This window comes from Pteronotus mesoamericanus, unplaced genomic scaffold (genome assembly GCF_021234165.1).
Source record: "Pteronotus mesoamericanus isolate MK-2021 breed Mesoamerican mustached bat unplaced genomic scaffold, CSHL_Meso_final contig_22, whole genome shotgun sequence".
Lineage (NCBI taxonomy): Eukaryota > Metazoa > Chordata > Mammalia > Chiroptera > Mormoopidae > Pteronotus > Pteronotus mesoamericanus.
Window position 1 is genome coordinate 1,427,548 of NW_026555090.1, and position 251,079 is coordinate 1,678,626.

At 54.8% G+C, this 251,079-nt stretch overlaps 5 protein-coding genes across 8 annotated transcripts; 3 read left to right on the forward strand and 2 right to left on the reverse strand.

The window, feature by feature from the left end:
• Positions 1 to 9,165: 9,165 nt before the first annotated feature.
• Positions 9,166 to 126,831, reverse strand: TOM1L2 (target of myb1 like 2 membrane trafficking protein). Of its 3 annotated transcripts, XM_054571132.1 has the most exons (16): positions 126,564 to 126,831; positions 60,263 to 60,347; positions 54,202 to 54,280; positions 44,667 to 44,816; positions 36,970 to 37,104; positions 34,650 to 34,808; positions 32,444 to 32,560; positions 26,164 to 26,297; positions 23,990 to 24,038; positions 23,488 to 23,611; positions 21,844 to 21,961; positions 20,737 to 20,812; positions 18,039 to 18,104; positions 12,075 to 12,134; positions 10,218 to 10,254; positions 9,166 to 9,325 (listed from the first exon to the last, which is right to left on the reverse strand). In XM_054571132.1, the coding sequence occupies exons 1-16, from the start codon at positions 126,613 to 126,615 to the stop codon at positions 9,177 to 9,179; spliced, it is 1,590 nt and encodes a 529-aa protein (XP_054427107.1). In that variant the 5' UTR covers positions 126,616 to 126,831; the 3' UTR covers positions 9,166 to 9,176. The 3 variants fall into 3 exon arrangements, with proteins under 3 accessions (XP_054427107.1, XP_054427105.1, XP_054427106.1); XM_054571130.1 differs by lacking the exon at positions 18,039 to 18,104 and having other exon boundaries at positions 126,564 to 126,829; XM_054571131.1 differs by lacking the exons at positions 12,075 to 12,134; positions 18,039 to 18,104 and having other exon boundaries at positions 126,564 to 126,828.
• Positions 126,832 to 131,001: 4,170 nt separating this feature from the next.
• DRC3 (dynein regulatory complex subunit 3) lies at positions 131,002 to 167,003 on the forward strand. The gene is made up of 12 exons (XM_054571057.1): positions 131,002 to 131,161; positions 134,461 to 134,577; positions 137,766 to 137,932; positions 145,276 to 145,422; positions 151,605 to 151,724; positions 152,380 to 152,492; positions 153,822 to 153,996; positions 157,556 to 157,687; positions 159,433 to 159,503; positions 160,998 to 161,121; positions 166,405 to 166,536; positions 166,890 to 167,003. Exons 1-12 carry the CDS (start codon positions 131,002 to 131,004, stop codon positions 167,001 to 167,003), a joined length of 1,572 nt encoding a protein of 523 aa, XP_054427032.1.
• A 1,470-nt stretch (positions 167,004 to 168,473) lies between these two features.
• Positions 168,474 to 193,826, reverse strand: ATPAF2 (ATP synthase mitochondrial F1 complex assembly factor 2). Of its 2 annotated transcripts, XM_054571133.1 has the most exons (8): positions 193,522 to 193,826; positions 184,414 to 184,458; positions 184,023 to 184,168; positions 182,509 to 182,606; positions 180,628 to 180,708; positions 170,965 to 171,077; positions 170,406 to 170,521; positions 168,474 to 168,656 (listed from the first exon to the last, which is right to left on the reverse strand). In XM_054571133.1, the coding sequence occupies exons 1-8, from the start codon at positions 193,652 to 193,654 to the stop codon at positions 168,519 to 168,521; spliced, it is 870 nt and encodes a 289-aa protein (XP_054427108.1). In that variant the 5' UTR covers positions 193,655 to 193,826; the 3' UTR covers positions 168,474 to 168,518. The 2 variants fall into 2 exon arrangements, with proteins under 2 accessions (XP_054427108.1, XP_054427109.1); XM_054571134.1 differs by lacking the exon at positions 184,414 to 184,458.
• Positions 193,827 to 194,335: 509 nt separating this feature from the next.
• Positions 194,336 to 214,458, forward strand: GID4 (GID complex subunit 4 homolog). Its single transcript, XM_054571136.1, has 6 exons — positions 194,336 to 194,569; positions 199,657 to 199,716; positions 204,707 to 204,814; positions 207,090 to 207,191; positions 209,040 to 209,170; positions 211,444 to 214,458. Exons 1-6 carry the CDS (start codon positions 194,381 to 194,383, stop codon positions 211,505 to 211,507), a joined length of 654 nt encoding a protein of 217 aa, XP_054427111.1. The 5' UTR covers positions 194,336 to 194,380; the 3' UTR covers positions 211,508 to 214,458.
• A 9,569-nt stretch (positions 214,459 to 224,027) lies between these two features.
• DRG2 (developmentally regulated GTP binding protein 2) lies at positions 224,028 to 244,049 on the forward strand. Its single transcript, XM_054571137.1, has 13 exons — positions 224,028 to 224,219; positions 228,438 to 228,598; positions 233,783 to 233,872; positions 234,423 to 234,483; positions 235,932 to 236,022; positions 236,594 to 236,666; positions 236,797 to 236,887; positions 237,642 to 237,739; positions 238,153 to 238,229; positions 239,510 to 239,598; positions 240,319 to 240,377; positions 242,993 to 243,046; positions 243,353 to 244,049. Exons 1-13 carry the CDS (start codon positions 224,156 to 224,158, stop codon positions 243,437 to 243,439), a joined length of 1,095 nt encoding a protein of 364 aa, XP_054427112.1. The 5' UTR covers positions 224,028 to 224,155; the 3' UTR covers positions 243,440 to 244,049.
• Positions 244,050 to 251,079: the final 7,030 nt, after the last annotated feature.

Sequence of the window (251,079 nt, forward strand, 5' to 3'; positions counted from 1 at the left end):
TGGTTGGAGTGTCCTCCCGATGTGCCCGGGTTTTGGGTTCACCCCCTGATCAGGGCACATGAAAGAATCAACCAGTGAGTGCATAAGTGGGCGGAACAGCAGGTCAGTGTTTCTCCCTCCCTCCTCTCTCCCCTGCCTCCCTCTCTCTAGAATCATTAAGTAAAAAATTAGCCCTGGCTGGTGTGGCTCAGTGGACTGAGCGCTGGCCTGCGAGCTGGAAGGTCACCGGTTCGATTCCCAGTCAGGGTACATGCCTGGGTTGTGGGCTGCATCCTTGGTAGGGGGCCTGCGAGAGGCAACTGATTGATGTTTCTCTCCCTCTGTCCCTCCCTCCCTCCCTGTCTCTCAAATTAATAAATAAGTAAATTTTAAAAAGAGAGAAATAAGCCAGAAGTAACATTCAGGTATCTTTGAAAATGGAGAGACAGCGAGCTTCCTGCCCCTGCAGGTGTGCCAGCAGGAAAGGCGTGAGGGCGGCCAAGGACACTGTCAGAGGTCTGGACCCTCGTCCCTCCTTGCCCCGGCCCTGGTGAGTCACGCCATCCCAAATACCGCCTGGCTCAGATTCCAGATTTAGTCTGTCTGGCCACACCCTCTGAGGGAGTAACATTAGTGGCATACTTTAGAAGGGGGGTTCCCCTGGGCCAAGAGAGGCCTTGAAGGCCAAGTCCCTGCGGCTCAGGCTGGACACCCCACTCTCTTTGTTCCCCTCCCGGAAGTGGCTGCCATGGAAAATTACCCAGAACAGGGGTGGCCAGCAGCCACACCACCCTCCAGAAGTGGCCCTTCTCGGGAATCCCACCCAGGGCTGGCACCCCAGGGGGGGTCTCGGCAGTCTGGTGACTTCCCTGAAAATTCTGACAGCCCTTCCCAGGCAGAGGGGTGGGGAGCGGAGGGGCTGCTGAGTGAACCCAAAGGCCACCTTCTTCACAGTCACGAAGCAAGTCTGGCTTCACCGACTTGCTGTGTGACCTGGAACCGCCTGCTTCAACCTTCTGAGTCTCAGCTAAGATGAGAATGACCCTTCCTACAGTCACTTGGCGGAGGCAGGTCGGGTGTGCCGGAGAAGCTGCCCTTCAGGCTGGTTTGCCACGCAGGTGAAGAGCGCGGCTCCGTATGCACGCCCGATGGCAGGAGCTGGGGGAAAGGGTCAGGTAAAGTCAGTGGGAGACCTGAAGCCCGCACTGGAAATGCCCGTGGAAACTGTGGCCTGGCAGAAGCCTCTTTACATATGTGGCATAGGTGGGGGATGGGCAGGGAGTGTTAAATCTTTGCCACCAAAGATACAAAACTTTGCTCCACAGCCTGGGATTCCCAGGGCAACCCTCAAGGTGAGGGTGGGGAAAGTGGGGCTGGGAGCTGCTGGTCACCAGGGGAACCTGCTTCTCTTCGAGGTGGCTCCTCCCCCTCAAAGATTCTGACCCCTAAGCGAGCTCCTCAAGCCCCTCTCAGCTGGGAGAACTGAACTCACCCAAGCAACAGGTGCCAGGGTGCAGGGTGGCCCGGGCTGCGGCGGCGGACCGCTCTGTCCCGGGATGCCTGGGGGAGCGGGGCCCGCCTGGCTGACCGCACCGCTGCTGGCCGTGCCTGCGCCGGGCACAGTCACTGGGCGCTTTCCCCCACACACCTCTTCAGTCCTCCCAACAGCCATAGGGGGCTTGGGCTGTTGTTATTCCCATTTTACAGATGAGGAAACTGAGGCAGGGGGCGGTGAAGCAGCTTGCCCCAGACTTTACAGCCCTGGGCAACCTGAGGAGCCGGGCAGGCTTGCCCCTCCGCAGTCTGGGGCAGGGCAGCCGCTGGAGCCCCGGGGGAGCTGGGGCACAGGGCCAGACAGGCCTCGCCCCAAAGGCTTGGGCGTAGCCAATGGGCTCCCTGCCCGGAGTGGGGTGATGTGGCGTCATCAAGAAACTCCTGGGAGCCAGGCTCTGGGTCACATGCCTTGCGTCTGCTCAACCTGGGCGGTGGGGAGGGCCCTGAGGCTGGTTGGCAGGGTCCGGGCCAGCTGGGCCAGCTTTCTCAGCAGGCCCTCAGGCCTGACACCTGGCCGGGATTGCCGCCAGGCACATCCTGGACACTGGGCCCCGGCACCCTCTGCTCCAAGGCCCCCACCCTTGGGAATGTGGTCGAAAAGCCCGGCCCCTCCCTGTGTGACTTTGGTTTTGCCAACTGTGAGACGGGTCACATCTTCCCCCTTCCTTCCCCAGGCGCTTCTGAGCATCTTAGAGATGAGAGGCATCTTCTGGGGGTTCCAAGCCAATCGGGGCTGGTGTCCAGCGCAGGCTGGGGCTCCGCCGGGGCCACTTGTGCTGAGCTGCGCTCACTGTGGGTGGGCCGGGCAAGGACGAGGAGGCCGCTGAACTGCTGCTCTGCTCCTGGAGGCCCTGCCCCCGTTCATATTTCACTTGCACAGCGGCTACACCAGGCCTGCCCAGTGATGGCCGGGGCCACGCAGGAGAGACACCAGGGGGGCTGGCTGGGCTCCCCTCCTCTCCTCTGTCCATCTGGACGTAATGGACCCAGGTGGCCACTGACGCGGACGATCCTGTGTTTTCATTCCAGATCGGTCTCTGCTGTGCACTGCGCAGGTTACTTCCACCGCTAAGCCCTTCCGGGTCATCTCCAGGGTCGTCATGGGTCACTCAGCAGACGCTCCACACAGAGCTGGTCAGAGCCCGAGGCTCCTCCACAGCGAGGAGTGGGGCTCACGGACGTGATGAGTGAGGGGAGACATCTGTCTCCTGGGGGGCTGACTGGCTGTTTGGGGAAAGGCCAGGTGTAGACTGAGGGGGTGTCACAGAATGGGGTGGGTTGAGTTGGTGGCAGGGAGTGTGAACAGGGACGCCAAGCACAGGCTGAAGCCAACTATACATGGGGTCCTGATCTTGAATTAATTGCCCAATGCAGATTTCACCAGCCACGCCGGGCTCCGTAACGGGCGCCCTCTCAGTCAGCCAGGCTGGCAGCTGCCCCACGGCCCTGCGCGGCACAGCCAGCCCGCTTCACACGTCACAGGCCAGTGTAGGCAGTTGGCTTACCGCCCACAGTTCCCTTGGGCAGGTTAGGAAAGTAAAGGCCAGAGAGGGGCGGGGACTTGCTCAGGGATCTACAGCGCAGCCGCAGCCCTGGGCAGGGCGCTCTCAGAGGGGCGCGGGGGGGTGGAGAGGAGACAGCCCCAGACGGAGCCCTCTTCCTCTCCAGGAACATGCCGCTGTCCCCTAGTGCCGGGAGCAGAGATTGTGCTCCCTGGGAGCCGGCAGCCTGGGCTTGGGGTTCCCGGCCAGAGCCTCGGAGGGCCACCCAGCAAGCACGGGCAGGGCACCCTCTAAAATAAACTGAGATGTCTGGGTGACTTGTGCCTATTGAAGGCCTCTGGTTCTGCCCGCTCCACCCCCTGGGGACTCAAAAGAGACCCTTTCCTTAGAAAAGAGGCAAGTTGGAAAAGACTCCTGAGCACTCCCCCGGGGGCAGCAGGCAGGGCCTGTGAGCCGCAGCAGGACTCACTGCACTGCCATGGCGCCCCCCACGTCTCTCGGGGGAGGCCCGCGCGGAGAGCAGCCTCTCTGAGGCTCCGTGGAAGGGGCACGGGCAGGTGGCCTGGAGGGAGCACTGGGGCGGGGTCGCCTGGATGTGTCACCCATTCCTGGCCCTCTCTGGTCACATGGCACTGACCACAGGTTGTTTGTGCCTCCCCAGAGTTCCTCCTGACTCTAACAGTCTGGTTTGGCGGGGACGAGACGGGGACTCTGGGACTTCTGCCGGAACTCCTGGGAGGGGGCCGCCCTCCCCCGCCAGTAGAAAGGCAGGCCGCAGCTGTGGGTGCCCAGGGCGGTTGCACGAACAGCGCGCCCAGCAGCCGCGGAGCCAGGGCGGAGGCCGGTTCCTGACCAGATCCCTGAGCGCCTGTGTCCAGCCGCCCCTGACGCTGGACCACCTGCACTTCTGAGTTCCCTGTGCCAAGTTCTCTTGGAGGTTAAAGCAAACCTCTTGCTGCCACAACCAAAAAAGCCCAACATGCTGTACGTAAATGAGGAGGCTGGGTTACAGACCACCCCAGCTCGGACCGGACCCTGAGACGCAGGCGCAGCCTGGCTTCAGGGCAGCTCTCCCCAGGCTTCTTTCTCTGCAGACCCCTCCTTTGAAAGACCGGCTGCTGCTGCATTGGGAAAATGCATCTTGGCAAGTGCCCACCCAGGGCCCCTCGAGGAGACTGGCAGGGTAGGTCTGTCACCCGGTTGCCGTCCCTCGGCCGAGGCGGGCGGCCTCCTGCGCCCCAGCCTCCCTTCCACAGCGCCGGAAGAGGCGCCAGTTCATCTGGCTGCAGGGCGCTCTTGATTCTGGGAACGGAGCCAGGCCTGGAGCCCCTTGTTCTCCCAGCTCAGAGTGGGGTCCCAGGGATGTGGGCTGAAGGCACGCGTCCACGGGCGGTCTCACGGCCAGTCCCCTCCACGGGACAGGACACGGCTCAGGCCCCTCGCAGCGCCCACGGCACCTCAGCAGGGCCAGGGGCACAGAAAGGGGCTAGGGTGCATGCCTTCTAGGCACAGGGCCCAGGGCTGGCCGGTCTCCACATTTCAGGGGGAACTTGAGCTTCCCCCGACTGGCTGGAAACAAAGCGGGGGTTCTGCGGGTCCCTGGAGCCTGGGGAAACGCCTGGCTGCAGGAAGCTGGGTGCTGCCACTTCCGGCCTGGGCTGGTGCCTGTCGCACTGCGGCCCTCCACCCCCGACCCTACCAGCAGGCAGGGCAGCTCTCTCCTCGGCTACACCCCTCCCCCAGGGCTGGGGTTCAGGGTGGGTGGGCAGCCTCACCTGCTGGCCACGGGGCCGGTGCCTTTCCTGCCCACCCCTCCGCATGATCTTGGCGAGTGCATGGCTCTTTCCAAACCTCACCTTCACCTGCGCACGAGAGGCTGGGCAGGTGCCGCTGCGCTTGCTTCCAGGGTCCCCTGGGTATTTGATGAATCGGCCCCACTTGAGGTCCCTCCTCCAACCCAGGAAGGCGAAGGGATTCAAGGGGCAGGCCCCTCGTGGCTTCCACAGCCCGCGTCCCCCAAGGGCCCGCTGAGATAGCTGCAGGAGGACACGGCCTGGCACCGGCACCCAGAGCGCCCCGCTCCCTGCACAGCAGACTTCTCGAAAGGGAGAGCGGGTGGGGGTGGGAACGACTGCTCGAGTAGGGGCTTCTTTGGGGATGGAAATGCCCTAAAACCGATGGTGCTCAGGGTTGCACAATTCTGCACATACTAAAAAGTACCTAATTATATACTTCATACCAGAGATTGTTTGCTATGTGAATTACATCTCAATAAAGCTGTTACTGAAGGGGGTGGGGTGGCGCTTGAAACAGCAGCTGTCAAACTGAGCACCTAACAAGGTCTGCAGAAGATGTGAAGGCCCAGCCAAGTTCGGGAAGCCCAGGTGTGGTGGTGTCTCAGGCCTGCTTGCTCAGGGTATTCGATGCTCCAGCTGGGGACGAGTGTCTCCCTGGCACTGGGACTGAGGAGACCCAGGGCCACAGCCCGCTCTAGAGCCCCCGGACAGCTGTGCTGGCCTCATGCCTGCCGCAGCCTGTGCTCCCAAGCCAGGTGATGCCCCGGGTGTGGGTTTCCCCCAGCAGCTGGGCGTGGGGCAGGGCCTGCAATGGGCTTCCCAGGCTGTCCCCACCGTGAGGGCCCTGCGGCAGCTCCCGCTGAACGATAGCGGGTGGTCGGCTCCGGTCACCCCTGGGCCATCACAGCCCACGCCATGGAGATCACAGAGGAGTCGTTTGTTTGTTGTTTATTGCGGAATATTTTACATGCAAGAACCCAAACTCAAGAGACACTATCTGGACGTAGAGCCAGTGGGTGGACGGGCGCTCTGGTTTCCCTGAGCCTCCCATGCACCGACCTGCCCTCCAGAACGGGCTCTGCCTGCAGACACACACGACAGTAACAGGACACCAGACCTCGAGAACAACTGGACAACAGACTCAACACATTCCTTTTCTCAACAGCCCCCAGCAATCCTGAGAACCCTCACACATGAATCGCGCATCATGAACTTTAGGAAACAAACATCCACCCTCCTTTCTCCAGGAGAGCCTGGGGGTTTTACAGGAGAGACGCAGTGTGGGCCCGGGGCTGAGTTGTCGGGGCTGGGGGGGTGCTACAGGCGAGGACGGGCTTGGGCCCCCGGGCAGGCTAGGCACTGGGAGAGGTGGGCACCGCAGGGGGCGCCTCCTGGGCACACGCGCCCTTAGCCATGGGTGGCAACACTGGCTGTTCCCGCGTGGGCGGACAGGGAGAGGAGGTGGCAGGCTGCGTGAGGCCAGGCCGAGGGTGCCGCGCTCTTCCGGGGTGCCGTTCCCAGGCTGGCCCACGGCTGCCTGCGGCCCGCCCCCGCCAGGCTGGGCCAGGCTGAGTGAGAAGTGCTGTCTGGAGGAGGAGAGCAGGGCTGTTCCGGCAGGAGGAGGCAGCGCAGGAGTGGGGAGCCGTGGGCGGCATCGGCCCCAGTGACCCTGGAGGGGCCGGGGGTCCGCTGCTCTCAGGGCCCCAAGCGACAGCACAGGCCCCACGCCTCCCGGGTCCTCTTGCTCCGGAGCCCGGGCGAGGAAGGGCGGGGCCAAGAGTGAGGGCAGGCAGCACGGTCACTCGCCCTGCAGAGCCGGCAATGGAGGAGAGATGAGGTGAGCAGTCCTCCAGGCCCTGGCCCAGGCCTGCAACAAGCCCTCTCGGCTCCAGACCCCCTCATCTCGTGCGTGCTGATGAGAGCTGGCACCTGTGCTGGGCCCCTGGGCATCCTTGGCGGGGACACTGGCCAAAGGCCCACCAGCGCCCTGGGTCAGGCTGTGCCTCGTGCCGCCCCGTCGGCCCACCACCAGAGGCCGGCAGGGGGAATGGTTAGTTTCCGCGTCTCAGCACACAATGAACACAGAGAAGGTTAAACATGTCCCCAACAAAATATTTTGACAAAATAAATATTTTAACCTATAATCAGGTATAATTAGTGCTTATAAGGAATTCCAGAAATAATTTAGTGTCATTAAGTATACACTGTATCTGTGATTTCTAACACTTGTGGAAAGGCTGGTAGCTGGCGAGGGTCCCCCTCTGCTGGGGGGGTTCTGCTCCCATCCTAAGCAGGTGGCCTGAGTGGCACCCCATCCCTTAATGGCACCTGGGCCCGCACGGGCTTCCTGTGCAGGTGGGGGCAGGCTGCCTCTGGAGGTGATGTATGGGTAGGAGGGGTGGCTCTGGGTTGGGAGGCAGGTGGCACTGCTGTGTGTGGAGCAATGCCTTCGTGCCAGCCCTTGCCACCCAGCCGGAGCTCAGTGTGGCTCTGGACTGTGCACATGAGTTAGGAGCAGCTTTGCTGGGCTCTCCCATGGCAGGGGTGCGCTTCAGCCAGGAGCCTGCTCTCCCCTCAGGCCCTTCAGGCTCCTGGTCTGCAGAAACTCCCTCTTCCACAGGACACCGATGGCTGTCCTGCAGGATCACCCGCCCAAAGCCCAGCTGCCCGCTGGCATGGACTGTGCATCACAGAGAAAGGGCCGGGGATGCTCGCTGGGTACAACTGCCACCCAGCCACCTTCTCCACAGCTCAGGTCAAGCCAGCTAACTTGAGTGTTAACATGCCAGCTGGCTCTGCCCTCAGGAAGTGAGGAGAGAGGCATCGGCTGGACAGGGCCAGGGCACAGGGAGAGCTGGGGTGTGGCCGAGCTGCCGAGACGGAATCTGTCCAGCTGAGCTCCCAGCTGTTTCCTGGGTGTCCTCTGAGGACCTGCTGTGTGTGATCTCTCTAGCTGGTCCTGCCAGATGGACCCCCAGCCAGATCGCAAAGCCTCCTTTCTGGAGGAAGCTGCAACAGCACTAGACTGGGCCTGGGGTTCTGGGGTGCACGGCACCTCGCTGCCACCAGGACGGCTCTGTAGGCGGGCGGCACGGCCTCCCACCGTCCTCTGGGCCCGCGGCGCTCCCCTGTGCCTGGGCCAGCCCAGCTCCCCTCCTCCCGCACAGGTGGTCAGGCGGGCAAGGCCGGCCACACCGCAGGGCGCGAACACATGGCGGCGGGCCAAGCCTGACCCTGGTGCCTGGCCCGCACAGGCCGAACGCTGGCCCGGGCCCCAGAGGCCATGGGAGGGAGCAACGCAGCCATGCAGCCTTTGCGTTTCCGGGGTGGCAGCAGCGCGGGCAGGTATCGTGAGCCTCTGTGACCCCAGGCTGCCAGTCTTCTCGGTTGGCTGGGAGAGAATACAAATCTCTGGCCTGGGGGCATCTGGGGTGGGGGAGGTCAGGATGTCTGAACAGTCTGGGGAGAAGGCCAAGGCCCACGCCAAGAACAGAGACCTCGGTGTCGCTCTGGATCCGCGCATGGTCCACAGCTGTCTGTGGCTGGGCCTGGGGGCTGCCGTAGGCCAGGCCGGGGCCCTGCACAGCCTGCTGGAAACCCGGAGCAAGGCCGCGGGGCAGCCCTTGCAGGCGGCAGCTGTGGGCAGGGCGTGTAGTGTGGACGCTCGGCTTCCGGGAGCGTCGCCTCTGCAGGAGCTCACCAGTGGCCACGGGCTGTCCGCTGGCTGCGTGCCGCCCTCCCCCGCGGCCAGCAGTATGCTAGGCCAGAGGGGCTGCTGGTCCCACGCGCAGCTGCCCAGTGGCAGAGAGAGGTTCAAGGAGAGAGACATCTCGCAGAGGCACCCCGCAGAGCCGTCTAAAGTGCTAAGCATGCCACGTGCTGCCAGGTGACACGTGTCCAAGAGCAGCAGCCCAGGAGGAGACCGAGCCTGCAGGTGCGGACAAGCCCTTTCTTAAAGAGGGGCAGGGAGGGCGGCCAGCCTGAGGCCCACCGAGCCAGGCCACACGGAGGGAGGGCCAGGGCCTGACCCCCTTCTCTGCGGGTCGGTGGCCTTGCCTGAGGCTGGGCCCTGCTGCCCCATCCTCCTGGGAGGAACTATGAGCAGAGGGAGCCTGGGGGCGGGAGGGGCCCGCGGCCACAGTGACACTGTCGCATCATCCGGAGAGAAGGTGGCTGAGGCTGTCCTGACCAGTGGGAGGCCTGGGAGCAAACGCAGCGGCGTTTCCACAGAGAGCAGTGCAGGACTGCAGGGCCGAGCGGGAACCGGGGGCAGGAGGGGGCCGGTGCCTGGTGCGGACAGGGCGCGGACGGGAGAGCCCTGCCTTCAGAGGAACTGCAGACCGGCTCACAGGGCGAAGAGGGCGTCTTCTGACCGCTCGGGCTTCTTCCGGCCGGTGGCGCCAGAGGCCGGGGCTGGGGCCTCCACGGGGGGTGAGGGGAGACTGGGAACCATTTCAGCAGCTTTAGCTCTTTCTTCAAGGAACTTATCAAACTCTGCGATATGAAACCAAGGCAGGAGCCAGGATTGGTGGGCAGCCAGGCCTGCACAGAGGCTCTAAGAGCCACATCCTCCCTGCTCCCCACCTGGCACCACTCGAGCCCACAGGGCCACCCCAGCCTGAGCCCCAACCCTGGGCCCACTGGCCTGGGCCACCAGCCAGAGCCGGGGTGCCTGGGACCTGGCTGGATCGCCCGCCCTGTCTCCAGGACGAGTGGGGAGCCCGGCGATGAGGGGTGGGGGGGGAGGACAGTTACGTTCCTGTCCCTTTCGGTTGGGAGCTTCTCCACGCTGCCGGTCAGCACTGGAAGCAGGGCAGGGAGAGCTGGAGGGGTGGCCCCACTCAGCTTCGGCAGGGAACCCCCAACCCATAAGCAAGTTTCTGTGCCTGAAGGGGCCTGGCCAGATGCTCAGCCCAAGTGAGGAGGCAGCACGAGGAAAGGCCAGCAGCCGAGGTGGAGGGGGAAGGGGCAAGGGAAGGGGGCAGTGCAGGGACCGAGATGGGCCTCCCACGTGGCCCATTCGGCTGGGTCTCCAGAGGGAGGCCCCAGGACGCCAGGCCTGGCCGTGGCCGGATGGAGCATTTGACGGTGGGGCAAACTGCTTAGGAGCACAGGTTTTGGGGTCATGCTGACATGGGATGGCAGTATGTACCTACTACTCACTAGCTCTGTGACCTTCTGAAGGTCGCACGCTCTTTCTGACACTTCCCTTTACCAGCATGAGGCTGGGATGGGACAGACTCTCAAAGCTCCTGCCCCAGAGGCCCGGCACCAGCGGGCGCCCAGCAGCTGGGGGGCCAGCCTCTGTGTGCGCCCGAGGCCTGGGCGAGCAGGCCAATGGGCAGGGTGCGGGGGCGCCGAGGCGGCGGGGACAGGCAGGCCGTACCTTCACTGGTGACGCCCTCCTCCAGGTCGTCGCCCTTCTGTGGGAGGAGCAGAGAGACCCCATCAGGACCTGCGGGCCGCCCCTCACCCCCACAGTCCCAGCTCCCGTGCCCGGTCTGTGACAGCCAAGTGCTGTCTTATTGGAGAAACAGAAACAGTTTTTAAAAAGCAAAAACAGAAACCACGTGAGAAGGTTCTAGGTTTTGATTCTCCAGAAGGGCCCAACAGAAAAATTTTTTAAAAAGGTGCAAGCTGGCTCTCAGGGCGAGCTGCAGGGCGGGCCCACGGAAGGCCTGTGCCCACCCATCTAAGGGTGAAAGGTTACCCACCCACGAGGCACGCCCAGGCCCCCTGGAGCTCCGTCCTCAGCACCGCTCGCAGCCAGCAGGCTTCTGGGAAGTCGCCATCCATGCCCGCAGCTGGGGACCACAGAAAGCCTGGGAGGGCCAGAGCCACGGAGCCACAGCACAGGGCCTGGTACCGGGCCGCGCCTGCAGCAGAGCACTGCCCGGCAGGAAGCCACGTCCCGGGCCGCCCAGGAGCTGCGCCGGCCTTCTCCAGAGGCCCAGCCCCAGCCCTGCTGCTGCTCCTGCGGAGCCGTGCAGGCTCTGCCTCCTCTTGGTAATGAGAGTGGGTGAGCCTTGGCTCTGCGGGGAGAACACGGTGGCCACGGAGGCCTTGCTGCCTCACCGGTGACAAGCAGAGGGCCAGAGGGAGGCGGACGAGGCCCTGTGGGGCGCAGGAGGCCACCCTCCTCCCTGGCTCTGCCACTGGCCTGCTCTGCAGTCCGTCTGGACCTTAGGGTGCCCCTTGCGGAGTGAGGGCCTTGGCCCTCCTGCTTCGCTGCTGTGAGTGGACTCCCTTTTTCAGGTATTCCCTTGGGAAAGGCACAACGTGGCACCTTCTTGCTCCCATGGCATGGCACCTGGGGGGCCAAGCCTGTTGCTGGGAAGCCTGGCCTTCCAGGGAGGGGGCCCAAGGGGCGGGAAGCCCTGTCTCAGGTCTGCTCCCCTTGTGTGTGGGGGCCACAGGCAGCCCACAGCCGGCTAGGCCGGCTGTGGGTAAAGGCCTGACAAACTCTGGGGAGGCAGCTGGGAGCAAGAGGCGAGGCATCTCCAGGCCTGGGGAAGAATCCAGCCAGCTCCAGCTCCGGACCTTGGGCAGGCCCTTTCCCTCCCAGAGGGCTTTTCTTCATCAGCCTTCAGGCCACAGCGCCCACCCGCCTGCAGCTCAGGCTACAGAGAGCAGAAGTGAGGGAGGGACCCAGAGGGAGGGCTCGACCCGGACGCCAGCCTTTCCCAGGGCCTGCTGCTTGTCCGCCCACCCTGTCTCTGCGGACAGAGACAACGGTTTCTGAGGCAGGGTTCTCTTAGGCCCAAGACAGAAGAAGATGCTGGGAAAGCGACGTAACAGTGGATTTAACAGCCCAGTCCTCTGTATACGTCACAACGAAAAGAAATGAGAAAGCAAAAAACAGACTCCCCCTCAAAAACAGACTCCCCTACAAAAAAACAAAACAAAAAGAAAACAAAAACCAAAAGAACCCAAGCGCACACACACCTGAAGTTGAAAAGTAACTGGGGAAACGGAGGCGTGTTTGGGAGCCAGCCGGAGCTGGCTGTGTCCCGGCTCCGCCGGGCGCCTGGCGGGCTGGGGACGGGGCTCTCGGGAGCTCAGCACAGCCGCCTCCGCAGGCTCCAGGAGCCGGCCATGCGGCAAGGTGCCCGGACCATAGGAGCCACACCTGCCCCTGCCCCCTCCTCCACCCCACTCCCCCCCGGGAAGCAGCCCCCTCGGGCTGTCCCCGCGGCCTGTCCTTGCCACACCCCACACCTGAAAGAGAAAAGTCGAGTCTCACCAGGTCCGTCCTCAGCCACACCTCAATGTCGTCCATGACAGAGGGCTGCGCAACGGGGATCTATGGAGGCGGGAAGCAGCAGGCCAGGCAGCCGCACAGCCAGGCGGGGGGAGACAGAACACCAAATAAAGTAAATCATCAAAAGCAACCCCCAAATGAAACCAAAACGCACACAGAGCAAAAAGAAAACAATGAAAACAAAAAACGCATTGGCACAGCAGGCGTGGGCAACGCGAGGCAGCCACAGGAGATGACAGGGGAGGGCAGCAGCGAGGAGGCCAGCGAGGAGGCCGGCGCGGAGCAGCGGGACGGGCCATGGCGGGGAGGGGGCAGCACACGTTCTTGAGATGGAGAACTTTTTGACTGCGGTGTCAGTCGCACACCGGTCTGCAAGGCGCCCTCTAATCTCAGCAACGCGCAGCCCCTGCGGCCGGTTTTGAACTCATCGGTGATGACAATTGGAGGAGTGCTGTCTAGCTGCTGTTGACCCAGTCCTTGGGGGGCAGGGGTGACCCAGGAGCCACCCGTGGCGGTCGGCCCAGAAAGGAGGCTCGGGTGCTCAGGCAACCCCGCAGTCCGCCAGGGAGTCTGCCCAGGGGGCCGCTCGGCCGGTTGCTCACTGACAGTGTTTCAGGGCATGTCCTGGTGCATCTCTGAGTAGCAGGGAAGCACTGGGGTCTAGGTGTGGCCTCTACAAGATTGCACATCTCACCACCAACAGAAACAAAAACAAAGGCTTCGATGACAAAGGGAGGGACTGTGGGGCTTTAGTCATCTTTGTGTTTCTTTAGGAGACTAAGTAGTCTGAATGCAATGGCTTCCTTTAGTCCTGCCCCTTCCTCCAAGCTTTCGGTGATCAAGAAGTTCAACTGAGGTCTGGGGAGCAGTGGGCGGTGGCGACTGGGCTCCCCAGCAAACGAAGACGCACCCTGGGGGTGCCTGAGCAGGGCCCACATAGGGACACCCGCCTCTGACAATGCATTTGGCTAGAAATATTTAAGCTGCTGTCAGGCATGATGTGAAAAGGAGTAAAGGTAGCCTTTCACCCCCAGAAGTCACATTATGGAATGGTGGCTCCCAGCCTAGACCATGAGCTGACCGGCCTTACGCGACGAGCTCTCCCTCCCCAACCAGCCTGGGCTCCGGAAGTGTCTTCAGGTGGCTCACTCACAATCCCACACTTTCTAGAAGAACTGCCAGCACTGAGTCCATAGCTGGCTTCACCCCAATGTCACAATCTAGGCTAAGAATAAAATAAGCAGTAAGAGGACTCTTTCAGAACTATGCCAAATCTAAAAAGCAACACTATCTTGAGAGAGGAGAATGAAGACTTCCCAGCACTAGCCCTGCCCTGCTGGGACAAGCCACTCCTCAAGGCAGACACCTGCCACTGGCGGGTCCGGGGAGGGCACTGGGCGGGCAGCCCCCCACGCATGCCAAGCAGGCAGGCGCCTGCACTGTGGCCGCAGGCCTCGCACGCTCGTTCAGCGAGGCCGGAGGCCTCTCCCTCCGGTGAGCTGGGGCAGCTGCTGTGCTTGGGCCGAGCTACAGACCCAGCGGGGCAGGCCACACACACTTAAGAACAGCTCAAGAGTCTGTTTTTGTTTTCTTTCTTTGACTTACTAAGGACTTAAGTATGTTGGAATGAAAAAATATCAAGGAGTTCAAATCACCCTGAAGTGACTCCTGGAGACAAAGAACACGTGACGCTTGCCCTAGAGGTCACACGAGCCCAGAGGGGCTACCAAGAGCGCTGACGGCAGCACCGCCTTCCCCCCTAAGAGAAAGCAGCAGGGCCTGCAGGGTGCGCCCGCGCTGGCCGGCCCCGCCCTCACACACACCCGGGCCAGGGCATGCCGGTTCTCACACCTTGATGCTTCTACGTCAGAATGCCAGGCCCCTGGGAGGGTGTGTGCCGTGCCAGGTTCCCAGAACTAACGCTCAGAAAGTCTGCCACGTCTTCAAAGAGAAAACAGCCGGCAGCAGCCGCTGGAGGGCAGGTGGGGCTCCTTACCTCCCAGCCTCAGTGCACCTAGGAGAAACGGAAGGTCCACGGGCCTTAAACCTTCAGGTTTAGCTTATGATTTTTTTTTCTTTTGTTGCTGTTCAAAAATAAGTCCCCTGAAGCCGGGGATCATGCTCCAGGTTTACTCCTTTGAGAATTAATCCTGCAAAGCTGCATGCTCAGAAAATAAACACCGATGCTGGCGAAACCCCTCACCCACTACAGAAAGGTCCCCTAAGGCTGGGTCAGGAGACCACGTTTCCTCCGTCTCCTAGACCTCCTCACACACGCAGGGTGCTCACGGAAAGGCGTCCTGCAGGCCAGGCCCAGCGCCCAGTAGGCGGGTCCCGGCAAGCCCCTCCCTCTGGCATTTTTTCTCACCAGGGGCTCCAGAGGCTCCACCTTCCTAAGAAGCCTCCCAGCCCCAAGCCTCCTGTGGACAGGCAGGAGGAGGGGTAGGGGCTCAGGCAATTCTTGGCCTCCGTTTCCTCATCTGTGAAACAGGATGATAGCTCAGTGGTATTTGGTGTTCACCATCCACAATTCCAAGTCCTTTAACTTCCAGGCAGGTGTGTCTGTTTCTGGATTCAGAAACCCAGGGACAGCTCTTTGAGGCAGACACGGTTGCTGCAGCAGCAAAGCGCCGTCCCGCCCGCTCCTGTTCCAGACTCACAGCTGTTCTCTCTTGTGGAGGAACAAGTGTTCAGGAAGCCGCTCCCCAGCCATGGCTTTTAAAGATACTGGAAAGACACCCGGGGGACCAGAGGTGGCGATTCACCACATTAGAATTACTCTCTACCCAGCCGCAGCGCCAGGTCTTTGGATGCATGCGCTGACTAGATCAGAGGCTCAAAGGAAAAGAATCTTCTCAAAGTGAGAGGGCCAAGTCAGATGCCTACCAAGACTCTGAGAATTGCTACATAAAAAAAATCCCTGTGGGGAGGGTTCTGAGACGGATCAGTTTCAGATGAGGGTCCCCGAGCGACAGGCTGGCTCACCCAGCCCCTCTGGAGTGTTACGCAGGCGCCTTCCCTCCCTAGTGAGCCAGGCCTCAAGTCTCCATTGCAGATGCTTAAATCAATCTTTTTAATAGATTGACTATCAGTTGTTAAAAAAAATTTAAAAAGAAACCAAGAGATGTCAGAAATTACTGGAACTGGCTCCTTGGAATAGGAAAGGCACTGGGCCTCAGGGCTCGAATCCCAACTCCTGCAGCCGGGCCAACGCTGAAGCCTGCAGAAAAGGCGGCAGGGGCCGCCCTGAAGGTCGCACACTACCTCAGCTACAGGACCCCCGCCAAATCAGGGCCGTAAAGGTCACTCCTGGGTGCAATCCCTTCTCGGATGCAGGTGCCCTTAGACAGACCGAGCTGGCGCGCTGCCCCACCCACGGGGCCTGGAGGGACTGCCAGGGAGGGGAGGACACTCCCCACCCAGCTGGTAGAAGCAAAGGCGAGGCCTCGCTGGGAGGAGGGGGCACCGGCCCTGCCACTGCCCCGTGGCCTCGGGCACGTCACTGGGCCCGAGGCCTCACTGTTCTCAGCCATCAAATGAGGGCCCGCCCAGCTTCTCCCTAAGGGACCGTGGGCTCTGTCCCGCCGTGGTTTTAGCATCTTCTGGAGTCATTATCCAAGCTGAAAGCTGGTCCAAGGGGTTTGAAGAAGAGCAAGTTTGAGGAGGGAGCCAGAAAGGAAGAATGTGAAGAGAGAAAGATAAAAGAAGTCCCTCCAAGAACACCCGCCACGAAGACCAGGGTCCCGGGTTCATGCCCTCCGAGCGCAGGCAGGCAGGGCAGGCTCGGCAGAGGCGACCGCGAGGGGCGCCCAGCCCATGTGCGGAGTCCAGGAGCCGCTGGCAGATGGGGACCACAGTGGAGGGCGAGCTCTCTGCTGTCAGCTGCTCCTCGCTTGCCTGTGGGCAGGGCAGCTCTGCTTAGGGAGCAGGAGGTCACCTGCCCAAAGGCAGGTGGTGCTGCCACGAGCTTGGTGGCAGCCGGTGGGCTCTCTGACCTCGTGCTGGCTGTGTATGGGGTCCTCCAGGTCTGAGTAGGGAGCCCTCACCCCCACCCCAAACCTGGGCTTTGGCAGCAGCATCTTTAGACTAACCACTCCTGCTCTTGCTGGGACCTACAGACATTCAATTCCAGTTTCCATGGGGGACACTCCTCTCCAATCACAGCTGGAAAGAGGCCGGAAAGAGGCCCGCAAGCTGGAGCGGGCGGGGCGGGAGCGCACGCGCCACATCGGCAGTGTCTGCACAGGCTGGGTCCTGACGGTTCTCGGGCTTTCTCCAACTGGCAAGGGCCTGCTGTTAACTTTGGTGCTGCAAGTCCCAGGAGTGTGAGGGGCTGACTCCCACAGCGCCGACAGCCGAGGAAGTCTAGCGGTCTGATCTCCAGTGCCGCAGGAGCCGTTTCTGCGGCTTGGGGCAGGGTGGGATCCTCTCCCAGGCTCCCACTGCACACCGACCTGGGGCCCGTCGGTGAGCCCTCTGGCTTCTCTCGATAGTACAAAAAGTTTCCAAATAAAGAATCTGTACCTGGGGGGTTTGGAAACACTCAGGGTTCTACACTACAGGAAATAAGGCAAAGCAATTAATGTACATCGTTTAAAAGAAAAACACTGAGCCAGGCAGGAGGCACCAGGTTAGTGGTTAGTTGGGCTTGTTTCTGGGGAGTCAGAGACTGGAGCTCTAGGAGGAGACAGGGTAGTTGGGGGGCGGCCTGTGTGGGCAGAGGCCAGCACCACCCCCAGCTGCCAAGGCCACACTCAGGGTAATTTTTGTGGGCAAAACCTTTTTTTTTTTTTTTTTTTTTTTTTTTTTTGCAGGATTAATAGGCACAAGGACGCATGGCTGGATCCTCCCAATTTGGACAATGGCGTGGACATGGTCTCCGGGAGCCCTGCTCTGCAGCCAGCTGCGCTTGTGGGCCAAAGCGCCAGCCCGCCCTTGACGCAGCAAACGAGGGGCTCGGGCAGCCCCCGACTCTAAAGCCGGCCGTGGGGTCTGGCAGGCGGAGGGAGCCGGGCCCCCTGGAGCGAGGCGCGCAGAGGTCGCCAGCTCCGAGCCCAGGGCCCTGCCCCAGCACGCTTTCCTGGCCTACGGGCCGCAGCCTCGCACAGTCCCGGAGGATCAGCTCTGCTTCTCCCCCGGGATGTATCCAGTGTCTCCCTGACTCCAACTGCAAGCAGAGGCCTCTGATTTCGCCGCTTTTCCCCTCTTTCCTCCTCTGCAGCCCCCCGCTGCTGCGCACAGATCTTCGATCTCTACCTTGGGTGTGAGTAAGGGCTGTGGCTTCGCTGAGGGCCACAATTGCCCGCCCCAAGGCAAGCGGCCTGGAGCAGGGTCACCCTCTCTGTAGGTACCGGCTCAGGGCCACCTGACCAGAAGAGGCAGGAAAGACCCTCCCAGGTCTGTGTCCCAGGAAAACTTTACTTCCTGCGAAGTGCATTTATATTAAACGCTGTGGCTTCGTCTTTTTATTCTGTCCCTACTGTTTGTGTGTCTCTTTGAGCAGTCTCAGATCCTTCTGAGGGACACGGTGGCACAGGCCACTGCTGCCCTGTAGTAGAGCAGAGCCCATCAGCCAAGGACTGCCAAGCTCACTGGCTGCAGGGGCTTCGCCAACTGGGCAGGAGATCTGAGTCTCTTCTCTGAGAAGCGAAAGCCACAGCAACTGTGCCCATCTGGGAAAAGTGAGCGCTGTGGGCCTCCCTCACTCCTGAACACGCGCAGGCCCTAAGGCCCCGCGGCCCGGACCTCAGCAGAACACCTGAGCAGGTGTTTTCTGGGGCTGGACGCCTATGACTTAAGGAGAGTTTACAAAGATACGAGGAGAAAATTTGGCACCCAGAGAGGAGGAGAGGATGGCCTTGTACTGTCTGACTCACAAGGGCTTAGCAGGTGACACAGGTAAGCGCTGGGGGGACAAGGGGCTGTGCTCAGCTGGTGACCTCTCACCATTCCTTGGGTTATGAGCCAGCTGTCTATGGGCTCCAGGTCAGAGTCCCCACCTTTAATTCTCTTCTGGATGGAGGACAGAAAAGTCCCAGAAAGAAAAGTCACAGCAAGGCCACTGATAAAGGAGCAATAGCACATATCTCACGGAAACAGAGGAGCCCCGGTTCAGAGTCGATCATGTGTCACGTAAGGATACGTGACCCGATGCACCCCGCCCCCCGCCCCTGGGCAGTGCGTCCCCCTCACCTACCTGGAAAATAGAAGTTTAGTAACCGAGAGTCTCAACAGGGCCACACACACGCAGCCAACCACTCCTGCGCCGGGAAGCCCCGCAAGGCCCAGAGCTCACCCTGGGGCCTCTCCCAGGGAGGGCTCCGCGGTGGGCGGAGCGCCGGCTTATCAAAAAACCAGCTTTTACAAAACCATTTCTACTTTTTTCTAACTTATTTTTGCTTTTTCTTCCCTTTTCCCTCCTCAGTTACCTGTGTGTTCTTTTTTCAAACTCATAACTTAAACTCTGAATTTGGATATATTACCTTTTTAAAAAATTGTTTTTTAATCCTCCCCCAAGGATATGTTTATTGATTTTAGAAAGAGAGGAAACCGGGGAGAGGGAGGGGAAGGGGGAGAGGGAGAGAGAAACACTGATCGGTTGCCTTCTGTATGTGCCCAACTGAGGATCAAACCTGCCGTCAACTGACCTCCCCAGCCAGGGCACCTTTTTTTTCAAATGATAGAAGCGTTTAAAATCAAGACAACTGAATCCGGTCGCACTGTGGGGGCGCGGCTGCACAACACCCCCGTGGCGCGCTCTCACTCTCCCTTCCGACCCGGTTCTCATTTCCAGGCCGCACGAGTCAGCGTGCGGGGCAGCAGAGCCTGAAGATGCACGTGAGTCAGTGTGTGAGCACAGAGCAACACACACAGACACACACAGAGACACACAGAGACACAGACACACACACAGCGACACACAGACACAGACACAAACGCACACGGCGACACAGACGCAGAGACACAGAGACACAGACATACCCAGATACAGACACACAGACACACAGAGGCACACAGAGACACAGAGAGACACACAGATGCCCACAGGTTCACACACACGGGCACACGCAGGCACACAGACACAAATATACATACACACACAGACACACACGGACACACAGCTGATCGAGCCCTGCTTCCCTGCACTGCCTCACTGAGCAGCAAATGTGAAAAGCAATCTGTCTACCATCACGTGGGAACCATGCCGGGGTCATTAAGACCGCTGCCAACAGAGACCGGCCAAGCCACACCCCAGAGGGTGACGGTGGGCTCGGACCCAGGCGCGGGCACTGACGATGGCAGAGCTGTGGTAGGACAGCACGGCACGGACGTGCGGGCCCTGGAGACAGAGCGAAGCAAACCAAGTCAGCCTGGCGGAGGGGCCGCGCGGGGCCGGGCGGAGGGGCGCCCCCACCCGGCAGGGGTCTGGCGGGCCCTCAGCCCGGCTCCCCAGCGCCCTCCCTGCATTAGAAGGGAGGACATTCTAAGTAATGGGAGAACCAGAACCATGGTCACTGCACAGATTCTGGGGGTCCCGGCTTTGGGTTCAGGTGGCACTGCCGACCCTTCTGTGGAAAGGCTGGGTATTGAGAGACCAAGGCCATGGGGCTGGCTCTCCTGTGCCCCCTGGTGGCCAGTGCACAGCCTTTCTATCAAGACAGGAGGGTGAGGGGTCCCTGCCTCCCCCCGCCCACCCCACAAGCTGTCCAAGGTGCCCAGGCCGCAGCGCTGCTGCCCCCCCCCCCCAGGCCCATGTGGACAGGGGCCGCCGCAGGCCGGCCTCCCCACACAGGGCACAGACGAGCCCGCCCCTTTCTAGCTGAGCTGGGCAGCCTTTGAAGGAGTCCCAGCCCCCCTTCCCCCACCCTGGCAAACAAGCATTCGTTCACACAAGCCCACATCCATTTCTTAGCCAAAAGGGAAACAATCTCAGGAGAAGCACTGAGTCCTTTCCCCTGCGAGGATCTGAAATCCTACAGAAATCAGGGTGCGTCTGGGGCTCTAAAACTGCCTCCTTCCACGTCCAAGTCCCTCTGCCTTCAGCTCCGGTCCTTCCAGACAAGGGACTTCCCAGAACACCTTCCTGGCTGCCCCCAGCTGCTCCTCCCACACCTCCCTGCCAGCTCCCCAAACAAACCCTGACCATCAGCTCCCCTCTGATGAGGTGGGTGCTGCTCCTCAGGACCAGTGGCCAGTGATCAGCACAGCTGTGGCTCCGTCAGCGTTTCCCCTCCTTCCAGACAGCATTCCTTTGCCAGAGCACTGCCCATCCCCCCACCCCGAGCTCTGCAGCATCTGAGGAGAGACCCGCCTGGCTCCACCAAGGTAGGAGGAGCAGCATCCTAGAGCTGGGCCTCCCAGGAGTGCACCTCCACCTGCTGTCTACCGGCTGGGTGCCTGTTTCCTCTCCAGTGTCACGGGAAAGCTGACCCAGGGTGTCACCATGGGGTGGGGTGAGAACCCCCTGCGGAACACGGTGCTCTCCTCCCAGTCTTCCCCAGTGTGTCCCGCCCTCTGTGCAAGCCAGCCGCTGCGAAATCATCCATTTAGTGTCTTTAAGGACAGTATTTCGCAGGCAGCTTTACCAAACTGCCTGACTTCCCCTCCAGAGGCCTCCAGGCAAACACTCGGGTTCATGACCTACCACTTCGGAGATCTGTTTCCGACCTTCTAGAGCAGAAGCGAGTCCTCCGACAGCCTGGGGATCCTCGTAGGTTACCCTGGAGGCGAAGCAGCACAGGCAGAGTCAGTGCTCTAGCCGTGCCTTCCGCACACGTCCTTGGCGCTCGGGCGGAGGCCATGCTCGGCTGCTGGCCTCACTGCTACCGAGGCCAGGAGGCCCGCCGGGGCCCCGCACCAGCCCAGCTGCTCATGTCCTCAGGGGCCAGGACGCCACGCGCCTCCAGGTTACTCTTGTAACAGTTCGAGGGCACCTCCGAAGCTCAATGACAGGATGTCAGAAGTGCCCCGAGACTGCTCAGAGGGAGAGGCGAGATAAAGGCCAAGGACTATGCCTTCTGATTTTAAAGGCGGCAGCGGCAGTGGGGTTTGGTGAGCAAGGTCCAGGGTGGGGGCCTGTCACTGATTCTGATGGGTGTCTTCCTTCGCTCTCTGACCCCTTTCACTGTATCCATTCCAAAAGCAACGTTTGAAGGTGAAGGGCACGTGGGGCCTTGGGATCGAGGTCAGCCTGCTGACTGCGGAGCACGGGACCCGGCACGCTGACTGCACTGGTGCCGAGCGCCTGGGAAAGGCTGGGAAAAGCGTTCCCCCGACCCGCAGGCGGAACGGAAAGCGCCTCCCTGAGGTGCAGGGCATTGTTTGTTTGGGAACGAACCCCTCAATTCCACATGGCTCGTCCTGGCCAGGGCCGCGACAGGGGAGCCCCTGCCCACGCTCCGGGCAGGAGAGCCTCGCAGCTCGAACTCAGCTCAGTGCTGCCTGGCTGCGCCCTCCTGGCTCTGGCTCCTCGCGCAGACGAGGTTCCCGCAGCGGCGGCACAAGCCGAAGGAGCAGCAGGGCGCTCTCTCGTGACTAACAGGAGAAATCCCACTATGACCGACCCCCAGGCGGGCGGGGCTGGCCTTCGGCCAGCATCTGTGCCTACTGCCAAGCCCTCACAGCCACATTTCACAGTTCTGGGCAGTCCCAGGCCTCGTAAATACAAGGCATCTTTGCGCTGGCCCGTGACCAGGCCCAGATCAATCCTCCCCCAGGATCTCCCAAGAGCCACAGAAATGACCCTACGTACGTCTTGCGTTGCTCAGCCAAGGAGTTCCCTCTCGTCTGGGCAAACATGTCAAAGCCATCATGAGGATGACACTGCTGGAGTGAGCTGAGGGTGCCACTGACACTCTCTGTCCCCAAGTCTGTGGCAAAAGAAACAAGGGGAGGATGAGAACAGAATGTGGATCCTGGACTCAATGGAGGGTCCCAATTCAGGATGTCGCTGAGAAGCTCAAAGTGTGGGGGTGGTAGGCAGGGGACAGAGGACTTTCCTCAGCACCTCCAGGCCACCACGCACAGGAGCAGCCACGGGTGTGGGCCCGATGGAGAGCCACCACTGGCCCATGAGGCGCTCTGCGTGGGGAGGCCGCTTGGAATGACAGGGAGACTGCTCGCGGTGAGAAGGCGGGGCCACCCCCTCCGCCCCCACCCTCCATCTTTACCTGGACCGCCCACCTTAGGGGCTTCCTCATCAACTCAACGGGCGTTTAAGGACCTGGGCCATTTAGTGACCTGCCAAATATTTCGCAGCTCCCCAGCATGTTCAGAACTAGAACCTGAGTGGATCAAATTGAGTCTGATGTGGTCCTTGGTCTCAAGGGGCTCACAGAGTGGGCAGGAGACAGACAACAGCCGTACTTGGCTTGAGATATCAGAAAAAACCTCCAACTGAAACAGGACGGGTCTTTAAGGACAAGCGGGACTGTGCTTCGGGGAGCAGCGGTAAAAGGTGGGTGGGGCCAAGGGTCAGCGCTTGGGAGCCGTGCGTGTGTGTGATGAACGGCGGGCACAGGGGAGTCTGGAAGGGCAGGTGCAAGACGGTCAACGCCCGGAAAAGGGGCTGATGGCAAAAACATCAGGCCTTTCAACGAAGGGAGGCAGCATAATTTAACTTGAATTTTGGATATTAAATCCAGTAGCCACATGTTGGATGGATGAAAGGCAGAGAAACCAGTTCTAAAAGATAGACGCGTACAGACAGGAGATTTAAAAAAGCCAAAAATAAGAGCTCATTTCAGTGGAAATGAAATGAAAGTAGAAAGGTAAATCTTACGCACTAAGAAACATAAGAGAAAGAATTCTGAGAGGGCCACACTTGTTATTTCAATGCTCTAATTTGGTTGCACGTTGGCGCCACGCCCAGCGTCTGCGGCACCTGGTCACACACACTCTTAAAGGGAACGACCGGAAGAGCGGTGTTTCTGGTTTACAGTTCCAGACGGTGGAAGGCTGTGGGCTGGTGCTGGGTCAAGGACAGCGAGAGTGTCGCTGCTGTCACTTCCCATTGCCAAGCCTGTGGCAGGCACCACCGGTCACAGCCTTGTCTTCCAAGCCCTGACGTGGCTTCAGCATCCTTCTTAAACCTGTGTTCCTAGCAGCCAATGAGCTGAAGCTTATTTGCCATCCTTGGCCTAGTTGACATAGAGAAGGAAATCACTTCAACCATAAGGAATATTTCAGAGAAAACACATCAGCCACCTTTCTTTTAAAAAGCAAACAATTTCCTATTCCTTGGAACTCCCCCAATCCCTGCAATCACTGTCCCATGGGCTCCCCAGAAGGATCTCTTCAGGCCTTCCAACCAAGACAAGGAGAGGGGCCTCAGCTCAGCTGCACAGGCAGGGAGTGGCGCCAAGGAGGCCATGTGCGCCCCCCACGAGCTACTCACCCAAGCCAGCGAGCTGGGATGAGAGCGAAGACGGGGGTGCCGTGTTCCCCACCATGGGGCTCACCACGGCTGGAGACCCTGGCCCCAGGTCTATTAAGTTGTCTTCGGTCACTTCGTTCAGCACCTGTTGGAGCACGAGACCGTGTGTGCCAGTCCCCAAGAACAAGGCCCACAGGCACCGTGCAGGGTCCCAGCACTATGCCAATGCTGGGCAGTGTCCCTCCCTGGACATCAGGGGTCCCCTGTGGGTCCCGGCTATTGGTGAGCCCCGCACCCCCTCAGAGGATGCAGGGCTGGGTCAGTCACCAGGACAGGGCAGGGGCGTTGCAGCCACCCTCCCCCCGGGGCTGGGCCTGTTAGCTCCTGCTCAGTGTACCATCAACCAGAGCCTGCTGTTCAGTTAACCAAATACTTAAACCCAGTAGAAGAGAAAACAGAGGTGAGACCAAGCTGAGGCAGCTTCTGGTCTCCAGAGACGAGAGAATTCTGAAGGAATACTTACTCCATTAGTGGCATTTGGAACCAATCGGCCAGACCTGTATCGCTCGAACCTACCAGGAAGGAAATGCAGAGTGAGGAGAGGGGGCGAGGGGCACTATGGTGCTCACTGGTCCTGTGGGGAGCTTCTGGGGACGGAGCTTCCAGGAAGGAGACCACCCAGGCCCGTCCTGGGGGCTGGGGGAGCAGACCCACGTATACGCCGCACCGTGCTTCCCCCCGGCTGGGGCTCCCCCAGGGAGGACCAGCCACCGGCCTCACCCACAGGCACCCTGACATGAGGGAAGGAGGGAGTTGGCTGGCACATCCAGGGGGCCATTAGAAGCGCCCCCAGCCATTCCCTCCCTCATACCCTGCCCCAGGTGTCCCTCTTGCCAGTGGAGGGGGAGGTTGGCCAGCCAATTACCTGAGGGCAAAGCCAGGTACCAGGCCCTATTTCACAGAGGGCAGGCACCTGGAGGAGGGAGACAGGCACAGGCCTCTGGCCTGGTGAAAGGGTCCCCGGGAGGGGGCGGCTGGCGGTGTCTGCACCCAGCTTCCCAGCCCGCTGGTGGCAGGCCGGCCGGGGATGGGACTTGGTCCAGAGCAGCTGCAGGAGCCCTCCTTTCTTATCCACGTCATTTCATGCGTGGGTGGGGAGTGGAGAGGGCAATCGTGAGGGTGTTTTTGGGCTGCTGCTGCATTTAAAAGCCCCCAAATGCCAGGGGCAAAGAGGCAGCTAAGAGTCGCCCTGCACCTGTACCCTGGGGAAACCACTCTCCTGGAACCGCTCTCCACGCCGGGCGCCGGTGTGCCAGGGCCACGCCCACAGAGCAGGGGTCTCCACAAGGGACAATCTGGTTAGGACACGTGTGCCAGCTGCGGTTTTAAGACTCGCGTGGTGGACCCCACTGTCTCCAAGGAGGAGCACCGATACACCCGAGGGCTTCCTGCCCCGAGTGCCTTTCGTGCCCCGTCGGGCCAGGATGGCGCTGTGGGGCAGCTGGCCTCGGGCCTGACTCTGGGTCTGCGGTGGTAACACTGGGACTGGCTGAGTCGGCGAATGCCCACAGTAGCTCCTGTCACCCTGTCCTAGAAGGGGCTAAAAGGGGCCTAGTAGGTAAGAAGTCAAGCCCATTTAAAGTGGAAAAAATAGAAGCACACAGCAAGACCAAGAGGTCCTGGGCTGGGAGGCAACGCACTGCAGATTTGCTCTTGTTTGCCAACGGGCTCACCCCTGGGTGGCCCTTTCTTCCTGCAGAGGTTTCTTCACCTGTCAGGTGGACACAAGGCCACCCTTCCCTACTGCCACAGGTGGGGCTGAGATAAAGCCCAGGGTTGTGACAGCCGCAGCAAAACCTCTAAGATCCCAACGCAAATAAACACCTGTCACACTGACCGTAACTGGTGCCCGACTATCACGCCCGAGTCAGCAACGGGCAGGGCTCCAATTCTCCAGGGGACCTGGGGCTTCACCTTAGAAGAAGGTTGGCCCGGTCAAGGTGCCTCCTGGGCTGACACTGGGGAACTTAGGTCAGGGGCCCCGGAAGGCCAGAGGTGCCCCCCCAGAGGGAGGGATGGACACGAGCTCGCGTCACAGCTCCCACTGAACACTGCGTCTGAGTAGGAAGCTGCGCACGTTTTCTGGAGAGAGGCTTTGAAAGGGAGAAGGATGTGGAAGTTTGTTACCTCAAACCCAGAAATGGTCTGGCTGAGGAAAGGGCCGAATGAACGTGCGCGCGCTTCCCCCCACAGCAGCGTGCCAGCGGCACTCACGCCCTGCCTGCTTCTGAACACGCTAGACACAGTGATGTCTGCAAAGGAAGGGGCAAAAGCCTCTCATTTTAGGGATGAAAAAGAGAAAATCTTTTTTCCTTAGTAGAGATCCCCGCCCTTTAATCCTTTCCAAATTCAAAGGCTCTTCGCAGCAGGTGCAGAAGCTCCAGGGCCGCCCCGCCCCCCTGGGCTGGGCTGGGGCGGGAGGCAGAGCAGCCTGAGGCTCACAAAGGGCAAAGACTCGTTCTGCAGTCACCTGCCTGCTGCTGGGCTCCCTGGAGAACAGGAGCATTTTCCCTGCCATCTGGGGACAAATTAGCATCTGTGATGAGGATTTCTCAAATCTGCTCTCTCCCTTTTGTTTAAGACAGAAATCCCTGTGGTGGCGACAATCTCTCCAGGGGAGAAGGAGCCGGCCCCCACCTCTCATATCTGAGGAAGACGTTGTTGAGGTCGTCGTTGACGTGCAGCAGCTCCTCTGTGACCTCCTCGTTGGACACGCGGGAGATGAGCTCCACGACGCGCTGCTGCATGGCCCGGCAGGTCCGGTTCAGCTCCTAGGGGACACACACCTCTGGCCACCTGCTGGCTGTGCTTTTTGTCACATTTTATTTCTTTTGGGAAAACGTGTACTGCTTCTTAAAAGTCACAGCGCAGGTACATTCTTGTCCACAAAGGCAGGCGTGTGCAGGACACAGGGCAGAAGGCCCCCCTCGGCCCCCTCGGAACCCAAGGACGGCAGTCCCTTCTTGCAGACAAATGTCCACACTACAGACTGTTGGGGTCCCGAAGTGCATGTTTGTACAAACCATCTTTTTAAGTATAAGACACGGTTCTTCGCAGCTTGCCTTTTCTCTTCAATAGACTATCCCAGACACCTCTGCCCATACTTCATACAGACCGCCTCATCCCTTTGTGTGTGTGTTATAACGCACTGCGACATTCTTCTATTTTGGGGCATTTGGGTCAGGGTCTCTCTTTTCTGGCTGGCCCAATCAATGCAGCGATGGACGTCTGTGAACATCCACGCTCGTGCATTTGCACCAGCACCTGCACGGGACAAACTCCTTGCAGTGGGGCTTCTTGGGGGAAGGGTGGGCTCACGTAGGAAACTGGTTGGTCAAAGACCCTTCAAAACCTTGAGACCCGTTTAGGTACTACACTCGCAGCCGCAGCAGCGTGGTTTAGGACACCACTAGGTGTTCAGTGCTGAAGGGTGATGAGCATCCCAGGCTGGGTCCTGCAGGTGAGGGCAAGGCAGGGGCTTGAGAGGCCCACTCGCTGCAGACGAAGTGGGTCCTGGCCCGCCAGACAGCAGCGTGCACGCGGCTTCGGCTGCCTCTCCCCTACGGCCGCTCGGCCTGCGGGGCCCCTTCCCAGGGAGGGGGGCAGCTGACCCTGTGGGTCGGCCCAGAAGCACCCCATGATGGCTGTATTTTTCAAGACATAAGGCACCTCGATTTAAGCAGCTGGGTATCAGAGTCTGGTGTTCACCCTAAAGACAGAAAGGCTTCATCTGGAGATTCTTGGGCTTGCTGAGTCCTTGGGCTCTGTGTCTCCGGTTATGGAAACTGCCCTTTGCCCGGGTTCTACCCTGGTGCTGGCCCTCTGCACAGCCAGAATGGGGCTGTCGGTCTCTCTGGGTCAGCAGGGCCAGCAAGCCCACGTCGGGGCCTCCTGGGTTTTCTATGAACGTTCTCACTCTTGGTTCTCCTGTGACTACCATTCTAGATTTTGGAGGAGGCAGGATCGTCCCTGAAAAAAACCAGATACTCATAACCCCTCTCTCCCTATCCCAACCTGGTGCTTCAGCTACTAGCTGTACCCAGGCCAGCCCACCCCAGGCAGGTGCTTACGGGCCCGCAGCAGTGGGGATGCAGAGAGGGGGCAGCCAGAGCCGGGCTAGGGCCGGGAGGCAAAGGATGAGGGCCTTGACGCTCAAGTGCCCTGGACCCTCAGTCGGCCCACACCCCCGGCTCCCCAGGCCTCGCGCTCTCTGGGCTTGTTTCTCCCCGGGCACAGCAAGGCGGGTAGAGAAACGGTGAACCCCTGCAAAGGGTCACCGAGGTGGCTTCACGGCATGGGGCTGGGGGTGCCCCGCCCTACGGCAGCCAGGACAGTTCTGCTTTTATCCATTTTAAACATTTTGGTTCTCTGTAGTATTTTATTTGTGGAGAAATGGGTTCCAATACTTGACAGAAACGTTTGGAAAGTGGCAGACGATTTCTGAGACCTTTGCTAGTAGTAACCCTGGAGGAAAACGGAGACCCCAGGGCACGGAGTGCAGTGATGTCGCAGAGTGCGAGCTACAGGATCGGCTGCTTCAGCCCGGCCGGGCGCCTCTGGGGTGGGGCGGGGGTCGGAGAAACAGCCCCGGCCCCACAGGCAGCGGGCGCCGAGCGCGGCCTGGGCTGCTGAATCAGGGACCTCCGGACAGGTCTCTGCGGAGGAAGCTTTACCATCTCCGTGCTTTAACCTGGTAAATTACCGTCTTAAAATACAATTAAACAGGAAGAAAAAAAAGCAAAATATTGAAGGAGAGAGGAGGACCAGAACATTACGATTTCTGCCACTGCAAACGCCAGCTAGCAGCTTGCACAGCCTCCCCAGGGTCAGCCACAACCAGACCTCGGCCAGCACAGCGGGGGATTTCCCTCTGCCTCGCCCCCACCCCCACCCCTCCAGACAGCAACAGTCCCCACCTGAGGACCCGAGAACCCACTGCTTGCCCAGGTGGCCCTTCCCACCGGGGGCAGCAGCTGGGACAGGAAGCTCGTCAGTGCTGACAATTTCAGCGCTGGCCTCCTCCTGCGTCTGGTTCTCGGCGGCGGGGGAACAGCTGGCACTGTGCTCTGTGCAAGAGCCCTTCACCTATCACAGCATCGTATTAAAATAGCCTCTCTTTTCTAACTGCTCCCAACACCTTTCTCTTCTTCCAGGGACACTCACATGCCCGCCTCACAAAACCAAGTTCTAAGGAGCATGGAATAAGGTCCTGAAGGTCTGCTTCCTAGAACTGCAAAGTTCTAGGAAGAAGAAAGTGTCTGTTGAAGAGAACAGGGAATAATGAAGCTAAACATGGAGAATAAACTAGATTTCTCCAGAGAGAGAAAATGGCCTGGCCATCGAGTCTTTTGTTGAACTGAGATGCGGGAAGAAAGCAGCAAGAGGGGGAGATACCTCCCAACTGCTGCTTGAAGCAGCAATGTGGAGGGAGGCTTCTTTTCTTATCTGATGGGTGGTCACGTAGGCATGCTTAGTTTTGGCATCATTCAATTAATTGAAAGTTGTTATTAATTGAAGACAAAGTTCAAGAAGCTAGTCTGAAAGAGACAGAAGGTATCGAATGACAGCATCAGGATCATTAGAGTCCAAAGAGTCTGACTTGCAGGCTGCAGCTAAGCGCATGCACGTTGGCAGACACAGCTGCAGAACCTCCTACGTCAGGCCTGTCCCCACGTGCCCACGCACAGGATGGGGCAGACACGGCTCCGCAGCCACAGGAGAGAGAGATGAAGGGTTTTCAGTGGATGTCTCCCGCTGAGAACTGCCTGGCCACCTGCAAGGTGGGCTGCCAACCGCTACGTCTGCACCGCTCAGCGACTGGGCTGTGGGCAGCCTTCAAATGTTTAAGCACCTACCGTGTGGCAGAGAAGTTTGTTTTCTACTGTTATTCAAAAAGACAGCCCAGGGCAGCAGTTGTAGGGAGAGGGACCTCGGCTCGACATGCCGCCTATCATCACAGCGGCTGTGGCTTGTGGGGGACTTGCCTGTGTCTGGCCCTGGGCTAGCGCTGGAACAGGTTCCCATCCCTCCCCGGCGGCAGCGGCGATTACTCCCCGCTCCCACAGGTAGGGGACTTGCCGGCACCGCCCACCAGTGGTTGGACCCAGACCTGAACGGGGACTCCCCGGCCCTTGCTCTCCCCGCCCCGTGCTGCCTTCCAAAGTCCAACCAACAGGTGCATCTGAATACCAGGCGCTCCCGGGCTGACCTGACAGCCTGCTGCTGAGGACGCTGAGGACAGCGAGGCAGGCAAACTGCTGTCGGGGGAACCTGGAGTGCAGCGTGGAGGCCCTGGCTGCCTCTGGGCTCCCGCTGGGTGTTCTGCCGCACCCTCCCCTGGGCTCCAACTAAGCTGACAGCACAGTGGGGTGTGCGAGCCTTGGCCCCCTCCACCACAAGTTACCCCCCATAGTCCCCGGGCAAACCTCCCCCCCCAGAAAGCTTCTCTGCGGCCCTGCAGGGTTGTGGCGAGGCTGCACCTGAAAGTGCTTTGGGACTCGCAGGAAGCAATGGGGACATAACCTGCCCATAATTATGGTCGGTCACACCAGTGCACCCCGGGGGTGACACCTCCAATTTCCTCTCTTCCCATTTCTTCCACCTCCTACCCAGCAATTTACACTCGAGACGGGAGCCACTTTTGTTGGCGTGAACATTTGCGTTGGTGACAAGTGTTTATTTCCATGGCCCTGGCCAGCACTGTGAGCTCTCCAGACAGCTTCTACTCTGAGCAATCTGGCTGCCCTCCAACTCGACAGAGGGGTCCTCGGGGCACATTCTGATCCTGTCACTTTCCGAGCAAGCTGTGCCATTTTCCCGTGTGGGAAGCTTGCTGTTTGGCCTGGCCGCGACCCTTGGGAGACCCTGCCTGGCTGGCTTCTGACTGACGGGGGAGAGAGGAGGGGATGTCAGGAGTGACTGAGAGTGAGGCCGGCAGCCAGCCGTGTCTGCTCTGTTGGGCAGAGCTGCCTGGCTCCTGAATCTCCCAGGCTGAAAGGACGGCCTCCTGCTGGTCCCCAGCACCGCCCTTTCCTGCTTGATTTATAAGGCAGCAGTGCGGGCTGGCAGGCTCAGAGTGGGAACAAAACAGAGGGAAGGGAAACGTCATGGGAAGCAACCTATTTTTGAAAACTGTGAGCTGACGCCAGAAGATTAGGTTCTGTTTGTCTTGGCTGATGGGTTTGTTTTAAAACACACACACACACACACACTCTCTCTCTCTCTCTCTCTCTCTCTCTCACCTCCCCCCCACCCCCCAGCCCCGTATTCTCCCCGTCTGGTCTGCTCTGGCTGCCTGGAAGCATGCGGGCTTTGTCCAACCCCCCTGCTGCCAGGATAACAGTTCTGTCCCCTGTAAGCCCCTCGTCCGCAGGGACTCTGATGCAGGCACAGCACAGAGCTGCTTCAAGGAGCCCTCTCAGGTTCCATCCCGTTTCTGGACTGATTGCAGGCCCCAGTGCCTTGGTAACACCTGAAGAACCCCCACCACGGGCTGCGAAAGGAGGCCGAGGTTGCACGGACGGGATGCTGGGTCCCACGGACTGTGGCATGTGGACAGCTGGACCTGCTCAGCTGAGGCAAGCCTGGCGTGCGGCCGGAACCAGGGTGAGGTCTGGGAACCAGGGCGGGCTGGCAGCCGCGCGCGTCCTGGCTCCGGGAGCGGCCCAGTCGCGGTTTCGTGGAGACAGCTGTTCTCCTGTCTGGCTCCCGCGCTAAGCTGTGAGCTCCTCCAGAACAGGGGTCTCAAAAGCCCATGCCCCTCTGGACCTCTGGACTTTGCTCTCCGTTGGGCCCAGAACAGACTTCTGCCCATCCTCTCCCCCCCAGGAGCCCGATGGCTTCAAAGGATAAGGGAGGTGCGACAAGAAAGAGCTCAGGACGAGGAGCAGCCACTTGGCAGTGTGTGTGCCTGAAGGACAGGGCCATGAGAGCCGAGCTCTCCCAGGCAGCAAGGGTGTGCCGACAGCAGGGTGGGAGCTGTGGCCCGTAGGGGTCGAGGCTGACAGCTCTGCGTGCAGACAAGAATAGCAGCAGAAAGCATGTCATGAGGACTCAAGCCAGTGCGCCAGGCCAGTCTGGCTCCTGTTTGTTTACTCAAGTATCTTGCCTCCCACTGAAAAGATCTGGCGCTTGGGAGTGCACGGCATCCTTTCTCCACCCCCTCAGGAGGTTGCTGCTTCTAAGGCAGAGCTGCTGGCACTCTCTACAAAGGCCACAGCCCTCTGGGACGGGTGTGGTGATCTGGCTGCTCGTGTGGGTCCGGCTGGCCTGGGAAACAGGCTCTCATCCGAGGGCGTCCCGCAGGCCAGCCCTGCTCCCGGACCCCTTTCTGCCGGGCTTCCAGACCCGCACTGCGTCCAGCTGGCAAGAGCCCTGGGAGCCAGCACGTGAGTGGCTCAGCCTGGGAATCCTCAGTGTTCAGGGAAGGAAAGAGCTTCAGCTTCGTTTCAGCCTCAGGGGCGGCTGGTGGGTGAGGGGTAACCGGAAGGGCCCCCGTGTACAGGAGAAGCTGCAGCCCCGTTGCAAATGTGCACAGTGCTCGCTGCTGCTGAGGGAGCGCAGCAATGCACAGCATCCCACATACAAGACCATGTCATCTCAACTGCACTTGAAACAAACCGGGAAAATCTGAAAGAAAATACCTCAAAGCATCGACTGTGGTTTTTGTGGATGCTGGCATTAAAGAATATTATAATTTTCCCCTTTGAATTTCCTTTTTCTTTAGATGGGCATCTATTCTGCAACTGGCATTTTGTAATCAGGAAAAAATGTTAAGGAAAATAAAACAAGAGGGAGCCCGGTACTGGCCCCTGACTCTTTCCGGGAACCGTGAGACGGGGCCTGGGCCTGCCTGGGCTCGGTCCCTCCCACGCTCTGCCCCCTGGGCCCAGGGCCCCCATGAGGTGAGGCCCCTCACCTGGAGTAACTCCAGATCCGATGAATCCTCCTGTCCGGGCACCATTTCTGTTAGCATCTCAGACATGACTTTTGTGTTTCCTCGAACAATGTCCAGTTCGCTCCGCAGCCTGGCGATCTGTTGGGGCCGGGAGGAAAGTGGGCAGGAGAGGTCGGTCACCTGTCCTGGCTGCTGACAGGCCCACTCTCACGACACCTAGGTCACACTGCCGAATGAGCACAGCGGCAAAGCCTTCTCATCTGCCTCTGGTCTGCATGTAAGGGGGTGGCAGCTCCAAGAGGGTACTGCTGGGGGAGTGCGGCCCCCAAGAGCACGGGGACTTGCCGAGGATGCTGGGGCCACGCTGGCAGGGAGAGCATGCCATGTGCAGAGTGCACCGGGCCGGGCTGCAGTCTCAGCTCTCCCATCACAGGACGTGGAGGGGGCAGATACTCTCTCACACTCTGTCTGCCTCTGCCCTTTCAAGTGAAGGCTGGAGGGTGTGGTCTCCAAGGTCCCTTCAGCACTGGGATCCTTGCTGCGGAGCCGAAGCATTATAGACAGGCTCCTAGCAGTTCCTAATCTAACTGCTACGGTCTTCTGAGAGGCGGGCCAGTGTTCGCTGCCCTTTCCTGGTGTGGCAAGAGTGAAGGAGAGGAGCTGAGAGAAGACCACAGAGAGACCCACCTCTACCTAGCTCCCCACTCAGGGATAACACGACCCCTGAAAGGCCCCCCCAGCCTCTGGCTCTGCCTGACGGGTGAGTGGCCCGTGGCTTGCCGAGAAGAGGCTGGTGGCCAGGGAGGCCCGGCCCTGCAACAGCGGGAAGCCACGTGGGCCCTGGCGCCGGCCCCCGCCTGCCGCCGCCTCCTGGCCCCCAGGGCAGCACGTGTGCCCTCATCCATTCCGACCCCCCACCTGCTCCGGCGCGGGGAGGGCTCCTCCTGAGGTCCCACGCACTGAACACAGGCCAGTGGAGGGGCTCAGTGGCCACTATGCTTCCAAAGTCTTTGCCTTCCCTCTGGGCAGAGGGGGCTGGGTTCTGCCCCAGGGAAGCAGTGCCTGGAGCCAGAGGCCTTCTTCCCCTTTCAGGCCGGGTCCCGGCCCCTGCAGCGCAGCAAGCCCCATATCATGTGACCCCCCACCCCGTTTCCCTCAGCTTCGTGGGCCTCACTGTCTCCTCAGCGGTGCACACGGCACTTGGGCATGTGTTTCCCTCAGCTGCCTCTCAGGAGGGTAGACCTCCCAGTACAGCCAGGGGTGCCGGCGGCCCTGCGGGAGCCTCGCAGGGAGGAGCAGCCCCACCACCGCCGCCCACGCCCTCCTTGGACCCAGAGCGTGGGAGGAGCGGGGCCCTGGCACAGCCCTTCCAGTGGCCAGACAGACTCATGTGCCCTGCTGTTAGAGGAGGCTCTGTAATAAATGACATTGTCACAGATATTAAATAAGGATTTAAAAAAATAAAAGCATTGCACAGATTTTTTTTTTTTCAGTCTGACCAATCCTCAAATTTTAACTAATGGAAATTAGAGAGATTCACCTGAAGACTGGGCTCCACATCTTATCTAAAAAGTCCAGTCTGGGGTGAAAGGGCACTGCTTCTCAGGAAGTCACTCACGGAAGGCAGGCGGCATTGGGGACAAAGGCAGGAAGGGTGCTTCCCAAAGGCCTCTGGGCCCCAGCTCGTCCTCTGCAGATGGACAGGGCCTTGCTGGCAGCCTTGCTGATGGCGGGCACCTCTCACGGGATCAATCCGGCCCTCTCTGCACGACTCACAGGCTGTTCACAACTCAACCCCATTCCTGTGCTCTGGGTCTCACCCTCTGCCGCGGCTTCCTCCCCACCGGGACCCTGCACCGGCACCCCTCCTCCAAGCCACCCCTGCTGCTAGAGCGCCGTGCTCTGCCTCTGGACGCCCCTGCCCGCAGGATTCGCTCCAGCTCCCAGGCCCCCCGTGGCTCCCGCGCTGGGCTGCCTGCCAGAGGCTGCACGGCTCTGCACTCCGAGCACGGGCCACCCCTGCCCCAGTGCAGCCACACTCTCCCGACCGTCTTCGCACCTGTGCCCCGCTCGACTGGGAGTCCTCAGGCAAGAGGCTGGGCCCTTCCGTCTGTGCGTCACTGGCACCGGGCACAGGGCCTGGCCTGGGAGGTGGCTGCGCGTGCCTCCTGGAGGGGGAGTGCGGACGGCTGGCTGGCCAGCCTACGGCCTAGGAGGGTGTGAGTACCTGCTCTGAACTGGCTGTGATGGGGCCAGTCACACTCAGCGCCGGGGCCTGTGGAGCGGAGTAGGGAGCGGGCGGAGGCGAGGAATAGGAGCCGGCACTCGTCCTCTGCTGCTGCTGGGACCTGGGCATGGTGGCGGCTGGATCCACTTCAGGGACACTCTGGCATGGCAACAACAAAGCCCTCTGTTCACCTGGGCTGCCTGTGCCGCTGGGCTTGGCACCCACCCCACCCAGGGCAGCACCTCCCGCCACAGCTGCCGGGGGCGGGGGGTGTGGATCCCAGGGCTCTGGCCGGCCTGGGGTGCCCCAGGGGGCCCTCTGCTCCCAGTCTCTCTACTGAGGAGGGGGCTCCCAGCGGCTTCTCCCTCCACTCACTCCACAGCCACACAAAGCAACTTCAAAGGCCGCAGTGAGGGCGCTCTGATGCGGCTCTGGTCAGGGTTTCCTATGTGAGGACCACCAAGGGACCCCAGCAGGCAGGGCTACTATTAAGTTTTGCTGCTCACGAATCCTTATTTGGTACCAGAAGATTTCATTTTGGCTTTTATAAGTAGAGTAATATAAACAGTAATTATGCAAGTTACTGAATGTTCTTTGCAATTACAGGAAAAACAACATACAAAGGAAGATCCAAAAAGGACCAAAATCATCTTCTGGAGGGCAGGCCCCTTGTAGCACAGGCTTCCCCTGCTAGGTAAGTGTTCTACAAACCCATCTGTGTTAGTGCACCAGCTGGCGTTGTTGTGAGAGGCTGCGTTTGGCTTCAGTGAATTTTTTTGGAAAACTCTTTCAATGTGTTTGCCCATTTCACGATGGGTGATTTACAAGCGCACCTGCCCACACTGCGCTGAGTGTCCAGCAGTTTTTGGCCAGAAAACAGCATGACCCCTGTGCCCCAACCCTCCGTATTCACCTGATCTCATCCCGAGCAACTTTTTTTTGTTTCCCTGGACGAAAAAAGTCCTCAAAGGGAAATGTTTTGCCAATGGGGAAGAAGTGAAACAAAAAACGGCAGAAGCACTAAAAAGTATCAAAAATCGACGAGTTCAAAAACTAGTTTGCCTAGTGGAAAAAAATGTCCTGATAGGTGTATTGCATCAAATGCACAGTACTCTGAAGGTGACTGAAGTTTGAACATGTAAGAATAAATACACAGTTTCTTATAAATAAACTCTGGTTTTGTTTGGGTCTCCCCCTCGTAGTTCTGTGTCATTATTAAAAGAACAAAACAGCCCCAGCTGGTGTGGCTCAGTGGATTGAATGCCAGCCTGCAAACCAAAGAATCACTGGTTCAGTTCCCAGTCAGGGCACATGCCTGGGTTGTGGGCCAGGTCCCCAGTAGGGGGTGTGCGAGAGGCAATGACACATTGATGTTTCTCTCCCTCTATCCCTCCCCACCCCCTGTCTAAAAAGAAATAAAATCTTTAAAAAAAAGAAGAAGAAGAGGAGAAGAAGAAAAAGAAACAAACAAAAAAGTCCATGCTTATTCCACAAAGCATAGGAAGTGGTTTGGAGAGATCACAATGAAAATACTGCTTCGGAAAGCACAGCCCTGTTGCCCTCCACACCCCGGTTCAGCGATGGGCAAACAATGGCCAGCAAGGCAGAGTGTTCTGGGACAAGGTGCCACTCCCAGATCCCAGAGCTCCCCGGCTCTCCCCCAGGCCGGCGCTGACTCCCAGCCAGCAGAGGTAGACGCTAGATTCCCTGGCCAAGGACGCGGGGCTTCGCCTGTGTGTGGTAGGAGCTTCAGTGGGAGGCCTCGTTCACGGGCTTTGAATCCCAAGCCTGTCTGGGGCTGATGCTGAATGCTCACATCTCAAAATAAATATTTGATAATGGATCTTTTTAGATCCATCGGTTAACCTGTACAGCTGGAAAACCAGAAGCGGCTCTTGGCCCCACCTGAGAGACGAGCCCAGCCACCGCGCTGCCGACAGGAGGCGCGCTGGCGCTCTCAAAGGGAGAGGCTGGGGCCTCACACCAGGTCCCCGGGCCTCTGGGGAGCAGAGAGTAGGAGCTGAGGGCCCTCAGAGAGTGCCTCCCCAAGCAGCCGTGGCCGTGGGCACGTCTGCACCGACCCCTCTGCTGTGTTCTCCCAGTCAGCTCGAGAACTGGGGGAGACGCTGCAGCCGCTTAATCCCCAGTCAGCCAGCTGTCTCACTCCTGCGTTCCCCTTGTGATTAAAAAGAAATGCCCTCGAGCTTTGAGAAGGCGTGATGACTCGCTGAATAATTCAAAGGGAGCGGCAGAAGGGCGATGGCAGTGGCTTGCGTGCTCTGCAATAGTTCTTTCTAGAAAATGCCAGCTGGAAGCTTACCCGCTGTGGCGTGTGTATGGGAGACAGAGCGTCCAAATCTGCCATAGGAAACTCGACCCCCTTCCTCTTCAGCTCCTCATATATGTGCACGACGCCCGTGAGGTCAGGGCTGCTTCGAAAGGCATCTGCCCACGCCTAGGAGGACAAGAGAAGCCCGTTAGAAGTGTTTCTCGCGGTGGCTGTCGCGGGCCTGAAAGCCTCAGCAGCCCGGCTGCCCGCGGTCTCGGAGGCCAGGGCGCCCCGCACCGGAATGCAAGTGCTCCGGCTGAGCCCGCTCAGCGCCCTGCTCCTGCCAGGCCTGTCACAGTGCAGGCGGCGACGCCCTGGTCTTTCAATGGTGCTGCTGAGCATGAACAACAAACCAAACTCAGTGCGACCTGTGCAGCACTTCCCTGGAGAAGAGCCAGAGGACTGCTCCCCCAGCTCTGCGGCGCTTCCTAAACTGCGGGCGTTTCCCTGACCCCAGGACCCCGATTCCTGGTGATGTGCAGCTGAAGGGCATAAAGAGGCCACCGCAGGCCGCCCGGCTCCAGGGCACCGTGGCGCTGCGCACATGTGCTCTGCTGAGCTCTCTTCAGGGGGCGCAGGAGCCACAGGCAGATCGGGCGGGAAGGAGAAATTGGGGCATGAGTGAAAAGCGGGCTACCTCTAGGGTTCCTGGATAGGTGAGAGGGCACAAAAGCTGAGACTGCGAGTCCCCGCCGTTCTCTCACAGGCGAGAGGGCTGCGGCTCCGGGCCGCCAAATTCCCGCTCGTCAGAACCCAGCACAGAGAGGGAAGGACAGATTCTAAACCGACTGCCACTCATCACTGATTCATGAAATTCTTTATTTTTTAAGATTTTATTTATTTATTTATTTTTAGAGAGAGGGAAAGAAACACCAATGTGGGGAAGAAACATCAATCGGTTGCCTCTCACACACGCCCCAACTGAGGACTGAACCCACAAACCCAGGCACATACCCTGACCGGGAACTGAACCAGCGACCTTTCACTTTATGGGATGACACCCGACCATCTGAGCCACACTATTCAGGGCTCATGGAACTCTAAAAATTTTTTTTTTAAAAAATCTGTTCCTTGGAAGTTACGGAATACATTTAAAAAAGAAGCACACCCAAATGACCCTCCACGGAGCCCGGCCCTTCTGAGCCATCCCGTCGGCATGCACGCCCACGGGAGAGGGCACAGCCTCTGGGGCCCAGGGTTCTGTTGCTGTCGCCAGCATTGAGATGCCTCCCTGGCTCTGGCACTGGGTGCCAGCCCGTCTTGAGGCAGCCACGGAAACTCTATCTCCAACCAGCAGACCCACTTGAAGTTAAAAGGTCGGTTTCCAAAAAGTCTTACTAATTACAACTGATGCACCTTACTTAATACAAACATACTGGCAGTCTGCCTTCCTTGATCCACTTATTTAATTTGCATACTCAGAGGTTTAATGACCTGCATGGCACAACCCCTTTTGGGTTAGCCAACACTTCCTTCCGGATTCTGAGTTGGGCCGAAGGTGCCTGCCGAGGCCTGTCTGGGGTACTCGCAGGGAAGCAGCAACGAAGGGGGAGGCCCGCCCTCCAGGGGTGCCCCTGGCCCCATCTCCCACCAGCTGCTTTGGCGTCAGCCACCCGATTCAAACTCCAGCTGAACCTTGTGACTCCAGCTTCAAAGGTGCTAGCATTTTCAGTACAGGGTCTAAAGTTTAGCATCTAAGACTAGCTGCACAGCCCTGGCCGGGCGGCTCAGTGGCTGAGGCGTCATCCCGCTGTGCCAGGGTTGCAGGCTCCATCTCTGGTCAGGGCACGTACCAGAAGCAACTGAGGAATGCGTGAGTGAATGGAGCAAGAAATCGATGTTTTGTTTTGTTGTGTTTTCTCTTCGCTCTCTCTTTCTAAAAATCAATCAATAAAAAATCTTTTAAAAAAAACTAAGACTAGTTTCACAGCCTCCAGAGGGAGGCTGGGGGGAACACAGCATGCCGGCTGCTCTTGGTGCGGCTTTAGGCCTCCGTTTCCGTGGGAGGACAAACAGCTCAGGGGACCCCTTTAACTGATCTCACTCTCCATCGCAGCTAAACATGAGATGAGAAGAGTGAAGATTAGAGAACCATCGCTCTTCTCTCTAGCCAGGTGATAATTCTTGGGGCATCTGCCCAAACAATGAGTCGACAGGCCCCTTTCTATGGTACCGGAGAGGGAGGGGAAAAGGCACGTCCCGAGCTGGGCCAATCAGCTTCTCGTTCCCCCTGGGCTCCTCCGCCTGGGGCCTGCCAGGCTGCTCTGTGGGTGGGTGAAACTGTCCTCAACAGATGTGGGCCCAGGCAGCCGCCACATGCCAGCCCCAGATCTGGGCGCTTGAAATGGTGCAGCTTGTAGGCTGAGAGGTGCAGACACACAGGAGATTTGGAGGGTTTTTCTGATCCCTTCTGTCCCTTCTGCAGGCCCCAACATACCCCAGGGTTCTAGGCAGCCCCATCTTTTCATGACAAACTTTCCTCTTGGCCTGGGCGAGCTGGAGCTGGCATCTATTATTTGCAACCAAGCAGACTTGGCTAATCCACACCTTTCCCACCTGCCGCTATTTCAACTCCTGCAGGGGACCCCCGCACAGTTTCAGTGAGGTGGCTGCTGCAAGAACATATGTTCTGAGCAGCATTCTCCACTGAACACGATTCTGTTGCCAACAGGGGAATGGGGTGGGCGCAGGGCACCTTTAAAAGAACAGTCACATGTGAAAACAGAGAAGCAGGAGCAACCCAGAGATGTTGTGTGCCTCTAGCATCTTGCTGGGACAATGCCCAAAGAAATACCTCGCCCTTGCACAGAGAAGGCAGCCAGTCAGCATTTGTCAAGTTAGACTGAATTTGGTCCTCGTGGTTACTAAACATCCTTCTGTCTTACCTCAGAGAACAGAGGAAGACAGCCACGAGGGCCATCGACAGGCCGAGGTGCCGTGGCAAAGCAGGGCCCCTCGAGGCAGCCGACCCAGAGAACGAGGGTCTGCTCTGGGGGAGAGATGGAAACCTCGGCCGGTCTGGCCTCCAGCGTGAAGCCCCAGAACTGCAGCGGTGCCGGCAGGCCGTTCTATCCGACAGCAGAGGGGCAGGGCGGTGCTGGCTGGTTCATGACCCAGAGGCCACCTCACTGCTCTTTGAGCAGTTCTTCCTTCTCCTGCCTGTGGGCCTGCAGTACCAGGGGCTGAAAGACCCCGGGGAAGGTCTCATGAGGGGCGGAGTCATGCCTTTATCTCCTCTGTTCCTTTGGATTATACAGCAAGCCCCAGGTGAAGCACATCCTATTCATTTCTGTATCCGAAATTTTAAATCATCAAATTTCAGGTCAACAGACAACCTCCGATTGAGATGATGGGTTCTGTTCTCTGCACCAAAGGAGGCTCCTGTGGGGCTCCGCTCACGCCCCTGGACAGACTGCTGTCCCCAGAGGCAGGTCCCTGGAGAGCAGCCAGCCCACACTGGGCCTGGCCCCCAGCAGGGCCAGCAGTCCCGCCTTCCAGGAACACCACACCTCCAGCTCCTCCTCCCCACCCCCAGCAGCATACTGCCTTCAGGGCAGAGCGAGTATTTTTAGAATCCATTTCGAGGCACGGTGGGGGTGGGGGCGGGGGCGGGGAGAAGCGGGACTGGCATGCCCACAATGAGGCCACCCTACGAGGATGACATCATTTCTGCTTCTGAAAACAACACAAGGGAAGGCTGGGGGACAGCACGGAGTGGAGGGCCCTTCCTGCCTTCTCCACAAAAGGACTGACCATGGCACAGAAGGAAGTGCAGCCAAAAAGCTGGAAGTTTCAGGAAGCTCAAAGGCTCGGTATGACCAGAGTTGGCAAGCTGCTCATAAGGGTGCCCTGCTCCCAACACCTTTCCTCCTGGGCTCCCAGGGAGGAGGCCCCCCTCAGAAGGACCAACACTGCAGCAGGGCAGGGGCACCGAGAATTCACCCTGAGCGGGGTACCGCTGGGGGCAGCACTGGGCTGACCCGGCTCCACCTCCTGACAACGGGCCCCGAGGAGCACCAAGAACGTCCTGAGGACGAGGAGGGCCTGCCGCCGCCCGGCGCCCACACAGTTCGCCAGATCCCTTCAGTCTCGCTGAGGCTCTGCGGTGGCCGGCCACCACGCACAAGCCGGCAAGAGAGCCAGCGGCTGTCCCCCTATCCCCACCCGTCTCACGAGGGAGCACGGGCTCCCCCAGGCGGAGTTCCCAGAGTCTCTGGGGGGCTTTATGTACATTCAACATGTACCTAAAGTCACCTTCTTTCTCAAAGGGGTTAAAAAGGTCGACAGGCTCCAATACCTCCACAAACTCGTCGGGCAAGGTGTAATGAAGACACCGCACACTGGGGAGGATATGAGGCCAACACCAACTCTCGCGCTGGCGGAGGAGGGCACACGCTGCTGGCTAATCGGGAGCACGGGCACTCCCTACCGCCCGGCAATTCCACTCCCAGGTATTGAACCACATGAAATGGCTAATATTCTACCAATATGACCAACAAAGATGACAGTTTCATCCGTTCAATATGCACCCAAAGAAATGGACACATATACTCACCAAAAGACAGGTGCTGAGTGTTCATGGCGGCCCTTTTCAGGCCAGCCCCTGAGAACAACTGGGCCCGCCCGCGGGGTGAGGGATGCAGAGCCCGCAGCGCATCCGCCCAGCAGACGCGGCCTGAGCGGTGCCCAGCGCCAAGGCGAGGCCCACAGCACGGCCAGGCCCGCTGACCCCAGAGCGCTGCTGCAGGGCCCACCCAGGCAAAGTTCAAGACCAGGAAGAGCCCATCTGTGCTGAGAGGCCAGGCGTGGGTCACGCCAGGGGTGTGGGGCCTTTGGCTGCCTGTCAGGGGCTGTTTCACAAAAGAAGGCCAGTTACAGGGGCATGTTCAGTTTGTAAAAATTTATCAAGTTGTATATACTTTTTAAATATGCCATTTCCCGCATATATAATTCAATTAAAGGTAAGTGAAAAGTCTGATTTTGTTTATTTTTTGGTCCACCCCCATTACAGGAGCCAAGCCACCTGCCAGCTCTGAAGGCTGCCTGCTTGTCTCTGTGTTGCTCGGCTGTGACCAAAGACAAACGTTCCTTAGAAGCTTCCAAGCCTGGGCGGGGGAACTCTCCCCAGTTAGGTCCTCAAGCCCACCTAGAAGCGCCTGACCTAAAGCCGCTTGTGTTGTCCCCACTGGACCCGGGAGATGTCCAGAGTGTCCCGGCCTCACAGGAGCCTGCGAGGCCCTTACGGCCGTCCCGCTCCCTCCCGGAGGCCGGAGCACGTGCTGCTGCCGTGTCAGCAGGGGGTGTCCTCAGGACGTGGGTGCAGACATCTGTGCTGCGCTGACCAACCCGCAGACTCAGGGCTGGGAGCCGAGAGGCAGGGATACAGGCCCCCATTTCACACGTGAGGACGCAGAAGCCCAGAGAGGCTGCGATGCCTGCCCAGGTTAGACCAGTGGGAAGCAGCAGTGTGGGAGGCGGCGGTCACTCTGGTGGGAAAGTGCTGGACGTCAGGGCAGGGAGGGCTGGGCTGGTGGCCGGGGAGAGCGGGGGCCGTGGACAGCGCAGCCTTTGCCCTCAGCCAGGACCCCCCTGGGCCTGGCCACAGGAAGGACTCCTTCCAAGCCTGACTGCAGAGGGCCTGCGCCAGGGGCTCCTGTGGGCTTACACGGTTCAGGCTGGGATGCCCCATCCTTGTGAGAAAATGCCAATATTACTCATTTTCCTGACATCAAATACTCGGGGTGTGGAGGCAAGGGGGCGTGCTGGGGACACCCAGAAGGAGGGGTCGTTGGGGTGGAGGTGGAGGTGAGGAGGGCAGGGGGTGAGAAGCCTGGTGCCTGTGTGCGTGTGTGCATGCGTGTGTGAAAGAGAGCGAGAGCTGTCTTGTAAGCAGAACGAAGACACAGGGACACGCCAAGGGAGCACGCGAGGAGCTTCACTGTCATCCACACTCCTCCCTCCTTTAGAGCTCCGGCAAATGAGTCATTCATCCTTAAGAAGGACAGCAACGTATTGAACACTTACACCATCGGCTGCTCTAGCCCCTGGGATAGAACGTTCCTGGGCTCTCGGGGAGCTCAGGGGGAGACAGGATGGGGTCATCCACACAGAAGTAGCCGAAGACCATGAAAGAGGGTGGGAGGAGAGAGTGCACGATATGCGCGGCAAACCAGGGTCGGAAGAGGACTGCCCGAACAGGGGAGTAGCCAGCGTCCATGGGCTGGGTGCCCATGTGCTGGGGAGCATTTCCAGGCCGAGGGCGCAGGTGGAAAGGACAGAGCCAACAGACCCCTGGGTTCAGGCCCTCTCTCCTCTCCAGCCTCACCGGCCACACCACTTCCAAAGCCCCTCCCCTGACCACACTGTCCCCTGCCTTCTTCACCCCACCCCCACGCCCTGGGTTGGTTCTCCCCTCTCCCCTTGGCTCCTGCAGGCTCTTACCTTTCCTGTACCACAGCACTTAATCACCCCACATTGGATGAGCCTTTTGACGTGTGTACCTTTGAACCTGTCACCAGGGCGCTCTGTCTAAAATCCAGATCTGACTGTGTACACCCGGCTCAGACGCCTTCAACGCTCCCCACCGCCGACAGGATGAAGCGCAAACTCCTCAGGATGCGCGGCCCGCGAGCCCTGACCGTCCTTCTGGCCTTATCTCCTGGCCCCAGACCCTCTCCATCCCACTCTCCGCTCCCTGCGGTGGTTAAAACACCCTCTCCTCTTTAAGAGGTACAGCTTCACTCCCCGACTTTTGAGGCTGGGCCTGGTGACTCCCTTCTAACAAACTGACGGTGACGGAAAGGATGGTGTGTGACTTCTGAGACCCAGTCCCACCAGGCGCTGCAGCTGCTGCACTCTCTCTCTGGTCATTAGCTCTAAGGAAAACCATCTGCCACATCACAAGGACACTCAAGAGAGCCACGTGGCAAGAAACTCAGGCCTCCCACTAACAGTCAGCAAGGACCCCTGGGGGAGGGCCACCTCGGATGCGGCCCCTCCGGCTCCAGCTGAGCCTTCAGGTAGGGCCAGGCCAGCGACATCTTCCCTGCGACTTTGAGAGCGCCCGGGCCGGAGTCACCCAGCTTGGCGTCTCCTGAATTCCTGACCCGCGGAAACTAGGAGGTAACGGACATGTATTGTTTTAAGCTGCTAAACATGGAGTTAATTTCTTACAGAGCAATGAATAAGGAATACATCCCAAACAAGTCGACTGCCCTCTTTAACGCATCTGCCTTTGCATGTGCCTCCTTGCCTGCGGTGCTTCCCCCACGCTCAGCTCACCGTGCTCCTGGCCGCCCTTCAGGCCCAAGGCCCACCCCTGCCCCCGGCCTGCCCTGGAGCGGCCCCGCCCTGTGACTCACCAGCCTGCGCAGGCCCTGATGCGACCCTCCCTGCTCCACCTGGTCCCTGGTGGCCCTGAGGGCTGCCAACACCCCGCATGCCCTTGTGGGCAGCAGAGGGCCAGGCACCCAGGAAACTTTAGGGAAACCTGTCAACCAGCTGGGGAGCCACTGATTATATAGTCTCATTCCAGTGGGAGGAGTGTAAAAAAGAAGTATTTTGCAACAAATATCTACATGCAGAAGCCTCCATTCTTTCTTGCAAATGATGGGCAAACATGAGGACTCACAGGGAAGAGGCCCCATCTTCCTCCGGCCCGACAAGCTGGACGAGAGGAGCTGACCTACCTGGATCAAAGCGAGCACCTTGTCCTGTACGATGGTAGGAGGGCTGTTCTTGGGAGAGATGATTTTGACCAGAACACTGTCAATGAAATCTCGGTTGGCCACCAGGACGTGGAAGCGGTGGCCACAGTTCTTCACACACGTCTCCAGCACCTGATGCGGGAGGGAAGGAAGGAGGTGACCACAAGGGAGCCCAGGGAGCCGCCAGGCACCAAGGAGGGCCACGGAGTCCCTGTCACCCCTCTGTCCTCCTCCCAGCTCATCTCCCTGGCAGCCTCCGCCGGGAAGCGTGTACCCAAATGGCACAGGCACCTCCCACTGGGTTCACGCTCCGCAGCCAGGAGGCAGCCTTTGGCTGGCTGTCCCTGCACAGTAACCAGGCAATTCGTCGTTCATTTAGGCATCTGTCTTGCATGAGAAGGATGCTGGTGTTTCAATGGGATCAAATGACTGAGCAGTCTCTGAAAATTAGCATTTTAACTCCTCTCTCTGGGCTTCTGAATGTGAGGCAGCAGCCAATGGGACACATGCTCTGTCACAAGAGAAGGTTGCTCTGACAGCCTGAACTACCCAGTGAGTTACTGGCCCTCGCATGCAAGGACGCAAACGCGCACACACGCACACAGCTCTCGCACACACACCCCACTTCCGCTGCTGGAAGTGAAAACGGCAGAGGGACTTCCACCCTCACTGAAAGCTTCGGGGCCTCCGTTGTTGCCGAATGCTTTAAAGTCCATGTGCATTTCAAAGCCCACCCACTCCTCCCCTGTCTGGACAAATGAGTCCCACGGGCCTTAGCCACTCAGAAAAGCATAAGCACACGCGGGTTCTGGCCAGAAGGCTAGTATGGGCTTGACCCTCAGCTCCACCACTTTCTCCCCAAAAGGCCCAGGACAAGCCTGCCTGGGCCTCAGCATCCTCATCTGTGAAGTGGGCACATAAGCACCCCTTCCAGGACTGTGGTGAGGGTGACACAGAGCCCCACACAGGGAGGGCTGGGTGACAAGAGCTGTGATGACACAATTACCACTCAGGAGGCTGGGGACATCCCCAAGTGCAGGGACAGCCTCTCGGTCCCCACAGGACCAGGGAGAGGCCCCGGAACACAGAGGCTCTCTCCAGCCTCGAACACAGCTCTCTGAACGGCTTGGCCCTCAGGAAAGCCCGCCCACACAATCATCGAGCCCGTCCCAGGTCAGTGTCCCCTACTGCCGCAGTCGGCCAGTGGGGAACGCCGCCTCAGAAGGACGTCACCAGCAACGGGAGGCATTTCTGATGGCCCCATTTGCCCACCCTGACCTGACCACTGGCCCCCCTGTGCAGCCATTGCGCAGAATAGGCTCATACAGCGAGGCACCCCCCCCCAAAGCATGGCCACCAAGACAGGCACAACCTCACCGTTAACTGCGGACTGCATGCCAGGAATGAGGGGTTCCTTCACATTCTACATAACTTCATTTGATTCTTACAACTAATTCTAAGTGGATGCTATTACCCCATTTTCTTAGCACGAGGAGGCTTAAGAAGGTGGAGAAACTGGACTAGGTCCAAGCTGCTGATCAGCGCAGGGCGGGACTGCCCCCAGCCTTCTCCGGAGCCCTCGTCTCCTCACCCAAGAGCCAAGAGGCGGCGTGCACTGGATTTCCCGTTCCCTGCGAGGGGGTGTCAGCCCCCTGCAGGGACGAGGGGGCTGAGCTCTGGAGATGCTGGAAAGCTCCCTCAGGGGCCAGGCTGGAGGCCACCCAAAGCCGGGCACCTCCACACCGGTCAGAGCCCTTGCTCCTCCACCACGGCCCGCCCCCGGCGAGACGCCAGCCTCCGCTCGGCCTGCCTCTGCTCACGCTGGACTCCGGGCGACGAGAGGTAGCAGCATTCTCTCCACAGTGGCCTGCGGGGCTGCCAAGATGAACACGGGAGGTCTTCTTGCCCTCAGAACTTCCCACTGCCCTGCTGTATAGGATCCTCAAAAACCTCCTGCCAAGTTTGCCTGCACAGGCAAGGGGGCTGTTGAGGCCGGGGCTGGCGGCAGCGAGAACGGCTTCTTTCACAAGGAGCAGGGGAAGGCTGAACAGGAGGCTGGAGCAGAGCAGGTATGGCGGAAGGAATGGGGAGGGTGGTCACCTGCCAGGAGGCACTTTGCCGGGGGAGGGGGGCGGGCAGGGCGCGGGGGGTGGGGGGGGCGGGCGGGGCGTGCAGCCTTATACTTCCCCGCACAGCAGCCTTTATGGCCAGGCACTGTGGAGTTCAGATACATTGGCTTTGACGTGTCCCGGGCAGAGGTGGCGTGAGATGCAGGAAGTCTGCCTGGGCTAGCGGGGACCACCCGGCCCAAGGAGGCCCAGAGACCACTTTGAGCCACTCTGCCAAAAAGGCCCTTGGAAAAATCTGTCCCTGTGGGTTGCAGAGCATGAAATACACAGTAGCAATTTTCCAGAACGCAGCCAGAGCCCACGGAGTTGGCAGAAGGTGCCTCTAAGCAATGGGAGACTGGAGTCCTCCGTCCATATAGTACGGTCCAAGCTGAGAACTGAGAGTGACTAATAGCGTAAGTGAAGACAAAGACAAGGAAGCCATAAATGCAGGCATGGGCCAAGCACAGGCACCAGATTAGGAACTCTGAAATGTGCAGACAAGAGGTCTCCCAGAAGCATCACTGGATCTGCATCAAAGACCTGACTGTTAAAATTTAAAAAAATACTTAGGAATAAATTTAATTAAGAAGGTAAAAGATTTGTACCCTGAAAATTATACAACATTGATGAGAGGAATTGAAGATACACATAAATAGAAAAGATATCCCGTGTTCATGGATTGGGAGAATTAATATTGTTAAAATGTCAGTACTACCCAAAACTATCTGTAGATTTCACAGAAATAGGAAGAGCAATCCTAAAATTTGTGCAGAACTACAAAAGGCCTTAAGTAGCCAAAGCAATCCTGCACCACAATGCCTGATTTCAAACTATACTGCAAAGTTATAGTAATCTAAACAGTGTGGTACCTGCATAAAAGTCAACACAGACCAGTGGAACAGAATCAAGAGCCCACAAATAAATCCATACATATACAGTCAACTAATTTTTGACAAGGGAGTCAAGACGACTCAATGAGGGAAAGGATAGTCTCTTTGATGATGGTGTTGGGAAAGCGGACTATCTACATGCAAAAGAATAAAATTGAACCCTTATCTTACACCACTCACAAAAATGAACTCAAAATGGACTAAAGACTTAAATGTAAAACTACTAAAAGAAAACAGGGGAAAAAGCTCCTTGACATTGATCTTGGCAAAGATTTTTTGGATAAAACACCAAAAGCAAAGGCAACAAAACCAAAAATAAACAAGTGGTACTACATCAAACTAAAAAGTTTCTTTACAACAGAATAATCAGGAAAATAAAAAGGCAACCCACAGAATGGGAGAACATATTTATAAACTATCAGGGGTCAATATAAAATATATATAAAGAACTTACACAATCCAATACCAAGAAAACCTCCCAAAATTCTATTTTAAAATGGACAAAGGACTTGAATAGACATTTTGCCAAAGACACATAAATGGCCAACAGGTCCTTGACATCTTTAATTATCAGGGATATACAAATCAAAACCACAATGAGATACCTGTCAGAATGGCTATCATCAAAAAGATGAGAAATAACAAATGCTGGCGAGGACGTGGAGAGAAGGGAACCCTCATGCACTCTTGGTGGGAATGCAGACAGTGCAGCCACTGTGGAAAACAGCGTGGAGATTCCTCAAAAAACTAAAAACAGAACTACCACGTAATCCAGAGATTCTACTTCTCGGTATTTATCCAAAGACAAGAAAACACTAGCTTGAAAAGATACCTGCACCCCGACACTCACGGCAGTGTTATTCACAACAGCGTAGACATGGAGACAGCCTGAGCGTCCACTGATGGATGAACGCGTAAAGAAAGTGTGGTGTGTACGACATACAGTAAAATATGGTGCAGCCGCAAAAAGAAGAGTCCTGTCTTTTGCAACATGGGTGGACCTGGAGGTCATTAGGTTAAGTGAAAGTCGTCAGACAGAGAAAGACATATACTGTACGTGGTCACTTACATACTCGTACTAATCTGAAAAAGCTAAACTTTATGAGAGTTGATTGGTGGTTGCCAGGGCCTGGGGGAAAAAGAGACATGTTCATCAAAGGGTACAAACTCGCAGCTATCACATGAGTATGTCCTGGGAATCTAATGCACAGTACGATGACTATAATTAACAACATCGTAGTATATATTTGAAAGTTGTTAGGAAAGTAGATCTTAAATACTATCACCATAGACACACACATACACAAAAGGTAATGATGTGGGGGAATGGAGGTGTTAACTAACATTGTGGTAATCATATTACAATATATGTGTACCAAATCATCACATGGTACACCTTAAACTTAAATGTGTTCTTTGTCAATAACATTTCAATAAAGCTGGGGGGAAAATAATAATACTACATGAGACCTGATCATCAGGAAAGATGAGCTGATGCCCAGCCTGCTCTGCTGTAGGAAGGAAATAAAGGCAGAGCCCACTTTGGAAAGGTTTCTATCCAGGACGGCCACCATGAAGGTGGGCACGTAAAGGACACATCTCAGATGCCAGGAAAATGTCCTGACGTGTTAGAGTTCATTCCCTGGTGATTTCAGTTCCTGACAGCAATCCATTTCGGGCACATTTTGGGCTTGGCGCTGCCTCCTGCAGGTGTGCGGGGCGGGGGAAGCCGGGACAGGGATGGTGAGCGGGGCGCCCTCAGGCAGCCCGCCCCCCGGCAGCCCCCGGTGTGGACGGGCGCTGGGCAGGGCCTCTCGGCCTGCGTGCACGCGTGGGGCTGAGTCTAACGAGTGCCACGGCTCAAGTTCTGGGGAAAAAAAGAAGAAAAGCTTTCGCCTTGGCTTGTGTGACTCAGAGGGTTGGAGCGTCACCCGTAAACTGGAAGGTGGCGGGTTTGATCCCCAGCTGGGGCACGTATGGGAGGTAACGATCAATGTTTCTCACATCAGTGTCTCTCCCCCACTCTCTCTCCCTCCCTTCCCCTATCTCTAAAATCAATAAGCATGTCCTTGGGTAAGGATTAAAAAAAGCCTTCAACTTCCTATTTTCTCAACAGTCTTTTTCTCTTTTATTATTCAAATCCCAATTCCCTGGCAAAGAGAATGTTCTAATGTCGAGTTCTCACTTGGGCAAAAAATCTAAACGGTTTCTCTGTATTTAAAAGGAAACATGTTATAACAGTTTGGGATAAATAACAAACTATTCAAACCTACAGAGGAGCCCAGTGCTGACCTGTCAACAGATCCTGTGATAAGAATTAACTGTAGGTTGTGCCCAGTCAGGACGGCGGCACACGCGAACACAGCACTTGGAACCTCCTACGACCACATCAGAATTACAACTGACCTACAGAACCACCACCATGCAGAACAGCCTGAAATCCGGATGAGCACAAGCTCTATAACTAAGGATATAAAGAAGCCGCATCGAGACTGGTAGCGGTAGCAGAGATGCAGAATGGGCAGGACCCACACCCAGCTTCCCAGGTCCTCTTGAGGAGCCAGGCCCCCCAGCTGAGGCTTCCAGTGCCAGCAAGCGAAGTCCCCATACCTTCAGGCTGTAAAAACCAGCAGAGATTGCGGGTGAGTGAGGAGGGGGGCTTCTGGAGTCCCAGGTATTCCTCTCAAAGGGCCAGAATGGACTCATTCAGACTTACTCCCTCTGAACTCCAGTGCTGGGAATCAGGGACATATGGGGAGGAACTGAATGGTTTGGCATCAGGGCAAGAGCCAAGCACAGCTTTCTCCCAACAGAAGTGCTGACAGAGGCCACTGTTCCTTTGCTGAGCCCTCCCCCTCAGAGCTGAGAGACAGGGACTGTATCTGAGACTCCATCCACCTGACTAATGCCATTCACCCTGCCCCGGAGACTCCCTGAGACCCTGTTCTGCCTTCCGGGCTCACCCCCACCCTTTCCAGGGGATTTTCCATACAAATGGCCTGTCCTGGCTCATGCTGACAACTTTCCTAAAATATCTCAAACAAACAGCATCTGGCCTCTATGTGCCCTGTACTTCCTGCTAAGTGGCCCCAGGCCCAGCACTAGAAGCAGCTGGCCTTGGTTCGCAGCTTGGCCTCTCTCAGGAACCTCTAAGCCATCTGCAGATAGCTTTATGGCTCATTCCAGGTGGCCCTGGGCAGGACACAGGTGGCAGCTGACCTTGGCCTATACCCCTCAGAAGGCCCAGAGATAATGCACCTAGTGAACAGCTGAAGACCTTGTGAAACCACCACCCAACCACCTCTGCAAGCAACACACTCCAGGAGTGGACTTGGTGGGTACCTGAACCCTGCTAACGTGAGTCTGCTCCGTGGAGGCAGCCCTGACAGCAGGTCCTCCACTGTGGTCACAGCCACTCACAGCCCATTGGCCCGGGAAATCAATCGCTCCCATTGACACGCCAACAGCAATCAAGGCTCACCTACAACAGGAGGGCTCACACCATCCTCATGAGGGTGACAACTGGAATGCCCAGCTCAGGGGAGGGCGCCACTGGGCCCCCCAGTAGAACACCTGCTACACAAGGCCTGCCTACCAAGTCCGGGAGAGGGAGCAGCTCTGCCTAATACACAGAAACACACTCAGGGAGGCTGCCAAAACTAGGAGACAAAGAAACACGGCCCAAATGAAAGAACAGGACAAACCTTCAGAAAAACAGCTAAATAAAATGGAGACAAGCAACCTACTAGATGCACAGTTCAAAGCACAGCTTACAAGGATGCTCAGTGAACTTAGGGAGAGAGCAGAGGAACTTAGAACTTCAACAAATGGATAGGAAACATAAAAATGGAGATAAAAACCATAAAAAAGACCTGCTCAGAAATGAAAGAATATAGTAACTGGAATGAAGAATAAATTATTGGGAATCAACAGCAGAGTAGATGAAGTAAAGAATGACATTTGGAAGATAAAGCAGCAGAAAATGCCCATCAAAACAGCAGAAAGAAAAAAGAACCTCCCCCAAAAATGAGGATAGTTTAAGGGACCTCTGGGACAACATTAAATGTATTAAAAAAATCTATTTAAAAAAATAGTAACAGAAAACTTCCCTTAGTTGCTAAAGGAAATAGACACACATGTCCAGGAAGCACAGAGAGTCCCAAACAAGATGAACCAAAGGAGACCCACATCAAGACACATCATAATTAAAATAACATTAAAGATTGAGAGAATCTTAGAAGCAGCTAAAGAAAAGCAGTTAGTCACCTACAAAGGAACTCCCATAAGACTGTCAGCTGATTTCTCAACAGAATCTTTGAAGGCCAGAAGGAAATGGCATGAAATATTTAAGGGATGAAAAGCAAGGACCTACAACCAAGATTACCCTACCCAGCAAAGCTAACATTTAGAATCGAAGAACATCATAAAGAGCTTCCCAGACAAGAAAAAGCTAAAGGACTTCATCACCACCAAACCAGTATCACAAGAAATGTTAAAGGGTGAAGAAGAAGAAGAAAGAAGAAGGAAGAAGAAGGAGAAGAAGGAGAAGAATGAGGAGGAGGAGGAGGAGAAGAAGAAGAAGAAGAAGAAGAAGGAGGAGGAGGAGGAGGAGGAGGAGGAGGAGGAGGGGGAGGAGGGGGAGGAGGAGGAGGAGGAGGAGGAAGAAGAAGAAGAAGTAGTAGAAGAAGAAGAAGAAGAAGAAGAAGAAGAAGAAGAAGAAGAAGAAGAAGAAGGAAGAAGAAGAAGAAGAAGGAAGGAAGGAAGGAAGGAAGGAAGGAAGGAAGAAGAAGAAGAAGAAGAAGAAGAAGAAGAAGAAGAAGAAGAAGGAAGGAAGGAAGAAGAAAGAAGAAGAAAGAAGAAGGAGGAGAAGAAGAAGAAGAAGAAGAAGAAGAAAATGGCAATAAATACCTGTCTATCAACAATTACTTTAAATACTCCAATCAAAATATATATGGTGGCTGAAAGGGTAACAAAACAAGACCATTATATAAGCTTCTACCAGAGACTTACTTCAGATTGAAAGACATGCAGAGACTGAAAGTAAAGGGATAGAAAGAATTATTTCATTTCAGTGGAAACAAATACTAAAACGCTGCAGTAGCAATACTCAGATAAGACAAAATTGACTTTAAAACAAAGGCTATAACAATAGACAAAGAAGTACCCAACATTCTACTTATGGGTATTTATCTGAAGAAACCCAAAATAACAAACTTAAGAAGACATGCATCCATATGTTTACTGCAGCATTATTCACAATAGCCAAGATATGGAAGCAACCTAAGTGTCCATGAACAGATGAGCAGATAAAAAAGAAGTGGTGCGTATATACAATGAAATATGACTTGGCCATAAAAAAGAATGAAATCTTGCCCTCTGCAACAACATGGATGAACCTCTAGGGTATTGTGCTGAGTGAAATAAATCAGACAGAGAAAGACAAAAATCCAGATCATTGCACTTATGTGTAGAACCTAACAAAATAAACAAGCACAACAAAAAAACAGACTCAGAGATACAGAGAACATTTGACAGCTGCTGGATGGGAGGGGGTGGTGGGAGAATGGGTGAAGAAAATGAAGGGATTTAGAAGTACAAATTGGTTGTTACAGAAGAGTCAGAGGGATATAAAGCACAGCACAGCGGACATAAGCAATAATGTTGTAGTAACTATGTGTGATATCAGATGGGTACTAGATTTATCGGGATCATAACTTTGTTAAGTTACATAAATATCTAATCACAGGCTTGTACACCTGAAACTAAAATAATATTGTACAACTGTAATTTAAAAATAAAAAATACATTTTTAAAAAAAGGATTCACTGTGGCCCACATGTTGCCACATCTGAAAACTGTTAGCTTTCAAGACAGAGGTTAACACCTGAAGTTGTCCCTTTTAATTTTCTGACATTTTAAGGAAGGGCAAAAACCTGCTCTGTCCCTTCCTGACAGGAGTCACATGGCCAGCTTCTCCAAGCCCCTCCCAGTGGCGACCAGCTTTACTCCTGCGTCCACAGCAGGGCACCTCACAGGGGGAAGGTCTGGGCAAACCCCTAGACCTCCCTGAGCCTCGGTTTTTTCATCCCTGTGAGGGGGGTGACGAAACCTCTTTTGGAAGGTTATTGCAAACATCTGCATGAACATCTGGAAAGCTCAGCAGCAGGCATGTTCTGGGGTGGAAGTTAGCATTTTCTGGAGGCAAGTGACACCTCGGGAGGCAGCCAGCCTAGACGTCTCACAGCAGGCTGGCCGCCAGGGGGCCCCACCCAGGCCCCTTGGGCTTCTCTGTTCCAGGCCTCTGAACCAGTCAGTGCTGCCGGTGCCTCATCTGCTGGTACACACCAGACTCAAGTTCCTGCCCCTTTTCAAAGGCACTTCAGAAGGCTCCACTGGCCTCTAGCGGCACACGCAAGAGGCTGTGCTGAGTGGACAGAGGGGAGGACCTGGGAGTGGGGCGAGACGGGAGCACGCATGTGCGGGGGGCCCTCCCACCCACTGGAGGGCAGCACTCACTGTTAATGCCAGCATCACTTCTTTGTAGTTCCGGTTCCCGTTGAGCCGCTTCTTCAGGGCTCGAATGGCATCCTTTGGCCTGGAGAAAAGGACACATTAAGATCCCTGAAAATTACGCTTCAGGGCCCTATCCTACAAATTCACTCCCATTTGTGTGAGCAAGCATATATACAAAGTTACTGCAGCATGTTTGTAAATGTGAAAGATGGGAACCAAACTAAATGTTCATCAATATGAAACAGGTTAAATTAAACTATGGTTATCCACATAATGGAACACTATGCAGCTGCAAAAAGGAATAGACATCTTTGCCCTGGCCGGGTGGCTCAGCTGGTCGGAGCATCATCCCGTACGCCAAAGGGTTGCGGGTTTGATTTCTGATCAGGACACATGCTAGTGGTGAGTTCCATCCCTGGTCGGGGTGCATGTGGGAGGAATCCAACTGATCTCTCTCTCCCCTACCTCCCCTTCTTTTTCTCTCTAAAATTAATAAACATGTCCTCGGGTAAAGATAATAAATACATACATACATACATATATACATACATACATACGAGTAAAAAGAACAGATATGCCTCATGCACCAATATAGAGCCAACTGTGGATGGAGCCATCGGCGGAGCAGTGCACGGCGCGCACCACTCCTTGAGTTACACAAGGACAACGCACGCACACGCAGTGCTCACGCCCGCACAGGGAAGAGAATCCCTGGAGAGAGCCACAAGAAGCTGGTAACTCCAGCTACGCCCCTTAGTAGGGGAACTGGGTGACAGAGGGGACAGGCAAGTTTTTCACTGGATTGTCCATTTGCAGCCCTTTTGAAATGTGTATCATATGCAAGCATTATTTATCCCAAACAGTAACCAACGCCCTGCTGTGTGGGTGCCCTGAAGAAACCAAGGAGAAAACGGCCAGGTCCCTGCTTAGGCCTGGATGTTCAGGCCCTTCCCAGTTCTATGGACCTCCTTCTTCCCTGAGAAAACTTCTGTGTTTCCCAAAACCTAGGAGCTGGGTGCTCTGAGGTAATGGATCTAATGTGGATTCCCAAAGATAACCTCTCAGAATTATAGGCAGTCCCCAGTTTACAAGCGGGCCATGTTTAAAAGCTCACTTATATGCTGATTATTTAGAACTTGGAACACAGCTTTCCTTAAGTCACTGTCAGAGCAGGGCCTTGGAGTCCCCAGCCAGCCATCTAAGAGTGCCCATTAGGTGCCATTCTTGTGTATAACATCTTACTTAATTTATTCGAATCAGGATAAACAAAGGTGTGGCACTAAGAGCCCCCGCTGGCATGACGGCCCCCCCATGGATGCCCTCACCTGAGCTCTCGGGGCCCCAGTCCAGCTGCAGGGCCGCCTGCCGCTCTCACACGTGGGCCCCACACTCCTACACATTGACGTGTCAGTATACCTTTTGGGTCTCTCCAAAGTTGAAAGTTGGTAAGGCAACGACCCCCTAATCTTCCAGCTCTAAAATAGTTATCATCTAGTGACCAAGTGAAAAAGTCCTTTCAGATGTGTATGAGGAAGCTGGAGGTGCGGGGTGGAAGCTCTGCTTATCAGCCCAACTTAGACAGAAACACACTGTAGCAAGGCAAGGCTTCTGTTACTGTAGGCAGTTAACTAGTTATTAATAAGAAAGAGAGCAAAAGGAATTAAACATTGAACTTAAAAACCTGGGAACCTCTTTCCCGTTCCCAACTTGAAAAACAGCTGCCTGCAAGAATTCTTGGCTCTTGAGTCCAAGGGCTGACAGGACAAGGCTCCCTGGGGAATGGGTCCTCGCCAAGTGTGTCCCCAGGACGGCTGCAGCTTCCCAACAGGACTGCTGGTTTCCGCAAACACGGCACTAGACAAGCACTTGGCTTTGAGGATTGGTAGTGAACTCGAGCTGGTGAAGGTGAGCAGCTACTGGCCAAGAGCACTGATTGGTTTCGTCTCTCAAGGGCTCTGCCAAGCCACGGCCGGCCCGGGCCCACGGCTGCCAGCCCTCAGTCGGGCCTTCTCCCTCGCCTCGTGAACCTCCATGGAGCAGAGAGGGGAAAGGGCCTCAGGGTGCAGTCACACACGACTCAGGGAGCGCAGCGCCGCCAGAGTGGTCCTGGCAGGGAGGTAATGGTGGTGGCGGGAACGCGGAGTCGCAGGCTCCAGGTTGGAGTGAAAATGAAAACTCATCCTCAGGAAGTACTGCCTGGGAATGACTAGGTGAGCACAAAAGCAAGTATTTATCTCTCTCCCCGGGGAAGCAGCTTCAGAGAGGAGGATCAAAGGTATGTCAGAGGAATTGCAAAGTTTCAAGCAGCAGCAGCAGATTAGACAGCAAGGGGGTGGAAACAGAGAAAGGAGAGAAGAATCAAGAGCCGCGATGGAGCAGGAAGAAGCAGGGGACAACACCACATGCGAGATGCCCCCACACCCCGGCAGCTTTGGGAAAAAAGGCTGGGCCCCTCCGGGCTGCCCCCAGGGCCTCGGCTCTGGCCTCAGGGTTGCCTTCAGGCTCCCCAAAGTCACCTCAAACCCCAGACTCGTAAGAGACCTCCTTTCCTGTCATATTGAACTCATCTTGTCCTTCAGTTCCAGAACTGCCACTTCAGACATGCTTCCTCCTTATTCCCGGGGGAGGACACGGCTGCCCCCGTCCCTCACCCTGAACACCTCCGCTCCCTCCTGCCCCACCTGCACTCCACTATTCTCTTGCTCTACAGCACTTACCCCGCGGTTCCTCCTCTGCGCCCTCCTGCCTAGAGGCTGGGGAACAGACAGAGCTTCAGGGAGCTGGGAGCATCCAGCGACTCATCGAAAGGACAGGACCCGGTAGTGGGTCCTCATCACCGGAGCCGCACAGCAGAACCGGAGCGGCTTACCAAAGCCACGTGCCTGTGCCCTCATTAGGTAGCTCTGGGAGAGGCCTGGCAAACAGGGCCTAAACCTCGCTGGGTAGGCAACTCGGCCAGGCACCTCTTGTTAATGACCAAGGATCCAGGACACAAGGGACTGCCACACACAGCCTCTCAGGCTGGAGGCAGCCTGAGCGCTGGACATCGGGGAGGTGCAGGGAGGGGCCTGCGGGCGCCGGTCAGGACCCCAGCCCCGCAGACGCAGAACTCTTGAATGCAGAAGAGATGCACAGGCAGGGTGTTGGGGGCTGGAGCCAGGTCTGCCTAGGCTTGCACCTTGCCCTTCATAGCTGTGGTGGGGGGCCCGTGGCGGGGGGCCCGCGGCGGGCGGCCCGCGGTGAGCGACCAAACGACCCTGGGCCTCAGTGCCCTCAACATTAACAGGGACTGGCCCTGCGGCACGGGGCGCGGCCCGGAGAGGGCTCAGGGGAGGCAGACGAGGAGCGGCAGTCTGCCTGCTATCGCGAGGAGAGGGGAACCCACGCGATAGCACTGCGGGTGCCCCTATTTGTTAATGAGGAACCCGAGACGCAGAGAGATTAGGTGACTCACCCAGGGCCACACGACAAGTGGGCGGAGGCCCTAGGTCTCCAGACCAGGCTGGTGGCCCGGCCCCCTGGCCCTAACCCCACCACACCCCCATGCTGTGTGCGCCCCCGCTGCCATCCACCTCCTCACCTGGCAGACCCAGGACTCCACCTGGGCGCCCCTCCTCCAAGAGTCCGCTCCTGCCGACGGCCCCAGGGCTGGCTCGCTGCCTTTGGGCCAGTCCCTCTGGCTGGCTCTCTAAGCTTTTCTCAGAGTACTTGTCACACTGTGTTATGATTATAGTCACACGCCTCCATTCCTCACAGGGACTTCATTCATTTATTCACTTAGTTAACCAATGTTCATCAAAAGCCAGTTACATGTGTACTATGCTAGGCGCCGGGGATAAAACAGTGGTAACAGAATTCCTGCCCACATGGAGCACACAGCCCAGAGGGGATTGGGGATGAGACAGACAGTCTAACAAACGTCATGCACGTATGTAAGTTTAAACTGTGATGAGTGTGAGTGTAACACAGGGTATTTACAAAGTCACATAACAGGGCACTTGTCCAAGTCAGGAGGGAGGGTGTCAGGGAAATGGGGTACAGTAAATGAAAAAAACAGCCGGTGGCGGGAGGGACAGAAGGAACGCTAGACTTGCAGCCCGGAAGCAGGATGAAGTGGCCAGGGCACCCACCATCAGCTGGATATGTGGGGAGAGGGTTGGCAGTCACCTCACAGCAGAGGCAAAGGCAGGAAGTCCCAGAAGGCACAGAGGGCGCCCTCTGAAAAGGGCACGAACAGGAGTGTGGGCCGCTTCAGCAGGAAGGGGCCCTGAGGACCGTGAGTGCAGTGGACCCCACTGCGCACCTTGGAAAGGGACCTCCGTCCCTGTGGAGTGGGGGGCCCCATTCCAGCACATTTGTATCCAGATCCCTCCCGTGTGTGGAGAGCTGCAAACAGGGGACAGGGCTAGGGAAAGCTCTGGGGACTGAGAGACCCGTGGGGCTGAGGGGGGGACAAGGGCAGCGGACCCCAAATGGAGCGGCGGAGGGGCCAGGTTACCCAGCAGGGTGTGTGGAGGATTTCTGCCCTAGAGAAGGCTTGTTGGCAAGGGAGTGATTTCCTTAGTCCTGCGTTTCTAAGAGCCCTGCCTGCAGCATGGAGGATAGACAGACGGAAAGAGGCAAAGGTCAGTGGGTCACCCGAGGGTACAGCCCAACTCTGGGGGGTGACCCAGGAAGAGAGCTCTCGGCAACCCGACCTGAACCACCTGTTCCCGACAAGCCCCTCCGCACGCTCTCCCTGCACACCGTGACCCCTGTGCCCCACCCTGCTGCCCCCGGGTCTGCCGCGGCGCGCTCCGTTCCCAGCCAGGCCACTCCGCACGTGGTGGCAGCACGATCTCTCTGAAATGAGTGAGACCGTGCCCTGGCTCTGCTCGGACCCTCCAAGGGCCCTCCTGCCCCCTGGGGTCAAGCCCGAGGCCCTGGTGCCCGTGTCACCTGGGTCTGGACATCTCCGACCTCCCCTCCTGGCCCCTTCCTCCTCGCCCACTCTTTTCCAGCCCTGCTGGCCCCCCTACTATTTCTGAAACACACCAGACGCCCTCAGTCCCAGGACGCCTGTGCTTGCTGTTCCTCCCTTGGAGCCTTCTCCCCTGGCAGAATCCTCGCTCCTCACCCCCTCATTTCCTTCCTGTCTTTGTTCGGTGCACCTGTGAGGCTCTCCTTGCTTATTCCATTCAAAATTGCTAGTCCCCAGCCCTCTCCTGCCCTGTGCCCCGCTGTGTCCTCAGGACGGACACCAGGGCCCAGCACAAGGTCACCATTTAGTGAGCAGGTGCTGAGTGAAAGCAGGGGCGACCGTGAGAGGCTGGCCCCCATTGTGTGCATGACAAGGCTGTGGCAGGTCACAGTGCAAGCTCAGGCTGCCCGAGTCCAGCTCCTCTCCTACCGCTCTGGAGGTGGTTTACGATTTCATGGCCACGTGGGTTCCAGTTTTAGGGTGTGGCCAGAGGGCCAAATACAGGCAACTTTGGAAGAAGCGGCAGGAGAATGAGGCCAAGACGTAGACAGGGCCCTGTCGCGAACAACAGCAGCAGCCTCGGCTGCGCAGGGGTGCGAGCGCACGCAGCCTGCGGGTGGTCGCCCCTCACGGCAGGGCCTGCGGCTGCCCTGGCACCACGCGCTCTCCCTCACGGCCTGCCTCCCCCCGGGCCACGGCGGCCTCTCTCCCACGGCCAGGCCGTCGTCCAGCAAAGCAGGGAGACACTGCCTCACGTCTGCGAAGGGAGAGCAGAGGTCAGGAAGGAGAGGGGGGCCGAGGGACTGATCTGGCCACAGAGACCGACAACCGCTGGGCTCCAGGTAACCAAGCAACTTCATTCTCCCTTGTGATTAAATGCAGGTTATTGAAAGATGCCACCGGCGCTCGAACTCCACGCTGTCACTGGGGGAGTGGGGCGGACTGGCAAGGAAGAGGAAAGAGAATCAAGGGTGTCAGGTATTAAATGCCAAGACAGGCTAAAAACAGAACAAAAAGTACAATACCTGACACCCTTAAGCCCAGACAGGATTTGAGTTTCACCAGGAGCTGACAGCTTCTGGGGGGTGGGGGGGGACCACGTACCCTTCATCTGTCTCATTGATGATGTCGCAGATCTCCATGTTCAGCGTCCAGTCCTCGCTCTGCAAGGAGCCATCTGTGGCCTTTTCTGTAAAGTCAGAGAGAAAACTGGTTGACATTTCTTGTTTTTTAAGAAAAAGATTTTATTTACTTATTTTTAGAGAGGGGGGAGGGGAGGGAGAAAGAAAGGGAGAAAGGGAGAGAAATATCAATGTGTGGTTGCCTCTCACGCGCCCCCCTACTGGGGACCTGGGCTGCAACCCAGGCCTGTGCCCTGACTGGGAATCAACCGGGGACCCTTTGGTTTGCAGGCCAGCACCCAATCTACTGAGCCACACCAGCCAGGGCGGAAAACCAGTTGACTTTCTCCTGAACAAGGGGCCCTGGCAGGAAACAGGAAGGGACCAGAACCACCACACTCTCCCAAACAGATGGTCGGAGCCAACAGAGCAGTTCTGCGGGTCCTGCTCTGACAAGAGAGCCCCCCGCCTGAGATCTGGGCCTGGAGGCCGACGTCCTAACACTGTCCCCCGTTCGCCAAACTCCAGACTGGAAAGCTCATGACAGGCCTGTGCTACTAAAAATCACTCAAAGCTCTCTGCTCCTCCCGGATGGCGGACGGCGGACGGCCACGTCTTCCTACACAGCCGGGTGAAAGCAGCCACGCCCCTGAGACGTGGTGCTAAGGGCGGAGTGGACCGGTCTGGCCGTATTGGACACCTGGTCCCCAGGGCTGCTTTTCACTCTGGCAAAGTGGATACTGTCGCCATCGGTGACCCTTTCACTGACCTCAACTACATGGTTTGCATGTTCCAGCAAGAGTCCACCCATGGCAAGTTCAAAGGCACAGTCAAGGTAAAAGCAGGAGGCTTGCCAGCAACGGAAGGCCCGTCTTTGGAAGCGAGAGCCCGCCAACATCCAATGGGCTGCCGCCGGTGCTGAGCATGCTGTGGAGCCCACCGGTGTCTTCACTGCCATGGAGAAGGCCGGGGCTCACTTGAAGGGTGGAGCCAAGAGGGCCGTCACCTCTGCCCCTTCTGCCGATGCCCCCATGTTCGTGATGGGTATGAACCACAACAAGCATGACAACTCACTCAAGGTTGTTGGCAACGCCTCCTGCACTACCAACTGCTTGTCCCCCACCCCAGCCAAGGTCACCGTGACAACTCTGGCACTGTGGAGAGACTCATGACCACAGTCCGTGCCAGCACTGCCACCCAGACGACCGTGGATGGCCCCTCTGGGAAGCTATGACTGATGGCCGAGGGGCTGCCCAGAGCACCGTCCCTGCTTCTACTGGTGCTGCCAAGGCTGCGGGCAGGGCCGTCCCCGAGCTGAATGGGAAGCTCACTGGCATGGCCTTCCGTGTCCCCACCCACAATGTGTTGGCTGCGGACCTGACCTGCCACCTGGAGGAAGCTGCCAAATACGATGACATCAAGAAGGTGGTGAAGCAGGCATCGGAGGGCCCCTCCAGGGCACCCTGCAGTACACTGAGGGCCAGGCGGTCTCCTGCGACTTTAACAGTGGCACCCACTCCTCCACCTTCTATGCTGGGGCTGGCATGGCCCTCAGTGACCACTTTGTCAAGCTCATTTCCTGGTATGACAATGAATTTGGCTACAGCAACAGGGTGGTGGACCTTATGGTCCACATGGCCTCCAAGGAGTAAGAGCCCCCTGGACCACCAGCCCCAGCGACAGGAGGAGAGGCCCTCAGCTGCTAGGGAGTCCTCGCCCAAATCAATGCCCAACACACGGAGAATCTCCTGAGCGCCACAGATTCCGTCCCAGGACCCCTGAGGAAGGGGAGGGGCTTAGGGAGCCCTGCCCTGTCATGCACCTTCAATAAAGTTTACTGCACCCAGCCAAAAGAAAAACACCCAAACAGGGAGATGTTAAGTTTACTAGCCCACAGATTCTAAAGCCAAACTACCTGGGTTTGAATACAGGCTCCACCGCTTACCAGCTATGTGATTTGGGAAAACTACTTAACTTCTCTGTGCCCCGTTTCCTCATTTATAAACAACCCCATAGAGTTGTTACGACATTTCAGTGTAAAGCCCACCCTGGCCAGGTGGCTCAGTTGGTTGGAGCGTCATCCTGCACACCAAAAGGCCGCAGGTTTGATCCCAGTCAGGGCATGTACGGGAGGCAACCAATCAATGTTTCTCTCTCACATAGATGTCTCCCCCACCCAAAATCAGTAAACATATCCTTGAGTGAAGATTAGTGTGACGCTGTGTGTGTGTGTGTGTGTGTGTGTGTGTGTGTGAGAGAAGCCCTTGGAATAGAGCCTAACACAGTCGGTACTACTTGGTAGTCGCTATTATAATTTTAATAATCAACTTCAGTAGTTAAAAACTACATCTCGAATAAGGGGGAAGAGAGAGGGACCATCACTTTTTTAAGACACAGTGAGGCAGGGTGTTAGGTGCTTTGTGAACAATATTTTATTTCAACCACAGAACGACTTCCTGGCCATTCAGTGGAAAAGCACAGTCTTTTCAACAAATGGTGCTGCGAAAACTGATCTCCACATGCCAAAGGATGAAAGTGGACCTTTTTCCTACACCACAAAAGAGAATTAACTCAAAATGGATAAAAGACGTAAACTTACCAGGTAAAACTCTTAGAAGAAAACATTTTTTAAAAATGCCTTCTAACATGGGATTTAATAGTAATTGCATGGATATGACACAAAAACACAGGCAACAGAAGAAAAAATTAGATAAACTGGACTACATAAAAATAAAAAGCTTTCTGTGCATCAAAGGACACACTCAATAGCGTGAAGAGCCAACCCATGGAATGTGAGAAAAAATGTGCAAATCACAAATTTGGTAAGTAGTTAATATCCATAATATTTAGAGAACTTTCACAACTCAACAATAAAAACCTCAATTAAAAAATGGGAAAAGGATCAGAATAGACATTTCTTCAACGAAGATATTTAAATGGTCAACAAGCACATAAAAAAATGCTCAGTATCATCAAGGAGCAGGAATCTGTAAATCAAAAGTACAATGAGATAGCACCTCATTGTACCATTAGGACGGGCGCTGTAAAAAAACCAACCGGGACAGAACAGGCGTGGCAAGGGGGCGGGGGAATGAGGGCCCGGGCAGGCCGTCGGCGGGGGCGGGGGCATAAAGCGAGGCCGCTGCTGGGGAACGTAGCTCCTCAAAACACTAAAAAAGAATCACCACTTGATCCAGCAGCTCCACTTCTGGGTGCGCACCCAAAAGAACCGAGGACAGGGTCTCCAAGAGGCGTTCGGACAGCCGCGCTCACAGCAGCATCACTCACAACAGCCAAAAGGTAGACGCTGCCCTAGTGTCCGTGAATGAACAAAGTGATAAAACAAAACATGGTGCATTCGCACAATGGAATGTTATTCAGCCTTAATAAGTATGGAAATTCTGACACATGGATGAACCCTGAGGACATCATGCTAAGTGAAATTAACCAAACAGAAAAAGACAAATACTGTGTGATTCCAATTATATGAGGTACCTGGAAGGGTCAAACTCCTAAGGGACAGCAAGGGGAATGAAGGTTGCCCGGGGCTGCAGGAGGAGCAACCGGGAGTTGTTCAATAGGTACAGAGTTTCAGTTTTGCAAGATGAAAAAGTCCTGGAGATTAGAACGCTTAAAAAAGATTAAGATGGCAGACTGTGTGTGTATTTTAACATAATTAATTTTTAATTAAAAAAAAAGACCTCCTAAGGTGGGCATTATTCCTGCCCACATTTAAAAATAAGGACATGGGGTTCCGGAAGGCTGGGTCCTAGGCCAGGATCACGCTGATGAATCGCACACTTCGAATGGCAGGGGACAAACGGCACGCGGACCCTGGGGCGGCTGCGGCACCGGGACTCCACCCCAGGCCTGTAGGTCCCTGACGCCTAGGCATTTGCCTGATGCTGAGGCACGTGCCAGAAAAGGCAGGGTTCGGACGCAAAGTTGATATCCTAGATGAAGTCTAAACCGGCCCCATCCTAACTGTACAACTTGTGAGAGGAGCACCATTACCACCATTTTAACAAAAGCTTCACACAACCCACACTGATACTTAAACAATAAAAGATGACCTCTGTACACGCCGGGAGCATCCTTGTTTTACTGGATGCAGCTATGGAGAAGTGATACTTGTTTTTTACATAATATACCAAGACTCGCATATCCAAGCAGAGGCTGTACTCACAGTGACAACACACTCCAAAAACAGTGCTATTGCTCCAAGTATTTGTGACAGCCTTCATTCTGCATTAAAAGGACTCACTGTTTTAATTTTTACCAAGAAAGATATATGCCAACATTTTCACCCTCTTTATTCAGCACCCAAAGACTCTTTACCGCCCGCAGGAGCAAACCCACCCACTGAGAGTGAGAAACAGCACCCGACCAAGGCCAGGCGAGCAGGCGGCCGGGCCAGGTACTAGGGGGCTCCGAGGTCGGCAGAACCCTTAACCAAAGCCCACAGAAGGCGCCGTCTGCAGGGACAGAGGCGGTGTCCCACATGCGCCAGAAAGAAGGGAAAGGCATGTGCGCAGAGAGGGAGAGAAGGATGAGAACCCCCGGCGGGGCCTGTTCGGAGCCAGACAGGCCCCAGGGACCCACTCACCTCCCCAACCTTCCGCGCTCACTTGGGAGAGAGGCCACATCACACACCTGTAGGTGGCACCACAGGACCCGCAGGGGAAACTGGAGGCGAGGGGAGCGCAGCCAGGTGGGAAGGGGAGGGGAGGGCCCGGCACCCAGGAAGCAGGCCCAGCACCAGCGCAGTGCAGAGAACAAACGCCTGGGGGCGGGGGCCACAGGCGGCAGGGGCGGGCAGGCAGCAGGAGGCAGCACCCAGCGCCACCAGCGCTGCCGACCGAGCTTCACCCAGGGGTGGCGGAGACCCTGGCTGTCTGGAAGCCACAGCAAAGCTCCTGAACAGGGAGCAGTGTGGACAACATGGCCTGTGCCTGCAACCCCTGCTCTCCTGGCCGTGCACAGGGCCTCCAAACAGCCTCTCCTTCCCGGTGCCCACCCCTAGAGGGTGTGGCTCTCGCCACAGCCACCCACAGCAGAGGGGTGTCTGCGCCTCAGACCCGCAGTCTGCTCAGAGCCGGGCCAACCCTGGTACGGCGGCTCTGCCTGCAGGCCTAGGTTTGCCACCGCTCTCGGCCAGCAGGGTGAGAGGCCAGCTGGCCAAAGGGCCATCCTGCTCTTGTCATCTGTCCCTGCCACAGCAAAGGCAACGGCACAGGCTCTCACGGGAAAGAAGGCACCAAGGCTGCGCTCTGGTAGGGCCACAAGGGACACTGTCTTGGGAGGTTAATAGAGGAAATATTAAATCAATGAAATCTCATTTCCAAGTTCAGTTTAGCAGCAGAATCCATTAACCTTATATTCACCCTCTCTCTTCCACTAAGACTACAGGGAAGAGGCGCAAAGGCACGATAACTCACCCTCGGGGCCAGTGCGTTCACTCAATTACTGGGGTTCTGAGTTTTCACGCTAAAAGATATAAACTTGTTTTGATTATGAAGAACCAACCCCAAAAGAATGCTTCTTTCTTTTCGTTTTGCTTGAAATGCCACACAGACACAACCAGGGTATTTGGCTCTGCTGAAACAGACGAGGGGAGTCATGCTGACAAAGGAACTCGAATCAGCTCTTATTTTTCTCTCCTCATAAAAGCGTTCCTGGCAATGGGGACAAAGCTGTGTCTGATTGCCCCGGAACTGCAGCCACCCCACCCTGCCCCAGGCCAGAGGGCGCGAAGTCCAATCTCATTTCTTTGGTCATGTGAATTGTCAAAACCTGAAATAAATCCTGCTGCAACAGCAGAAACACGATGCTCAGGAAGCAATGAGGCAAGTCATCCCTACTAGCCCCTGGTGGCAAACCACTGACCTCTCCGAGGTCTTGGTGATATGCTGACGGCCAGGAGCAGGGCAGGGGGGGCTGAGCTGGGGGGGCTGGGCAGGGCTGGGCTGGGCTGGGCAGGGCTGGGCAGGGCAGGGCAGGGCAGGGCTGGGCAGGGCAGGGCTGGGCAGGGCAGGGCTGGGCAGGGCTGGGCAGGGCTGGGCTGGGCAGAGCAGGACAGGTCCAAGCAGGGCTGGGCAGGGCTGGGCAGGACTAGACAGAGCTGTGCAGGGCAGGACAGGAGCCAGCAGGGCTGGGCAGGGGAGGGTAGGACTGAGCAGAGCAAGGTAGGATAGAGCAGGGCAGGGCTGGGCAGGGCTGGGCAGGGCAGGACAGGAGCCGGCAGGGCTGGGCAGGGGAGGGAAGAGCAGGGCTGGGCAGGGGAGGGAAGAGCAGGGCTGGGCAGGGCAGGGGTGAGCAGATCAGTGCTGGCCAGGGAGACATACAACTCCCATTAAACATTCAGAGTGAAAGAGTGTGTCGTCCTGATACTGTTGCCATGACATTTCCTCTACTCAGAAAACGCTGCCTCCTGCCTGGTGCAGGCTGGGGACCGGGATGCCCTGCAGCTCCGGCCCTGCCAGCACCAACAGTGCTTCCCGGGGGGGGGCCTCCCTGCCCCCCGCCCCCCCACCCCCCCGCCCCTCCGCCCCACGCGGTCTGAAGTCCAGGCAGTCCTGAGGGGAGGAGCCTCACAATCCAGTGGCTGGGTTTTCTTGGCTGCTGCTTTCTATACTGTGATGTTAAATATAGTGACATCAGAAGCAGCCAGCACCAGAAGGAGAAAGAGAGCTGGTTTTAGCATTCTGCATTTAGCAACATCCCTTTGGTGAGAATAGAGAAAAGGCAGCCAAATTATCTACCTCTCTAGCCACCAGGGGTGTGGGTAGGAACCCAGAGGTACCAGAACAAAGGAACGGCGCTCAGGGTCGCTTTGTGCCAGGTGTGGAGAAAAGAGAAGAAAGGTTCTTCACCTTATAGCATGCGCCAGTAATACGAGGTGAGCCTTCTGGATTGCCGTGTGCTGGTGAGGTGGGCTGGTGGCTGCCAGGCAGGTGGGAAAATCAACTCGACATTCCACCAAAAAGCCATTACTGCCCCCTGCTTCAGGTTCCTGACATGCTTCCTGAATGTTAATTGCAGACGCTCCCCTTCCACTGGGGAGTCAAGAGAATGAATTCTAAATATGCATCCCTACTCTGTCCTTTCCTCGGGCAGCTGTCCCCACTCCTCTGTTGTCCCTCCTAGAAGGAAGAAAGCAGGGCCGGAGGGAGATGCACAAACCGCCATCTAACCAGCCTGCAGACCACTGTGAGGCAGCGGTCTCTGTAACTTTAAGGCAAAAGGAAACCCCACAGTTCCCAGGCCATTTGCTCAAAGTGGCAGGCCCGGAGATGTGCTGGGGACGGACCTCAGAGCTGTGGAGAGGGGGAGGCCCGGGTGGCCGCCCAGAACCGAGGACAGCCACGGCATCCTGGGTGGCTTTGACATGGCGCCCTGGTGCCAGGAAGCTGGGAGGGAACTAATGGCCACACACGCTGTGACATGACTCTCTGGGCGGAGCACACGGGACCAGAGAAGCCGGAATAAACCAGCCAGAGACCGCACGAAGCCCAAGAGGGCCTGCTGAGCCTGTCCCTTGCACCCACTGGAGACTGTGCCAGGAAAGGCAGGGTACAGAGCAGCGGTTCCCAAGCTTGGCTGCAGGTTACAATCCCCAGGAAGCCTTTAAAAAGTAGTGTTGCCTGTGCTCCCCCCCGCCCCCCCCCCGCCCCGCCCCTCCTTCTACTCAGCACCTGCCCGGCTCGAGGTACTCATGTGACGTGCAGCTGGGCTGGGAACCCTGCCCCAGGCCAAGGCAGGCCAGCCGCCACCCAGCCAACACAAGTGGGCTGCAGACTGCACGCTGAGCACCGGGGACACCAGGGAGGGTAAGGCAGAACTCGTTCCAGCCCTCCTGGGACTCTCAGCAGAGAGGGGACAAGCGGTGGGGGGTGCCAGTGACCCTGGGTCCAGTTCTGGCTTTGCCAGTGATGACCTGGAGCTCCTGGACTATCTAGTCCCTTTTTCTTCTCTGGGCCCTAGGTTTCCTGCCAAACGAGGTAACAGCCTGCATGGCCTCCAACCCCTGCCCCCGCCCCCGCCTGCCAGCTCCCCACCATGACACTCTGAGAGCATGCTGGCCTGTGGGCACTTTTCTTCTTGTTGGTGATTTTATGGCAAAATATACATGACCAAAAAAATTGACCATTTTAAGGTATGGGTCCAACTTCATTCTTTGGCATGTGTGAATATCCAGCTTTTGTTGAAAAGGCCGTCCTTTCTCTTGAATGCTTTTGGCACCCTTGTGGACAATCAATTCTTTATATCTGGGAGGGTTCATGTCTGAGGCCTTTATTTGATTCCACTGGTTTCTATGTCTGTCCTTCTGCCAACAGCACAGTGTTGTGATTACTGTAAGTTCTGAATTTTTTTTATTGATTTGAGAGAGAGGAAAGGGTGGGGGAAGAAATAGAGAGAAGGCAATCGATTTGTTGCACTTATTTATGCACTCACTGGTTGATTCTTTTATCTGCCTTAATCAGATGTGGAGCCCACAGCCTTGGTATATCAGGACGATGCTCTAACCAACTGAATGCCCAGCCAGGGCTAAGTTCTAAAATCAGGAAGTATCAGTCCTCCAGCTTTGGCCTCCTTTTTCAAGGTTGTTTTGGCTATTTGGAGTCTCTTGAGTTTCTATATGAATTTTAGGATAGCTTTTTTCTATTGCTGCAAAAAAAATTTGAGATTTTGATTAGGATTGCATTGAAGTCTATAAATTGCTTTGAGTAGTAGTGTCACCCTAAAAATGTTACATCTTCTAATCCATGAACATGAGCTGTCTTTCCATTTATTTGAGTCTTCTTTCATTTCTTTCAGCAGGGTGTTGTAGTTTCCCCATGTATAAATAAGCCTTTGCTTCCTTGATTATTCCTAGGGATTTTATTCTTTTAGATGCTATTGTAAATGAAATTGTTTTCTTAATTTCCTTTTTGGATTGTTCATTGTTAGTGGATAGAAACAGCTGATTTTTAGTGCTGATTTTGTATTCCTTCAACTTTGCTGGACTTATTACTTCTAAAGGGTTTTTTTTTCCCCCATGAAATATTTAGGGTTTTCTACACTTCAGTTCATGTCACCTACAAAGAGAGATAATTTTACTTCTCCCTTTCCCATTGGAATGTTTTTCATTTCTTTTTCCTCCCTGATCGCTCTGCTAGGACTTCTAATTCTGTGCCAACAGAAGTGGGGAAAAGCAGGCTCCCTGGGCGCATGTACACTCTCACACACCCCGACGGCCTCTGCGAAAGCACGCCCAGCCGCAGGGAAGGCCCGCCCGAGTCCTCGTTCCACAGGAAGGCAGTCATCTGCTGGAGGGTCAGTGGGGGAACCACGTCAGCGTCGGGAAGAGTCCAGACGCCAAGGGACTTTGGGTCTCTGCTTCCGGCCCTGAGGAGACCACTCCAGGCTTCTGTGGTTGGGCAGCCTGCACCAAAGCCTCCCTCCGAAGCCTCCTCCCTGCTCCCCCAGGAGACCTGCTGTCGGGCTCCAGCACCTGGAAGCATCGTCCATGCGGCGGCTGCGCTTCCAAAACAGTGCTAATGCCGTTGTGAGAGGCTCCTCCAATCTTGCTGGCTTAACAAGACACCGGTAGATTCCGTATCTAAACCTGAAGCTGCACGAAGGCAGGACGTCTTCATCTCCTCACGCAGGCCCGACTTTACGGCGACAAGAGTCCTTCATAAATGAAGGACGGGTGAGGCCCTGGGATGACAGGCGCTGGACATTCTGGGGAGATCGGCTAGGCTCCCAGCACCCCAGCGCCCCTGCGCTGCCCGCTGCGCTCAGAGGCAGGAGACATGGGCGTCGCAGCGGAGAGTGTGAGCAGGGGTCTGAACTCAGACTGCGGGGAGTCCCAGTTCTGCCTGCTGCGTGACGCAGAGCAGTGACTTGACCTTTCTAAGCTCTTCTGGCATCTGCCCAAGGTGCTTATAATAGCACTTTTCCTACATTATTGTTCTGAAAGTAAACTAAATAACACACACAAAGCATTTGACAAAGCCTCGAACACAGAGCAACGGCCCTCCACGCCGCCCTCCACACCGTGGTCACCACTCTGACTTTTACGACCGACCGCTCTTCTCCAAGGGACTCCCCCTGCACCCCCCCGCGCCCCTGCCGGCGGCATTACCACGTCTCCGCTGCCACCTACAGGTGAGCAGCAGCCCTCCACAAGCCATGCCCGCACTTTCAGTGTCCATGGATCTTGCAAATAGCTCCAGCCTTTCTGATTTCTGGCTTTCTGAGCCAGGAGCGCTCCAAGCCCAGAGCAGCACCAGGGGCTCCCATTCCGGAAGGAAGCCCCCATACAACCTGGCCCACCCTCACGGTGAAGTAGCAGCCATGGCACAATTTCCTGAAATCCAAATGCTAAAACTGCAAGAGGCCTTGGAGGCCTCTGGTAAGGGAGGTTCCCCATGAGTTACTCAAAACAGGCGTCGCCTCCCCTGGATCTCTGGGAATGGGAGTGGGGGGCAAGGGAGCACAGCTGGCCTCCCACTGGCAGCGTTGTGACCTCCGAGCTCCCACTGGGCCACCGATCTCAAGTCTTCAAGGAAATAGCGCTCATTTCTTACACGCGCACACGCGCAGGGGACCATGAAAACCAATGTTCGCCGAGCCCCACACCAGGTCTGGGCCTAGTTCTTTGCGTGCATTGTCCTACGTAGGCCTCTCCCCTGTCCAGGCAGGCCGGCCGCCTCCCTATCGGCAGAGGACACGGAGCCCAGCTTGCTGACTGACAGTGCACAGCTGGCGGGTGGCAGCACTGCCAACCACGTGACCCAGGTTTTCCTGGCAGACCTGGCCTTGGACCCCAGAGGGTGGGGGGGCGCGGCGAAGCAGACCCCCTGCCTCAGGAGCAGACTGGTGCAGGGTCCCCAGATGCAGCCCAGCCCCTGACGCCGCAGGCGAAGGCCAAAACCCTGGGGCCAGAGTGTCAGAGAGGCTCCCAATGGAGGGTCAGTTTCAGTTCGCTGCTGGATGAGCCTTTTTGCCTTGTCTTTTCTTTATCAATCAACTTTTAATATTGGAGTAATTTCAGAGTTACTGGAAAGTTGTAAAGATTATATAAAGGGTCCCCATATGCCCTTCTCCCAGTTTCTGTTAATGTCAACATCTTACATAACCATTGTTCATTTGTCCAAACTAAAAAATGACCATTAGCACAGTACTGTTCACTAAACTCCACACTGCATTTGGAATGTTCCAGTTCTTCTACTAATGCCCGTTTTTGTCCAGTAGCCAATCCGGATGCCACGCTGTATTTTGTTTCCCACCTTGTAAATCTTCTCTTTTCTTTCCAAACCAGAGAGCTCACAAAACCACTCCTAATGGAGCCTCCTGCTTGGAGCACTCGGTTCTGAAGAGCAGCCCGTGGCAGCCGAGGTCCCACACCAGGCCTAATGAGGACATCACACCCTCCCACGTCCCAAACAAAGGGGCCCTTCAGACCAGGCAAACAACAGAGAAAAGGGAAGCTTGTTGGCACACAGGCCAGAGGCTGTTGACCCAAGTTTTTTTTAGCTGGAATTCCCTTGAGGAGGATCCACAGATTTAAAATGCATTCGGGGTGTATTCCCTACAAGCAGAGCCACTGGTCTGATACATTCCCGTCTTTGCACTTAATGGAATGGTTTTACCCATGGCGCACACGGGAATGTGAGGGGGAGCCGGGAAGCCGCTGACTTCGGGCTGGGACAGCAACGGGTGACCGGGAGAGAGGGGCCCCTGTGGGGCCAGGCCCAGGCCAGGGCAGCGGTGCCAGCGGGCTGTCTCCGCTGGGAGCTGCTCCCCAACAGCCAGGCAGGTGGGCCACTGGGAGGATAAAAGGTCCCCTGGGAGCTGGTGCTCAGGGTAGAACCGCATTAAAGCTCAGCGGCTATGCCGCCAATTGCTTCTTTCCCAGAGCACCTCCTGGGGGCCGTGCGCCTGGCTCCCGTGCACGCTGAGAGGGGAGGCGGCCCGCTGTTGGCACTGCGCACTGCCCCCGCACCAGCCCTGGTCCGGCTGCTCCAGACCGCAGAGACGTGCACGCTCAGAGAGGACTTGGGTGTCCGTCCTCGGGGAGGGGAACAGGCAAGGCCGCCCAAAGGCTTCCAGGTTCAATTTGAAAACTTTAACTAAGAGGCCTCTCCCTTCCAGGCACCCTACTAGGGTGGGGTGGAAAGAGTAAGCAAGAGGTATCACCTACCTATAGGGAGGTCACCAGGCAGGAGACCTGCAAACAAGCAGCCAGTGCGCAGTGTGAGGAGCGTTGGAAAAAGAGCGTATGAAAGACAGACAGACTCACGGGCCAGCAGATGACCGAGGGATAGATAATCATGCTGAAGAGGGGAGAGGACGGGCCTGTGAAAGCTGAGGGAAGGGCCCGGTGAGGTGAAGAGCAGGGGTTTGGAGGAGGGGGAGGCAGGAGGAACGGGCTGAGCAGAGGTCTGAAGGCTGCCCAGGCTGGGCGGAAACACTGGGCTGCTGACAGGGAAGCGGAGAGAGGAGGCAGGCGGGGAGAGCCCTTTCGTTTTCTAGGAGGAGGCTGGGCTTTCTGCAGGAGCCGATGGGAGGGGCTTCCCAACCGAACCGAGGGGCGCTCTGGGAACAGCGCAGGACTGGGCTGGAGGGCACAGCGCAGGACTGCGGCAGGGAGCAGGCAGGTTGATAGAAACTGCTCAGAGAGGAGGGGAGGCCGGGCAGCGCCGGTCCAAGGCAAGGTTTTGAATCTAATACTTCAGGGGTCAGTCCCTGGGTCATCTGACCCTGGGCAAATTTCTTACCCACTCTCAGCTTCCATTTAGTCATCTGTAAAATGGGCCAGTAGTCACGCCAATGAATTAGAGAGATGAAACACACAGCGAGGAACCGGCGCTCGGTGAGTGTGCAGGAAAAGTGAACAGTAACTCTCCGTGCATGCATCGTGCGGACAGTCCCTCGGGGAAGGACGCACGCACACAAGGCGAAAGGGAAGGTGGCGGCCTCCCAGGCACTCCCGCAGCCCCCAGGCAGGGCGAAGAGGCCACCCCAAGTTGCCCCAGAGCGGCGGCAGGCTGGACCAGCACAGGGCTGCCTTCTGCTGGTCGGCTTCCTGGAGCAGCCAGGGACAGCAGACGTCACCATAAGCCAGTAAAAGGATGGTCTCCTGCCTCAGAGTGGGATGACAAAACTTTAAGCCTGGAGAAAACTTCCCTAAAGGTCCCCAGGGCTCACACCTGTTGTGCTCAGGAAAGCCACAGCACTCTGACGAGCCAGGCAAAGAGCTGTCCTTCAGAACTAGGCAGAGAAACACCCTCCCTGCGGCCAGTAGAGCCTTTGCAGTATTGCAGGCATTTGTGGGGAGCAGCCAGAAGCCACCCATCACAGAGAGGCTCAAATATGAGCTGCTTTTCCCTAAGACTAGAGGCCTAAGAAAAAGGACAAAGAAAATTGACAAAGAAAAAGGAAAATAATTATGCCTTAGAATAAAATGGTTTCAAAATAAGGAGAGAAAAGATAGGACAAAAGTGGAAAGACACATATAAGTTACAGACCCTCCGTGCATATTGCAAAAGGTGTGTATGCACTGCAGAGGGTTCATAGAGAAGGGATCTTAAGACGTATGTATCTGAACTCTAACCTCTTTAAAAGTCTTTGTTATTTACAGACAATTACTGTTTTACTCTGATGCTTTTACAAAAATGTTCCTACGAAGATGTTTCATTTTCAGAGAGATCCACAGAGAACACTCTGACACTCTAAAACACAAAAATCCATGTGCCGCTAAGTTTAAAGGTGTCAACTCTTAGATGTTTAACGCTTAGTGCTGCCGGTCCCAGTCAAGGGACCAGGTTTAGAAGAGGGCTTTTCCTGGGACAGGTGTCACAATGACCGCCACAGAGAGGGCGGGAGGGCGTTGCCAGGCCTGGGGGCGGGGGCGGGGTGGGAGTTAGTGCCGCCAGGGGACAGAGCTCCCGACAGGGAGGACGAAGGGGTCTGAAGACGGCTGGCAGTGGTGGTTGCACACATTTGAATATACTCAGTGCCACTGAACTATACACTTAAAATGGCTAAAACGGTAAATTGTGCTTATGTGCATCTTATCACAATATTTTAAGCGGGGGAAAAAAGCACCACAGGTTGTATGATTCCATTTAAAGAAAATGTCCAGAATAGGCACATCTGTAGAGACAAAGCATATTAGCGGTTGCCTAGGGTCAGGAAAAATGGGAAGCGATTGTTAGCGGGGACGATGGGAACGTTCTAAAAGCTGACGCGCTGATGGCCGCACAGCTGTGAACGTGCTGAAGGCTGCCGAGTCTCACGCTGTAAATGGCAGAGTTGCATGGCGTGTGAATTATATCTCAATGAAGCCGTTGAAAACAAGGGGGAAAGTACCCACATGTTCAACACAGTATTAAAGGAGTATGTTCACTATAGTATCATTTAAAATTCTTAAAACTTCCCAAATGTGAAATGTAGAAAAGTGATGGTTAAGTATTGGGTTGACCAAAAAGTCTGTTTAGTTTTTTCCATAAAATAAAAGATGTATTTTCATTTTCATCAATAACTGTATTGATTTGGATGTTTTGAGTATGTCGGCTCTCTCCCGCTACTGCCTTCTAAGTGGGTAGAGGCCAGGGTTCCTGCCAAAGATCTTCCAATGCATAAGACAGACCCACAGCAAAGAATTATTTGGCCAGAATGTCAATAGTGCCAAGAAACTTTGCAAACCACTTTTGACATGTTTGATCGGTCACAGAACCTTCTCCATACAATGCACAAAATCTTTTATTGTATTTTGGCTGTGTTTTCACCTTTCTTCAAACAGTAAAGCATAATATGAAAAAAGTGTTGTATATTTTCCTCCTTCAATATTAAAATAGCTGCACAAAATTTGCCAATTTTGATAAGTTCTTTTTTTAATGCATGCCGATATTGACAGCTGTCACAATACAATCTAACAAAATCATTTCGAATGAACTGGAAGACAACTAGGCACTACTAGAGCCATCGTACGAAAAAAACTAAATGAACTTTTTGGTCAACCCAAACACTTATCAACTCAACAGAATAACCATTATAAGTAATTATATTACTTATAGCCATTAATTATAAGTAATTATACTTATAGCCATTATAAGTCATCATTATTAAAACATATAGAAATATTTTATGATGTAAAGAAAACAAGACACAGAATTGTTTTTCCAAAAAGGTTGCATATGAATAATGTCTGGAAGAGAAATACAAAAAAGTGAAAATAATCAATGTGTCAAACTATTTGGATTAGAGGCTATTCTTTAAAATGCTTTTCTGAGGACTTCCAGGCAAGATGGAGGCACAGGTACCCCAGGCTCACCTCCTTGCACAACCACAGCAAAAATCACAACTGGACTGCAAACCACCTCGGGCTCTGTCCCATCCAGCTCACCGGTGCGCTTTTCTACAATGGGCCACACTGCGAGGACGGGGAGTCAGAGCAGCTCTGCCTGACACACAGAAACACACACAGGGCGCCTGCCACAATGAGGAGACAGAGAAACAGGGCCCAAGTGAAAGAACAGATCAAAACTCCAGAAAAATAACTAAACAAAAGGGAGATAAGCAATCTATCAGATGCAGAGTTCAAAACACTCGTTATTAGGGTGCTCAAGGAAATCATCAGGGACATCAATAGCATAAGAAAGACCCAAACAGAAATGAAGGTTACACTAAGTGAAATAAAGAAAAATTTACAGGCAACCAACAGTGGAATGGATGAAGCTAAGAATCAAATCAATGATTTGGAACCTAAGGAAGAAAAAAACACAATCAGAACAGCAAGAAGAAAAAAGAATCCAAAACACCAAGGATAGGCTAAGGAGCCTTGGGAACAACTCCAAACATACCAACTTTCAAATCATTGGGGTGCCAGAAGGAGAAGAGAAAGAGTAAGAAATTGAAAACTTATTTGAAAAATTAATGAAAGAAAACTTTCCTAATTTAGCGAAGGAAACAGACATACAAGTCCAGGAAGCACAGAGAGTCCCAAACAAGATGGACCCAAAGAGATGCCCTGGCTGGTGTGGCTCAGTGGACTGAGAACTGCCCTGCGAACCAAAGGGTCACTGGTTATATTCCCAGTCAGGGCACGTGCCTGGGTTGCAGGCCAGGTCCCCAGCAGAGGGCGCACGGGGTGCAGCCACACATTGATGTTTCTCTCCCTCTCTTTCTTCCCCCGCTTCCCCTTTCTAAGGGAAGTAAATAAAATCTTTAAAAAACAAACAAAGAAAAAGATGGACCCAAAGTGGACCACACCAAGACACATCATAATTAACATCCCGAAGGTTAAAAGATAAAGAGAGAATCTTAAAAGTAGCAAGAGAACACCAGAGAGTTACCTACAAAGGAGTTCCCATAAGACTATCAGCTGATTTCTCAAAAGAAACTTTGCAGGCTAGAAGGGACTGGCAAGAAGTATTCAAAGTGATGAAAACCAAAGACCTACAACCTAGCTTACTCTATCCAGCAAAGCTATCATTTAGATTCTAAGGGCAAATAAAGTCCTTCCCAGAAAAGGTTAAGCTAGAGGAGTTCATCATCACCAAGCTTTTATTATATTAAATGTTAAAGGGACTTATTTAAGAAGAGGTAGATCAAAACTATGATCATTAAAATGGCAATAAATTCACAACTATCAACAATGAATCTAAAAAACATACTAAGCAAACAACCAGAACAGGAATAGAAACATAGATATGGCGATCACGGGGAGGGTTATCAGCTGGGAGGGGGAAGGGAGAGAATGGGGGAAAATGTGAAGGGATTAAGAAGTACAAATTGGTAGGTGCAGAACAGGCACGAGGAGGTTAGGAATAGTATAGGAAATGGAGAAACCACAGAGCTTATATGCATGACCCATGGACATGAACTAAGGGGGGAACTGATGGAGGGAATGGAGGCAAAAGGGAAAAAACTGGGACAACTGTAATAGCATAATTAGTAAAACATTAAAATAAATAAAAAATGTTTTTCTATTATTGTTTTATAAAGATGGAAAGGGGATATTGTATTACAAAAGACTAAGTCTAAAAATGGCAAACTTATACCCAAAACTTAAATCCAGTTATTTAATTCTTCCATCAAAAATAGGCACAGGGAATAAGGCTGTCCTGAACATAAGTAAATCCTACTTTCCCTAAAGATCAAAGCCCTCTAATCCTGATGTCCTTGAAAAGGCATCTGCACCCTGACCTGGCTTCCCTATTAACTCCCGCTCGTCCTAGCGCGGGCAACCCATGGCTCTGCTTTCGCCACCTGGTAGGGCACCAAGCGAGGAGCCAGTCCGGGCCGGGAGAGGCAGACACAGTGTGCGCACGTGATCTGCATTCCAAAGCCAAACGCAGCCGGCTCCTGAATCGCCTGGGAAACTGCTCCTATCCCTAACATGGAAAAATCAGGAAAACCAACAGCGAGAACGAACAGGGAGATTACATTTAAATCCAACCGTGTTTAAATAGGAAGAAGAGACGCAACACAAGCATGCATTTCTATTTGTACAATATTCAGCATTCACGGAGGTATGACACACAGGCTGTATAACTTATTAAGGACAATGTGACTTTAAACACGTTCTAACTGGGTCACCTTGCCGACAACGCCAAAGCGTGCCAAGGGACACATGCAAGTAACACGATCAAAATCCAGCTCCCACTGGATGGCAGGCATTTTCCTAGCATCTTGGAATTTTTATGGTAGAAAAAGAAACACAGTATCTATCTAGCTTCTTGACACCGAAGAAACAGTATCTTTTTTTATCCCTCAGCCTAAGGGGATATAGTGACACAGCCAGGTTTCCCAGGGAAGTCTGAGGGAAGGGTGGACAGGACTCCCCACCGCACCCGGCACAGACCGCACGGGCTACGCAGCAGAGGCCCCTCCTCCTTCCCATTCCCCCGCGGATGTCAGGTGAAACCTTCCCTGGAGAACCTGCTGGTGTGAAAAACCCGCCTCCTGAGAATGACCACAGAGAACACTGGGAAATAGTAAATTTTCAGTTAGATGACTAGATATTTTATCATATGAGGGATTATGCTTACTTTTTTATATGTGGGAATGAAGCTGTGGTTATACTTTTAAAAACATTCCTGCCCTGGCCTGGTGGCTCAGTTAGTTGGAGTGTCGTCCCCAAACACCAAAAAGTTTGCAGGTTCGATCCCAGGTCAGGTTGCGTACAGAAGGCAACTGGTTCCTGTTTCTGACATCGATGTTTCTTTCTCTCTCCTCCTTCCTTTCCCTCTAAAATCAATAAATATATCCTCAGGTGAGGACTAAAAAAAATAATTTTTTAAAAAGATTATCCCGCCCTGGCTGCTGTGGCTCAGCTGACTGAGTGCCAACCTGCGAACCAAAGGGTCGGTGGTTAAATTCCCAGTCAGGGCACAGGCCTGGGTCGCGGGCCAGGTCTCCAGTAGGGGGCGCATGAGAGGCAACCACACGTGGATGTTTCCCTCCCTTTCTTTCTCCCTCCCTTCCCCTCTCTCTAAAAATAAATAAATAAAACCTTAAAAAAAAGATTACTTATCCTTAGAAACCCTGAGAAAGTACAACAACCAAGAAGCTCTCCTGGTGTCTAACTGGGCTCAAATTTTTTTAAAAACCAGTCTCTCACACAAACTGCACTTCACGGAGAAGCCTGCGCTGAACTGTGGCTGCCACTGTTTTTGCCACTGAACCAGTCCTTGTAAAGAAGCTTCTGGAATCCTATTTCAACCAGCAGGACCGAGGCTTTCCCCACCGAACAGGGGCTCCAACCAACCAGAGTGGCTCTACTCTGGCCAGTCAGGAAAGTGCCTTTGGGATCAAACTTGTGGATCAAAGTGAGGATCTGGAGTCCTCATTTGCATGAGAACAGGCCAATCGGGGCCTGGGGCAGGAAGTTCTGTCCACAAAAGCCAGCTCCCTTCTGACTAGGGGGCACGCTGCCCCTCCTCACTGAAGGCTGCATCTCCCCCTAAGGGCAGGGCGGGCGGACTGGCTGTCCAGCAGGGGAGCGGCCGCCTCACAGCCGCCCGCCGTGTCGCAGTGGAGCTGTTTTGCCCTAAATAAAGTTTCCTTCTTCACTGTACCCTGAACTGAATTGGCACCAGTGACCACCGGTTGACATCCTTTAGAAATACACACATGGGTATTTACAGATGAATTACATGGCGCCTAGGGTTTATTGAAAAATAATCCAAGACAGAAGAAGTTTGTGGGCCTGCAGATGAACTAAAACTGCCATGAGTTGATAAGGGTTGAAACTTGCTAATAAATACATGGGGTTCATCATAATGGTCCTCCTCCTTTTATATATGTGTGAAATCTTCCATAATAAAAGTAATTCAGCAGGAAAGGCATAAGACACTCACGGCTTTGACCCAGCAATATACCCCTAAGGAAATAAGCTGGGAAGGGGAGTGAGCTGATTCTGCAGACGCCTAATTGAGAAAAACTCTGTTACTCTTAACACATGAGAGATGGCTAGGCAACAACAGCACATCAGTAAGGCAAAAAAAATGCTGTGTAGCTTTTAAAAATGATAACTACTTTGGCCAAGTTGCTAAGTGGAAACTGGTACAGGAATGCTCAGTGAAAAACAGGCAGCATCAAATTTTATGTGCACACCAACCCCAAGGGAAAAATGCGGCTCAGAGAGTGGAAGGGCCAAAGAGCACAGGAGGCCGCACCTTCCTTTAACTCTCAGCTCCAGCTCCGCTGCTCTTCCCAGCGGGGCCTGGCCGCCCCCGTGGGGGCAAGCACACGCCAGCTGCGCGAACTGGGCTCTTCTGGGACCCAGGCCCCTGCTGGCCAATTCTCCCACAGCCCCTAACCCCCCAGGCAATGGCTCCTCATGACCCGCCTTCTCTGATACACTAGAATTCTACAGCCCAGAGTAGGTACTCAACTAATGCTTGTCGAATAGAATGGACTATAAAGAGCTGCTGTCCATATCCTAGGTTTGGTTTGGTTCCTGTAGAGCTATTCACACTCACGGTAGCCATTCGGGAAAGACATTCCTCAGTGATTACCAGAGAACACACTTCCATTTCAGATTCACCGAAGTGCTTTTGTGTCCATGAGCTTGGGAAGAAGAGAGCAAGGCAAAGCAAAATCAAGTGACTCCAGTCCAGACCACAGAGAAAAATCGCATTTGGTTTAGGAGCTTGTCCTAAGCCTCAGTGGTATGGCTCCTCAGACCGAGCCTGCAGATATTCCCCAAGACCAGCCTGGAAAGCAGGCCTTTCCCCTGCCACTTCAAAGGGGGACACTGTATGGCTGCTCTCAGTGGCCGGCACAGTGGGGAAGGGGAAGAGCAAGAGCACAGCCCGGCCGGGTGGCTCGCTGGTTAGAGGCCACCCCGATACACCAAAGGTTGCGGGTTCAATCTCCCAGTCAGCGCACATAAGACGAATCAACCAATGAATGCAGCAGTAATTGGGACAACAAATGGGTGTCTCTCTCACTTGCTCTCAAGTCAATAAAAAAATTTTAAATTAAAAAAAAATAAATAAAGAGCAAGAGCACAGCCAGGAAACATAAAAGCCTTGACCACTCAGCAGCTGCAGGCTGGGGGGACAAGAATGGCCCTTCCACACTGGACACTGCACTGCACTGGAGTGTAAGGGGCTTCGGCAGGTGGCGGCACAGCCAGTGCCACCGTCCTCCGGTGCTGGCCTCCTACCCGGAGGTCTGGAGGCCTCTGCATCCCTTCTCTCAGAGCTGCTCTGAGCAGCAGACTGTGGGGGAAGTGGTTTCATATGGACATTCAAGAATGTCCGGAAAAAGCCATTGGAAGTCATGTTTTCAGAGTAGTCGTTCTTAACTCTTTCTGGATAAACTGAGAATATATTTCCTTTGAGAATCTGGTAAGACCTTTCCAGAAATGTGCACACACTTTCAGTAGTTTCTTGATGAACCCCCGACCCCAGATACTGCTCTTCCCCTAGAGATTCCAGGTGCATTAACTACCGCTGTTAATAAGAACACTTGAAAAAGCTAAACACAACATGAATTTTCACAGCAGCAAGGCAGTCCCTACCGACAGTGATGTGCAGCAGCCCTCGCGGGAGGGCGCTGTGACTTCCTGACAGACACGCGCAGGGCCCAGGCCTGAGCACACGGGGGGAGGCGAGAGCGCCCTCGCTAATCGCTCCCCTCTGGGTCTTAAGAAATGAGACCCCCAAGCCTGACGTCCTCAAGGCCATCAGACCATGCGACAGCCTCTTCTTGTGGGTCTGGGATGCTGACACTCCACTCACTGTGAAGAACCACCTTACTGAGCGCTTCCCTGACTACTCCAGGAACGTAGGGTATAGAGAATTGCTGGCACACAAACTTTAGTCCGCTTTCCTGAAAAGAGTCAAAAACCTGCTCTCTTTCGGGACTTCCAGCTAAGATGGAGGTGTAGATAGATATACTTTGCCTCCTCACACAACCAAAAGGACAAGAACCAATTTAAAAACAAAAAATAACAAGAACTGCCAGAAAACTGAACTGTGTGAAAGTCTGATAACCACGGAGTTAAAGAAGAAACATTCATCCAGACCCGTAGGAGGGGCTGAGACAGGCAGCTGCGGTGGAGAGGATGCGCGGCAAGGCAGTGGCTGGCGGACTGGGCAGTCCCGTATTTGCATGCGGATACACCGGGAAGAACGGCTGGAGAGCGAGACAGACCCCACAACCCAGGGTTCCAGCACGGGAAAAAGGAAGCCTCAAAACCTCCGGCTGTAAAAATCTGTGGGGGTTGCAGAGGCAGGAGAAACTCCCAGCCTCACAAGAGAGTCTGTTGGAGAGACCCACATGGTCCTAGAATGTTCACAAACCCACCCACCTGGGAATCGGCACCAGAAGGGCCCTATCTGCTTGTGGGTAGCGGGCGAAGTGACTGATAGCTGGCTGAGAGCCAAGCAACTGACACGGTTCCTTTTGGACCCCTCCCCCACACAGCATCACAAGGCAGGACCGGTGTTGCCCTGCCCTGGCAAATACCTAAGTCTCCACCCCTTACAATGTAACAGGCATGCTGAGACAAAGAAATATGGCCCAAATAAAAGAACAGATCAAAGCTCCAAAGATAGAACTAAGCAATGAACAGAGAGCCAAACTATCAGATGCACAGTTCAAAACACTGGTAATCAGGACGCTCACAGAAGTGGTTGAGTAGAGATGCAAAATAGAGGAAGAAGTGAAGGCTATGCAAAGTGAAATAAAGAAAAATATACAGGGAACTAACAGTGAAGGGGAAGAAACCGGGACTCAAATCAACAATTTGGAGCAGAAGGAAGAGATAAACATTCACCCAGAACAGAATGAAGAAGCAAGAATTCAAAAAAATGAGGAGAGGCTTAGGAACCTCTGGGGCAACTTTAAACTTTCCAACATCTGAATCGTAGCGGTGCCAGAAGAAGAGGAAGAGCAAGAAATTGAAAACTTACTTGAAAAACTAATGAAGGAGAACTTCCCCAATCTGGCCAAGGAAACAGACTTTCAGGAGATCCTGGAAGCTCAGAGAGTCCCAAAGAAGTTAGACCCAAGGAAGCACACATCAAGGCACATCCTAATTACATTCCCCAAGATTAAAGGAGAGACTCTTAAAAGTGGCAAGACAAAAGTAGACAGTTACCTACAAAGGAGTTCCCATGAGACTATCAGCTGATTTCTCAAAAGAAACCTCACAGGCAAGAAGGGGCTGGAAAGAAATATCCAAAGTCATGAAAGGCAAAGACCTACATCCAAGATTACTCTATCCAGCAAGGCTACCATTTAGAATGGAGGGGCAGATAAAGTGCTTCCCAGATAAGGTCAAGTTCAAGGAGTTCATCATCTCCAAGCCCTCATTATATGAAACGTTAAAGGGACTTATCTAAGAAAACGAAGATCAAAAACTATGAACAGTAAAATGACAGCAAACTCATAATTATCAACAACTGAACCTAAAAAAAAAACCCAAACAAACTAAGCAAACAACTAGAACAGGAACAGAACTGTAGAAATGAAGATTGGGGGGAGAATGGGGGAAAAGGCACAGGGAATAAGCAGCATAAATAGTAGGTACAAAATGGACAGGGGGAGGCTAAGAATAGTATAGGGAATGGGGAAGCCAAAGCACTTACATGTACTACCCGTGGACATGAAGGAAGGGGGGGCGGGAATGCTGGGGGGAGGAGCGGTGGAGGGGGAGGGGAATAAAGGGGAGGGGAAATGGGACAACTGTAATAGCATAATCAATAAAATTTTAAAGAAGCAAAAACCTGGCGGTGCTAGGGAATGATCAAATCACAGAATGCTGCGAAGATGAAAGAAAAGCGGCCTAGCCGCACCAAGGACATGACGGCCAGCTCGGCGGGGCGGCGCGGCTGCGGAGGAGAGCCCCCTGGCGGAAGCACACCTGGCCGGCCCCGCCGATACCCTGCAACTCTGGGCGGAGCCAGGGACGAATTCCATTCCTTGCCCAAGAGATGAAATGCCCTTCCCAGCGGCCTCTTGCAAGTAGTTATCAATATGTTAAGAAAGCCTTGGTGATTTTACTGCCCTGTTCCAGTCCCTTTCTGCTTCTGCCTATGATAGTGCAAGGGAGTCCAAGTTTCTTTTTACCAAGCATTAAAACACATTGAGAAGATATATCCTACCTACTTGCAAAAGAATTTATCAACGTTTTTAATAATTTGTACCCATGACAAATAAAATAAAAGATAAGAAACCATACGAAATAAAAGGTGAAATTATTTTACCAAGAATCAGGGAGGTAAGACGGTACAATTAGACATTAATCAATCCTGGGCTTCCTGGTAGCCTTGGCAAAAAGGGAAAGACAATGAGATTCACAGTCCACACTTCCTGAGTAAAGGTAGAACAAAAGATATTGCACCAGAAGGAGAATGATTTTTTTCCCTAACACTAAGTTTTCAGATTAACTTATTGCAACCATTCTTATATTAAGGAAAAATGAACAGCACAATATATAACATCTTCAAAAGTTTTACAAAAGTGCGAAATGCTCTTCCTATAACTTAGCCCGGTATTGATACCCTTCAGAATTTGTCTCAGTTACTTTCCCAGCTTCATTTCCTTCCTGTCCTCCCTGTCCTCACCAGGAAAAACATATTTTAATTAACTAAACTCTTCCTGATTCCCTGACATACCCCACCTTCTCCAAACTTAGCTTTAATCACCCCAAACTCTTTAAATCCTGACTCTTCTACAAAGACCTCCCCAACTCTCCCAGTCAAAAGCGGCCTTCGCCCACCGTCCTTCCGACACCGCCCCCCAGCAGGGCAGAGCGCCGCAGGAGGCGACGCCACGCAGAGGCGACGCTCGGAACCTGACGGGAGCTCAAACTTGGCTCTGTTGTTCACTGGCGATGTGACCCTGGGCAAGGGACTGAATCTCTCTGGCCCGCAGCGTCTACATCTATAGAACAGAACAAAAATACCGACACCTCGCAAAGCTTTTGTAAGAATTAAATGGACATCTATAAAGGCCTGGCACATGATAGCCCTCACAGAAGTGGGGGTGGCGGCGATAGGTGCTATTGCAGAGACTTGGGCATCTGCTTTCTCTCCACCACCTGAAAAGGAGCTCCTTGAAGGCAACAGACTGAAGTGTCTCCCAGAATGCTTCACACATAACAGAGTGCAGTCTCAAAGGCCGCCTATTTGGAATGCCAGACTCAGGCCGGAACACAAAGCCACACTTCAGCCACAGAAGGCTGCCGGCCCCATGAGGGTCTCAAGTACACTGACCTCCTGTTTCACAGAGTAAGATGCTCTTCCCCATCAGAAAATCACTGTTGGCACACAGGTCTCCAATTACCCATGTGAAATGCCCTAAGGGGCCCTCTCACCCAAAGACCAGCCAGCCAGTGAGTACTTCATTGTCATGAATGTACGGTGCTGACTAATGCCTTGATGAGCTACAGATACATTCTACCAGCCCTAGATGGCCAATTTGGTATAACATGGATACTATGAGTTCCAGTAACTCACAGGAGACCACTCTAGCACTTACAAGCTGTATGTCTTCCACATTCATAAAACAACCGTAATTATCTTTCAGGGGTGAGATGTTCTAGTAATTCTTAAATGACTTAACCCTAGAAAGTCAATGTTAATTTAAAGAATTTTTGTTTCAAAAGAAGAAGACAAGACCAAAAAGATATAAGCCCACTTTTTGACAAATATGCCAGCAACCATGCCTCTCTTCGCTTCCCGGGGAGATACGCACTGCGGTGATGCTGTCCCTGGACAGCAGTGGGAAACCGTGTCAAAGACAGTTTCAAGCCCTCCATTCTGGTGCTCCCTGCAGCAGTGCGACTGTGTTGCGGGACGAAGAGACATCCCCCAACCCCCGGAGGTGGGCGGGAGGGTAGGGACACACCTTGGAACCAGGCAGTGCTGGATGCAAATCTCACTTAAAAGACTGGGTAACGTTGTTTAACCTTCTTCAGCCTCATTATTCTCATACATAAAGTGAGAACAGAAATGACCCTGACATTTTATTGTGCAGCAGTCATTTGGAGAGGCAGCCACTCAAGGACCACACGAAGGACCCACATGTCGTCTCCCCGCTCTGCATCCCGGCCTGTGGCTTCCTCCCGGACCGCAGCTGTGCTCCACGAGAGGCGTGAAACAGGCAGGGCCAAAGGGCTTTGCTGCTCCTTCGGGAAGCGGTTCCCTGCCCAGGGGCCTGCGCCTCCATCTCACAGGCCGGAACTGTGTCACGTGGTCACTCCTAGCTGCAAGGGAGACCGCGGAAGAGACTTTTTTAGTTGGGCACATGGCCATCCCAAATAAAGTCGAGCAGGAACGAGGCACAGGCATTGACTAGGAAACGAGCAGCTACTACAACTACAGATAAGGCCCACGTCCCCTTTGACCCTCTCTCCCCCGTAGCCCTGTTAACCCTGGCCTCACGGGCATTTTCACCAGGCTCCACAGCAGATTCTGACGCCCGCCAGTCCCGAAGCTTTGAGGACCGCATCTACCCTTACAATGCTCATGGCTTCCAAGCGTACAGCCTAGTGGGGCCGTCAGAGTTGTCTGGTCAGTATTCCCTCTCATCCTCTTTCCTCCCCTACAAGTCACCCAGATACACCTAATCTCAAAGCCACAAGTCAAGCCTGGCTTTGCCCAGCATATGGCACTGGGTGGCATAAAATGACTGACTCGCTTTAAAAATCAAAGCCATCCTTCAGAAGATGATCTGCCACCTCTGACAGTATTTAAAGAATGTGACTGAAGCCCCAAAACCTGAAGCCATGATGCTCTGAGATCGACAGCATCACCCCAAAGGCGGCCTGCGACCCAGAATGGCGTGCCCGTACTCTGCGGACGCATTCGGCTACGGGGCGTGCGGGCGGGGATGTGATGGTGGTAGGCAAGTGGTCATCACACATCAAGTAGGGGAAGAGTCAAAATGAAAACAGTACATGTAGCTTTACATTAAAAAGTATAGACCTATGCAAAAAAGAAAAGTCTAGAAAGCTAATTCCAATATGGCAACAATGGTAAATATCTTAGCAGTGAGAGTAATTATGTCCATTTTGGTTTTGTTAAAAAGAGAAGGTAATTTTCCAAAATTTTCCACAAAAAAATATGTATTCCTTTTAGAACCAGTTTATGATTGTTAAAAAAAAATTGTCAACCTATACCATCATCATGAGTCATGTAACAATTTTTGAAAGACCTCTGGTGGGTGAGCTCATCCAACTCTATGCCATATCTTATCTTCTTATCTGGTCTTTGCATAAAATTAAATGGCGATTTCTGGTCAAGATGGCAGCTAAATAAATATGGCTCACCTCTTGGCACAACCACATCAAAATTATAACTAAAGTACAGAACAACCATCACTCAGAACTGCCAGAAATCGAGCTGAATGGAAGTCCTACAACTACGGAATTAAAGAAGAACCCACATGGTAGGAAGGAAGAAGACAAATCTCCCACACTCATGTGTGGTGGATAAGAATCAAGAGGGATATCTTAGGAATGAGGGGTCCCAGTCTCACACCAAGCCCCCCAGCACAAGGATCCAGCAAGGAAGGTAAGTCCCCATAACGTCTGGCTGTAAAAACCAGCAGGGAACAAGGCTGTGGAAGACAGGAACCTCCAGAACCCAGGCAGTTCCTCTTAATGGGTCTGTGCGTGGACTTTCTTGGACTCGCTCTCTCTGAGCTCCAGCACTAGGGCAGCAGCTTGAAAGGCATCAGAGACATACAGGAAGGAAATTAATTGTTCGGCATCATGGCAAGGATTGGGGTGCAGCTTTCTCTAGACGGAAGTGCTGGCAGGGGCCATTGTTCCTTTTCTGAGCCCTCCCCCAACAGTCAGCAGACTGTTGCCATATCTGAGACTCCATTAACCTGGATCACACTATTTGCCCCACCCTGGTGATTCACTGAGGTCATGTCCCACTCAAATTTTGGGCCCACCCACGCTATTTCCAGAGCCTTTTCCAAAGGAATGGCTTGCCTTGGCTCATGCTTCAGATTTTCCTAACTTCTTTCTGGCCTCAGCAAGACCCATACGTCTTGCTATGTGGCCCCAGGCCTGGCACTAGCAGCACCGGCCTTGGTTCACAGCTTGGCCTCGCCTGGGCGCCTCCAAGGCCCACACAAGTAGCAGCCTTCTACAGATCGCTTTGTAGCTTATGCTGGGTGGGCGTGTATAGAACACAAGAGGTGGTTGATCTTGGACGTGCCAACAGCAATCAAGGCACAACTACAAGAGGAAGATGTACACAGCCCACATGGTGGGCGCATCTTGAGTATTCAGCTTGGGTAATAGGGGAGGCTGTGCCACTGGACCCTACAAGGCATCTATTACATTAGGCCACTCTATCAAGCCTGGGAGACGTGGCAGTTCTATCTCATACGTAGAAGTACACACAGGGAGACTTCCAAAATGAGGAGACAAAGAAACATGTCCCAAATGGAAGAAGAGAACAAAACTCCAAAAAAAACAACTAAACAACATGGAGACAAGCCATCTACTAGATGCAGAGTTCGAAACACTGGTTATAAGGATGCTCAATGAACTTTGTGAGAACCTCAACAGCATAAAAAGAAACCAGTAAGAAATGAAGAATACACTACCTAAAATAAAGAACAATTTACAGGGAATCAACAGTACCATGGATGAAGCTGAGAATCAAACAGCAGTTTGGAATATAAGGAAGTGAAAAACAACCAATCAGAGAAGTAAAAAGAAAAAAGAATCCAAAAAAATGAGTATAGTATAAGGAGGCTCTGGGACAACTTCAAGTATACCAATGTTCACATAAGGGACTGCTAAGAGAAGAGGAAGAGCAAGAAATTTAAAACCTATTTGAAAAAATGACAACAGAAAACTTTCCTAACTTGCTGAAGGAAATAGGCATACAAATCCAGGAAGTGCAGAGAGTCCCACACAAGATGAACCCAAAGAGGCCCACACCAAGACACATAACTAAAATGCCAACGGTTAAAGACAAAGAGAGAATCTTAAAAGCAGCAAGAGAAAAGCAGTGATCTACCAGGGAGTTCCCATAAGACTGTCAGCTGATTTCTTAAAAGAAATTTTGCAGGCTAGAAGGATGGGAAAAAAATATTCAAAATGAAGAAGAGCAGCCCTAGCTGGTACGGCTCATTGGATTGAGCACTGGCCTGTGCACTAAAGGGTCGCTGGTTCGATTCCCCCCTGTGTAGGGCACAGGCCTGGCTTGCAGGCCAGGTTCCCAGCAGGGGGCATGAGAAATGCAGCCACACATTGATGTTTCTCTCTCTTTCTCCCTCTTTTCCTCTCTCTAAAAGTAAATAAATAAATCTTTTTTAAAAACTATAATTAAAAAAAAAAAAAAGGAAAGAAAAGCAGGGACCTATAACCAAAATTACTCTACCCAGCAAAGCTATCGTTTAAAATCAAAGGACAGATAAAAAGCTTCCAAGACAAGAAAAGACTATAGAAGTTCATCACCACCAAACCAGTATTTATGAGATGCTAGAGTCTCCTTTAAAAAGAAGATCAAAATAAACAATATGAGCAATAAAATGGCAATAAATACCTATCTATCAACAACTGAATCTAAAAAAAAAACCCCAAAATAAACAGCACAACAGAAACAGAATAAAAAATATGGAGAACATTTTGATGGTTGCCAGATGGGAGGGGGCCGGGGGATGGGCAAAAAAGGCGAAGGGAATAAAAAGTACAAATTGGTACAGAACAGTCATGGGAACGTGAAGTACAGCACAGGGAAGAGAGTAGCCAAAGAACACATACGCATGACCCACGGACGTGCACACTGGTGTGGCGACTCCCAGAGAGAGTGAGGCAAAGGGGGGAAAACTGAGACACCTGTAAACAGCAGAAACAATAAAATATAATCTATAAATAAGTAAATAAAATTAAACGGCAATTAAGGAGGACTTCAGCCAAAGCAGGGGTGAGACTGCAGGCAGGGCACCAATCAAGGCTTCCAGCTACAGTGGCAGCATTTTAACGATCTGAAACCATCCAGATTTAACAGGGAAAACTCTCCCAAACGAAACACAGCTCAAGGTCCCTGTGATTTCCTGATTGAGAAGCTGCAAAAAGAAACGTAGGTCATTCCTCAGCCGCCAGCCGCACTCAGCCACCCTGCACACAGCAACGAGGGTGGCACCCAGGGCACCATATGCACTGCATGCAAAGCCAGCCACCCTTCGGAGCAGCCAAACACACAGGACCCTGCAGCATGGCCAGCGGCCAACCATTAAGTAAACTTTTTCCAACCAGGGTACATTTTTGGCAAATCCCTGCCTGCACTTTCCTCAGGAAGCATCTCTGGCTATTTAACAAGCAAGCTAATAAGTATATTAATAGGCAAGATCTACAAATTGGATACCATTAACTTTGGGGAGGCAGCTGAACTGGGAGTCAGGTCTGGGGAGGCAACTTCATACCCGAGCCTCTATGCTCTGCTCCTCTTTCGCACGCTAGCAAACCCTTGTGGCCCTGCTGGCATAAACAGCATGGCCGGGCTTCTCCACCAAAGCCGCCCCAGGTCAAGATGGTAGAGCAGGTGGACGCTGCGCTCCCCTCCTCCCACCACCACATCAAAATTTCAGCTAAGTTATAGAACAACCACCCTTAAGAACCACCTGAGGATTGGCTGAACCGAACTCCTACAACTAGTGATATAAAGGAGCCACACAGAGACCGGTAGGAGGAGTGGAGACCCAAAACAGGCTGGTCCCACACCCACAGTGTGGCAATTAAGAATCAAGAGGGATATCCTGGCTTCGGAGGTTCCCTCCTAAGGAGCAAGAGGTCTCAGCCCCACATCGGGCTCCCCGGCCCAGGGCACCAGCGCCAAGGAGTCCCCACAACACCTGGCTGTGAAAATCAGCAGGGACTCAGACCAGGTGAGACTGAGGGCTGCTGTAGACCCAGGCATCCTCTTAAAGGGTCCAAGCACAGACTCACTCATTCACAAACACTTGCCCTAAGCTTTAGAGAAGGGACAGCAGCTTGAAAAGTGCAGGGACACATGTGGAATACCTAAATTGGAGGGCTGGAGGGGCAGCTCCCTCCCAACCCAACGTGCCGGCAGGTGCCATTGTTCCTTTGCTGAGCTCCACAGCCTGACACCGACTGTGGGTCTCCAGCAACCTGGCTACCACCACTCTCATCCCACCCTGGTGATTCTCTGACAGCGCCCACCCCGCAAAATTCACACACCCGGCCTGAACTTCCTTCGGAGTCTATTCCCAAGTGGCTGGCTTGGGCCTAAGCTGTGGACTTTCCTAAAATCCTCAAAGGTCCATAAACCCCAAACAAGCAATAGCAGGCCTCAGGGGGCTCTGTGCCTCTTGCTAAATGCCCCAAGCCTGGCACTAGTGGCAGCTAGCGGGCTTTGGTTCACAGCATAACTACTCCCAGGTGCCTCTAAGCTTGGCACAGACATCTACCAACCACAGATCACTTTGTAGCTCCTACCAGGTGGCCCCAGGCCGGACACAGGCAGTGGCTGACCTCGGCCTGCACCAAAGCCCCTCCCAGGAGGCCCAAATCAACGTACCTGTGCTCAGATTCAGACCACCCCATTAGTACCACAAATGACATACCCAAAGGGTGGACTTGACAGGTACCAGAGTCCCACTACAGCAAATCCCACTCCGTGGGGACTGCCCCTGCGCAAGAGCTTGTGTGCTGTAGTCAACAGCCAGTCCTCACAGCCAGTCAGCCTGAGGGTCAGTCCCACCCACTGCGGTGCCAACGGCAGTCCAGGCTCAACTACAACAGGAGGGCACCCACAACCCACAAGGGACACCCCAGGAGCAGCCGGCTCAGGTGACCAGGGTGACTGCACTATTGGGCCCCCAAAGGACACTTATAAAAGTATAAGGCCACTCTGTCAAGACAAAAAATGTAGCAGCTCTACCTAATACATAGACGCAAACACAGGGAAGCAGCCAAAATGAGGAGACTAAACATGTCCCAAATGAAAGAACAAGACTCCAGAAAAAGAACAAAATAGAGACAAGTAAGCTATCAGATGCAGAGTTTAAAACTCTAGTTGTAAAGATGCTCAATGAACTTAGGGGAGGTATAGATGATCTCAGTGAGAACTTCAAAAAAGAAATAGGAAACATAAAAAAGAACCAGTCAGAAATGAAGAATAAAGTAACTGGAACAAAGACTGCATTATGGCATCAACAGCAAATAAGATGACATAGAGGATCGAATCAGTGATTTGAAAGACAAGGTAGCAGAAATTACCCAATTGGATCTGTAAAAAGAAGAAAGAATTTTTAAAAATGAGGGTAGTTTAAAGGACCTTTGGGACAACATCAAGCATGACAACATCAAGTATGACAACATTCACATATTTGGGGTATAGAAGGAGAAGAAAGAGAACGAGGGATTGAGAACCTATTTGAAGAAATAATGAAAGAGAACTTCCATAGTATGGTGAAGGAAACAGACATACAAATCCAGGAAGCACAGAGGGTCCCAAACAAGATGAACCCAGAGGCCCACCACAAGACACATCATATTTAAAAGGCCAAAAGTTAAAGAGAGAATCTTACAAGTAGCAAGAGAAAAGCAGTTAGTTACATACAAGGGAGCTCCCAAAGGACTGTCAGCTGACTTCTCAACAGAAACTTTGCAGGTCAGAAGGGACTGTCATGAAATATTCAAAGTGATGAAAAGCAAGGACCTACAACCCAGATTACCATATTTTGCTGCCATGCGTAATGCGCACCCACATTTTAGTGCTAATTTGCATTATGCATGGGAATTACTACCCATGTATAATGTGCATCCTTATTTTTCCCTCAAAAATTTGGGCAAGAAAGTGTGTATTATATACAGCAAAATACTACGGTACTCTACCCAACAGAGCTATCATTTAGAATTGATAAAACAAGATAATCCCAGACAAGAAAAAGCTAAAGGAGTTTCCTCACCACCAAACCAGGATTATAAGAAATGCTAGAGTCTTCTTTAAAAAGAAGGAAAAAAAAATCAAAACTATGAATAAGAAAATATCACAAAGACAAAAAATTCTCACTGACAAACGCAAATGCAATAAAAGCAGTGTATTGGCCAACACTAAAGCTAGTGCAAAGGTTTTTAAAAGGCAAAAGTAATTACCACAGTAAATCAATGGATACAAAGAGACACACACACTAAAAAGAAGGAAAAAACAATGACAAAAACAAACATGGAGGGGGTGAGCAAAAATGGTAGTAATTTTAGAATCTTAAAATTTAAGCGACTGTCAACTTAAATTTGTCAACTTCACTGCTATAAACAGAGCTTGGTATAGATGAAGCATATGGTAACACATACCAAAAACCTACAGGAGATATGGAAGCAATGAAGGGAAAGGAATCCAAACACAAACAGTGACCAGTATTGTCTAAGAAAAGCAAGAATCCATTAATTAGTACTAATCCTCATTGAAGCCTTTTTTGTGCCCAGCCCTGAGATAGGCATCAAGAAGAACAGGCCCTTACGGAGGTCAAATTCCAGTCTGGAAGCCATTTGCAATCCCTGAAGAATCAATGGATCTAGGCACTGGTCCTGAGTGGCTAGGAACATCACAAAGAGGAAGACAACTGGATATGATGTCCCTCTGAGGGAAAGACATCACCTCCAAAGTGGTCTTGTCCAGAAATTAAAGGTGAACTTGATCAGACCACAAATCCAACTTCCAGTGTACATGAACTACAGGAACAGAGGAACATGCGAGCATGTTCAATGGTATCATGGAGATACAATCAGCAAAATCCAGACTATGGGAAACTGTATAGGACAAATGACCTCGTTTTTCCAACAAATAAAATGCAATGAAATAAATACGGAGGAGGAGCCTATAGATTAAAAGAAACACAAGGGAAATATCAATTAATTTGTAATGTCTGACCTTATTGGATCCTATTTAAACAACCAAAACTCTAAAATTATATAACATTATGAGACAACTAGATTTTTAAATAGTAACTGAATGCTTAATATTAGGGATTTACTGATAATTTTTTTAAGTACAAAAATGGTATTATAGTTGTTTATTTTTAAAGAGTTCATTTTCTATTAGAGAAACACACTGAAATATATGGCTGAAATAATATGATTTGGGGCATTTACTTCAAAATAACATAAGCCAGGAGAGGGAGGAGACAGACATATTGACAAAATATAACAGGTCATGAGTTGATCATTGTTGAAGTTATATAAAGGGTAAGTGAAGGTTCATTATAGTATTTTCTCTATTTTTGTGTATGTTTAAAATTTTCCCTAACACAAAGTTTAAAAAATAAACACAGATTTAAAGTAAAAACTGTAGGGCATAGATTGTAAGTGTAACAGACGTTCAGGTGGGGGAGGTATTCAGACTCAGTAAACATTCACTGAGTGCCTACCCAGCAGCGAGCCCTGTGCGCCTCAAGTTCCTCACCTGTAGAGCCGGCGGTGAGGGGTCTGCTTCACCTGGCTGTCACTCAGAGGAGATAAGCTTATGCCTAGCAAGCATTTAGAATAGTGTCTGGCCTGAAGCAAAGGTACTCAATACATGGTAGCTTTAAGTAACTCTATGCATGTTAGAGCTGAGAAAACAGACTCAGAAAAGCAAGGTACCTTGTCCAAAAGGTCACGCTATCAGAAGGCGGGGGGGGGCCTGAACTGCAGAAACAGCACGGCCCCCGCGCTCCCCAGCCTCAGGCGGGGCTCCGCGGGCAGGCCACCGGCAGGGCAGCAGGGGACTGCCGGAGGTGGGGGGGGGTGAGGGCTGGGAAGAAGGGAGCCGCGGCCCCTCTATGGAAGCCGGAGTAAGGCAGGGCTGAAAGCAGTTAGGAAGAAGAACATTCAAACCCTCAGAAATGCCATTCCGAGGAAGCTCAGGGCAAATTCTTCTCATTAAAGACGGGTCCCCATAGCTGTCATTGGGGTGACCTCACTAATTCAAATAAATAGCCACGGGGTTTCAGAGGGAACAATTTTAACTCTGCTTTCCATAATAAGGATTCTGGATTACAGCCCAAAGCTTTAGCTAGTTAAGTTTGTGGGTCAGTCTCATGAATTATTTTCTTGGCTGGATCCCAAGAAAGCCCGGCGATCCTCCCAGCAACGAGGCGATGAGCCTGCATGCCCACCCAAGAGGGAGGCTTCTCCACAGAGCTGGCGAGCCACACTGTGAGACCCGTGGCACTGGGACGCTCACCCTCGGCCTACAACCGGCCCTAGTGTTTTTTAGGGAAACTACCCGGTTGCAGATAGCTGTCCAGACACGATGCCCAGAACACACCGACAGCCACACAGGGGACCATTTTTCCAGTCAGCGGCAGGCGAAGGCCACCTCAGCAGCAGGCCCTCTAGACTGGCTGGCGGTCACTGCTCCCATCAGAGCCCGCCACGCACCTTGGGCCTGGGGAGCGCTGGGCCCCGGAATTCCTGCTCCGCCCTGGCGAGCCATCTGCCGTTTCCGTGGCACGGGGCGCTCCCGAGGAACACGGCCCGGAGGCCTTCTGTGGCGCTGCAGAAGGAGGACGCGTCCTGGCCTACACCTGCAAACCAGACCGTTGCTCTGCCCGGCGGTGGCCACAGACAAGCCACGTGGCTACCGTTTGCACAGAAGGGCAACAGAAAACCTCACCGGACCATGAAAATGAAGCATGCGAGAAGCCAAAGGGCTGACTACTTGTGAAGCTATGCTGAGTCCCATTCGGCAAGGCCAGGTCACACCTTCCACAGGAGGGATCCGTGCTGGTCTCTAACCCGTCTGTCCCTGGAGGCGCTGTGGGACGGAGTGACTGGCCAGGCAGTGAGCTGGTCAGGCTGCGTTTGATTGCCAGCTTTGCCACACCGTCTTCGAATTTTCCCTAGTCCCAGCAAAATAAGCCCTGCTCTCCCCGCCCCCACTATGTTGGCTGACTGAAAAATAAAAATCCACAGGTAACATAGGAACCTCATTTTGTTTTAGAGTTTCAGCCTCTTTACACTAAAATGAAGCAAGCACAAAAAGGCCGATGTGAACTTTTTAAATCTGAATGTTCTTCCTCATCCTGTTTTTCTTTGCTTCTCTCCTTGCAGGTGCGTATGATCGCTAACGAGCTCCTAAAAAGAGAAGCAGGAAGGAGGCGGGAGGTGCGGACCAAAGGGCCCCGGGAAAATCTGCAACACGGTCATCAGCTTGACAAAACCTGTGCCAGCTTCAAACCTCAGAGCTGAGGACCAGCGGGCTTGGTCTGCCTCGCCCAAGCTCAGCCTGTTCTTTTTCCCAGGGCCGCGAGGCGAGTTCAGCGAGGAGCTGGTTATGATGAAGGTAGGGCCTCAGGGCCGTCAGATCTGGGCTCAAACTCCTGGCTCTGCCGTTTGTTCGCCCCAAGGCCTCAGGCGAGTTCCTTAATCTTGGGTGCGAGCCTCTCCTTTTCATTAATAAAATGGGGATAGTAGCTAACACTGTGGGATTGCTATGAGAACCAGAAATAATATAAATAGAAAGAATGTTTATAATAAGAAGTGCTGCTGATACATACATTGTCTCATTTAAACCTTAAAACCACCCTAACGAGGCAGCTGTTACTGCCCCCATTTTTGAAGATGAGGCCACTGAGGGTCAGACTGAGTAATGTGTCCCCCAAACCCAGGTGGTGAGTGTTGGGCCTGAGGAGGGGACCAGGGCTGGTCTGCCCCCAAGGCTGGGTTCTCAGGGCCCCGGCAGGGCCCGGTGCAGAGCACGTGTAAGGGACGGGGCCGCTGGGACTCTGGCAACGGCCTTCCCGAGTCTTACTCACGGCAGCTCTGGGGGGAGGACGTCGTTGTTCCCATCTTAGGGGTCAGAAGGTTGGGGTACAGCTAGTATAGATTCTCAGAGCTCAATAAAAAGCACCTATCTTTTATTTTTTTAAAGATTTTATTTATTTACTTTTAGAGAGGGGGAAGGGAGGGAGAAAGAGAGGGAGAGAAACATCAATGTGCAAGGGATACACTGACTGGTTGCCTCTTGCATGCCCTCAACTGGGGACCTGGCCCGCCCTCAACCCAGGCATGTGCCCTGACTGAGAATCGAACCAGCAACCCTTCAGTTCACAGGCCGGCGCTCAGTTCACTGAGCCACACCAGCCACAAAAAGCCCCTCGCTTTTAGAGTCATGTACTTCAGTATATTTATGAATAAAACTATCTGATGCCTGGAATGTGCTTCAAAATAACGCAGGGCCGAGGGGATGGGGTGGGTGATGAGATAAAACAAGGCCGGACTGGCCAGATGTCGAGAGCCGGGTCATGGGTACAGGGAAGTTCACCATACTGTGTTCCCTCTTCTCGTTTATGTTTAAAACTTTGCATAATAAAAAGCAAAAGTAAAAAATACGTTCTCTCCTGGAGAATGCAGAAGGCAGAGTGGGTCTCACACTGAGGTGTGCTCTGTCCCCAGCTCCTGAGTCCCCTCCACTCCACTGTAATCGCTGCTTTAAAGCATCCCTCCTCCTTCCCTGCCTCACCACACAACCCAGCCCGGCCCACCCCGGGGACTGGCAGCTTCCAGGGCCCGAAGTTCTGCTCACGTACGTAGGGGGCAGCAAGGCGTTCTCCGCGGAGCGTCCCCTGGTGGCAGCCCAGGCTGCTGGAGGGTGCGGGGGAAGGGTGCGCCCTGCTGCCTGGAGCAGCGGTTCGGGCCTTAGGAGGGAAGGAGGACCCAGGAGTAAGAAAGAGAGAAGGGAGGAGAGGAGCTGCGTGGGCTGCACAGGCTGGGCTCCGCCTCCTCGGCCCCTCTGGGGGCGTCACGGCAGCCCCCACTGGTGTCGCTGCCATCAGTCTCCCGTCCCAAACATTCCCTCCGTCCTGCCCCAGCATGACCTTCCCCAACAGAACTCTGATCACATCTCTCCCCTACCCCCCACCGCCATGCATGAAAAGCCTCCCTGAGCTCCCCACTAACTCCAGGCAATGTTTACACTCCTCACCCTGACACTTGGGGTCACTGTCGCTACCCAGCCCTCACTGCCACCTTCGCCCTTGCCAGGTGCCCACACGGATACCCAAAGCCTGCGGGCTTGCTGCCTCATACACCTGGGCACCTTTTCTCTGATGGTCTCTGTTCCTAGCACGCCCTGCCTCCTGATAAAGTCCTGTAGGACGAGCTCAGGTGTCGCCCCCTCACTCTGCCCCAGCACAGCACACCCCCCTGCTATCAGGACATCGCGTGCCAGGCTTGTTTGCGGGCCCGCCTCCTGAGAAGCACAGGGGCTCTGGGGCAAGAGGGGCCGCCTCTTACTGTTCCCCATCTACACAACGGATGATCAACATAAGGTGTCTATTATCACTATTGGTGACTTAAAAAACGTGGCCCCTGAGCAGGCAGGCAGGGTGCGTGGCACACAGCAGCTGCTGGAGAGGCTGCGCCATGAATGGACACGTAAGGACGGCAGGGTGCTGAGCGGGGCTCGCTCCTGACTTAGCTGAGGCCGCCTCACTGCAGTGCCCTTCACGTGTGTGAAAAGCCCGCAGCTGCAGGAGGCTTATTTAGTGCCTTAGAAAGCTGTAACAGTTTCCTTCCAAAGGTTCCAGACAAATGAAAAATGATAACGACAGCTTGACATTCCCATTACCTCCATGGCTACAAACCTAAAGAATATTTATGACCCGTGGGATCAGAGATTTGGTGTCTTAGAAGCAAAGAAAGGTCAGCAGACGAACTGATCCAGACCATCTGCTCTTGGACGGGGAGAGAGGTCCAGTCTTCAGATATTCTCCCCCGTGCACCAGGCACCTGCTTCTCTCGCAAAAATCTGGAGCCAACACAACGATTTGTATTTGAGATTTGTATTTGACTTCAAAAAACCCCACTGTCTCTTCCCAGGAGGGGTGAAAAGCCGAACACGCGCATGCCGTCTCGCAGGGGACTGAGGCGCCTCCTGGCAGGGCGGTGAGACGGGACCCAGCGCCCATAGCCCTCTCAGGGAAGGGGCGCCTTGCTCTCCCAACTCAGTTCCTAGCAACAAGGTTTAACGGAGGAAAACAAATGCTCCCAGAGATCCTGGATCACTGCAAACGGAGAAACACTCGGCGGGGGCTAGCGCTGGAGGAGCTCCCTCCCCCTCCATTCTTCACGGGCCTGCTGCTCCTGCAATTCCCGCACCACACTCCTGACAGCACGGCAGATGCCGCACTCCTCCGCAGCCACCGCCACGCTAATCCTTCATCCGCAGCAGCCAATGGGAACGCAGGCCTTCCCATTCATCATGGCCGTGAGCACCAAAATAGCTCATCTGACCTTTGCAAATACCAAACAGTGGATTTAAAGCATAAGCTGGCAAAAGGTAATGCAGAAGTCGTCAGCTTCCCTTTCAAAGATGACGTTCTCAGCAGCTGAGAAACAGACCGCCTCGAGGACCAACACGGTTAAAAACTGGGTAGAAGCACTCAGACTGCATGTGCGGTAGCCACCTGTGTTTCAACACACACACGCATTCCTTGGTGAATTATTTAACATACACTGAAAATACATACAGCTCAGAAATCTCTTGGCGTTGCACTGAAAACAATGTCAAACCGGGAACAAGCAGTTTCCTGAGAGCACACGCATACCGGCACCACCGGGGATGTCAGTGCTGGCACCAGCGGGCCCCCAGACAACAGGGACAACGCTGCCACACGCACAGGCCTGCCACGGACGAGAGGGCAGACCCCCCCGAGGCCACCATTATGGTAGATCCAACTCACTGTTAAGCCTCATCACATACATCCCGTTTTCTATTTATAGGCCTGTAAATCTTAGATCACTGGTTGGTATTTTAGGAGCAGAAGTGACCCCTTAATAGTTCATGGAGATTTTCATGGAGAAGGGCGATCGTTTCGCGCTACCCGAAACTGGATCCCAAGTGAGCGTCATGAAATGCAGGGCTCCGGGTCTCTTCCACTTAAAAAAAGTAATTACAGAGAACTTGAGGAACAGGGAAAAAAAAAAAAAGAAAGAAAAAAGAAAAGCCACTTATATAAGCACACCACCACCCTAATTCAATTTTTAATAACTTTATTCACATAAAATAAAATTCACCATTCTGAGGTGCACAATCCAGCGGGTTTAGTGTAGTCACAGAGTGGGGTAACCATCACCACTCTCATTTCAGAATATTTCGTCACCCCTGAAAGGAACCCTGTATCCATCAGCAGTCGCTTCCCATCCCCCCATCCCAGGCCCCCACAACCGCCAATCTGCCTTCTCTAACCCTAAACCGGCCTCTGTCCTAAAAAAACCCCCTGGTGGGCCCTTTTTTTTTTTCCCTCCTTTCCCCCAACCCCTTTCACCCCCTTTTTTTTTTCCTCTTCATTCTTATAAAAAAAAAAAACTTTTCTCTAAAAAAACCCCCCCCAACAACCCCCCCAAAACCCACCCCGATACCCGAAAGATACTGAGGAGCAGTACTACCAGCCCTCAGGACAACCACACAAAGCACTAGACACAATGTGGCACAGGAACAGTAAAGCGCGCGAGGGCATGGAGCTGAAGGAGGAGAGACAGCTGCCATCCACTGAGCTTGCTGTTTTGCAAGTGTTATGAGCTAAATTCTGTGTGCCCCGAGCCCCCACACCTGACAGACTCACCTGCTGAATGTGACTGTACGTGGAGAGAGGCACCTTACAAGAGAGGCACAGTTAGAATGAGCCTGTTGAAGTGGGCCCTCATCCAGCCTGCCTGGTGTCCTTATGAAAGGACATCTGGACGTTACAAAGAGACTGCAGGGATGCGTGTGAACGGAGCCGCACCACGTTAGGACTCAGTAAGACGGTGGCTGTCGGCAAGCCAAGGGGAGCCCTCAAAAGAGAAGCCAAACCCGCTGACACCTTGATCTTGGACTTCCAGCCTCCAGAACCATGAGAAAAGAAATTCTATTGTTTAAGCCACCAGCATGTGGTCCTTTGTTACAGCAGCCTCAGCAAACACCTCACTTAATATCTCATACTTTAGCCCGTAAACAGACTTTAAAAAGCAGGGCTGTTACCCCCGTTTACTGTGAGAAAGCCAAGGCTCAAACAAGTTCGTGGAGCCGGGAGCGAAACTGAAGTTAGTGTGGTTTCAAAACTTGTGTTCTTTCCAGAAAGTACACATGCTGAAATTTATTTATAACTTTTCTATGGCAAGGGGTGGGGGTGGGGGGTATGACAGATTCCTGAAATAAACAAAAAAAAAAATTTTTGTTCTAATTTTAAAAAGCCAACATGTATTCTTTCCAGAATATACCTTCCAAATTCAAAATTCATTCATTTCAGAAACATTTTTGAGGGAGAAACAGAAACATTTAGTCAAGCACTTTACATGTATTATCCACTTTGAGCTAAGAGATATGTAGTTGTCATAATTGAGGAAACAGAGACTCAAGATATTAAATGCCCGTATCCGAGCACTGCACGATGTCTGTCTTTCATGAAGTCCCGCAGCCTCGCAGCTGCTTTCTCAAAGACCAGCTGAACTAACTTCTACTCATTGAGCTCTCACTGGGTATTCCGGACACCAAGGTGAACACAGCCTAGCGCCTACCTTGGAGGGGACGTACAGCCCAGCCACGAAAGGCGAGAGCCCTCCAGGGAGCCACGAACAAATCAGAAAAGGGGCCCAGTCTCAGGGCGACAGCGGCGTCAGCACGCAGGCCACGGCAGCCCCGCAGCTGGGTGAGCACCGGGCGAGCAGCTGTCCCCGCAGCCCACACCCCCTCGGCAGACAGAGAGCGACCGGAGCCCTAGGGAGCGCTGGCTTCTCTCTCCTCTGGGCCAAGGCCAGCCTGGCCATGAGCCGTGGGCACACCGCCTCTGGGCGGGGGCGGAGAACAGACCCAGGCCTGTTCACAGCAGGCAGTAGGCAAAGCCAGAAAGTGACCGTGACAAGCAGGGGTCAAAAAACCAGAGGGGGCCACGTGAGGAGCAGACTGTCCCAAAGACCAAGCGAACGGGGAGCTCAAGCCAGAAAGCCAAAGCAGGTGGAAGCCAAAGGACATCGGGGCCTTGGGGCACCCACAGAGGACCCGGCTTTAACAGTGCCATGCATCTCTCGCCCATGGGCCTTCTACCACCTGCCACCCAGTCCCCACACCCACCTCTTCACAGTACTAGGTGCTGCTCTAGAGTGGGGAGCGGCAGCTGTCAAATGCCTGCAGGGAGGACCCAGTGCCCCAGCAACACCGCTGAGCAGCTCGCAGGCCAGGACTGTGGGACGGGGGCTGGGGCAGGAAGCTGTGCAGCCCCAGCCGGAGGCTTCGCCTCTGCCGGCCTCGGGAGCCGCCCCGGCCCCCAGGGGCTCCCAGGCGAGATCAGAGCTTAACTGCAAAGCATCTCTCCCCACAGCTCAGTCTCACAGGATAAACCGCACACCTACTCCGATCTGTGCCAGGGTGAACAGAGGGACAATGTCCCCAGGGAATACCTGGGGTGCCTGGGGTGAGGACGACAGTGGCCACTCATGATGCGGGCGGGCTTGCTGGGCTGCTGTGACTGTGCGGGATCCCAGTGCATGCTGGGATTCTGTGTCTTCCTCTTGGTGACACCTGCCCTTAAAATAGCTGCAGCCACCTGGGGATATGCCCACAGATATGAGGTGATCAAGGAATTCCAGGAATTTTACACAAACACCTACTTGAAGATGCAATCCAAGGACGAGCCCCAGCGGAAAATGCTAAAAACCACCTACCACACGCTGAATTGCTATGGTGTGGCTGCGGAGTGAACAGTTCATCTCGGCCATCTGCTCCCAGAAGGGTATGTTCTCGAGATTCCCCCGGAAGCCCTGCTCTGAGGCCCTGAGAGAGGTCTCCACAGCAAACGGGCAGCACGGGTGTGGCGGGCATCAGGATGCCGTGGTGACGCTCTTTGGCACAGTGCCCAGCAGGACCCCGCGCTGTGCTCTCGCCGGAACTGAGAGACGGTCCGGGGGCGCCGTGCACTCCTGGGCAGGGAGGCTTACCCCTGGGGGCTGTTGGCTGTTCTCCTGGGGTTTTATTTTGGGGCTTTTTCTTTTTTGCTACTAACTCAAGTATTCATTTTCCATTTCTAAACAAAAAAGTTTTCTGTCTTTTTAATGCTTTATTCAATATTGACAGTTGAGGGACTGGGGGATTTGTTTTATAATTTTTGGTTGTTTTTGCTTATTACATTAAGTAGAAATCCTACAATGAAAGGTACTGTATTTGCTAGACTGCAGAAATAAAGATACTGTACATAAAGAGAATGTTTTGTCTTTAAACAGTTTTTTTAAAAGGTTATCAAATTTAATCAGATTGTAACTTGTGTTGAAGACAATCTGATAATCAATACATAATCAAAGATTATGACATTTTTTTAAAAATCAGGAAGGTGTTCCCCAGGGGCGAACAGAAGCAGTGATACCTGGGAAACCCAGGCCAGAGCCCCAGTATCCAGGGAAGGGAAGGAGGAGAAACTGCGGTCCCTTCTTACAGGCGGCCCGCGGTCCCTGCAGGCCCACCGGCAGCGGCGCTACTTCATCTTCACCTGTCACGGGAGGATCTTGAGGACAGCATCTCAGGGATTCGTTTGGAGCCAATCTATGAGCAGGGGTAGTGGCTTTAATGTGGGGAAAACCTGGGTTCAAGTGCAGCCTCTGCCACTGTCTCCCAGGGAGGCGTCTGGCAGGTGACTCGGCCTCGCTATAAATCAGGGAAAATACCCCCCCAGCTGGGGCTGCTGCCAGGGCGGCGAGCGGAAAACCTCAGCAAGGGGCGGCTTCCTCCTCACCTACTCTCTTTCCAGCTCTCTGGCTGGAGCAAATCTAAAATCCAGTGTCTGAGAATGTACATCAGATCTGAGGAACAGAATTTTAATCCTCTGTTCTAACTCTAAGTAAAGGATGCGCAAACCTGCCGACTTCAGGTTATTTCACCGGGTTAGAGATAAGGAGGGAGATCCTGTGGATTCTCAAGTCTAACAAGCCACCCACTAGCATGCAGGGAGTGTGACTCTGAGCACCAAGGTCACCACCCTGGGACAGCAACAGAAAGACGTGGTTCCCTCACAGCGGGCAGGCAGATGGGGAAAGAAAAGGTATTTCATACGAGGGTCAACAGGGAAACAGTGACCAAGGGGTCCTCAGGAAAAAAGCCTTCCACGAGAAAAGGAAAGGTCCTGGCTGGCTGGTACACGGCAGGGGAGGTCGAAGCTGCGGGAGGAACGGTGGCCTCCCCAGCCCCACCAGTGGGCACGGTGCACCCCGCCTTCCAGGGCCGAGGTGCTCAGGAAGGCAGCGGGGCGGGGCAGCGCGCGTCTGATGGGCCGGGCTGGAGATGGCATTCCGTCAGGGAGCGCGGCCCGCCGACAACCACAGGCCTGTTCCCTCCTCAGATGTGCAGAAGTGCAGAGCTGCCCAGGCCCTCTTTGCATCTGTTAGTGCGAATCTAATGCAGGACGCCCTGCTAGAAGTCACCTTGGCAGCCTCCATAGAAGTTTTAAATGCTCCTATAGTCTGACCCAGGTTTTTACTTCTAGGATTCTACACCGCAGAAATGTATAATTGTACAAACAGCATTATTTATAAGGAAAAACCCCACACTGCCTCCCAGTACGAGAAGGGCTATGTAACTGTTATCCACTGTATGGAGCACTAGGCACAATGAGCTAGATTGAAAGAGGCTGCCACAGAGGATCTTTAAAATATACGAGGGTGTGACAAAAGCAGCTGTAAAATGAAACCTACAGTAGGATCCTGTTACACAAAAGCAGCTTCATGGGACAAGGGCCACACACTACGCAGCTGCTGGTGATGCCTCTGGGGAGTCAAGCTTGGGTGAGAGAGTGGGGACCAGCACTTCATATGACATGTGCTTCTATATTGCCTGTTTTCTTTATCCTCACCTGCGGACGTGCTTATTGATTTTAGAGAGAGGGGAACAGGGTGGGAGAGAAACATAGATGTGGGAGAGAAACATCGATCAGCTGCCTCTCACACACACCCTGACCGGGGATCGAACCCAGGACCTTTTGGTGTACCATCTGGTGTACTGGACGACGCTCGAACTGAGCCACACCAGCCAGGGCTGTATTGTTTAATTTTTTAAGACAATGTGTACATCTGTTACTTTTACTTTATATACTTCTTCTTGTCTAATCTTTAAATAAGAATGGGTATAGACTTGTGGACAAAAAGGGGCCACATACTAAACCCGACCAGCTCAGGGGAGGCTTGTGGGGCAGGTCTTACAAAATGAGAGACCTGAAGTAACCACATGGAACGGTCTGAAATTAGAACTTCAGTTCCCGGCGGGCAGTCCTGTCCTGGGGCGGTATTTTTCCCTAACAAAGGTCAATCTTCACCTTAACGAAGCCTGCCTTCTTTTTGCCCTTCATCTAGGGTAACTTACCTGACAACACGCCTTTGGAATATCAAAGTAATTTTCTTTCTCCAACCTCCACCCCTCAAAGCACAACCACTGCATCAGAGTGGAGACCACAAATCTCCTCACTGTTGTTATTATCATGTTAATTGTTCACCGCAAACTGTCCTGCACCCACCAATGTGAAAGAAGTATGTGTCTACTCCTTTTACTCTTTATCCCACCCCGGAGGTCTCCCTGCTCTGCCTTCTCCCGCCTCCCTGATCTACCACTAACGAACTTCATGTACGCCCTTAGGCCTCCTCCTCTGACTGTCCAGTATAAGGCAGGGTGCACAACGGCCCTTCTTTCGAGCGTTTTCTCAGTCCATTGAGGTTTCGCTTCCCGCAATGGCAACTGTCGTCAGCTTCGCTCAAATGAACTCATAAAAATTCTTACAGGTTTGGGCATTTCTCATGTTCACAGCACATACCCATTCCCTGAAAGGTAGACAAAAAAACAGGCAGCACAAAGGACCAGAGAAGCCAGCCTCTGGGGTAAAGGAACCCTGGAGGAGGAGGGTTTGAATGTCCGCCCTCTGCGGGAAGGCCCCTGAGCTACCCCAAGGTGCTGCTTCCTCCACTGTCACCTGGAAGGAGGCAGGAGGCTGCCTTTGAGAAAGGCAGCCTCCTGACCACCCCAGTGGGGCTTCTGGGAGGTCATACTCAGAAGGCTGCTGCCTTACCCTCTACCTGCTCCCACCCGGTCCCAGAGTGGAGCCCTGAAGCACCTACCATTTCATACCCTTCTCTCTATCAAGTTTTTGAAGTCCCCTTGGGACATTCTCTTAAACAGGCGTACGCATTTCACGAAATTCAATGACAAGCTGAAAGTCTTGTTCCTGCTAACGAAAAGGGGCCACATCCTAACCCTGACCGGCTCAGGGGAGGCCTGTGTGGCGGCCTTATTAGCTCAGAGACCTAAAGTAACCACTGAGGATGGTCTGAAACTAAAACTTATTAACTAAAAGTAGTTTATGGCAGGTAGTCATGTCCTAGGGTAGAATCTTCCCTCACAGAAGTCAATCTTTACCTTAATTGAGCCCATCTGTTGTCTTTTTGCATCTATGACAACATACCTTTAGAATGTCCAATTTCCTTGTCCCAGACCCCTCAAAGCGCAAGCACTGTACTAGAGCAAAGACCACAAACCCCCTCATTGTTATTAATTTTAAGCTGACTGCTAACTATTCCGTACCCACCTGTGAAAAGAAGTATATATCTACTGAAAGGACAATTTTTTCTTAATAGCGAAAAGCCGGTGTCATTTGTTATTGTGGCGCCACTTGGGGAGCAGGCCTATGACCTTGTTAAACACGACTGCCATTTTACTCTTCTGAGCTTCTGTCCCTAGGACTGGAAAACTACTGAAAAAGCAAGAACTGAACGTGACTAACCACCCCCACAGCTGCAGGCAAAAGATAACACTGGAGCAAACTGCAGCTCACACAAAACAAACCGGAACCTCGGAGCTGCAGGCCCCAAGCAGCCCAGAGGCCACACAACAGCAAACCCACCGCCCTTTATAATCCACTAAAAGCTCAAAACCCCAACCCCTCAGGGCCAGTGTAATTCTTCACACCTCACCCCTTTCCTCTCTTGGGAAGTGAATAAAACGTCGCTCTCCGCATTTTTCTCTCATTGTGAACTCTTTCACAGCCCACATCACCAACCACCCTAACATTCTGGTGGCCCGTACAGGGACATTCTCTCTTTCTCCCTCTCCTCCTTCTCCTGAGCCTGGTGACTAGGGGGACAGTGGGCAGCAGAGGCTCATCCCGGGCTTACTCCCTAACCCTGTCTCTGCGAGGTCTGGAGAGGATTCTATCCTTTCCTGTCTCTCCAGCCTCTGTGGGTAGATAGCCTCCTCCCCACACACCGGCACTGCTACTGACAGGTGAGTCTCTCTGGATCTTGGGACACTAACATTCACAGAACCAGAGGCGATAGCTTTCTTGTCGTGCCCTGGTCACACGTCCCATCACTGGGCCTATCACTTTCCTCCAGGATTCAGCCTTAAGAGACGGTTCTCGACCGTCTCCCTGACGGTCTCAGTCTCGTCCCGTGATTCAGGGAGGCCTGACCCTAGGACAGATCTCTGTGGTCTCAGTCTGATCTCGGGAGATCGAGCACCCCGATTCCCAGGGCCAGATCTGCCTACGCGTCAGAGTCGGAGGTGCCCCTCTCGGACCTTCTCTTTCCTCGGTACTTTTCCGTCCCCGAGATGTCGCTCTCTTTCTTTCTTGTAGTTCTTGCCATGGGCAATAAATACTCAATCGACCCCACCCAGGGACTCCCCATTGGCAGGTCTCCTAAAGAACTTGAAGGCTCTGGGACTTACCAACCTCAAGCCCAAGCACTTGATTTTCTATTGAAATACGGCCTGGTCCCAATACAAACTAGGGGATGAGGGGGTCTGGCCCAAGAATGGACCTCCTAACTGTAATACTGTCCTCCAGAATAACCTGTACCGTAGCCATTTTGAGAAATGACCTGAGGTTCCTTACACCAGGCCTTTTTCGAGCTTTCTCGTCATCCTGATCGCGCCTCCTGCCACATGCTCTTACTTACACCTACTCCCCTTCCTCCTCCATCTGCCCAAGATTCGGATGATTTCCCCCTCTCTGCACTTCCTCCTCCTCCATATCCCCCTTCCTCCCCTTCACCTGACTCTTTAACGCCCCCTCCCCATCTCTTCTCCCTACTTCTCCTCAGACCTCTCCCCCTACCCCCTAGGCCTGCAACCCAGCTCCTTCTCCGTGAGGATGCTAGATCCGAAACCATTATTCGGGTCCGGGCTCCCTTTTCAATGTCAGACCTCTCCCAAACTGAGGCACAGCTCGGCAGTTTTTGGCCAGCCCAGGTAAGTTCACGAAGGAGTGTGACTATCTCACCCTCCCCTGTGACCTCTCCTAAAGAGGTGGTCACATTATCTCTTCTGCATGTACTGATTCTGGAGACAGAGGCCGAAGCATGGGAGACGGGGACGGCTGAAGCCGGGGGCAGCCTGATGCTCACGCGCCCCGCGCCACAGCCGTCCCTGACCAGGACCCCACCGGGGCTACCAAGCTCGCTCCCCTGACCACTGTGAGCAAGAGCCCACGCTCCCCTGCCTCGCGGAGGGGATGAAGCGGCCCCTACAAAGCCTGTTACCTATGACACGATTAAGAAAGTCACTCAAGGGCCAGGCGAGAACCCTGCTCTTTCCTCTCTGGGCTCTCGCAGGCTTTTTGCCTCCCCACTAACGCAGGCCCCGGGTCAGAGCGGCGTCATTCTGTCCTAGTGATGCGCTTCGTCTCCCAGTCAGCCCCGGACATTCAGCACCCACTCCGAAAGCTAGGCAAGGGCTCTCAGACCCCACAATCAGAGCTAGTCGTTCTGGCTTTCAGAGTCTTTAACAATCGTGATGAGGCTCAACGAGAGGAGAAATGAGAGCAGGATCCACGTCAATCCTGGGAGCAAGAAGAGGTTTTCCAAACGGTGACCTCAGCAATTGAGGGCGCTCTTCAGGGAGGACCTTAACCAAGGCCCCCAGAGCAATAGCAAGGACAGCCATCGGTGGCACTGAGGCCCCAAACCTGCTTCAACTGCCAACAAGAGGGTCACTGGAACACAGAGTGCCCTAAGAACAAGTGGCAGCCACCGGGGCCAGGCCCACATTGCAAAAAGACGGGCACTGGAGGGGGAGTGCCCTCTCCTCAAGGGAGGAGATCGGGCTCCCCTTCCGGAATCGACAGGGGCTCCCTCCACACCCTCGGACCTCCCTGGCCTCCTCCGGACGTGGACTCACGGCCCTGGCATCGGGCCAGGCTCCACTTTGCACCATCGAACTGGCCGAGCCTCGGGTGACTCTCTCCGCCGCAGGTAAGCTAATCGATTTCTCAATCCGTACCAGAGCCGCTTACTCTGCTCTCCCTGTTTTGGAGCCCTCTGTCTCCCTCCCCTGCCTCTGTGACAGGGGTGGAGGGGAGGCCTCAGGCCACCCTACAAACCCCCAGCCTCCTCTGTGCGCTGCAGGGTCAGGTCTCCGCTCACTCCTTCTCAGCCATTCCTGGTTGTCCCGCCCCTCTCCTGGAAGGGGACCTCATGACTCAGCCAGGCGCTCAGACCCTCCTGCACCTGCAGGCTTCCTTCCCAGGACCCTTGGGGACCACCTCAACGCCAGCTTCCCTCCCGGACTCCACTCCCCCCGAGGTTGTGAGTAGGGTCCCTCATGCGGTCTGGATCGCTGACGCTCCTGGGAGGGCACCTCACAGACAGCCCACTGCTGTCTGCGTGACGGATCCCGCACATTGTCCTTGCCAATTAAGCCAGAGGCCCTAAAGGGTCTCAAACCCCTTATTACCAGGTTTCTCAGCCAGGCTTACTAAGACCTGCCTGCTCTCCTTACAGCCCTCCCATGCTCCCCCGTCAGGAAGCCAGATGGCTCCCATCGACAGACAGTGCAGGACCTCGGAACCATCAGCGGGGCAGTCACCCCTCCATCGGTTGTTCCCCACCCCTACCCCGCACTCAGCACCGTCCCTGCCAATACGCAGGGCCCCTTTCAAGTAAAGGGGCCAAGTACTCCCTTGGCAGCAAAGCCAAGGACTTCCACTGTGGATACATCTCTCCTGACTCAAACCCCCTGACCCACCTAAGAACCCCCCACAGCAGGAACCGTCCGTCCGAGGACTCCACTCTTCGCTCCTACGCCTGCCAGCCAATTACGGAGACCGAGCTCGACTTCCCAGAGTCCAGCCAACGGACACGTGAGCCCCGGACAGCATCTGGCGTGCTCTGCTACGCAAGTGCCATCGTCCCTTTAACCTATCCCCTTCTTGGGAGTTCCATAAAGAGGGGGTCTCGGGAGGATTTGACTGGTGGGATTTTAAGGCCAATATCTGGTTCTGGTTTTCCTGGCTAAGTCCCTTCCTAGGACCTATAGCAGCCTTTTTCTTTATTCTCACTTTTGGGCCATGTCTCCTCAAATACCTCATATCGTTCATTCCACGGAGCATCCAGGCTCTGGGAGGGTCTGTCCGCCAACAGCCTCCGGCCACAGCTCTCACTTTTCGGGCCGCCCCTCTTCCCCTTAACGACCCACGCATGGCCCCTCGGTACGGACAACTCTACATACCTAACCAGCAGGAAGCAGCCATAGGAAGTCCTTTGCCCGTACTCCCCGGGGTCAGGTCCAATCATTAAGAATAAAATAATTTTAAAACCAGAGTGGGTAAAGAGAGGACAAAGCCAGCCGCATTTGCTAAGCAGGACTTTGACCTTGTTAAACATCGACTGCTGTTTTACTCTTCTGAGCTTATGTCCCAGGACTGGAGATTATTGGAAAGCTCGGGCAGAACGTGACTAACGGCCCCCACGGCCGCAGGCAAACGATACCATTGCAGCAAACTGCAGCGCCTGCAGAACCACCCTGAACCTCCTGTGTTCCAACCCCCTGACCGTCCTGTGGCCAAGCAACAGCAACCCCGCCCCCTTCCCTTCATAATCCAGTAAAAGCTCAAAACCCCAACCCCTCAGGGCCAGCGTAATTTTCCAGGCCTAGGCCCTTTCCCTCTTGGAAAGTGAATGCAACTTAGCTTTCTGCATTTTCCTCTCTGTGAATTCTTCCACAGCCTGCACCCATGGACACCCTAACATCTATCGTTTTACTTTTTATCCAATCCCAGAGGTTTCCCTGCTTTGCTTTTTCCTGCCTCCCTTATCTATCACCAATGGATTTCATGGAACCCACTTATGTCTTCTCTTTTGATTGTAACGTATATAATAAAGTGCAAACTGATATTTTCCAGAGCATTTTTTTAATCAGTTAAGGTTTTGCTTCCCAGCAACTGTCATCAGTTTGGCTCAAATAAACTCACAAAAATTCTCTTCAAGGAGGTTTGGAGGTTTCTTAGGACTCTTTCTGGCCAACTCCCCCTCACCCTTCACACCAGGTCCAGGAACCTTACTTGGGCTTCCTCTGAGCACCCCCCACCAGTGCCCCCACCGGACGTGCCGAAGGGCGAAGGGCGCTGAAATCTGTGCTCACCTCGCTCTCAGAGAAACTCCCTGAGGGCGCTGACTGTGCCTCGCACCGCCCCCCGCCCCCGCCACGCGCCACCGCAGGGCAGGCCCTCAGAAACCCTGGGAGTCCGTGCCGCCTCCCCCTGCCCCCGCGCTTACACGGCAACATGCCTGCCTGTGCCCAGGGCGGTGAGCTGGCCCCAAGACGGGGGTGTCTCCTCCCGAAGGTAATCTCTCCACTAAGGGCCCAAGTAATGCTACCAGCCAACAGAGGGCTATAATTTCCACTCTGTCACTTAGGCACAAGTGTCCCCTCAAGTCTGTCTGTTCTATCACTTCCACCCTCCCTCCCAACAAAGAAATTTTATATAAAAGCAATATAGCATCATCTAGTAGCTATGAAATGCTACAAAATGAACATATTCCCCATGAGACCAATGCTCTGCCTTCCTCTAGATATAAATCCTTCACTTAGGTTCTGAACAATCCTGAATCTATATGGGTGCTTAATAACATGCTCCCAAAGGGCAGGCAACAGCCTCATACCCATTAGGGTGGCTACAACCAGAACAGCGTTGGCGAAGGTGTGGAAAAGGGAAAAGTCAGGACCCTAGGAACTGCTGGTAGGAATGCAGAGCGGTGCAGCCATTGCGGGAAACAGGACGGCACAAGGGAGGAGGAGGAGTCCCGTGCGGGGGGGCGGGGGGGGGAGAGAACAGGACGAGCTCGGGCAAGGAGGGAGCGGAGTGGAGCGCACGTGCAGCCTCCCACTGGGGAGCAGCCGGGAGCCGCCACTGGGGGCGGGCCAAGACGCCGGGCTCCGTGCACAGCTCCCACTGAAGCAGGTGGGGCGTTCCCGGAGGGTCCTGGGGTGAGAGTCTGAAGCCGTGAGTGGCCAAGGTGTAGAAAAGGCGGGGGAGTGGAAGGGGACAGACCCGCTGACTGGCACCTGCAGCGGCCCAGGCAGGACCAGGGCTAGACTACGTTGGAAGAGGTAGTACTACGGAGAGGAAACAAAGGCTAAAGACATTATGAAGAAAAACAAACAAAACGCCTCCCTCTGGCACTAAGCACCACAGTCCAGAGAGGTCAGAAAACGTGCAGGTGGCTCCTGGGCCTGTCTGCTCAGCCCCTGCCAGACCTCCTTCCTTTTGCTATTGCTCCCTGGAGCGATCCGCCTTTATGTTCAAGAATATTTCTGAAATTGAAAGGGGGTATCTCATGGGCACCCCATCCCATTACATGTGACAGCTGCGGGTGTCAGAGTTCTCTTTCATCTGCTGCTGGACCCGATTTGTCCAGTTGGCAAGGGAGAAGTCTGTGACGCCAGCAATGACAGAAACGAAGCTGCCCTGGTCTCTGGGAATGAAGCTTATGCTCCATCACAGCCAGCGGACAGTATGGCGGCTGCTGGCAGGGCCCTCACTTCTCAAACCACAGCAGATCGGGGGACCCGCAGGACCCCGAACCACAAGCCCTTTCAAGAGGCAGGTGGAGAAAACAAAAGATAGGATTTCTCAGGACTGGAGGAAGAAAGCAGAAGATTCCCCAAAATGTTACTGGGGCTCAAGGCGAAAGACCATACACTGTATGACTCCCCAGTTAGGAACTTCTAGAACAGGCAAAACTAGCCAGGGACAGAGCTAGCGTCAGTGGTTCCCTTGGCACAGGCCATGTTGCAGTGGAGGCGACTGACCAGGCAGGCGCCAGAGCGACCTTTTGGGAGTGACTGTGAAAGGCTGCGTCTTGAAGGGTGTAGGTTCCATCTGTGGATGCATTTGTCAAAACTGTAACAACTGCGATTTGTACATCCCGTTAATTATAATTCAAAAGCAATGATACCTCAATGAAAAATATTAAAATATATGCATACACACACATACACACACATACACACACAAACTAGATTCAAAAGAGAGAAGATTCTCCCATGGAGGCTAACAGCCTTAAGAAAAACTAAAAGCCACTTTGATCCGGGACTTAAGCTGTAAGTGTGGAAGTGAACTTGGAGACCCTCTTGTTCAATCGATGTTCTTCAAATGAGCAAACAGGTAGGGCGTGACCTACCAAAAGTCATATAGCAAATTAGCAGCAGAGCAGTGACCAATCCCAGACCTCCCATGTCCTCCTGCAATTAGTTTCTCTGTCTTGAGTCAATGCCAGAAAAAGAAGATTAAAGCAGAAGACCAAAGGTTATTCTATGAACTGATTTCATGTCAATCATCAAACCTGGAGCTAAACAGTCACCCCCACCAAGCCAGGTCTAAATCAGCAGAATAACTTTCACACAAAACTTTCAGTTCAGGACCTGCCCGCTCACGGGGGAAGGGAAAGGCACAGACATGCTCCTGGGAGGAAGAGCGAGCACCGGGTCCTTCCTCTTGGGGGTTTTTAATTTTTTTTATATCCTCACCTGAGGACACATTTTTATTGATTTTAGAGACAGACAGAGAGAGAGAGAGAGAAACACCAATCAGCTGCCTCCCACATGTGCCCTGACCAGGGAGGGATCACGCCGGCCACCTTTCGGTGTATGGGACGGCGCAACAGCTGGCCAGGGGCGTCTTGAGGGTCCCTAAAGGCTGAGGGTTCAGGGGGTGTCTCAACAGAATGCTCGTCAGCTGTATGCCCATGTGCCCAAATGAGACTTACGCCCCTGACTTCATCCGCCCCGGGAGTGGCCGGCACCAGCGGCACTGACTGCTTTTCTGCATCCCTCTCCCGGAGCAGGGCGGTGTAAGCTGCTTGCCCTCTGGCTGCGGTGGAGAAGAGTAAACCATTTACCCCTAGGTGTCTTTGGTTGGGGAAGACAGGATTTTGCGATTTACTAGGTGGCTGTAAACTGCTTGGCCATGTAACTATCTGTCTCAATTTCCCTGTTCCACTTGTCGCAGCTGACTGGTCTGTCTCACGGTGATATAATAAAAAAAAAATTTGAGATTTGTCTTGGATTCGTGGCACACAGCTCCAAAAACCCTTGGAATCGCCACCGTGCTGAGTGCCTTTGCATGAGAAGGAGGCAAGAGGATGGGGTGGTGGTTCGATGGCTTCTGGGTGGGGACTGGGTGCCAGAAGGACGGAGGCCTGAGAGGGCGGGGGACTCTCGGCCCACCCCGGCCTGCAGCCTCCAGGAGCGGAAGGGGTGGAGACTGAGGGAGCGGCGACGGCCAACGGGAAGCGGTTGTGCCTACGTAAGGGGCTCTGAGGCCTTGCCAGTCAGTGAGCACAAAGAGGTGCTGGGAGGGCAGCACCCAGAGGGAGACCTCGAAGCTCTGCGCCCCGTCCCTCATATCTTGCCCCTTGCATCTCTTCCATTCAGCTCTTCCTGGTTTTTGTCCGTTATAATAAACCAGCAAATGTACGTCAAGTGTTTTCCTGGGTTTCATGAGCCACTGGAGCAGGCTGCCGAACCTGAGGCCCCCAGTTCACAGCCAGCTGGTCAGAAGTACAGGTGGCAACCTGAGACTTGCCGCCGGCGTCTGGGCTGGGAGCAGTCCTGCAGTCCCGAGCCCCCAGCCTGTGTGCGTGGCGGGGGCGAGCGGGGCCTGGGATAACTCCAGGAAGCCAGGTCAGAACCGAATTATAGAATGCCCAGTTGGTATGAGGAAAAAACCCACACGTTTGGTGTCAGGAGCATTGTTAGGGAAAAAGAGCACAGACCGGTACCCACTCTGGGCCTGTTTCCTAAATGTAAAATGAGGGGCTCGATCAAATGCTGCTAATGTGACAGGGCGCAGAGTGGGGGTCCCCTGAAAACAGCAGCGCATACTCCCCACAAACCTTTGGTTGGTGGCAGGGGGAGTAGATGGTAACGCCTGTAAGACACTTTGCGTAACAACGGCAAGTTCACCGCTGTGTCTTTCTTGAATGGAGAGGGCTGCCGCCCAGGGCAGTGACTCTGAGAGTGTACAGCGGCCGGTGACACAGGCAGGGGAGGTGGGTGCCCACCCCGGAAGTCGCTGGGGACTCTTGCCCTGACTGAAGGTGGCAGCCGAAAGAAGGTAAAAGATACGAGTAACCGGCAAAAGTGGCACATCATAGGAAGTGAAGTTCCAGGCCAAGCATTTAAAATAAGGGTGGGATGAAAGAGAAGGGGCTCCATCCGTCATGAGGCCTGGTGTGTAGGAAGGAGCCATGCCGGCTGAGAGGGAGGAAGCAGCCACATGGTCCGCAAGGGTGTAAGGAGAGAGCTGATGGAGCTGCGGGGACCTGACGCATCGAACACGGGTTCCTGAGAGATGTCTGCAGCTGAGCTGCGAACGGGGATGCTGAGCTGCAGACTTCTGCCTCCCTGAAGGAGATGCAGAGAAGTCACTCTATTGGGACGCATGCCCCCCGGACCCCTGCACGACCCAGTGTAACACGGCACACGTTTCCCTGAACCGCTACATGGAGGCTGAGGACAGCGCACCCAGAGCCTGGAGGGCAGAGCTGCTGCGGGAGGGGGGCGACTCTGAAACCCAGGAGCACACCTCCCAGAGGGGACGGACACCTGTTTGCACTGCAGACTTAAGGACAGATAAGGACATGGGGGACTTCCGGGCACGGTTTTGGATTACAGCCTTTTGGGGAGCAAGGGAAGTGCAGGGTCTTGCGGGAAAGCAGGGCTCTGAGCACGGGGGCTCTCAGCGCCCCCCAACCCCGGAGGCTGGACTCCCACAGATAAAAACCTGTTTCCTCCAACACTACTTGTTGGGTCATGTGTCAAGGCACCACGTGGCCAAGCCCTGGTTTGCTCGGTTATGCTAAGGCTCCAGCTAGAATTCAGTGATTCTTTGAATTCTGGTTTAAAAATTTCCAGAGTTAATACGAGGAATTCTCACTCTCTGGGAGCCACTAACAAATTCCGCTTTCAACCACCAAGCAACATCATTTCTCAGGCCTCATTTCCTATTTTGACTAATGACATGCCAGACTCTGTGTGATTTCTCCTTTGAGGAGTGGCAAAGAACTCAACAGTGTCCAATTAGCAGGCCCTGTCCTTGTCCCCAGCCCTCAAAGACTTGCAGCCCAATTCTCTGAGATGAAAGAATGAGTCTCTCTCCATTACACTCAATTTTAAACCAAAACCCAAAACAGAATTTTTGACATGCCTCCCAGACTATAAGGCTTGTGCTTCATTAATGATTAAAACAGCAGCTGGTAGGTAATGTCTTAAAAGCAAGTTGGTCAGTTAGACAACTTAGCATCTGTTTAAAGCCCCTTTTTCCTCTTTGACACTGCAGTTCCAAAGCAAATCCAAAGAAAAATTAAAAGACATGGGTTTTCCACTACCAAGAAGAGCTGCAAGGATTTGTAAGAAATCAAAGCCTCCACCAAATTCTCAGAAAACTTGCTGAGATGATGAGGACTTTTGTACACTGAGTTATACTAGGAGGACTGAAACTGGGTGAATAATTTGTAACATTAAGACATCTGAATTTGAGACAACTATTACCAGATTTTTGGCTGCGAAGTTCACACAGGCATTCATCCATTTAATTCTAGATAATTACTGAGCTCTCCGGTGTAGCGGTCAGGAGTACCAGCTCTGCAGTTCAAGTCCCTGCTCTGCTACTTATTATCCACAGAACCTGGGAAAGGTACTTAACTTCTAAGCCTCAGTTTCCTACTCTAGAAACCTGAATGACAGCACCTGCAGCACGAGGGTGTTGTAAGCATTAAAGGATATTTAACCCAGTACCTGGTGAGGAGTAATGCTGACTAGTACTATTCGCACCATCATTCTTGTCTTTAAGGCACGTATTAGACTTTACTGGAAAATAAGGGCATGATAGCAAAAGCACAGGAAACTAGGAAAGATAAGTAAACTGGACTTCAAAACTAAAAACTTTTGTACATCAAAGGACCCAATGAACAGAGTAAAAAGGCAACTCACAGAATGGGAGAAAATGTTTACAAATCACATAACTAATAAGGGATTAATATCCAGAATACAGAGAGAACTCCTAAAACTCAACAACAGAAACAACCTGACTTAAAATAGGGCAAGAAAACCAAAAAAGTGGAAACAAAATAAAAAAGAAAGAAGAAAAAAAAATGGGCAAAGGACTTGAACAGACATTTCTCCAAAATGTACAAATGGCCAATAAACACATGAAAAGGTACTCAATATCACTAATGATTAGAAAAAGGGCAAGGACATGAAGAAACTGGGACCCCATGCACTGCTGGTGGGAATGCAAAATGACACCGCCGCTGGGGAAAATAGCATGGTGGTTCTTCCTCAAAATATTACAAACAGAATTACCCTATGATCCAGTAATTCCACCTCTAGGTCACAAATAGATATTTGTTCACCACGTTCATAGCAGCACTATTCACAATAGCCAAAAGGTAGAAGCAACCCAAGTGTCCAAAGACGAAGGAATGAACAAAGTGTGGTATATCTATACAATGAAATATTATTCAGGCTTAAGAAGGAAATTCTAACACATGCTCCAACATGGGTGAATCTTGTAGACAATAAGCCAAGTGAAAGACGCGAGTGACAACAGGACCAATACTATACAGTAGCATAGGACACACTTAGAGTAGTCAAATCATAGACCCAGAAAATGGAGTGGTGGGCCAGGGCAGGGGAACAAGGCGGGATTGTTGAACAGGGACAGAATTTCAGTTCTGCAAGATGAAAAAACGTGGAGACGGAGGGCGGTGACGGCCGCAGCATGACGTTCGCGTAGTCAGTGTCGCGGGACTTCAAAACGGTCCGCGTGGGAAATTCTGTGTTATGTATATTTTACCACAATTGTTTAAAAGTAAGTAAGTAAATAATAAATACAAATAAAAGCAGGTGTCCTCATGGAACAATTAGTCTAATCAGGAGTATCCTAACTGCGGCCCAGGATGGCTCTGAATGCGGCCCAGGATGGCTGTTAATTAAGTAAATTTACTTACAGCATTATGAGATTTTTTGTAATTACATGTCGCAATGTATTTAATGTGTGGCCCAAGACAATTCTCCTCTTTCCAGTGTGGCCCAAGATGCTAAACGGTTGGAAACTCCTGGAAAATGATGCATGGGAAGAATATAACATAGTAACATACTTTGCTTTTATATAAACTACCTCACGGATCATCTTAACCCTGTAAGATGTGACAAAACAAGTATGCTTGCACTCACGTTAGCGCAGGAAGCTAGATATTAATAAAAGAGAAGGGAGCAAAACCAGCCAAGCTTAATTAGGTTTGAAGCTACAGCTTCACACACTCCAGGGGACAGCAGCACTGCCCTGCCAAGGGTATTAACACCTCTCCATCCAGCCCCCACCCCCCACCCCACAGGAAGGAAGGATCGGCTTTCCAGTCTCCCCTCCACTCGCCTGGACTATGAGGGGGAGAAGGGGGGAAATTCCTCTGCTGGACACATGACCAGTAGAAGCCAAGATGGCGCAAGGGGAGGTCCCTCTACTTTGAGGCATGTGCAGTAGGAGCCAAGACGGTGATCACAAAAAGGAGGTGTCTAATCTGAGTAAAAGACCAGACTGGTTAGGGGGAAGGCCCAGCATGAGCCCTCGAAGGATTGGGAAAGAGGCTGGTCAGTTTGAAAGTCAAGGTAATCTAATCCAAGCCTAACAAGGGCCCCTCTCTCAGTAACACACGTTCGCCCGCCCCTTCCTGTGCTCCTTCTCTGTCTGTGGCGGCTATGCCGGCCTAGCACCCATGCAGGTCCAAGCACAGGCTCCAAAGGCAGGTCTGGAAACAGCAGCACAGCACTGGCTGGAGCACAGCTGGGAACAGAGGTGAAGGTAGCCAGATGGGGACAGAGACTGAACCGGACTGAACCAAATGACACGGGATTTCTGGATCTTGGCCCTTCTTCTGGGTTTGATGAAGACAACGCTGGACTTCCTCCACGACAGGACGGACAGAGCTATGCCATGGGCACTTGGTGACAGTCCTTGGTTTTTACTTCAATAGATCTTACCACTACACTTCATCCTCCCATGCGCATGTCCCTAGAAATACTTTTCTTGTGACTCTGCAGAAGGTCCCTATTTCAACCAGCAACACACACACACACACACACACACACACACACACACACCCTCCACCCCGCCCCCGCCCCCGCCCCGTGAACAGCTCAGGGAACTGAGTATCAGAACAGCTGATAGACTCACGCAAGGCGGTCACACACAGGCAGAGGAAGGACGGACTTCCATCCAAAACAACAAGTGCCAAATGCTGGACAAGAACAAAGAGAGGGCAATGGGCCTCTGGGCTGCTCTAGAATTCATTGATGGAATTACGCCACCTTCACGGACTTCTGTGTGCAATCAGTTCAGGCCCCTTCTCGTCTACCTGGACACTGGCCTCCCTGGGCGTGGAAGCTGGCTCAGCCTCCATGAGCCATCGTGGGCAATTTCTTAACTCCTCTAAGCCTCCATTTCTTCATCTGAAAAATGGAGATCATACCACTGACTTAATGGATTTCCAGAGAGAAAAAATTAAAGGAAATGTGGGTAAAGCACTTACAGTAAATAATAGCTAATATTTTTAGCAATGAAAGATGCTAAAAGAGAAGAGTGATAGAAAGGAGCCTTTGGAGTGAATAACTTTGCAGAATATACTCACTCTATCACATGCTGTGAAGGTCCCAAGGAAATAGAAAGTAGGAATCCTACCCCAAGGATTCTTAATCCCGTCTTAATCCGAAGACAAGGCAATAAACACATGACAGGACAAATGATAACAGGAAACGGCAGGAGCAGAAGAAAAGAAATCAGCAGGTTTGAGTATACGCGTTCAGTGCCAGACGCTGTGCTGGGGACTTTACACACATTCTCTCACTCAGTTTTCACAAAAACCTGAAGGGTAGGTAATATTCTATTTCACAAGTGAGAGAAAAGCCAAATGAACAATATGGAACAAACACTGTGAGTTCAGAGAAGAAACGCAGCCCCGTGATGACGGCGCTCTAAGGAGGCCGCCTGGACGAGCCGTGCGCGCTCAGGCACGAGGCGTGGGGCTGGACGGGGAAGACCGAAGCCAGTCCTCTCGGGCAGGCGGACTACAGGGGGCACTAAAGCAGGCACCACATCTGAGGCTGGTTTTGAACAGGCCCCTCTGCTATCCTCTGCAAGCCGAGTCAGCCAAAACGCCTGCATGTCGTTCATGTCTTTTCAGGCCACTGGGTTAGCCTAAAGCATCTGCGAGGTCAAAAGCAACATCCCTCCATACAGTGCTCCCCGGGCCCTGTTTCCATACCGACTCCCTCACCTTGTCTCCCCCACCAAAAAAACAGGCAGAGCATCCAGAATGCTTATACAATGTTACATCTCCAAAGTATGAGAAAATGAAAAGGACATACACAAGTGTTCCACTTCTTAAATGAAATCAGAATCTCAATGAGGTTATTTAAAAGGCACATTATGATTTTTTTCCATTGCATTTTTGTACATTTTTCAAATTTGCTACGTGGGTATACAGTGTTGGGTTTTTTTTAAAGATATTATTTATTTTTAGAGAGAAGGGAAGGGAGGGGGGAAGAGAGGGAGAGAAACATCACCATGTGAGAGAAGTACCCTGACCGGGGACCTGGCCTGCAACCAAGGCATGTGCCCTGACTGGAATCAAACCAGCGACCTTTAGCTTTGCGGGACAACACCCAACCAACTAAGCCACACTGGTCAGGACCTACACGTTGTTTTTAAAAAAACACACAATTCTATGCGCATTTTTAACATCCCGAAGAGCCCGCTGTAAGCAGCGTGCCCTTCATTCAGGAAAGCCTTGTGAGGGGCTCAGCTCCGGTTCTTGCACAGGGAAGGCAGGGCAGGACCAGGAGCAGGCTACCCGCACCAGGGGACCCTTGGTGCCAGGCTTTACAGCCTGTGCAGCGCTCAGCCCCAGGCGTCCCCCCACGCTCCCTCGGCCCACTCGCCTCCGCCGCACCTCTCGGCCACAGGGCGCCTCCAGGCCGCAGAGGGCCTGGCGCTGCCCGCTACCGACTTCCTTGCAGGACCCCTGTTCTGTGCAGATGAAGGCTTAGTGGTACGAAAGAAGAATAACCTTTCAGTGACCATCAAGGAGAAATCTCCCTGCTGCTGTAGTGACATTCATGCCACTCCCCTCCCTAGAAATCTTCCATGGCTCCCTGGTGCCACCCACGAAGCGTCCCAGCTCCTTCGAACTCACCAGCCTCTGAAGCCCTCCATGACCCTGCCTCCCAGCCGCCTCCTCCACGACACTCCCCTCGCTGGGAAACAGGGCCAATTCCAGTACCCCCACCTGCTCCGCAGTATCCGACCTCGGAGCAGGCTGTTGTCTCTGCCAAGAGAGCCCTTCAAGCCTCCTTTTCTATTTCTACATGAGTCAAATCCTGCTCAGCAGCCACCACCTCCAAGTCCTCCCTAGCCCTTCCTTCCCTCCTTCCTGGCTCTTCCTCATCCCCGCCCACTATGCAAAAGTTGGCAGGTTTCCTTGCGGTGGTTTTACAGAATCCCAGTTTCCCCTCCAGCTCCCTCACTGCTGGCTGTGGGATCTTCTCACTGCCTCAGTATCCCCGTCTGCAAAATGAAATAACAGTGCCTTACTCATTGTACTCCTGTGAGGTTTAAAGGACTGTAAATATATAAGATGCTTCCTCAGTCTCTGGCACATATTAATACAATACTGAACTAAAAAAAAAAAAAAAAAAAAGGAAGAGCAAAACTTGCCCTAGCTGAGTGGCTCAGTTTGTTGGAGCATCATCCCATACACCAAAGGGTTGCAGGTTCAAACGACAGTCAGGGCACACACCTAAGTTGTGGGTTCACTTGCCAGTCGGAGTGTGTATGGGAGGTGGCCAACAGCTGCTGCTCACTCACATCAATGTTTCTCCCTCCACCCACACTTCCTCTCTCCCTTAAAAAAAAAAAAAATCAATAAGCATATCCTTGGGTAAGGATTTAAAAAATAAAAGAAAGCAAAAACCTTTCTTGTTATCACTCCTGGAGGAAACTCCTTCCTTCTCCACTCCCTCACTTCATGCATCTGTCCAACCTTGTGCCACCACTTTCTCTTATCTGATTTAGGTTCCTGTCTTAGCTCCCTTATCGGAGTGAACATCCTGGCAAATGCTTAGTTTGGAATCTACAGACAGCCAATATAAAACAACTCAATGAATAAACGAAGCCTAAGTAATCATACTTAACGTCCAAAGACACACATTTAATGCTTAAAGAAAGATTTTTAAAAAGAGTGAGAGAGATTAAAGAAGCAGAACGTTCCACCATCCTCCATAGAGCCAAAAGCAAGACGGTGCACAGAATGAGCACAGGTCAGGAGTGCGTTCTGCCTTCACTCTGACGGACCTTGCGCAAGTCTCTCAACTGCCTTTCAAGCAATCAGGGGCAACAGCACTCAAATAATTAAATGTTGTGAGGATTAAATGAGATCCTATGTGCAGAGGTAGCATAGAGTAGGTGCTTACTAATTGTAAGTTTCCTTTAGTTTTCCTCCTGTGCCTCTCACACCAGAGCAAGGACTGACTAGTCATTCCCGGCACAAACAGCCATGCTGGCATCGAGGACCTACGTTCGCGGAGCACCAGGAAGTGGCTGATGTCCAATACCATCCCATCTAAACACAAACCACAGCACAGTATCTCCTTACGCGCTCATCAAAGCAGAACGGTGAAGACAATACATGGTCCTTCTCCCACTGCCCAAATATTCTAGTCATAATGAACTAACTATTCACTGATCTTTTAATGTAAATGGACCCAAACTGGACTCTTGGAAAAGGATTACCGAAGAACACCGTGTAGCCGTCACAAGGAGAGCCACCCACTTTGCAGAGTGCCGTAGCCCCGAAGCAGGGAGCTCCTGACGCACGAGGTCCGCCTCCAGGAGACACCCAGCTCCCAGGGCTCAGTCGTAGAGGGCTGAGACTAAGACAGGCAGGTTTTGTAACCTGTTTCAGAAGGGAAAATCTGGAAGTAAGAATACTTTTTCTTTCTCCATACTTAAGTCTCTTAGGCCACTGTTGGTGCTCTCTCTGAAGCCCAGGTCCTATTCAGGAACCACCTTCCAGAATGAAGAGCAAGCCAGATGCAGGAAATTCACAGGCTGCGCATGCTAGGCTGTGGGCTCAGCTGCTGGTCAAAATGGGCGAACTGTGTGTCCCTTCAAACAGCACCAGGTGAGGATGTCCGTACGAGGCCCAGGCATGAGGCAGTAACAATCACTAACCCCTCCTACCGTGAGCCTGATGCTTTGCAGCTCCAGATTCCTTCGGTGCGCACGTTATGTACTGAAGGTTCCCTGCGAGCCGCTTTTTAATATTTCTATCCCAGAGCCTGGTACTCAAAAAGCCCACTGAATTGGACTAAATAATTGATGAAATTATTTAGGCACAAGCCCCATGCAGCCTTTGTGAGGTATTCTTTTATTAGTGAGGAAAATGAGGTCCAGAGAGACTACAGGGTGACGTTAGCTAAAAAATGTGGTCTTTATCTCACCCACCCAGAAGAGGGCTTCGTAGTGGGCCCTGACCCTACTCGCCACTGCTGGCCACAGCTAACTCTGTTCCGCTCAGATTGGGGCTCCCAGATCCCACCCCCAACCTGTCTCCAGGACAGGGAATTCCCACCCATCCTCACGAACAGGTCTCAGACGCAGAGACACCAGTCCCATCGCACCAGCTCTTCTGAATGAGTACGGACTCCTGACAGCATCGACAAGCCCCACTACATGACTGAGCACTCCGTTCTGGAGTGACCTTCTTTTAGTCATCCTTGTCCTGTGCACGTCTGTCCCCTCTCCATAGACCCCTGATGACCGGGACGGCTGTGGAACCCCAGCTCTCCCTCCACCAGCCGCGCAGGCCCTCCACTCCTCCGGGCCTCAGTGTCCTCATCGCTAACGTGGAAGACAAGGCACTTTCTTCACAGAGCAGCTGCAAGGAGCAAATAATGGCTGTGCAATTGCTCTGTGCAGCTGTAGCTACTGCTTTTAATCATTAGCTTTGTTGTTTTACTTCATTTCTGTATTCCCCTCCCTCCCATCAACCTCCTGGCACACACTTTTAACAGAATACTAACAATACTAAACATCATGAAAATCACTTTTACACTTTGTCACAACAGTACAGAATATACGTTAGAGCTGAACTGAACTGTGAAATCACACAGGCATGACCAGTCGCCTAACCAGCAATGAGGAAGCTTCATTCTCTTTATGGTCAAGTGTCATTTCTAAGTGCTGGCAGACACCGCTGGGGCTTGCAAGGGTATTTTCCTTCACAGGTCGCAGAGGGGCCAGCTGTCCCACATGGCCTCTCCAGATAGGAAAATTCAATCTTAACTTAATTGTTCTGTTATTAACAGTGACAGCTACAATTTATTGACTCTCTACTGCGTTCCAGGCACTGTGCTTCGTGTTTTACATCCATCAGCTCACTTAAACCTCTCTATTCTATGAGTACAAATCTACCCCTCTATCTCTCTAGCTCTAGCTCTGTCTCTCAGCAAATGAAGGCTCAGAGGGGTCCCACAGCCAACAAGTGGGCAAGGCAAAATGCAAAAGCCGGGTCTCCCTGACAGAGGCATCATGCTCTTTCCACTCCACATATACCCCTATTTCCCTTTTATCTGCATAATTGTAAATCCCCTTTAAGTTCTACCCCACAACTACCCTGGCATTTCAAAGGTGCAGAGCTTCCTATTGTAAAGGAAGTAGACAAGAAAAAAAATCCCTCCCCGCGCCCCCCTACCCCCGGCCCTGCAAGCTGACTGGTTCCCTCCAATAACTGGTTGGAACTCAACACTCAGCTGAGAAATGAGTTGGAAGGTGGCTGCAGTGAAAGAGCCGCTGAAGAACGGGGTTGAGGAAGAGAGGGCTGGAATCCGGAGAGATGCGGCAGTGTGCAAAGGTGGGGAAGGCTCTGCCAACACCCGGTGTCCATCAGTCCTCGTCAAAGAGAAGAACAGTTCCCAAATGCCAAGTAGCCAAGGGGAGCAACCTCAGTACTTTCACAGGCCCCACTAAAGGCTGAAAAGTAAGCCGAAGTTCGGGAGGGCAGGAAATAAACAAATCATTATTGCCTGAGCCAGCCAGGTCCGGAAGGACTCCAAAGGTCCCTACTCATAAAAGAGATTTTATCAGTCCTTCCACCAACCCGAAGGAACTCAGTTGTCAAAGTTTTTTTTTTAGATTTTATTTATTTCTTTCTAGAGAGAGGGGAAGGGAGGTAGAAAGAGAGGGAGAGAAACATCAATGTGGGAGAGACACATCAATCAGTTGCCTCTCTCACATCCCCAACCAGGGACCTGGCCCGCAAGCCAGGCATGTGCCCCGACTTGGAATTGAACCCGCTACCTTTCGGTTCGCAGGCTGGCACTCAATCCCCTGAGCCACACCAGCCAGGGCAGGAACTCTGTTTTAAAAGAAACTAACCAACGTTCTTGACTGATCACTTGGCTTAAGCTCCTGCCTTAGGTGAAAAGGCAAGCTGCTTTTCCAGTGAGGAAATCCCATACGGTGGCCACTGTGGTGTCCCTTTGCTTAGCCTCGGCTCTCCTTACTCAGGACACTGGTCACCTCTGGTGCCCTCTTCCAGGTGCCCAGACCCCGTCTATAGGATTAACAAGTCTGCCGAGTACCCCCTGTCTCTACGTTGCCACCAGAAGATTTCAGCTTTGGAAAATTTAATATTGCAGGGAAGCGGCAGTCGATGTGCAGAGACTACAACAGGGAATCTCAAAATTTTAGAATTCGAAGGAACCTACCACATCTTACTTCCGAACACCTCATCTGTCTGACAGTGCACACGTCAAATCAGAAAGGGCTGTGACTTGCACAAGGTCATAGCGAAAGTCACTAGCAAAGTCCCAACTGGAGCCCAGGCTTCCAGATTCCCAGTCCAAGCTCTCATCGTACAGTAACACGGCCTCCCTTCTTTCCCCGCAGCAGTGCAGGCAGGCCAAGCCCACCTTCCCTCCCGCCCCCTCGCCCCCCCACCCCGGCCCAGGTCATCATCCTCTAGGGACCCCTCCCCCCGTCCCAACCCTCCTACACCCCGGCTGAGTTGCAGCTCTAATTAGCAAGTCTTAGAGCAGGTAGCCTTCCCTGGCAGGAACTGAAAAGCAGGGACAAGGGTGCAGGGAGGAGGGTGCGGAGAAACTGGGTCCTGACAGCAGCGGCAGCAGGCTGGACAAGGACGCACGCAGCAGCATCTCCCGAGAGCCGACCAACTGCTGGCACCACCTCTAAGGTGCTAGGAGGGGCTGGGCCCTGATGGGTAGGGACGCGCGGAGGATCTCCAAGTCCAAGTTGGGCCTCCGAGCGCAGCCTGGCAGAATGGCGCTGGCGTCGCGAGCAGGCCCTGCCAGCCTGTGGGCAGAGGCCCGACTACAGGATGCCCGGCCCGCCCGGGAGGTGGCACCGGTGACTCGCAGAGGCCCGCGGTCCCCACCAGTCACGTCAGCCGCTGCCGTCGCCCACCCTGACGCCCATCCTTCGCGCGGCCTTACCGAGGCATTGCCCCACCGGTGTGCTGAACGGGTTCCCCAGGAGGAACTCCATCTTGGGCGGACGACACGGCAGCGGCCCGAGTACCCTTTCAGCCGCCGGGGTCTCCGCAGTCCTCCGTGGCGCTCGGGACCTGACGGACACTTGCCTCCGCCCCACCCTCAGGAACGCTCGGCTCCTGATCTCGCTCCTGTCGCACCGCTATTGGGCGACGCCTGCCCGGTATTCCTCCGATTGGTCCTTGCACTGCCTCAGCGAAGCTCCACCTACCCCACGGCGTCCGATTGGGCGGAGGAGCAAGCTAAGTCACAGGAATCTCCGTCCGGCGCAGCGGCACCTCCTGCAGCCTGCCTCCGAACGAGACTGTGGATTTTAATTCATCAATATATTGGTCAATCTAGAATCCCTACCTTTATTGGAGAACAGACGAGTCAATCAACCAGGCAGGGGCGGGAAAATAGGCGTGGCTATTAGGATCCCCGCCCATAAAAAGTGCTGATTGGAGAAACATTTGTTTTCTCTATGGCTGGTTGGTGGTAGGAGTATTTCCCCACCCAGAAATAGTGTCACGTGACTTGTCAACTTTCACCCAGGATGTCCACCTCTTAACTTCCCCTTAGCAACGGAGTGGCGCCTCCGGGTTCCCCTAGCAACTGAGCGAAGCGTCAGCCGCGCTAACCAGCCGGGTGGCCTGCGCTTGAGAACGGTGAGACTCGAGCTGAAGCTCTGGGAGGACTAGCGGGGACAAACGGGGCCCGACTTAACTGACTTTTCTGACTTTTTTCTCCGAGGAGTCTGGCCCGGCCCTTCTCGTTTGTAAAATGAGCACACGGGTCAAAACACTAGTCCGGGCTTTCAGGCCTGTGGGTGAGAAGGAAATGCTGAGGAACCGTTTCCTCAGGGGGCAGGGCGCGAAGAGATTTTTAAGAGGTTCGAGCCCCTAGCCTTCTGGCCTGATCCCTTTATTAAAAAAGGCCCCAGAGGCGCGGCTGGTGTGGCTCAGTGGATTGAGCAGCGGCCTGTGAACTGGGAGAGTGCAAGGTCAGTTCCCACTGATCCGCGTTTCTCTCCTTTTCTTTCTTTCACCCTTCCCCTCGCTCTAAACATGAATACATAAAAACTTTTTTTAAAAAAAGGTACCAGAACGAAAGGTCCACTGATAACTTCAAGAATTCAAGTGACATCTTAATTGTCGTTAAATTATTTATCTTACTTTTATTCTTCATCTTGGCGCGATTTAAAGTGCTGTGGCTGGGCATATGGATCCTGGAGTCCCCTGTCTTTTTCTTGTCGGTCGCTCCTGGTGTGACTTGGAGACCCTCCTTCCCATTAGGGCATTAGGAATCTCTTGTCCAGCGGCCTCCAGAGCTGACCCGGATTAAATAACACACGTGCTCTTGGTGCCCAGCAAGCACGCAGAAGACTGTTGAGTGATAACTCGTGGCCAGCGGGGGCTCTTTTTCTTACCCAGTTGATCCCCGCTTGTCGTTTCCCGGACCACCCCGGGTCTGTTTCTCCGTGAGGAGCTGCCCCGCTGACGGGGGCGCATTCCCCACCTCCTACCTGTAGTCTTCACCAACAAAACTGCCAACAGGCAAGTCAAGAGGAACCCAGGCTGGGTGGTACATCACTGATAAAGTCCCGCTCGGGGGCGGGGGGGGGGGGCGTGTGCGGCCGGGGCGCGGACCCAGAGCCGCTGCCAGGACCATGGGGAGCTGGGCCCGCGGTGGCCCGCAGGGCCCTGGGACAGCCAGTCATGAGTAAGAAGAGGGCCCTGGAGTCACGTTCTCCTGCTTTACTCCATACTAGGTGCATAAACGTGGGCGTGTCACTTAGCCTTTCTCACTAGCTTCCATTTTCTTATCTGAAACCTGAATGACGAGTCCTACCTATAAAATAAGTTACAAAAGAAGTTCCGAGAGATCTCCCACATCCGCAACTCACCTCCACCGCGGTCATCTCTCGCCCCCACGACTCTTGCCCATCTCAGAAGGACAGCCAGAGCGAGCTTCTTAAAGTGAGAACCTGATCACGTCACTGTCGCTATTAAGCCCCAGGAGCTTCGCCCCAGGGACCCCGGGATAACAACAGAGCCGTAGGCCTGGCCAACCGTGCATCTCTCCAGCCAAAACGGAGCATGTCCCGCCCCCCCCTCCTCCGCGCCCTCCCCGGGGAGGCCCCCTCCCTTCTTTCCGACTCATCCTCCGGGTCTCAGCCTGTTCCCTCCGGCGGCCGGGCGCCCCTCCTGTATGCTGTCATCCTTCCCTACACCTACCAACCTGTCGAGCTTTGTAATTAAATATTGTATGATTATCCGATTCACTCTGAAACAACGGTAAGGAGATCGGTCTGTTGTAGTCATAACATGTAATAGTTATTCATTATGTGTGTGGACTAAATAAATGATCTTAAACAACTGTAGGAGGGAGGAATTATTCATCTTTTATAGATGGGAAACTCAAGGCTTAGGTGAGGTGAGGCGCCAAAGGATGCGCAGTCAGGACCCAGACCCTGCCCTCAGGGGCGTAAGCGCTGTTCCACGTGGCGGCTGCTGGGCTTGACGGGAAGCGCGCTGACCTCTCACAGGTGCCAGGCCTTGAGGACATGGAAGGGATGAGAAGTCAGAGCTTTGAAATCACGGTGAAGAATCATTTCCCAAGTGACAGCCTCTTTCTTTGAAAAAGCACAAACACTCTGCAGGTAACATCTTACGTAGAGCACACAAAAATTTCCCCAAAGGCAGCTTGGTGTCAAGTTATGGGAAACTTTAGAAAAATGTGTTTCAAAAGAGTGGGGCGATAGAGTTTGCTCTCCTCAGAGAACCAGAAGCATCTTTTGGGGGCAGGAGCGAATTGACCACCATACGGGGACGGAGCCAGTGTTGACAGTTCGGAGAGAATGGGAAGCAGAAGGTGCAGGTGGAGAAGGCGCGTGGGGTTAGGGGAGGCTGTGCTTCCTCTGGGGGTCAAAGGAAAGGGTGCATGAGAGTTGAAAGTGCTGGGACAATTGATCAAGCACAGTCCAGAAATGGAAGATGCATATTGGCATAAGCTGCATTCAAGTGGTTGGTGGGGGAGGAGGGAGGGAGGACAGCTGGGCAGAGGCGGTCTCTAGGACCAGGTGGCGGGATTGCCAGACCCACCCGGGGCTGTGGGGGGCACCATCAGCCCGCCATCAGAAATCTCTCCAGGTATCAGTGGATAAAGGGCAGGGTACGGGGGCTGCCCCAGGTCAAGGACTAGCAGAGCAGGGAGGACGGGAGGTTCAGGGAGGCTCAGACGCTGGGGACACACGCAGACAAAGGTATAAGGTGAAGTCAGCAGAGAGGCAAGAAGCAGAGGTGGAAAGCAGAAGGGAGAACTGAGTTCCAGAGGTTTCAGGAGCAGAATCTGGGAGTTTCCAGCAGATGGACAAGAGAGGGTGCCTTCTGGCAGGCCCAGCCCTCCTGGATGTTCTTACTTGATGGGCTCGTGATGAGGATGAGGTCAGGTGCCCTGGCTTCCCAGGGCTGGCCCTGCCCAGCCAGGAGCTGCAGCCCTGGCCAGCCTCGCAGTGCGGCTGACCATATCCACAGCTCCCGCTGTGCCTGAGGCATCTCAGCCACATCCCTTTGGACCACTAGCAACAGAAACCTGCTGGAGTTCGTTTCAGGAAAAGAGGATTTGATGCTAGAAGTCAGGAACCTCTCACAGAAAGGGACCACAGGAACCTTCACAGGGCCTGAAATTATGGACATTAGGGGCTGGAACGCCAGCAAGAAGAAGGCAGCCTCTGCCTGCGTCAGTCTGTCTGTCCTGTTATCTTTTTTTTTGTCCTGGATCATCCAGGTTCCATCTCTGCTTCTCTCTGTCCATCTGCCCCCCAGTCCCTCCCCAGCTCAAGCAGCCAACTGTGAGGGGCTCTCTTATCCTGAGGCCCCAAGCTCACATTCCTCAGGGGCAGAGCGTGGGTGACCAGCGTGGGTCAGTATCCACCTATACCCTGGGCTACTTGGGGTGAGTTGGGGGGAGGGACTTAGACATGACTGTCTGGAAGGGGCGAAGCTGTCAGGGAAGGCAGCTGTAGGCTGGTACGCCTGGCTGGGGCCGCAGATGATCACATTCAGTGGTTGGTGCCAAGAAACATGAACAATGGTGGGCATGGGAAGTCAAAGGCCCAAGGTGACCATGGTCAGAAGGGAAGCTGAGCTCCAGAGGCTCAGGGGTCCACTTGTCTGGGGCAGGCTCCCAGTGGTGGCGGTTGGGGCACCAGGCAGGTTGGGCGCACATGGTTGCTGGGGGAAGCCCTGGAGCAGCCTCAGTGCAAAGGTACAGCACTAACCCCCAGGGGCGGTGGGTCAAGCAGTGCTCCCCAACACCTTAACCGGATACCAGCCCATCCCGTCCTCAGACGAAGGGAGAGGTGGATTGTGGAGCAGGAACATGATGTTTTCTAGGGAAGATGAACCGGCTGTACAACTCCCTGGAGCCCAGAGTGATGGACGACGACATGCTGAAGCTGGCTGTTGGGGAGCAGGGCCCACAGGAGGAGGCCGGGCAGCTGGCCAAGCAGGAGGGCATCCTCTTTAAGGACGTCCTCTCCCTACAGCTGGACTTCCAGAGTGCGTACCCCGGCGTGGGGGGCACCACACAGGGCCCCCGGGCTTTCTCTGTTCCACATCCCAGACCCAGAATTCCACACAACTCTGTATAAAAAGATAAAACTCTCCCACCCCAAATCTAAATGAGCCACTAAGGCCTTCGGAGTGGGGACCTTGGCAAGAGGAACCCAGGCAGGTGGCCCCAAACCTGCTGGCATGAGCTGTGGGGAGGAGGCAGCCTCCTGGAAGAGCAGCTTTGCAGGAGGGGTACAAACCGGGAGCGGGTGGGGCCGCGGGGCCGGCGTTGCCACCAGGGTGTGGAGCCTCCTGGGAAGGTGTGGCGGGGGCCAGGCAGCTCCTAGGGCCTCAGCGTCCGCGTCTGGGAAACGGGATGATTGCAGCCCAGGCCAAGTGCCAGCTGGGAGGACGAGGTAAGAGGAGTGCCGTTTGGGGTTCACTGGGAAAGGCCAGTGAGGAGTGCGGACAGAAGCCCGAGAGGTCCTGGGCGCCTCCTGTGCTGGGCGGCGGCGCTCCCTCCTGGGTGCCTGTGCTGGCCTGCAAGCCATCCATTCAACAACAAGGATTCTTCCCTTTCTTTCTTCTTCTCTTCCTTTTTTTTTTTTTTTTTTTTTTTTTTGACTGGTTTTGATGAGGCGTTGCTTCCCTTTTTTAAACATTAAATTTATTGGGGTAACATTGGTTAATAGCATTGTATGAGTTTCAGGTGTACAACTTTATAATACAGCAGTTGTGTGCTCCGGTGTGTGCTCACCACCGAAAGTCTTGTCGTCTTCTGTCACCATTTACAAGTTGACCCCCTTAACTCTCTTCTTCCTTCCTGGGGCCCTGCCTCAGCTGGTCTGCGCCAGGCCCTGGGGACCCAGCAGCGGGCCAGGCCCTGGCCCCAGCCTCACAACGCCTGTGGGCCTCACCCGGGCACGGCCTCCAGGGCTGCCCTCAGCTCTGCAGGCGGGCCCCCGAGCCTTGGTGGTGAAAGGGTTAAAGGGTGGCAGAAGGGCTGTCGCCAGAGGGGGCTTTAGCATTGGCCACCCTCCCTTTGCCTCCCCTCCCCAACCTAAGGTCCAGTCAGCCAGTATCGATCAAGTGCCTGCTATATGCCAGGTGCTATTCTAGGTACTAGGGATTCAACTGTGAGCAGAAAGGACCAAAAAAAAAAGAAAAAGAAAAAGAAAAATCCTGTCCTCATGGAGCTGACGTTCAAGTGAAGGACACAAGTAAAATGAAGGAAAATAATAGTGTCTGCTAAAGGTGATATGTGTGATAGAGAAAAATAAAGTAAAGGGGCGGATTGCGGGGAGGGACCAGGGTTTTATGGGGTGGTCAGAGGCATCACCATCACCAAGAAGGTGAAATTGAGCAAAGACTGGAGGGAGGGGAGGGGAGGAGCCCCTTGGAGATCCAAGGCAAGTGCTGAAGGCGGAGGCAGGGCCAGTGTGCTGACCTGGCAGCGGAGAGGCAGCGGTCAGTCAGCATCTGCCTGGGGGCTGGGGGGCTGGGGTTGCATGGGAAGTGCCGGGGCCCTGGCACGGCCCTGAGCACAGCAGGGCAGGCAGGATGTAGGTTTTCACAGGGTCCGGAGGCTGTGGGGGGGGGGTGACGGTGGGGCCCGCAGGCTGGAGCAGGGAGCCCTGGAGACCGCCGCTGTTGCGGCCAGGGACCAGGAGGGTGGCAGTAGGGGACAGCTCCGTGTCCATGTGGAAGATCAAATTGGCTTTTTGGGCAGTCCTGTCATGCTGGTAACTCCTTTAGAGCAAACTGCCAAATACATTCTGGTTTTGTTGTGTTGTTTTGGCTTTTCCACAAGAACTGCTGGCATGTCGGGAAAGCCACCATGCCAGTGTGCTGGGCAGAGCACCCAGGAGCGCAGGAGCCACCCAGAGCAGTGGCGTCTGCAGGAAGCCAGCCACAGCCATGGGCTGTCTGTCTGAGGCAGGGCCGCAGACGGTGCCAGCAAAACCCGGACCCGGATGGGAGGCCCCTGAGGTCCCGAGCGGGAACAGGGCCCAGCCCAGGGGCACAAGGAGGGGCTGTAGCTGGAATCATTCTGGGAAACCTGGTCCCAGAGCTGGGAACAGACCCCAGCCCTGCCTGGCCCTGGGCCCCCAGGAGGGGCGGGGCCTGGGTCAGAGAGGCACTGCCTGCATCTGCTGCCCCGTCTCCTGCCCCCCGCAGGGAGGCCTGGCTTAGAGGGGCCACGGGAGGGCCGCACAGCCTCAGGGCACAGGCTGGCCCTCTGAATGAGTATGGACACTGCCGCCTGCTGCCTGAATGTGCGGTTAGTGAGGGCGCCTCTTTTCCCCTTTCACTTAGGTATTGATATTATTTCAGTCTTTTAATGAGCCTATTCTAAGCTTTAGAAATTATTACAAAAACACATATAGACAAAAGGGGCATATAAGCAACCGAGTTATTTGTAGCTTCTGGAAAAACCTGGGGACAAGTCTTGGCCTCTCAAATTTTACGTGCACAGACTATACTTATTCACACTTAAATGTTTTCAGAACTCTCTGTCTGCCAGTGACAGAAGCCAGCACACCGGGGGTACGGGGCAAAGGGGACGGGCTGGCTGGGTGAGCGTGCAGGTGGTCCCCAGGGGCCACAGGGTCGGGCGCCGCGGGGCAGGACCGGCCTGCCTCTCTGTCGCATGAGCGGCTTATCCTACTCTCCGTATCCGGGCTCCCCCTGTCCTCCTGCCCCTCAGGCGCCAGCACTATGTCTTCAGGCACATACATAAGTGTGTCTTGGCAGACAGATTCCAAGTAGAGGAACTTCAGGGACAAAGGGCACAGACATTGAATATTTCAGCAAACGTGGCCAAATTGCCCTTTAAAATACCTGAACTGGTTGATCGACCATCCCACCAACAGCACACAAGGAGCACTCACCCTGCAGCCTCGACTCCCCTTGTCACACTGCAGAAGGAAGAAGGAGGAGCCCTGCCTGTGTCTGGTGCCCCAAGTGGTTCTGGCTTCCTGGGCTGCCCACAGCCTGGCCCTGGAGGCAGCATGAGTGAGTCCCGTGCCCTGAGCAGGTCCAGCCCACCTTCCTACTGACCTCCCTGTGACCCCCATGGACCTGTTCGCCGTGCTGTGGCCCTGGGCACCGATCAGCACCCTCTGCACACCAACAGGGGCTCAGGGCTCCGCGGCGCTCAGCCCTCATCTCCAGGGTCCCATCTGTGCCAGCGCCGGGCAGCGGCGTTGGGGAGCCTCGTGTGTGTTCGGTCGGCATGGTCGTCGTGGTCGGTGCTCTGGTAGCCAGCTGTCCCCTGAGGCCGAGGCGTCTCCTGATTGTTGCAGACATCCTCCGCATTGACAACCTCTGGCAGTTTGAGAACTTGAGGAAGCTGCAGCTGGACAATAATGTCATTGAGAGGATCGAGGGCCTGGAGAACCTCACGCACCTGGTCTGGCTGGGTAAGGCCCTTTCTGTGTGCGTCTGCCCCAAATGAAGGCACCGCCGTGCGAGGCGGGACTGGCCAAGGTTGTCTCCCCAGGCAACACTCTGCTGCCAGCCCACCGTGAGCCCAGGTGCAACAGCAGCTCTGGCCTCAGGGACCAGGAAAGCTGCTCTTTCTAAGAGCCCAGGGCCTGTGCTGGGTAAACACAGCAAAATGTGCTTGGGCACCCAGGACGGGGCGCTCTGCCCCCACCGGTCAAACTGCCCATTTGGGGATGGGTGGTGTCAAAGGAGCAGCCTTGGGTTCCTTCTGGTTCTCTAGACTCAGGTTGACAGGTAACTGTGGGTCCCCAGTCATGGGGACTCAGATCAGACCAAAAATAATCATCACAGCTGCCACTTGCACTGAGCTCTGCTAAGAATGGGCCTGTATGCTTTCCATGTGAGGTTTGCTTTTTTTTTAATCCTCACCCAAGGACATGTTTATTGATTTTAGGAAAAGGGGAAAGGAGGGAGAAAAACATTGATCGGCTGCCTCCCACACACACCCTGAAGGGAATCAAACCCACAACCCAGGTGTGTGCCCTGACTGGGAATCAAACCCACCCCCTTTCAGTTCATAGGACGGTGCTCTAACCAATTGAGCCACACCAGCCAGGGCTCCATGTGAAGTATTTTAATCCACACAGCATCCCCATTGTAGAGATGAGCAAACTGAAGTCACAGCAAGTGGGGGGCATCAGGCTCCAGCCCAGCTCTGTCTGACTCTAGAGCTCTCACTGCGCGGACTGCTGGGCTCTGCCTGCTGCCCTTAGGAGGCAGCCTCACGTCTGGCGAGGGGCTGGCTGGAGAGCTCGTCATAGCCTGGTCTTGTTTAGCTACCACAGCCACCCTGGAAGACCTGTTACAGTTCCAATCTACAGAAGTTGAACCGGGGCTCCGGTAGACCAAGGCACTGAGCCAAAGCTCCAGGTCCGAGAAGTAGCAGAGCTGGGATACAAACCCATGCCCGTCTGACCCCAGAGCCCATGTTCCGTTTATCCCTTGAGGCTGCTTCCCCCCCAACAGGCAGCCTGGAACATTGAGGAACATCCAGTTCGCACAACAGCCGCAGCTGCGATGGCTCTGCCGGCTGCCAGCCCACAGCAGGCCCATAGGCAGGGTCCTGCTGCGGTTTCACCTGCGCGGCAGCCGAGGCGCAGAGGCTGGCAGGCTTGCAGGTGTCTCAGGCTGCAGGTGGTGGAGGCCGGCACAGCCTCCCATCTGCCGGCCCAGGCCCCTCACTCCAGGCGTCCGCTTTTGGCACGCTAGCGCCCATTCACGAGTGGCCCGGCTGCACACTAGAAGCCGTCTGTCCCTCCAGGAGGTGGAGGAGGAGAGGGTGCTGGGCCAGCCCAGACCCAGGGCCACGCCCCCTGGGCAGGCCTCCGGCACCAGCGGTCTAATGCTGTGCTCTTAGGCCTGGCCACTAGTCCCAGGCCCAGCGCTCCCTCGGACAGAAAATCATCGCTGCAGGTCCCTAGGAGGTGCTCTGTGTTGCCCAGCATTCTGTGGAATGGTAACGAGAAAGCAGAGGGGGAAATTTCTAGCAAAAGGCAGCCTGCGCCTGTCAGAGAGTCAAAAAGCAGCCTTCATCCAGCCCCAGCATAGGCGGTCCAGGCACCCACAGACAGCAGGAGCGAGCCGGCCCCACACGAGGGGGCGGGGCGATGGCGCTCCGCGATTCCGTGTGGCCCCTGCCCACGTGCACATGCCCTGTTGGCCGCCGGCCAGGCAGCTGCCCCCGGGGTGCGGATGTGTGGACGCTGGCGGTGCTGGCTCCGGAAGGCTGACGATCATCCCACTTCGCATTCAGGGATGCCTTGCTAGTGGCTCGAAAGTAGCCATAGTGGGAGTGTTGTTCCATAGGTGTCGGCAAGCGAAACAACTCAGAACTTCCCTCCTCACCCCCTATCCTGTCCAACAGTCCCCGGCAGCACTGGCCCTAGTGGGTGGGGCCAGGCCTCCAAGGACCAGAAGTGGGCTGCGCAATCGAAGAGGGAAGGGGCCGGCTCGGCAGTCGGCAGACCCCAGGTTTTATCCCAGCTCTGACAATGGACAGCCAACTTTGCGCAAGGCATTTCAGCCTCTAAACCTCCATTTCTTTATGTGCTGTGTGATCTTGGGCACATTACCACCAGGCCCCTTTAAATCTTGGTTCCCTCATCCATAAAATATAGGTGGTGATCCCTATGCTGGGAGGATTAAATGAGGTAATGCACCTACGGGCCTACCACAGAGAAAGGAACAATAAATTATCATTAGTCTCAGCTGTCAATGGGCAAGCATCCCCTGACTTACCAAGGAGACTCAGTTAAGATGTGGATAAACTGACTTTTCAAATCGCCTTTGTAATGTGGCAGCCGGCAGCCATCATGATCATGTTTCCAAGCTCATGAAAAATCCCCGGTTTGGGCCTCTGGGCCATCGGTGTTCCAGGACGGGGTTGCAGCCCCATCCCCGACCAGAAACCTGCGGTGGAGAAATAGCGGTTTTATTCCCAAAGATGTGACACTTGGGCTAGAGCGGTCATGACACATCAGGTGGACGTTGGCTCGGGGGAAGCTCGAGGCAGCTGGGGGAACCTGAAGAGCCTGGCCGGCCCTCCGCCCAGGGGAGCCCTGGGTCGGCCCTGGCACCACCGGCGTTAGCTGCGTGGCTTTGGGCAAATCACGGAGACTCTGAGCTTGAGCTCTCCAATCGAGCGAGCAGGGAGAAAATTCCAATCTGCCCCTCGGAGCTGTTGTCTGGGGATATTCACACAAGCGCTTGATAAACTGGAAAATGCAGCGCAGGCAGGAGGCGTTTCTACTGAAACGCCCACAGGAGTGCGGGAAGCGGGCACTGCCTGCCCCACCGCAAGGGGCACTGTGGCCGACCCGCCAGGGAGCGCTTCCCTCTGAGAGCAACGGCAGAGCACAGCCCTGAGTGTTTGCCCCGGTGTCCCCAGCCAGGAGGATGAGTGGCAGAACGGGAGAGGGCAATGAAAATTTCGGGCCACAGGAGGGAATCCACGCACAGCTCCTAGAAAACCAAATCTGTCAGACAGGCGGCTCCGGCCAACACCGTGGCGCTGGCTCAGAGTGCACGAGTAGCCCCGACGGGTTGTTTCAGGATGCGCCACACCGTGCCCATTGCTCCATCCTCATGGCCCTCTTCCTTCCAGACCTGTCCTTCAACAACATCGAGGCCATCGAGGGGCTGGACACCCTGGTGAACCTGGAGGACTTGAGCTTGTTCAACAACCGCATCTCCAAGATCGACTCTCTGGACGCCCTGGTCAAGCTGCAGGTCCTGTCACTGGGCAACAACCAAATCGGCAACATGATGAATGTGAGCTCAGGCCCCGGCAGAGTGTGGGGCTGGCCCCGCAGGGCCCAGAAGCTGCCAGGGGCCAGTGGGTCATGACAAGGGGAAGCACAGGCTCAGCCTTTTGCAATAGATCTCCCCCTTTTCCTAGAAAAGCCAGAAATCCTGATTAGGTTTGATAATGTTTGCACAACATGCTTAGCTTAACCCCTGACCACCCGCCTGTGGGTGCCAGTTCACTCCCTGCCTCGGTGGGGCCTGCTTCTTTCCTGGACCCCACACTCAACTACCCTTCGCCGCGGCGAGGGCCTATTTGGTGCGGGCGTTTGGCCTGTGCTCAGTGGGCACAGAGACCCACAAGGTGCAGCCTCTTGGGAGAGCCCAGCATACACCTACATCATCAAGACACACAAAGTGACAAGAAGCTGGTCTACGCGGGGTGCCAGGGGTGTGTTTGTGTGAGGGGGCAGAGGTCGCCGGTCGTTCGGGGGAAGGCGGGCTGCCCCATCCATCCCCACGATGGGTTCCCGGTAGCGAGCTGGGGCCAGGATCCCAGTGGTTGGGGCTGGGGCAGCATTCATACCGGTTCTGTGTCAGAGGGGACATTCCTAGACAGCTCGAAGGACAGGTCGCCGCTGGGAATTGCCTCTCCAGCCTGCCAGTCAACCCTGGGAGCTGCCCCATACCCTTTTGAGACTCCTTTTCTGCTTCAGTCAGTCGGGTGGCCTGGGCCCCAGTCCCAGCCACAGGCCGCAGGCCCGAGCCTTCTGCGCCTCAGTTTCCTCAGGGGTAAAATGGAGACAAAGGCCGTAACTCAGCTGCCAGGGGTTGAGTGAGAGGCTGAGCGGGAGGCACATCATTCGGTGTCAGGCTGGAGTTTGTTCTTCACAAAGGGAGGATTGTCAGAGCCGAGATCCCTCCTGAGAGTGTCAGGTGAGGTGAGATGACTTTTGAATCGGATTCACTAAAAGGTGATTGGAATTTTGCCGTGGAGCAGAAGGAAGAACTTCCCGGGAGCAGGGATGCCGGGAGCGAAGGGCAGGAGGTGCGCTCAGGATGCTGCCTGGGGATGCGCAGCCACCTGGCGGAGCACAAGGCCCCAGGGCGGGGCGGGGTGAGGGCGGGGCAGCAAAGGGGCGGGGTGGAGGCTTTGTGCTAGGTGTGCCCAAGGCAAGCCTGGGATTGGAAGGAGCCCCACCACTCCCATGAGGATGGATGGAGTGGGATCACAGGAGTGGGGGGAGCCAGGATGGCCCCATCAAAGAGGCGCTTTGCCTGAGGCAGGTGGCTCGGGGGCAGTGGTGCTTCTGGCAGGTGACCTCTGGAGGCTGCAGTGAGCCAGAAGGCAGGGAGAGCCCGCGTGCAGCGGTGTACTGAGGCGGCGGCTGCGGGGGCCGGGCCATGGGAGTCTGCAGACAGCCTTCCAGAGGTGCACAGCTGGAGGACTGGGCCTGAGGCACTTACCCCCCAGCAGCCGAGGGGCGCCCTGGGAATCAACTCCCTGCTGCCCATGCTTCGGGGCGGGCCTCGGGGAGCCAAGGCAGAGAGCAGGGCCCGGACGGGCTCCATAAGCAGGAATCCATCACAGCTGTGGCTGAAGCCGCTGCCAGCAGTGGGGACCTTCAGCTCCATGACTGCCGGCTGCTCTGAGAAGGGACAGGCATGGCCAGGGCTTCAGGACACAGGCTCCTGCTGTCCCGCAGCTCCGCTGTCCTCAGCGTCCCCTGGGCAGACTCCCTCCACGGTCATGGTCAGCGCTCAAGGCCACAGGCTTCTTCATCTGCGTGTGGCAGCACAGAGAGCACAGAAAATCTCCCTTGAACAGTGACTCTTAAGTTTAACCACGGCCCTCGACCGGCAGCCGAGCAGGGTCGCTTAGAGTAGTAGCTGGGGCCCAACACCTGCACTTAAGCCTGTGCGGGGGGCCCGAACCCCGGACGCCATGCAGCCCAGGCCGCTCGCCCTGCACACCGAACAGGAGGATGTAAACCCAACCAGCAGCCTTTTCGGGGTTCAAGGCTTGATCACGCAGCCTCCCTCTGCTTCGTGGCGGCGGGGCACCCAAAGCCGGCCAACAGGGCTGCTGCATGTGCACGGTCCCCGTAACGAGCCGAGAGCCCAGATTTAATCGGCTCCCAACTGTCTGAGCTTGGGCCAGGCACTTGGCATTCTGGGAGCCCATTCCCCATCTGTAAAATGAGAATAACAGTAGTCTCCCCTATAGCTTGTTGTGAGGGTTCAATCAATCAGACAGTGTCAAATAACCAACATAGGACCTGGCATGCAGAGGTACATGGAAAGTGTTATTCAAGAGTTTTCGGATTAAGTGCTGCCCCCCAGCAGCCCTAAATCCTGCTGTTGGTGAACCTTTCTGAACACTTAGCAGCTGTTCCTGCCGAGGGAGGTCCGATACCCCCAGGCCTGCAGGCGAATGGCCCCCTCTGATTTGTTACCCCTCAGACATCGGAAGCTTCCGTGGACCCGAGGCCCTGTCCCTTTACAAAGGTCCAGGCCCGGGCACCCCCTCCCTCCCCTGGCCATGGGCACTCTCTCATTCTACCCTGCAGGGCTGGGCAGGAAGAAACCCCCAGAGTGGGGAGCCGGGGGCCAGGGGGCCTCTCGCGAGTACGAGAGAGAGGCGGGCAAGGCCAGTCCCCCAGAGAGAGAGGAGGCGGGGAGGCACCTGGGGGAAGCTGCCCAGGAGTACTGAGGCATCTGGGCCCAGGCCTCCTTGTCCTGGGGGTCGGGCCACACCCCAGAGATGCTGGGGTCCCTGCATCCTCTTTAGCTAATAAGGTGCCAGCTCCTTTGGTGACTTGACCCAGAGTCTGACTTAGGAAGCTGCAAACCCCGAGCATCTATGATTTCAGCCCTTCTCTACACTATGTGTCTGACATCAAATTATAGACTTTCTTGGTATTTATTTATTTACCAGGCTAATTTTAATAAGTGCTTATCGCATCGCAAACTCACACATGTTTCGGGAGGACTCAGGGCACACGGGGCAGAGCCCCGCCCACTCCTGGCCTCAGTCCGAGCCTCCCCTTCCCGGGGCCTCAGCTGCTGCTGAGTAGGCACCCTGTTTCAGCGCCATCTCTCCAAGCACTTGCCTTCAGCCACCCCGTCTCTGCTGGACCATTCCATCGCTTAGACGTGGCGTGATATATTTTTCCAGTCCCCCACACGTGGGCACAGAGGCTGTTTCCAGCCTCGAGCCATTGTGCACAGGCTGCAGTGGACGTCCTCGCATGGGGCTTGCTTCGCACCCGGACGAGTCCATGTGCCAGGTGACTTCCTAGAGGTGGAACTGCTGGGTCTGAGGACATGTGCATTTTTTATGTTGCTAGATCTTGCCACGCTGTTATCTATAGAGATGAAACTATTACAGACCTAGCAGCAGTCGTGAGAAGGCATGTTTCCTCTCACCCTTACAACACACTTTGTTATCAAACCATTCTCTCTTTAAACAATGTAAAAGATGAATAAATGGAATTCCCCTGGGCGAGCTCTTAAAAATTAAATCACATCCTATCTCCCCACACCATATGCACTTAAAACTCCAAAGGCTTCCATTGTCCTTAGAATGAAATCCAAGCTCTTGACTGCAGCACTGACCCAAGTCTTAGGTGACCCGGCCCGACCTTGCTTCCAGTCCCGCCTCAGGCCCTGCCCGGTGCCCGCCCTGGCCCAGCCACAGCCACCCTGGCCTCCCTCGGGACCTGGAGCGGGCCTCAGGCTCTCCTGCTTCGGCCTTTGCCTGCACTGCTTTTGCTTCCGGCTCTGCGCCCTCCCCTGCCCTCGGGAGACCAGCCCCGGCAGGTCGGGGACCTGAGTTCCCTCACTGAAAAAGGCCTCCCTGTTATTTCCTTTCTGGCCCATCTTTTTGTTTCTATAGTGCTTACCCCAAATGTAATTATTTTGTTTACTTTAAAAAACATTCTTATCCCTGCCCCTGGAATGGAAGTCCTTCCTACAAGGGCAGGAACCATGGGCTCCCCCTGACTCCCCAAGGCCTGGCACGTGTCTGCGGCCAGTAGGTGTGTATGTTGAATGAATACATGAATGACTGAAAGAAATTCCTTCAAGAAATTCCAGACAAGCATGCTAGATTCTTTTTCCTACCTTTGCAGTGTCTAGGTATTTCCTACCTTCCTAGTGCAGTGTCTAGGTATTCGGGAGATGCTATCAAATGAGACAGGGGCACACCTAGGAGATTCTGCAGGCTTGGCTCCAGACACCTCCGTAAAGCCAGTATCCCATTCAGTGAGTCATGCGAATTTTTTGGTTTCCCAGTGCACATAAAAGTTGTGTTCATACAATACCATAGTCTATTAAGAGTGCAATAACATTATGTCTAAAAACAATGTACATACTTTAATTTAAAAATACTTTATCGCAATAAACTCATGGATATTGACAATAGACAGAATAGTAGTTAACAGCGGGGAAGGGGAGGGCGGGAGACAAAAAGGGCCCTGTGCGTCCAATACAACGTGACAAAGGACACGAAGCTTCTGGTGGTACAACAGAGTGTGCAGATGTTGTAATACGCACACCTGAAATTTATCTAATGTTCTTCAGCAATGTTACCCCAGTCAGTTTAATTTTCAAACTTTCACTATAAAAAATACTTTATTGTTAAAAAATGCTAACCACCATTTGAGCCCTCAATGAGCTGTCATTGTTTTGCTGGTGGAGGCCATGCCTGACATCGGTGGCTGCTGACCGAAGGCTCGGGCGACGGTTTCTTGAAATCAGACAGCCGCGAAGTTTGCGGCATTGAGCGACTCTTCCTTTCGTGAATGATTTCTCTGTAGCATGTGATGCTGATTGATAGTATTTAACTCCGGCAGAACTTCTTTCAAAATTGGAGTCAGTCCCCTCAAAACATGCTGCTACTTTATCAGCTAGGTTTATGTAATGTTCTAAATCCTATGTTGTCTTTTCAACAATCTTCACAGCATCTTCACCAGGAGTAGTTTCAGTCTTAAAATACCACTCTCTTTGCTCATCCACAGGAAGCAACTGCTCACCTGTTCAGGTGCCACCAGGAGATGGCAGCAGTTGAGTCACAGGTCCAGGCCCCACCTGTAATTCTCCTTCTCTTGCTGTTTTTACCACGTGTGCGGTTACTTCCTCCACTGAAGTCTGAGCCCCTCGAAGTCAGCCATGGGGGGTGGCGTGAACTTCTTCTGAACTCCCGTTAATGTTGATATTCTGAGCTCTTCCCATGAATCACAAATGTTCTTAATCGCATCTACAAGGGTTTTCAATTACTTTGCTCAGATCCATCACAGGAATCACTATCTATGGCAGCTGTAGCCTTACAAAATGTATTTCTTAAGTAATAAGACTTGAAAGTCAAAATCACTCCTTGACCTGGGGCTGCAGTGTGGACGCCGGGTTAACAGGCATGAAAACAGCACTAACCCCATTGCACACCTCCCTCCATCAGAGCTCTTGGCTGGCCAGGTGTGTCATCAGTGAGCAGCAACACGTTGAAAGGAGTCTCTTTTCCTGGGCACAGGTCTCAATAGTGGGCTTAAAATATTCAGTAAACCATGTTGTAAACAGATGTGCTGTCATAGAGGCTTTGTTGTTCCATTTATAGAGCACAGGCAGAGCAGATTCAGCATAATGTTAAGGGTCCTATTATATTTGGAATGGAAAATGAGCACTGACTTCAACCAAAAGTCACCAGCTGCATTAGCAGCTAACAAGAGAGTCAGCCTGTCCTTTGAAGCTCTGAAGTCAGGCACTGACTTCTCCTCTCTGGCTATGAAAGTCCTGGATGGTGTCCTCTCCTAATACAAGACTTCTTTGTCTACAATGAAAATATGTTGTTATTACCTTCATTAGTTATCTTAGCTAGATCCTCTGGCTGACTTGCTGCAGCTCCTACATAGGCACTCGCTGCTTCATCTTGCACTTTTATGGTATGGAAATGGCTTCTTTCCTCAAACCTCATGAAGCAGCCTCTGCCGGCTTCCAACTCTCCTCCTGCAGCTCCCTCACCTCTCTCAGCCTTCAAGAGTTGAAGTGAGTTAGGGCCTTGCTCTGGATTAGGCTTTGGCTTCAGGGAATGTGCTGGTTTACCTTTCTATACAGACCACCAAAACTTTCTCCACAGCAGCAAGTAGGCTGTTTCACCTTCTTATCAGTCATGTGCTCACTGGAGTATCTTCTCCTTTGCACTCAGAGCTTTGCTGTCTGGCACAAGAGGCCTAGCTTTTGGCCTATCTTGGCTTTTGACATGCCTTCCTCACTAAGCTTAATCGCCTCTAGCTTTTGATTTAGAGTGAGAGACATGTGACTCTGCCTTTCACTTGAATGCTTACACGGTATTAATTGGCTTGATTTCAGTATTGTTGTGTCTCAGGGAATAGGGAGGCCCGAGGAGAAGCAGGGAACAGGCGGTCGGTGGAGGAGTCAGAACACACGCCTCATTTATCGATTAAGTTCACTGTCTTTTGTGGGTATAGTTTGTGGTGCCCCAAAGCAATTACAATGGCAGCATTAAAGGTCATTGATCACAGACCATCATAACAAATATAATAATAGTAATATTAATACAATTTGAAATATTGTGAGAATTACCAAGATGTGACACAGAGACACTAAGTGAGCAAATGCTGTCGGAAAAATGGTGCCAATAGACTTACTCAATGCAGGATTGCCACAAACATCCAATTTGTAGAAAACAGTGTCTGCAAAGCACCATAAAGCAGAGCACAGTGAAACGAGGCACGTGGGTACTAGCTATGTGGTTGACTCCCCCTCATTTTAATAAAAATAGAGCGTAGGAAAAATAAACAGCAGTTAGTGGAATATTCCGCTGGCTGTTAACCAGTTGATTCAAGGTTAATTATAAATTGAGTTCCGTCTGACTTAAGAAATTTGGACTTTTCCCACAAGGCTTTAGGGTCTAAAAAGGCACACCCATGCTGAGCAGCCAGCAGTAATGACAACACTCCTACCACCTAGTAGCTGTCAGGCACTCTCCCACACGCACTTCATAGGTTATTTCATTCGAGTCTTACAACAAATATATTACACAACATCCTCATACCCATTTTATAGATGAGGAAGTTGAGGCTCGCAGATGTTCAGTAACTTGTCTGTGCCACAGCTAGCATTTAAACTTGGGCCTACTGACTCTTCGGAAAGCCCAGGCCAGACCGCAGGCCTCCGTACAGGCGCCCAGCCCGGGGCGCCCAGCCTGGGACCCCCAGTGCTCCCCTCCCTGTCACCCCAGCCAGTGCAGAAGTGGTTATGGCCCGGCGCTAACCCTGGCACAGTGCCAAAGAGCGCCTGCCAGGAGCTCTGCGGCAGCCGAGAAAAGGGATCTTCTCCCCTCTCCTCCCCAGATCATCTACCTGCGGCAGTTCAAGGACTTGCGAGCGCTCAGCCTCTCCGGGAACCCCATCGCCGAGGCAGAGGATTACAACATGTTCATCTGGGCCTACCTTCCCGACCTCGTGTACCTGGACTCCCGGCGCATCGACGACCACATGGCAAGCATCTCCTTCTGGCCTCCCAGTTCTGTGAGACAGTCTTCAGGTCCCCTGGTTTCGTGGAAAGGGCACTGAGGCAGAGAGAAAGGGCAGCGCCCTCTTCCTAACTCTCACCTGCCTCCGTCAGAGCGACTCCAGCAGGCCCCTCGTGGTCACTGGACAGGGCTGGCTCACGGGGGCAGGCTCCGTCCTCGTGCTGCCTGCGGGCCCCTCACGGCCATTACGGGGACCCCTGTTCGTTCACCTGGGCACGTTTCTCTGCCTCCCCGTCCTGCTGCCTCTCTGTAATTGTTTCTGTGCATTAGGTAGAGCTGCTATGCCTCCCAGTCTTGGCATGAGGCCTTGTGTAGTAGGTGTCCTGTGGGGCTCAGTGGCACCTGATCACCTGAGCCAGGCGCTCCAGAAATGTCCCCAGTGTGGGTTATGTGAACCTCCCACGGCAGTTGAGTCTTGATTGGTGCTGGCTCCTCCATGGGTGGGGGTCACCCCAGGCGGCCTGGCTGTGAGCGCTGACCCGGCCTTGGGGCTGTGTGGGTTCTGGCCCCATGAAGTAGAACCCAGCGCAGCAGGGCCTGTGCCTGCCGAGATCTCCCTTTGGATGGGCCAGTTGTGGAGCTCACTGGATCCTGCTCTGACGTGGTCTGAATCCTACCACCAGCTGCGTGGCATCTGGGGCCTCTTAGGAGGGATCCAGCGCGGGTCTGGGTCAGGCGCTGCCTGGGACCAGCCCTGGGCTGCCTGTTTGGAGCCACAAAGCGATCCACAGTTTGCGGCTGCCTCTGCTGGGCCTGGCTGGGCGTGGGGGGGAGATTGCTCACCAAGGTCGGCTTCCCCAGCACCAAGCCCGGGGCAGGCCAGCGAAAGGTCCGAGACACCAGACTCCGGAGATCTGCTTCCGCCTGCTGGCTGCCTGTTAGGCTCAGTCACTGAAAGAGCCTCTGGCGCCTGCGAGGAGTGTGCGGCAGGCTCTCAGGGATCCCCGGGTAGGAGCGAGTGCTGTTCACCAGACTGACGCTGGACCGGCCGCTCAGCGAGAGTCTCAGTGCACAGCAGGGTCGGTCGGCCCTGTGGACCTTTGGGTGGGCGGGGTCTCCGGGAGTCCTCTGGGTGAGGCCGGCAGCGTCCATCAGGCCCAGACAGACCAAGGTCGGGCCGACTGTATGACGGGGGGACTCTGCACAGGAACGGCAGCACGGGTCTGCGGGGCGGGTGGGTGGGGCGGGTCGGCACGTGAGGGAAAGGCGGCCCCTGCCCTGGGCACAGAGTTCACTCTCTCCCTCCTGAGAGCCCCCCAGGGGAGGCTGCACCCAGGGCCACGCAGGCCTCAGCCAGCTGACTTCTCTTCAGGGAAGGGCAGGGCGTGTGGCTGGAAGATGGGCGGGTGGGGTTAGCAGATCTCCTGGCGGGGGGTGGGGGGGGTGGCGCGACCGGTCAGGGTGAGCGGTGGGGGTCAGAGTGGCCCCCTCCCCAGAGCTACACAGCTGAGCCTCCGACACCCCAAAGTTTGCCCTCAAGAGCCCTCCCAGAAGGTCTACACCATGGGCCCAAACCCTCAGAGCCATTCTATACTCTCTGATTTTCCTGATGAAGTTGAGGAGACAAAACGTGAGGCTCCACAGCCATGGCAGAGCCAGGGTTCATCCCCACTCTGTGTACCCCAGAAACAGCACTGACAGCTAACTGCTGTTGTGCCCAGCAAATTGCATTATTCCCCATTGTTTTCACCACAATCTATGAGGCAGGCCCTGCTCTCAGCCCCACTGGCCGACGGGAAAGCGGTGACAAGTGAGATGACTCCCCCAGGATCACACGGCCACTGCCGGTCAAGCTGGGCACTGACCCAGGCCGTCTAGCAGCAGAGCCTGTGCAGGACTCCCCAGCCAGGGGTCCTTTCCCCGTCCACCGCCGGGCTTGTCCACTGCCCTCTGTCCACTGCCCCCTTCTTTCCCACTTCCCCTATTACAAGCTGGTCTCCTTTCACTTGCTTCTCATTCTTCACAGTGTGATCCGTTTGTGGGAATTGCCACCACTGGAAAAAGAGAACGTGCCAGTTTGTGAGGCTTTGGGGTGCCCCTCTGTGCTGGGAGCCAGGGAGACTGAGGACTGTTTGTCCTGCCCACTGCTTCTCACAGGAAGCTGGTGCCTTCCTGCGAGGGAGGAGCCTGCCTGCGTTTGCGGCAGGCGCACTGGCATGCGGGGGCCCCGGGGGTCGGGGCAGGAAGGAGGTCTCCACACTGATCCTCCTGGGCCTGGGCCAGGGAGCAGAGCCCCAGGGGGACCATGCTGCGCTCTGAGCCGGAAGCTCTCCACCAGCATTTCGCTTTGGCAAAACCATGGGCAGACCCACCCTGCACGATTCCAGAGCCCTTCCTAGGCACTCTCTCCTCGGTCCCCAGAAGTCTCTGTAAAGGGCAGGCAGCACAGCCGGAGCATCCCCACTGTGCTGTGAGGGCGCGAAGGCTGCTTCAGGGTTCAGAGGTCTGCCTAGAAGCATGGAGATAAATAATAAGTAAAAAGCCGAGTTCTCCCCTGCCCACTGTGGCTCAGTTGAAGCACTGCCCTGTAACTGAAAGGTTGTGGGTTCGATTCCCGGTCAGGGCATATGCCTAGGTTGCGGGTTCCATCCCTGGTCGTGGTACACACGATTCCTGGTCCGGGCATGTATGGGAGGCAAACCCATCGGTACGTCTATTTCACATCGATGTTGCTCTCTCTCCCTTCCTCTCCCTCTAAAGCAATGAAAAAAAAGTTGCCAAGTGAGGATAAAAAAACAAAAAAGCCAAGCTCTGCAAAGCAGGAGACGCTGTCCTCATCACTGTCTGTCCTGGGCCAGCCGCAGCCTGCGCAGCCGCCGGCCTCTCGGCGCTGCAGGGTCCGGCAGCGGGACAGCTGGGCCCAACCGCAGGCCAACCACGGGCCTAGGGCAGGTCCTCAGGGTACCTCTCCGCTCCAAGGAGCCCCTTCTGTTGAGATACTTTTAAATTGAGGCTCTGGGCTGTGCCTGGGGGCCGGCCCTCCCCTCAGTCCACCACACAGTGGGGCAGGGGCTGTGAGCTCAGGGGCCCTGGGCGGGGAGGGGAGAGACGGGCAGGACAGTCAGGGCGCTGTCAGCAGGGCCACGGGGGGCGGAGGGGGGCGGGGGGCAGCCTGGAGCTTGTCCTATTAAAAATGGAGGCCTAGGGAGAATCCCGAGCAGTTCTCAGCAGAATTCACCATCTGGTGACTGCTGAGGGGGTCAGAGGGAAAGAGAGAGAGATGCGGTGGGGAGGCAGGGGCCATGGTCCAGAGAGGTGGCCGCACTAGGACAGGGCCGTGGGAGTGGAGATGGGAGGAGGGCCGGTTACTAGAGATTTTTAAAAACTTAAACTTATTTATTGAAGTATGACTGTAAGGAAGCGGAATGTAAGTGTACAGCTCAAATGATCGAGATTTTTAGAAGAATTTCAATTCGTGCAATATACTTGTAAGCTGCTTGCAGCCAAGGCCCATGTAAAGGCATCAGACTCCACTGACGTGGGCACTGACATTGTGTCCAGACCTCAGACAGCGCAGGACAGCAGCGGCGCGCTTGGGCTCTGGGGCAGGACAGCCCGGGAAGCCCTGCCTGCCTCCACGGAGCCAGCGCACGGCCGCTAGACCTTCCCACAGATCCATGAAAACGCCGGGAGAGAAGAGCAGGGGCTGAGATGGACGTACAGGGGCTGTTGGTGGTTGGGTGGCTTCCCCAAGGAAGTGGCTTGGAGATGGATCTACAGGACAGGCAGGAGTTGGCTGGGGGAAGCCAGAAAACAGAGCACATGCGAAGGCCCCAGGTCAGGAGGCAGCACTGTGAGCAGGCCAGGAGCTGGGGGTGGGAGAGCTGGAGAGAAGGCCGGGCGGGGGGCAGGCAGCAGGACCTTGCAGGCCAGAGCAGGAGCTTGTCATTGCCCTGTGCCCAAGAGGAAGCCTTACCGGGTGAGTAAGGGGCTGGTAAGATCAGACTTGCATTTAACAGATTGCTTTAGTTTCTTGTTGGGGAGGGGTGGCAGACTAGTCGGTGGCAGGGTGCAGAGGGGAGGCCAGCTAGGAGGTTGAGGCAGGCGTCCTGGTGTTGCCAGAAAGGGGCCCAGGCCTGGAGCGGGCCTGCGGGGGGCCTGCCGGGGGCCTGCTGGGGGCGGGCGTGCGGGTTCTCGGCTGTGTACAGGAGAGGCTTCACCGCGTGAGCCCGGGAGGTTTTGAGAGCATGTTTACTGTGGCTGGGGACAGTCAAACAGAGGCAAGGCTTAGGACAGAAGCAGCACCAGGAGAGCCCAGGCGGGGCTGCCTGAGCTCACTGGGAAGCCAGGGAAAAGGGGCAGGTTCAGGGGATCAGCCCGGGACAGGCTGCAGCTGCCCGCTGCCCGCTGGCTGCAAGCCTCTTTAGGAGCTGCATGCCTGTGGGGAAGCGGGGGAGGGTGCGGGCTGCTCCCGGGAGGGAGAGCGAGCACCGGGTACTTCCTCCTGAGGGTTTTTAAAGGCCGGGGGGTTTAGCAGCGATCTCAAGGGAGGATCACAAGAGAACATCCATCAGCTCTTCCAGGTGTGTCCTTTCAGGGGGGTCTTTAGTCATTGCAGCTGGTCCTGGTGTCGCCCACCTGGTTTTGCAGCTTTTCTGGGCCTGGGGCTGAAATACAAGTGAGGTCTGGATGTGTCTCTAGGGAGGTGACCTTCTGTATCAGCTGTAAATTGCTCCGCTGTTGTGTTCAACTATCGGTCTCAGTTTCCCTATTCTGCCAAGGAATTTTCCTGGCATCTTACTGTCCTGCGCTCGCAACAGATGAGGTGACAGTCAGGAGGTAGCAGGGACAGGCCCGGGCACAGCCTGGGTCTCAGGCGGGGCAGGGCCCAGGATGCTCCCAGGTCCCCGCTTGGGTGAGGGCCGGCTGGGAGGCGCTCGCCTCAGCCGAACTCCGGGAGGGCAGAGCTGCGTCTTGGACAAGGTCAGGTGGCAGTGCTCTTGAGGGAGCCGGGGACATGTGGCCACCGGGAGCTTAGGCCTGGCACTCACAGGTGGGGCCTAGGCTGGAGGTAGGGACCTGAGTGTTGTCAGAGGACAAAGGACCTTGTGCTTGAAGACTACGTATCTGGGGTTCAGAGAGTGAGCCCAGGAGGGTGGGGGCCAAGGCTGAGGACCACCAGCACCCCCTGCAGGCACAGGGGTGAGCCGGGTACGTGAGGAAGGCAGGAGGCGGCAGGGCACGGAGCCCAGGGCTGAGACACTTGCGGCCAAGCCTGTGGCTGGGTGGCTCATTTTACGGCGGGAGAGCCCGAGCACAGCCTTGGAGGGCTGTTGGGGCCGGTGGGCCCCAGGCACTTCTGCGGCCCCCACCGCTGGGGCTGTCGCACAGGTCCTTGGCCTACCTGTGCCCCCTCCCCGCCCCTCCTGGTCCTTCCTCAGTCTCCCTGAGACTAACCCTTGAAAAGAGCCATTACTGGACGGCCTCCTTGCCGGGGTGACCGTGAGAGCAAGTTTAGTAGAGTTTGGGACACTGAGGCAAAGAAGGGCCCCTGGAGTCAGGATCGGGGGCGAGCCTGGGATGAGCTGCCGCTGCCTGTTGCTCCCCTGACTGCGAGCCTCCATGGGACCCCTAGAGCTCGGGATGGGAGAAGCAAAGGACACGCCTGAGGAAGAGGGCGCGGGCGTGCTCGGAGGAGCGTGCGAGCCGGCCACCTTCGTCCGGAGGGGCTACCGATCCTAGGGGACGTCCCAGGGGAGGATCATGACAGGAGAGTCATTAGATTTCTGAGTATGTTGTTGATATAGTTTAGTATTTTGATGTATTAAAATAAGCTAAGGGAAGTTTCACCTCCCTCTTGGCTCTAATCTTTTTATTATTACTCTTTTTGTTCTCCATCTCCCTGACTAAGGTGGTTTAAATCACCTGCTCTTAGATGCCTTTGGTTAGGGAGGGTAGAGTCTTAGAACTTAGCCGCTGGCTGTTCATTGCTCAGCCGTTCCGTCCATTTGTTCAGCCATTTGTCTCAGTCTCCCCGGTCCACTTGCCAGGGAATTTTCCAAGGATCTCACTAACCTGCCTCAGGGCCGTGAGCCGTTCCCATCCACACCTCTGCCCATGCTTGGGACACCATAGGATGGCAGAGACCTGCAGGCTCTGAGGGACCTGATGTCTTCTGGTACAATGTTGCTTCCTGTTCCCCATCAGAAAGAGCTGGCGGAGCTTAAACACCAGTACAGCATCGACGAGTTGAAGCAACGGGAGAACCTGATCCAGGCCCAGCTGGAGGAGGAGCAGGCGCAGCGGGAGGAGCTGGAGCAGCACAAGGTACCCTCGCCCCGCGGACCCCACACCCGCCCTCCCTGCCCTGGCTCCCAGTGCTGGCCGCGGGGCATCGGGCACGTTCGGCAAAGGTCAGCAGGGCCCAGGCCCTCGAAACCTGCCCAGGACTGAAAACAGATGCTGCGCAGCCACAACCCAGCTCCGAGGAAGCATGTAAATTGTGCGCCATCCACCGGGCGTGCTGCCCGGTCCCGGCCTTGCCCTGCCCACCGCCTGCCCCGGGGCGGCTCCACCTTAGTCCAGGCCTCACCCACCTTGCGTCATCCACAGAGCCGGGGCGGTTGTGCCGGAACAGCTTGTCAGAGCAGCGGGCCTTTTCCTGAACCACCAAGGCAGCGCCCCCCTGGCAGCCAGGAACACTTGGCAGGGCGCTGGGTTCGCAGCTGAGCCTCCACCCCTCAGCCGCCACCCCTCAGCCGCCACCCCTCAGCCGCCACCCCAGCTGCCTCCCCTCCCGCCCCCGCAGCAGACCAAGCCCTGGGCAGCTGTCAGCGCTATGCCCTGGGCCCCTAGAGGTGCCAGGCCCCGAGCCCAGCATGCCCTTCCCCGCCTTGCCCTCCTTAGAGGGCTGAGCGACCCCACCCCCAGGGCCCACGTGCAGGCCTGGGTTCAGCCGCACCTCTGGCTGCTTCCAACACAGGCCGCATTCGTGGAGCACCTGAACGGCTCCTTCCTGTTTGACAGCATGTACGCCGAGGACACGGAGGGCCTCAAGCTGGCCTACCTGCACGGCGCGGGCGAGCTCCTCGAGGCATATCCTTCCCAGCCGCGGCACCCCTGCGGCCCGGTCTGGCTCGCGGCCCCACCTGCCTGCAGCTTGTCCCCTTCCACTCTGGGCCTCGGCTTCCCCATCGGTCTTTGAGGCCCCGGGAGGTCAGACCTCCACTTTGGAGCGGGGCGGGGCCGGATCTGCTGAGCTGCACAGGGAATGATGCCTGGGTTGCAGCAGGCCCCCGGGGGTGCGGTCGGCAGGGCCGGGTCTGGTGCAGAACAAGTCAGGTCGTCGGAGGTGGAGTTGGACGGAGGTGTGCGTCTGTGGCACTAACCCTCTGTAGCCACTTTCAGTTCCTGCCGCGTGCTTTGCGCACTAGAGGGGTGCTGCTGCGTAATCGCATCTTATAGTTGGGGAAGCTCACCTTGGAGAGGTTGACTTGTCCCAGGTCACACAGTTAAAAGGTGAGAGTCGAACCCCACTTGGTGGGCCTCAGACCTTGAGCTCTTCCCCAGCTGGCCGGAGCCCACAGGACATGGCCAGCTCTTGTCATCAAGGCCGTGACTGCGGTGGTCAACCAGCTGGTGTAAACCGTAAGCTGAGGGAGACAGATAGGCGTGAGGGGCTCCTGGTCCAAGAGTGCGGAGACCGAGCCGCAGCCGCAGAGTGTGTCTGGGAACCGGCATCTCTGAGTGGGAAAAACTCGCTGGTAAACGCCCAGCATTCTGAGAAGAGTCGGGCAGGGACGGTCGGCTGTGGGGCTGAGCAGAAGGCGAAGAGCAGGGCTCTGGCTTAGGCAGACCGGCTCTGCCGGGCTCTGCCACCTGCCGGCTGCATGGCCGGGGGGCTTGCACTGAGGCTGTAGCGCCTGCCTGACCTCGAGATCCTCCCGTCCAGTGGTTCTGCTGGGGCCTCACAGTCAGGCGAGGAGCCCAGGGCCCGGAGGGGAGACAGCAGAGGCGGGCCTGGGGCCTGGCCTCCGCGCTTCCTGCCTGCGGTCCCCCACCTGCACAGTTTCCCTCCGCGCACCTGCAGCCCCTGAGAGCAGACCCTCAGCAAAGGTGCCCTCTAGACAATGCAGCAGAGGCAAAGCACATGTTGCCTCAGGCTGGCTCCGGGGCTCCCGCTCCCTCCCTGGCCCTCCCGGATCCCCAGGAGTCTCTTCTGGGGCCTCTCTTAGCTGTCTCTCCTCTGCTCTGTAGCCTCCTCCTGTCGTCCTGCACAAAGGTAACATTCCTGAATCCCTCAGGCCGAGGCCGGAGGGGCCCCGGCCACACCTTACACTCCCAGCCTCCACCACGCTCTGTCAGGGAGCTGCCACCACCGCATAGCACCCGAAACAGCCTCCAGCTTCCTTAACAGCCACTAACCTACAAGGACAAATTTGTCATCATCTGCCTGAACATTTTCGAGTACGGACTGAAACAGCAGGAAAAGCGGAAAGTGGAGCTTGACACCTTTAATGAGTGTGTGCAGGAGGCCATCCAGGAAAACCAGGAGCAGGGCAGACGCAGGATAGCCGAGTTTGAGGAGAAGCACCTGCTGGTAGGCCTGCCCCCCGCCCCCCCCCCACTGCCTGCTCCCTGTGCCCCCACCCCTGCCTCACCCCGCCGTGGGCCGAGCCGCCAGAGGGCAGCAGCCCGTGTCCCGCTGATGACCCCTGAGGCCCCTGGTATTTGTCCACGTTTGCCAGAGCTCACGCAGCTCAGTGGCTGAGCCCAGGCGCCGCCTTCCCCAGCCACACCAGCCATAGCTCCTCTGCCACAGCCTGTCGGCTGAGGGTGCAGACCCAGGCCCCTTCCCTCCAGAAAGGCCAGCTCTAACCTGGAGGGAAGCCTGGAGCCTTGGGGGTTTCCAGGGCACCTGAACTCAGGCTGGCACGTACGGGACAGGGAAGAGCGATCCAGGGGTGGTGGAGGAAAGAGGCAGTTCACCCAGGGAGGGACCCTGAGGCATGCGGGACCCGTGGGCCTGGGCCACCGAGCCAAGCCCACGCGTGCTCGGCGGGGTTGTTTCTGTTGGGAGCATTACTTGGGAAGACCGACTCGCGCCCTGCTCTAAGCCAGAGCCCTTCCGAGGCTCTGAGGAGGGCGATGGGAACGCCCGCCGTCCGCATCGGGGCTGCGGGGAGCCCCTGGAGGCGCCCCTGGCAGGGAGCCGCTTGTCCACTGTCGAGCAGAGTCCCCCGGTGAAGCGAGTTCAGATGGGAGGGGTGGCGATGACGGAGGTGCGCCTCCCGGCCCCGCACCCCCCGCCCTGTCCTCCCACCCTGTGTCCTGAGCCTCACCGCCGGGCCCAGGGGCGGGGAGGGTGTCATGCCCTCGGCCGAAGCTCTGACCCCTCAGCAGAGGCGCACATTCGGCTCACCTGTGTATTTTGTTTGGCCTGCAAGGGGTTTCACAAATTGTGAATGTCCTGTTGACATTAAAACAGGAAGATCTCACTGAAAAACTGGTCACCCGCTTCTCTGGAGGGAGTTGTCACCAGGGCCTGAGCAACGGCTGTGCCCCCTGGATGGCCCATCGGCCATCACCCAGGCACTGTCCAGCCCATCCTCCCCGACATTCCTTACCTGGTCCCTGTAGCCACTGGACTTGGGACCCCTGGATGCCAGCCAGCTGGCTCCCCCTGAAGGCCCGGGGGGGGCGGCACCTCAGCCACAAATGCTGCCGGGGAGCAGGTGCCCGCCCACCCGTGCTGCCCTCCTGCTGCACTGGAGGCTCATGAGGGCTCCGCCCGCCATAGGCGTGGTCTGCATAGCAGCGTCCTCACGGTTGCTTGGGACCCGCAGCCAGCCTGGGGCTCCTCCCCGAGGGCCCGGAGCCGTGGCCTCTTGTGGAGGGCCAGGCAGCCTCCCTGGGGCCCTGCCATCACACCGGTGCCGGCCAGGGTGTGCCTAGTGCTGGGGTCCCTCAGCGCCCCCGGGGCCTCCAGTGCTCGGCCAACCTGAGCCCGCTGCCTTGGAAGCCCCCAGACTCCATGCAGGCCCAAGGAAGACCCCAGTTCACTGCCTTCACGGGACCTCTCCAAGAGCTGGTCCTGCCCTCTCCCACCGCCCCCTCACTAGACAGGGGCTCTCAGAGCGCCCCTCCTGGGGCCCCACGGGGGACTGCTCGGGCGGAATCCTCACTGGGGACCCCTGCTGGACCCCCCTTTTCTCGTTGGCGAGATGGAGATAGTTGCCCCGCGGGACTGAGGTGTGGCCGTGAGATGGCGCCCAGACAGCGCACGATGCGTGCGGGACGGCCCCTGTGTGGTTGGAGCCGCTCGTGTGACTAGGTGGTGACGGGCAGTGGGCAGGTGCTAAGCCCAGGCAGGGAGCGACAGACACGGGTGGGGGCGCACAGTCAGCCGCCTCCGCACGCATGCGTGTGTGCGTGCACTTGTGCACATGCTCGAGTGTGCTCACAGCTGTGTGTGCGCGAGCATTGCATGCCTGTGTGCACCTGTGAGTGCGTGATGAAAGCGTGGCGTGCACTGTTCTATGCTTCACTGTTATATCTGTGCCACTTAGAGGTCCTTCTAACGCTTGAGTTGCTTGCTGTTTTTCATAGTTGTAAAATATCTCGTTGCATGGATGAGTCAGGATTGATCAAGCCAATTCCTGTTGATGGGCGATTGGGTTTTCTCCATTCTCTTGCTCTTACAAACAGTGTTGCAGTGGATCACTTGCTACAAGTGTGACCTTGAGGACGAAGTCCTGGAGGTGGCACTGGGTGCTGCTTCTTTGACTAGTTCTTGCCCAGCTGCGCTGGCCGCTCAGCTGCCAGGCCCGCGGCGGCAAGTCTCTCGGTTCCTGACAGTCTTACACTTGGAGTGTGTGCTAATTTTCTCATAGGTAGGAGGGAGTGTCAAATCTGTTGCAAACATTTGTGTTTCTTATTTGTGAACTGTTCTTGTAATATGCTCTTACCCATTTTTCTCTTTGGTTTTCTCTCTCCTCTATCTCTACTTCTCCTTTTTTTAAAAATAAAATTATGAATTTGTCAGAGCACTTTATAGAGAGAGGAATTAGCCCTGAGTCAATGAAATAAGTTGCAAACCATTTTCCCAGTTTGCTTTTTATCTTATTGTCTATGGTGTTTTTACCATTCAGAATATTAAAAATTTTTACGTGATAGAATTTATCAGTCTTTTCTTCTGGTAATACTTAGAAAGGACTTCTCCACTTTGAGATTATTTATTTAAAATCCCCCATTTTTTCCTAGTACTTTTATGGCTTTATTTTTTACATTTAAATTTTTGCCCTGCCAGGAATTTACTTTCATGCGAGGCTTGAGGTGGGGACTGAACATGGTTTGTCTCCAGGTGTCATAAATGCCGTCCGCACACACAGCCCCAAATCGCGTCCCACTGCTCCTCCTTCACAGCCAGTATCAAATACCAACAAAACAAGCTGGCGCTGTAGCCAGCGGCCGACTGTCCAGGCCCTTTGTTGGTGAATGGCCGGTGTGCGGCGCTTTGCTCGGACCCCTGGGTGCCCTGCAGCCCGTGAGCACCCTCTATTCCGAACAGGCCAGCTCTGTTTACTGCTGCGTCCACTGCCCGTGGGAGCTCTGTGCGGGTGTGGCCGCCTGCATCCGGCCGGGCCTGCCTCGCGTTTCCGGTGCCTCTCCCTGCCGTGCCTGCTGCAGGCCTTCTGTGGGGGTCCTCCGGAGCGGAGCCCCCGCGGTGAGCCAAGGCCCCACCTCCACTGCCCCACCCCCAGGGCTTTGTGAAGCGCATGTTCTCTCCCCATGTACTGAATCTTAGAGAACGCAAAGGACTCCTTTGAGGTCACATTGCTAATAAGTGACTCAGACGGGATTCAAATTCAGGTCCCCCGACCCTGAAGCCACTGCTCCTGCCATCCAGCCAGGCCGCCTCCAGTAAGGAGCAGAGCTCAGGAGGGCTACGTGCCTGCTGGCTGGTGCCGGTGACCCCCATCTGATGGCCCCGAGGCCTGCGGAGGGATGTGAGCTCCTGCAGACTCACAGGGCTGGCTGCTGCACCCCGGGCAGTCCAAACCCAGAGCCCAGGCTCTTACCCGCAAAACCAAATTGTTGCCTGTCATTAACTAATTACAATCAGTGGTGCATCCCTAAAGCACTGGCTTTATTTCCAGAGTTTAAGTGCCATCCGAGATGAGTCAGAACTGACCAGCCTGGAGAAGAAGATAAAGGAGTGCAGCGAGGACATCAGTGAGCTGTTCAACACTCTCCTGACCCTGGAGATGCAGCTGGTGGAGCAGCTGGAGGTGAGGCTGGGGCCCTGGGCACAGACTTGAACACCACGCACGCCAGGCTCATCTGAACAAAGCTGCTGATGCAGCTGCTAGTCCACACTCAAGCGGGAGCCCTCCCGGGCCCTCCTCTGTGGGGAGGTGAGCGCTGCTCTGCGCCAGGCCAACGGCTTCCTGCTGATCAGTCCTGTGTTTGCCTTTAATGCAGTGCAAGTGAGGCTTGGGAGGCAATGCGCCCCCTGCCTCCGCCCCCCAGCAATCCCAGAATAGGCCAGAGTCTCAGCAGGGAGAGGATTTTTATTAGACCCAAGGAGCTGCCCGGAGGCTCAGAAAACAAGGTGGGCCCCCCCAGGGGCGAAACGAAGGCCTCTCTGCATCTCAGGGCGCGGTTACTGGTGATGGAGGAGCCTGCAGTTCAGCACTCGGTGGTGGGAACGGAAAGTGCTGCTGTCGGCAGTTTCTTGGTGGCCAGAGTGACTGGTGGGTTTGCAAGGCAGCGAGTGCAGGGCCTGAGGGGCTGTGATGGATCGGACCTCTGGACACGGCCGCCGCTGCGCCAAGAGACGGCCCCCGACTGAGTCCTCACACATCAGCTGGCCCCGCAGACACAGGATAGATTTCCCATTACACTGCACAGCAGAGCCCCCACCCCCCGCCCCGTGGACGGCTCCAGCCCTGCAGCAAGCAGCGCCAGGCCTCGGGGCAGCTGAGGCAGCGCCTCCCACCCCCTCAGGCAGGGAGACGCTGTCTCCCGCATTGCGGAACTCCCTGGAACCCCAGCGCAGTGGTGCTGGGGTTCCTGCCACACCTGTGCTCAGTGCCCAAAGGCCCTGAGTGCGGTTGTGCTTGTCAGTGACGCTGTTTCTGTTCGTGACAACAGCACTCACACGCGCCAGGAACATGTGCAATCGGCTGGGCTTGCAGACCGTCCCCAGGCCCCCGCAGGCTCCTCCAGCCTGTGCCCCGGGGGCCCCAGGGTCTGGCAGGTGGGGCCGTGGCCCACCCTGGGGCCCACACAGTCCGACGGTCGCGGCTTCGCCGTGCATCTTCTGCCACTGCTCCCTCAGTCAATGTCAAGCCCCCCTTAGGCGCGGCTGCCTTGCCGAGCCCCGGGACGCAGCCATGCTGGGGCTCCCTCGGGGCACGGACGGTCCGGGGGGACAGCCAGGCAGCTTGCAGAACATTGTGTGTGAAGTGACCTCTTTAGGCTTCACCACAACCCCAGGGGACAGCCCTGCACAGGAGGCCCGCGGCAAGGTGAGGGAGCTGGGGCCCAGGGCAGCGAGAGACTCCCGAGAGCTGCACACGGTGGTGGGGCTGGGACACTGGCCCAGGCCGTCTGGCTCTTACTGACCCCCTCCCTTATTCTCCGGAGGTGAAAGAGGGTGACACCGAGAGGCCCCGAGGAAGGGGGATAGCGCTGAGTGTTGGAGGGGGGTTAAGACCAGGACCGGGCTATTGGCAGAGGGAGCAGGCAAAGGCTTGGAGAAAGCATCACATTAAACACTCGAGGGGTAGGGAGTGAGGCGACACGGCCGGGGGGCGGGGGGGCGACGGAGCTGGGGGATGAGATCAGGAGGGAGAAGAAGGGTCAGTTCACAGACACCTACCAGGAAGGCCAAGGCGGCTGGTCTTGATCTCAAAGGTCTGTGACTAGAGGAGGTGCTGGCTACTTCTAAGGAGCGCCTTCTACTCTGAGGCTAGGCCAGTCAAGGCTGTGTCTAAATACGCGCGATAACTGTTTTCTTTAACATTTCTAGGAGACTATAAACATGTTTGAAAGGAACATCATCGACTTGGTGGGGCTCTTTATCGAAAATGTCCAAAGCCTATATCCTTTTCTTGGGGGTCCTCCATGGGGAGGCGCCACTGGGCCCACGGAGGGGATCATCCTGGCCCACATCGCTGCCACCCACCCCCGCCTGCCAGGGGAGCAGGGCAGAGGGGCCTGCAGCTTTAACAAAAGGCAGGGAAGGGGAGAGCTCTGTCACCAGCTCACCAGGATGCCACTGAGTGGGACTCCCTCCTCGGTGGCGCCCGTGGGGCCTCACGCCAGCCCCTGCCACGGCCACTGGTGCTCTAGCCATGTCGGCAGAGATAGCCAAAGCAGAACATGTTGCTTTTTACCAGAAACAGCTTTACAGAAAGATCCATACCTCCACCAAGATGATATTAAAGTCATCGCAGGACCTTATTGAGTGGGAATCTCCACCTTTGAAATTAGAGAAATGGAAAACCTCTAGTTTTCCAGCAAGAAAAAAAGCTCACTTTCAAAGGGTGAAGGTTTGGCAACCACTCTGAATGTTCAAAGAATGTTCCCGGTGTGAGGGGGAGTCCCAACCCCCCCCAAAAAAGAACAGCAGCAGCTTTGTTCCAGTAACCCCTGTGGGGCTGCTCTTCTGGGTGGGGGTGGGGGGGCGGCATGGGGGGAGGAGGCGTGGCTCACAGTAGAAGTCCTGGAAGGTTTGTTCTCAAATGCTTAACACTCAAGGGGAGACCGCACCCTAGAATCCCCACCTGCCCCAGTGTTGCAGGTCTACACACCCAGGGGTGGGACAACCAGGGTATCCTACAGGTCAAGAACACTGATAAATTATCCATAATGAGCCAGGCAGGTTAATTTTCTGGATCAGTAGCCAACATTTGGGGGATGACCAACCTTCTGACCCCTGAACTCAGCCCTGCTGTGCGCGGGGCAGACTGCTGTGCTCCACGGCTGACAGAGTCCCTGGTCCTGCCGGGGAACATCGCCCTCCCCCGCCCCGCCCCCCAGCCCCGCAGGGAAAGAGCAGTTGTGGAGGCAGGCAGTGCCTAGCAGCTGGCACAGAGCCAGGGCCCACAGCCTCCCAGAGGGAGGGCCCACTGAGGAGGGCCCGCGGGTGGGCAGCGGGGCGGCGGGGTGGGTGGGGAGTGGGGAGAGCTAGCAGGCAGAGGAGGGAGCCCCGCGAAGAGCCTGAGGCAGAGTCAGAGTCCCGGCCCCAGAAGGCCCTCGGGCCTCAGCTCAGCCTGCAGAGCGCATTGGGGCGGGCCAGCCCACCATCGCTAGAGCTCTCCCCGCTGCTGCAGGGAGAACGGGCCTCGCAGAGCCTGGGGCTTGGCCCACCGTCGAGTAAGGAGGCTGTGGGATGGAGGCACGAGGGCCCAGGGCCCGTGGCCCACAATAGCCAGGTGCGTGCGTGGGGTGGGCGCAGGCAGGACGGCTGTGGAGATGACCGTGCGCTGGCCCTTAGGAGCCTGCCCTCATCCAGCGGCCATAGCTGGCCCCCAGTGCTGGGGCTTGGCCGGCCCGCGGCAGCCCGGGCCTTTGCTTAACTCCCGCCGGCACAATGGCGCAGTGTCGGGACCTGGAGAACCACCACCACGAGAAGCTCCTGGAGGTCGCCATCAGTGCCCTTGAGAAGGCGGTCAAGGGCGAGCTGGACGAGGACCTGCCCGACGAGGTCCGAGCGGTGAGTGAGGCGCGCGGAGGGGCGTCGCGGGCGGTGGGGGCACGGTGGAGTCCAGCCCAACCCCTTGGCTCCAGGAAGCCTGGAAACCTCCAGGGCCTCAGTTTCCTCGTCCGCAAAAGGGAACAATCTGCCCCTTGGCAAGGCAGTTGGCAGGTGAAACAGGCAAACAAAACAGCTGGTAGGGGATGCAGTGGGGCTCAATTACAGAGGAGCTCAAAAAGTTTCAACCAGCTAAACACAGGTTGGTTTCCAAAAGCTCATTTCTGTGGAGCTTCTGGCACTTTCTAGGAGAAGCAGTTACAAATACAAGCTAAGGTCTGAAATTTCCCCAAAGGTCTTCTTAACCCTCGAGCCTCTAGGATGGGAGGCGTGCCCAGCTCTGTGTCCGATTCAGCAGGCCTCCCGCTTCCCACCGGGCCACCCAGAGGTGAAGGGTCACAGGCCAGCAGGCCAGCCCGGGCCCCTGGCCCTTGGGCCGCCTGCTCTGGGGCCCCTGGGCAGTGTGTGTCACGTCTCTGAAGAGCCACAGCTGACGACAGACGGCTCAGGCCCAGACACTTTCTTGTCAGGAGGCTTTCCTTCCGTCACTCACTGCAGTCGTGGCCTCTCCTTCTCTCCACCTCTGTGCTGTCAGCAAACCCAGCCACCTCTGGCCTGTGCGTGGCCACCGGCCTCCCTGCTGCCCCCTGCAGGCCACTCTCTGCTCAGGAGCCAGAGAGCCCCTGAAAACCCAGCCATAGCATCTCGCGTCTCCCCGTGGCTCTTTGAGGACGTGCTCCTTCCTGCCCCACAGACAGACCTGCTGCCCTGCCACCGCCTCCCTGGCGCCCCCCCGCCCCCCGCCGCCCCACGCAGAGCCGCCCTCAGACCTGCAGGGCTCACTCCCATCGGATGATGTTCTGCCTGGCAGATGCGCTCTTTGCTTGGGTTTCCGTGTGTCTGGCTTGTCCTTGTCATTCAGCACTCAGCTCAAATGCCAGCTCCTCAGAGAGGCTGTCCCTCAGCAGCTTCCTGGAGAACGCTGGCCCGTCACAGACCTCGCCTGTCATCATGGGAGCCCTCGTCCCAGGTGCAAGCTCTCTGGTTTACGTCACCTTGTTTCTGCGACTGTTCACGCTGCTTGTAGGGAAGGCGAGGTCGGCCTCCTCCCCACGGGGACTGCAGCGCGGCTACTGCGCTGCCAGGGCCACACTACGCAGTGCAGGCCAAGTCCAGCGAACACTGAGACCAGCAGCCCTCACTCCCGCCGTCTCTGTCTGGGCCGAGACAGACACCCAGCACAGCAGCGTGGGGGCAGCGCCACTGAGTCCCCAGCCTTCCCTCCCTAAACACCCACGAAATGCTGCTATTGTCCAGACGTAGGGAGCAGCCAACTTCCGCAGGCCTGAAGGGAGGCTGCGCCTGAGGGCTGCTCAGGAGCCCCCAGGTGGACAAACAAGATGTGGGCGGAGTTTCCTCGCTGCGAGGCTGCCGGGGCTGTGGCATCCAGCAGGTACAGGGCTGAAACCTGCTCCCTCGCTAATGACTGGACACAGAAAGGACGGCTCGAAGGTCGGTGGCAGACAAGCAGGTGGGCTGGTGCTTCCAGGGGCCGCCCCCCTCTCCTGGCAGGTGGCCCTGCCTGGCACCATCTCACACCTGCTCTTGGGGTTCCAGAAACACCGAGCGCCCGCTGATCGGCTGACCAGGCAGCGGCTGGCCCTGGTGCGCGGGTGGCACAGAGGTCTGCTCCGGCTGCTCCCACATGACCTCAGGGCAGCCAGCACCCCTAGCTGGAGTTTGGTAATAAACTGCCCAGGGTGACACCTGTGAGGGCCAGAGTCGACTGAGGCCAGGCCGAGCGAGGCAGAGCCCAGGCCGTGGACGCAGGGCCGGCGCTGGCCCTGCTGCGGACCGCCGTGGGTGTCCTGGGTCCGCCCGCGTTCCCGGCACCACTGTAGTGGGGCTCTGCCTCTGATCGAAGGTGCTCCTTAGGCTCCCTCGCAGGGTTGGTGCCAAGGGCCACCCTTCTAAGGCTCATTAGTGGGCAGCCAGCGGGAGCCAGTGGACGCCTTTCCCCCACAGGCCCAGGTGAGCTTCCGGCCTCTCGGGAAGGTGTGCAGTCGCAGCTGGAGACGTTGCCAGGACCCTGCACCGCTGTGTCTGTCTCCTCAGAGTTAAGCCACAGAGCGCGGCACACTGTTCTCCGGGAGAACAGCACGCCCTCACTGTAAAATGCAGCAGCAACACAAATAACTGACGGGTCCAGAAGCCTCCTGCGGTCCAGCCAGCTGAGCAGCACTGGACACATACCTGTGCTTTTAATCTCCACATCAACACAGCAATATCAGAACCATTATGACTCCCTTTTACATATGAGGAAACTGAGGCACAGAGGCGAGAATAACCCGTCGACAACACAGCGTCTAAGCAGTAGAGCCGTGGTTTGAATACAGACAGTTTGACTCAAAGCCTTTCACCAAGTGCCTGCTGAGCCTGCGTGAGGAAGGGATGTTCAGGTGGGGGAACAGGGCCTTTGGCCAGAAAGGGCCTGGCTTCTCGTGCACGATTGCCAGTGAGCACGTCACGGTAGACACACGCCGACGAGGCCTCCGAGAGCCCTCCAGCCGCGAGGCTGGGACCGGCCCGTGCCGTGCTCGGGGCCAAGGCTGCGTTTCAAAGCCCCCCAGCCCTGTGGAAGGAGCAGCAGAGCCCACACGCTCAGGGAGAGCCCGGCGCCGGGGCACGGCTGCCCGCGGAGGTCAGAGGGCAGCGAGGCTGCTGCAGCCCCCCGTGGGCCTGGGCCCAGAGCCAGTCTGGTGCTGCAGTGCCCCACCGCCGCATCTAGGGGGCAGCAGGAGGCCAGACGGCACCCTGCTGCGGGGAACAGCCCGACGGGTGTCCAGCTGCAAGGCAGGCCAGTGCTGAGGGCCAGGCCAGTGGGCTTGTGAGGCCCCAGGGAGTCTGCTGACAGCGGGTGTGGCGCGGGGTTAGCAGGTCCCAGGACAAGGCCCCGGCTGGGACCTGAAGGCTCTGCTTGGAAGGGGGGCTGGCAGCGCAGGGCACTGCTCCTCTGGCAGAGCAGGGACGGGCTGGGGCGGGATCCTGCATCTTTCTCTGTGGTGGGGGCCGCAACGTTAGCAGGTGCCCAGGATGGGTGGGGGCAGGGGCAACAAATCCTCAGCCACCAGCATCTCAGAGGGCCTGGGAGGGGCACCAGCTAGGCCCTTCTCAAGAGACGCACTCCACACTCTGCCCCACCCCGTCCCCGCCCAAGAAGTTGCTTTAAAAGAAATGTGTCTACACAGTCCCAGGCCCACAGACAGGGCGGGGCGGCTCCAGAGCCAGGAGGGGCTGTGCTCCTCAGGGGTCCCTTGGGCGCACTCCTGCCTCTACCGTGGCACTTTCAACCTGCAGAAATGGCAGGAGAACCTTGAACGTTCTAACTGTAAGAACTATTTTAAAGGCGCACTGAGGTAGCCACCATTCCAGCCCACTGGGAGTCCAGGAACAACTTGAAGCTTGTATTTTAAAGTCATTTCTTTAAACCGGATTCCTTTCATTTGTATTTTACGAATGTCAGTTTTTCGTAACCGGTTCTTACCTCATCCATTCCAAGCAGACTTCACGTCCCACAGCTCCCGAAGCTGCTTCCACGCATTCGGACCCTGGGGGGACGGCTGCTCTCCTGGCCTAGGAGGAGAGCAGCCGTGACCCGCTTCTACAAACAAGAGTGAGGGCCCCTGCGTGACCGGCTGGCGGCTGTGGCTCTCCTTGCGGGAGCTGGGCCGGCCGCCCCAGGGCGCCCGACCTGAGGCTCCTGGGCAGGCAGGGTGGGTGTGTCTTTGAACCCTTCCCAGGGCCTGGCCCGGAGGAAGAACTCCCTGACTTCTTGCCACTTCTCCTGTGGGCGCATGTGACAGGGCCACTTGCCCCCCCGCCCCCATACACCATTCCCCACATCAGCTGGCCTGGCTTTTCCACACGGGGTTCTGTGCAAAACCAGCATCTGGTAACACAGTGACAGGTATTGTTCTGAAGAGAAGTCTGTGGCCAAACATGCTGGAAACTGAGAGATGAAAAGTTCGAAGAGCTTATCTTCTGCCGACTCCCCAGAGCTGTCAGGGAGAGGCGCTCCATGCACGTGGCACCCAGGAGGGACCCAGGGCTGTGCAGACTACCAAGTGTATTTGAGCAAAGAAGACTGCTTTTTTTTTTCTTTACAGAAATATTATCCTCTCAAGAGTCCACAGGGTGTATTTTGGAGACTGCTGTGCAAAGGCACAAAGCAAGCGTGCACGCCCCCTTGCCATCCCCCCACAACGCAGCACCTTTGCCCCGTGCCGTCTGGTGCCCCAGCCTCCTGCTGCTCTGGGGAATGCGGGCTCCCCTTGATTTCCAGCTGTGGCAGGCACACAACAGCCAGTGTAAGCACCTAGCACCAACTAGGCCTAGCAGAGGGAGGTGATTTCCAACAACTTTTTACAAGGCAGAAAACGAGGCCAGGAATGCAAGAAAGCAGCTGACCCCGAGTGCAATGCGGGCTTAACGTGAGCAGCAGTGGAGCAGCCATGTGGGGAGCACCCACCTGTGTTTTTTTAGTTAGTTATTTCTTTACCCTCACCCGAGGACATGCTTATTGATCTTAGAGAGGAAGGGAGGAAGAGAAACATGGATGTGAAAGAGAAATATCGATCGGTTGCCTCTTGTACACACCCCAGCTGGGACCAAACCTGCAACCCAGGCATGTGCCTCGCCGGGAATCAAACCCGTGACCTTTCAGTCTGTGGGACGATGGCCCACCCACCGAGCCACGCAGGCCAGGAGAAGGAGCCATCTGCCTGTCAGCAGGTCCTCTTGTCCTCAGAGCAGGACGAGGCCCTGGCCAGTCTCACACTCCCCGCCCGGCCGGCGAGTACCCAGGCCAGTCGTGCTTTAGGGCAAGCAAAGGAACCGCTGTGAGAGTCAATGTCCCCAGCAAGGTCACCCCTGGGGCGGTCGCTGCTTCCTCCCTGCAGAGAACATGCTCCCAGCTAGGACTGCAGCCCGTGCCCTGGTGCCTGGTGGACCGTTTCCCCAGGACACTCGGCACTGCCCTGGGGGGTGGGGAAGGCTGTCACTAGAAAGTGAGCCGTGAGGAAAGTGCACCCCGCAGCGGCGGGCTCCCCCCGGGCTCCGGGCCGCGCCCTGGGGCTGCCTCCAGTGGCCAGGGGACTCCCGCGAGCGCGCCTTCCTCGTCCGCACGCTGGCTCGAGCTCAGCACGCCACCGGACACGCTTGCTCATGTGATCTTTTGCTCCCCAGCTTTTTGTGGACAAAGACACAGTGGTCAATGCTGTTGGGTCGTCACATGACATCCACCTCTTGAAGATTGACAATCGAGAAGATGAGCTGGTGACCAGGGTCAACTCCTGGTGTACACACTTAGTGGACAAGGTGAGTAAATGCCCCTGGTTCCGCAGGCTGCACCAGCTCCTCTGGCTGCCAGCCAGGGAGAAATGGGAAGTCGTCCTTGGGAGTATGTACTTATGCATTAAGAAATGAAGAAAAGAGTAAAATTAAGGATTGTAGAATTCCACACTGAAGACTTCACATTACCCAGTCAGACTTTAAAACCCATTGCCTCATCATTTTTCTAACTCTTACCCCAAGTCTATAGATAAATAGGGCAGAACCCAGGAAGCTGTGAAGTAAATGAGGACTACTTTTCTTCCCCCCAAACTGGACTTGGTGAAAGATATTAACCAATTATCTGACTCTGTGATACCGGGCTTCGGTTCACCCCTCAGATCCACAAGGACGAGGTCATGCGGAACCGCAGGCGAGTGAAGGAGATCAATCAGTACATCGACCACATGCAGAACGAGCTGGACAACCTTGAGTGCAGCGATCTGATAGATTAGGGCTGTGCTGGCGCAGAGGGCTGCTGCCGGAGGCGCGGTGCTGGCCCTGGCCGGCGGCGCCCACTTCCTGGCGCCTCAGAAGGGAATTACTGGGGATTTCTCAACCCACAGCCCCGCAAAGTCATTTTCTCCACCACCCCTGGGAGAACTTTCAAATGTAGAGAAAATAAAGGAGTTAAGTCACCGTCTCTCCATTCTTTAAAGAAGTAGTCAGAATTTCCCATTCACACAGGGGCAGGAGAGAAAGCCCCAGACCCGCGCTGAGCCAGCCTCCTGAGAGCGACTCCCAGGGGCCGCCGGCCGGCCGGCCCGGCTCCAGCTGTGCCCCCGGTCAGCGGGGTGCAGGCCCCACCGTGGCACCCAGCACAGGCTGCCGGGCCTGGCTCTCCGCGGGGGGCTCCCCGTGGGGGGCTCTCCGCGGGGGGCTGTGGCTCCCTGTGTCCGAACGTGGCCGCCGGGACCCAGGAGCCCTCCGGAGCATCCGCGCACAGGCTGGGCACCCCCGTCCCCCTGCAGCCTGATACTCTGTGCAGTGGGGATGTGGAGGCACCTCCTCTGAGCACGGCCGAGGGGCCGGGGAACATGCGAGGCCAGTGCCCATTGAACGGGAAGGGTGCCCTTTTGTCACCCTCTGCAAGGAAAGCCTCTGCACCTGAAACCAGACGCCCCGGTGTCCCTCTCCACAGGCCCTGGCACCACGCCGGCGCGCCCGCCCAAGTCTGAAGGACACCAGGGCTCCCCAAGCAGGACATACGCGCCACAGGTCGCCTTGCTCACACCTGCCAGGCTTTGAACCGAGAAAAAAATGTGTGTTTTCTGTTTCCTATTTTCAAAAGTAAATATTTTTTTCTAAAATCGTAGGAACAAGTAAAAACAACCAACTTAGACCGAAAAGGACTCATTTTCAAAAGATCATTTGACTAGCCCTGGCCGGGCAGCTCTGGCGGTCGGAGCGCCGTCCCCACACCCCCGGGCAGAGCACACGCCCAGGCTGCAGGTTTGATCCCCGGTCAGGGCCTGCACGGGAGGCAACTGATCAACGTTTCTCTCTCACATAGAACTCTTTCTCTCTCTCTCTCCCTTCCTCTCTCTCTCTCTCAAATTAATAGACATATCCTCAGCTGAGGATTTTGATTAAAAAGCAGGAAAAAAGCTCTTGGGCTGAGGGTCAGGACCACACATAGCGCACAGGCCTGTCGGCTGATGACCTGGTGACGCGGGTCGTGGGAGGCTCCTGGCCTCAGGCCACGGGTATCAATCGTGCTGCGGGGGCTGCCGTGGCCCTCGATGAAACCCCGCTGTAACAGGAGCAATGATGTGTGGAGGTGCAACTGAAAACAGGGCTCAACACCTTTCCCGGGTTAAGTATTTAATAAAATTAGTGGGGAAAGTCACTGCTACCACCGCGCCCTCCCTCGCGCAGGCTGGGGCGGGGCCCCCACGCTGGACTCGGGCAGACCTCCAGCCACGGTGTCCGGGCGGGGAGCCCTGCCCTGCGGCGCAGCGCGCTGGGCCTCAGTCCTTCAGGAGCTTGTGCCTGACTGCGGTGCTCTCGGAGCAGAGGAGGACGAAGAGGGCGCCCGCGGCTGTGCGTGCCCGCAGCTCCTGCAGCTCGTAGTCGTGGGCCCACTCCACGTTGCCCCACTTCTGGATCTGAGGGGAGGACACGGAAGGAGGTTGAGCGAGTAGCTTAGTGCCCCTCTGCCTGCCGGCCAGAGCCACACACACGCCACCCTGCGGCTGGGCCGGAGGGCCTGCGGCTCCGATCCCGCTAAAGCAGGCGCGACAGGTGCGGCTGGCAGGCAGCAGCTAAGAACACACAGGTGGCCAGAGCAGGCGCCTGCGTGCTGTGGGGCGCGGCCGGCCTGGGGGTGCGGTGCAGGCCCAGGCCCATGGGTTCCCACTACCAGGCAGGCTGGGCACGAAAACCACACGTGGGTGCCCCGACCCGGCCTGTGTGCTGCCTTTCACACTTCTTCCCACAAAGAGGTGGGCACAGTCAGCCTATAAAATGTCACCCTCTAATGAGCCGCCCTGCCAGGCTGGGCTGCAAGCGTCCCCCACATGGGTGGGATAAAAAAAATCAACCCAGGCTCTACGGCCACTTCATTCCTGACTCCAAGGAGCCGCGCCGCTGCGGAGGCTGCTGTGCCCTGCGCGCTGGGCAGGGAGGCAGGCCCTCTGTCCAGGCTGAGGACTGCAGGGGAAGCCCGGCCACACAGCGTGGCTGTCCAGACGTCCGCGGGCTCCGGACCGCCTGCCAGGAACTCAGAACCCACCACGCCACAGAAGCCGTCAGCATTGCTGGGCGGCCTCGTCCCAACCGGGGCGATGAGCTACGCCATTTGAAGAGAGCTCACGTACATATAATCCAGGTTACTCCCCATTTTGTGGCAGATGCAACCTGAAGTTCAGAGGACAATGGCCTGGCTCAAGTCCCAGAGCCAAAAGTAGGGCCCAGACCCGAAGCCAGGTTTCCTGGCCACCAGCCTCTCAGGAGCCTCAGAGCCGCCCCTCCCCACTGCCCCGCCAGGTGGCCCTCTCCCACTGCGCCATCTCTAACGCCTCTTCCGTGATCCAGAAAGAGTTTTTCCCCAGGCATTTTTCTGAGCAGATGACTCGATGGGCTTGGGCAATGCTGCCACCGCGGGAGGGTTTCACTGTGCTGGGAACAGCCCATAACAGCACGTTCCCTTACAAGGCGGGAGAAATAACAGGCTGCAGAGGCTGCTGCGTTCTGGTTAAAGATGCGAATGAGAGCGTAGCAAAACGTTGCCGATTCTGAGCCCCCTAAGCCAGAGCCTGCGCACTCAGAGCGGCTCCCCTGGCTCCCTGCCAGCCAGCGACCCCGTGTCAATGTCAGGGCATGAGGCTTGGTCCCTAGGAGCACAGACGTGGCTCCCAGCCATTGTAACAGGCCCATCTGGCAGGTGTGCCAGGCCCAAATGACCTTGATTTGCTCGTGAACCTCCACCTGCAGGGTGGGGTGAAGGCCTTGGCCTTCGAAACGCTGGCTCTGGCATTTTCCGGAAGTGTGACGTGTGCCTCAGTTTCCTCCTGTGTAAAGTGGGGATAACAGCAGCCCGCCTGGCCAGGCTGTTGAGGAGGAAGTGAGGCGCTGAGGGTAGACCTGGCTGAGCACGATGCTGGTAGTCCTTACTGTCCTTCTTTCTTATTGCTGCTGTGGTTTGTATTGTACACAAAATAACACCGGGTGGGTTAGCCAACCCCCACCCCCAGCTAGCCCAAATCTGGGAGGGGACAAGGTGCACAGATGAGGTGTGGTAGAACTGTGCAAACAAAACCGGTAGAATTTTGTGAACCAGTGTCACCCCAACAAACTCAATAAAAAGGAGAAATCAATAAACAGACGAAGCAGGGAGGGGCGAGGGCCCACCTCACCTGGTACTCCTCCTCCAGGCGGGACAGCAGCACAGCCTGCTCCACCGTGAGCCGCAGGTCCATCAGGCCCAGGGTCAGCACCATAGACTTGAGCTGGGCCACTACAAACTCAATCCCTGCGGGGACACAGGCAAAGTCAGGGCCCCGGGCCCCTCCACTCTGAACAAGGGCAGCTGCTGGGCCTACTCCTTGTGGTGCAAAGGTACAGGCTGGGGGACATGTCACAGGGCCATGGCTTTTTGGCCGGCTCTATGTCCCTTCCTCGTTCTCCTCCAAGAGCACTGGTTTTCCTTGGGGGAGAGTCCTCCTCTGCTCCTACCCACGGTGGGCACGTGGCCTGGCCTGGCACAGCACCACATTCCACCCCCACCCAGTGACCGGTTCACAGATGAGACTTGAACCCCTGAAGAAAAGATAGCCGACCTTCCCCTGGAAGGGCGCGAGCCTGCTGGCCCCGCAGCCTGAGCTGGAGTTGGCATCAGAGCCACCCCCTAGAGTGCGCCCCTGGCTCTCAGGGCTTTGGAGCCCACCCCTAGCCCGCAGGACATGCCCAGCATACCTTGTAAGGCCCACATGTTGTAAGAGGCCAGGTGGCTGACGAGCACCTCCCGAGTCCTGGCTGGGATGCTGGGCCCCATTATGCTGGTGGAAGAGCCGATCTCCACGCCATACCTGGAAAGAAGAGGCTCTGGCGTGCTGTGCACCTCACTTCTGCCCAGAAGCAGAGCCCCACATGCTGAGCAGGTGTGCACCCCTCCAGGGCATGTGGCTAGGAGGTCAGTCTTGGGGATGCTGGGAGCAACTGCCACTGTGGTCAGTGACCTCCTGACCTGGTAATTTCTGTTATGAGCAAAGCCAGAGGACCCAGAAACTGCCCTCACTGGAGGTCCAGGCCAGCGAGTCATGCAAGCAGGGCGCGCGAGGCTGCCTCGAATCCTATTTGCCTGGAATCTCCATCAAAAGCACGGGCTCCTTGCTTTTCAAATTTTTAAAGAAAAATTTTCACATTGAGGTCATAGGAGATTTCTTTAAATATTGATTTCCTTACAATATTTGTATATGTCCTATATAATTTGATCACTCTTTCAAATATTTATGAAGGTTCTACTATGTACAAGGCATTTTTTAAATTAAAAAATTTTTTTTTTAGTCTGGGACATGAGCTGGCTTCAAGAATGATACATTTTCCAGAATAATCATAACTACATAAAGTACAGGAAAAACATAATGAAGTAAAAGCAGTTTTTAAAATTCTCTTTTTCTTTTTGCTTAATCTTTTATTTTCAAATTACAGTTGATGTACAGTGTTAGTTTCGGGTGAACGACCCAGTGATTACAAATTTCCGTGACCTACGAAGCGATGCCCCCAGTGAGGCCAGCATCCTGGCACCGCGCAGCTGCCGCCCTGCTACTGCCCACATGCCCTCTGCTCATGCCCACGCTGTTCGCTAACAGCCATTCTGATCGCTTCCTAATCCCTCCCCCTTCTCACGCAGCCTTCCAATCCCCCTTCCCAATAGTAACCATCAACATTTTCTCTGTATCTATGAGTTTGTTTCTGTTTTCCTTCTTCATTTTTGTTCTTTAAAGTCCACATATAAGTGAAATCACATGGTATTTCTCTTTCTCTGTCTGACATATTTTAGTGCCCTCTCCCGGAGGTGTCCAACCCACGGCCCACAGGCCACATGCAGCCCAGGATGGCTGTGAATGCGGCCCAACACAAAACTGTAAATGCACCTAAAATATTGTGAGATTTTGTTTGTTTTCATTACTGTTTGTGCGTTTAATGTGTGGCCCAAGACAACTCTTCTTCCATTGTGGCCCAGAGACGCCAAAAGGCTGGACACTCCCGCAAGAGCCTTCCATGTTATTGAAAATGGTAAGATTTCATTCTTTTTTATGGCTAATATTTCACTGCATAAATATGTCACATGTACTTTACCCATTTGTCTATTGATGGACACTTAGGTTCCTTCCATATCTTTGCTATTGTAAATAATGCTGCAATAAATATATGGATGCATGTCTTTGAGTTTCTTCAGATAATTACCTAGAAGTGGAATCACTGGGTCCTTCTTTGTCTCTTTATAGCATCTGTTGTTTTTTCCACAAACCAGGTGCTTTTATTTTTTTAATATTTTATTAATTATGCTATTACAGTTGTTCCATCTTTTCTCTCCTTCAATCCCCTCCGCCCTGCACATCCTCCCCATCAGCATTGCCACGCCCCCTTCGTTCATGTCCATGGGTTGAACATACAAGTTCTTTAGCTTCTCCATTTCCTATACTATTCTTAGCCTCCCCTGTCTATTTTGTACCTACCACTTACGCTTCTCATTCCCTGTATCTTTTCCCCCATTCTCCCCTCCACCTCCCCTTTGATAACCCTCCCTGTGATCTCCATTTCTGTGATTCTGCTCCTGTTCTAGTTATTTGCTTACTTTGTTTTTTTTTTTTTTAGGTTCAGTTGTGAGTTTCATTTTACTGTTCATAATTATTGATCTTCTTTTTCTTAGGTAAGTCCCTTTAACATTTCATATAATAAGGGCTTGGTGATGATGCACTCCTTTAACTTGACCTTACCTGGGAAGCACTTTATCTGCCCTTCCATTCTGAATGATAGCTTTGCTGGATAGAGTAATCTTGGGTGTAGGTCCTTGCCTTTCATGACTTTGAATACTTCTTGCCAGTCCCTTCTTGCCTACAAGGTTTCTTTTGAGAAATCAGCTGACAGTCTTATGGGAAATCCTTTGTAGGCAACTGTCTCCTTTTCTCTCGCTGCTTTTAGGATTCCCTCCTTATCTTTAATCTTGGGTAATATAATTAGGATGTGCCTCGGTGTGTGCTTCCTTGGATCTGACTTCTTTGGGACTCTCTGAGCTTCCTGGATCTCCTGGAAGTCTATTTCCTTGACCAGATTGGAGATGTTCTCCTTTATTTTTTCAAGTAAGTTTTCAATTTCTTGCTCTTCCCCTTCTCCTTCTGGCACCCCTATGGTTCTGATGTTGGAACATTTAAAGTTGTTCCAGAGGTTCCTAAGCCTCTCCTCATTTTTTTGAATTCTTTCTTCATTCTATTATGGTTGAATGTTTATCTTTTCCCTCTGCTCCAAATCATTGATTTGAGTCCCGGTTTCCTTCCCTTTACAGTTGGTTCCCTGTATATTTTTCTTTATTTCACTTTGCATAGCCTTCACTTCTTCCTCTATTTTGCATCTCTACTCAACCATTTCTGTGAGCGTCCTGATTACCAGTGTTTTGAACTGTGCATCTGATAGGTTGGCTATCTGTTCATCGCTTAGTTCTATTTTTGGAGCTTTGACTGTTCTTTCATTGGGGCCACATTTCTTTGTCTCGGCATGCCTGTTACATTGGAAGGGGTAGAGCCTCAGGTATTGGCCAAGGCAGAGCAACCCAGATTGCTGCGTTGTGGTGCTCTATGTGGTGGAGGGGTCTGAGAGGGAACAACACCACTTTCTCTGCTCTCAGCTGTCTTTCAGTCACTTCTTGGCTACCCACAAGCAAATTAGGCCCTTCTGATGCTGACTCCCATGTGGGTGGGTTTGTGTACATTCTAGGACCCTGTGGGTCTCTTCAGAGGTCTCTCCTGTGAGGCTAGAAGTTTCTCCCACTGCTGCAACCCCCACAGGTTTTTACAGCTAGGGTTTTGAGGTTTTCTTTTCCCTGCACTGGAACCGTGGATTGTGAGGTTTGTATCACTCCCCAGGTGTTCCTCCTGGTTTATCTGCATGCAAATGTGGAACCAAACGGTCCACCAGCAGCCACCTCGCACGCCTGGTCCTCCAGGTGCAGCCTTGCTGCATGTCCTCTCCACCCTGGTTGCCCATCTCTGCCCCTCCTACTGGTCTGGATGAATGTTTCTTCTTTAGCTCCTTGGTTTTTGGGCTTCCATACAGTTTGAATTTTTTGGCAGTTATAGTTATTTTGTTTTTAAATTTGTTATTGTCCTTTTGGTTGTGCAAGGAGGCAGAGTGTATCTATCTATGCCTCCATCTTGGCCGGAAGTCTAAATTCTTTAACTCTTTCTAAAAAAAATTTTTCAGTATATTTTATTGATTATCCTATTACAGTTGTCCCACTCTTCTTTCCCTTTGCCCCCCTTCACCCAATACCTCCATTCCCTCCAACAATCCCCCCTTAGTTCATGTCCATGGGTTGTGCATGTAAGTCTTTGCCTTCTCCATTTCCTACACTATCCTTAACATCCCCCTGCCTATTTTGTACCTACAAAGTATGCTTCTTAATCCCTGTGCCTTTTCCCCCATTCTCTCCCTTCCCCTGCTCTGCTGCTAACTCTCCATATGATCTCCATTTCTATGATTCTGTTCCTGTTCTAGTTGTTTGCTTAGTTTGCTCTTATTTTTGGGTTTTTTTAATTGTTATTGATAGTTGTGAGTTCACTGTCATTTTACTGTTCATAGTTTTGATTTTCTTCTTTTTCTTAAATAAGTCCCTTTAACATTTCATATAAGGGTTTGGTGATGATGAACTCTTTTAACACCCCTGCCTAGGAAGCACTTTATTTGCTCTTCCACTCTAAATGATAGCTTTGCTGGATAGAGTAATCTAGGTTGTAGGTCCTTGCTGTTCATGACTTTGAATACTTCTTGCCAGTCCCTTCTTGCTTGCAACGTTTCTTTTGCGAAATCAGCTGATAGTTTTATGGGAACTCCTTTATAGGTACCTTTCTCCTTTTCTCTTGCTGCTTTTAAGATTCTCTCTTTATCTTTAACCTTTGGCATTTTAATTATGATGTATCTTGGTGTGTTCCTCTTTGGGTCCAATTTGTTTGGGACTCTCTGTGCTTCCTAGACTTGTATATCTATTTCCTTGGCCAAATTAGAGACATTTTCTTTCATTATTTTTTCAAGGAAGTTTTCAATGTCTTGTTCTTCCTCTTCTCCTTCTGGCATCCCTGTGATTCAGATGTTAGGATGTTTGGAGATGTCCCAGAGTCTTCTTAAACTCTCCTCTTATTTTTTGAATTCTTCTTTCTTCATTCTGAACTGGTTGACTGTTTATTTCTTCCTTATGTTACAAATCATTGATTTGAACCCTGGTTTCCTTCCCTTCACTGTTGGTTCCTTGTAAAAATAATTTTTATTTCACTTAGTGTAGCCTTCATTTCTTCCTTTATGCATTTGTCATATTCAATGAGTTCTCTGAGCATCCTGATTACCAGTGTTTTGAACTGCAACTGATAGGTTGGCCATCTCCTGTCACTTAGTTCTTTTTCTGGAGTTTTGATCTGTTCTTTCATTTGGGCCATGTTTCTTTGTCTCCTCAATTTGGCAGGCTCTCTTTTGCTTCTGTGTATTAGGTATAGCTGATTTGACTCCATCTTGGCACACCTGTTATGTTGTAAGGGGCAGAGCCTTAGGTATTTGTGAAGGTGGGGCAACCTGCTTCGCCACTTTGTCACTCTGCATGTGTGGGAGGGTTTGGAGAGGGAACAATGCTGCTTGCTCAGCTCTTGCCCCATTTCCAGAAACTTCCCCCACTTCCTGTATATTACTGGAGCCCTTCTAGCTGCTGCCCGGGTGGTGAATCCCAGAGTGGATGGGTTTGCATACATTCTAGGACCATGGAGGTGCTTTAAATGGACTCTCCTGAGAGATGGGCAGTTTCTTCTGCTGCTCCAACCCCCACTGATTTTTAAAGCCAGAAGTTAGGCTTTCCCTTCCCAGCACTGGAACCCTGGGCTGTGCAGTCTGGCCTGGGGCTGGGATCACTCGCTCCCCAGGTGTCTCCTGGTTTTTATCCACCATGTGTGAACATGGGACTGCCCATTCCACTGGCCGCCAATGGTGCCACACCCATCCTCTCCACCCCAGCTCCCTGGCTCTGTCCCTGCGACCCATCTGGATGAATATTTCTTCTTTAAATCCTTGGTGGTCATACTTCTGTGCAGTTCAATTTTCTGGGAGTTCTGGTTTTTTAGCTTTGAAGTTAGTTGAGATACTTCTTATGGTTGTGCTAGGATGTGAAGCGTATCTACCTACACGTCCACCTTGGCAAAAAGTCTCATTATACCCTTTGTTTTAAAGTATTTTTTGTCTAATACAAGTGTTGCTTTCCCAGCTTTTTTGTTTCCATTTTCATGAAATAATTTTTCTATTCCTTTATTGCAGTCTCTCTGTGTCTTTTTTAATTGAATACATTGGGGTGACACTGGCTAACAGGATCACATAGGTTTCTGTTTCTTTCCATCTGAAGTAAGTCTCTTGTAGACAGCATATATATGTGGATATTGTTTTCATATCCATTCAGCCACTCTGTGTCTTTTGATTGGACAACTTAATCCATTTGCATTTAAAGTAATTGCTGATAGTCATTGCCATTTCATAACTTAATACTCTTGATTTTTTTTTTCTTCTTTTAAAGACCCTTAAACATTTCTTGTAGTACTGGTTTGGTGGTGACGAACTCCTTTAGCTTTTTTCTTATCTGGGAAGCTCTTTATCTGTCTTTAGATTCTAAATGATGGTTTTGCTGGGAAGAGTAATTTTGGTTGTAGGTCCTTGCTTTTCACCAGTTTGAGTATTTCATGACAATCCCTCTGGCCTCCAGTTTCTGACGAGAAATCAGCTGACATTCTTATGAAAGCTCCCTTGTAGGCAGGTAACTTTTTCTCTTGCTGCTTTTAAGATTCTTTGTCTTTAACCTTTTGCATTTTAATTATGATGTCTCTTGGTGTGCGTTCCCTTGGGTTCATCTTGTTTGGAATTCTCTGTGCTTACTAGACATGTGTCTATTTCCTTCACCAAACTAGGAAATTTTCTGTCATCATTTTTTAAAATTGGTTTTCGATTCCCTACTCGATGTCTTCTCCTTCTGGCACCCCCATGATATGAATGTTGGTACATTTGATGTTGCCCCAGAAGTCCCTTAAATGATTCTATTTAAAAATTCTTTGTTCTTTTTCTTGTTCCACCTGGATGTTTTCTCCTTCCTCATCTTCCACATAGCTGATTCAATACTCTGCTTCATACTGTTGATTCCTCCTAGTGTATTCTTCATTTCAATTACTGTATTCTTCATTTCTGATTGGTTCTTTTTTGTGTTCTCTTTGTTGAAGTTCTCACTGAGTTTATCTATTTTTTCCCCTGGCTCACTGAGCATCCTTACAACCAGTGTTTTAAACTCTGCATCTAATAGATAGCATGTCTCCATTTTGTTTAGCTCTTTTTCTGGAGTTTTGTCCTGTTCTTTTTTGGGCCATGTTGCTCCATCTCCTCATTTTGGCTCCCTCCCGATGCTTGTTTCTGTGTGTCAGGTAGAGCTGCTAAGTCTCCCAGTAGTAGGTGTCCTGTGGGGCTGCCTCCCCAGGCACCTGAGGTGCTCCAGGTGTTCCCTCCACCCCCGTGAGGGATGGATGTCCTCTCCTGTTGTAGTTGAGCCTAGATTGCCATTGGTACGTCAGTGGGAGGCACTGAACCCCCGGCTGGTCGAGATTACAGCCAAAAAGCTGCTGTGCGGGAGCCCACCCCACAGAGCAGGACTCACTTCATCGGGGCTCGGGCACTTGCCGAGCCTACCCCTTGATTGTGTCACTTCTCGTGGAGGTGGTTGGGTGGTGCCCCAGTGTGGTCTGAAGCTGTCCACTGGGTGTGCTGGCTCTTGGGCCTCCTGGGAAGTCTAGTTCAAGGTCAGTCACTGCCTGTGCCCTGCCCAGGGACACCAGGCATGAGCTACAACGTGGTTTGCAGATGGCTGCCACTAGTGCTGATCTTGGAGGTGCCCAGGAGAGGCCAAGCTGTGGACCGTGTCCAACTGCCACTAGTGCCAGACTTGTGCCAGACTTGGGGCTGTTTAGCAAAAAAGTACAAAGCATGCAAAGGCCAGATGTTGCTGGCCTCCAAAAGGTTTGAGAAGTTTTCAGAAATTTTAAGAAAGTCCATAGCATGAGCCAAAACAGGCCATTTCTGTGGAAAAGCCACTGGAAGTGGCTTGGGTGGGCCCCAACATGGGATGGAGCAGGGTCTCAGGGAATCATCAGGGCAGGCACACAGTGTGAGCCAGGTTTATGAACTCTCAGATATGGTGCCCACCTGGGCCTGTGGGGGCGGGGGCTCAACCAAGAAACAACGGCCGCTGCTGGCACTTCCACCTGGGAGAAAGCTGCTCCTCCGGCCTTCACCCTGAAGTCATGGTGTTCAGTTCCTCCCATTTGTCCCTGGTGCCTCCCTGAGCTGCTGCCCCAGTGCGGGAGCTCAGAGCGAGTAAATCCATGTGTGGGCCCTTAAACGGAACACCAGGGATTTCAGCAGCCCTCCCTCGCAGTCACCCACAATCCCTGCTGGTTTTCACAGCCAGAAGTTACGGGGACTTGTCTTCCTGGCACTGGGCTGGGGGGTCTGGTGTGGGGTCGGGACTCCTCACTCCTCATGGGGCCTCTCATAGCCAAGATACCCCTCCCGATTTTAACCACCACACGTGGGTGTGGGACCTGCCAGTGCTGCATCTCCACCCCTCCTGCCTGTCAGTGTCGCTCCTCGTGCATATCCTGAGTCAGGGGACTTCCGCTCAGCTGGGCTTCAGGCGGTTCTCAGTGGCGGCTGTTCTGTAGTGTAGCTGTAATTTTGATGTGGTCATGGAAAGATGCAGGTACCATTTTTATGTACTCTGGCATCTGCACCGGAAGCCATGATTTTCTTTCATATATCACTGATTTTTCCCATTGGTTTAGAAATATCCTCACTGAAATTTCTAATAGTACAAATGGAACATAGAAAATGGCCCAGTTTTTCTGTAAATTATTAACAACAAGAAATCTAAGCTACCTGGCCAGGCAGGTCAGTGGCTCAGAGCCTTGTCCCGATACACCGAAGTTGTGGGTTTGATCCCCTTCAAGACACATACTGGAACCAACCAGTGACTGCACGAACAGGTAGAACAACAAGTCAATGCCTGTCTCTCTCTGTCTCTCTTTCCCTTCCCCTCTCTCTCTAAGATCAACAAATGAATTAAAACAATTTTTTTAAAATTTATTTTTAGAGAGCGGGGTAGTGAGAGAGGAGAAACATCAATGTGGGAGAGATACATCGACCAGCTGCCTCTGCCACACCCTCAATTGCGGACCTGGCCCACAACCCAGGCACATGCCCTGATTGGGAATCAAACCGGTGACCCTTCAGTTTGGAGGCTGGCATTCAATCCACTGAACTGCACCAGCCAGGACTGAAAAAAGTTTTTTAAAGAAATCTCAACTGCCAGGAAAAGCTGATGATTTTGTATCATAGCAAAGATCTCCAGGCACCTAAATGTTGTTACATTTCATTAGATCCCAAAATGACATTGTATCTATTATATAGTTCTTACAGGCTGCCAGAGATGTTACATTTTAGTTAATCCTTTAATTCAGTGCATATACCTTTTGCTAGAGATCCCAAGGATGCCTGGCACATTGTGAGCTCTCAGGAAATGTGTACAAATGAGACAGATTGATTGATAGACATCAGTTCTGTGAAAAATGCTATGTCAAAAACTACTCCACGTAAGCTTACAAAATACTGTGGGGTCAAGATAGTACTGAGGTAACAGCCCTTCCAAAGTCCTCTTGGAATGAAAGGAAACTGAATTTTGGCACTGCATCAACAGGCTATTCTGCTTGCACAAGGGTCTTCCTGCTAAGAAAGAATATTGGGTATCGTCGATTCCCAGCCATCTTACCTCCACAGGAAAATGAGTACCTGTAATTTTGTAGGACGCTGTCCACATGTTTTTCCATGTCTGTACACTTTATGATTTATCTTAATAGGGAGCAATTGTGACGATGGTAAAGATGAAAACTGCCAGATGGGAATGTTCACTGTGTGCCAAGCGCGATGCCAGGCACGGCTCCGTTTCCGCCTCTCAGCAGCCTGGCAGGTGGGGGTTATAAGCCCCGCTCACAGACCAAGACGCCAGCCCTCAGAGAGATCCAGTCGCTATCCCCAGACCACAGTCCAACAGGGCCGAGAGGCAGCGTAACGCCTACGCACAGTGCAATGCTTGCTAACACTGGGTGCTCGGTGCGCGGCGGCTGGGGCAAATCTGAGGACCACATTCTCCAAAGCGGCCCCATTCTTGAACGCCTGGATGGCGCCCAACCCCAAGGGTGCTCTGGCCTCGGGAGGTCCGCCAGCTCAGGGCTCTGCTGATCAGCGTGGCCCCAGGCCCGCCCGGCCCGCCCAGCGCCACGGGGCTGCACCTCTTACCTCTTCTCGGCCCATTCTATGATCGGGTCCCACTCGTTCTTTTGAAGTTCCACTAACGTCTCTGGCTCTTCCACCCTGTAGCTAATTCATTGCAAAAATCACCTTCATTAATAAAAACGTACAATTCCTTCAATCAGTGACACACAACAAAAACACAAAAGGCAACAGCAAACAGCTTCACCACGGCCCCATTCCCACACGTCTTCCTCCTCACGTGGCGGCTCTCGGGGCGAGGCCTGAGGGCCAGCGGCAGAGGGCCAGCTGGCCCCTGCAAAAAGCACATCCTCTGGGGGGGACCCAGAGACCCCCGCTTTCGCGGGCCCTCCGGGGATTCCAACATGAATTCGAGTTTGAGAGCGTCTCCTGAGTTTCCCCGGCATCTGACAGGTCAAGGCTCGTGGTGCCACATTAGCGCCATCGCAAACATGCATCTGGCGCCCTCGGGTTTGTGCCGGCTTCGGCCAGGGATGCTGGATGTGAATGCTGCTGCCACCTACTGCGCCCCTTCTAAGAGAGTGTGTTCCTGGTCGCAGACCAAGGCGCCTGCCAGACCCCACGAGCCCTCCAGGCTCTTGGCTACAGATGCAGCCGCTGCCACGGAGGGCTGGACCCGCTGAGGCCAGGCTGACCACTTGTGCTGACTCATGGACGGAGGGCGAGCCGACCGAGGAGGGCCTTGCGGCAGGGCCTCAGGGGCCAGGAACCTGGGTGGGCTCTGTGGAAAGCCAGGCTGGTGCGAGCAGAGGGGAGAGGACAGGTCGGGGGTGCGTGGGCAGCTCCCCCTGCGGTGGAGGGAGGAGCGCTGGACCCAGCCTTCCAGCTCCCACACCTGCAGGCCAACTGTCCTCCATCTCCCAGGAGGGTCCCTGCGTGGTTTTCAAGAAAGCCCTTCTGTCTGAGCTACACTGCAAGAGTTTCTGACCCCTGCCATCAAACGGCCCCTCACACCCAGAGTGGACTTTCTGACGAGCGACTCAAAAGCGGCCCCGCGGCTGCCTCTCCAGGGGCACCTTTCCCTTCTCTGCCGACCCACATGCCACCTGTGACGCAGTCAGACCCAGGGCTCTCAGGCCGCGGACACGGGGGTTTCTCCGCTCCCCTTCAGCATCACCACCCTTAGGCTAAAGGACCCGGGGAAGGGGACTCCTTCTGTCTGAAAGCCTTAAGCTGGGACAGCAGGTCTTTTCTGCAAACCCTGGCCATTCCAGTCCTGCAGCCGGGTGGCATCAGGCGGGCTGCGCGCCGGCCCTCGCCGGCTGCTGGCTGAAGGTGCTGGGACTTCTCAGCCTGCATATTGCTGCAAGCCGTTGTTGATAATGAACCTCTGGGCGTGTGTATTTTTAAGGCCTTCAGACCCAGGCCGAATTACGCCACTGGCTTTAATTCTCTAGCTTGCAGATGCAAGCCTGTGGACTATTTGGCCTATAAAATTGAGAGACCCAATTCATGTTTTTTTAATATATGTGTATACATATGTATATGTGTATATACAGAGACAGTAAAAAATAAAGAACACAGACACTATGGGAAAGCTTGGACGTGGAGGAAGCCAGCTCCTAAATATCAACACCTGACCACTTCTGAGCCCAGGCTGATGAGCAGCAACCGGGACGCCTGTGCGAGGGTGTGCTGGGGTTGGCAGCTGTCCTCCTTGGCCCCGGAGCCTGCAAGAGCTGCACATACACGGCCGCAGCCCAAGGAGACCTCCTTTCAAGGGATCTGCAGGGGCGCTGAATGCTGACGTCAACCAGCCCGCCGTCCCTGCCCTGTGAGACCCAGGAACAGGGCCTGCCTTTCCTCTACTGGTAACTGGGCAAGCCAGACAGAACAGCCCAAGGGGCCCACCAGGTCTGAGGGAAATGCTCATTAAATGTCGGTTACCAGACGGTGTCGGTGTCCAGGAACTTCACGGCCGCCCGGATCAGCTGGTCCTTGTTTCGTTGTGTTGGGTTGTCTAAAGACGTGTTGCACAATGTGGTCTGAATCAAAAGACAGAGAGCCCCATCACCACCCGCTGGGCCAGGCCAAAGCACTGCCTTCCCGAGCTCGCCCTGCCCAGCCCACAGCAACGGGGAGAACCAGCCAGCACCGCCCGGCAGGCAGCCGTGCCAGGCCAAAGCCTTGGACCCATGGTGTCTGCACAAGGGCAGCTGCACCCGCCTGCTATGAGCTCGCGACAGCCCGGTCCCGTGCCAACTGCGCTCTGTGCTGTCCCTGAGACTGATAGGCTTCCCAGGGTCTCATGCCCTTACTACCACACTTGGCTGTATTTAATCCTCACAACAGCCCTTTGGGTAAGTAAGTACTATTATACCCATTTCAGAGATGTGGAAACTGAGTCCCATAGAGGTTAAACTCAGTAAACAAGAACACATAAGCATTACTGGAATTCAGAGCTGACTGAAAGCTCCCCCGCTGGCTCTTTTAACACCTCAGAAAGCAGGGGACAAAGCAGCCAAGGCAGAAGCGGGGCCGTTTTCTAGATTTGCCCTGTCAGTAGCAGGCTGCTTAGGCACTCGAATGATTCGTTTGTACCCTGCCGCGCTCATGCTATCAGAGTCCACGCAGCAGGCCAGCGCCGCAGCAGGCGGAAAGAGGCCGAGGAAGCTGGCCTGGGTCTGCCCGTCCAGGGAAGCGCGGCGGCGGCCAGGACCACAGCACCGGCTCTGGTGTTGACTGAACGCTCTCTCTGTGCGCACCAGGACCACGCCCAACCTTCCTGTGTCAGCTCAGCCGATCCGGACCCCCACTCCACACGTGGCCACTGTTGTCACCCACGTCTCACAGATGGGGAACGTGGGGCTGGAAAGCGCCAGTAACTTGCCTAAGGTGACAGTTTTGAAGCTGCAGAGCCTGGACCCAGAGAGTCCAGCCAACCCCCTTCCTCGGGTCGCTCTGGTGCCTCAGTGTGTCACCCGGTCTGGAGAGGGCAGGCTCCGCGGCACGGGGATCCTCACCCACCTGCCCCTTGGGTTCTGAACCCATACCGAGTGCCAATTAAACATCATACTAGGAACTGACTACGTGCTAGTAAGACAGACACAGCCCTGCCCTTCTGTGCTGACAGGGCAGAGCAAATGTAACACAGATGCTATAGACTGTGGCACTGATGACACAAAGGAGCAGCAGCCGTGACAGAACATAAGACAGCTGGGCAGCGAGGGAGGGCAACGTGTGCCCTGAGACCAGCGGCGGAGCCAGGCCCCAGCCCAGCGGCCCGCGCAGGGGAACTGTGGGTGGCCGGGCCACAGGGACGACGCTGGGCACGTTGGAGCGTGAGGCGCGGCTGCAGCCCGTCTCCGAGGATTCGCTGCGGTCTGGGCAGGAGTCTCGATGTCTGCCGGCCCCTGGACCGCCCGCAGCAGGCAGCAGGTGCAGGCGTGGGAACGTGTTACCAGATGCATGGTGTAGAACTTGATGGTGTCCTGCTGGGAGTCCCATTCCGTGGCCACTGCGATGGCCAGGGCCTCGCTGGGGACAGTAAAGAGCTTGGCCTGGGGAGTTTTCAGCTTCCGGTGGTCCAGGTTTATCTCAAAGCCACCTTGAAAGATCAAATGAAAATCCCTCAGGGATTGTTAAGTGGAACCCAGTGACCGCTCCCGTATTTGGCTACTTGAACTGGTGCTGACAAAGACAGCCCTGAGCCCCTCCACGCAGGGCTGCCAGGAACATATCCGACAAGTGCCAAGGGCAAGCTCGCCACTGAGCTGGCTGGAGATAAAAAATGTGTCTACCCATTCACGGGGAAAAAATAAAAAAGAGGCAGTCAAAATTTCAGACACTCACCTTCACCCTGTGTGATGCTGACATTCTGATAAAACCTCTTCCTTTCTGTGAGAAAGAGTTTTCAAAAAGGTAGTTTAAAATCATGTTAAGACCGATGACCAGCTTGTATCATTACTACTAATGCTGACAGATTGGCTTGATTTTCCTATCACTGTTCAAGGTCTGCCCTACTCTATGCGGTATCATCCATGGCTTCTGACCAAAGTGGGGAGAGGACATCCACTCTCCAGGGACGAGGGATGAAAAGGACAACTGGTCAATCCGCCACCGGCCCAGGGATAGTCTGATCACACAGTGCCAAGAACCTGCAGACTGTGTGACCCAACAGACCTTTCCAGCACCTTCTGCCTGGACTCCTAAGCATGCTCCTCCCCACGCCACCCCGACTAGAGCCGACCCACGTCAGCACATGTGCCGGACACTAAAGATGGTGTCTGACTATGACAGAGCCAGAGGCCCACTTCAGGCAAAAGTCCAACGCCTCTAACATGGCATGAGCGGAAGCCGGCATGAACACACACGTGCACGCGCACGCATGTGGTGTGCAGGCAGAAGCTAGAGGTCCCAGGAGCACTGCCCAGCCTCTATGCTAATTAATTAATCTAATTAACCAGCTTGACTGTGTATTCAACAGGAACTCCAAACATTTCCTTTAAGAAGGGAAAAGCTGTGTCCTGTGTTTCCTTCTGAAAAAAATTTGACTAAAACGTGAAATATAAACACATCCCCCCCTTCACCTGGGGGAATTAAAAACCGAGAGCACTGGATAAGGAATGATGCAGATTCCTTCAATTACTAAGAACAAATAGGTCACATTTTGGAAGCTGTAAACGATAGCCCTGTCCTCACCATCAGTGATAAACAAAAACATTCATTCATTCATTCATTCGTTCGTTTGTTCCCATATTCATCAGGTACGGAAAGCCTTCGGAGTCTGACTAAAGTTTATTGGAAATAATGATGCGGCATGTGAAGGAAAATGAGATTCATTAGTTTTTAATGCTTTTTAACTTCTTTTAATTTTTTTTAAACCGAATTTCTGCGAACAGTTTTATAATTCAAGTGACTATGAGAAGCAGAGCTGGACGCACGTGCGTGTGCGTGGCGAGGGGGGGGGGGGGGGGGGGCGGGGAGGTAACGGGGAGGGAGCGCCTGGCCGCACGCCACACTGTGCGCCTTCTCAGCGGCTCGCGTGCTGCCGCCAATGCTCGCACGGGGACATCGCCCTCCCATGGCGGCACTTACTAAACTAAGACCCAAACGGTTTTCCCACAAAATACCTTTGGGCCAGCTATGTGCCAGGTGCTCTGCTCGGAACTCGGGATAAAACAGGCAAAAATCTACCTTCGTGGAGTTTAAAATTTTTAAGAAAGTGGTCAGATCCGAGAACCAAGATGATGCTACGTATTCTAGCACAATTTACTACCTTCCTCTGAAATCATGACACTGATGCGCTCACACCCGACACCAAAACGGGAGCATTACAGCCCCTGCTGCTTTTAAATTCCCTGCTTTACAGGCCGCCAAGAACACGCTCAGATGCAGATGCAGACGTGGGTCTGGAGGCTCGGACCAAGGCGTCCAGGTCAGGTCCAGGCTGGTCTCCAAACCCAGGCCCGGTAGGACGTGGGAAGAGCTCCGGACGCTCTGACTTGCCACAGGGTAGGGTGGGCACCCTCCCCTCAGCAGGAAGCGCCAGTGGGGAGCACCCAGCACGCTTCCCCACACAGCCCTGGGGAATGGGTCCAGGGGACCAGGGTGGGCCGGCGGGGCCTGGACTGGCCTCTGACAGCACAGGCCGAACCACCCAAAGATGCCAGGACCGCAAGGCCCCGCGAGGGCAGCCTTTTTCCCCTGCTTTGCTGGTCAGGCCTTGGCTCTCATCCTGGCCAGACCCGCTTCTTTTTCTGATAGGAGGAGGACAAGTCCGGAAGGGAGTGGGATGGAAACAGAGGCAAGGAACGGGCAACCAATACGACCCCGAACTGGAGAAAACCGTGCAGAAGGAGACGACAGCTGGGCGAATGGGGAGCCACGGCTGCTGGGCCTCAGGCAGCGGGGCGGCGCGGGGGCTCCCACGGGGGCTCCCCTCAGTGGCGTGCGGACGGGGCGGGGCAGGCTTCGGCCCTGGAAGTTCTGACGCGGACTGTGGTGAGTCCCACTCCCTTCCCAGGGAGCATGCTAAGTCCTGGCAACAGGCCTCAAAGCTCACCCGCACCCTAGAGGCGGTAACTGTCCATGTGGGGAGACAGACACTAAACCAGCCCAACAGTGAAGGGACCACGATGGCCCAGGTACAAGGCACCCTGAAGCACGTGCTGGGGAGCTTAACCTCCTCGCGGACCCAAGGAAGGGCCCCAGCAGCCAGATTCCCGCTGAGACCTGCAGAGGAAGGAGTCAGTCACACTGCACTGAGATCGGTTCATTTTTGGGAACATGTGTGTGCAAAAGAGTTTCCAGCAGAGGAAAAGCGTACGTGAAAATCTGGGGCCTCAAGAGGACACAGAGCTCTGAAGAACTAGAAAGGTGGTCAGAAGAAGACTGTACCCAGCAGAGAATGGTCAGAGGCGCCCGGCGCAGGGCAGGGGCAGATCCGGGAAGAAGGGTCAGACAGGTTACAGGAGGGAGGCTGGAGGGAGCCCAGTAAGGAGTTCTCGTAGGCAAATATGATCTGGAAAATTCACTTGGCGAGAGTCATGCTCCCCAACAATGACAAACAACAAACGTTCTTCACCTGGGCCCTCAGACGTCTTGGGTCGCAAAGGACAAATCATGAGCCACTAGAAGCCTGTGACACGTCCATGGTCTCCATGAACACAGGGCTACCTGACAGCCACAAGGACAGCATCTTTAAAGACCAAAGAAGCAGCCTGGCCTTGCAGGGTCACACAGAACTCGGGTCTGTTTTGAGGATGAATGACTCCCTTCACAGAACGTCTGTTTCTGTGGCAAAAGCATGCTCCGTGCCTTTTAAGAGACCATTTTGCAGACGGTGTAGATACAAAGAAATGGGCAGGGAAAAAGTGTTGATTTTAAAAAGCTGACCCCAAGAAGCCTGTTCAGTGAGGAGCACTGAATTGGAAATGACTGTCCACAGGCCCCCTTCCTGTGACAGAAACAGGCCGTGTCTGGGGTCCCTTCCCCTCCCCTGCCCACCCGGCCCAGACTTTAGGGATCAGTGAGTGATCCTTCTATCAGCCTCAATCACCGGGTGGCCTTTGATGTGTAAAGACTACAACTCCCACTGTGCACCAAGGACAGGAGAAGTGCTTTCTCATAGTTGTTTAACAAACCTTTATCCTTTTAAACAGCGCCATCTGGCGGGCCTTAAGCCTTAAAGCCGAAATTCTCTCCCTCGGGTGTCCCTTCATCCGCAATGGGAGGAGCGGGGGTTCTGACAAACTGTTTCTGGTATCAGAATTCTTCAGGCCAACTATATAAAGAACCCTCCCAAATACATAATAAATAGACAAATGACCCAATTAAAAATAGTCAAAGGACCTGAATAGACATTTCTCCAAAGAAAATGTACAAATGTCCAATAAGCACATAAAAACACCCTCAACATCATTCATTGTCAGGGAGTGGCTCAGTTGGTTGGAGCATTGTCCCATAAACCGAAAGGTCACAGGTTCAATTCCCAGTGAGGGCATCTACCTAGGCTGCGGGTTTGGTCCCAGTCGGGGTGTTTTCAGGAGGCAACTGATCGATGTTTCTCTCTCTGTCCCTCTTTCCCCCTTCCTCTCTCTTTGGAATCAATCAGCAAATTTTTTTTTAAAGGGAAATGCAAATCAAAACCAGGAAATACCACTGCACATTCACTAGGATGGCTAAAATAAAAAAGACATAGTAACAAGTGGCGAGGATATAGAGAAATGGGGATTTTCATGCCCTGCTGGTGGAAATGTAAAGTGGTGCAGCCACTTGGAAAGCAGTGTGGCAGTTCCTCAGCAAGTTAAATGGCTACCATCTGACCCAGAAATTCTACACTTAGCTGTATGAGAAGTGAAAACATATGCCCATATGAAAACTTGTACATGAATGTTTATAGCAGTATTACACAAAACAGTCAAAAGGTGGAAACAACCCAAATGTTCATCAACAGAAAAATGGATAAATAAGATGGAATATTATTCAGCAATGAAAAAGGACAGAGTTTTGGTACATGCCACAACTTAGATGAACATTGAAAACAGTCTAAGTGAGCCCTGGCTGGTGTGGCTCAGTGTGCTGAGTGCCAGCCTACAAACTGAAAGGTTGCTTGTTCGATTCCCAGTCCGGGTACATGCCTAGGTTACAGGCCAGGTCTCCAGTTGCTGGCACATAAGAGGCAGCCACACATTGATGTTTGTCTCCCTCTCTTTCTCCCTCCCTCTCCCTCTGTCTAAAAATAAATAAATAGATAGATAAGATCTTTAAAAAAAACAGCCTAAGTGAAAAAAAGCCAGTCAAAAAGGACCACATTCCATTTATATGAAATGTTCAAAATAGGGAAATCTATAGCGACAGAAAGTAGCTGTTGTTTAGGGGGGTGGGGCCAATGGGAGGGTGAGAGCTGAAGGGCACAGGGTTTCTTTTCAGGACAATAAAAATGTTCTAGAATTAGAGGCGCACTGAGACAAAGAAATATGGCCAAATAAAAGGACAGATCAAAGCTCCAAAAATAGAACTAAGCGATGAAGAGATAGCCAACCTGTCAGATGCACAGTTCAAAACACTGGTAAGCAGGATGCTCACAGAGACGGTTGAGCATGGTTGCAAAATGGAGGAAAAAGTGAAGGCTACACAAAGTGAAATAAAGAAAAATATACAGGGAACCAACCGTGATGGGAAGGAAACCAGGACTCAAAGCAACAACTGGGAGCAGAAGGAAGAGATAAACACTCACCCAGAAACAAGAATTCAAAAAAAATGAGGAGAGGCTTAGGATCCTCTGGGACAACTTTAAACATTCCAACGTCCGAATTGTAGGGGTGCCAGCAGGAGAAAGGGAAGAGCAAGAAATTGAAAACTGATTTGAAAAAATAATGAACTTCCCTGATCTGGCAAAGGAAACAGACTCCTGGGAAGTCCAGGAAGTTCAGAGAGTCCCAGAGAAGTTGGACTCAAGGAAGCACACACCAAGGCACATCATAATTACATTCCCCAAGGTTAAAGATATGGAGAGAATCTTAAAAGCAGCAAGAGAAGGGGAGACAGTTACCTACAAAGGAGTTCCCATGAGACTATCAGCTGATTCTCAAAAGAAACCTCACAAGCAAGAAGGGATTGGAAAGAAGTATTCAAAGTCATGAAAGGCAAGGACCTACACCCAAGATCACTCTCTCCAGTGAAGCTCTCATTTGGAATGGAAGGGCAGATAAAGTGCTTCCCAGATAAGGTCAAGTTCAAGGAGTGCATCATCACCAGGCCCTTATTGTATGAAATGTTTAAAGGACTCATCTAAGAAAAAGAAGATCAAAAACTATGAACAGTAAAATGACAACAAACTCAGAACTATCAACAACTGAACCTAAAAAAACAAACTAAGCAAACAACTAGAACAGGAACAGAATCACAGAAATGGAGATCAGAGGGGAGGGGGAGGGGGAGAATGGGGGGAAAGGTGTAAGGAGTAAGAAGCGTAACTAGTAGGCACAAAATAGGCAGGGGGAGGTTAAGAACAGTATCGGGAACGGAGAAGCCCAAGGACTTACATGCACGACCCGCGGACGTGAACTGAGGCGCTGGTGGGGGTGGAGCGGGAAGGCCATTCTGGGGGAGGGGCAGTGCAGGGCGGAGAGGAATAAAGGGGAGGAAAAAATGGGACAACTGTAATACTATAATCAATAAAATATATGTTAAAAAATTTTTTAAATGTTCTATAATTAACTATGGGGATGGCTGCATAACTCTGTGAATGTACTAAAGGCCACTGAATTGTGCACTTTAAATAAGTGAATTATACCTTAATAAATCTGTTATAAAATTCTTCAGGCCAAATGTATCTGCCATAGCAATTAATGTAAATGGGCTAAATAACTAAACACACTTTTCCCAAACTGCTGTACCATTTAGAGCAAAGGCTGGCTTTTTTTTTTTTTTTTCCTGTGAAGAGCCAAATAGTAAATATTTTAGGCCTGGCAGCCCACTCAGGCTCTGTTGCGACTAGTGACTGTGCCACTGGGGCGAAAGCAGCCCGAGACAACATGTAAGTCGATGAGTGTGGCTGTGCGCCAACAAAACTCGACTCACGAAACAGGTGGCAGGCTGGACGCCTCATCTGCAGGCTCTCCCTCCATCTACCACGGCCAGGGCAGGCGATGCCTCGGAGGTGGTAGACTCCGAGCAGCTCGGTGACTTGTCCAGGTGGCAGACAATCTGTAAACGGAGTGGACAAGACTTCTCACGCTGACTTCCCTGGGTGCTCGCGCTCAGCCAGACGTGCTGCCGGTCCGGGACGCCTCCCCCGCACGCGGCTGGCGCAGGGCAGGGCCACCGCGCGCGGCTCCTCGCTGCCACTTCTCCTCACACCCCAGTGACCCTTTCCTAACCCCCTTCTCTCCTTCTGACAAACTTCAGTGACACGGCCATTCCTAGGGGCCGAGTTCAATTTGCCTGCCAATCGAAGGCTTCATCAAGGCCCCACTTGGATTTCATCTTCTCCATTTTAGGGCCTCTCAGAACCGCAGAACTGAGAGTCTCAGTAGGTCACTCACAGGCCTGACTCACGCACCCTCTTCCGCTGCACTTTCTTCTTTCATTTATTCATATTCTCTTTCATGGGTGACTACCTACCATGTGCCAAGTCCTTCCAAGAGCCTAAACTGGTCAGTCCGTAGTAGAAAGGAAAAGGAGATGGCAGATGGCGTGCCACCATAATGGGAAGTGGCATCCAATAACCTAAACTAACCCTGTGCGTTGGCCAACTTAAGCGAACTCCCTGGGATGTTGTAAAGGGAAAAAAAAACGCTATCGTTTCCTTTACACTCACACAGATACTCCAAGTGTGTAAAGGCTTTCCCAACAAGCAACTCTGCCACACTAGCAGGGAGTCCTACCGTTCAGTTAAGGTCTGAGTCAGCGTCAGATCCCGCAGGCTAAAGGCTCCGTCCCACAAGATGCCGCCTCATCTGCCTCCTTCCTCCCGGCCCCTTCTGGTTCCAGGGGACAGTCCAGGTTGTCACCTCTGCTTCTGACCAACCCACTGGCTACCATTCGGTTCCAATGATGACTCCTGTTTGATTAATTTGCTACAGAAGCTCACAGAACTCAGGAAAACATTTCACTTACTAGATTACCAACTTATTACAAAAAGATGCAACTCAGGAATGGCCCAATGAAAGAAATGCGTAAGGGAAGGCGCGTGGTTAGGGGCAAGGAGCTTCAACACCCTTTCTGGACAAGCTGCCCCCCTGGCATCTCTGTAGGTTCACCAGCCCGGAAGCTCTGAACCTCTGAAAACCCGTGGTTCAGGGATTTTAGGGAAGCTTCACTACGCAGGCAAACGGGCAATTAATGATCAAGTCGATCTCCAGCCCCTCTCCCCTCCCTAGAGGTCAGGGTGTAGGGCTGGAAGTTCAACACTCTATTCACACATTTGGTTCCCATGGTAACCAGTCCCCATCCTTAGGGGTTTTCTAAAAGCCACCTCCCTGACATAAACTCAGGGGTGTTTGAAAGACACCCATTTCATCTTTCTCACTCCGGAGTTACATGAGGACAGGAGACCAAGTATTTAAACAAAAGATTTCCCCACAGCTTTTTTGGCTTTTAGGAGCTGTGTGCCAGGAAGAGGACAGAAACCAAATATGTATATATTTCTTATTTTAAATCATCATTATCACAGAAGCCCTTCCTGCTTTCTCTTTACCAGCTCTTCACGGCCCACCTCTGGGCCCTTCACCTGGGCCCTGAGAGGCGAGAGCTCAGCCCCCAGCAGCATCCAACATTGTAAAAAACTATGGAACTTAACAGAATGACCCTCAGAAGCAACCTAGTCCTTCAACTCACACAGGAAAATAAGGCCCAAGAGCACACAATACCTCCAAGTTTCCGCCAGCGTCAGACCCCAGATTTGGACTCCTGCCGTCAGGCCCAGCTGCCTGTCGAGTTCTAGATTCTCTAAAGCAGGCAGTGTCCCTCATGCCACACTGTCACCTCTAGATATGTCACAGCTGCCTAGGCACACCTCCTCCTGCTCTGCACCATACTCCGACTCACCTGTCAGCTCTCAGTTTAAATGTCCTTTCAAAAACCCAAGGCCCTTTCGGGACACCCTCAAAATGGGAGTAGGTGCTTCTTTGTGTTCTCATAACTTCTAGGTACTTCTCTCAAGCTACTGTTTAACTAGGATATGATGACCTTCTGCACTTGACAATGAACATCCAGGTAGGGAGCACGTTCTACCTGTCTGGAAGGCCACCAGGCCTCCTGCCCTCAGCACAGAAAAAGCAAATTGAATGTAAGGAGAGTGTTACTACTCTTCACTCTCAAAAGTGATCGCTCCCACTTTTACCCTAAAATCTCTCCCCAGAAGCAACGAAAGAGTCACTACCTTCTCCTAGGTCTCATCAGAGTCAGAAGCAGAAGAAGGCGGCAGGAGGAATCAATCTGCTCCTTAGCAAGAGGTGGTGGTGATTGTGGTAGGGCAGTGGGAGGGCCAGGAAACCTGCAGAGAAAGTGTCCAGGATGGAAGACCTGGGGTCTAGACCGCTGCTGGGCAGGCTCCTGAGACACAGAGAGCGGGCAGACAGGATGACCTTTGCCCTCCACTACCCTGAGTCTGCTCTATGACCTTAGAGTAGTCCTGATACAGACCCGAATTTCCCTGTCTGAAAATAAGAATGACTAATACTTTCGCTAAAGAGAAGGAAGCCATAAACTTTGAGAAAGCCGCATGTGCCAAATGTCAGTTACTGTCTCCTGCCTTGAAGAGATGTGTGACGGTGGTCCCTACCCTAGTCTGGGAGTCTCTTTCTCAACCTAGAACAGGACCCGACTGGGCTGTGTAACCGGATGAGCCTGAGTCCCGCCTCGGTTACTCCGCCAGGCTCGGCAGAATCTCTCAGCCCACCTGAGCCCGGCTCGGCCCCTGGCCAAAAGGGGACCCGGCCTGGCCTGCCTCACCTGCCGGTGGAGCGTAGCCTCGGGATGGGGACGGGATGTTTGCCCCCGTCCCCACGGTGGCCGTGGGACCACCTGAGGGTCGGTTCAGGGGCCGGCGCCACCCGTCCCGCAGGCAGAGGCATCTCCTCCACATCGCGCCCGAGGGCCTGGAAGGGCAACCGGTACGAAACCTGAGAGCAGGAAACACAGAGCTAAAGGATCGCCAAGCTGCGCGCTCCGGCTGTACGGAAACCTCTCGCAGCCTCCTAAAAGCGCTCACACTCCCCTGGACGCCGCCATCTTCTGCACGTCGCAAACGGCGCGCCGTCACTCCGGCGCGCCTCCCGCGCACACCCCCAGTCAATCAGCATCACAAACGCACCTTGCCCCGCCCCCTTCAAGCCGCACTTCTGGAAGAAGACTACAAGTCCCAGAGGGTGCCTCGTCCACCCCACCACGTGTTTTCTCTGCCCTCCAATGGGTGGAAGCGCCGCCTGATCCTGCTCCCGACCCCCAGGCGCGCCCGGGCCAATCGGAAGGGGTGTGTGAGTGAGTGAGTGAGTGAGTGTGTGTGTGCGTGTGTGCGCGCGGGTGTGTACGCGCGCGCGCGTGTCCGTGTGTGTGCGCGCGCGCGCGCGCGCGAGGGCAAGTGGGGAGGGGGACTCAGCTCAGGACCCGGGAGCCCTGCTTGCAGGTCCCGGGGGCCCGGTGGCGGCCGGAGCGGTTGGTCCGCAGGCAGCGGGCGGGTGGTCCCCCCCTCCCGCCCCAACCCAGCGCGTGCGCGCCCCGGCCCCTCCCTCCCTGCCACCCTCCTCGGCTCCCGCGCGGCGGCGGCGGTTCCTCTCCCCCTCCCCCAGCCCTGGCTCCGGGGGACCCCGCGATGCCGGTCCGCACCGAGTGTCCACCTCCGGCCGGTGCCTCGGTCGCCTCCGCGGCCTCGCTCATCCCGCCGCCGCCCATCAACACCCAGCAGCCCGGCGTGGCCACCAGCCTGCTCTACAGCGGCTCCAAGTTCCGCGGCCACCAGAAGAGCAAGGGGAACTCGTACGACGTAGAGGTGGTGCTGCAGGTGAGCGCCGGGCCGGGCCGGGCCGGGGCCCGAGGGCCTTCTCGCGGCGCTCACGGGCCGTGCCTGCCCCCGGCTCCTCGAGCCCGCAGCCGCGGACCAGGCCCACGCCGCCGGGCCTCCTGCACCCCGGCGCTTCACCCCGGGACCTGCCCAGCTGGTGTCTCACACTCGCCGAGCCCCAACCCTAACCTGCCCCTCACACCCGGAGCCTGTCGTGAGCAGCTCCCGGCAGACCCCGAACACTCTCCCAGACTTGAAGCCCTCCTGGGATCCGGAAGCCCCCATGCCTGGCCACCCTCACACTTGGGTCCTTCCTGTCCGCTACCTGTCGTCCCGCGACCAGCCCTCCCTCCAGCCCCTCTCAGACCCTGAAGCACTGTCCGCTGGTTTCTTCTGATTCGGGACCCTTCCGTGGCAGGGCCCGTGGCAGATTTTCGCAGACCTGTGACATGCCTCCTTTCCCCGCTTTCCTCAGTCCCAGGAAACCTCCTCCTAGGGCTTCCTTCTTGGGAGAGCTTCACCAGCCTCCTCAGACCTGGGGGCACCCTTCCTCCATTTGCCTCGGAACCTGCGAGCCCCCAAGCACAACCGATTCCTGGCCCTCGGCCCCGACGCCCCGTATCAGGCACACGGCCTGGGTGCTGCTGGGCGGGCCTCCTCACACTGTTGGGATCGTGTCTGCTGTGCCGGGTCCCCCCACCACCCGTCTCTCTGGTCTCCACGCCCAGCTCCTTACAGCTGCCCCACCCCCAGGCCCAGGGCCCTAGGCTTCTCCTGCTCCTAACCCCGCTCTCTGGCCCCTTGCCCTGACGTGGATAGCCAGACCTTCCCATCTCATACCTGTCTTCCTCCTTTCTGGCTCCAAGGGAGGCTTCCTAGCTTCTATCCACACAGCCAAGGCTTCCTCCCAGGGTCTGAGAGCCGTGGGCTGGGCACCCCACCTCACCCAGTTGGATTTCTCACCCTGACATTGCCTTCCCCTGCCCTTCCACCTCCTGCCGCCCACAGGACCTGGGTTTCTGAGGACCTGCCGGCCGCCCCGACAGCTTGCGAACTCCGGCTTCAGCTGCCCGGGCCCTTTCCCACGCCTCACCCCTCGTGCAAGTGGCAGTGCACTTCACACTTTTAAATACTCCCTTCCTCTCTGTACAAAAACGCCCCTCCTCTGTGGCTGCCTTGGCTTGCCGTGGCCCACTCCCCGCCTCACGCTCCCCTCTGTCCTTAGCCTGACACCTGCCTCCTAGGCTGTTTCTAACCCCCCCAAAGGCCTCGAAGCAGCTCTGAGGTCCTAGTGTGCTGCCGCGCTCTGCCCTGTGTGAGGCGGGGAGGCAGGCTCTCTTCTCCGTGTACTCGCCCTTTGCCCTTTCACGTCGTAATTCTTAAGCAGCCTCTCCTCTGAGCAAGTAGGTCTCCCACCCAAAAGACAATGGGAGCACATTTTCTTCCTGCCAACTGTAGGGCCCCTTTTTTTCTTACTATTTTGTGGGAATAAATACCCTCTTTTTTGCATTGGGAAACCTACATCTTCATGTTGATTTTATGTCTGGGCCATAAACTTAAGTTTCTATTGCGAGCCATTATATTTATTGTAATTGAAAAACTGTCAGGCTGAGGTATTTCAATCTTTGTAATTAACACCTCATGGTGGTCTCCCGTTCTTTGCTTGAAACGTAAGAATTCAGTACGGAGGTACCGGTGTGTTGCCTTCTCCGTGAGAATTGCAAAATTCTCCAAGTGAGGTCCCTGATGTGAGTGACTTTTGGAATGGTCCTGAATCTGCGCCCAGGGTGGAATCTGATGGTGTCTGGTGCGATAGGGGACAACTGGCGGGGGCGCTAAGTGTCAAAGAGAAGTCCGCTCCGGAGACTGCGGCAGCTACTCTGCCGTCACTGGTGCGCTGTTTCTGAATTTCTCTCAGGTGCCAGTTTCCTGGTGAACCGATGGAAGTGGTGATTGGGTTGGTGCCTGACTGATAGGTGTCAGGGAGGCCGCTGAGCAGGGTGTGTGGGGGGGCCGGCGGCCATGCCCCGCCGTGCTGCCACCGGTCCGGGGGGAGCCGTTTGCCCAGCCTTGAGGGTCGGCGGCCCATGCGTTGCCCCGTCACCTGTTTCTTCAGCCAGGACTAGTTTCCTAGGATACTACTACTGCCTTTTGTAACTCATCCTCTTCCCTGCTTGCTTTCTTTTTTTCTACAACAGGTTTATTTAGGTATAATTCACATACCATACAAATCACCCATGGAAGGTGTACAATTCAATAGTTTTTAGTATATTCACAGAAGTTGTATAACCATCATGTAATCTAATTTTCAGCATGTTGAAAAAAACAAAACCCAAACCCCTCAGCTGTATTGCCCCCCAACCCAAGACAACCCCTCGTTTATTTCCTAAGATTTACTTATTCTGGCCGTTTACCATAAATGGAATTATACAGTGTGTGAGCTGTTGTGTCTAGCTTCTTTCACTGAGCGTAGTGTTTTTGGGATTCACCCACATCATAGCATGTGTCTGCGTCATCTCTTTTTGTTTTTGCATAATAGTCCGTTGCGTGGGTACACAACAGTTTTGTTTATCCATTGATCCGTTGATAGATGTTTGGGTTGTTTTCACTTTTTGGCTGTTACGAATAATGCTGCTGTGAGCATTCATGCACAAGGTTCTGTGTGGCCATATATCTTCATTTCTCTCGGACAGATACCTAGGAGCGGAATGGCGGGTTCACGGGCTAACTCCATGGCTAACGTTTTGCGGAGCCGCCAGGCCAGCTGCGGGAGCGCCTGCGCCACCTTGCTCTCCGCCGGCAGGGCAGGAGGTCTCCGTTTCTCCGCGTCCTCACCAATACTTGTGTTGTCCCCCTTTTGGGTTGTAGCCGACCTAGTGGGGGTGAAAGTACCTCACCGGGGTTTGGATTTGAATTTCCCTGACGACTGGCGATGTTACACGTCTCTTCGTGTGCTCTTTGGAGCACTTTCTTGGTTTGAGCTTCCAGCTGAAAGAGTTCCTCAAACTTTGTGAGGTCCTGACTGGGTTTGTTGTTGTTGATACTGTGGCTATTCTGTTTCTCCTCTGCCGTCCAAGCAGCCAAGGGTAAAGTGAGGGCCAGGGTCCATGTGAAGGGAACATGAGAGAGAGCAGCTGTGGGATACAGCTGTGCCGTGAGACCTTCTTGCAAGTGCCTTGTTCCCGTTGAGAAGCCGGCCTGTTGTTCGGTTAAAGCTCTCTACACTACGGCGTATTTGAGCTCACCAGCCGTCAAGATCAATTTGGGGAGAATGGGAGAGACATGTGGTTGAATAGAAGCCAAAGTGAAATTCTGATTCTTGTGATAATCCATGCAAAATGTTGGCCAATTTACAGTTAAAGTTTTAATCTTATTAGCAAGTATCCTTGCCACCTGATACCCTTTCCAGTGGCTGTGAGATCCCAAACTACATTGAATTCAGTGAGAATTGCATACGTAAGTTTTAAGGCCTCAGGTTAGAGCCGTGTATCCTTTAATAAAAGATCTTTGCTGAACCAAGTTCGTGCGGATCAGCTGCTTTAGGTGACGCCCAATGCCAGGGTCAGCAGATGAGGGTATTTAAAATGCTTTGGCAGTTTTCACGTGGAATACTTTTGTCACCAGCGCCAGACTGGAGGCACTTTAGCTTCATTGAAGCCATTTGCTTTGGTGCTGACCCCATCTGGCTGAGTGAGCGCATTACAGTTTTTGAGGATTGCCTTAGTACTTGATTTACAGCGTAATTGGAAGCAGTTGAGTCCCCAAAGCTGAAAAATTCCATAAAACTTTTCCAGTTTCTTAAAATGAGACCTCACTTAACACTGAAGTATCAATGTGCTACAGCACCATTGTGCTTTGTCTCGCTTTAATTCCAGGGGTTTACTTTGTAAATACATTGTCATGAGATCTGAAAATCTGCCGATTCAGGACGGGACTGTAGAGATTGGGGTAAAATGCACCCGTTAGTGTGCATTCAACTATAAGCGACCACATCATTTCAAAATAGCTTCAAGAATGCAGGAACCCGCGGTGCCACATCGCACGAGGTTCGGAGGTGGCTTGGCCCAGGCCCTTCATCTTCCTGTGCCGCCATCCAGGGCGTTTCCCAGCCTCTTTCTCCTCGTGATCTCTAGGTGGCTGCCGCCGGGAGGGGGAGAGAAAGAGCTTCTCCAAAAGCCGAAATCTTTCCAGAAGCACCCAGAAGACTGATACACACATCGGACTGGCCAGAACTGGGTCACTCGCCCCTAAACCAACAACTCACGGGGGCGGGGACACATGTTTGCCCTGGATCCAGCAGGGTTGACCAGGTCTCACGGGGCCAGGGCTGAGGAAGACCTGGGCCCTGCCCCTCTGAAAAAATAAGAGATAGGTTAATGGGTGGCTGCTGAACCTCAAAATCTACCCCATTACTTCTGTTTATTTTAGGCCCCTCATCAGAATCAGAAATTCATCAGAAATACAAGCACCTGTGCAGGAAACGGCCGAGCAGGCCTTCGCAGTGTGTTTGGGTTTGGGGTTGGCATTTTGGTTTATAACGAATTTATACCACATAAGTTTTTGAAACTTGCCTTTCCTGAATATTCCACCCGTTTCATAAATGATGCAGGATGGTGCTTCGCGTAAATACAGGAAAGGGGTGGGCTCGTTAGACCAGCGGCTCAGCAGCGCAGACACGGGAATAGGCAAAAAGGACGCCGGCAAGCAGGGGAAGCCCAGGTTACGGGTGACGCCATGGGCACAGGTAGAGATGGAGGCCCACAGGTCAGCGACGCACACAGTCTGCAGACCAGGGGACACAGTTGCTGGAGGCAGCCCAGAAGGAGGCCACAGCGAGCTTGCCGGGCCAGGAGGGGGCTTCGGTCCCAAAATACTCAGCCGAAGGAAAGTGAGCCTCCTCTGAACAGGCACACGGATGGGGGAGACTCACACGGGTCTGTCTCCAAGGCTGGTGAGCGCGAGGCCGCGTGCCGACCTCAGGCCTCCCTCGCCCTGCTCAGTCTCGAGGACGAGCCCTGGGAGTTACGCCGGCATGTCGCCCGGGGGTTCCTGCGTTTGTAACAAGGCTGTGTGTCCTTTCCTTCCAGCATGTGGACATGGGCAACTCTTACCTTTGCGGGTACCTGAAGATTAAAGGCCTTACTGAGGTAAGCACTCATTTCAATGAACTAGAACTAGAAAGTAAACTGCACGCGCAGTAGCCTCAGAGCGGGAAGGGCAGGCCGCTTCGACTCCTTGCGGCCTGCTTGGAGTGCTCTGCCTCTAAGTGGTGGTATTGGATGGTGAGCCTAAAGCATGCAGTTTTGATGTGTCCTGTTGCAAAGTATACGGATTGGTAAATCTTTAAAGTTTATGAGTAAGTCACAATGTGACTAATACTGTTGACTTCACTTTTAAATCATTTTTGAGAAAAAACATGTAGGAAGAATATAGCTACCACCTTCATAAGCTTAACAATTTCTGAAATGACCATCTCCTTCCCAAACGAGGTCTTTGGAGTTCTTTAGTTCCCTGGGTCAGTGAAAAACGATCATCCATTTTCTAACAGAAGTAGCTGCTACATAAACGTAGAGTGTTTTGTTTCCTTTGAACCAACTTTTTAAACTTCAGAACTCCTGGAAATACAGGAAGCAAGAAAGAGCATCCTTTCTTTTCCCATTAGTGAGTAAACAGGAAGAGGAAGGAGGGGACCGAACTGGCCGCCTTGGTCCACGGCGAGGGCTGGGCCAGGCCTGGCTGCAGCGTCCTGTGGGCCTGGCCGGGCCTCGCCATCCCGCTGTCCCCCGCGGTGTCTGCGAATGCTGCCGGGAGCCATGGGAGGGAGCTGGGTGGCATTCTCCCTCTGTCGCTTACTGGCTCCATGACCTTTCATTTCCCTTCAGTTTCCTCATGTATAAAATGAGAATTAAAAATACCTGCTCTCTCTACTCAGGGGGCTTGTCCTAGTGGGGAGGAAACAGTGTAATAGAAGCGGTAGGTTATAATGTGATACAATGTGGAATAGGAACAGGGCCCTGATTATCCCTCGGTCTGGACACAATTGTTTCTGTCTCCTTGATTCCATCTGGTTCTCCCACTTGTCTGTGAGAAGTTCGGCTGAGAATTTCCAAGGAAGTTTGCCATGGAGATGAACAGGTACTGGCTGCATCACCTCTGGAGACTGATCCAGTCAAGCAGGGATGGGAAACAGAGCAGCATGGAGGATGCTAGCCTTTGAATAGTGGAGAACACATAGTAAACAGAGTATGTTCAGCTCTTAGGCAGCCAAAGTAATTGAGTGCAGAACATAAACATTTAACTTCATAAGGAAACCAGGAACATTTGTAATGCAGAATACTTAATGTTGATTCTAAAAATCAGTCATCTGGTCATAGGAAGCTGCACAGAAATGCTAAGTAGCATTAGAAGTCCCCAGACAGTGTACAGAAAGGCTGTGAACTCTCCATCAGGAGCAGGTGACCCCAGTGAAGGAAAGCACCTCTGAGTCCTAGACAGCCAGGGTCCCTTGAGGAAGGGGTACTGGCGTGGCCCTTCACTGGAGGCCAGCCCAGGGCGACCAAGGTCCGCGGCCAGTGCTCGGAGACCATGCTCCTGGCCAGGCCTTCCCGCCTGCGCCTGGAGCAGCCTCGGGAGCACACACCCTCCTCAGAGTGGCCAGCGCCAGCTGCAGTGGTGGACTCGGTTATGGGGCTGAAGTGTCATTTAGGGAGAGAACGGCTGATGCGTTTCCTGAGGTTTCTGAGTCGTGCTCAACCTGAGGATTCTTCGAATTCATCCTTTAAAAAAGAAACGATTTTATTTATTTTTAGAGAGAGGGGAAGAGAGGGAGAAAGGGAGGGAGAAAACATCAATGTGTGGTTGCCTTCCATGCGCCCCCTAATGGGGACCTGGCCTACAACCCAGGCGTGTGCCCTGACTGGGAATCGAACTGGTGACCCTTTGGTCCACAGGCCAGCACTCAGTCTGCTGAGCCACACCAGCCGGGGCAAATTCATCTTTCTAAGTAACATTTTTTAGTAACTTTACTGAGGTATATTCACTTACCATGCAACTTACCCATTTAAAATGTACTGTTCATTGGCTTTTAGTATAGGTGTGGTGTTATGCAAATCCTTAATAACGTTTTACATTTTAAATCTAATACAAGGTCACTGTAGATAATTAGTAAAAGGCAGAAAAGGGTGATAATTCTAAGAATGATTTTATACCAGTATTATAAAATGCAGTTATCCATTTTTGTTTTTCCATTTATAGCTATTAAAGTCTCAAGTATATAATTTCTTTTAATAAAACTATTTAAATGACGGGTTTTAGTTATAGTCTTCCTTGTGTTTTCAATATGGAATTAACTATTAAATTGGAGCTAATTTGCCTCGTTGCTACCTCACATTCACAAACAAGCACAGCTTTAAAGTTTGTGTGCGTTCTGGAAATGCAATCCCAGAATTGTGAAGAATGGGTGTCAAGTAACATCCCCTTCGCAGTCCTGAGCCAGCAGCGGGAGGGACCACCCCTGGGGAGGCCCCGGCAGGCAGCCGGCACAGGCCTGGCCGAGTCCAGATGGGGGGCAGTCTGTCAGCCCCCCATGCGTTCCCTGTGCCAGTTTAGAAAGCTCCAGAAGCTCCCTCTGAGGTTGTGCGCAACCTGCTCGGAACAAGGGAGACAAGAGACTGATGTGTAAACAGAGTGCTAGTTTACACATTTACAAAACGAGTTACATGCGTGTTCTGGAAGTTCTCTTCTGCTTACTGGCTAATTGAATGTGGATCCCCCAGGAGACAGGTCGACATGGAAAGCCAGACCTGTCACCAGACAGTTTTTGGTGAGCCTGGAACCTGAGGGGAATGGGTGGTGCGTCTTAGATGCCTGGCAACAGCCTGTCCACTGTAGGAAGTCCGCGCCTGCTCGGTGGGGGGCGGGGGGTGCTGGCTACGCCTCTTCTCTCCGATGCCCCCCTACTCCCTTCTGCGATGGAGTTCTTTCTGCAGCTCTGTGAGTTACCATCACCGCCCCTTCGGCTGCTGCCAGGTGCTTGAATTTCCTGTTCCTGCACTGAGACACTGTCTTTGCTGACTTCTGTGTATAGTAACTCTAATTCATTAAGCATTTTATTTAATTCTCTGAGTTTGAGGGATGTTAGAGTCACCCTGATATACTGCCTATAGTGTTTTTAGGGAAAAGTCAGTGCAGAATCATTCATTAGGAAAATGGATTTGAACCATAAGTATTTTCTTTACATTATAATAAACCACTTTATCATTTTTTCTCTCTTTTATAGAAATTTTGAAAAAATATTAAAGTTTGCAACTCAGAAAATTGCAGTTGTGTGTATACAAAACAGTTTATTCTTGTATTATTATTTATTATTGTATTATTTTCCATATGAAAAATTATAAGCCTACTTTTGCCCCACCCTGTATATAGCTCTTTTTAATAAGATTTTATTTATTTATTTTTAAAGAGAGGAAGGGAGGAAGAAAGAGAAATATCAATGTGCAGGAGAAACATCAGTCATTTGCCCCTCATGTGCTCTCAATCAGCGACCTGGCCCACGCCCAGGCATGTGCCCTGGTAGGGAGTCGAACCAGCGACCCTTTGGTTTGCAGGCCAGTGCTCAATCCACTGAGCCATGCCAGCCAGGACTAAAGCTTTTAATTTAAAATCTTCAATCAGGTGCTAACTTATTTAGAACTTTTTTTCCTTAGTAGACCTTCCTAAAACAGATTAGTGTAATTTAGTTGATACCTTTAAAACCAGGTTTCCATTGAGAAAATTTTCTCTTTCATTTCCTCTCTTTGTATGTATAAATATCTCAGAGAAGAACCCCGCGGCAGTGTTGGGGTGAGGGCTGTGGTTTGGGGGGGTGTTACGTCTGTAGAACCTGGAGGCTCTGTTCGACTGGCACGCCCGGCATGTGCAGTGCCGCAGGCCCCTCCGTCACTGCAGCGGCGGTGACAGTGCTGGCCCCTGGCCACCGCCAAGGCTGAGGGGCAGCCCCCTCACAAAGGCGCCAAGCTGGGGGCAGGAAAGGCTGGGAGGGGAGGCAAAGCCACTGGAGCAGACGTGTTTTCAACATGTGTAGATGTTTGCTGCAGAGTCAGAGCGTCTTACGCAGGGCCTGAAGAAGAAAGTAGGGTCTTTGCGGTCCCGGGGATGTTAGGGCTGTGATTCTTTTTTTTTTTTTTTTTATTCTGTGCGGGAATTTGGAGGCTGGTCAGTGTAAAATTATGTCCAATGAGACAACACAAGGGCTGTGATTCTGATTTGCCGGGTACCCCGGTCACTGCCCTGCTCCCGAGGACCCCCCGGGACTTGGCCGCTGGGCTGAAGGTGGGCAGGCGGGTGGGTTGGTTGGTTTTTTCACAAATGCAGAGAAATGGTGGTGGAGTTTCTACCGTGTTAATTTTTCTTCCATTAATTGGGTGCCTCCTTAGCAGATGAACAAATAACAAATAAAATGAACAGGAATGTTTTGAGCACTCCAGTAGGGATATAGCTTATTTATTTTTCCAACAGAATTCTTTTTATGGTTGTGATTTTCAATTGCAAATGTGATTTACATATATTTCCCTAGTATAAATCATCTTTGCTTATATGATGATAGAATTTACTGTATCAAGTATATTAAGGTATTCTCCCCAAAAAATCCACCGCTAAAAACTTGAGGAATTGGCATAAAAGCGACAAAACACTGAGCCAGTGTGAGAACCAGTGGGCCACGCTGTGGCATCAGGGAGACTTAGCTGTGAGGGCTGCAAGTCTGGAGGCTGTTTGGGTGTTTTCCTTGGAAAGTACAATCTACTTAGTTACCATATTCTTTGTATGTTGGAATATTCAGAATTTACTCGTGGGGATCATCCAGATTCTCCTTTGAGTGATCAACACACAACAAGTGAAGCCAGGGAAAGTTCTCTGCTTCTGGTAAAGTCCCTGAAGTCCAGGAGGCACCCCACTGCCTGGGCGCCTTCAGTTCAGGTTCTCTCCACAACTGTCGACAAATTGTCAGGTTGTTGGTTAGACTGTGATCATTTTTTTTTTAAATATTGAGAAGAAGTTAAAGTAAGGTTGATTTTTCCTTTGTAAAAGGTTAAAATTCCTGTTCAACATCTTGTTTTGATATTTGGGTTTTTACCACAGGAGTATCCAACCCTTACGACCTTCTTTGAAGGAGAAATAATCAGCAAAAAACACCCTTTCTTAACCCGAAAGTGGGATGCGGATGAAGATGTTGATCGGAAACACTGGGTGAGTAAATCTTTGATCGTCCTGGGCCACCAGGGGGCGCCGAGGAGCTGGGCGCTCAGGCTCTTACCACTGCCTCCCTGTCCTCTCTCTTTGTCCATCTCCTGTCCACGGGTCCTTTCTAACCTCCTGCGCTGGGGGAAGTCCCGGGAAACACACAGTGCTGGCCTCTGGCCTCTGGCTTCTGACCTCAGGTTCCGAGTCAGAGGCGCAGTTCCTGGAAGGCTGTCCCTCCCCTTGGCAAAAACCGAGTGAGAGGAGGCTTCCTCTCCTCCCGTCCCCGCCTCCACCGAGAGCCGGCCCCGCCCCTCCCGGCAGGTGTGGGCGTGGCCTCCCGCGCTGTAGGGGGCGCCCGGCAGCTGGAGCGCCCCGTCCTCTTTCCTTCAGTTGTCGTACAAGTCTTGGTGTCTTCCAAAATCCATTTCTCCTAGTGGCCTTCGGCTTCGCTGACCGTGGCAGTGCTACATTTTGGTTTGACACTGAGGAAGGCCAACGTGGTCACCCTCTAAGCCAACCGGAAATGATTGTTCGTGCTAGTGAAGAGGAGGCGAAAGTCCTCGCGAGTCCTCACCGTGGCGGTGCCTGCCTCCCCTGCCGCCGGCCAGCGGGCCGCGCGCCCGCGGAGGAGCCCCTGCTGCTGCCATACCCCCCGTCTCAGTTCCCCGTCGCTGTAGGCGAGCTGCTTTGCTTGTTAATGTTTTTCTTTTGAGTTAGGAAAGGAACATCTATCAAATGCTGAGTTTGATTAAATTTAAATTTAGACTTGAGCTTTTTGGAACGTTTTTGAAAGTTACATATTTTGACCGTTGTAGCAGAGAGACACTAAAACTGAGGTAGTCCTTTGTGTCTCCGTAATGTGAAAGAATGAACAAGATTTGCGTATCCAGAAGGTTTGGCAGAGCCCTAGTGGTGGCCGATGAGCGCCAGGGTCCGCGAGCAGTGCTGGCCCTTCCTGCGGGGCTTGCGGACTCAGGACGCGGCCCCCTCCGCTCCCGGGCGGCCTCAGGGGGGAGGTCCCTCCTTGTCCTGAACCACATCTAATCTCCATTCAACTTTGGTTTCCATTTCAAATGGGTTCTGCAAAAAGTAAGGTCTTTGAGGTCCGGTGAAGCCCCAGTCCGGGGCTTGCTTGGCTGCACATTAAATACCTGGAAAGCAACTCTCATTTTCCCATGGGCTTCCCATGAGAACTCTGGAAAATATCTGGGTCTGGACTGAAATATTTGGAGTGAAAAAGGGACAGAGAATGTCGCCCTTGGCACGGGTGTGTGCTGGCCGTGCGAGACAAACTTGGGCCTGCGGACCACGTGCTCAGCGGCGCCCAGGGCCCCGCCCCCGCGTGCGCGCACCCGGCCGCGTGGCACCTTCAGTTGTGAGGGGTTCCCAGTGCCTCATGGGCCGCGCCCATGGCGTCCCTTTTCCACTGTGAACTGGAATCAGAGCATTGCCCGTCGCCCTGGGGCGCGTCTGAACGCTGATTGACGTTGGTGCCACTGGGGAGCTGCAACAAAGTCAAGGTTCCCAGCGGTTAATCGCCTTAGAATAAAAATATCTGCGTAACAGATTCTATGGCTTAATATCTCTATATCCTCATTTAAGACACTTTATAAAATTATTACATGCTTACTTTAAAATATTTGCTAAAAAACAGAAAAGCAAGTGGAGAAAAGCCACTTATAATGACAATACTCAAAGCTAAAGCAGGTACTAACCTTTTTCTAGATCTCATTTGAGTGCCTATACTTTTTTCCTTAAAAAATGGGATCATAAGATTTTGTAACTATTTCTAGTCTCCTTTTCTTTTTTTTTTTAACTTAACCACATAGTGCCCATTTCCAGTTTCTACTTACCTCGCTGGTCGGTCGCACTGTCTGTGTCAGAAGGCCGGCTTCACCGAGCCCTGTCTGCCCGCGGCTTGCCGGAGGGTTCTGAGCGGGCCTGCCTGTCTCTGGCCTGCTGCCTGCCTGCCTGCCTGCCTGCAGGGATCTGTCCCTGGTCCTGGCTCACCTGTTGAAGGAGGCAAATCCTGTCTGCGGCCAGGTGCTCTGGGAAAAGGCCCCCGGACCGGCACCTGTTCCGTCCTGCCACCCTCCTCAGCTGCTGGGGCCGGGCCCGAGTGCACTGGGGAGACCGAGGCGCTCTTGTCCATCCTCAGCCTCCGCCGCTCTCGCCGGCGCGGCACTGGAGCCACCACACCCTTGAGAAGGCGCTGGCCCCGGACGCCACGGGCAGCCCTACTGCCAGAGACTTACTCTCTCACCCTGTTCTTTGCTTGCAGGGCAAGTTTCTGGCTTTTTATCAGTATGCAAAATCATTTAATTCAGACGACTTTGATTATGAGGAGCTGAAGAACGGGGACTACGTCTTCATGAGGTGGAAGGTAAGCCCCGGCGGCGGCCCGCCGCGCCCGTGTCCGGTGCTCCATGCCGCTGGTCTTCTGGCAGGGCCTTCACACGTTCCCAGAACGCCGGCGCGGCCCCAGGCACCGTGCCCCGCTGCTGGCACCCTGGCGGTTCCCCTGCGGCCACACTGTCGGTGGGAGCAGATGAATTCAGGCCTCGGGGTGCGCCGCTGAGACGCTGTTGTCTGTGTCCTCTCCCCGCCTTCCTCCCACCCGAGAAGCCCTTGCCTCCAGGTGGAATCAACCCTCGGGGCCTGTGGACTCAGGGGAGGGCCTAATGCTCCTGAGCACAGGTGTCCCCTGCCCCCTGTTCTCAGCCACAGGCTTCAGTGCCCTCAAGTGACTGATCCTCACCATGCCCTTGCCCAGGGCCCACCCAGTGTGGCCTCAGCTCCTTGGGCTCCCTCCCACTCAGGAAACGAGGGCCCAGGAATGGAATTCAGGTTTTCCACTCACCAGCCCTCGGAAAACTCCATCTGGCTGGACTCCCTGGATTGGCTGTGGGCTGAGAATTCACGTGTGCTCCCTGCTTTGGTAGTGTGATAGTTGCTCTGTTATCGCCACAGGATAGCAAAATCATGAAGCGAGTTTGTTAAGTCGCTTTGTGAACATACACCTACCTCCAAGCCTTACTCCCCAGTCTATAGGAATAGCTGTTTTATCTTGAAATCTTGCTGGCTTTCATATAGACAAATCATATTTTTAAAGATTTTATTATTTTTAGAGAGAGGGGAAGAGAGGGAGAAAGAGAGGGAGAGAAACATCAATGTGTGAGAGAAACATCCATCGATTCTGTCTCACGTGCCCCGAAACAGGAACCCAGGCAACGTGCCCTGACCAGGAATTGAATCAGAGACCTTTCGCTTTGCAGGGTGATGCTGAGCCATGCTGGTCAGGGCTGTGGAAGCATCATTTACAGGAGCCACTTGCACCTTCACTGTGTGTAGTTAGTAATTTCGGGGGTGGGGTCACCCGCCAGGGGCTGCTGGGTGTGCGCCGTGCGCTCGGGGGCTTGCCCTCCTGTGGGGGCATGCCATCTGACTTACCTGTTAGAGGGAGTATCTTGTAAGGTTCCCGTTTTTAAATTAACTTAAAAAACTACAATTTCAGAGGTTGAGGAAACGGGGAAAAGAGTATCTTAAGATCAAAAAAGCAAAGCAGTAGTTTTGTCTCCAAAGCGTTTCTCAGGGCAACTCGCCTGTGGGCTTTTCGCAGACCTCTTAGGCCCCAGGCCCCCGACCTGGTCTCCCTGGGAAAGGAGGTAACGGTGCGGTCTTGCAGCTCTTGGCTCCAACCAGAGATAACAAGCTTGCCCCTCATAAGGTGCCTGATCAAGAACAGTAACGTCCTACTGCTCTTGGTGAGGAGTGGAGCCCTGTAGGGGGTATGGCGAGGGCTGCCAGAGATTGAGCTGCCCTTAGAATGATCCATGGGCCAACAGAAGTGACCCACTGCTGTCGAGGTGATCGGGGACCTCGTGACAGGTCCTGGAGTGGGGTGGAAACTTACCCTTCCCAGGCTGTTCTGTTTGTGGGCTCTGAAAGGCAGGTAGGAGGTGTGGGTTCGTATATGAGATGTGTGGACCGTGGCACCTTGCCCTAGTGGCTCATCCTAGAGAGCTCGAGGCCGCCTCCCGCATCAGTGCCAGGGTGCGCGAATGGCCCGCCAGAGCCCTCCTCGGGCTGGAGGAGGGGCGGAGACTTTCCATCCCCAGCCCCGCAAGCCGGCATGACCCTGTGCCGGCGGGGCCTTGGCACCTGCTGGTGGGTAACAGGGAGGCCCCAGAGGGGTCGCCATGTGCTGTTTCTGACCCTCCTCTCTGTGCAGGAGCAGTTCCTGGTCCCAGACCACACGATCAAAGACATCAGCGGTGCTTCTTTTGCCGGGTTCTACTACATCTGCTTCCAGAAGTCGGCAGCCTCCATAGAGGGCTACTATTACCATAGGAGCTCAGAATGGTAAGGATCCCCAGGGGCCAGGCCCGAGGCTCGCTGCCCTGGCCCTTCCTGGCTCACTGAACCCAAGAGGAGATCCCGCCCCCGGTCTGTGCGAGTGCGTGCTCTGTTTGGATGCAGAGGGCCTCTTTAAGCGATCCGTTGCTCACTCACACTCATCCCCAGGCACAGAGCTGAGCAAACGAGGTGGAAGGAAGGGTTAGGTGAAGGGACTCACTGCTAAGTGCTTTCTGTGTTTTCCCTGTTGTTCATCTCAGCCTCGGTGGCTTTGTATTCATTCCTCCCAAATCTAACCAGTGGCTGAGGTCAGATCCAGCTGCAGACAGTGTGAATTTTGCTGTCAGCAGCCTTTTTAATTTTGTGGTTATGTTCCTGGTCCCAGGAATTCACAGGTCCCACGTGCACTTGATTTTAGCCTTGTGACCCAGGGGCCCATGGCAGCTGACCGTCCTGCCCTGTGTGTGGTTCAAGGTGAAGGACCAAATGCCACTGCAATGCTAGTTTTTGTCACCTTTTGGGGGATCGCCCTGTTTCCTTCCTGCTTCTTAAGCACCTTGTTATATCTGAAGGGTGAACTGTATCATAAAATACCTGATTTCTTCTCGGAACCTGGAAACACCTGCTCCCATTCAGGTTCCTCCCGCTCCTGCGACGCGTGGGGGACCCCCGCTGCATTGACTCAGCCTTCTTGTTCTGGGCCCTTGGGCTCAGGGGGACCCAGCTCCTCCGAGGGCCATAATTATTGGGATGTCAATGAATTGTTTTCAAAGGCATTTTTAAAACTTTTAATAGTTATTTTTAAAGAAACAGCTTTATTGAGAGGCAATTCACTTGCCATACAATTCACTCATGTAAAGTGTGCCATTCAGCGGCCTTCCGTGTGTCCGCAGAGCTGTGCGGCTGTCGCGCCGGAAGGAACCCTGCACCGCTGGCCCCCCACCACGCCGCCCCACCCCAGCCGTAGGCAGCCGCTGAGCTGCAGTCTGTCTCTGCCAGTTGGCCAGTTCTGGGTGTTTTATGTAAATGGAATCATACACTATGTATGTGGCCTTTGCGTCTGGCTTCTTTCACTTGGCGTAACAATGTGAAGGATTAGCCATGTTGTAAGGACGTATTAGTACTTTATCGGGGACTCATTTTGCATCGTAAGGATATACACCACGTTTTGTTTATCCGTTCATCAGCTGACAGACACTGGGGTTGTTTCCACCTTTTGGCTATTATGAATAATTCTGGTCTGAATGTGGGCGTACAAGTATCTGTTTGAGTCCTTGCTTTCAGTTCCTTTGGGCATATACCTAGGAGTAGAATTGCCGGGTCATATGGTGATTCTATTTTTAACTTTCTGAGGAACCACCAAATAGCAGCTTCGCCATTTTGCATTTCCCGCCAGGGATGCATGAGGTTTACAATTTTTCCACTTTCTCCATACCGTCGGCAACACTGTGATGTCTTTATGACAATCGTGTCCTGGTGGGTGTGAAGTGGTATCTTGTGATTTTGATGGCTGATGCATTGTCCTTTCCTGATGCTTTTGGTAAGAAATAAACTGCTTTCTGCTGCGCCCTTCTCATGCCTGTGTGACACAAGCCGGGGCAGAGCTAACACACAGACCAGTCAGCCTGGCTGGCCCTGGGGCCAGCACCCCACACAGGGGTTGTCCTGGGCTCTGTTTCGCCTGCATCTGCCTGGCGCCTCAGAGCGCCATGCCCAGGGAGCCCCGGATAGCGCCTCTGCACGCGCCGATGTCCTCAGGGTCCGAGGTTCACGCCCGCAGAGCAAGAAGAGGAGCATAAGGGGTAAAATAGGGCCAGCTGTGAAGCTGCCTTTCCCGTGCTCTCTTCAGGTCCCGTGTTCGCCGTGAGGCTGCAGGGCTGCTGCGCCTGATGCCCCAGACGGGGCAGAGACGCCGCCGTGGGTGGGGCAGGGCGGGGGGAGCAGCGGGAGGGAGGGGGTGCCCAGCCTCAGCCCGGTCCCTGCTCGGGCGCAGGAGCCTCTCCCTGAGTAAGACATGCCCCTGGGGTCCCTCTGTGGCCGCGGCGGGAGGCCTAAACATGGCTCTTGGCAGGCGTAGCTTGGGAGGGTGGGTCGTAGAAATAGAAATAAAACCAATCTCGGCTCCCCCAGAGAAGTCCGAGGTGAACAGATGAATTTGCGTTGCACCCGAGTCTGCGGTTTGCCGGGTGCTCTGATTGGGGCTTTTGTTTCAACGCCCTGTGTTCGACCCCCAGGTCGCTGAGGCCACCGCCTCCTGTTTGTCTTTCCTCCTGCTGCAGGTATCAGTCGCTCACTCTGACCCATGTCCCTGAACACAGCGCACCCATCTATGAATTCCGGTGACAGCGGCTCTGAGCAGCAACCAAATAAAACTGAACTTGGCGAAAAAGAACTTTGCCAAGAAAATTGTATACCTGCCAGAACCAGGAGAACCTGCGTTCCTGTTTCTTCACAAGCAGACTTGCATCAGAAAGCATGAAAGCCGACCCGCAGAGCCCTGGCCGAGTGGCAGGCGGGCGGAGGGGCTGTCTCCATTCTTCCTCCCTTCTGTGGCCATTCGCTCTGACCCTGATTTTACGCTACCTTATATGCACTTTTCCTTCCTGCACAGCTAACTTCTGCATCACTGAAATGCCCACTCCTTCCTCCATCCTGCCTCCAGCCGAGTAGAAGGTCAGCCCCGGGTCACCCTCAGCCTTGGTGCTCAGTGGTCCCCAGCCAGGCCCCCCACCCCCAGTTGCTTAGTCCGGTAGCTCAAGAAAAAGCAGAGGCCCAGCACCCATGTGCCCCCCAGAGCTCTGTGCGGGGAGCTGGCGAGCTGCAGCAACATCCGCCAAAGAAACACAAGGCGGAGGCTGAGTGTTCAGTGGAGTCGCTGGGCGCTGCCCAGCCCTGTGATGTTCACTGCGAGCTGGTCAGTGGCGGGCAGGACCCGTGGGCCTGCCCCGGGGCCACTCAGTGCAAGGCTTCCAGACCCCTGGCAGGAGCAGATTCCAGTCGTGCTCACTCAGCAAGTTGGCTCCAAACTTTTGAACTTGAGGGCAATACTAAACTTTTTTAAAAAGTTTTTTTAATTGCAAAATTATTTTTATGATCCCTTTAACAAGGACCCTATGGCAAATGCACAATTATTCAGAATTACATTTTATCGTTTTCACATTGAAAACAGCAAATGTTGACTTAGTAATTTTTATACCTATATCTATATGTAAATGTATATTTAATCAACCAGCAGTTTGAAACTAGTCACCCTGGTACTAAAGTTTTGCAGTACTGCATAAGTCACAGTGCTGAACAGGAGAGCTGCGTTGGGGGCCAGCTCAGCACTTGCGGCTCCTCCTCTGCTACTCGGCCGGAGGGCAGTGCTTCGTGGCGATCTCGTTCATCCTGCAGAGGGGGCCGTCACTCTCCCAAAAGAGCGATGGAAATGTTGGGACAGGGAGGGGCGGGGACATGAACATGCTCAAGTAACTCGAGGCTCACGTGCCAAAGTAAGTGTGTGCGTGCGTGTGTGTTTTTGTTTTGTTTTTGTTTAATGTTTGAAAAGCTTAGTAGGTTGGTATCGGGCATGGCCAGCAGACATGAGCAGGGCTTTGGGGGACTGGCATTTTCTGGCGGTCTAGGAGGCTTGCTTGGAGTACAAGAGGGAAGGCTTTCACAACAAGACAGCATTGCAGCAGGAGTAGAGCAAGCCGAGAGGTGCCTCTCATGGGCCATGTGAGAGGACGCAAAGCCCTCGGTCCGGCCGAGTGCTGGGGAGTGTTTCATTCTTAAAGAGTGACTTTCCTTTTAACGGCATATGCACTGTTGTTACAGAGACTGACTGTGAGCGGACACCGCACAGGAGAACGGGGTGGGAGAGGAGGGAGTCGGCGTCAGGACAGCCATGCCGACCTCCCAGGCCTCGTGCAGAGGGGTAACCGGCCGCTAGGCGGGCCGGGGCCATGGAGCCTAGAGTGCTGCCTCGGTGCCTGCGTGGCAAGTGGTTTGCAGCTATTCTCAGACAGGAGTCAGGAGTGTTTTCTTGAGTTTAAAACTCCAAAAGGCAACACATGGGTGGATGTGTTCGAATCGGGCTGAATGCACGGGGAGGAGGCGCTGGCGGTGCTGTGGCTTCAGCCCAGCTGGCCAGCATCGCCTGCGGGCTGTGCTGCTGGCCACGCTCCTCCACGGTCCTCCGCGGCCAGCTCGCAAGGGGCATCTGCGCTTTGCAAGCTCCTTGAAGGACGTGGGCCTCCCTAGGACACTGGGAGGTGGGGTCGCCTCTGTAGCAAACCAGGGCCTCTGTGGCCGCGGGAGGTCGGCGGGTTGGTGGGGCCGGCGGAGCTGCCAGGGAAGGACATTAGCAAACACGGATGGTGTCAGGCTAGCCAGAGGGGTTCTTCTATGTAGGATTTCCTTCTTCCTTTTGTAGCCATGTAATGAAGTGCACCGGTTGTATTGGGGGAAATGAAGAAGTGATACCTTTACTAGATCTTTTGGGCGCATCTGTGATGAAGTTTGTCCACGTAAAACCTGCCTGTTGAGGACAAGGAAGGGGTTGTTTTCCACCTCCTCTCGGTCACTCCCACGCTGTCCGCATCGACTTCCGCGCTCTTGCTCAGTTCCTGAAGGCACTTGGGGATCCTCTCCATCTGCAGTTACTCTTTCTGGAACCTTCTCAGTGGTTTACATGCCTCTGGTATTATGTGCAATATTTTGGTTGACACTTGGATTCATCATTCAGAAATTAGTGCAGATTGCAAATTTTCTGCCGTCTTCCTCTCCCCAAACAAGCCTGCCGAGAGGTGAGGTCTTAGGAATTTGGCAGTTTTTATTTCACTGCTCAGAATGCTTCCTTTCTGTGGTCCCAGCCTGGTCGTCGCTTTGTGCTGGAATTACCCCTTCCCACTCACCCCTCCTTTTCAGCTGCGGCCCCAAGGTACCCGAGCAATGCCCGATGTGAAGTAGGGAGTCCCCCCGTGGGCTGGCTCTGTTGGTGATGTGGACATTACAAACTCCAGGGGAGTAAGGGGCTTTTCAACGTCATTTACTTTCTGAAACAGGGAATTTCTATTCTCTCTAAGGCCTTGAATTGATTTTTTCCTCATAAAATAGTCTGATAAGCTAATTTTTAAAAAGAAATGCCATTAAGTATGTTGCATTGTCGTTTAAAGTTACTAACGAGTTCTGGGGAAGAAAAATATTTGATTTTGAGTCTTATATGTTTTTAAAAATTAGACGTGCGTGGGCGCGAAGCACGACTGTTGTTCCTTTAGGGAGGCCGTGCGGAGGGGTGTGCGGGTTGGGGCGGGAGAGGTATTTTGCAGAGCTATCAATGTCCAAATAATTTTTAAAAAAATAATAAAGGTATTTAAGCAGTGAGCATGTCCTATTTCTAAATCGAAACCGCTTTGTTAGGCAACACCAGTTCTCCTCCTAACTGCGTGGTGTTGGAGGCTCCCAGGCCATTGAAGGCCCCAGGCTGCCGTGGCTGTGAGCTGTGCGGGCCGAGGCCCACTCGGCAGCCGCCGCAGCGCCAGGCCCTCGCTCCGCCTCGGTCCCGTACGGTCAGGCACTCAGCACTTCTGTTTGAGCTTCATTTTGTTAACTTCTGTATTTTTTCCCATGTACTCTGGATTTATACTCTTATTTAATGCAGAAAATAGGCAGACAGAGCTTTGTGTTCACCATCTGCTTCGCAGTCTGGCTCTGGCACAGGCGGTGTGGACGGGGATAGGCTGCTGCCTGTTCCCCCTCTGCACCTGATGCCCCGGGGAAACGCCTGAGCCCCAAAGCTCCAGAAAGGCTGTGCCCGCCCAGGTCCTGAGTCAGAAGTGAGCGGCAGGCTCTGGCCCTTGATTTCTCGGCACCCTGCAGTCGAGGGCCCCAGCCCAGCCTGCTACACTTGATTGGGCTTTTGATGGGCCATGCTGACCGCTGGCAGCCCGCGGCTTTCCTGTCACAGGATCGGGTTTCAGGTGCCAGCGCCCTTGGCGCCCAGGAGCTTGGCTGGGAACACCATTTGAATTTTTGAGGAAATGTTTATAGTGTTGAAAAGGTTTAAATTTTAAGCAAGATGAAATCCTAAGAGAATTTACATTAAACTCAGGGCAAAGTTCCCCTGTGTGTATAAAGTATCATCTGATCTCACATTGTTGGAACAATAATAATAAACTTCTCCCGAGGTGTGGTGTCAGGAAAGGAGTAGAATCTTCACGATGCTGGACTCTCAGTTGAAGACAGCACTTACTGACTGGTTCTTTGGTAGAGTTTTAAAAAAAGCCATGGCGCGCAGCGCGCTCCAGCGTTCCCTGGACCGGCCTCCCAGTTCTTTGGGGCCTGTGCACCAGCTACATGCTGACCTCCAATTTGGAAAGGGAAAGAACCACCACTCCCTGGACCGAAGGGTTGTTGAGGATTCAGTGCTTTCCTTGGAAGCACTTTATAAACTATGAAAATGCTCCATACACCCATACACATAAAATGCAGTTGTTGATTAATAACTGCTACAAAATATCTACTGAGGCTTGCTGTGTGCAGCGTGCCACTCCCGGCGTTGCCGGCGGAGGATGCAGAACCAAGCCATGGCCCCTGCCCTCCTACCGTTGGGAATAGAATGGAAATTGGCATTTTCTGATCCTCAGAGCTAACAAGCCCCTCTTTCATATCTCAGTTCTCAGATCCTCAACTTTTAACCTTTAGTTTGCTCCACGTTTAAGCTATCCATAGGAACAGTAGAAAATGTGTAGGGTGTGTTAAGTGCGAAACCAACTGCAAGACAGGACAAAGCGGAAATTATGAATATCAATGCTGCCTCCGTTGATTTGAACTGCACCAGAGGGGGGAGGCATTGAAATTGCTCAGTTATGAAACAGGCAGCTGGGTTTGACACAGAAAAAGTGCCTGGAAATTGCATTGCAATTGAGCAGCTTTTTCCTCCAGATTTTCCTTCCAAAACATCTAAAGATTGAAGCTTCCCATTTGTGCATAGCAGGAAAAACATGTAAGGCTTTTCATTTGTAGAAAAGCATATGCTGAAATTCAAGTTTATTTTGCCATTTCTTTCCTTCTGAGTTTTTGGCTCCCCTCATCATTCACTGCATTAGTCATTGTTTCTCTCCATAATTGCTCAGGAGCCGCCCCCCTCCTTCTCCAGCTGGCGCTGGCTGGAGTGGGGCTTCTCGGACTTGCTTGCACCCTGGAGTCACCTGGGAGTTTATTTAAACTCCTTAAGTGTGGCGGCTCCCAAAGTTCTGCCTCGACCTCCCGAGTGCCTTGAAGTTCCCAGGTGACGACAGTGTGCAGGGACGCCGGGTGAGGAATCGAGCCTTCCCCACCAAGACGAGAGGAGGGCTCTCAGGCTGGTCACGTCGTCTCGCTGAGGGTGGCTCCCACAGGGTGGAGGCGAAGCAGGGTGTCTGCAGCGTGACACTAGAATAGCAGAATGCCCCTGGTGTTCATTTTATTTAGCAAGCACTTGCAGGCACTTACTGCGTACTAATCGCTGTTCTGTGTGCTGGGGTACACACACACACAGCAGAGAAGAGGTCCCAAGAGTGGCCTGCGTTCTCGCTGGGGCGGGGGTGGGTGCCTAAGGACGGACATCTTAAGGAACGCCTGTCATGGTAGGCGTGATGTTGAGTGGTAAGCGTTGTGGGAGAAGAAAAAGCAGAGCCGGGGGTTTGAGAGTCCCAGGCTGTGCAGGCACTGGCTGCAGCTGTTAAAAAGATGAGCGCGCTGAGCCTCACTGAGCAGGCGACATCGAGCACAGCCTGGGGGGCGCAGAGCAAGCCGGCTGAGCTGGAGGAAGAGCAAGGAGGTGGCAGCGTCATTGGCGGGGGAGTCAGGCCCTCGGGGACCCTGTTGCTTTCACTCGGGGAGATGAGGTGTGGGCAGAGGACGGACATCATCTGGCTTAGCTTCTAAAAGATCTGAAAGGGCTGAAGGACAGGCCAGGAGACCAGGGAGGAGGCTGCCGCAGAGCCCCCGGAGAGGCAGCAAAGTGCAGAGACGTGAGGAGCGGTGTGTGTCGACGTGTTTTGAAGGCAGACTCCAAAGGATTTGCTGGTGAACTGGCTGTGAAGTCTAACAGCAGAACCGTCGAGGGTGATTCCAACCAAGGCTTTTAGCCTCAGCAACTAGAAGGATGGAGAGGCCACCGTGTTCCTTAAGGTTACTATCAAATTTTTTTAAGCCTCACCTGAGGACATTTATTGATTTGAGAGAGAGAGGAAGGAAGAGAGAAACATCGATCGGTTGCCTCCTGTACATGCTCTGATCAGAGATCAAACCTAAAACCTGGGTATGTGCCCTGACCAGGAACTGATCCCCCAACCTTTTGGTGCGCAGGACAACACTCCAACCAACTTCGCCACCTGGCCAGGGCTCTTATATTAATTTTAATTTATGGAGGGAACTAAGTGAGGACACGGGTTGGCCCAGGCCACTGAAAGCTTTTTGTATTTCCCGAGGAAGGGCATACCATGCCATGCAGGGCCACCGGGGGGCACCAGCGTTGGCCAGGAGGCAGAAGGAGCAAGTGGCAAGCCGGTGTCCTGTCTGGGGTTTCCCAGAGAAAGGCGGTACAGGGCAGGGCAGACAGCACAGGACTGGTTAGTTTGAATAATTCCAGGGGGCCTTGGGGCATGGGGCTGTCCCTACTCTTCGGGTACGTGGCGGGGAATCCTGGTTTGGTTTGTGAGACTTTGACCAGAGGGGCAGGGGCTGTGGGCTCTGGACTGGTTTGCATATGGAAGGCGTGCAGGGGAGTGGGGAGAAGTGGCTGGACCTGGGAGGGGCGGTGTCTCCCCAGTCAGCTGGGCCACAGATGCCAAGTGTTCAGAATGAAGTCGTCCTGGCCGGGCGGCTCAGTCGGCAGGAGCGTTGTCCCATACACTGAAAGGCTGAAGGTTCGATCCCCGGGCAGGGCACGCGCCTGGGTTGCAGGTTTGATCCCTGTCCGGGGCGCGTATGGGAGGCAACTCGCTCACATCAGTGTTTCTCTCTCCCTTCTTCTCCCCCTAAAATCAACAAACATATCCTCGGGTGAGGAGTTAAAAAATAATAGTTGGCCCTGGGATGAATAAATGCTGAATAGACAAATCCAGAACCTAAGAAAACACAGCATACTTACATACTTGTATACTCGCTGCTAGAATGATACAGCCTGAACCCTCGGTGGCTTGACCTATAGAAGTTTATTGCTCATTCACACCAAGTCCAGTTGGCACGAGGTGGAGTGGGGGCTCATCCGCCATCGGGCACTCGGCCAACGGGAGCTGTGTCATCTTCAGCCTGTGCTGTCCGAGGTTGCCCCAGGCCGGTGGAGGATCAGGTGGTAGGTTTCCGCGCGACAGGCTGGACGGAGTGACATTGCTTCTGCCCGTTCACGTGGCCACACCTAACTGTGGGGGCGGGGCGGGGGCATGTGGCCTTCCTGGGTGCCCAGAGGACAGGGAAGCAGACTTGGTGAACCACATGTCAGCTCTGAGGGGGCAACAGCTGTGCACGGCACGGGTCTGAGGGAGGAGCAGACACGGTCAGTGTGAGATGGACGCACAGCAGGCTTCCAAGTGGCGATGGGTATGCAGGCCTGACGACTAGGAGGACCGTCTGGACCAGAGACGCAGGTTTGAAAACCGTCAGCATCCAGATGGGGCACTCAAAGCCATGGGATGGGAAGAGGTCACCGAAAGGGCAAGGGGAGACCAGGGGCCGCCCGACCTGAAGAGCCCACGGACGAGCGGGGGGATCCGCAGTGCAGACCGCCGGTGAGGCCGCAGATGGGCCGGGGCGCTGCTGTGCTGGGAGCCGCCTGTGGGCAGTCACTGTCCTCACCGTGGGGCGCAGCTTCGTGAGGGCGCTTCCGACCTTGCTGACGACCTTGCTGACGGCGGCTTCCGTGCCTGGTAGGAACAAAGCAGAGACACGGCCAGCCCGTTTCAGAGAGAGGGGAGGAGTTTTTTGCTGCACAGGGAAAGCAAACAAATAGGAAATCACTGTGAGGGGTAGTGGTCAAAGGGATTTTGGGGGTTTTTTTAGGCAAATTATTTTATACCATCATATGTAATGAGGTTTCTATTGTGGTAAAATATATACAAAATACAATTTTTTAAAAGATTTTATTTATTCCCTTTTTTGGAGATAGGGGAAGGGAGGGAGAAGGAGAGGAGGAGAAACATCAATGTACAAGAGATAAATCAATGGGTTGCTTCTTGTATGTCCCCAACCAGGGACCTGGCCCACAACCCAAGCATGTGCCCTGACTGGGAATCGAACCGGCAACCTTTTGGTTTGCACACCAGCGCTTAGTCCACTGAGCCACACCAGCTAGGGCAATACAATATAAAATTTACCACTTTGACTATTTTTTAAGTGACAATTCAGTGACATTGAGTACATTCACATTGTTGTACAACTATCATCACTGTCCATCTCCAGAACTTTCTCATTATGCCAAACAGAAAATTCTGTGCTCATTAAACACTAACTCCTCCTCTTTTCTCCCCCAGCCCCTTGTAATCTCTAATCTACTTTCTATCTCTATGAATTTGATGACTCTGAGGTACATCATATACATGGCATTGTACAGTGTTTGTTCTTTTGTGACTTCACTTAACATGTGTCCGAATTTTCTTCCTTTTTAAAACTGAATAATATTCCATTGAATGACATAGCACATTTTGTCATCCATTCATCCATCTGACACCAGAGTTGCTCCCACCTTTTGACTGTTGTGAATAGTGTTGCTGTGAACATGAGCATACAAATATCTCTTTGAGACTCTGCTGTCTGTTCTTTTGGGTGTATACCCAGAAGTAGAATTACTGGTTCATACATTAATTCTATTTTTAACTTTTCAAGAAATCTCCGCACTGTTTTCCATAGCAGCAGTACCATTTTCCATTCCCACCAGCAGTACACAATTGTACCAAAACTTTAAAAAAAAAAAGCCATCCTAATGAATGCAAAGTGAAATTGTGGTTATGATTTGCATTTCCCTAATTATTAGTGATAATTGAGCATCTTTTCAAATGCTTATTGTCCATTTGTATGTCTTCTTTGGAGAAATGTCTATTCAAGTTCTTTACACATTTTAAAAATTGCACTGGAGATCAGGCTTCCAGTCAAGATGGAGGCACAGGTAAACACGGCTCACCTCCTCGCACAACCACATCAAAATTACAACTAAACTGCAGAAAAACCATCACTCAGAAACATCAGGAATCAAGTTGAATGAAGTCCGACAACTATGGAACTAAAGAAACCGCATCCATCCAGACTGGTAGGAGACGCAGAAACTGTGAGACACAGAATGGACTGGCCCCTCACCCACATGTGGGGGATAAAAATTCGGAAGAGATATCTCAGAAGCAAGAGATCCCAGCCCCACACCAGGTCCCCAGCCCAGGGTTCCAGTGCCAGGAAGGTAAGGCCCTGTAACATCTGGCTGCAAAAACCAACATGGTCTGAGCAGGTGAAAGGAACTACCAGATTCCCCAGAAAATGGCCCAGACCCAGACTCGCTCAGACGCACTGCCTCTGAGCTCCAGCACCGGGGTAGCACCAGTAGCACACAGGAGGATCTGAGGTGTCGGGCATCAGAGCGAGAGCTGGGGTGTAGCTTTCTCCCAGACAGAAAAGTGGGCAGAGGCCATTGTTACTTTTCTGAGTCCTCCTCCCACGGAGCCACAGAGCTCATGAATGGGGCCATATTGTATATTCTGGATATTAATCCCTTACATACGATTTACAAATATTTTTCTCCCATTTCATGGGTTACCTTTTCATTGTGTTGATAATACAGTGGTGCCTACCCCCTTATCCACGGGGACACATTCTAAGACCCCTGGTGGATGCCTGAAACTTCGGGTGGTACCAAACCCTATATAGGCTATTTTTTTTCCTGTACACACGTGCATACCTTTTCACCTAAAGGAAACACTGTACAGCTTTTCCTTGGCAGATCTGAATTGCCAGCCTTGCTACTCTTGGTTTGGGGGGCCATTATTAAGTGAAATAAGGGTGACCTGAACACAGGCACTGTGGCCCTGCAATAGCCCATCTGATGCCCGAGAGGGCCACTAAGGGACCCCCGGGCGGGCGTACAGTGCGGATACGCTGGGCAAAGGAAGAATTCGCTGAGCAGGGCGGGGGGATGGTATGAGGGTTCATCACACACAATTTAAAACATATGAATTATTTGTTTTCAGACCAAGATTGTCCAAGGTAACTGAAACAACAGAAAAACAGTAGGTAAGAAGGTACTACTATATCTTTTTTTAACTGTATTTTTTTCCATTACCATTTAACTCCCTTATAGCCTCTCCTACGACTATATCTTTTGATGCTCAGATCAAATGCAGCCTCTCCAGAAGTCTGTAAACTCTGTCTCAAAGATTCCTCGGGCAGCATGGACAAGCAAGGTTCAAAGTTAGCTTCCCAGGTCTGGGACTGGAGGGCCCAGGACCTCCAAGCAGGAAAGTCCAGTTGACCGGGGAAAGCCTGGTCATCTCCCCCGTGATTCTTGAATTAAGCACCATTACCTCACTACTTGTGAAGAAGCTGAAGCTGCTGGGAATTGTGACCGAAGCAGATACAAGAGCAGAGAGGCCAGATGCTGGGAAGGTGAGTCACATTCCCGAGTCACATTTATCTGTTTCCTCACACATAAACTGGAAGTGAACACACCTCCGTGAGTGCACGTGTGGCAGTAAATGAAGCCCGGGGAGCCGAATCACGTAGGATTTGACGGCAGAGAGGAGTTGGAGACCCGCTTGGGGGCCAGGGCCCTCACAGGCCTCCACATTTGCATGGACCTCCCTTGTTCCCAAAGGGCTTTCATGTCATCTTTCAACCTTCCAGAAACCTCATATGTAGGCAGCCCTACCCACAGTCGACCAAGTTTCCTTAGGGGCCACCGGACTTGAAATCGAAGGCTATGCTTTCCGATCTCAGCCCTCTGATTGAACAGCTTAGCTGCCAGGTCAGGCACTTTTGCAAGGCTTGTAACGTCTATTAGCAAGTGTGCATGAGAATGGCAAGCTCACAGCTTCCAGAAGCCCCCAGTAGCCCAGAGCCTGGTATATAATGGCTGTTAAGTAAATTCGGGTTGAACCTGAGGATGGGTGTGAGAACCAAAAGGGAGAAATGACTTACAACGGCCCTGACACTTGAGAAGAGCTATGAGCAAGCCAACCATGTGCTGGGTGCTCTACGTTGGTTACGTGCCTTATTTCATTTTCATAGCAACCACATTATCCCATTTTTAGGATGTAGAAAGAAGATCAGAGAGATTAAGAAATTTAATCAAGCTCACACAGTTATGTGCCTCAGATTTGGGAAAAGTCTAATTTCCAAGGACTCATTCCCATCCAAATTTTTATTAAAAACATACAGAAAAGTTGAAAGATTCTTTTTTGAAAGATTTTATTTATTTATTTTTAGAGAGCGGAGAAGGGAGGGAGAAAGAGAGACAGACATCACTGTGCAAGAGAAAAATCAACTGGCTACCTCTCACGGGCTCTCACCTGCACCCCAGGCAGTGCCCTGACCAGTAACAGAACCAGTGACCTTTCTGTCTGTTGGTGCTCAATCCACTGAGCCACACCAGCCAGGGCAAGAGAATGTTTCAATGCACACCCACATACACTTCTCCCAGGTTAAACAACTGTTAACATCTTGCTACATTTACTGAGCTCACCTTCTCTACATGAATACACACTATTTTGAACTACTTGAAAGGAATATACAGATAACATGTACTTTCACTCCTGTTATGGACCAAATGTTTGTGGTCCCCCCCAAATTCATATGTTGAAGCTCTAACCCCCAATGTGATTTTTGGACATGGAGATGGGTCTTTGGGAGGTTATTAAGGTCAGATGAGGTCATGGGGTGGTGTTCTTATACTGGAATCAGTCCCCTTTTAGGAAGAGACACCGGAGAGTTCTCTCTCCCCCTCTTCGCATGCTCACTAAGAAAGCAGCCGTCTGCAGGCCGAGGAGAGGGCTCCCACCAGAACCCAACCACACTAAGCATCCCCACTGTGGACTTCCAGCCTCCAGAAAATTTCTATTTTTCAGCCAACAAGGTGTGGAATTTTGTCATGTTAGCCTGAGCAGACTAAGCCAGCCCCTAATATTACAACATGCATTTGCTAATAATAAAGACATTCTCCTACATCATCCCACCAGGAAAATTAGCAATTACTCCATAATACCCAATATCCTATCCAAGGTCAAAATTTCCCCAGTTGTCCTCAGAATGTCTTTTTATAACTGCTTTTAAATTTTCAACCAGAGTCCAGGCAAGATGCACACATTATATTTAACATCTTGATTAATCTAGTCCCCCTGCCCCATGATTTACAATTTTGAAGAGCTCAGGCCACTTGTCTTAGAAAATGAACCACTTTCTAGATTTGTCTAATGTTTCCTCGTGTCTAAACTCAGATGAGTATTTTTTGGCAAGAATTCACATGGATGTTGTCTACTTCATACTGCAGCGTGTATGGCAGATACCTGATGGCAGATAGAAGGCTAAGTAGAACACGTGGGTAATGTCGTCATGGGGACCCACTTTTAACCTCTAGGTAAAGAGCCACCAGGCTTTCCACTCAGCGCCTTTTCTTTACACTGGCCGTCCACTGCGCTGGGGACTGCAGTCCAGGTTCACCACGAAGACGGCTTCGGAACCTCCCAGGCCCGGCTCCTTCCCACCCCTAGCCCTAGCCCAGCGCAGCACTGCCCCGCCCCTGCCCGGCCTAGCCCCTTCCGGGCCGTCTTAGCGGCCCCAGCCCTGCCCGCCCGGAGAGCGGAACCAATTGTGTCTGGCGCTTCACTCGGCGTCGCCCGCCCGGACTCTGAACCCTGGAGCGCCCGGCGCCAGAGGACGCTGTTATCCGTGGGCTTCCGGGCACAAGCCGTTCGGGTGCAGCCGCGGCCGCCGCCCGCCGGACTTGGGGGAGCCGGCGCTGTGTCTGAAGGTGCTCCCAGCTCAGCCGCAGCCATGGGGATCCTGGAGAAGATATCCGAGATCGAGAAGGAGATCGCTCGGACGCAGAAGAACAAGGGTGAGCGCCAGCCCGAGGGGGCCCTCCTTGTCGCTCGCCTCAGTTTTCCTGTCTGTTAAGTGGGGAAACAACTGCGGCGGTAGAGCTGAAGCCGGCCCGAAGGCCGCGGAGGAGTGCCGGGGTAGTGCCGGGGTGGTGCCGAGGCAGGCAGGGCCCTGAGAGAGCTGATCAGTGCCCGGCGGGCTGGCAGGGGAGAGAGCGAGCAGAGAAGTTTCAGCTCACAGCGCAAGCGTGCGACCCGGAGAGGCAGGGCCAGGGTTGGAAGCCGGGCCTCCTCGTGGCGGGGCCTGGGGAGTGGGTGCTCTCCCCTGTTGTGCTGGGAAGTCCGGAGGACTCATCTCAAAGATAAAATCTCACCCAGCTGCCGGGAGGCCCGAGGTGGAGTCGGGGAAGCGTTAGGGCTCTGGAGGCTGGCCCACCTGGCTTTGAACCCTGGCTCCACCACTTTCCGGCTGTGAAACCTTGGAAAGTCACATTACCTCTTTGAGCCTCCTGTCCTCATCTGCAAATGGGGATAATAATCTCCTGCCCCGTGGTAGCCCGCAAATAGCGTGGGCAGAACACTAGGCAATTGGTGAGCGCTCAGGATTTAAAGTAAACCTCCCAACGTGATGAAGGCACATGATGAGGCATCAAACCTGATGGGCTTCAGATTGTGGGGGCTGGAGGAGCTCAGAGAGGTGAGGAGACAACGGTGACACCCAGGAAGGCTTCCAGGAGGAATCTGGTAGAGAGGGAAGGGTATTCCAGGTGGGGGGCAAAGACATGGGAGTCTCCGTGAGCATGCTGTGTTCATGGGACAGTGAGGAGAACAATCTAGATCAGAAGGAAGGCTGGGAGCAGTGGGGGATGCGATTGGCCGAGATGGGTGAGGCCCAGTGCCTGGCCAGACCAGCCGTGGGGTTGCGCGAGCAAGAAGCCAGGAGGGCCAGGTGGCTGATCTGTGTCCAGCCTCGGCTGCAGTTAGTTCTGAAGGCTGGGGACTGGAATGGCCTCTGTCATTCATTCATTCTCTAAGTCTTTACTGAGCCCTACTGTGCATGGATAGAGCAGTGGACAGAGCAGTCACATCCCCGCCTTCGGGGAGCTGGCTTCCTGTGTGTAAATCAGTAACTAAATAAACAAGGTGATTCCAGATAGCGGTGCTTTCTGTGAAGAAAACCAGAGTGCCAGGGCGGTGGGCGGGGCCCGCTAAGGAGGAATGATCAGAGAAGACCACCACGAGGAGGAGACGTTCGGGCTGAGATCAGAACTTGGGCATGGAGCCAGTCAGGCAAAGAGCTGGGGGAGGACTGTTCCTGGCAGAGGGAACAGTTGGTACAAAGGCCCCGGGGCAGGGACACACTTAGTGCATCTCAGGCTCAGAAGAGGCGGCCTGGAGTGCAGTGAGGGAGGGAGAGGGCCAATCACATAGGACCTCGTAGGTCCACGTCGTGTCCTAAGGGCACTGGGAGCCAGTGGAGGGGGATAAGCGGGAGAGACACAGCCTGCTTTGTTTAAAAGTCTCCTCTCTGGCTCCCCCGAGGGGCATCCTCTACAGGATTCAAAGAAAGCAGCAGTCAGGTGGAGACACTGCTACTTGGCAGTGGTGAGGAGGAGAGAGAGGGGGAGACTAAGACCTGGTCCTTCCCTTCAGAGATGTTTGGAATCTTTTTTTTTTAAACATTTTATTTATTTGTTTTTTAGAGAGGGGAAGGGAGGGAGAAAGAGAAGGAGAGAAACGGCAATGTGTGATTGCCTCTCACTCGCTCCCTACTGGGGTCATCGCCTTGTACTGGGAGTCGAACCGATGACCCTTTCTTTGGTTTGCAGGTCGGCTCTCAATCCACTGAGCCGCACCAGCCAGGGCAAGGCTCGGAACCTTTATGAGCTGGGATGACGGGAAGGACTGTGTGAACCTGACTGTTGCTGAACCCATTTTTGACCAGTTCTCACTGCTACCTGTTCACTCATTCACTTCTTAGAACATTTCCTGAGCACTTGCCCTGAACCATACCCTGTGCAGGAAGCTGGGGGTACTGCTGTGATCACCCCAGTTCCTGTGCTATTGGAGGGAGGGGACTAAAGAAACAAGATGGTTCAAATAGTGATAAGAGCTGTGCAGTTACTAATCAGGACCAGGAGGCAGAGAGGTGTCTAGGGAAAGGCGGGGCTACTGTAAATACTAATATTTACAACTCTAAATACTAATAAACCAACTCTTATTGGGAGCTTACTATGTGCTTATGGGGGACTTCAGCCTGTGAAGTCCCCTGGTTCACCACGGGTGGAAGAATGAGTCCTTCCAGACGCCGTGTGCCTGTGAAGGAAAGGGGAGGGCGATTCCCTCAAGTGGGGAAGGCCCGGGGCCCCGTGCTCAATGGCTTCTATTGAGAGGGTTACCAGCAGGGCACAGGTAGCAGGAATGGATAGGTAATCTAATTACATTAGTAATTCACGCTTACAGAGAATAGGTGTTTTTTAAAGAGGACAATGGCAGAAACACACTGAACTGCTTGGGTCCGAGTTGAGCAAACGTTATGGCGCCAGGTGGGATTTGGGTCAGGGTCCAGGAATTTTGTAAATTTCCTTCCCAGCCTGGACTAGTTATCTGGCATAATATTAGCAGAGCTGGAGGGAGAAACAAAGCCTGCTTCAAGGGCTGTAATTTACATCTAAGTTTGATTTCCCCTGGGGGCCCTCGGAGTTGTTATTGGGTCTTGCCCGTCATCCGCATTACCAGTGCTCCGGCCAAGGCTTACCGGTCCTCTCCCAGGCCCCAGCTTGCCCGGGACTGCAGATACCCCTCAGAGCGGCCCCGTACATGTGCTGGTCCTTGTTCTTAGTGCTCTCTATAAGCCTTACAGAAATCCAGTGAAGTAGTTACTGTTAACATCCCTATTGTGCAGGTGCAAAAACTAATGCGCAAAAGGTTAAGTAAACTTATGCAGAGTGAAATGATCAGAGACTGCAGGGTGGGCTCCCACACGGGCTCCTGGCCTTCGGTGCGACACGGTCCCCGGGGCTGGCCCGGGGCGGCCTCTGCGGGGGCGCCGTTTGAGGGGAGCCTCGGGTGTTAAGAAGGGGCAAGCCCTAGAAGGAAAAAGCTGAACTGGAAAGAGCAGCCAATGCCAAGGTCCTGAGGCAGGAATAGGGTCAGCATGTTCTTAAGTAGCAGAGGCAGCCGCTGTGAGGGGAATGTGGTGAGAGAAGCGAGAGAGGTGAGAGACGTTGGAGAAGTGGCCAGGGACCAGGCCACCCAGAGCCCCGATTCGCAGTCTCAGCCACAGTCTCCTTTTATAGCAAAGCCTTTATAACACCCTCTTTACTACCCTGAAATGGGATTCCCCACCAGTAGTATAAGTTTGGTACACAGAGAATTTGAAAGATATCAATATAATGCCCTGATAGTAATACGATGGGGAAAAAAGCGGAAGGTAATTCATGATAAAAATACTGTGCATTTCAACGTGCAGGTGTTGGGCCGCAGTCAAGATGTGGTGAGTGGCAGTGGAGCGGGGAGGTGCTCGCACCTCTGGGTGGGCCCCAGGCAGGGGCAGCCGCCGTGCTGGCCAGGCCGGGCGCATTGCCGTGGAGCCTCCGCAGCCCTCCGAGAGCTGCTGGGCGCAGCCTGGGGTCCCGGCACAGCGAGCAGCTCCAGGCCGAGTTTCAAACAAACGCACCGTTGTCGTCCCTGAGCACGCAGGGGAGTTGGGTTCCTGGGGATGTCAGCATTTATTAACGCCGCAAAAAGTGCCCGGTGTGTGTGTGAGACCGGGAGGCTTCAGGCCCTGCCACCCTAACCTGGGCTTCCCTCTGGGGTCTTTGGGACATGAAAAGTCGCGTGGGACACAGAACAGTCCTTGGCTGTGCCGGGCTGACTCTCATCTTGTTGGGCGGTTGGCTCCCCTGGCCCCTGCCCAGCAGATGCCAGCGAGGACCTCACCGTGGAGCAGCCACGGGAAACGCCCTGGAACCTTCCGGGATGCCCCCAGGCAGCAAGTGCCGGACCTGTCGAGAACCGCTGACGTGGGCTCTGGGTTTCCACAAGGAGACCCACTTTTGTTCTGAATGAAGTGAGAGGCCAAGGGGGCATTTCCAGCAGAGGGGCAGTGCTTTCTTTCCTCACGTGACTACGATTGCCATTTGGCCAGCCCTTGGCTGTGTGGGGGGCCCCACCTGACCCACAGAGCCTGAGTACTTTGGACACTTACCTTCACCCTGTTTTCCGTCTTTCAGCCACCGAGTATCACCTGGGCTTGCTGAAAGCAAAGCTTGCCAAGTATCGGGCGCAGCTCCTGGAACCATCCAAATCGGCCTCCTCCAAAGGGGAGGGCTTCGATGTCATGAAGTCGGGCGACGCCCGCGTGGCGCTGATTGGATTCCCCTCTGTGGGTAAGGTCAGTGATGGTCCTTGTGGGCCGGGGGAGGAAGGCAGGCGGTCTCCTTGCGCACAGGACTCAGCTCTTCGCAGAGAGGACCCGGCCTCCCTCGCGGTCCGGTCCCACCCCTGTACCATCCTAACATGGAAAACATTCTTCTTAAAATTATTTTATTTTGTTTTTGATTTTAGAGAGAGGGGGAGGGAGGGCGGAAGAGAGGGAGAGAAACATCCATGAAAGAGAGACATTGATCGGTTGCCTTCAGTATGTGCCTCAACTGGGGACCGAACCTGCAACCCAGGCATGTGCCCTGCACCAGTGGCCTTTCAGTTTGTGGGATGACACCCGACCAACTGAGCCACACCAGCTGGGGCTGGAGAACAGCCTTTCCGCTGCAGCAGAAATGCCTGTGCTCAGCCTCCTGCCCTGTTGTGCACGTTTACTGGTTGTGCACCACGTACCAGTTGCTGGAGGCACCGCAGGGATGAGGGAGTCCTGTCCCTGCCCACACAGAGCTCCCCTCCCAGGGGAGGAAAGGCAGGAAGCTGGTGGAGCGCCTGGCACATCAACTGGGGTGCTTTGGAGGGGGGAGGGGGCTGGGAAAGCTGCTCTGGTGAGCGGATCCCGGAGCAGACGCCTGCACTGGCGCTTGCAGACCCTGGGGAGGGGGCATCCCAGGCTGAGGGAGCGGCGCAGAGGCCGTGGGCGGGAACGTGCTCCGCGTGTGCGAGGGGGTGGGCGAGGGGGCCAGGGCTGCGGGGTCTGAGCGTGAGCAGCAGTGGGGGACACGTTACAGAGGCCAGATGGCCTTGGGAAAAGAGTGACGTAGGAGCCACTGCAGAGTTTTCTAGAAGGTTTTTTCTGTGAGCTGCTTAGTTTAGGGTAAAATTCATATTTGATTTTTATCGGGGGAGTAAGATAAACATCACTGAAGGGTTTTGAGCAGAAAAGCACTAACTGAGCTGACTGGCTTTTTAAAAAATAAACTTAAATTTTAAGAGTCCTGGATTTACAAAACAATTGCAAAGCTGGCAGAGAGAGTTCCGGTGCCCCACGCCCCAGCCCCCGCACTCTCCTTTGTCTCCCCCCGCCCCCGGAGCTCCGTTTTCACACCCCCCTGGGCCTGTCTTAGACCCGCCTTGACCTGATGGCGTTGACAGTTTGGAGGCGGGCTAGTCGGGTGCCCTGTAGAAAGCCCCTCAGCGGGGGTTTGCCGGGTGTTTTTCTCACGCTTAGGTGGGCATGATGGCTTTTCGGCAGGAAGGCCGCAGAGGGAAGTGCCCGTTTTACCCCCTCGTGTCAAGGGCGCATGCTGTCTGCGTGACCAATCACAGCTGCCCTTGCCCTCGGTCGCCTGGCCGAGGGGCCGTTTGTCAGGCTCCTGCCCTGCACGCTTGGTGCCCCCCGCAGGCGCCTCATCCTCTGAGGAGGAAGTCACCACGTGCTGCCCACATGTGGGAGTGGGAGCCGGCTCCTCCTCGAGAGGGGCGTGACCACGTGAGTTATTTGGAATTTTGTACATGAGACTTGTCTCTTCTCTCTGTTTTATTTAATCATTTATTTACATTAGTGTGGACTTTATTGTATACTTTGGGATCTACTAGCAGACTGTTATTTTGTTGCTCAGATTGTTCTGGCTTCTGAGCCATTTTGGTCAGCTCTTAGACATACTCCTGGTGTGTTTTTGTGGCGCTTCTGTACTCTCTGTGAGATGCTTCAGGCTCATCTTGTTTATCCCCTGCCCCAGCCCTAGAACCGGTCATTTTTCCAAGGAGCCTCAGTCCCTTTTATTGGAGAGTGGTATCTAGAAACCAAGGCCCGGGAGCTCCCCGCACACACAAGGGGGCAGCGGCGGGGGAGTGCTTGCCCGAGACGGGCAGCCCCCTCGGCTTTCCACGCGTCCTGCCTGGCCCTCCGCCTGCGGAGCAGGCCTGTGTGTGTCATGGAGTTGGGCACGATGTGCTCTCTGACTCCACAGACACACAGTGCACGTGGGGTCACACCTCCGTTTGCCACTGGCACTTTCACCTCACCGAGGACAGCTGTCCTGCTTCTGTGAACACATTAGAATTACCCTGTCTCTTGACAGCTGCTTGGAGTGCTGTGCTGAGGTCATACTACCAACAGTCCGCTGCCCCCTCCCCGTGGGTGGTGGCTAGGTGTCCAGGCTTCTGTCTGAGCACGTGGCGCTGCAGTGACTGTCCCCGTGCTTGAAGCTCTGTGCACGCGGCTTGTGTTTCCGGAGGGAGCACTCCTGGACGCAGGCACCGTGGCTCAGGGGTTGGGGTTTGTAAAGCAGCCATCGGCCTTGTTAATGACCCGCCAGAGAGACTCTGGCTGACTCCGTCTGGGGACGTTGGGAGTGTTTTCTAGGGCACCCACAGTCCGCGTGCTGTGTCCAGGCAGGTTCCGTGCGCTGCAGTGGGTGCAGGTCTACTACGCCGAGGCTCCGCCTCAGGGACTGCGGGAGGGCGCCCTCCCGAGGGCAGCATCTCAGCGCTTTTTAACCCTCAGGAACACAGTCTCCACGCCGGCTGTCATTGCCAGCACCCAGCTGCATCCTTCCCCCTCCTGGCCCTGCCACAACGTGGACTCGGGGAGTGCAGTGCCATGTTGGTCATCGCCTGAGCCAGGCAGAGCGGGCCTGGCAGCGTTGCTGTAGATGGACTGGAAACCGGCTGCGGAGCCCCCTGCGCCCCCAAGCCCCCAAGCCATTCGCTCCTCCTGTCGTGCACGGCTTCGGCCTTCCCACGAAATGGGAGCCCCCCTTTCACAGGGAGCTTTCTGGCCTGTGCTCACATTCCTTTAGCGATGGGGTGCTCATGACTCCCTAGCTTCACAAAAGCCAGACGGAGCCACCCAGAGGCCCCCCGCTTCAGCCCCTCAGAAGGAGCTGGAGCCCCTCCAGCCAAGAGGGTGGGGCTTCCCCCAGGCACCCCCTGGGCGGCCGACTGCCCTGGTGGTCTGCACTCCTGGCGTGGTTTCCGGGTCCTCTGTCTTTCTGATTCTTTCTCATCCTTCCCAATTTTATATAATACAAATTTCCAAGCATGCAGAGAGGTGAAAGGACAGGTACGGTGTGCCCTCTCAGATGCGCTGCTGATGGGCATTTTGCCACGTTGCTTTGTCTCAGTATTTGTGTGTATGTGTTGGGGGGGCATTGTTTCAACTGAACCATTCGGAAGTAAATTACAGGTGTCACACTTCATGACCCTAAATATTTAAGCTTCTATCTCCGACAAATAAGGACATTTTGCCTCTTAGTCACAAAATGGTAGAGCACGCCCAACAAAATTAACGGTGATCCAGCAATCATCTAATGCCCAGACCACATTCTGATCTCAGCGGTTACCCCAAAATGACCTTTGAAACTGGTCTGTCCAAACTCGGGTCCATTCTGGTCCCCAGGAAGCCCCTGTGTGTGTTGTCACTGCAGCTCCTTTCATCTAGAGCAGTCCCTTTTGTCATGACCCTGACTCGCTAAAGAGACCAGACCAGCAGTCCTACAGAACGGCCATGCTCCGGAGAGCTCGCTGCCCCGTGGTGCGCTTTAGCTTGTGCATCCGCATATGTGTTTCCCGCGACCTGAGCGCCGGGGCTGCGTCGCCCAGGCTATAGGCGGTGGGCACCTCACTTGGCGCCATGCCAAGACACCGAGCGAGCGAGGGCCGCTGTGGCGCTCGCAGCGGTCAGGCCCGTGGCCGCCTCTCAGTAGTCCCGGCACCAGTGAGCGGTCCCAGCCTCGGGGTCTGTGTTAGGGGTTGGGAGCAGCAGTTCTCTGTTCTCTGACTCCGTCCACACTGGTTAGCTGATGTTCCCTGTGAAGTAGCCCTTTGCCTTGTCATGGGGCTGTTTGGTTGCTTTGAAAAAGTGCTACCTGGAAAGACAGGGCAAACGTGTGCATACTGCCCTTAAATGACCAAGCAAGGTGGTGTGCTCACAGCTGTCCCGCAGGTGACAAGTGGGGATTTCCAGGCTTTAACTCCTCCGGTGTTGTTATGGGCTCATTAGTTTTCGCCTTTCCTTTCGATTCTACTTTCCAGTCTGCCAAGGACTTCTCCCCCAGGCGAGGCGCTCAGGCCGGAGGACGCCGCCCTAGTCCCGCAGGTCTGGACCCCGTGGCCAGGTCCCACTGCCCTGCTGGGGATCCGGGCTCCCCGGCCGCAGGAGGGCCCAGGCCTCCCCTGCGGCGGCCAGGCAGGGTCGGGGCCGTCCTGCAGTGGCCCTTGCTCCACCCCCCGCCCCACTCCCTGCGGTCCCCAGGGCAGAGTTGCCAGATTTGAGGCCTGTGTTTTCTTCCCGTGCCGCCTTCTGGGTCTCAGTCTCAGAGTGTGTGAGTGAAGCGCGCCCCCAGCCTTCCTGCCTGCCAGGGAAGGGCACAGCCTAGGCGTACCATCCCGGTCGAAACTGCACCCCGGGCTTGTTTCAGGTGCCCTGCTGACGAGGTGGGCGCCTGAGGCCAGGGCCTGGTTTCGTTTCCTGTCGGTGCTGCCCGCGGCTTTGCTGGCCCCCTGGGCCGCGGCGTCCAGCACCGTGGTCTTGCTGTGCCCCAGACAGTGCGCCACGGGCTGTATCATCCCCACCCAGCTGCACGCAGCCCCTTGGGAAAGGGAGGGGCAGGGGTTCCCACTCCACGTAGGAGGACCCTGAAGCTTAGAGGGTGAGGTTTCTTGCCCAGGTCCCGCAACAGGCGCAGGCTCCAGGCCAGGTGTCTACTAGCCAAGCCCTAGCCCCATTCCCGCCGTGAACCATCTCGGGAGTGTTCCCCCCAGGCCCTTCCCAGCCCGCCTCTCCCTCCCCCCGCACCTGCTCCCACCACCTGGTGGGGAGGCCAGAGTCTCCTTGCGCGTCACCTCTCCCTGGATGAGCAGCTGCATTGAGTGCCATGGGCTGCCACCTGCTGGAAGCTCTCTTGGGGCCCAACATGGTCGGGAGGGTTTTGAGAAGCTTGGGGAGGGCCCCTTGAATGAAGTGGGAGAATGCACCTAGAGACCAGGTGCCTGTGTCCACCGCGCCAGGCCCGAGGCCTCCGAGCGGAGCCCAGCCCAAGCCCAGTGGGAACTTTTCCTGCTTTCGCTCCACACGTACACACGCCGTCACTAGGCAGGGGGCGAGGAGAGGCTCTCCCTGCTGCCTGCAGCCTGGAGATTCTCCGAGGAGCCTGGGGCAAGACTTGATGTCGTGGCCTTCTTTTTCTCCTAGTCCACCTTCTTGAGTCTAATGACCTCCACAGCCAGTGAAGCTGCATCCTATGAATTCACAACCCTGACGTGTATCCCTGGGGTCATTGAAGTAAGTTGGAGTTTGCTGGGTCCCAGGACGGGGAGGGGTGTGGGCTGCTGTCTGTAGTTGTGTATAAGTGTGTCCTGAGTGTGTGTGGCCTGAAGCACGGGCGCTCTGGCTGCCGAGACCCCAGAGATGCGCGGCCACCCTGAAGTAGTGATTGGTCCCAGGGGTCGGCCCTGGACCCCTGGGGGCGCAGGTCTCCTGGTGGACACCCCCTTTGTGCCCACACCCCCACCCCCCGGTTCAGGCCTCTTCCTGCTGCCAGGCTGGACCCTGCTGCCTGGGAAGGCGGGGGCCCTGTGCGGCCGGTGTCCTGTGGCCTCAAGCCCCTCGCAGTGAAGCACTTTATTTGTGAAGAGCTGTTGCCATCAGCGATGAGTGTTGTGGGCCTGCAACAACTCCTCGGCTCCCGGTGGGGTCGGGGCTCAGATGTGGCCCAGGAGGCCGACTCGGGCTCCCAGCAGCCCCCAGCTGCCGGCTGTCGGGCCCTGGGCCAGGGGGACCCAGCCCAGCGGCGGCCCATCCTCACCTCACTGTCCTCTCTTCTGCCTCCTAGTACAAAGGAGCCAACATCCAGCTCCTGGACCTTCCTGGAATCATCGAAGGCGCAGCACAAGGTGTGGGCTGGGCACCCCGGGCCCAGCTTCTCCCTCGGGTGCAGGGAGCCTCGCGGTTGGAATTGGGCGGGGCTCACAATCCCTCACACTGCTCGGTGCTCTGTACTTAGGGGACCCTGGCCCATCACAGCCCAGAGAGATCCACCTTAAAGGGGAGGAAACTGAGGCAGGGAAGCGACCTGCGCAGGGCTGTGCAGCTCAGCAGGCAGGCTTGGTCCCCACCTCCACTCCGCGCGCTCCCTGCGAGGATGGACGCCCGCCAGCTGGCCCCGCAGGCCGTGCTCCCAGCCTGGCCTCCGCTGTTTGGGGTGGGGTTGGTTGGTTTTCAGACGGGAGTGTGCTGAGGGCTTCTGGTGGCCGGCCGCTGCGCGCAGCCTCTGCTGAGATGGCCGCCAACGGGTGGTTGCCCAGCCCATGCCAAGTGCCGGGCTGTGTGCTGGCCGTCACCTCACTTAGCCCTCAGTCAGCTCTGTGGCTCAGGGGGTGTCCTCATTCCCTTTTCATAGCCAGGAGGAGCCCTGGGGACAGAAAGGTCAAGGGTCTGCCCTGAATGACAACGTATCCCTCTGTTCAGAGGCAGAGCTGGGTGTGGAGCTGCCTGTCCAGCCACACAGCCAGACCTCCGGTCCGGTACCCGGTGCCTCCCTGCTAGGCCCCCCCTCGCCCCACTGCCCGTCGCTCGAAGTCCTGCCCGCTGAGCTGGGTGGGGGGTGGCATTGGTTTCCACGCCATCCCAGCGGCCTGTGAGGGGCCTGGGGTCCCGCCTCCTCTGGGGGTCGTGCACAGGCTGGAGGCAGCCGGGAACAGACGTCGCCCACCTGACCCTCATTCCGGGTCAGAGATCTGCCTAGATCCTGGCGCTCCAGTTCTGGTCCCCAGCTCTGTGTGACCTTGGCAAGGCTCCTGGCCCCTCTGGCCGTCTAATAATGGTGGGGCCTGGCCCTAGTGGGGCAGTCCCTGAAGCCCCTCCGCCTGTGCTGTCCCCTGGGGTCTTGCACCCCGGTAGGCGCTCTGTCACCCTGTTTTCTAGAGAGGACAGACAATTTCAAGTCCTGGCACCACTGGCTTTGTGTTGTGGGCAAGTGATTGAGTAACTCTAAGCCAAGCCTCAGTTTTCTTACCTGTAAAATGGGTGTGATAAAACACCAGTCATACAGGATAGTTTTGAGGACCAGGTGAGAAAATGTTCATGAAGCACTTAGCACAGGGCCTGGGAGAGGATGTCACCCCTCACAAGGTGGTGATGTCGAATGTCCTGAAACAAGTCACGAGTAAGGTCGCGTCTCGATTAAAAAAATGCCAAAGGAGTCATGGCCTGGGCGGTGGCATGTGGCCAACACCATGGCAGCCTGTGAGGCACAGCAGGAGTCTGCGGTGCTGTGGGCCGGCTGGGGTCACAGGGGTCCTGCCCGTGTCACTATGTGACCACGTCCCTTCTGCCTCTCCAGGGAAAGGCCGTGGCCGGCAGGTGATTGCCGTGGCACGCACAGCGGACGTCGTCATCATGATGCTGGACGCCACCAAGGGAGAGGTGCAGAGGTCCGCAGGGTGGGGTAGGAGGGCGGGCTGACACGTCTGGGAAGGCTCTGGGTCCCTGCAGATGGGTCCTGGAGCCCGTGGTGGACAGTCGGCACGCTGCTGGGCCTGTCACGTGGGAGCAGCGGCAGGATTGTCCACAGGCGAGACCCAGAGCACTCAGTCTGCTGCATCCTCTTCAGGAGGCATGCGTCCAGCACAGAGCCTGGCTAGGGCTCGTAGCAGGAGCCCCCCGGCAGCACCGGCCGTCTAAGGCCAGAGGAGCGTGGCCTGGCTCCAGCTCCTGCGTGCGGAAGCCCAGTGCCCCAGCCACTGCCCCAAACCTGCCGGGAGCCCAGCCCCAAGTGACAGAAGCCCCGTTCGTGTCCCGGCCTGCCGGCTGAGGGGCACACCAGGCCTGCCTCTGCCCCCTGACTGAACACCGGGCTGTCCCTCCCCGGACTAGGCAGAGACCCCGCAGCTCCGGGTTGTTGGGAAGGGAAGCATCAGGTGGCCAGGGGTGGGTAGAGGGGGGCGGAAGGGCGCTGCGCAGCCTGCCCCCGGGCGCCCATGAAGCCAAGAGGGCTCTTCCCAGGTCTCTTCTGGAGAAGGAGCTGGAGTCAGTGGGCATCCGCCTCAACAAGCACAAGCCTAACATCTACTTCAAGGTGAGGCCCCTGCCGCCTGCAGGCTGTGGGGCAGGGCTCCGGGATTGCGTCAGCCAGTAGCTGAGACACGTTGGGGGACCATTGCAGCTGACCCTCGGTCAGCAGCTTTCTTTTCCCCCCTGCTCTCCAGCCAAAGAAGGGCGGTGGCATCTCCTTTAATTCGACGGTGACACTGACCCAGTGCTCAGAAAAGCTGGTGCAACTGATCCTGCACGAGTACAGTATCCTTAACGAACGAGCCACGAGGGGGCACCCAGAGCCTGCAGGGGCCCTGGGACGGCCCCAGCCTCCCCGCCTCCCCGGAACCCCTGGAGGAGGCGCGGAGATGCTGCAGCAGCAGCCATGGGGCCCGTCTCCCTTGCCTTCCGGCTCACTAAGCAGAGGCTTGCCACATGACAGCCTTGCCTCCTGGCTCCTCGCCGACTACTGGGTGCCGTGGTGGCCAGTCACACCCGGAGGGACGGCGAGATGGCAAGGGGAAGAGCCGCGGGGCCCAGGGCTTTCTGGTCTGGAGAAGCCTCGGGGAGAACCGGGGGCCCCCGCACACACTGCTACAGCATTAGTGGGGTCTGGGTGGGTTCTGGGGCTCCAGGGTCAGGGCTGGGCCACAGAGGCAGAGGTGAGCTGGGCGTTGGGGGAGCTCTGCGTCGGGGGGTGGGGGGTGGGCTCGGCCAGCGCTTTCAGGCGGTGCTCCTGTCACTGAAGCCTGGACGTCCACTGAGGTGCTCGGGATTTTGGCAGGCAGGCTTTCTTGCCTAACAGCAAAGATTTAAACTGTTGATCAAAACTTTTACATATTGTGGCTTCTTTTGAAAAGAAAAAGGCTCCCCAAACTTAAATCTTGTAAAACCTTGCGAGTGGATGGCCCCCAGCGTCCCTGTCAGGCAGCGCGTGCCCGATGGGCTGTTTCGGCCCCTCGCGGAGCGGGCGTGAGGGGCTGCCAGGGCACCGTCGCCCTTAACCAGAGCCCCTCAGAGATCTTCAACGCGGAAGTGCTCTTCCGAGAGGACTGCTCCCCGGACGAGTTCATCGACGTGATCGTGGGCAACCGAGTGTACATGCCCTGCTTGTATGTACGTGGCACCAGCCCCTGCCCCGTGCCCTGTGGGAGCAGAGCCCTGGCCCTGGGCCGTGTTTCCTGAGCCCCCGTGACCCAAACAGGGGACAGGCTTCTCTGAGGGGCAGAAAGAGCCCAGAGCTGTCTCCGCCCTCATCTCCCCTCTATCCCAGTGGCTCCTTGAGTCTTGCGGACATGCCTTGCTTGATCCTGGGGTTCTGGCCTAGCCTTTTGGGGGGCTGGCGGCTCAGGGCCCTTCCGCCTTTCCCCATCATGGAGACAAGGGGCGGAAGGACAGTTGGCGTGGGCCCCCGTGCCCCAGCGTGCGGAGGGCGGGGCCGCGGGCAGGGCTGTGGCTGCGTGGGGGCCCTTGTCCTGCGCTCCTTTGTTTTCCCTTCCTCGGCGCCCACCTCCTCCTTTCAATCCCAGGTTTATAACAAAATTGACCAGATCTCCATGGAGGAAGTGGATCGCCTGGCCCGGAAGCCCAACAGCGTGGTCATCAGGTGGGGCTCTGCCGCCCTCTGTGGGATCCCGTCCGTGAGGCCTCCCACAGCTGGCCCGACCGAGCGAGCGCCAGGGCTCGGCTCAGGGCGCAGGAGGCCCTCCCAGTGGCTGGGGACTTTGGGTTGGTGCCACCCGGGGTTGACATGGGCAGTGTCGGTGATGTGGGGTGGACTCTGGGTACGAAAACAGAAGGCTAGTGTCCGTGAAGGTTAAGAATGGTGAAGAGCCTTCAAAACTAGCCGTTAAACCTAGTCCCCGAGAATGCCCTGGGGCCGTAGCCAGTGCTGCCAGTACCCTGGTCAACGTGGCTGTCTCGGCACAGGGCCAAGGAAAAGGGAACTGAGTTACCAGGGGGGCAGAGCGGTCCTTGGCCACCTTGCTCCCTGTCGACGTGGGTGGGTTTGGGGCCACGTGAGCCCCAGCTGGTGGCTGTTGGCTCACTCCCCGCCATCACGCGGGGCCCCTCCCTGGAGGCGCACTGACTGTGTGCTCACCTTTGCCGGCCCCCCAGCTCAAACCAGGTTCTCCGTAGCTTCGCAGCGAGGAAGGTGCTCAGGGACCAGGTTGGGGTGACAGGTGCCCAGGATGGACGAGGGTCCCGGATGCGAGCACAAGGACCGTTTCTGGGCATTGCTAGCTGCCGCAAAGAGCGGTGGAGAGCCAGCGTCCCTCCCGGAGGACAGCCTCGTCCCCTCTCCTGCTGCACTGCAGCAGCCGCCCGAGGACATGCCTGTCTTTGGGGCGTGAGAGCACCTTTACCTGCTCGCCGTGCTCAAAACAGCTCTGCAGAGGCTGACACCCGCTCAGGGCTAGACATCTGGGAGGGGTCAGCAGCCAGCTCCCCGGCCCTGCCCTGTGTCGCTGAAGTCCCTCTCAGGCGGGGCAGACTCTAGACTGTCCTCCTCTGCCCTTAACCCCATCACAGCCCCTCACCAGTCCCCACACAGCAGGCACCAGGAGAAGGCTCACCCCCAGATACCCGTGTCAACTACACTTGCTGTGCGCCTTCCGCAGAGAGCAGGGGGGACCCCCGGGACCCCTGGCTGACCACCGCTGGGCGTGATCGCGGTTGCTGGCTAGAGGCATTGGCAGCTGGAGTGTCAAGCTGCTGTCAGGACTGTAGGCTTGGTTCCCCACAGGCTCCAGCTGGCCACACTGGCCTTGGTGCCTGTGCCCAGCAGGATAGAGGTGGTCCCCTGCCACAGTGAGAAAGCAGAGATCCCTCCCGGCCCTCTGAGCCCAGGGGGCTCCCCTGACTGGCCACCTTCCTCCCCGGCAGCTGTGGCATGAAGCTGAACCTGGACTACTTGCTTGAAATGCTTTGGGAGTACCTGGCCCTGACCTGCATATACACCAAGAAGAGAGGACGTGAGTCGGGCGGCACGCAGCCCAAGAAACAGCCGAGCCCCACACTCGCCGGGGCCCCGGCCCAACTTGCTGTGCACACAGCTCGGCTTTCCCCCACTCAAGGCTGGCACCGTCCTCTATCCCGGGCCGGCAGAGGCCTCAGCCTGAGCCCTTACGGCAAAGAACGCCAAGTTCTGGGGCTCCTGGTCTTGAGGGGCAGGGATGGGGGGTCAGTGGGATGGAGGCTGCTCTGGAGTTCGCCGCCAGCGACAGCGGTAACCCCCGCCTGATATTTCCCAGCTGTGGCGGGCCCCACAGTAGGACTGGGGACAACTGAGCACACAAGAGCCTTTTGCATTTCTCCACCCTCTACACACACCTCACACGCTAGGGCGTAGCCGCTGAGTCCTGGCTGTTTCCACCAACCTTGACCTTGCAAGCAAGGGGAGCGCGGTAGCTGCCCCTGATGGGGTGCCAGCAGCTGTCACATCGCGCCTTCCAGATGCCCCCTCTGGCTCGCCTCAGCCGAGGCGCTCGTGGCTGAGTGGGCTGCTGGCTGTTCTGACTTTCTGTGTTAAGGTCAAGGTTGTAGAACCTGCATGGGGATCTCCAATGAGACTGTGCTAAAGGGGGGTGGGCACAGCCCCAAACAGGAGATGGGAAGGACCTCTCCTGTGGGAAGGAGCCACAGAGCCTGGGGCCATGGCTGCAGGTCACACCCACCCCCATCTCCCTGTGCAGAGAGGCCGGACTTCTCAGATGCCATCATCCTCCGGAAAGGGGCCTCCGTGGAGCATGTGGTGAGTTCCTGCGACCTGCCCGGACAGGGGCCGGGGCGCGCTCTCCGTCCCCCTCCCCCGGGGCTGGGGGCCTGCCTGCAGCCCTCTGGCCCTCGGCTGACGGGAGGGCACGTGCTGCTGTGGCAGAGGGCCAAGGGCAGGCCCTGGCGTTAGACCTGGGGCGCGTCCCATCCCGGCCGCCCTTCCCAGCTGCATGCCGAGCCTCCGTCCTCCTCCGTGCGGCGGGGATGGGGCCGCCCACCCAGTTAGCTGGGGACAGTGCTGGCTGAGGTCAAGCCCCCGGCATGCTGCCCGGTACATGGGAGATGTCCAGGCAGCGGCGGTCCTTGCCGTCCTGTCGTGCCTCGGTGCTACGTGCCGCGGGCCCCTCCGAGCCTTGGAGGCACCGGTTGAGGAGAGCTCCTGCCCCGCGGGTTCCTGTGTTCACGGCAGGGCGCGTCTCCTCGTCCTGGCCTCCAGGTCCCCGGCCCCTGGCGTAGCCTGCCCTTCCTGCTCCCAGACGCGGCCCCTGGCCTGGGTGCGGCCATGCATGCTCTCTGTGCTGCACAGTTTACAGAGCATCAATAAAGTAGACCCAGTTCCTGCCAGGACTCGGGTCCTCTCGGGTCTGCATATGCCAGACACCCAGTGTCAGAGCTAGGCCATCACACCTAAAGGTGGATGTCGTGGAGGAAGAGGATGGCGAGCTGGGACAGGTGCCCCCGGGTCTACACAGAGAGGCCAGGGGGTCTCGGAGGAGGTGACCTGGCGGGGCCTGAGGCCAAGCAGGACCTGACTGAGGAGGTGGCAGGAACAGGAGCCTGCTGGGCAGGGGACAGGGTGTGCAGAGACCCAGAGGCAGGGCACTGGGCTGAGTGGTGGGCCGGGGAGGGGAAGGGCATGTTTCCGCGTCAGACGCGGGGCCTCCTTTTCCTTGATGGGTCCCTGCACCGCCTCTCTGGATCAGGTGACTGCCAAGAGCCGGGGCGATGCTCCAGGTCACACCTTCTTGGGCTTTGTTTTCCTCTAGCTCAGTGATTTCAACCTTTTTCATCTCGTGGCACACATAAACTAATTACTAGAATTCTGCAGCACACCAAAAGAGACTTTTGTTTTTGCCAACCTGACAAAAAGAAATAGGTATAATTTTCAAAAAGATTTTATTTATTTATTTTCAGAGAGCGGGGAGGGAGAAAGAAAGAGAGGGAAACACTGATCAGTTGTCTCCCACACGCCCCCAAGCCGGGACCAGGCCTGCAGCCTAGGCCTGTGCCCTGACTGGGAATAGAACCAGCGACCTTTCAGTTTGTGGGATGAGGCCCAGCCCACTGAGCCACACCAGCCAGGGCAAAATACGTGTGATTTTGAGTCATTCACACTGGACTGTGCTGTTGTGTTGGCTGCGGTCACTTTGTCATTGGGCCCCTGACTGCACAGTCAGGTATCGCACTCTAAAAATTCTTGGGGCGCATGGGTTGAAAGTTGCTGCTCTGGCTCACCTCTCCTCAGGGTCTGTGGGCAGGGCGGGCCTGCGGTCTGGCCTCACGCTCCCTCCACTCACGCAGCAAGCCCGGTCTTGGGCCTTGGCCGGCCTGGAGAGGCTGACCCGGCTGACCACTGCTCAGCCCTTGAGAGCTCACTCGCCAGGCAGAAGGAAGCCACAGAAACTCAAGGTCACTCTCCCACCTCCCTTAGGTCACCCCACAGAATGCTGTGTGGGAGTCCCTGTCCCCGGGCCGGTTTTGGAACCCGTGACTGCAGTGTCTCTTGCTGGGGTCCAGCAGGCCATCAACACGGCTGCCTTGCGGGGGCTGGCCCTTCGAGGGTCACCCGGCACTGTTTGTGGGCAGTTTCCTTAACCCTCCCCGGGCCCCAGCTACCTGCCCGAGAGCATGTGGGGCTTCAGCCACACCTGGAAAGAGAAGCAGGAAACACGAGGAGCAGGAGGGTGCTCCAGGCGGGAGGGGTGGCAGGTGTAAAGGCCCGGGGCAGGAGCAACCGCGAAGTGCTGGCTGTTCGCTCCCAGCTGCCGTGGGGTCTGGAGCAGCAGGGTGCCAGGCTAGTGGGGTGGGGAGGGGCTTTGGAGGCCTTGCCCCAGAGCCTGGGCTTGGTCCCACAGAGGCCTGCTCTGCGGTGGTTACCCCCTCCTCACTCGCCCTTCCAGGACACCTGCCTGTCCCAGGCACCGGGGGCTGTACCCCAGCTCCCTGGGCTGTCAGCCTCCCCACGCCAGCCCAGGCCCTGCTGTCTTCCCTGGCCGACAAAGGCCTTGCCTGCGAGCGCCATGGCCCGTGGGCCCCCGAGGCAGAGGACCGTGCTGGGCTCCCCAGGCGAGAGGCACTGTGGACTCAGGAGCAAGGGTCTCCATCCCCACACGACATGCCCTCCCCCACATTGAAACAATGGCCTTGGAGGGCCCTCTGTTCCTCCCCACTGCTAGGGACGCAAGTGTGTCTCCCACTGATGACACCTGACCTCAGTGTCAGGGTCACTAGGCCGCGGTGGGGCCTGTGGGCAGCAGGCCAGTGCCAGGGGAGTGCCCACCTTGGGAAGGACTGCTCAGCGTGTACGTAGTGCTTGGTGGCGTTGGGGGGGGAGCCTTACCTCACCGTCTGACTCTTCTGTCCTCCCACTAGTGCCACCGCATCCACCGGTCACTCGCCAGCCAGTTCAAGTACGCGCTGGTGTGGGTGAGTCGGCGGAGGCGGGCTGGCGGCATCCCCAACACTCCCTGCCCTTCCCTAGGGGGACCACAGTGTCTGTGTGTCTTTCCCGCGCCGTAAGACATGCATGCTGTCCCAAACCGGACACCAGCCTCTCCAGCATTGGCCAGACCCCTGGGGAGTCCCGCTCTCGGAGGCCTCTGTGTTTGCCGGCGCCAGGGCCGCCCTCTTTAGACTCCCACATGCGCACCCCTGCCTCCCTCCAGTGCAGCCCCCTTGGACGTGGCCTCGGTCAGCGCTGAGACTGATGTGGCCCCTCTGCCGTCCCCCCAGGGCACCAGCACCAAGTACAGCCCGCAGCGGGTGGGCCTGGCCCACACCATGGAGCATGAGGATGTCATCCAGATTGTCAAGAAGTAGTGGCTGTGGCCAGGCCGCCCGCCCACCCTGTGCCCCTGGGGAGTTGGGTCCCGTGTGACACACCAACAGGAAGAATCAAATACATGTATTCCAGGAAGCGATCTCTCAAGTCTCTGCTTTTTCCAGAAGCTTCCTCAGCGGGCAGATGATGAAGAGTATGTGGGACAGAAGGACGAGGTGGGGGACTCGGGCTGGGCTGGGGGCGTCCCTGTGACACCAGCCTCGGGACGGGGGCTCAGCCCTGTCTGGGCACTGGGGGAGCAGGTTGCCCCCAGTCTCCCAGCCAGGGCCCCGTGCAGATCAGCGCTCAGTGTGGGGCGGGAGCTGTGCGGCGCTGCCGGGGCACCTGGGCCTCTCCGCCCCTGCAGTGTCTCCGGTTCTCCAGCAGAGGGCCTCCTAGGACAAAGCCCTCGCCCCAGCCTGCCTGGCAGAGGGAACTGGAGGTCGCCTGCTGCACCCACCTAGCTCCTGCCCTCCACAGCCCCCGGGGGCCCTGCCGTGCCACACACCCTACCCCCCCTCCTGGCAGCCGCTGCTGGGACAAAACCCTGGACGCTGGGCTAGGACCAGGGTTTGGATTCTTTTATTTTCTCTTAAGCCCTCTGATCTTGGCACTCTCGGAAATAAAGGATGAAAACAATTTCTGTTCAGAGTGAGGTCTGTTTTGTAAGTTCTGAACTCCTGCCTGGTTCGGTCAGCAGGCAACAATGAGATGGGATCAGAGAGGGCGTAGAGCCCGGGCCGCGGGGGACGAGGCTCAAGCCTGGGGCACAAGGGAGAATGTGGGGACCTCCAGGGCAGGCTTTGCCCAGGAGGGTTGGCGAGGGGCCGAAGGTCCCAGGTGTGGTCCCTTCTGAGACCAGGCCTGACCGCCAAGGCGGGCGGCATCCCCCAAAGGGCCTTGCCATGTATGGGGTGGCAGGGAGGTCCCCCTGGGACAGCAGGGGGCCAGTACATTCTCGCTGCCTCGGAAGGCAGGGGTGGAAGGGCCTTGGTAGGGCGCCAAGGAGTGGCAGCTGGTGCTCAGCCCGTGCTGCGTGCCCCTCCCTACTGCGTGCCAGGGGCTGCGCAGGGCCATCTCCACAGCAGCCTGTTCTCCACGGGCAGCAACTTGCTCTGGGCCGATACAAGTGCAGGGGTGGGATTTGAACCACAATCCAAGATGCAGCAGCCAGAGAGAAGGCTTCCTGAAGGAGATAGGCATTTTGGGAGTGAATGGTAACAGGTTAGGAGGCGGCCAGGCACTGGGCCTACAGGAGTGGTAGAGAGCCCCCCTGGGGACTGGGGGCTGGCGGGAGTGTGGCGTGGGCCCGCTGCCCAGCCCTCCAGGCTGTTCTTGGCTCCCCTGTCAGCTGCTCAGCCCCCTTTCCAGAGACAAAACAGGAATAATAGACGTCATTAAAAATACATGGGGCCCCAGGCGGTAGGCGCGGTGGGCTGGGCCTCCTTCTCCCCATCCCCTGCAACACTGCGCTGCTCCGCTGGGCCGGCCGTGCTCCCGGGGCCAGCCACAGCACCCCCGTTAGGCGGGATGCAGGCAGGGAGCGGGCCACGGGACCCAGGTAAGGAGACCCCGGTTCTGGACCCTTAACCCCACGCCCCAAGTTAGTAGGTGGGAAGAGGTGGGAGGCTTGTGAGGTCCCTCCCTGGGCCTCAGTTTCTTCATCTCTAAAATGGGCATGCTGATGCCCATGCGGTCTCCCTCTTGGTGTCACCGAGACAGGTACGTGCTCAGGGTCTTAGCTCCGTGCCTCTCGCAACCACCCAGGGCCGGGGGATGGTCACCTCCACTCCTGCCTTACAGGTAGGGAAGGGCCCTGGGTTCACAAGGCACCAGGTCCAGACCTATTCTGTCCCCAAGCTGGCTGAGAAAGGGTGAGGTGAGGCCAGAGGTCTGGGTGTCCTTGGGGAGTGCGAACTCGGATCGGCGGCATCAGGGTCGCCAGCCGCTGGGCTACTGCGTCCCTCACTGTCCGTGGTCTTGTTTCCTGGGCTGGGTCTGTGTTCACGGGTCAGGACCCCCGTGTCTCCGTCGTGTCCTGGGCCTCGGCTCGGGCTGGCGCGGCGCGCTGTTGCAGCCTGGGGGAGAGCCAGAGGCTCTGCGCGCTATGCTCGCCCGGCTGGGGCGGCGGGTGCGAGCTGGCAGCCCTGGTGCCCTTGCCCGGGGTGGGGAGTGGTGTCCTTGTGGCTGGAGAAGCCCCCGGCACCTCCCAAAGCCTCTGGTCCTGCCCCACCAGGGCGGACTCCAAGGCGTGGGCCTGCGCCTGGCTGCCGCCCGTTCCCACCCCTCACTGCCATGGGCCTCCCGGGTAGGGGGCTCTGGCCAGGGCCCCCTGAAGTCCTTCCTGCTCAGACAGCTGAGCTGTCCTCGTGAAGGTCAACAGCGCCCCACCCCCACTCAGGCCTGTCCCTGGGCTACAGGGCTGCGCTCCCGGAGGGCAGCCCTCCCGCAGCTCCAGGTTCTGCGGCGCAGCGTGGTCCGTGCCCCGACCCCCGCTCTGTTCAAGGGTCCACTGTAACCCGCGTTCATTTGCTCAGGCTGCTGTGACAAAGGACCACACACAGGGTGGCTTCAACAACAGCAATTTACTTCCCCACAGCTCTGGAGGCTGGAGTCCAAGGTCAGGGTGTCGGCAGGGCTGGCTTCTCTAGAGGCCCCTTTCTCACTGCAACCTCTTACGGCCTTTGCTCTCACCTTCCCTCCCATTGAAAACATGGACCCCCGGACACACCGTTCCCATGGCCAGCACTTTCTCGTGGCTTAGCCGCCCCAAGCACCCCCCCGCATCATTTTTCTCACCTCAGCCCTGTCCAAAATGCCACCAACACAGCTCCTGCCCCGGCCAGACGCCACAAGTGCTAAAGCGGGCATTTCTCACCCTGTGTGCCTGGGCGAGCCTGGCTCGGGTGCGCACAGCCAGTGCCAGCCCCTTCCCTGGCAGCTTCTTGTCCCCACACCGTCTGTCAGGGCCAGAACCTGAGCCCCCTCCTTCTTGCCGTGTCCCGGTCTTAGGCAGCCCCACCGCTACCCTCACCCCCACCCCCACCCCCACCCCCACCTCTCAGCCTGTGGGTCTAAGCCACGTCCTTGACTCTCCACCCGGACACCCCACAGTCACCCCAAACCCTCCCTGACCCGGAGCAAACCCGCCCTGTTCCTACTCCCCCACCTTGCCTCAGAGAATGGCTCCCCGTCCACTCGGCGTTACCAAGCCAGCGCTGACGGCCCCGGGCTCCGCTGTCCCCCAGCCGCCCTGCAGCCCTCACGGGCGTGTCCACCACGCTGCGCCACAGCCGCCCCAGGCCGAGCCAGTGTGCTCTCCCCTGACTCCACTGCGCACCCCCTGCCTGTCCTGCTCCACACAGTAGCTCAGGAGCTGGGAAGAGGGCACTTGAGCAAATTCACGGCCAAGCTGTGTGGCCTCGGGCAACTTTCTAGACCTCTCTGGGCCTGATTTGTCATCCATGCAACGGGAAGGGCAGTCCCTGTTTCCAGAGGCTGTGGTGGAGGTTGAATGAGTAGTGTGTGGCCGGGTAGTGCCCAACGCAGGCCCTGCGCTTCCTCCCCGTGGGCTCTGGGCTGAGTGATCTGAGCTCCTTTAAGACGGAGCTCTTCGTCTATAAAGTGGGAATAGCAGTTCCCACTTACATATTGTGAGACTCTACTGGGTTATAGGAAAGCATTCAGCACTGAGCCTTGCGCAGAGTAAAACTTGGCTGTGTTGATTAAAATAGAGAGAGAGAGAGAGAGACTTTAGAGAGGGAGGAAGGGGGAGGGGCGGGGGGAGAGAGAAACATTGATCAATCGCCTCCCATCCCCCCCACCCCCGCCCAGGGATCATGCCCACAACCTCAGTATGTGCCCTGACCTGGAATCAAACCCACAACATTTTGGTGCACAGGACGATGCTCCAACCGACTAAGCCACCCAGCCAGGGGAGCATTAATTATTTTTATTATTTTCAAAGTGCAAATCTTGTCTCAACTGTCCCGACAGGGTTAAACCCTGCCATGGCTCCCTGCTGCTTTGGGGCTGGAGACCAGAGCTCTGCCCTGGCCTCCATGGCGGTGGGCAGGTCCTTCCGGCCGTCCTGGTGCTTCTCCCTCTGTGCACCCCGCCCCTCCGTCCCCTCCCCACGTGGCCTTTGCACATGCTGTCCCATCTGCAGGAGCACTTCCCTCTTCTGCCGGATTAGCTCCTCCTCATCCTTCAGATCTCCACTCAGCGTCCGCTGGGAAAGCTCCTCGTCCCTCCACACCGGTGTTTGGCCACCTGCGGGGTGGCCTGGCCTCCACAGCTCTTCTCACCTGGCATTCTGCTGTTGGTGTGGCTCCGCCTAAATAAAGTCTGTGCCCCCTGTGATACGAGGGCAGAGACGGTGTTGGTTCCACTCGACTCTGGCCCTCTAGTACCCAGCCCACTGCCTAGCACAACTGATGCTTGAGGAGCGCATGAGGCCTGCTCCCTGACACTGTCTCTGTGCTTGCGGCAGAGACTGGGCCCCGAGAGGGGGACCCTGAATCCACCAGAGCCCAGAAAGGTCCCGTGGGCAGGCTCTGTGGCCAGCAGTCGCCCAGACCACCTTCCCCGGGCAGGCAGGAGCCGTGGCCAGCAACGCTGACATCGGCAGCCGCTACCAGGCCCTTTACTCCAGACCAGGCACTGCACGCAGCTCCCTATTTCTCCCCTCACGCTTCCCTCAGCCCCGGGAGCAGGAGGCACCGCGGGCGCCCACCCTTACAGGCCAGGAGAGCCTAGAGCTGCGTGACTCGCTGTGGGCAGATCCAGGGCAGGGGCCGTGCCTGACCAGGGCTCCGGCTGCCCGGCTCCGGACGCCCTGGGCTCTCAGCCACCCTGGGCCCTCCCCCAGTGGGGCCCTCCTCTCTGAGCTCACCTCCTCATCTGGAGCCCCCCGCATGCCTGTCTGAGGTCGCCTGCAGGCCCCGGGCGAGCCTGTTGGCCACGGGCAGATGCCTGCCTCTCAGTCGTGGGTGGACGACCTCCAGCAGGCCAAGGACCCCCGATGCGGGGCAGGCAGGCAGGGAGGCTGTGGGAGGGGCCCTTGAGCACCACAGCCCCGCCCCGCTCCCTCCCCAGTCTCCTCAAATGCCGTGCAGACCTGAAAGCCGGGTGCAGCCCCTGCAGCCCTGAATTCTTCCGGAAGCTCCTCTAAGGAGTGTTCTCACTCGCTGTCTCCATTTCCTTTTTAACTCATTTTCACTTTTTAAATGTTACTTTTTTGTTTGTTACTTTGAATCAGAAATGCAGTCACATTTCAAAAATCAAACCACAGAAAGGCTTACAGTGAGATAACCACTTTCATCAATTTCTTGTGTATCTTTCCCAGTTTCTCTACATGTAAATAAAAGCAAATATGAATTTATATTCTTACATACACACACTTCATACAAAAAGACAGGCCCAGGTATCTATCAACACACTGCTCTGCACGCTGCTCCACTCAGCGGCACCTCGGGGGGGTCTTCCCTCCCAGTACACGGAGAAAGTTCCATGTGGACCGAGGTCACGCACGCCAGGGTCGCTGCGCAGTGCCCACGGTGGGGTGTGCGTGGCGTGTCACGGTACACGGGTGAGCAGTTCGGAGGCAGGGTCCCTCTGTGCACAGGCTCTGCCGGATCCCGTTCCAGCGATGGGCTCCTTCCTCCCTGCCCCACTAACAGCCCCATTGAGATACAGAGCACGTGCCACCCGATTCGCCCGGAGGGCGTGCACGCTGCGGCGGGTTGGGGAGGCCCGTGGGTGCGCCTGTGCCCTGGGGCTGCCGCAGTCCTTCCCCCTTTGAACCTCCCCCATCAGCCGAGAGCCCCCGCACTCCCACCAGTCCTCTGGGACCCCCCTGGCCACTCTCAAGAGCCACTTCCCGGGGTCAGCTCTCTGTCCTCAGGTAACCTGGCCCACACGCGCATTTGCTGCAGCCGCCCCGGCCTCCTCTTCAGCCCCTCACCACCCCTCTGAGCCCGAACAGTGCCGCCCGGGGCTCCTTCCTGGGGCCTGCCCTCCTCCACCCGCACTCACGCCCTGGGGTCCTCCTCCAGGATGGGGGGGGCTTCAGCACCGCGGGGGGCCACTGGCTCCCTCCCTAACTGATGTCATTGATGTCATCAGCCCTGATCTCTGTGATGAGCAAACCGCCCCCCCCCCCCGCCAGCTCCCTGGCAGTGCCTCACAGACACCTGAAACCAACAGCAACCCACACATCCAAAGTCGACATGGGTCCCTCCTGCTCTACCGGCCGTCCCACAGCCTTCCTCCCCTCATCTGTGCCTCTCCGTCCTCACCCACTGATCACGGGAGCCGTGGAGGTGCTTGGGACTCCCCCGCAGCCCTGCTGGCTCTACCCGCAACGCGCCCAACGCGCCCCGCGCGCCCCGACTGGCATCCCGCCACCTCCTTCCGCCTCCGCTGCCCAAGCCTGGCCCAGGCCCCCGTGGCAGCCAGAAGGATCCTGTGACAACGGAGGTGCGATTCCATCTCTTCCCTGCCAAAACGTCCCACGGCCCAGCCTCACTCACGAAGTCAAGCCCTTACCATGGCCCACAGTGCCCAGCACCTCTGCCCCCAGGAGCCACCCGACGGCTCTAGTTCCCATCAGGTTCCCTTCCGCTCCCTGGGGGTTGCCTGTAGCAGGCGCCACCAGCCCCTGGCACAGCACGACCCCTCTCAGTTGCTGGGCACCTGACTGGCTCTCGGTGAATCTTGTGGGAGGAAGAACAGAGACAAGAGGAAAGAGAAGGGGCAGAGGAAGGGAGGAGGTGGGGAGAGGGAGGCCTTGCTTGCTCACACATTCACCTCTCAGTTCCCCACCCCTTGCCTGGGAAGGGTGTTTCACTGCCCTGTTTCAGAGCTGAGCAGGCCACCTGAAGCCATGGAGTCAGCAGGGAGCAGAGCCAGGGCCAGAACCCCTCTGTTCTGGGTTCTTCCATGCAAAACCTTAGTGGACCAAAGAATCCACTTTGGGACCTGAAGATTAAACAGAAGTTCAGTGAGTGGAGAGCTGGACATTAGCTGGAGGTCTGTCCTCAGCCACTCTGGGTCCTGTGTGTCCTGTTCTTTGATCCTTGAGCAGAGAAGAGGGGGAATAGTTCTGAGACCTCAGGTCCCAGAGCTGCCACTCCCAAGTTCCCCCTCCACCCCCTACATCTAGCAAACCGCAGCCTCTGCCTCTTACAGTGCAGATTCTCAGACGTGCACTGGTCACCAGCCTGACAGCGGGCACATGGCCTTTGGTCAAGTGTCCACCCTGCACCAATGGGCTACACCCAGAGATGGCCACCGCCTCCTCAGCGAGGACTGCTTCCTCCTTGTGCAGGACACGGGGCACAACTTATTGCCCTCACCCTACAGATGAGAAAATGAGGCCCAGAGAGGGCAAAGGGTTTTCCCAAGGCCACACAGCCAGTCAGCGGCAGAGCTGGGTGGGGATCAGAGCTGGCCTGAGCCACCCTGTTCCTGCCGCCTCCGTCCCCGGCGCGGGGCCTCACGGGCCCTGCCGGAGTTCCGCTCAGACTCACCGCTCTGCCTGCCTTCAGCGCTGGCAGCCTGGCCCTCCCCAATGCATTATTCACGCTCCCAAGAGCCGGCCAGCTCCAGTTACGCTGACCACGGCCCTGGACGCCTG

Bases quoted from the DNA above. Each gene is read 5' to 3' on its own strand.
- TOM1L2 (XM_054571132.1), bottom strand. From the start codon at position 126,615: ATGGAGTTCCTCCTGGGGAACCCGTTCAGCACACCGGTGGGGCAATGC. The intron at 60,348-126,563 runs GTAAGGCCGCGC...CTGACTTTACAG, and splicing joins ACCGGTGGGGCAATGCCTCG to AAAAGGCCACAGATGGCTCC. The intron at 21,962-23,487 runs GTGAGTAGCTCG...CTTTTGCCACAG, and splicing joins ATCCCAGCTCGCTGGCTTGG to ACTTGGGGACAGAGAGTGTC.
- DRC3 (XM_054571057.1), top strand. From the start codon at position 131,002: ATGAACCGGCTGTACAACTCCCTGGAGCCCAGAGTGATGGACGACGAC. The intron at 137,933-145,275 runs GTGAGCTCAGGC...TCTCCTCCCCAG, and splicing joins AAATCGGCAACATGATGAAT to ATCATCTACCTGCGGCAGTT. The intron at 151,725-152,379 runs GTACCCTCGCCC...CTTCCAACACAG, and splicing joins AGGAGCTGGAGCAGCACAAG to GCCGCATTCGTGGAGCACCT.
- ATPAF2 (XM_054571133.1), bottom strand. From the start codon at position 193,654: ATGTGGAGGAGATGCCTCTGCCTGCGGGACGGGTGGCGCCGGCCCCTG. The intron at 184,169-184,413 runs GTGAGTGTCTGA...TGATCTTTCAAG, and splicing joins CAGCATCACACAGGGTGAAG to GTGGCTTTGAGATAAACCTG. The intron at 180,709-182,508 runs GTAACCGACATT...GCAATGAATTAG, and splicing joins CTGGACACCGACACCGTCTG to CTACAGGGTGGAAGAGCCAG.
- GID4 (XM_054571136.1), top strand. From the start codon at position 194,381: ATGCCGGTCCGCACCGAGTGTCCACCTCCGGCCGGTGCCTCGGTCGCC. The intron at 204,815-207,089 runs GTGAGTAAATCT...CTTTGCTTGCAG, and splicing joins ATGTTGATCGGAAACACTGG to GGCAAGTTTCTGGCTTTTTA. The intron at 207,192-209,039 runs GTAAGCCCCGGC...CTCTCTGTGCAG, and splicing joins ACGTCTTCATGAGGTGGAAG to GAGCAGTTCCTGGTCCCAGA.
- DRG2 (XM_054571137.1), top strand. From the start codon at position 224,156: ATGGGGATCCTGGAGAAGATATCCGAGATCGAGAAGGAGATCGCTCGG. The intron at 233,873-234,422 runs GTAAGTTGGAGT...TCTGCCTCCTAG, and splicing joins GTATCCCTGGGGTCATTGAA to TACAAAGGAGCCAACATCCA. The intron at 240,378-242,992 runs GTGAGTTCCTGC...TCCTCCCACTAG, and splicing joins GGGCCTCCGTGGAGCATGTG to TGCCACCGCATCCACCGGTC.